Source organism: Orcinus orca, chromosome 15 (assembly GCF_937001465.1).
Source record: "Orcinus orca chromosome 15, mOrcOrc1.1, whole genome shotgun sequence".
Taxonomy (NCBI): domain Eukaryota; kingdom Metazoa; phylum Chordata; class Mammalia; order Artiodactyla; family Delphinidae; genus Orcinus; species Orcinus orca.
In genome coordinates, this window is record NC_064573.1 from 62,780,726 (window position 1) to 63,028,307 (window position 247,582).

A 247,582-nucleotide genomic window follows, 5' to 3' on the forward strand; every position below is an offset into this window, starting at 1 on the left:
AGAACGAGGTTATGAACATTAATTTTCCTGGGAAATTATCCATTTTAATGAGATGTTCAAATGTATTAGCATATAGTCATGGGTCGCGGGTTTCCCTGGTGATGCAGTGGTTGAGAGTCCGCCTGCCGATGCAGGGGACACGGGTTTGTGCCCCGGTCTGGGAGGATCCCACATGCCGTGGAGCGGCTGGGCCTGTGAGCCATGGCCGCTGAGCCTGCGCGTCCGGAGCCTGTGCTCCGCAACGGGAGAGGCCACAACAGTGAGAGGCCTGCGTACCGCAAAAAAAAAAAAGAAAACTCATGGGTCGCACTCTCTTATTCTTTAAAAATGTCTGCTGTATCACACCTGCCATCACCCCCTACTTTTCAACCTGGCAGTGATGATCCTAGGCCATGTCAAAGGTCCGCTACAGGGTGTGAGAGTTAGAAAGGGACAGATAGGGGTATACTCGTGTGGCAGGTGATGGCTGGTTGATTGTCAAAGGGAGTGAAAAATTTCCCAAGATCAATGTTCAAAATTCAATTGCATTCATACTGACCAGCACAAATTATTAGAAAATGTAGTTTTATAGAATCACAGACATAGAGAACAGACTGAAGGTTGCCAAGGGGGAGGGAGCTGGGGGAGGATGGAGTGGGAGGTTGGGGTTAGCAGATGTGAGCTTTTATAGAGAGAATGGATAAAGAACAAGGTCCTACTGTACAGCACAGGGAACTATATTCAGTATCCTGTGACAAACCATACAGGAAAATAATATTTTAAAAAAGAATGCACATATATATATATATGTATAACAGAATCACTTTGCTGTATAGCAGTAATTAACACAACACTGTAAATCAACTATTCTGCAATTAATTAATTAATTTAAAAAGTAAAACTAACTTGAAAAAAAGAAAATGTAGTTTAAAAAAAAAATCCTTTACCATAGCAACCCATTTTAAAGGTACTTAAGGATAAATCTTAAAAACACTACATAAGGCCTTTACAAATAAAATAAAATTTTACTGAAAACATAAACAGCCTAATAACATTAAAAAATAGCAAGGCTCAATATTACAATCATGTTTGTTCTGCACAAATTTCTCTCTAAGTTCAAAACAACTGCCATCAAAACCTCGATAGGATTTTCCGTGGGACTTCATAGGCTGATCCCAAAATGTGCAGTGAGAGAGCAGACTGCCAAGAAGCGCCCAGCCTGTTCTAAAGAGCAAGGTGGGAGGTCCCCACCGGATGTAACGATGGACCCAGAAGCTGAAATCACTGGGAGCCACCCCAGCACAGGATGGACAAGTGGTCCAATGGTGAATGGAGTCTAGGGCCAGTGCCGAGGACGCCTAGAACGTGGCGGAGGGCCACCGGGCACTGCCGTCCGCAGGGGGAGAAGGGACTTTGGTTGACGTCCTGAGACAGTGGGCTACCCACGTGGGGAAAAACAGAACTGAATCTCCACCTCACAACTTACCCCAAAACACCTAATGCAAAACCTGACCCCCTGCAGAAGAAAACCCGGACGGCTATCTTTATAACTTTGGGCAGAAAAAAAATACTTAACTAAAACACTGAAAGCGCAAAGCAAGTTGATAAAGAAGTCTACACTCAACTTTAAAAGGTCTATATATTAAAAGACACTAAAAAGTAGTGAAGAGATGCGCCACAGCCTGAGAAAATATCTGCAGGGGACAGAGCCAGCAAAGCACAGGACCCAGGCCAGCCAAAGAACCCTTGCAGACGAATAAGAAAAAGACCACAATCCAACAGAAAAAAGGGGAAATGTGAACTGGCAATTCACAGGCTGGAAACGGAATGGCCAATAAATACAGGAAAAGGCAGCTCTCACGCCTCCTGGTGGGAGGTGACCTGGAGCAGCCCTGGCTGGGCTGGGCAAGTCGTGTTTTAATGCAGACGTACCCTGTACCCTCGGGAACCTGTTGCCTGCCCCAGAGGACTGAGTTGCTTCCCTAGACAGGCAGACAACTGGAATCTTCTGTCGGCCCGTCCGTAGGGAAAAGAGTGAACAGACGTGGCACCCCAGCCCAGGGCTGGCATTCCTGTTGTCAACAGACAAAATTCAAATGAGTACAATTTAAAGATCTAATTGGTTTTATTCAATGATTCATGAATCATGCAGCATCCCACCTAGCAGACAGGAGCTCTGAGGGGCTGCACACAAGGCAAGACTTTTATAGGCAGAAGGCAGCAAGACAAGGAAGTTATACTCGGTCAGGAGCAGGTTGGCTGTTTCCGGGTCACTTTGCTTTAGGGGAGGGCGGGGGTCTCTCAGCCAGATGACCTCACCAGTGCTCATCAGGGGATCCCTGAGTGGCTGGCTTAAGATCCCATTTCTGGGAGAGCCAAGGGTGTGATGAAGTCAGATCTCAGTCTGGTGGTGTGGGCTGTGTTGTCTTGTTTTCAACCCTGTTGTGCTGTGAGAGGACCAGGCCCCCAGCACGTGCCCCAGGAGCTGAGCGTCCAGCGGCCCCACCCTGAACACGAGGGGCTAACTCACTGTGGGGAAGGGGGTGCTGCAGAGGGAGAAGCAGGTGCAGACGTAGGTGCAGGCGCGGGTAGAGACAGACACATGGTCTACACCCAGGGGTACGTACCACGGAGGGGTGTGAGCCCAGGAACCAGCAGCACAAACACACACAGGACAGTGACACCAAATTCAGGTCACATCTGATCACTCTGGGGGGGCTCTGGGATGCTGCCTATGTTTGTAGTATTTTACTTCTTAAGCTGGATGGGGGACACACTATGTTTCTGAGATAAGCTTTTTGTCTTCTGTTTTTCTTCTTTTTGCTCTGATCTACTTCATATAAATAATGATTAGAAAACCACAGTATGAGTGTGGGTCCCTGGAGCCCCAGGCTGACATGCAGCCCCGGGCGGGGCCTGTGAGGGGCAGGAGGTGGCCGGGGAGGGGCAATGGTGGGAGCTCATTTTTGAAAAGAGCATCGCTCTGTTGATTTTATCTTTTAAAAGCTGCCCAAGTTCATGCAGGATGAAGCAGGCTCCGAAGGCTGGCTACACAACCTGCACTCCTGAGCTGGACACTTAGACATGGTTCAGATGACACACTCGCACCATGTACATTTCCCACAATTAAAAGAAAAGAAAAGAGGGGCTTCCCTGGTGGCGCAGTGGTTGAGAGTCCGCCTGCTGATGCAGGGGACACGGGTTCGTGCCCTGGTCCGGGAAGATCCCACATGCCACGGAGCGCCTGGGCCTGTGAGCCATGGCCGCTGAGCCTGCGCGTCCGGAGCCTGTGCTCCGCAACGGGAGAGGCCACAACAGTGAGAGGCCCGCGTACCACAAAAAAAAAAAAGAGAAGAAAAAAAGGCAGAGACCCCGAGTTTACAGCCCAGCTGGTTTGTCCTCTGCCTCCTGCCCTGTTTTCGTGTCTTCCCCGAATGTCAATTCACTGACCCGCCGCACACTGAGGTCTCCGAGGAGGCAGCGTGGCAGCCAGCCACCACGTGGAGACACGGGGACATGAGACACGGATGCTGTGAGTGCCGGGTGACAGGGGCAGCAGATGGCCAGCGAGAGGGACCTACCACTCAGGACCTGGCACCACACAGACCATAACCCTGGCCCTCCTGGGGGCTAGACCTGACCCTGACCCAACATCTTCCGAGAAAAGGAGCCAAAACACCAGCAAAATCATCAAAGCCAGTGTTAGAAAAGCTAATTTTAGGGAAGAGAACTGAAGTGGAAACTTTGGTCTCTTCCCGCCCCAGCCATTGAAGGCCCTAGAAGCAGCTGAGGCTTAGAAGGACAGTTCTGGCCCCCAGGAGCTCCCCCTGCACCCTGACCCTGGGAGCAGCCAGCACAGGGCTGACGCACCACCCCATGCTGTCTCCGTGCTGTCCCACGGTGCAGAGTGGCCACCTACCCAGCCCTTGCACACGCATCGCCTTGGATGTGGTGCATCCTGAGCCCCTGAGACTCAGCTGCCATCGGCGTGTGTCACAGATAAATCCTGCCCATCCTTTAGGTGTGACTTCCTCAGAGGGACATTCTCCCATCTGGATGCGCCCCCCCCTTCCGTCAATATTGACATGATGTGTCATCCCCCACCCAAGGTGCTCTCACCACCTGGCCCATTGGGTTCTGTCTCCCAAGTGCCTGGCAGAAATAATTACAGATAAATGAAAAAGCGAGGCTCTGAAAGAGAGACTCGTGCACTGTCACTCAGCAAATCCTCGGAGAAGGTGAGCAGACCCAGCCACCCGGGCACCGGGCTGGACACAGCTTTTCAGGAACCTACTGCCCATTAAGCCGACTGCACTGTTTTCCATGTTGAGCACATTCAGGGAAAGTGTTTTTGGCTCAAGGCTGCGGCCCTCACTTTGGGAACCTTCCCCCACCCTGCCCCGGAAGCACCTGGGCTGACATCACTCCCCTGTCATCCAGCAAGGACGGGGCATCCTGTACCTTGTCCTCCAAAAGCAAACAGAGAAACTCTGCTGCAAACAGCATCTCTCCACACTCCTGATGGCACCTCGTTCCAGGTGGGGAGAGGGCCTGGCCCCGTCGGGCACAAGGAGGCCGACTCGGTCCTGCCAAGTGGGACCAGCCACTTGGAGATCAAGGAGGGGCCTCCTCTCCCCTAGTGACGCCGAAGTGTGGCCGGTGGGAGGGACTGACGGAAAAGGTCACTTTCCGGAAAGCGGAACTTTCCAGAGCTGGAAGTGTTCTCTCTGGACAGTGGTTACCTGTCAGAACTCCTCTAGTGATTTCACTGGATGCAAATGATGCCTTATTTAAAAACAAAACTAAAACCACCACAAGCCTATTAAGATGGCTACTATTAAAAAAAACAACAACAGAAAATAACAAGTGCTGGCTGGGATGTGGAGAAATTGGAACCCTGTGCGCTGCTGGTGGGAATGAAAAATGGTGCAGCTGCTATGGAAAACAGTATGGCAGTTCCTCAAAAATTAAAAATAGAATTATCATATGAGCCAACAGTTCCACTTCTGAGTATAACCCCAAATAACTGAAAGCAGGGTCCTATGAACCCATGTTCATAGCAGCATTATTCACAATAGCTAAGAGGTGGAAGCAACCCAAGGGTCCATCTATGGATGAATAATGAAGCAAAATGTACCAACATAACAAGCAAAATAAACACACAGTGGAATATTACTCAGCCTGAAAGAGGAAGGAGATCCTGGCACCGGCTACAACACAGATGATCCTTGAGGACACAATGCTCAGTGAAATAAACCAGACCCAAAAGACAAATATTGTGTGATTCCACTTATATGAGGTCCCTGGAGTCATCCTATTCATAGAGACAGAAAGTAGATGGTGGGGGCCAGGGGCTGGGGGAGGGGGAGGGGGAGTCAGTGTTTGACGGGGACAGAGTGTCAGTTTGGGAAAATGAAAAAGTTCTGGAGATGATGGTGGTGATGGCTGCACAACAATGTGAATGTACTTGATGCCACTGAGCTGTGCACTTAAAAATAGCTAAAACAGTAACTTTAACGTTATGTGTATTTTACCACAATAAAAAAATTGAAACAAACACATGAACAAAAGCCGAAAACTAAATAACGAAAAGCAGAGTGATGGCAAACAGATGTCTCTGAGCAGTACAGCCAGCTCTGCTGCCAGCAGCGGCCCCTGGGAACCATGGTGCTCAAATGTGTGGAACATTTTTGAAGAAAGGATATTTTAATGGACTAGTGTCCAGGCAGAGGGCCAGAGGAGCTGCGGCTTTGGATTTCTGGCTGGATCCTGTACAGTTTTGATGCATTAAGCAACCATTGCAACTTCTGATAATAATCTGACTTTCTTGTCTACTGAGGAGATAATTCTACAACTGACCTGGGCTCCCTGTAAATTAATAAATTTGCATCATGATGTTTTATTACATGTAAAATTTCAGACATTCTGAGCTTGAAAAAAATGAGTTTCCCGGTTTTCAAAGTTGTAGACTAGCAGACCCCAGACTTTACCCCTGACTTTAAGAGTAAACATTTAATAATTATTTTATGGTTGACTGTGAAATCTCTATGTCACATGAAAGGCACTCAGTAAACATCTGTCAGAGGGAAAAAATGATTAAGGTGATAAATTTTATGTTGAGTAATGTACCACAATTTTTTAAAGACATACAGTGAGGGGGCAGAGGGTCTGTGCAAACCCACCCCATCCTCATCCTCACTTTTCACCCAAAGGCTGAGGGGGGCAGAAGTCCCCTCTGCTCCGGCCCCTCCCTATGAGTCCACTTTCTGAGGAAGTGTCCTCCATGGCCCAGAGAGCTGACCATGTGAGACGCTACCACTGGCCCCAATCTCTGTCACCGCGGGCAGGAGGCCTCTCTGCCTGGATTGGGAAGGGCCAGACAGGAAGCGTTTCCAGCTCTGCAGACCACAGGTGTGGCGAGAGGACAGCCGTGTGTGACTGTGTCCCAGCATGGCTTTGTTACAGACCCTGATGTCGGAGTTTCATGTAATTTGCAGGGGTCGTGAAATCTCCTTTCAGTTTTTTCATGTAATGATGCAGCAGCCACTCTGAGCTCCGGAGCTGGGGGTCAGGTGGTTGGTGTCTGGTCTGCGGTGTCCCTCCCCACCCCTCCCCAGGGATCGGCCTGGGCAAAGTATGAAGCCACAGTGACATCAGCTGCAGAGGAAGCAGTGTGGACAAACGAGAGGCTGCAGGGCCAAGGGTCAGCGGCCATGCACGTGCAGCCTGGCCCCGAGCCCGGGCCTGGCGTTGTCACTCGGAGAGCAGCTGCCCCCAAATACACGAGAACTGGTTCATGTCCATGTAGACCCGCAATGGACCTTTGCCCTAGAAAATTAACCCAGAAATGGCACAAGCCAGCCGCTGTCCCCAGGAAGGAAAGCCACGCTCGGCACACATGCTGGGCCTCTCGCACGTGCGCACACAGACGCCCCCCCCCCCCCCCGCCCCGTCCCGTAACGACGCCGGGTGACAAAGGCTCGGACACTCGGGTACCATCCCAGGCACAGGGCAGCCAGCCCTCCGCCCCTCCTGCCTCCTCCGAGCACACCTGCCGCAGGGGCTCTGAACCCCAGACCACACCCATCGCCAAATGCAGCAGCATCTCCACTCGGACCCTTCTGGTCGGGATTCAGAAACACACCCTTGATTTAGCTTCTCTGTGCCTGTTTTCTCACCTGCCAAATGGGAATGAAATATCTATGCCCCTCATGGGTCCTCATGGGGACTGGGACAAAGCCTGGGAGAGCCCCCCCACCCCTGCCCCAGTCAAGGGTGCAGGTTAATCGGCTCTCCCTGCCCCTCCTGTGAGACAAAGGCCCCGAAGGATGAGAGCTGCGTGCAGCCAGCAGACTTTAGGCCAGTGCCTGGCACCCAGGCGCTTCACCCATGCCACCCATGAGTACTACAAAGAAGACTGGCGTCCGACAGACCCCCCTCCTTGGAAGGGGGACAGCTGTCCTTAGAGCTTCACCTAGGGCTGCCCAAGCCTCCTGGTCCTCCCGCAGCAGGAGGAATTCAGCCGGGTCACCAGGGACCCACCCTGCATCTGAACATGTTGCCTGAGATGGCGCCTGGGAGGCAGGGCCCCGCTGGAGCCCACTTCCTAGGTAACGGGAGGGAGCATGGGGGCGGGGGTTGGTGGGTAGGGGGCAGCGTTGCTGGGGGGGAAGATGGAAAAGTGTGGGAGATGCAGCTGCACAATGTGTGAATGTGCTCAGTGCTGCTGCGCTGTACGCTTAGAAGTGGTGGGAATTGTCGATTTTATGTTATATAAATTTTACCACAATAAAAAAAAAACAAGAAGAAAAAGCCAACGTGGGGAAAAATATTACAAAAAGGGTGTCCAGGAGCACTTCCAAGGTCATACTTAGATTTTTGCTTCCTCAGCCAGGAAACATGTAACTTTGCATTTGATTTATTCTGTTCCTTTCTTATCAGCAGTTCCCAAGAAGTGAAAACAGGGAACTGGAGCTCTCATAGCCACAGGGAAAGATGGGTAGCTGACTGGAATGCCCAGCACCAGCCGCTTCCTGTAGGCCTGTCCACCAGGTCCTGTCACCACATGACAAGGGCACGGGAGCTGCAGCCTTTGCTCTGGGGCCTCTTGGCCTCTCCCCAGCTCAATCCCGAGTGGCGGGTGCCATGCGTGCCTGCTGATTCTGCACACCGGGGACTGGTGGCAGGAGACCCCCCCCAGACCAGGATGCGGGGCTCCTCCCCGTGCCACATCCTGCACCCCAGGCCCTGACTCCCCAAGTGGCCCCCAAGGCTCTCACATGTGCTCTTCCCACGTGTCCAGCAGGAGAGAGGGCTTCTCCCACGGGTTCCACAGGCAGCGCGGTGGTTGTGCGGGTACAAACCTCCCTCTGTCCCTGGCACATCCTACCAACCAGCAGCAGAAAGCACGGATGCTGTCATGGCTAGCGGGGGGTGGGGTGGGGGCACAGGGCAGCAGAAGCTGGACTGGAGGCTGAGCGGCCCCAGCAGAGCCTCAGGGAACTGTTTTTAAAAAAGTGAACTTGCTTCGGGAATCTAGGTGCCATAACATCTTTGTTGTAACAACCTGCGTGCCGGCATCTGCCCTGTGTGGCCCTGGGAACTCTGGATTCTGAAGCCCCCGTGCCCGTCGCCCCAGGAACGCAGCTCTGGGGAGAGGCCTGTCCGAAACAAACAGTTAATCTAGGTGGAGTTTCCTAAACCCCATGAACCTGCAAGAAAACCAAGTGATGAATAAGTGTTTACTTTTCTTTCCACTGCCCTTTGCAACAACCTGCCGTTTGCGATAAAGGTCTCAGAGAACGTTGAGCAGTGCTAGAGAAAACAGGAAAAACAAACTCCGAGTCTTTACATAAATATATATTCTAGCAAAATCTAAATTTAATCTATTAAGTAGCACAGGGCCAATCAAAAGATCACGCAGAGCTCTCCGACCCCACTCACCCAGAAAACGGTATCTCGAAGCTGCGGCCCTTGATCCTGTACAATGCAGAGCTTTGAACTGTTTATGATATAACACAACAGACACACAATCACTCAAGAACAGTTATTCTGCCCTTTGAAGCCGCCTGCAGCTCAAGTATTACACAGGCAGGAAGCAGAAATCGGTGCTTTGATTTGTTTAAAATAAATTAAACACAACTGGCAACCATATTTCCTCTTATTCAGAGGAAGTTACAAAAGGTACAGAAGACCAAAAATACCAGGTTGACTTTGAAATGGGGAGCCAGTCTCTTCGTCAGCAAAAAACCCCCAGTGCTGGCCCTTAGCACACATTTGAAGGCCCTGCATGAACAGATTTTAAAGAGGTTACCGCTGTTCAAAATAACTTGGAAATAACTCTGAGTTTCTTTCGGGTCACAGAGTAAGTCATTCAAATAAATATGGCTCAACATTTTAGAATCAAGTCTTTCTTCCTTTCAAATTCAAACCTAGGCTTTGTCTTGTTCCTCAGTTACCCCGTCAGCGAAATGGGGACCACAGACCCTACTTGAGAGAGTGTGAGGGGAAGAGATGCAACACTTAGGAAGCGTTCAGGGTAGCGCTGGGCATGTAGGAATCACTCCAAACATGGGGTTTTTCAAAAAAGCCACTAGAGGGAAACATCCTGGCTGCTGATGTGATGAAGTCCCTTCCGTGTGGAGGGGAAGGTGACGGCGTTGTCTCCACGGTTTGGCCTGGGCTCCCCTCCCTCCACCTTTTTCCCTCTCAGTCACCAGGACCCAAATGGGCTCCTGGGACCCCTTTCCAACCTGGCCCCACTTGAGCGTTTGGGAGGCTACTCCCCATCGAGTAAACATCTGTGTCTGCCTCCGATCCCTCTCAAGACCCAGAACGCCACCTGGCCTCCTCCATCTGCCCCCCACCCCAGCAGATCACAGCCCCCCATGCCTCCGCTTCCACCTGGAACTCAGTAACGCCAAAAACTGTGTCTTGGGTGCCCAAGCACCCTCCGGAGTTTCCTACCCTCTATCCTCTGACCGGCCCTTAGATATCCTACAAGGGCTTCCAACCCCAAACAATCCGCTAAAGCAGCTTCACAGGGTCACAATCGATGGCGCACACCGTGTGGGGCTGTTTCTGGCTCTGCTCTGTCCCATCGGGCCACGCGTTCATCCTCCTCCAACACCAGCCTGTCTTGGTGGCTGCAACTTTGCAGTCAGTCTTGGAACTCTGCGGATGGTGTGTGTCCTTAGGCCACATTCTTCTCTGAAGTCTTGTGGATTCCAGCACCTTTGCCTTTCTGTGGGAACTTTATTTTATTTTATTTATTTTATTATACAGAAGGTTCTTATTAGTTATCCATTTTATATGTATTAGTGTATATATGTCCATCCCAATCACCCAATTCATCACACACACACCCCACACCCACCGCCGCTTTCCCCCCTTGGTGTCCATACGTTTGTTCTCTACATTTGCGTCTCTATTTCTGCCCTGCAAACCGCTTCATCTGTACCATTTTTCTAGGTTCCACATATATGCGTCAGTATACGATATTTGTTTTTCTCTTTCTGACTTACTCCACTCTGTATGACAGTCTCTAGATCCATCCACATCTCTACAAATGACCCAATTTTGTTCCTTTTTATGGCTGAGTAATATTCCACCATGGGAACTTTAGAATCAGCTTGTTAATTTCTACAAAAAGGCTTGCTGGGATTTTGATTGGGACTGAGTTTAATCTCTACATCAATTTCGGGAGAACTGACATTTCAACAATACAGTAAGTCCCCTACATACGAATGAGTTCTGTTCCGAGAGTGCGTTCGTAAGTTCAAATTGTTCGTAAGTCCCACAGAGTTAGTCTACATACCCCAACTAACACAACTGGCTATATAGTACTGTACTGTAATAGGTTTATAATACTTTTCACACAAATAATACATAAAAACAAACAAAAAATAAATAAAACATTTTTAATCTTATAGTACAGTCCTTTGAAAAGTACAGTAATACAGTACAACAGCTGGTATACAGGGGCTGGCATTGAGTGAACAGGCAAGAAGTGTTACTGATTGGAGGAGGGAGAGGAGGTGGGAGATGGTAGAGCTGCAGGATCCGTCAGCAGGAGACAGAGGGCAAGCCGCAATTTCACTCACGCCTGACGCTGATGGAACGCACGTTTGCGTCTTTGAAAGTTTGCAACTTGAAGGTTCGTATATAGGGGACTTACTGTATTGACTATTTCAATCCACAGACACAATATCTATCTCCGTTTATTTAGGAATACTTTTCTTTCTTTCATTGGTGTTTTGGAGCTTTCAGCAAAAAGTCATTGCATGTATTTTGTAGGAATTATTCCTAGGTATTTCATGGTTTTTGGTTCTATTGTAAATGCAAATGTTTAAAATTTCAATTTCCAACGGTTCTTTGCTAGTATATAGCTCTCTGGATCTATTGAGATGATCATAACATCTCCTTCTTGAGGAAAGCCATTTGATCGACTGTCAGATGTGCAAACACCCCTCTATTCCTGGGATAAACTCTATTGCCCGTGATGTATTATCCTTCTTATCCACGGCTGAATAGACTTGATGCATTTTGTTGAGGATTTTCACATCAGGGCCCACGTGGGATCTTGCTCCATTGTTATCCTTTCCTCTCTTTAGGCAGGCATTTAAGTGACTTGCAGGCTAGCGTGATCCTTTCTACACTTGCTTCTAAGCTTTGCTGGGGGCAGGGGGGTCGAATGTACCCTCACTCTAGTGCTCGTTTTCCCCACTGCGACCTAAGGGGGTCCTTCAGGGGTCTCTCCAGCATGCCTGGGGGTCAGCGAGAGCCACCCACTGCAGCTGAGCTCCTGGGATCTGCCCCCTGGCAGCTCCCTGGCAGCTGTTCTTGGCCTGGCTCTGTGGGGTCTCTCACACACACACACACACACACACACACACACACAGAGCTCAGTAATCCCCAAATGCTCAGGGATCCCTTTTCTCCAGGACCCCAGCTCTGTGCTGCCTGTTGTTCGATGTCTGAAGATAGTTAATTCATATATTTCATCCAGGTTGCCAGCTGCTTAGGGCGGCAGAGTGCGTGCAACATGGTTACCCCAACCTGCTGCCAATTACTTGACCTTGACACGGTCCATCCCAGGACAGTCCAGCCAAGCACCTACGCTCAACCTGCCTCAGGAGGATGCCACCCCAGAGAGCCACGTGTCCAGCCCTGTTCGTGGCCCTCACCTACGGGGCTTGTGGCTCCAAAATGCTGCTGCCAGGGTTCTTGCTGGCAGCCCTCCCCAGAAGCCGGGTATGAGGGACAAAGGAGTGTGGCAACACCTGGTCTAAAACTCTAGGCCTGACCCACCTGGAGAAGCTCAGAGGATAAATTATGAAAGAGGATTTTTGAAAATATTTGCAAATGAAGCAACTGACAAAGGATTAATCTCCAAAATTTATAAGCAGCTCATGCAGCTCAATAACAAAAAAACAAACAACCCAATCCAAAAATGGGCAGAAAACCTAAATAGACATGTCTCTAAAGATATACAGACTGCCAACAAACACATGAAAGAATGCTCAACATCATTAATCATTAGAGAAATACAAATCAAAACTACAATGAGATATCATCTCACACCAGTCAGAATGGCCATCATCAAAATCTAGAAACAATAAATGCTGGAGAGGGTGTGGAGAAAAGGGAACATTCTTGCACTGCTGGTGGGAATGTGAATTGGTACAGCCACTATGGAGAACAGTATGGAGGTTCCTTAAAAAACTACAAATAGAACTACCATATGACCCAGCAATCCCACTACTGGGCATATACCCTGAGAAAACCATAACTCAAAAAGAGTCATGTACCAAAATGTTCATTGCAGCTCTATTTACAATAGCCCGGAGATGGAAACAACCTAAGTGTCCATCATTGGATAAATGGATAAAGAAGAAGTGGCACATATATACAATGGAATATTACTCAGCCATAAAAAGAAACGAAATTGAGCTATTTGTAATGAGGTGGATGGACCTGGAGTCTGTCATACAGAGTGAAGTAAGTCAGAAAGAGAAAGACAAATACCGTATGCTAACACATATATATGGAATTTAAGAAAAAAAGAATGTCATGAAGAACCTAGGGGTAAGACAGGAATAAAGACACAGACCTACTAGAGAATGGACTTGAGGATATGGGGAGGGGGAAGGGTAAGCTGTGACAAAGCGAGAGAGTGGCATGGACATATATACATTACCAAACGTAAAATAGATAGCTAGTAGGAAGCAGCCGCATAGCACAGGGATATCAGCTCGGTGCTTTGTGACCACCTAGAGGGGTGGGATAGGGAGGGTGGGAGGGAGGGAGACGCAAGAGGGAAGAGATATGGGAACATATGTATATGTATAACTGATTCACTTTGTTATAAAGCAGAAACTAACACACCATTGTAAAGCAATTATACTCCAATAAAGATGTTAGAAAAAAGAAAAAAGAAAGGATTTTCAATATATAAAACAGTAGACTCATTTCAGTGATTTGAATGTGATTGACTTGGGGGTTAATTTTAATTATACATTTAAACCTAAACCTATATTTTTTACAAACTGCACATAACCAAGAATAGCTAAATAAAATAAAATTCACGATGGTGAAAAATTAGGGAAAATTAATTGTTAATTACAGAGGAATGTCTAAATAAATTATATTAACCTAACAGATTATCATATGGCTATTAAAAATAATGTGACATGGAAAAAAATTTATGAGCTGAGCAGAAAGACCCTAAATTGTCCAAATATAATGATTACAACAAGGTAAATATGCATTAGCATGAGAAAAGACTAGAAGAAAATCTGGGGGAATGAAAGCAACTATTGTGGTAGGATGGAGGGAATATGAGTGACATGTTCTTCTTCCGTTTTTTTCAAATATTGTTGTAATAAACCTTTAACGATTAAAAAGGAGGTTTTGGAAAAGCTACCTTAATGCCCAGTCATTGGTACCATTCAAACTTAACAAACAATAATAATAGGAAAGAACCAGGAAGTGACCCGCCCGCTCCCACAAGGGCGAGGGCAGAGCCTTTCCTGGCAGACTTCCTGTGTGCCCGGCAGGGTGAAGCCTGCATGGCCCATGGCCTCAGTGGAGCTGGAAAGGACAGCAGACGCATTAGGAATGAAGAGCAGCAAAAGTACGCATCACACCTCCACAACGCAACACACATATTTTCACCTTGTAAATGCCAATTTCGTTTTATGTATTTTTCTTCCAGTCTTATTGAGATATAATTGATACACAGCACTATATAAGTTTAAGGTGCACAGCACAGTGATCTGATTTACGTACATCATAAAATGATGACCACAATAGGTTTAGTGAACTGTAAATGTCAATTTATTTTTTAAAAAAATATTTATTCATTTATTTGGCTGTGCCAGGTCTTAGTTGCGGCATGTGGGATCTAGTTCCCTGACCAGGGATTGAACCCAGGCCCCCTGAATTGGGAGCAAGGAGTCTTAGCCACTGGACCACCAGGGAAGTCCCTGTAAGTGTCAGTTTTAAAAAAGCGAAAATCTGTACAGCTATGGACTTGGAAGTATAACATTTGAGGGCTTTCTACATCATAGGAACAGGCCACAAATCTTCACTTTGAACAAGCCTGTAGGGACAGCATTGACGATTGCGCGGTGGCACCTGGCAACGTACAGCATTCACTTTGGGCCAGGCTCTCGCTCAAGGGATCTTTTTTTTTTTTAATTAATTAATTTTTGGCTGCGTTGGGTCTTTTTTGCTGCGCGTGGGCTTTCTCTAGTTGTGGCGAGCGGGGGCTACTCTTCGTTGTGGTGCACGGGCTTCTCATTGTGGTCGCCTCTCTTATTGTGGAGCACGGGCTCTAGACACACGGGCCTCAGTAGTTGTGGCTCAGAGGCTCTAGAGCGCAGGCTCAGTAGTTGTGGCGCACGGGCTCAGCTGCTCCGCGGCATGTGAGATCCTCCTGGACCAGGGCTCGAACCCATGTCCCCTGCATAGGCAGGTGGACTCTTAACCACTGCACCACCAGGGAAGTCTCTCACTCAAGGGATCTTCAGAGAATGTGCACATCCTGTGCCCACGGTCACTGAATTGCTGAAGGCAATCCTGAGGAAATCCAGCTGCGGGACCCCCACGCTCAGGTTGCAGTCAGGGGCCCTGCAGTGTCTTCATGGGCTTGTCTCACCATTAAGGTGACTACAGCAGGCTCTTTGCAAGCACCTGGCACGAAGCCACACACCCCACTGCGCTTCCTAAAGCACGTGTGCAAAGAGAAGGGTGGGAGTGGGGAGACCACTCCCAAGTCCTAGGGATGCATCACAGGATGTGTGCACTGGAGGCCTCTCCGGCCTCCGTGAGCCTCCCCTTCCTGTTCCATAAGATAAAGCGTTACTGTGCTGCTCCTCTGTGCTACGTGGCCCCTTCCACGACACCCTCACCTCCCACCAGTGCACTGTGCACATAGGTCCATGCACATCTCAGGCGCCCATCCGACTCCGCCCCTGCCTCCAGCCACTGTCCAACTCTGCTGCCCTCCTACTTCAGCCTCTAGGAGCCCACAGAGACCCTGGGGGGAGGGGGTGTACACTGCAAAGTTTATAGATTTTAGACATATTGATCTTCAGTAATGGTGACAATGTAGATACCAAATGGCCCTTATTATTATAACATTCATAGTTGCCAGGCCCTTTCTAAGTCATTTACATATACTTGTTCATTTAAATTACACAACCACCCTAAAAATGATAATACTATCATTACCTACATTTTAGAAATGAGGAAACTGAGGCACAGAGAGCTTAAATTGTCCCAAATTGTTGTTCAATATAGCAGAGGTTTTGGAGGAATCGGAACGCTTGTGCATTGCTGGTCGGAATGTAGGATGGTTCAGCTGCTATGGCAGTTAGGCAGTTCCTCAAAAGGTCAAACTCAAGACTACACATGACCCAGCAATTCCACTCCTAGGTGTATACTCAAAAGAACTGAAAGCAAGAACTCTAATAGATGTTTGTACACTGATGTTCATATCAGTGATATTCACAATACCCAAAGGGTGGAAACAACCCAAATGCCCTTCAACAGATGAATGGTTAACACAGTGTGGCATGTACATACAATGGAGTATTATTCAGCCATAAAAAGGAATGAAATTCTGACACATGTTATGACATGGATGAACCTTGAAAACATGCTTGAAATATGCCAGACATAATATTGTATGAGTCCACTTATATGAGGTACCTAAAATGGGCAAATTCATAGAGATAGAAAGTAGAACACAGGTTACCAGGGGTTCAGGAGAGGGGGAATGGGGAGTGATTGTTCAAAGGATACAGAGTTTCAGTCTGGGATGATGGAAGAATCCCAGAATGTATGTATCTTCTACTTCAGTTATTCTCCTTTCAGTAAGATCATTGCAGTAAGATCATTCTGGTTTAAAGATTGGATTGGTGGGGGGAGGGTAGAACTAAAGAAAAATGGGTTTCTGAAGTAATGCAGGTGAGAAATGATAATTTGCTTAAAATGCTGGCTGAAGAGATCTATTCGAGAGATATCAGGGGATTAAAATTGACTGGACTTGGTGGTTATTGGATTTGAAAAAGGTATGGGAAGAGGAACCAAAAGTAATTCCCAGATCAACCGGGTAGATGACTGTCCTGCTCACTGGTTTTATTACTCAGGAGCTTGGACGCCCTCAGTCATCACTTTTCCAGGAGTTATTAGCAGGTAATGAGGAAACAGGTAATGATTTTAAAATATCACTTGAAGAAAGCTACTCAGTAATCGAATGGCATAACTTTCTGATGATCCAACACCGTGGATAAACCTGCATATTACAGCGCTGAGCAGAAGGTGCCAGACGAGAAATAGTGCACACCGAGCGACTCCACTTATACGAGACTCTAGAAGAGAAATCCGATCCCTAGTGACAGAAACATGGCCAGTGTTTCCTGGATCTGTGAACGAGCAGACTGAGGGAGACGGGGGCACAGGGAGACTTCCCGGATGACGGGAATGTTGTATATGTTGATGGTGGTTACGCTGACCAGTTCGCTTAAAAGAAAGTGCATTTTATTGTACGTAAATTGTACTTCAATACATTTTACTTTAAAAATTCATAAAAATCAGACCTTTAGATAAATTCATCCTCTTCCCTTGAAGCAGGGATTATCCTAGAGAAGTTCATGGACTTGAACTAATAACAAATCTTTGCTGTCACATGGATTTCTACTTTATGAACCTATCACTTAAAATGAGTTCAGAATTTTAAAAAAAGGCATGTATGCAGTTCTAAATCGGTGAGCTTTTCCTTACAACCCATTCACTAAAATAAGTACAATTTAATTCTTTGAAGTTATCAGAATTTCATTTCTTGGATAACTGTTATCACACTGGGCGCCAGTATACTAGAATTACTGCATTGCAGCTGACCACGTAAGGGGACAAATGTGACATCTTGCTTTGGAGGCAGGCAGCCTCTGCTTATATGAACATCCTTATGTTTAACCCTCATCTTCAAATGAATGGGACTTCAGCTGTGACTTCAGTGTGTTTAGGAAAGTGGGGGTGGGAGTGATAGAGGCTGGCCAGGGCCGCACAGCCCGTTGGTGGCAGTGCCAGGACAGCCACTGCCCCTGGGGCTGTGCTCGGCGGGTCACCCCAGGGGAGACTCACCATCACTGAGAGCACTGTCTTCAGACTTGACGTCTAGGGCTGCACTACCTGGTGCTTTGGTTTCTGTCCCACTCCACCCATCTCCCATCGCCAGGGGTAACTACGGGTCTTTACAGAGATGTTATGTGCATTGAGTGATAGGCATATGTGTAAATAGATCCTTTAAAAATGGTAGCAGCCTGCATGCACCATTCTGCATCTTTAACAGCTCTCCATTCTTTCCACTGATATAAACTGTTATTTTAGAAAATACACAATAAGCACACTGCACATCCATTTTTTACCGCACAGAGAGGATTTCTGAAAACCTTTCTATTTAGGTATCAGCTACATACAATAGAATACACTTGTTTGAAGTGAGTTCAATGAGTTTTGACAAATGTGTGTGCCTGTGTAAGTGCCCACTGTCACAATCAAGACAGAACACTCCCATCACAGGAAAAGTTCCCGTGTGATTCCTCCTGGCCAACCCCCTCGCCCCCCACATCAGGCCCCAGTGGACCACTGACCTGTTTTCTGTGACTCTAGATTCGTCCCTTCTAGAGTTTTATAGAAATAAAATCACGCAGTACGTACTCTTTTCCCCCTCGGCCACACGGCATGTGGGATCTTAATTGCCCCACCAGGGATTTAACCCGTGCCCCCTGCAGTGGAAGCATGGAGTCTTAACCACTGGACCACCAGGGAAGTAACAGTGCGTACTTTTTTGATCTGACTTCATTCAGCACAACGTCCGTGAGATCTGTCCATCACCATCAGGGTTTTCCTTTTTATTGCTGATATTGTCCCACTGCATGACTATACCACTTTTGCTTATCACACGTTGATGGACATTTAAGATGCTTTTGGGTTTTGGCTATTATTAAATAAAGCTGTTGTGAACGTTGCTACATGAGTCTTAGCACGGATACATGTTTGTTTTTTTTAACATTTTTTAAAAAAATAATTATTTATTTTTGGCTGCGTTGGGTCTTTGTTGCTGCGCGGGGGCTTTCTCTAGCTGCGGAGAGCAGGGGCTACTCTCTGTTGCGGTGTGTGGGCTTCTCATTGCGGTGGCTTCTCTTGTTGAGGAACACCGGCTCTAGGCACGCGGGCTTCAGTAGTTGTGGCTCGGGGGCTCTACAGCGCAGGCTCGGTAGTTGTGGCGCACGGGCTTAGTTGCTCCGCGGCATGTAGGATCTTCCCAGACCAGGGCTCGAACCCATGTCCCCTGCATTGGCAAGCGGATTCTTAACCACTGTGCCACCAGGGAAGCCCCAGATACACATTTTCTATTGTGTATTATCTAGGAGTGGAATTGCTGTGTTGTAAAATAGTAAATGAATATCTAAGAGTAATAGAAACTGCCCAACTTCTCCAAACTTGTACCATTTTACATCCCCACCAGGAACGTATGAGGGTTCTAGTGCTCCATACCCTTGGCAATACTGGGTATTGTCAGTCTTTTAAATTTTGGTCATTCTGATGGGTGTCCAGTGGTATCTCATTATGACTTGAATTTGCATTACCCTTAAAACTAGAAATAATGAACATCTTTTCATGTACTCATTGGCCCTTTGTATATCTTCTGTGAAATGTCTGTGCAAATCTTTTCCCGGATTCTTTTGTTTTTAAGATTCATTTTTTAATTGAGGTAACATTGTTTTATAACATTATATAAGTTATAACATTATATAAGTTTCATGTATACAACTTTATATTTCTACTTCTGAATATCCTGCACTATGCTCATAACCAAAAATTTAGCTTCCATTCATCACATACAGCTGATCCCCTTTACCCATTTTGCCCGCCCCCTGACCCTACCCCTCTGGTAACCATGACTTTGTTCTTTGGATCTACATGCTTGTTTTTGTTTGGTTTGGTTTGTTCATTTATCTGTTTGTTTTGCTTGTTTTTTATATTCCACATATGAGTGAAGTCATAGGGTATCTGTCTTTCTCCACCTGACTTATTTCACTTAGCATAATACTGTTAATACCAAGATCCATCCATGTTGCTGCAAATGGCAAGATCTCATCTCTTTTAATAGCTGAGTAGTATTTCATTGTGTGTATATATATACATCTTTATCCATTCATCCGTTTATGGGCACTTAGGTTTTTTCCATATTTTTGCTACTGTAAATAATGCCTCTGTGAACACAGGGGTGCATATATCTTTTTGAATTAGTGTTTTTGTATTCTTTTTTTGCCCAATTCTTAATGAAGTTCTGTCTTCTGACTTTTATGAGTTCTTTATATATTCTACATAAATGCCCTTTGTCAAATATATAGTTTTTGACTTATACTTTCCTTAAGGATGCTTTTAAAAGAAGTCACATTTTTGAAGTTCAATTAATTCCTTTTCTTTTCTGGTTTATGATTTTTTTGTATCCTAAGAAATCTCCCAATGTGGCAAATATTTTCTTCCATGTCTTCTTCAAGTTTTATAGTTTTAGCTTTTATATTTAGGTTTATGACACACTTCGTTTTCATTTTCAAAATTGTTTTGACTTTTAAGTTATAAATTTCCCTCTAAACACTGCTTTAGTGTCATCCCACAAATTTTATTGTTATTTTTTCCATCACCATTCATTCAAATAACTTCTAATTTACTTTGTGACGTCTTTACTTACGGGTTATTTGAAAATGTATAAATTGCCAAATATTTAGGGATTTTTCCAGATGTCTGTTACTGATTTCTAATTTAATTTTTGTTCTGTTCAGAGAACACTCTGTATGTCACTCAAGCTGTTTGATAGCATAGCTCAGGTATTCCGTATCGTTAGAATGGTTTTCTGCCTCCTGTTCTATCATTTACTGAAAGGGAAATGCTGACGTCTCTAACCACAGTGTGCATTTATCTATTCATTCTTTTAGTTGTTTCAGTTTTTGCTTCATGTATTTTGAAGGTCTATACTAGGTGCATATATATATATAGGATAATTATGTCTTTTTGATGATTTGACCCCCTTATCAGTAAGAAATATCCCTATCTCCAGTAACAGTCCTTGCTCTGAAATCTACTTTGTCAGATATTGATTTAGCCACTCAAGCATTCTCATAATTCATATTTGCATGATTTTATTCTATTACTTTACTTTTACCTGTTTTGTTGACTGAGACATGTTTTATTTTGAGCATCAGAAGCTGAAAGAGAAAAATTAATATGTCGTATCCAGAGCCACATTTTGCCATTCAGGACCATAATTTTTAACAAGAACTGACATTCCACTTAAGTTCTTAGATGTAGAGAGATATGAGGTCTACATTTCTCTCCATCACTCATGTAATAATCCACATTTAGTGATGTGGCAGAAAACAACTTGTACATAATGAGCATGTTTCTTCCTATCCCACTAGAATGTTAGCATTTCTCAAATCACCAATATTCATGACTTTGACTATTATACTTTCTTATAAATATGGGCACCAACTCTGATAGTAAATAAATGGTTATCAGATGGAGGTACCTCTCTTCCTCTCCGTTTCAAAACAGCGACAGGAAATGAAAAAAGGGAAAACACCTCAGAGTTTGCAGGCTACTGACAGTGCTCCTCACCAGCACAGGAAGAAAGTGACAGTGGGGACACCTGTGCAGTTGTTCGGGCCAGGCTCTCCTTCTTCGGATGGCATGCAAATGGCATGCACAGCCACGCGGAGCGGGTGACTGACAGCACGACAGGGATCATTCCGCTCGGGCCAGCAGATCATGGGCTCTAGCTGTTCATCTCTCCCTCCGCCTTTCCTTCTGAAGCCTCATTTTGGATACAAACTAAAATATGTACAGATGGCATGATATGATCTTTGCGGTTTGCTTCTAATTAATCTAGGGGTGGGGGCAAGGTGGGTGGGTGAAACAGGATGGGCGTTAATTGGGACCTGTTGGGGCTGGATCATGGGGGGCGGGTCACCATTCTATTTTTGCATGTATTTGTATTTTTCTATTACAAAGTTGTTTGTTTTTTTTTTAAAGAACCTTCCTCCATTTTTCTGCCTTGGTATTCTCTAAACAAAAACAAAACAGTGATCATTTCAGCAGAAAGGACTCAACTCTTCTCAAGCTGAACTAAGCCAGAAAACGTCTTACAAGTGAACTCTATACTAGTTCACTATGTGTGTTTATTGGGAAACTACGCTGCACCAAGTCCTCTTCTGTCACCAAGGAGCAGCAGGAGCAGGTATCCTGGGGGGAGGGTTGGGGGCACAGAGTGAGGGTGTGCCGTGGGGTCTGGGGCTCCGTGAGGCCACAGTGTGGCTGGGCTGGGCAACCTGCATCGGGAGACGCGGTCAGCGGCCTTCACACGGGCCTGGCTCACCACCAACCACATCCCAACCACGGTTCACCGTTTCACTGAAGGATGAAGAGGGACCCCACACAATGGGGCTTTGGGGCTCCATCCCAAGGACAGGAATAACCTGGGCCAGGGCCCCTCCACAGCCTGGCAACCAACAGGTGCCGAGCTACCAGACTGAGGAAGCCAGCTATGCAGGAGGGGGCGGAGGCCAATTCCTGGGGCCCCTCTCCTCCTGAACTCCAGCAGGGTCAGAACTGTCAGCTGCAAAAGGAGCCAGACAGCCCTCTTGGCCACAGGAACCAAGCCAGACAGCCCTCTTGGCCAGCATGAACCATGTTCATGCTAGAGGTACTCCCTCCTGATTCTTCCAGCAGGTACTGGGTGCCGCCTCGCCGCCAGGCCCTGAGCTGGGAACCCAGAAAGCAGCATCTGGGCAGACACGGGGGAAGCGGGTAGGGAACAGGGCCCCTTCAGACTACAGGAACAGCCCATGTGAAGGCCTTGGGGCGGGAGCCTGCCTGGTGTGCCGGGCACCAAGGTGGCCAGTGGAACCAGGAGAGCGCAGGTTGCGCGGGGCCACAGCAGGGGTCTGAACAAAGAGCAACATGATCTGCAGACTCATATCTCATCTCAAACACAACGGGAGAGAAAGTTCTCGGATGAAAGACCTGATTTTGCTCGTATTTCCCACAGGCTTCCCTAGCACAGTACCCGATGTGACAACTGCCAGGGAAGCAGGGTTCTCACCACGTTTGGGGGCCAATTACCAAAACTAAGGTGACTGGGGACTTCCAGCTACATTACACAGATTTCTCTGAGGTGTTAGGAAGAAAGTGCCTGAATTAAAATACTGTAATTCACCCTAAGATGTAAATGAATGAAAATGAATGCCAAAGCCCTCCAGAGAAGCCTAAGAAGATGCTTACTCACCAGGTATCTCACTGGTGAAATTTCCAGCAGAATGAATCTCAGGCCGTGCTTGGCATCTACGGGGCAGTGTGTCCAGCGTCCAGCACGGACACAGGAAGCAGAGCTCAGGCTCCAGGCCTCTCTAGATCACAGGATCCAGAGGCCCTGAGAAGCTCCCACCCCTGACCTCAGCTGTTCCTGCCCAGGTCCCATCTGACCCAGACCGGAGCTCCTGGGGTAGCTGCGGCCCATCAGATCTTGTCCCAGATACCCCAGCCCCCCAGGACTCTGCTTACGGGCCCCACCAGGCAGGACAAACTCAGCTGTCACCGAGCTCCCACTTTGGATGTTTAGCAGCCTGGCCTCTGTTCACAACTTTAAAAACATTTAGAAAATTGTCGGATTCCATTGTTATGAAATGTCCAAAAAAGATAAATCAGTAGAGGCAGAAAGTAGACGAGTAGTTCCTGAGGGCTGGGGGAGGGGAGAGAAATGGGAATGACTGCTTAACGGTCCAGGGTTTATTTGGGGGTGATGAACATGTTCTACTTGATCGTGGTGATGGTTGCACAGCTCTGTGAGTATAATAAAAACCTCTGAATTGTAGACTGTAGATGGGTGAAGTGTACGGTATGTGAATTATACCTCAATAGAGTTGCTACCAAACAAAGAAAACAAGAAAGAAGAGATGGGAGAAGCAGACAGCCCCAACAGCCAGGGCCAGGGAGGTCTGTGAGCCCTGCGAACTAGCTCTGGAGTATGAGGCAGGGGCCAGGGCAAGATTGGGGGCAGCTGGGCATAGGGCAGGTGGCCTGGACCCCCCCCCCCCAGGGACTTCCAGCCTGGACCGTGGGGTGTTGGCAGGATCATGCGGTCAGGAGCCAGCTCTCCAAGATTCCGGTGATGGCCTGGGCCCCAGATCCCCCCCTCCCCTAACAAAACCAGAGAGCAGACACAGTAAGGAAAGTCAGCCCCACTCCTGCTGTGCCACCAACAAGCACAGCACACACACTAAGAACCTTCCAGTAAGGACTCGCACCTTCCTGAAATCAGGTGCCTGCATCTGTCATGAACGAATCACCCAGGGTCCACAGCTCTGAGGATTGGAAGAGCCCACACATTCTCGAAGACTGAGCTCTGCATTTTCCAACTGAACATCTTTGTGGCCTGCTGGCAGCAGCTCTTTCCCCACCAGTCACCTGGGACACTGAACTGACGGTGCAACAGGGGCGAGGGGTCCCGGGATGCTCACTGGGATGGCCAGGGGAAGTGTGACCCAGGCGCGACACCCACCGTGGCATCATCCAAAGCTGCTGCAGAAGCAGAGACCCAGGCTCCATCCTCGGTGTGACCCCCGGGGAAGGTCACCTCACCCTGCAGGAGCACCGCAGGGAATGCTCTGGAGAGTGTCCCCAATCTGAAGGGGCCAAAAGCAGAGTTGTCAAGAACTTCACAGGAGAATGAGCAGGGCCTGGTGACACCTGACATGGGCACTGGGGTGACAGGGACCAAGGGGAATTCTCAGACTGCTGTCTAAAGCTGGGTGTAACCTTGGACTCAGGTGTTAGCAGTTAATATCCACATCATATAAAGAACTGTCACAACTCAAGAAAGAAAAAGGAAAGCAACTCCAAAGAAAAATGGGCAAAAGAGAGTTTTCTGATGAAAACTGACTATAGCTAATAAACATTTAAAAGATGCTTAAATTTCCAAGTAATCAATAGAATCGATAAGACAAGCTTTATTCACCCAACAGATTAAGAAAAAAACTAAGAAAGGTGAAATCTAATGCTGGTGAAAGTGTGTGGGGGAAGCAGGCCCCCCTGGGGCAGCGGGACAGCATGTGTTAAACTCTGCAACATGCATACTCTGACCCATCGATTCCAGCTGGAGGCCTCCAGTCAGCTCCCAAATGCACAGCAATGAACACAGGCACTCAAGGACATTCACTGCAGCAGGAAATCTACGGAAAACCCAAATGTCCTTCAGAAGAGGAACAATTAGATAAATTATTAAGTAAATTAACGCAGCATCCACAGAATAAGATACTACACAGGTAGAAAAGACTAAGTCGAAGGAGTACGTTAACAATGGGCATCCGGAGGATGGGATTTTAGGAGAAGACTTTCAAATAACTTTGTGTTATGTTAAAATACCAAAAAATCAGAAAAAAAAAATTCAAAGCAAACAGGTTGCTGAGTTGATGGTATGGACCCTTTTAGGTAAAATATAAAACCACGTCTCTCTGAGACAAACCTTTGTTCCCGCATCAGCCTGTAGCACAGACAGCTGGCCTCAGCTGCAGGTCGACTTCTGCCCCGGCCCCTCCACCCGCCCTCCAAGTGGCAGCCAAAATGGCAGCCTGAGGAGCCCCTCCATCCCAGGACCAAAGGCAATTCCTGAACAAGGCCTGGCAGTACACGCTGGCCTACCTCTCAGGAACCACGCCCCCCCAACCCCCTGGTCTCAGGTCCCTCTCTCCTCCCCCTCCCCACCCCCCAGTGCCCAGTTAACTCCTGGTCACGCATCAGCAATCCAATTGTGAAGCTCTTTCTGGCCCTTCCCTTCCCAGTTTCCACGGCTCAAGGTTTCATAATACCCCGTGCTGTGCTTCAAAGAGCTCCTCTCTGTTTGAAATTCAGTATTTGTGTGACGTTACATTAATGTCTGTCCCCAGTTCTGAGTGCCACGAAAGCACAGAATCGGCGCTGCACCCAAACTCCCCACAGCATCTGCAGCAAAGCTGGGCGCAGTAAGCACTGCGTGGATTAAACACTTAAACACGTGCTTAAATACTATACCTGTTTTTAAACGTTTTTATTTTGGAATTTTCAGATATACACAAAAGCAGAGAGAAGAGTAGACTGTATGCCCACAAAGCGGTCATCCAGCTGCAATAACTCGGCCGCTGACATCTGTCTATCCACCCCCCACACCTTCTTCCTTCTGGTTCTACTCAGGAAAGCTTCAGTACGTGCACGGATGCACTTTCACACACACAAGTGCACATATAGAGGAGCTCTGTGTAGATACTCAGGGGTCATGGGGTACCCGGAACACACAACGAGCCTTCGTCACAGCCACTGTGAGTGCCACCCAGGCCTGTCTGCTCTGGGTCCTGGAGGCTGAGGCTGGACCCTTGGAAGGGCAGCCCCGCAGCTCAGGTGGTAAAGTTATTTGGCCACAAGCCGAGTATCTCCGAGCACAGCGCGCTGTCACACCCTTCCCGACCTGAACAAACACAAAGAGACGCACCCCATCGAGTCACCTACTTGGCTGAACTGTGCACCTGGTCACCCTCCGGGGAGCTTCCTTCGTGGGTATTTTTCTCCCCTACACAAAGCGCACCCACAGAGTAAACGGAGGTCGACGAAAACAGGAAAGCCCGATCTTGCAGGGACTGAGGAGCCAAGGCCCCCAGAACACAGGGCTCAAACTCGAAACTCAGACCCCAGAGAAGACAAACGAGGCCACAGGCTCCGTGTCCACTTGCAAATTAAGAAATACAGTAGGGAGGGTAAACCACAGCTACCAGTAGGAGCTGCTAGCCCTTACAGGTCATGTAATTAAAAGGGACAAATATGTTTATCCTTAGCAGTCACAAGTCATTTCACAGCTGTGACTTTTGGCAGCCACTGCTGTGGAGGCAGCACGGGCTTATGGAACATCTCCATCACCAACTCAGGCAAAAGTCCCTATTCCCAAGGTGCACTGTCTGAAGGAAAAACAAGTTAAAGTAAAAAGATTTTTTTAATAGTCAATATTTAAAAACACATGAAAGGTGGCTGTTAAAAGCCCAACAATAAATTCAGAGATTTATTTCGCCAGTGCCTTATCCAGATCACAGGGCTGCTTACACTGGACTCCCTCGGCCAGATACACTGAGCGGGAACGCTGCAGAGAAGCCCAGGTTGACAGGGTCTGTGGCCACACTGAACCAGCTCCCTCCTCCCCCAATTGCCACCAAGCCACATCTCCACCGCCACCCCCCCCACCCCTGAGACTGAGAGTGACAGGCACTCAGTACAAGATGGTAATGGGAGGAAGGTGGACCTCAGCCTTCCCGGATTAAGCCAGCATCTGAGAATCTCAGAGGTCTTTGCGTCACTGTGTCTTATATTTCAGGAAAAAAATGAATTTAGAAAAGTCATCTTCTACGCAGATGCCAAATCATTTTCACAAGCGGCGAGTTTTCACTGCAGCACCATCCTCCTGAACCGAGCCACCCTGGGATGCCTCTCAGTTCCCCGGGCGTAGGCACCCCCCAGGCTGCAGAGCCTGCCCTCAACCTCTGGCCAATGCCCATTGCAGTAAACAGAGAAAACCCACCCCTGATTTAGCCTGAACAATAAGGGTAAAAGAAAGCATGCAAAGATGGGGTGTCAATGCTTAAAGTTAAAGATTTTGGCTATTGAGTTACTGCTGTTCCTAGTAAGATCCCAAAGACAAAGCAAATAAGGGACAATGAGGTCAGTGGTCAGGAGCTAAGCTTCTGGGCCCAAGATCTCGAGTCAAAAGCTGGTTCTGTCTCACTGACCAATGACCTTGGAGAGCAGTTACTCCACCTCACTCCAGCCTGTCAGTAAAAATGGTGATGATGATCACACCTAGCTCACGAGGATGTCGTGAAGATTGAGAGAGTACATACGAAGTACTATGTTTGTGAAGCACTTGAGAAATATTAACAACTATTTATATTAGCCTTTGATGATTTTAAATTTGTTTTAAAAATGTGAATGAAAACACCAAGTTTACTTATAAACTAACTTAGGATAATTCATTATTGCTACTTCATTTAAAAAATTAATTTGCTATTTACATTGATCTGACTGGAGCTATGACATCTTTCTGGGACACAGCTCAGATAGTCAATAAAAGAAAAAGTTCCTCAGATAACTGTGCAGCCTCTGGCAAAATACCTACTCTCCTTAATCTTGCCTTAATCTTGTCAACTCTAAGACAGAATTAACAACGAGTCTACTCTGAAGAATGGTGAGGCCTTCCCTGGTAGAGCAGTGGTTAAGAATCCGCCTGCCAATGCAAGGGACACGGGTTCAAGTGTACTGTAGAGCAACTTAGCCCGCGAGCCACAACTACTGAGCCCGCATGCCATAACTTCTGAAGCCCAAGCACGCAGAGCCCGTGCTCTGCAACAAGAGGAGCCACCGCAATGAGAAGCCCATGCACCGCAACCAAGAGTAGCCCCCGCTCGCCACAACTAGAGAAAGCCCATGCGCAGCAATGAAGACCCAACGCAGCCCAAAATAAATAAATTAATTTTAATTAAAAAGAAGAATGGTGATGAGAATAAAAGTCCTTTCTCCCTCTCACGCACAGCAAATATATGATTCATTGAAAACATCTGCGGTGTATTGAGAGAAGGCAGGCCCCCTGCAGAGCTCCACAGGCCCAGGACCCTCCCGGGAGACCCCTAGGATCTTGGATCCACACGGCTAAACTCAGAGCCAGCTCCTCCACGCACAGAAACGGAGGCACACAGGTGATCACCAGGTTATTACACCATGGAAGAGCTTAGTGGCCCAGTCCCACGCCTGTATTTTAAAGCTGGTCTTGCCAAGGCCATTCAGACACATACCCATGCTCAGTTTCCCTGCCACCAGCACGCTGTCACCAGGCGGCCTCCGTCTTGCCCTGCAACTGGAGAAATCCCACTCCATGCTCATCTGCCTCTTTTCTGGGAGCTTAATGTGGATGACAGCCAAACCTGCACCTCTGCTTGGGTGCTCTATTTTTAGCTTAACCTGTATTTCCTGTGTATTTCACACTGCAGCAGTTCAGCTGGATCCTGAGCATCTAGAACACTGGAAGGTGCTCAGTCCGACATTATGAGGTGGGTACTGCCACACCCATTTGCGTGTGAAGAGGCAAGCTTTCTAAGGTTAAGTGATCTGCCATTCTGCTTGGCTAGTGAACTATTGGGCATTTCCACTGGGATGTCCCCAGGGCCCCATGCACCATTCCCGCCATCCTCCACTTCCCAGCCCACTGCCCCCACGTCAGCTGTTTTCCTGCACTCACCATGCCCACTCTGCTCCCCACCACCACTGCCCAGGTTGTTTCTACTTGTCACCAGCTCTTCCTGCAACAGCCTACAAGCTCCTCCCTTTACAGCTATTCACCAAGATGCCCCCAGCACAAGCCGCGCCAAGCCAAATCCAAACAAGCGCTCCTCTGCATAAGGCCCTGCAATGGCTCCCCATCCCCTAGAGAATAAAACTCAAGTTCAACCTCCCATTTCAGACTTCAGCACCTAGTTCTAGTTCATCTAGTTTTACACTCCAGCATCTGCTTCTAGGGCTCTGAGCACATCCCAAATGGCCCGGCCTTCCTGCTGATGTGCCTTCTGTGCCTCAGATACCCACACTGCCTGGGAATTCTGGTTTCCCTGAAGCTCAGGCCCACCTTTTCCAGGAAGCTCTCCTTGCCCCCATCTCAGGCGCAGGTAGGAACACCTGTAATGCTCCACACTACATGGATAAAGATATAATCATCTCCTCTGTTCAACTACAAACACCTTGGGGGCAGAGAGTAGGTCTTTTCTTATCTTTATTGCTAAGTGCCTGGCAAGAGGTCTGCACTCGTATACACTCAGATGTCCCAATGACTCAGTCCCCCTGATTTTCCAGACCCAGACGTCATCGTAGGCTCAGCTGTGACCGGGGCCCAGTGAAGCCTGTCTATTATCATCTCCAAAATCTCCCTGAAATTCTGCTTCTATCTGCATCTCCATGGCACTTCCAGGCTCAGGCCTCATCGCTGCCGGGACTATGAGATTGGCTTCCTTCCTCCAACATCCCCTATGTACAATTACACTTCCTATCTGCTTCCTGCCAGAGTTACACTACTGAAACACACATCTGACGTGAGTTCCAGGCCTAAGGACCCTCTGCAGAATTCCCGCCCGAAGGAGCTTTCAAGACCCTGCACATCCTCTCCCCACGTCCCCGTCCAGGCCCACCTATTGCCTCCCACATGCCCAACGCTGGTCTGGAGGCCACTCCGATGCCCTGATGGGTGCACACCAAGCCCACCCCCAAGGCTCAGTTCGGAGGTCAGCCCCGGGTGAAACCTACGCTGACACCACCTCCTCCACGCAGGACTCACGCCTGCCCCCACCCTGACCTCTACTGCGCCACCAACACCACTCGCAGCACCGCCAGGCCAGGGCCATTCTGGCCCTCGCCAACCCACAGGTGAGCCAGGCTGGGGCCTGGTTCATCGGTTAGACGCTCACTCGCCGACAGTCGGCTGACCTGGCGCTAAGGCCGACGATGGTCAGCCTCAGGATCTCGAGAGCGGCGCTAGCCCCGCGCCGTGCAGGTGTCTCTCCCGCACCAGCCACCGCAAGACTCACCACAGCCGCCCGCGCCTCTAGCTCCACCGCGCCCCGCGAACATGCGCCGCCCGCTGCCTTGGACGATCCCCACGCACGCCCCACGCACAGGCCGCGCATGTCACGCACGGTGCGCTCATGCGCAGCCCCCTCTCTGGCACATACCCGGGCCCTGCGGCGGTAGCGGCGTCAAGGCCGCTGAGGCGTGTCCCTCAGCCCCGGGCTCGCGGGTCCGGATCTCCTGCACCTCCCCCGCGGAGCGGCGCGGCGCCCCTGGTGGTGTGGACTCGAGCGCACCGTGAATTCTGGCCGCAGCCTCGGCTCCCTGAGGGCCCCGCGCGTGGCCTCCTCTGCGCTGTTTCTCGGCTGAGAAGAGTTTTGGTGGCTCCTCACAGACATGTGGTGAGGTCAGTACGGGGCTGAGCAGCTGTGGACGGGCTGGGGTGGGGGAGGGGGCGCCCTCCGCGAGCATTTTGGTGTCATTATTACTGGTTTTATTACTGTGTGTAGCAGGATGTTCAGTGGGCCTTTTCCTGTTATCCTGCGATTTACGAGCGTGGCACAGAGGCAGCCAGAGGCATTCAGCGGCCCGCCTGGGAAAGGCCCGGAGCCTGTCCCAGGGCTGCCGAGCACACCTGCTCAAAGGGGAGGTGGGAGGTGGGGGATGGCAGGAAGAGTCCATGTCTCACTGTGGTGGTGGAATTCACCAAAGAGGGTGAGTGTTACTTCTGTAAATCATACCTCAGGAAACCTGGAGAAAATTAACTTTGAAAAACCCCATTAAGAAAATGAAGGGGGGGCTTCCCTGGTGGCACAGTGGTTGAGAGTCCGCCTGCCGATGCAGGGGACACGGGTTTGCGCCCCGGTCCGGGAGGATCCCACATGCCGTGGAGCGGCTGGGCCCGTGAGCCACACTACTGAGCCTGCGCGGCTGGAGCTTGTGCTCCGCAACAAAAGAGGCCGCGACAGTGAGAGGCCCGCGTACCGCGATGAAGAGTGGCCACCGCTCGCCGCAGCTAGAGAAAGCCCTCGCACAGAAACGAAGACCCAACACAGCCAAAAATAAATAAATTAATAAATACAATTTTAAAAAAAAATGAAGGGCAGGCCACAGATTGGGAGGAAATCAAAACTCATACCTGATAAAGGACTTGTATCTAAAATACATAAAGAACTCCCCCAACCCTGTAATGAATCTACAGAACAGATACTTCACCAGAAAAGGAAGGATGCTCCATCATCATCTGTCATTAGGGAGACACAAAGCCACAGCAAGCCACCACTGGGCCACGCACATCCTCTCATCCTCTCAAATGGCCCAAATTAAGAAGACTGACAACAGTAAGTGTGGACGACGATGCAGAGCAACTGAAATTCTCATGCCTTGCTGGCACTGGACCTCCTCTGGACGTAATGGGTCCGTCCCTTGAGGTGCTTAGCCAATGAACACACCAGGTACTTTCCATTAAAGCAGAAGCATTTCTTACTTGTGATGAGTACCAGACAGGAAGATAGCTCTCCAGGGGAGTTTCAAGCCTGGAGCATGCATATTCAAGAGAGCCTAGGCATGATCATTATAATAAGGCAAAGGTTCCTCTAGGTTGCCAAAAACTGCAAGCAAGTAGGTAGGTGCCTGGTTGGTTGTTCACACTGTGGTATCTTGTTGACTGGAAGGCACTGTAACCTTTTTGGAACATCTGGTGTCTGGAACTTTCTGCAACTTAATCCTTAGTTTTTGCGAAACAAAGCACACTGGTTTAACCCCATCCTGTTCCTACAGAGCTATCACTCTGTGCCTGTTCCGTCTGCGTTAATTTTATCACCCACTTTTGCAGTCTTTGGGTTTAATTTCCCAAGGGCCAGCTACGGTAGGCAGAACTTTCATGGTGACCTCCAAAGATTCCTCTCCCCCAGCCATTCAGTCAAATGCTGCTCTTTGCATAGCTGTGAAAGCCTTTGCAGGTGGAATGAGGGTTATAATCATCTGACCTTAAATGAGACAACTCATCATGGATTACCTGGGTGGGCGCAGTAGAATTACAGGAGCCCTTAGAAGCACAGCAGAAGGTAGCTATCAGAGACCTGGTGGGAGGGACGAGGCAGACAGGGTCAGAGAGCCAAAGTGTGAGAAGTACTTGGCCTGCCATTTCGAGTTTTGAGGGAACAATGAGGCAGGGAATGCAGGCAGCCTCTGGAAACTGAGAATGACCTCTAGTTGACAGCCATCAAGGAAACAGATCCCACTCCTGCACCTATGTTGGGGGAATTCCTTGGCGGTCCGGTCGTTAGGACTCCATACTTCCACTGCAGGGGGCATGGGTTCGATCCCTGGTTGGGGAACTAAGATCCTGCAAGCCTCATGGCACGGCCAAAAAAAAACAAAAACAAACTATGTTGGAACTGAATTTTGCCAGCAACTCGAGTGAGTGTGGAAGCTTCCAGAAGAGAATGTTACCCTGCTCACACCTTGACTTTGGCCCTGTGAAACCTGACGTTGAGAACTAGCCACGCCTTTTGAGTGTCCACACTGTTTCCAAATGTCTGATGTCTTCATCTGGACCTCCAATTATTATGATTCGTTTTATTGTGATACTTTTCTATTAATTTCACACATATCCCCTGCAGTTATAATAAGAGTTTATTTTATATACTGGAGGTTTGTGCATATTTTCATTCTTTTGTTCAGCAAACATTTATTGGGGTTACCCAGGTGGCTCTTTGCTGGACCCTGATGTTATAAAGGTGAATAGTCATGTTCTTGTGGACTTAAAGGGGGGGCAGAATAGTGTTAAAACAAAAGAAAACATTCAACTGAGTAAATTTTAAAGATCTTATTGGCTTTATTCAATGATTCATGAACTGGGCAGCATCTCATCTAGCAAATAGAAAGGACCTCCAAAGAGCTGTACAAAATGAAAGTTTTATAGACAGAAGGAGGTGGGACAAGGAAGTTACTCTAGCAAAGAGCTGATTGTTTCAGGCAAGGTCACCTTCCTTTAGGGGAGTGTAGGGGCCTGTAGAGTGAATTACTTCACTAGTAATAATCAGTTAATTCCAGATTGATTGGCTTAAGATTCCATTTGTGGGAGAGGTTGACACTGTAATTAAGTTAGTTATTAAGTCTAGGTTTGGTGATGTGGGGCTTAGCACAGGTGACTCCATTTTGGGCCTGTTCTTCATTCTTTCCTTCCTTCCTTCTATCCAATTGGCCAAGGATCCCAACTCAGTCAACCGCCTGGTTAGATCTGACTCTGCTGCTCCATAGCCCTGTGGCATATCACAGTATTCTCTTTTCGTCTGGGTGTGTTTATGGCAAATCCCAAGGGTTAGAGTCTGTGATATTGTGGTTTATAATAAGCAATAAGTATTTGGTCTTCATCCCTGTTCCTGGCACCTAGCTTCTAAAACCCATGGAATTTCCTAAGTGATGATAGCAGTAAAAAAGTGTCTTTTGTTATGTTAATGAGGTGATTTGGGGGAAGCACACAAGGATGGGGGCTGGTTGCCCGAGAAGCCAACCAGGAGGCTAGAGGGTTGGAACTTTCAGTCCCACCCCCTCGCCTCTAACCTCTGGGGAGGGGAGAGGGGCTGGAGGATGAATGAATCAACCATGGCCAATGACTTAATTCAATCATGCCTCTAATGAAGCTTCCATAAAAATCCCGAAGGACAGGGTTCGGAGAGCTTCCAGGTTGGCGAACACTTGGAGGTTCGGGGAGAGTGGTGTGCCTGGAGAGGACATGCATCCCTTCCCATACCTTGCCCTAACCATCTTTTTTATCTGGCTGTCTCTGATATATATATCCTTTAATAATAAATGGGTAACTAGTAAGTAAAATGTTTCTCTGAGTTCTGTGAGCTGCTCTAGCAAGTTAGTCAAACCCAAAAGGAGAGGTCGTGGGAACCTCTGATTTATAGCCAGTAGGTCAGAGGCACAGGTAACAATCTGGACTTACAATTGGCATCTGAAGTGGGGACAGTCTTGTGGAATTGAGCCCTCAACCTGTGGAATCTGATGCCGTCTCTAGGTAGATAGTGTCAGAATTGAGTTAAATTGTAGGACACCTAGCTAGTGGTGGAGAATCACTTGGTGGTGGGAAAAAACCCACACATCAGAATCGGGAACAAAATTGGAGAGTCATATATGTGTATCACTCTAAACCTTGCCTGGCACGTGGCATTACATCACAGGCTGGTCAATTCAGATGGGTTTTGGCACTGTGCTGATGACACCTGGGACACACCTATCAGCCATTTGACAGGTAAGTAAAGAAGCTGAAGGTGGGAGATACAGACCCACACCTGGCCAAGAACTGTGGTGGAAGAGCCAGAGCTGGTTCTCACCACTCCTGACGCCAGGGGTGAGAGCAGAACTAGTGTTCGCCTTGTGGACTGGGACCTGGTGAGGGCCTCGAGGTGTTGCTGCGGGGTTCCCTGGGCCTCCCAGAGCTCATTTCATGAGGCCGGTAGAGCAAGAGGCAACCTTGGCCTGAGTGGCGGTGCCTGTTAGAGGAAAACAGGGGTGCTCCCTGCCTTCCTGCATCCAAAGTTTGCCAGCCACCAGGCCCAGCTCATGTGTGGTTTCTTTTTTTCTTTTTTTTTTTTTTTGCGGTACGCGGGCCTCTCACTGTTGTGGCCTCTCCCGTTGCAGAGCACAGGCTCCGGGCGCGCAGGCTCAGCGGCCATGGCTCATGGGCCCAGCCGCTCCGCGGCATGTGGGATCTTCCCGGACCGGGGCACGAACCCATGTCCCCTGCATCAGCAGGCGGACTCTCAACCACTGTGCCACCAGGGAATCCTGTGTGGTTTCTTTTGAGCAGCCTCTCTGCTGCAGCGGCCCTCCATGATTTCTCACTATATTGTGAGAAACCCTCAAACACTAACTTCCCAGTTGGTCAGCCTGCTCATCAGAGTGCAGTGTCACCCTGGCTGGAGGTGTCAGAGGCTCTGGTCCTAGGCTCCCCCCTACCCCCTGCCATTGATCCCTCCCTCCCCACTCCTACTCCACGGAGAGGGGGAGTTATTTTGACTTTTCTGTTTGGAGGCATGTCCCGTGCTGGTATAGGATGTTTGGGGAGGGAGAGACACCTCCCAAACGTCCTTGTGGAAAGGACAGCGAGTCTCTGGCTTTGGACGGGAGGACTTTGGGCTAGATAACCTTCACCCTGAAAACAGCCCTGCAGAGCCAGGGGGACCAGTGAGAGCCACAACCCTCTGCTGTCCAGGGACATGACTATCATCACTCATACCTCTTCCAGAAGCAGCCATCCCCATTTGGCTTCCCAGCACATCCTGTCAGGTGGCCGCCTGCCCAGACCTCTGAAGCAGTTGGCTGGTGAGTCCACAATGTAGGCTGAGCCAACTGCCCACAGCTAGCTTCCAAGCAAAGTTTGTTTTTGATTTTATGCTTATGTTTTTAAGTCCTAAAGACTACTGCTTCTGGGAAGGACTGAGTCACTATGTGACCTTGGGAAGATCCCTTGCAGCCCAGAGTGGCCAGGGCTCTGACTCTAGGTTGCGGTTCCTGACTCCCTCATACTATAGCGTCCTCCTCATCTTGTTGGCACAGGCAACCGGAGAGGTTGCCAGTGCCCACTTCTCTGGAGGGAGGTGGCAAGGGCATGGTCCAAGCTGAAGGAGAGGAGCCCCAGTCTGTAGTGCCCTTCCCAAGGTACCAGGCTGCATGGTGCAGCCACAGCCCTTGGCCAAGGGATGGTAGGCAGGGCTGGGCTGGCCAAGGCCCTGAGGAGACAAGGTGGGGTTGTTGGCCAGTAGCCTCCTCCTACTGACTTCTCTATCGCTTTTGTTTGTTTGTTTTAATATATAAAGATAACATCTGTATTTGAGAAAAGAAAGTTCAAACTGTAAAGAAAAAAGTCAAAGTTGTCGTGTCCCACTCCAGCCCCTCCCTGGAGGTCGCCTCCCTTCACTGTTTGTTTCCAGTTCTTACTCTGGGTACCTCCATAACTCTAAAGCGTTCATCCCATGTCTTTTTTTTTTTTTTTTGCCACACCTTGTGGCATGCGGGACCTTAGTTCCCTGACCAGGGATCGAGCCCAGGCCCCCTGCAGTGGAAGCGTGGAGTCTTACCCACTGGACCGCCAGGGAAGTCTCTCCCATGTTTTGATTTCTCAACTCTACCTGGTTTCTCTTGGCTCTCTTCTGTGAAAAATGTGAAATGAAAACCATCTCTCCTTGCAACCTCCCAACTTGCTTATTACTTTGTTCATTGTTTGAGACTGGTGCTTCCAAAGGGGGGCCTCTAAGCACCTGCCTAAAATGCAGATCCCCAGGCCCCAGACATAAGTGTTGGGATTTGTGGTGGGATCTAGGAATATGCATTTATAATCATCACCTCTAGTTATTTCTTATGCACACTAAAGTTTGAGAATCACCATCCCAAAGCGTACCTTTATAACTAAGTAAATCTCTTGTCAGGATGCTCTTGTCTGCTCTGTCAGAAGCCCAACTAAGGAGTGATGTCAGCAAAAATGGAGGAGTAACAGCCATAAAAAGAAACAAAATTGAGTTATTTGTAGTGAGGTGGATGGACCTACAGACTGTCGTACAGAGTTAAGTAAGTCAGACAGAAAGAGAAAAACAGATACCGTATGCTAACACATATATATGGAATCTAAAAAAAAAAAAAAAACGGTTCTGAAGAACCTAGGGGCAGGACAGGAAGGAATAAAGATGCAGATGTAGAGAATGGACTTGAGGACACTGGGAGGGGGAAGGGTAAGCTGAGACGAAGTGAGAGACTGACATGGACATACATACACTACAAAACATAAAATAGATAGCTAGTGGGAAGCAGCCGCATAGCACAGGGAGATCAGCTTGGTGCTTTGTGACCACCTAGGGTGGGGTAGAGAGGGTGGGAGGGAGACGCAAGAGGGAGGAGATATGGGGATATATGTACATATTTGCTGATTCACTTTGTTATACAGCAGAAATTAACACACCATTGTAAAGCAATTATACTCCAATAAAGATGTTAAAAAAAAAAAGTAAGAAAAAAAATGTGGAGTAAGAAACTTCACATTCCACCCTTCATAAAAACAATGAAAACATGGGCAAAAACTGACAGGATCAATGTTTCTGGAACTTTGAAAATTAACCAAAGGCTTGCAGCAACCTGGGGAAAGCTTATTTAAAAAACAAAAACAAAAACGGCTGATTCTCAATAAGAAGTAAAGGCTGAAATTTTCCCAAATTTGATGAATTTTGAGTTAGTAATAAAGAATTCAACAAAGAAAAACCCAGGACCAGATGGTTTCACTGGTGAATTCTATCAAAGATTTAAAGAATAATTAACATCCATCCTTCTCAAGCACTTACAAAAAATAGAAGAGGAGGGAACACTTATTATTTATTTGTTTGTTTGTTTATTTATTTATTGCTGCCCTGGGTCTTTGCTGCTGCACGTGGGCTCTCTCTAGTTGTGGTGAGCAGGGGCTACTCTTTGTTGCAGTGCATGGGCTTTTCATTGCACTGGCTTCTCTTGCTGTGGAGCACGGGCTCTAGGGTGCACGGGCTCAGTAGCTGTGGCTCTCGGGATCTAGAGCGCAGGCTCAGTAGTTGTGGCGTATAGGCTTAGATGCTCCGCAGCATGTGGGATCTTCCCAAACCAGGGCTTGAACCTGTGTCCCCTGCGTTGGCAGGCGGATTCTTAACCACTGCACCCCCGGGGAAGTCGGAGGAGGGAACACTTCTTAACTCATCCTACAAAGCCCGTGTTACCCTGATACCAAAGACAAAGACATCACAAGAAAAATACAGATAAATATCCCTTACGAATGTAGATGCAAAAATCTGCAATGAGATGCTAGTAAACTGAGTCCAGTATGATAAAAAAAATCAACATAATAAGTGTTGGTGAGGATGTGGGGAAATTGAACCCTCATACATTGCTGGTGAGAATATAAAATGATGCAGTTGCTGTGGAAAAGTTTAGCAGTTCCTAAAAAGTTAAACATAGTATTACCATATGACCCAGCAATTCCACATTTAGGTACTCAAGAGAAATGAAACGATATGTCCACACAAAAACTTGTATACAAATGTTCATAGCAGCTTTATTCATAGTAACCAAAAAGTGTAAACAACCCAAATGTTCATCAGGTGATGAATGGATAAACAAAATGTGACCTATCCATACAACAGAATACTATTCAGTCATAAAAAGGAGTGAAGTACTAACACAGGCTACAAAATGGATGAACCTAGAAAATGTTATGCAAAGTGGAAGAAGCCAGACGCTAAAGGCCACGTATCGTATGATTCCATTGATGTGAAATGTCCAGAAAGGCACATTCATAGAGACAGAAAATAGGTTTGTTCCCAGGGCTTTGCTATTATTTCACATTGTCAAGGTTTCTAATGCTTGCCTTTGTTCTCTCATTAGCTGGCTTCCATCTGGGGTTTCCTGGCGACTGGCATGCATTTTGGTCTTGGGCACACTGGTCTGCTGCTCCCAGGGGCTTGGCCCTGCGTGGGAGGGTGTGTGGGCAGTGGGGGTCCTGTTGAAGCCAGGCTGTTCTGTAGGATGCACGTGGGAGCTGCTGGCAGATGCTGCACCCACATCATCCAAACCTGAGTACTTTCTTTTAGCCTTTCTTAAAATACACACACGTCTTTTTATTGTGAAAGATATCATTACATACAGCTTCACAAATGATTCTATAGCAAACATTCACATAGTCACCCCTAGATATCGCCTCAGAAGCTCCATATATCCTTTCCACTCACCTCTCTCTAGAGATAAAGGTTATCCTCACTCTTGTGGTAATCATTTCTTTGTTCTTCTTTTTAGTTTTACCACCTGTATATTTATTCCTGAACAATATGGTTTTATTTTGCCTACTTTTAACCATTATAGAAATGAAATCTGGTTTTCTGTCTCTTCATAACAAACACCCCAAACCTCAGTGGGCTGAAACAAGGGCCATTCTATTCTTCTTTCTCAAGTGCTGGGTTGACTGAGCTCAGCAGGGTGGTTCCTGCTCAGGTCCTTGCACGCGGTCATGGGTGCTGGAGTCACATCGGGAGCTCCCTCCCTCCATCTCTGGTAGTTGATGCTGACTATTGGCTGCCACATGTACCCAGTGCATGTGGACACTTTTCCCTCTGGCTCATGGGATGATGCTCATTCAACTTTTTGAGGTAACGGCAAACTATTTCCTGCAGTGGTTGTACCAACGTGTACCCTTGTCAGGTGTGTGAGAGGCCTGTTTCTTTGTCTCTACCCTGACACCCCAGGGGCACCAGGAGGCCTTTAACTGACCCCGCTTGGGTTCTCTCCTGGCAGGACCTGCCTTTCTCCCCCCTCAGCTACTTGGAGGAGGGTTCGTGTTTTCAGAGGTGTCTTGAAGAGAGCTCCTGGGAATGGAACTACCTCCTCATCTACCTCCTCCTGCCCCAGCCCGCCTCAGTGGGCCCTTTGGGGACAAAGTGGCACCCAGGGTGACAGCTGGAGGCTGCAGCCTCCTCCCCCAGCTGAGGCTCCTCGTCTGCACGCAGGGTTGGCTTTTCCCTCAGCCCTGGTTGGTCCCAGTGTCTCACCCTATCTCCTTCTTCTCTTCCACAAACTCCTAAAAGCCTCTCAAAATTCCTGGCCCACTGATGACATTCTTTATTGTTTCTGTATTGCCACGTGTTTATTAGCTCTCAAAGTCTTTACTGGTATGTGCAGTGGGACGCTCTGTAGGGGAGGGCGGGGGGACGGGGATGGGCTCTGTCTGCTCCCTTGAATCCCAACCTCGGCCTAGCATCTCTGACTCAGTTCCACCTTGCAGGCCCTGGCTTGTGGGCCCTCAGAACTCGGCATGTGGCAGGGATGGTCCCTTCCCCTGGGAATAGGAGGCTCTGGGTTCTGCTGAGTCTGTGGCCACCCAGCTGCAGGACCATACTTCACCCATCCTGGCAGCCAGACATGACCATGTGCCTGTTGGAATGGTGGCTTCTCTTACTTCTTAGCTCCATTCCCAGGAGCTCTCTTCAAGACACCAGCCAGCCAGAGCCCAGTTGCATGGGTCCCTCCTTGTCCTACTGTTGTCCTTCCATACCCCATGCCCTGCTGGTGTTTGTTACTGCTCTTGCCCATGGGCGCGTCTTTCCCAGAATGCCTGATCCCACTTTCGCCCTGGTGAACTCCTATCTTTCCTCTAGACCTATGTAAGGGGCAGCTCCTCTCCACAGCCTCCAGCCTCCTGGGTAGGTGCTATGTCCCTCTGCTTGGCTCTTCTGCATCCCCATCCCTTGGTCTGTGGGGAATGAGAGCAGGAGGCACTGTCTGAGGCAACATCCTTGTTGTGGACATTTTTTGGGCCACCGTTTGCTGCAGGGAGGCCCAGCTGGGACATTCCCAGCTCATGCGTATTCAGTGAAAGTGTGAAAAGAAGGGGGTGTCTGCAGGGGGCAACCAGGGCAGCTGAGGGGTAAATTCACAGGCTCCAGGCCCTGCCAGCCTCCTGGGAAGGGCTGTGGGCTCTGAGCACCTCCCTGTGTCCTTGGTGCAGTCAGCCTGGGCCTGGATGTTCAGCTCTGACCCACTCCTTGTTTGGACCAGTGCTGGCCTGGATGCCAACTCCTGAGGGCTTGACTAAGCCAGCGTGAGCTTGAGATAGGATCTGAGGACTGGCTCCTGGGAGCAGCAGGGGTGCCGGCCTATGTTCACGGCCGCTTCCTGCCCTTGGCTTTCCACCTAGCAAGCTGGGTGCGGCCACTGCCTGAGGAGGCAAGAGGTGGGGGCATCCTCTGGGGTGGGCCCTGCACACCAGTACTGAGTGTTTGAAATAACCGCAGGGCACCAATAACAATAGCATGGGAGCTGGCAGCAGGTGACAGGTTAAACATTCTAAGGTTTCAGTGTTGTGGGGAGAAGGGCAAAGATATTAACTTTAGAGGTTATTACTTTTAGAAGGTGACTGCCTAAATAGGTCCAGAAGGTATAATTTCTGAAAAGGTAAAAAGGAATTAAGAAAAAGACAAAAGTTAATCCAGGGACTTCCCTGGTGGCACAGTGGTTAAGAATATGCCTGCCAGTGCAGGGGACACGGGTTTGAGCCCTGGTCCAGGAAGATCCCACATACCGCGGAGCAACTAAGCCCATATGCCACAACTACTGAAGCCCGCGCACCTAGAGTCTGTACTCCGTGACAAGAGAAGCCACCGCAATGAGAAGCCCGCACATTGCAACCAAGAGTAAGTAGCCCTTGCTCGCCGCAACTAGAGAAAGCCCACGCACAGCAGCGAAGACCCAATGCATCCAAAAATAAATAGATAAATAAATTAATTAATTAAAAAGTTAATCCAAAAGAAAACGGAAAGGAAGGAGGAGAGTGGGCAGGGGGAGCTGGACATAGCTGTTACAAATAAATACAAGCATACTTGTAATCACAAAAAATGTAAAGGGACCAAACACTCTAGCTAAAAAGATTGTCACATTGTATGAAAAATAACTCACGTTTCTGCAATTACAAGAAACCCTCCTAAAACAAAGAAACACAACATTGAAAGTCAAGGGAGAAAAGACTAACCAAGAGTGAACTTGTGGGTTATGTCAACATCAGGTGCGGTACAGTTTAAGGCAGAAAAGACCAAAGGTGGCTTGTGGGAAATACAAAAACAAAGCCAGGCTCTGGTAATATTCACAAGAAAAAGAGGAGGCACAAACAAAACACTAGGAAGGGAGATCTCACCATAGATGCCCCAGTAAGTGAACAGAAATATAAGAGGCTATTTATCAACCTCATGGCAACAAATTTGAAAACAGATGAAATGAGTCATTTCTTGGGAAAACAGTTTTCCAGAATGGAATCCAAAAGAAATTTTAAAAACCTGGATTGTCTTACAATTAAAGAAATGTAATCAGTGATTAAAAATCTGCCCCTCCCCTCACAAATGTTTTAAAAGCTTTGCAAGCATTATTTACAGTAGCCAAGACATGGAAGCAGCATAAATGTCAATCAACAGATGAATGGATAAAGAAGATGTGGTACCTAGATACACGATGGAATACTACTCAGCCATAAAAAATAATGAAATAATGGCATTTGCAGAAACATGGATGGATATTATCATACTAAGTGAAGTAAGACAGAGAAAGACAAATACCATATGGTACCACTTATATGTGGTATCTAAAATACGATACAAATGAACTTATTCACAAAACAGAAACAGACTCACAGACATAGAAAACAAATTGATGGTTACCAAAGGGGAAAAGGGGTGGGGGAGGGATAAATTAGGAGTTTGGGATTAGTGGATATAAACTACTATACATAAACTAGATAAACAATGAGGTCCTACTGTATAGCACAGGGAACTATATTGAATATCCTGTAATAAACCATGGTGGAAAAAGAATATGAAAAAGATTATATATGTGTGTGTATCTAAATCACTTTGCTGTACACTAGCATTGTAAATCAACATTGTTAATCAACTATAATTCAATACAACATTGTGAATCAACTATAATTCAATTTTTAAAATGTTTTTAAACATGGAAAAAGAAATAAAAGGCTTTGCAAGCAAATTCTACCTTTCAAGAAACAGATGATTCCAATCTTGTACAAATTATTTTGGAGAATAGAAAAATAGGAAACTCGCACCTCATTTCTACAAGGCTGATATAACCTTGATATGCAAACTGAACAAGAGTAGAACAAGAATAAAATTACCAGTAAATCTCACTCATAAACACTGATGCAAACTGAATCCAATAATGGATCCAAAAGATAATTTCTCATGGCCAAGTTGGGTTTATCTCAAAAATGCATGATTGGGTTTCCCTGGTGGCGCAGTGGTTAAGAATCCTCCTGCCAATGCAGGGGACATGGGTTCGTGCCCTGGTCCAGGAAGATCCCACATGCCGGGGAGCAGCTAAGCCCGTGCGCCACAACTACTGAGTCTGTGCTCTAGAACCCACGAGCCACAACTACTGAAGCCCGCATGCCTAGAGCCCATGCTCCGCAAAAAGAGAAACCACCGCAATGAGAAGCCTGTGCACCGCAACAAAGAGTAGCTCCTGCTCGCCACAACTAGAGAAAGCCTGCGTGCAGCAAAAAAGACCCAACACAGCCAAAAAAAAAAAAAAAAAAGCATGATTGGTGTAACATTATAAAATTACTTGAAGTAAATCACCATATTAACAGATTAAAAGAGAAAAACCACAGAATTATTTCAATAGATGTAGCCAAAAAAAAACCTGATGAAATTAAACTTTCGTAATAAAAAACAAAAATAGGAATTGAAGCTAATAGAGTAAAGTACATCTACTAATATATAGTAGACAACATTAACAATGAAAGCATTCTCTGTGAGATCAGAAACTTTACATGATGCCCATGATGAAGGCTTCTATATGATGTGCTACTGGATATCCTAACCAGTGCAGTGAAATGAGAAAATGAAATAAAAATATGAAGAGTTAGAAAGAAAAACACACACTCATTATTTACACATGATAATGATAATCTATGTGGAAACCCCAAAGGCATCTACAAATAAACTATTAGAATTAGATAAGGTTGCTGGATTTAAAGCAAAATTCATTTGCATTTCTATACAATAGCAAAAATCAGTTAGAAAATGCAATTTTAAAAAGATTTTAAAATAGCAACAAAAATATAAAGAATCCAGGAATAAATCTAATAAAAGAACTGCAACCTGGTAATATAGTAAAAATAGTATCTGTGGCACTTCTTATGGGCCATTACTACTCTAGGCATTTTAATCCATGAGCAAATATTTTCTCCCAGTGTGTACCTTTTCATCCTTTAAAAAGTGTCTTTTACAAAGCAAAAATTAATTTTGATAAGGTTAAATTGATGATTTTCTCCTTTTATGATCCTGCTTTTGGTGTCATGTCTATGTCCTGAAGACTTTCTTCCAAGCTATCTTCTAAAAGTTCTATAGTTTTACATTTTACATTTAAATCTAGGATTCATTTTGAGATTTTTGTTTAATGATGTGAGGTTTTGGTTGAGGTTGATGTTTTTTTCTATTGATATCTAATTGCTTTAGCGTATTTGTTGAAAAACTTATCTTTCCTCCATTGAGTTGTCTTTTTTGTGGTAAAATGTGCATCCCATAGAATTTAGCATTTCAGCCATTTTTACAATTCGGTGGCATTAAGTGTGTCATATTATTGTGCATCCATCACCACCATCCATCTTCAGAACATTTTCATTATCCCAAACTGAAACTCTGTACCCATTAAACAATAACTCCCCATCCCCTTCTCCTCCAGCCCCCTGGCACCCACTAGTCTACTTTCTGTCTCTATGAATTTGACTACTCTAGGAACTTCATGTTAGTGGAATCATACAGTACTTGTGCTTTTGTGTCTGGCTTATTTCACTTAACATAATGTCTTCAAGGTTGATGCATGTTGTAGCATGTGTTAGAATTTCCTTCCTATTTAAGGCTAATATTCCATTGTATGGATATACAACCTGTTTATCATTCATCCATCAGCGGATATTTGGGTTGTTTCCACCTTTTGGCTGTTGTGAATAATGCTGCTATGAATGTTGGTGTACAAATATCTGTTTCAGTCCCTGCTTTCAATTTTCTTTTGGATCATTGACTTGCTTTTGCATGCTTGTCAAAGCAAGTTGTACTCGTGTGGGGCTGTTTCTGGGGTCTCAGCACCATTGAACAATGTCTCTGTCCCCTGTAATCAGTATTAATATCTATATAAGTTTTAAAATCAGATAGTGTGATTCTTCCCACTTTATTCTTCTTTTTCAGAATTGTTTTAGCTATTCTAATTCCTTTTCCTCTCCATATACATTTCAGAATAATCTAGTTTATACCTATAAAAAATCTTCCTGGGATTTTAAAGGGAAGTGCATTATTCACTATACATTATTATAATGAATAATGAATAAGTGCATTATTCATTATTCTTTATCACATAACGTCTTCCAATCCATGAACATGGAATGCCTCTCCGTTTATTTAGATGTTTTTTGATTCCTTTCATCAGTGTTTTATAGTTTTCAGCACATAACTCCTGTACATATTTTGTTAGATTTACATCTAAGTATTTTGGTATGCTACTTTGATTGATTTTTGCTTATTAAACTGATTTTGCATTCCTGGAATAAATCCCATTTGGTCATGTATTTTTTATATGTGTTGCTGGATTTGGTTTACTAGTATATTGTTAAGTTTTTTTGCATCTGTATTCACAGGCATTATTGGTTTTAGTTTTCTTGTGACGTCTTTGTCTGACTTTGGATCAGGGCAGTTCTGGCCTCATAGAGTGAGTTAGGAAGTGTGCCGCCCTCTTCTATTTTTTTGTAAGAGTTTAAGATTGATTGGTATTAGTTTTTCTTTACTTTAAACATTTGGTATAGTTTACCAGTGAGGCCATCCGGTCCTGGACTTTTCTTTGTTGGAAATCTTTAAAATTACTAACTCAATCTCTTTACTTGTTATAGATCTATTCAGATTTATTTCTTCTTAAGTCATGTTTGGTAGTTTTTGTTTGTAGGAATTTGCCCATTTCATCTTGGTTATCTACTTTGTTGGCATACAATTCTTCATTGTATTCCCTTAAAATCACTTTTACTGTTAGTGAGATATTATTAGCGATACCTCTTCTTTCATTTCTGATTTTAGTAACGTTTTTAAGGTCAGTTTAGGTAAAAGCATGTTAATATTGTTGAGTTTTTAAAGAAGCAACTTTTACTTTCACTGATTTTGAGGGTTTTTTGTGGCTCAGGATATGGTCTATCTGGTATAGGTTCTCTGGGCACATGAAAAGAATGTGTATTCTGCTGTTGTTGGGTAGTGTTATACAAATTTTGATTAGATCCTGTTGTTTGATGGTGTTGTTGAGTTATATCTTCTTGGTGATTTTTTGTCTATTTATTCTCTCAGTTGTTGAGAGAAGAGTGTTGAAGCCTCAACTATAATTGTCAATTTGTCTATTTCTGCATTCAATTTTATGAGGTTTTGCTTCCCATATTTTGCAGCTCTGTCCCTTGGTGTGTACACATTTAGGATTGCTATGCCTTCTTGGTGGATTGGCCCTTTTATCATTATGTAGTGTCTCTGTCCCTGGTAATTTTCTTAATGAAGTGTACTTTATCTGATATTAATATAGCCACTGCTCTATTTATTTGATTAGTGTTTGCATAGTATATCTTTTTCTATACTTTTGCTTTCAGCCTACATATGTCATTCGATTTGAACTGAGTTTCTTTTAAATAGCATATATTTGGGTAATTTTTCTGGTGCACTCTACCAACCTTTGTTGTTTAACTGCTGTATTTAGACCACTTACATTTAATGTAATTATTGATATGGTAAGGTTTAAGTCTGCCACTTTGTTTTCTGTGTATTCTCTTTCTCTCTGTTTCTCTGTTTCCCTTTTCCTGCCTTCCTGTGGCTTACTTGAACATCTTTCAGAGTTCTGTTTGAATTATCTATAGTGTTTTTCAGTGTATCTCTTTGTAAAGTTTTTAGTGGTTGCTCTAGGATTACACTTTATACAGATAACTCATCAAAGTCTACTGATGTCAACACTTTACCAGTTGGAATGAAGTATAGAAACCTTACCTCCCTTTATGTCCCATTACCCTTTCCTATTTATAATACAATTATCTTAGATATTTCCTCTACACACCCTGAGAACCACTTTAGGCAGTGTAATCATTTTTGCTCCAACCATCAAACATAAGTTAGAAAACTCAAAAGGAGAAGGAAAGTCTCCTTCTTCTGTATTTACCAACATTTCGCTTGTCATATTCTTTCTTCCTTTTTGATGTCCAAAGATTCCTCCTTTTATCGTTTCCTTTCTGTTTAAATAACATCCTTTAGCCCTTCTTTTAGTGTACATCTGCTGGTGACATTCTCTTAGTTTTCCTTCATCTGAGAATATATTTATTTCCACTTCATCCCTGAAGAATATATTCACTAGATACAGAATTCTGGGTTGACATTTTCTTTTCCTTCTAGTGCTTAAAAAAATGTGCTACGTTCTCTGGTCTCCATGGTTTCTGATGAGAAATTCTGTCATTTGTTTTGTTTTTCCCCTATTGGTGAGATGTCCTTATTTTCTGGCTCCTTTCAGTATTTTTCTTTGTCTTTGGTTTTCAAAAGTTTAATTACAATGTGTCTTGGTGTGGATTTCTTAGGATTTATTCTGTTTGGAGTTCTGGCAACATCTTGAATCTGTATGTTTTTTCTTTTCTTCTTCCTAAACTTAGGAAATTTCCAGTTATTATTTCTTTGGGTACTTTTTTATCCCCAGCCTTTTTCTTCTCTTCTTTTGGTACTCCAATGACATAGATGTCAGACCTTTTGTTATGATCCCACATTTCCTGAAGTTCTGTTCTTTTTTTTTTAAATCTTGTTCAGATGGAATAATCCTATTGTCCTATCTTTAATTTTTTTTTTTTTTTTTTTTTTTTTGCGGTACGCGGGCCTCTCACTGTTGTGGCCTCTCCCATTGCGGAGCACAGGCTCCGGACACGCAGGCTCAGCCGCCATGGCTCACGGGCCCAGCTGCTCCGCGGCATGTGGGATCCTCCCGGACCGGGGCACGAACCCGCGTCCCCTGCATTGGCAGGTGGACTCTCAACCACTGCGCCACCAGGGAAGCCCCCATCTTTAAATTTATTGATTCTTTCCTATGCCCTCCCCCGCTTTTTGCTCTTGAGCAAAACTCTATCTGCAGTTGGTCCTATTCATCTTGGTCAGAATCAGAAACCCTCTTTGACATGAGGAGACAGAGAAGAAAACTATAAGAAATCATAACTTAATTTGTATTTTCTGTATATAGAAAGACTTTCTGATGGCTAAAGATAAAGATTGAAATCTCATAGGGAAAACCTTAATAGATTTGAATACTCAAAAATTCAAACTTCTATAACATTTTGAAAAAAATTGTTAATAGGTTAAGTAGGAAACAGCAAAAAGTATATGCCATATATATGATAGCAAGTAATGTTTCTAACATATAAAGTGAGAAAACACCAAGGCTCTATGTGGATACATAGACAGTTCACCAAAGAGGAAATAAAAATGAGCAGTATTAATTGGAAAAAACTTTAACTTCATTACTTGTGAAGAAATGCCAATTAAAGTAAGGTGCCATCTTCTACCTATCCAATTAGTAAACTTTAAAAACTGTGACTACCTAGAGCTAATGACAGGCAGTGAAAATGCGTACTCAGATAAGGCGTCTAAGGGACACACCCTCTAGGGTGTGAGCCAGAAATGCTACTTTGAGGAGTTTTTCCTGAGGAAATTACCCGAAATACCAAGGCTCATGAATAATGCCATACATAGCAGCATTATTTATAATAGAAAATTATCACTTATGAAACTATGTCTTGAGGGATGGTTGCATAATTACCAGGATGATCATCACCGTAAATGTTAATCCAGCATCCACCTTGAGCCAGGAATTGCTGTCCACTAAGCTCCTTGGCAGCCCTTTGATGTTGAGCCCATTACCATCCCCATTTTACGGAACCTTGGAACAGATTGCCTTGGTCACCACCCACTCTCAGGAGTCAGGGAGATAGATGATTCCATCCTGGCTCTCCAGCTCCCAAGGCAGTTAGAAACAATGATAATCATGAGGGTGTTTTTTAACAGAGTAGGGACATGTTTACAATATGATGCTAAATGAAAAAGGAGGATCCAGAATGACTCTACTGATTTTAAGTGAAAGTATAAAATTGTTGCAAAATGCAGCATGCAGAGAAGGACTGAATCTGTGAAGGGACAGGTGGGGGAGAGAAGGTGGACAGAGAGGCCACAGAGGCAGTGCAGATATGAGGGGTGGAGGGTGTGGGGTGAGGGCTGCCTTGGGCTCCTGGGGCCACTATTGCCATTACACAGAGCCTTTGCTGGCCTCCAGGAAATCACACAGAGACCACCATCTGGTGCGATCCATGAGGGCACAGGGGTCTACAAGACCCTGGGTTTCTTGTCAACCAGAGCCCTCTGCCCCCCACACTCCCCTACCACTGGGGAAGGTTAAGCAACAGTGCCCTCTTGTTCTGCCAGCCAGCCAGTGGTGCCCGCTCTGAGGACCAAACTGACATCAGATGAGCTGTGAAGGTCAAGGGAGCCAGGGAGGCTGTCTCAGGAACCTGGAGGGCGCTCAGGAATGGCAGCAGAGGACTCAGGATTGATGACTGCCTCCCCTTCAACCTTGCAGTCTCCACCACGGAGGGCTTTGCATCAATGGTGGGACAAAGGCAAGGAGAGCCCAGTTCCCTCATCTGAACTGTGAACTCACCAGCTCTTTGTCAAAGGGCACTCTGGGCATCGGCACAGGCACCCATGCCCCTCCCACGCAGGGCGCCTTGGGCCCCAGGGCAGGCCTGGCGATGTTGGAGGAGCTGCCTCTGGGGCACCGGTTGCACCAAGAAAGGGCACAGGCAGTGCTCTGTGCTCAGAGGCTCCACAAACAGCTGCTACCCTGAGGAAAACATCCTTAACTATTTCAAAGCCAAAAGACAGAAGGGACATTATTTCTCACTTCCCCCAAAATGAAATCCATTAACTAGGAGCTTCCCAAATCCCAGTCCTCAGAAATCTGGAGCCTAAATTTAGATTGTCCCTGGAAGGTCACCGGATCACCGTGGTGCAGGGTCAGCTGGCAGCTGCTCAAGATAAACTGATTTATGCCGACTCAGGCCTTTCCCCCACACAATTAATGAGATCCTGCCGCACTTCCCCTGGGAAAGCAGAACAATAGCAGCAGATGAGCAGGTGGCCTTGGCTGGCGTGCTGGCCCAAGAGCCCCTCGCCAGAAATCAGGGATCCACACCCTGCCCAGCCTGGACCCTTGGCCTGCAGGCCTGCGCCCACCACGTCACCCCAGCCCCGCCGGTCTCCTGCCCTTTCCCGCCTCTGGGCTCTTGTGTGGAACTTCTTCCTGGTTTTGGGCTGAACTATCACCGCCTCAGAGAGGCCTTCATCACTTGGTGTCACTCTGCCATCTCTTTCCCTCACAGCCAAGGGCATACCTGAAAGCCCTTCCCAGTCCCTGGTTGAGGGCAGGAGCCCCCTGGGTGTTCTACCCGGACACGATGCTCCGTGTATAGTAGGTGGCCAGGAGATTCTAGAGAGTGGAAGGAAGGGCAGGCAAGTCTTCACGCCCCCGCAGGTCGGGGCTGGGCCTCTCTGTGGCAGCTCTGATTCAACTGCGGCCAGGCCTACAACCAACACAGTGGTGTCGGGGTAGAAATCAGATTGTGAGAGGTGGGGACTGAGACCCTTCTACCAAGTCCCCAAGATACTGTGAGGCTGTCCCCAAAGAGACATGGACTCACAGGGGCTGCTCCAGGGTGCCAGGCCAGGATGGGCCCAAAGTGGCAGAGAGGGAGGCAGGTGGGCAGGCAAATGGGGAGAACCTTGTGCTGGCTGCAGCTCTGAGGTGCTGGAGGAGTGGCAGGTGGCCAGAGGTCAGCATGGGTCACAGGCAGCCCCCTGTCCAGGACAGATGCATGAAGACGGCCACTGTGCTGGGGCTCGTTCCTGGATACTGGTGGGATCAACCAGCGAGCAGACGGGCAGCTCCAGCTTGGGCCTCGAGAGCAAGGCTGAGGGATGGGAGCAGGAAGGCATCCAAGAGGAAGTGACCTTGGTAACACAACCTAGTAGATGCAGGCCCTGCCCAAGGGATACATACTGCAAGCAGAAGAGGCGTGGGTGTAGACAGACCAGTCTGAGGGCCCAGAGGGAGGCAAGTCTGAATGGAACGTGGAGTATGCTGCTGGACTGGCCAGACCCAGTGCAGCTGGCCCATGTCACCTGGGCCGCTCCCAGGAGTCAGTGCTTCGTCCATGGGCAGTGCGGGCCACAGAGGGTTTCAGGCAGAGTGTGACCCAGGAGCAGGGCCTGCTGCGATGCCCAGCTGCCCTGAGGAGAACAGCCCCAGTGGCCAAGGGTGGGGCCTGGACGGCCTGAGGAGGCCACAGCAGTTGACCCGGGAAGACAGCAGCGTGGAGTGTCATGGGGGGACCCTGGGCAAGGTCCTTGGACTTGGGCCACAGGGAAGTGGGATTGAAAGGGTGGGTGGGTGGTAGGGCTGGGCCCCCTGGAGTGGATGGGGGAGGGGACGTCCAGAAAGGTCTGCAACAGGAGGGAAGCAGCGAGTGAGGGGTGTCTGGGAGGAGGCAGTGGTCCTTGGAGCTCCATCTATGCAGGAAGTGAGGGGGCTGGAGTGAAAGAAGGGGTAAAATTGTCCTCCCAATCCCACAGGGCCCAGCAAACTTGCCTTGGGTGCCTCCCGTGCTGGACGACAGGGTATTATCTCAGCCACCTGAGGAGAAGGAACCAGGCCCAGGAAGGACCGATCTGTTGAGGCGCCCAGGCTTTGGCCAGCCTCAAAGGCAGGCCTTCTCTGGGGAGGCCCTGCTAGCAGTCAGGCACCTGGGACCTGAGGAAGGAGTGGGGGTCCTGGTAGCCCCACTCCAGGGCAGAATACAGACTTTGCTTTAGACAGAGGGGCTGACAGGGAGTGGGGAGGGGGCTGCCAGAAAGGGACTAGTGCCCCTACCTGAGCCTCAGGGGGCCCCACTGTCCATCCCAGTGGGCCTTGGAGAAATGGCTGGGCCATTGTGCAGAAGAATGCCCGGAAATCCCTCGCCTCCCGCCTCCAGCGAGGATGGGGGCTCTTCCTCCCAGTCAGGAAACTCCATGTTGGCTTCCGGAGGGTGGCCTGGGGGCTGGGGTGCCAGGGTAGCACTGCAGCTGGTGGGAGGGCAGAGTACAGCCCCTGCGTTTCTCTCTCTGTCTCTTGTCTGAGGCCTGGAGCAGGGAGTAGGTGGCAGAGCCTGGGGCCACGGGCTGCTCCTGGGAGGATTGCCTGTATGCTGGGTCACTGGGGATTTACTGACGCGGTGTCGCCTCAGCTGGGCCTCAAAGGATGGGGGATGGGCAGCATCTCCGGAAGAGGAGCAGTCAGTGCAAAGGTTGGGAGGTATGGGAAGCCCCGGCAGCAGGGGCAGAGTGGGGGTCTCCGGAGGCCACGGGAAGGCCCCGTTCTTTCTGCTTCGTGCTGGAGCCGCAAGCCCCAGGGACGTGGTGGCGCTGGGCAGGGCCTTGGACGAAGCAGGAACCCCGGCCTGACCCGCACAGGCCTTCCTGGCTTCTCGGCCTGTGAGGGAGACACTGTCAGCACTCGAAGGGCCACAGTGGTCGGGGTGCAGAGAAGGGGGCTGTGTTGGGCTTGGACTCCAGGGAGAGCTTCCTGGAGGAACAGGCCGAGCTGTGTTTGGCTAACCCGGGGGCCCTCGGCGCAGTGGCTCCCGCCAACCGGGGCCAGGGAAGAGTGGAGCTGGCCTGGGAGGTAGGGACCAACTGGCTCGTTCGAGGATGTGTCGGGGAAATCGGTGCAGACCCAGGGTCATGCAGCTCCTGAAAACGGCGAGGTGGGGGCGCACAGGGAGGTAGTTCGTGGAGCGTGGTCAGCTTGGAACGGGCTCTGCAGCGATTAGGACAACGGCGGATGAGGGTCCGGGGCCGCCACCGGATGCCCCGCGGTTCCCCGCGCCGCCCGCCTCCCGCCGCCCGCCACCCGCTACCCCCACGCGCAGTTGTTTTCCTAACTCCTGCTGCCGGGGGCGCCTGCGATTGGCTGCGGGCGGATGGCCTGGGCGTGGATTGGCTGCTCAGGGTGGGGGGCTGGGCCCGCGGGTCATAGTCCGCCCCCCGAACCTTCAAATGGGAAGCCCCCCTAGAGGCGCCAGCAGACCCGAGGCTGTGCTGTGGTGCCGCTGGGCCCGGGATCGGAGGGAGTAAGCTGTGCGCGCCCGGAGGCCCCGGGCCGTCGGGCGCCCGTCTTGTCTCCAGCCATGGGGTCGGCGGCGCTGGAGATTCTCGGCCTGGTGTTGTGCCTGGTGGGGTGGGTGGGCCTGATCCTGGCGTGCGGGCTGCCCATGTGGCAGGTGACCGCTTTCCTGGACCACAACATCGTGACGGCGCAGACCACCTGGAAGGGGCTGTGGATGTCGTGCGTGGTGCAGAGCACAGGGCACATGCAGTGCAAGGTGTACGACTCGGTGCTGGCGCTGAGCACAGAGGTGCAGGCGGCGCGGGCGCTCACCGTGGGCGCCGTGCTCCTGGCGCTTGTCGCGCTCTTTGTGACCCTGGCGGGCGCGCAGTGCACCACCTGCGTAGCCCCCGGCCCGGGTAAGGCACGCGTGGCCCTCACGGGCGGCGCGCTTTACGCGCTCTGCGGGCTGCTGGCACTCGTGCCGCTCTGCTGGTTCGCCAACATCGTGGTCCGGGAGTTCTACGACCCGACCGTGCCCATGTCGCAGAAGTACGAGCTGGGCGCCGCGCTTTACATCGGCTGGGCCGCCTCGGCGCTGCTCATGTGCGGCGGCGGCCTCGTGTGCTGCGGCGCCTGGGTTTGCGCCGGCCGCCCCGACTTCGGCTTCCCGGTCAAGTACTCGGCGCCGCGGCGGCCTACGGCCAGCGGCGACTACGACAAGAAGAACTATGTTTGAGTGCGCTTGCGCGGCAGGGCCGCGAGCGGGAGGACCGGCCAGGGGAGCCCCGCATGGACGGCGGCCTCCGCGGCGCACAGGCTCTGCGGAACTCTGGGTCCTGCGCACGGACCGGACTCTGTCCGCAGCCCGTCCTCTCCGGCCTCCTAGCCGGCCCCGGGCTGCGCCCTGCCCCGCAAGGCGACGCGCACTTGGGAAGACTCGCTCTGTTTCTTTTTGTGTGCAGTGCTGGCTCCGACGTGGGTAGGGCGCGCGTTCCTTCGGCCGTGTGGGCACTGGACTGGAGATGCCGCTCCCTCTCTGACCGTCAGGGTCTTGGATGCCACCCACTCCCTAGTGGCTCCTGCTGATTCCAGAGGGGCAGACCGAGAGCCCAGGGGCCCCAGCCTCGGCTGCCGGAGGGACGTTTATAACTGGCCTTCACTCCATCAGCAGGCTGGCCTCCGGGTGGGGGCAAGAGACTTGGTCTGGACCTCCCTGTCTCACCCCTGCAGCTCGCCAGGCAAGGCTTACGGGAACCGGATCCTGGGTGTGGGGCTGGGGCCCTGCCCTCCTTCACAGCTTGGGGGGTTGGGGTAAGAGTCCGCTTAGTAAATGGTTTGGATACCCTCCCACCTGTGTCCTGTTCTTTGTCCAGTCACCGCCTGTGCTTTGCAGCCCCCATTCATCCACCTACCCACCAAATTCTCCACAAAAAGCTCCTGGGAGGACCTTCCAGGTCTGGCCTCTGGGATCCCAAAGATCCCATGGCCATTTCTCAGGTCCCTCCTGCCATCTGGTCACCTTCCCGTTGGGTGGGAAACAGCCACAGCTCACTGCAACCCAGGGAGGTGAGATATGTAGTCAGAAGGGCCACTGCTGAGCCATAGAGCCTGGGGGTGGGGGTGGAGAGTAGGGGCTGTGATGCAGACCCCAGCAGAAGATGCAGGTTGACCCTAGCCAGTGTGTGTGGGTCTTGGGATGCAGGTAGGGCTAAGGGTGGGCTGCCAGGCTACTGGCTTTTCCTAGAAGAGGCTGGTCCCCAGGAACCACCGGACGGGCGTTTTCCACCTGCCCTCCCAGGGTTTGGCCATCTCTGGGTCGCCTCACATGGCTAGACATCTATACAACACTGACTCCGTCCTTTCTGCCAATAGTGCAGTGGGAACAGGGGCAAATCCAGGATGTGTGCTGGGCTCCAGCAGAGCTGGCTGCAGGTTGAGAAGTGCGTTGCCATGGGGAGGAGGCACCCGCGGCCGGCTGCCCAGATTCAGCTTCAGCCCCTCCATCCTAGCTCTCTGCACAGGGCCTGTGCCCATCTTGGTGGTCTGGCGGCCAGCCCAGACTTAGGCCAACCATCAGCACCTCTGTGTCAACCCCTGCTGGGAGCACCATGTGACCTTCCTCCTTTGGGTGGGATTCCTGGAGGACAAAGCAGACCAGAGCTGTCACAGCCACCAAGAACTCATTGCTTCCAGGACAGAAGAGAACAGTGGACAGGATCAGGGGCTGCTGGGAGGAGTTCCAAGCCCAGCCAGTGCGGAGGGCTTGGCAAATGCCCCCAAACTCCACCCTGAGGGCCATGTCCAGAAATGCCTGGGCCGGGTCCAATGGCAAGGAGTCTCCCAGGCCTGGCCAGGTTCCTCATTGTAGGGAGGGGCAGAACCCAAGGACAGGCTCAGGGCAGCTACTGTGAACATGGCCCTGAATCCCAGAACTTCCAGGGAGGCTGAACTATCTGGGGGCCTTAGCTCCCAACAGTGGGATGACTATAGAGAGATGGGCCCCATGGCACAGAGGTCCTTAGCCTTTATGGCAGCCCTGCCTGAGCCTAACCTAGAACAGCTCCCAAGCGAGCAAGTGTGTGATCCTGGAGCCTTGGCTCTTGGTAGGGTAGGAACAAAGGTCCTTCCACTTCTGCTCTGGCCACAGGGTCCAGGCAGTGTCGGGTACAGGCTGTCTGGCCCAGGTGCAGGCCTAAGGCTGCCTCCTCCACAGCCCAGAGCTCTCTTGACTCCAGGGCCCCAGGCGTCAGCTGGGATTCTGAATGGTAGCTGCCCAGCCCTCAGCTTCTGCAGATGGCCAGGGTGGGCAGCTTGAGGGCCCTGGCGGGGCAGGCTGCTGTCCCCGACCCATGCTGGGAAGGGCAGGGGAAAACTCCACTGCCAGAGGTCAGGTGGGAGGAGCAATGCAGCTCCAATGCAGCTGACCCCACTGCCCACTACCCCTCCCCAAGGCCCACCCTAAGACCTAGCCCCCCTAACCCGTGTCCTCAGTTCCTGAACACGATTTCTGCGCTTTTCCCACCAACGTAAGTGCTGCCCAAACCACTCTGCCACCTCTTGCCCGTGGCCCCAGGTGCCACACCTAGGTGGCCATGGCCCTCCAGCCTGCCTGCTCCCCTGGCACCCGAGCTCTGTGCAGTGGTCACAGATGGCCTCAGCCACTTGCGTGAATGGCTCTCTCCTTGCCAGAGGACAGAAATGGCATCCTCCTTGCCTCCAGATCCCCTCAACCCTTGCAGGTGTCCTGGGGACAACTGGGAGGGTGGGGCCAGCTGATCCCACGGCTTCCCTGACAGAGAACTCTTGCTGCTCCGAAGACTTTGGAGGTTGCTGAAGCCTGTCCAGCTTGGACCTTCTGCGATAGGACGTGGGCGAAGCTGACCCCAAGGCCCCTCAGCAAGCCCCTCCCTTCCTGAATTGGGGCCCCGCCCTTGCTATCCCTGCCTGACTCGCCTGATGGTGTCTGCCATGTGCCCAGAGGTGGGGGTGCCTGGACAGGCAGGTGCTGGGGGCAAGATGATGGACGTGGAGGGTGGGCCTGGGAGGGGTACATGATCAAGAGGGTAGACTTGAGATGCTGCCAAGGCCAGTGGACAGGAGGAAGTGGTGGGAGGGTGAACCGAGCCAGGTCCTGGCTGGCATCAAAGTGGTCAGTGGAGGTGCTGAGGGGCCTGGCCTCTGCCCACTGCTGTCCAGGGAGCCTGGAAGCTGCCCCCCATGCTGATTTCCTGCTGGGCATCGGGGTGCCCAGGGCACAGGATCAAGGTCCCTCTGGACATACAAGGCTCAGAGGACAACCAAGCCCTGGCCCTGTGACCAGAGCCAAGATTGGGGCACCAAACCTAAAATAATCATTTTATTCCATTAAAAACACTCTCCCTGCATCTAAAACTATGTCCATAACTTACAATCTAAATAAAAGCCAGTTAACATAAATAAGGAGAAGGAGGTCACTTCTGAGGAAATCAAACTCTGGAAAAGAGAAAAGAAAAAATAAATTTCAAACAATTCTGATGGTTCCCCAAGTCAAACAAACTGCCCAGGCCTTCCCACTGCTGTGCTGAGCGGCTGCTTCTGAGCAGCCCCACCACTGACAGGTGGTGGGTAGCATCCGCCGTCCTGTCTGCTTGAGTACCTTAGGCCACACGGCTCCTGGCACCTCCTCCCCTTACAGCCTGCCTGGCAGATTGTCCAGCCTTGGCACTGCCCCCAGCACGCTGCCCCTCACCCTCCCAGGCTGGCTCACCTGGTGCCGTCTTGGTGGCAGCTCGCACATGGCCCTGGGATCATCACCAAGCAGGCTGCAGGGAGGGGTCTGCCTCAGATGCCAGCCCCACTGCCCGAGACCCCCATTTGTAACCTTTGATTTAACCCTCCCCCCCCACAAAGGCCCTTGCTGAGGCCCAGCCCTTGAGACTCAAGGGGTGTCAGCCCCAGTTCAGATGAGGACAGGGGGGCAGCCTGGTGAGGCTCCCCACAGACGTCACATAAGACCCAATCTGCCCCCAGAGCCCTGTGCCCCCCGAGAGAGGGGCTGGGGGAGGTCCCTGAGGCTCCTAGGCCATTCTCAGCAGAGCCCACCAGGGCTCTCACACTCCCAGCTCACCAGGGACGGGGGACGGAGGAAGGACCCTGGGCCGGCAGGAGGGACCCCCCACACTGGAGCCTGGACAGGGCCCGTGTGACACAGCCACGACTCCAGCCGGGGGTCAGGGAGATGCCGGGCAGGGCATCCGCTGTTGGGGGCCTGGGCTGAGAAGGGGTCACTAGACAGAGCAGGTCCCCGGCCCATTTCCCGAGGGCCCTTGAGAAAGAGGTGGTGTGTGAGGCACAGGGGACAGCGCTGGCGGGAGCGTTGCGCTGCACTGTCACAGCGACAGCCGCAGGCGTCCAGGCTCACATAGGGCCCATGGTTTATAATTCCCCACTGAGTGGCTGCTACCAGCTTGGCCTTCTCAGAAGTCCAGCACATGAGAGCCCAGATAGACACCCTGCGGGCTCCAGCCCAGGGCCTGACGCTGGGGTGAGGGCAGCCCCCGTTCCCGGCCACACCTGGCACCTTGTGATCAGAGGAGGGTAAACGCAGCTCCTTCTGAAGGGATCCCAGGAGCTTAATGAAATTAGATCCCTCAAAGTGGCCCATTGTGGTCCTGCCACCAGCCTGGGGACAGGCGTCCCTGGGAACAGGCGCTGGACCCCATCTCCGGCCTCAAACCCAGGTAGAAGCTGGGCTTTGTGGCAGGGCCATGGGAAGCCACCAGCACCCCTCCCCCATGACTCACCCTAGGACAGGAGGGACACGAGTGCGTCCAGGAACTTGCTGCGGTCCTCGGCTTTCAGCTCAATCACTGAAGTAATGAAAGGAAAACATCACTGGGACGGGAGGAGCAGGGACAGAGCTGGGGGAGGCCACCAAGTACCAAGTTGACTCCCGCTGCCCGGCGCCCCAGTGGCGACAACCCCCTATCACATTCCAAAGGCGCACTTGGCTCCCTGGTGGCCTGGGGTGCTCTGGATCATGAGGCCTATTTAACCGGCCTCCCTGGCTGCCCTGTCGGTGCAGCTGCGACTGTGGTCTGTGGGCAGGACCCTCGGGGCAGCCAGGGGACCAGCGGTGACACTCTGAACACCACAGCCCTGGCAGAGAGGCCTCCCTCCCACCCGAGCGGTCAGGCAGGAGGCGGCCTTCCATCCTGTTCTGGCCAGTCTCTCAGCTTTGGTGTCTCTTCCGTAGAAGGGGACATGGTGCAAATTGACCCATCTCTGGGGGCCATCAGCCTCAGACAAGCACGGGGCCTCATCAGACAGGACAAAACCAGCCAGCCTGGCCCTGCAAGCTGTGGGTACCTCAGGCCTCGACTTCCTCCACACCCCCTGCAAGCCGCCCACCCCTGGGGGAAGCCAGCAGCTCCCGGCCCTCTAGTCTTCCCCATGTGGGAAGCCGGGGCATCCTGCAGGCTGGCCAGCACCGCCTGTCTGCAGTCTCAGGCATGAAACAGGAAGTGGGGGGCTGCTGCTGGAGGGGTCCCCCCACCACGGAGCCACAGCCTGAGTCGGCCCGGCAGGAAGATGCCAGCTCTAGACTCCAGAGGCAATGGGGTGAAGGCGGGTCTTGGACTCAGAGACTGGTCCTCGTTAAGGCATCAGTGGTGATGTGAGAGGTCCTTTCTGAGAGGTGGGCGCTATGGGCTGAAGGTGCCCACCTTGCTATGGTGACAGCCTAACCCCGGCACCTCAGAACGTGAGTGTACCTGGCAGTGGGCTTTTACAGAGGTGATCAGGTCACATGAGGTCACTAGGGTGCGACCTGATTCGGTCTGACTGGTAACCTTATAGGAAGAGATCAGGACACAGACATACAGAGGGACGACCACGTGGAGACACAGGGAGACGACGGCATCTACATGCCTAGGGGAGAGGCCTTGGGAGGAACCAGCCCTGCTGACACTTGACCTTCCAGCCCCCAGAACAGTAAGAAATGCATTTCTGTTATTTCAACCCCCCACTCTGTGGTGCTTTATTACAGCAGCTGGGGCTCACTAACACAGGGGTAAAGTGCCACACATCTGAAGACCAGAAAGTAAATATGGCCAAACATGCCATGTTCCACACTGGCATCCGGTGGCCTACAGATGTGGCCCCCCCAAAGCCACCATGCAGCAGCGTCAGGGCACAGTGGTGGCCAGACCCCCAAGCTCCTTGGTGAAGTGATCTCAGGGGCTGGATCCTAAGGCCAGAGCCAGGTATGCCTGTCAGGGCCCAGATGGGGTGCAGGGCCTGAGGCCAGAGGACTGCTGGCAGGGCACCCCCGGCACTTCCCTGGTTCCAAGGCCAGCACTGACCTTGAAAGGGCCTCAGTGCGGCGGACTCTTACCTGAGAGATCGAAATGGTTATGCAGTGTCCGGGAGTTGGTGCCCTCCGCCGCCTTCTCAAACGCCCGGCCAAAAAAGCTGGGGACACACAGAGGCACATTGGGGGCTGTGCCTGCAGTGGACCCTCCCCGCCAGGGACACACCAGACTCCTCACTGGCCACAGCCCCGAGGCCTCAGCCCACCCTCTGGACGGCCACTGCCTCTCACTACTGCTCCCATGTGAGCCCTTCTCAGCCCTCAGGTGGGCGTGTCCCCTGGTGCCCCCCCAGGCACCGTGCTGGCAGCTGGGGCAGGTGAGAGGCAGAGGTTCCATGGAGCCGTGTGGGGATGGGGTCCTAGACACACACAGCAGGTGGGACCAGGGATGAGGGGCCCACAGGGCGGTGGGGGAACAGGAGCTCCTTGGAGAGCAGCCTGGATGGAGCTGCCTCGAGGGAGGTTTGGTGGGGACAGTGGGAGTGTGGGGAAGGGGCTCCAGTGCCTGTCGTGGAGAGCAGAGGGCAGAAGGCGGGCAGAGGAGGGCAAGTGCTCCCAGCCTCCACGGCCACCCTCACAGGAGACTGTGCGCGGCCACCGAGCTCACCGCCAACTGGCCCAGCCATGCACAGACTGGCAGCCCGAGTGAGGACACAGGCGGCTGGGGTGCTGCCTTGGGAACCCTGGCTGGCTCCCACCCATGTAACTTTGGATCTGAGACCCTCGAGGGAGCTTTGGAAAGCAGCCCGGCAGCAGGGAAGCACTCGTCTCAGAGGCCACTGTCTCCCTACTCACGGCTCAATGGCCTTTGCAGACGCAGAAGGTGGTCAAAGCTCACAGTGGCAGAGCTGGGACCGATCCAGACCCAGGGTAAGACCCAGACCTGATCCAGATTTTCAGTGCAAACTGTTTGCTCCTCAGAGGAGGGTTCAGGCCCAGGGAGGGCTGAGGGTTTTGCCGCGGCCGCAGGGCCACGCACCTCGCCGCCCATCCTGGGTGTGTCTGACCCTGGCCGGCCCTCCTCAGGGAGCTGGATGCCCTTGCCTGGAAGCTGGACGTCCACACCACACCTGTACCCCCCACCCCATGCTGGGGTGGGAGCTCCCAAGAGGCCTCAGGCTACTCACAGGGAGGAACCCAGGTTACCTGGAGCCCAGAGACGTGCCCTCACCGGTGAGCCCTGTGCACTGGTGTCTGTCCTGGGCTTTCAGCATGAGGCCCCAACTGCCCTGCCACCCTCAGGCTTGCCTACCTGCTGCACCTCCCTGCACTCTGACCCTGCTCAGTGCATGCTTGATGCTGTCCCACCCTGCAGCCCACGTGTGTAAGCCCCACCACCATGCTTCATGGTGGAAAAGGCCATCCCTGGCCTGGCATTGAGACCGACCCCCCCATAGCCCCGGGCCCCAGGACTCACTTCTTTCTGTCGGAGCTGTCGGTCTCTGGGGGGATGCCCACCATGGTTACAGTGCCCTGCTCCGCGCTCAGGGGGGCGGCCATCACCAAGGGCAGTAGCTTGCAGCGCCGGTTCTTCGTCTGCAGAGGGAAGTGCACCTCGGTCACAGTGCCCAGGAGCCCCAGTCCCTCGCTCCCCAAAAGCCTCCAGGGACTCCCTCTTCCCAGAGACACTCAAGTCCCCACGCAGCTTGCCCCCAGCCTCCTGTGCCCCTGGCTGTTCCCTCCCTCACCTCCTTTAGGTCCTAACACAGTTGTCACCCCTCCAGGAGGCCCTCCCCAGCACCCCCCGCCCCGCCCCACCCCGCCTGCACTGAACATGAGCCCCAGCCCTGCGTGCTCTGTGAGGCCCCCCCCCCCCGCCCCGCCACTTGTCCAAGTGACCTGGGTGGTGAGTGATGGCACGAGGGCTGGTGGGAAGTGGAGGGTTCAGGGCTCAGCGGAGGAACACAGCTCAGGAAAAGGGAGGCACCTGCCAGCCCCTGGCAGGTGAGCAGCCCCCGCACCCCAAGGCCAGTGTCTGGCACCAGCCACTGCCCCCCACCCCCGGCTGCTGTGTTCCCACCCTCACCGAGCACACGAAGGACTTCAGCAGGTGCTTGCTGAGCAGGCTCAGGGCAGCTGGCCTGGAGAACAGCATAACGTCTGGCGTGCCCTGCAGGGATTGGGGGTAGGTGGTCAGGGGGCGGCCAGCAGGCGGGGCTAGGGACGTGTCTGTGGGGAGCTGACCTCCATGAGGGAGCAGTAGAGGAAGGGCCCCTGGGAAATGATGAGGTTGGTGCAGAGGCAGCTGGCGATGGTCTGCTGTGTGGCGCGCAGCTGCTGCTTGGCGAGCTCCAGGCCGCGATACAGCTTGTCCAGGTTCCCCCTGAAACATGGCAGGCGCACGGCTCCATCACTGGCCGCAGACCGGACACCTGGTTTCTGGGTCAGAGGGGCTGTGGAGCCAACAGTTCACTTCCCTCCCTCCCCAGCTCCCTTTCTGGTGAGAGGAAGGAATAAAAAGTGTCTAAGCCCACAGCGATGGACAGGAGAGGTGCGGGGGGGTGGGTTCCTGCTGGCATCAGAAGACCAGAGATTGGAAGCCAGCAGAGGTGCCTCCTAGAAGGTGCTGCAGGGCTCTGACTGGAGAGGCTTGGGGGCACTAGGGATCCCGCCACCAGACAGATGGATTTTTACCCTTCCCCCACACAAAGGAGGGTTCCGTTCTGAACACATTAAAATGAGCCCTCTATGGAGAAGTTAGGTCTTCGAGCAAAGCCTCTGCACCCAGGAGGTAAGGGTCCCAAAGTGTCACATGGGCTTCCCACCCACCAAGATGAAGTGATGCCTTCCGGCCAGCAGGCTTGCCAGGCTTCCACAGCCTTCCCCCCCCCGTCCCTTGAATGTGGAGGACCACCAGACATTTGAGAAATGCCTGTGGCCTGAAAAACCAGCCCTAGTGGAAACATAATTTGGAGACCAAAAGAAAGCTTAAAATGAAGTCTAATTAGTATCTTCAGAGAGATTTGGGCAATACATTCGTAAACCAAGAACAGGATGCTATGAAAAATGATCAGAAACCAGGAAGTATTTGTGGAAAGTAAAATGGTTGCAACAAATAAAAAATTCACTCCAAGTCAAGAAAACCTTCCTTACCACAAATAAGACAAACACATGGAAAATATAAGGCAAAAATCAGAGACAGAGAATCATTCCAGGAAGTCTAGAAAGATTAAGAAACAGACATATGTGTGGGGGGAATAGTAAAGGCAGAGTATGAAAGCATTTCCTCAGACTAAAAGGGCTCACCCAAAACCTCAGTCTAATGCATGAAACAAGATCCACCCCACACACAACTAGATATTCTGGAACACTGAGAATCAAAAAAGATTCCGAAAGCTTCTGGTGGGGGTGAGGGTGCATTTACAGAGAAACAAAAACCAAAATGGCTCAGACTTCTCATCAACACCACTGGCTGCTGGGAGACAGGCAACAACCCTGAATTCTGCACGAGCTAAACCAGCAATCAGATGAGGGCAGAAGATACTGTCAGATGTGCAAGAGCTCAGAATGTTTACCTCACATGTGCCCTTTCTTTAAAAGTTGCTTAAGAATTATGTTCTAGCAAAATGGGGGAGTAAAAAAAACAGATGAGGATCCCAAGATGTGCTGGGTCCACCCCAGTGGCACAGTCTGGGCCGCCAGTGGTGGCGGCGGGTGGCAGGACTAGGGAGCTGGAGCTGAGAACAGAGCCCCAGGCTCTCCTGGACAGAAGGGGCTCAGGGAATGAGAGCTGGGAAAACCAGATATGATAAAGGAGGCAATGAAGAGCTCCCAGGAAAACAAAGAGCTGAGCCAGAAAGGAATGGGATCACCGCACATTAGTGACTCTGGAATATTTTATTAGAGCAACCAAGTAACACTATTTATTGATCTTCATCTTTGAGAATCAACCTACAGCCAAAGATGAGATGACTCACATTCTGTCCTCTACCCCACTTTTGTTAACCTTGAACATGAGAAAGTATTTTCACATCCTGGGAGGTATGGGGGAGGAGAAAACGAAGGATGCCCAAACCCTTTTCTTACCAACTAGGGAGACAAGAGATGCTGGTGAAAGAACAAGACCGAAGTATGTTAAGGTTACAAAGGAGCTAAAAATAGTGGCACAACTGTACCAACAGGAGGGGAAGGCGCACAGAAATGGGATGAATGCTCTTTTGTCACAGCAGGAAGTCAGCAGACAATGGCTAAGACTGGCCCATCAATTCTGAGAGGAGGCGGAAACAGTCGGCAGTATAGTTTTTTGATTTCTCCATATTTCTAGGTAAAAACAGAGCAACTACATTACAAAACCAAAGACCCAGGACCTACATTTACAACACAAAGAATGCGGAACACCACAGACCCCAAACTATAGGCAGGTGGGAAGAGACCCTCAACTGGCCACCAGACGTGTGGGAGGGAGCAGAGAAGCAGAGACCTAAGAAAGGTGAAACTCCAGGCAACTGGGGACAGTGGCCAAAACTTAAGATTTTTGCGCCACGCAAGAGAAGGTGAGTGTGAGGGCCATGGCAAACACCAGGGGGCTGGAGCAGGCTAGCTCCCCGTACCAGCCAGAGCTCCTTTCCACTCTGGGCCCCTTGCTAAGGAGAGACGGCTACAAGTGGAACTGAAACTGGGCAAGAGAAGGACAATTCAAAAAAGGAAGGCAAAGGCACTGATCAAACACACTGGGATTGTCATGGAGGTTCTAGCCAGGCAATTAGTAAGAAAATGAAATAAAAGGCAGTTAGATTGGGAAAGAAGAAGTAAAACCATCTTCATCTGCAGGTGACATGATCCTATATATAGAAAATCCTGAAGAATCCACTAAAAAACTGTCAGAACTAATAAGTTCTGCAAGTTTGCAGGACAAGATCAGTATACAAAAACTGATTGTAGTTCTATGCAGTAGCAATGAGCAAACCAAAAATGAAATTAGTAAGTTGATTTACAATAGCATCAAAAAGAATAAAATATTTAGAAATAAATCTACTAAAAAGTGTACAGTTTATTCTCTGAACTATAAAACACTGTTGAAAGAAATTAAAGAGGATCTAAGTCTATGGAAAAACATCCATGTTCATGGATTAGAAGACTTAATATTGTTAATATGGCAACACTCCCCAAATTGACCTATAGATTCAATGCAATCTGACTTCTTTGCAGATATTAATAAACTAATCCTAAAATCCACGTGAAAATTCAAGGAACACAGCATAGCCGAAACCTGCTACAAAACTACAGTAATCAAAGCAGTGTGGTACTGGCATAAGGTTAGACACATGGATCAGTGGGAGAGAAGTGAGAATCAAGAAATAAATTCCCACATGTATGGTCAACTGATTTTCAACATGGGTGCCAAATTAATTCAATGGTAGAAGAAGTCTTTTCAACAAATGGTGCTAGAACAGTCAGATGCCCATATGCAAAATAATTAAGCTGATCCCTTCCTCACATCAGATACAAAAATTAACCTCAAGTGAATCATACACCTAATATAAAGGCTAAAACTATAAAACTCTTACAGAAAACAGAGGTGTAAATCTTTGTGACCTTAGATTAGACAATGGTTTCTTAGCTATGACACCAACAACAAAAGAAACAAAAGAAAAAATAGATAACCCAAACATCATCAAAATTAAAAATGTGCTTCAAAGAACATCAAGAAAGTAAAAAGACAACCCACAGGATGGGAGAAAATACTAGCAAATCATGTATATGTTGAGAGACATATTTAGAATATACAAATCAGTTCCTACAACTCAGTCATTAAAAGACAACCCAATTTGGGCTTCCCAGGTGGCGCAGTGGTTGAGAGTCCGCCTGCTGATGCAGGGGACACGGGTTCATGCCCCGGTCCAGGAAGATCCCGCATGCCGCCGAGCAGCTAGGCCCGTGAGCCATGGCCGCTGAGCCTGTGCGTCCGGAGCCTGTGTTCCGCAACGGGAGAGGCCACAACAGTGAGAGGCCTGTGTACCACAAAAAAAAAAAAAAAAAAAAAGACAACCCAATTTAAAGAGACAAAGGACATACATTTCTCCAAACAGGATATGCAAATGACCAATAAGCACATGAAAAACTGCTCAACATCATTAACCATTAGGGAAATGCAAATCAAGGCCACAGTGAGACCACGTCATACCCCTAGGATGGCTGCGATCAAAAAGTCAGACAGTGACACGTGTTGGTGAGGATATGGAGAAATTCAAACTCTCATACACTGCAGGTGCGGATGTACAATGGTGAAATCACGTTTTGGAAAACAGTCCAGCAGTTATACAAAAGGTGACACACAGAATCACCACATGAGCAGGCAATTCCACTCGCAGGTATATACCAAAGAGAGAGGAAAACATGTCCACACAAAAACTCACACGTGTGTTCACAACATCATTTTTCATCACCGTTAAAAGGTGGAAACTACCCAAATGTCCATCAACTGATGATGGATAAATAAAATGTGGTCTATCCCTATGATAGAATATTATTTGCAATAAAAAGAAAGGAAATTCTGACACATACTATAACACGGATAAAACTTGAGGACATTATTCTAAGCAGAAGAGGCAAGGCCATAAAGGATCACTTAATGTCTGAGTCCATGGATATGAAATGTCCAGAATAGCAAATCTATGGATACAGAAAGTAGGTTATTGGTTGCCAAGAGCTGGGGGAGATGGGAGATTTAGGAGGCGATGGCTGAGGGGAGCAGGGTTTCTTTTTGGAGCAATAAAAATGTCATAAAATTAGATAGTGGTGATGTTTGCACAACCTTGTGAATATACTAAAAGCCACTAAATTGTACACTTACAATGGGTGAGCCACAGAGTATGTGAGTAATAGCTTAGCAAATCTGTTTAAAAAAGTGTGCTTGGAAATGGACCAGGAAACCCCAGAAAGCAGGCGCCTCCACTTCTAACACTCTGAAGCTGGAAAAGCTGTGTGAACCATACCTCCCCCGAAAAAGTCAGGAAGACTAAACTCACAAAAAAATGAGCAACGATCAAATCCTCTCAGTTATCATCAGGAAAAAGAACAAGGAGGATAGTCTCCCTCTCAACAATGAAGGTTAACTAGAAAGACACGCCCCCAAAAGACCAGAACTGTAATATTCTGTTTCAAAACAAGCTGAAAGACATTAAAAAAAATAGTACATCTCAGGAAGTGAGATAAGAAAAAATTAGAAGTCAAAGAAAAATAATTGAGAAATGAAAACTAAACTAGAAGAAACACAGGAATGAATAAACAATAATGCCTGAAGGGGTATGGGAGGTGAGAAAGAAGAAAAATTTTTAAATCAAAAAGAAAGAAGAAAAGGATTCCAAAGAACATGACACATACTGAAGACGGGCACGTGTCTCGTGCGCCCCCAGCTCAGGTGGACTGTGATCTGGATTCCTGCAGACACAGTCACCCCCATGCCTGGGGGCCCTGTGACCTGCCTCCCTGGCAGTGTAGGGCTGAGGGCCGAGTGGCCGGTGGGGATGGGGGCCCACGGCCAGGCCCACTACCTGGAGAGACTGTCCAGAGCCTGGATGAAGTTATCCGTCCCAGAGCCGTCTTTCTCGGGGCTCTCCATTAGCGACATGGTGGCAAAGACCACATCACTGGCCAGGAACTTATGCTTGAAGCCAAAATGGATGCTGAAAGTCTGGATGCGCATGTCCTTCATGCTGCAACGGGAGGAAGTGACACGGCTGTCGTTCTGCACGTGGCCGAAGTGTCCTCGAGTTGGGGTGAGCTCTCACACAGGCCAGGCCAGCACTAATGCTCCCTCCCCAGCCCCCATTGATGCTTGCAGCTAGCCATTCCCGTCAGAGAATGGACGGAGTCAGGAGGCCAACACACCAGCCTTCAACCAGGGTGCTGAGCACCCGGTACAAAGCTGTCAGCCCGTCAGGGCAGGGCATGAGCTAGCTGTGTGTGTGTGTGTCAGGGGGTGGGTACGGGGATGTGGGTGTGGTCCTCTCCTGCCTGCGCCCCAGGGCGCCAGGAGCAGCCAGGCCCGTGTCCCTTCAGCAGCGTCAGAAGACCCGGTTGGGCAGAGCTCGCCTGAACCTGGCCCCAGTGGGCCCTTCCAGGGTCCAGTGATGGACAGTCCATGTTGACCTCAAAGGTCTGCACCTCGGCCCCAGGATGTAAGGATTCTACACTTTTCAGGCACCTTAAATCCTAATTTTAACCCAAAGAGAACTAAAAACTTCAGGGAAGGCTAGTCAGGTCACAATCATCTATGCATTGTTTTCTGCATTATTTTTAGAATGTGATTAAAGCTGAAACCTTGACAAAGCTTAATCCAGAGAAACATGTGTTTACCCAAATTTATTGGCAGACTCTTCAATCATCTCCCGCAAATTCTCCTTCAAGGAGACGTCCATGGACTGAAACTTCTGCTTCACCTGTTTCAGGGGGAGACTGGGAAGGAGGAGCACCAGTCACAGGAGGCGTGATGCCACGGCTGATGTCCCGGCCTGGCCTTCAGACCAGATTCTGGGATCGAGTGAGGAATGTGGGATAGAGCAGGAGTGGGGGCTTTCCCCCAGGGGAGGGGGGCCATGGGGGGCAGGCCTCGGCGCTCACTCACCCCACATCCGCGAGGAACTCCTGCAGCCGCTTCTGCCCGTGAAGAGACCAGAGCTTGAATCTGGCCGCGGTGTAGCACGTGTTACACAGGCTGTCGTGGAGGGACCAGTGCTGATAGAGCGCCAGGCGGAGGCTGGGCCCGCGGTCAAGGAGCTGTGGCTGCATAGTGACCCAGGCCCCCGCCCTGGGACCACCACCTGTATAACCAGTCAGCCCCCCCGGGGACCTGGAGCTCTTCGACCTTAGTTTAACATGACCCAGACAGCTTGGGAGATGTGGACACACAGCCTTATCCGGGGGCCCCTGTGGCCACACAGGACTTGGGAGGCACCACTGGGCGTCGCCAGTTCAGGCTGGCCTCCCACCCGCTCCCCGCGGGCTCCACCTGCCTGGGCCTGTGCTGGGATCCCCTCAACAAAGCCTCATCCTCACTCCACTCCTTGACAGGCTCTTCCTCACTCCTGGGGCCACAAGTGTGGCTAAGAGGATGGTCCTCGCCCACGCCGAGGGTCTCTGGGCATGCGGCGGCCTCTGTCCTCTGTGATGTCCCTCCTGCTGGTTGGGCCCTGGGGCCACTGTCCTTCCTGCCCGCACCCCCAGCGCACCCTGGTCCCTGGACGTCACGTGTCAGGACCCAGCTCCTGGTGGTCGCCCCCTCCCGGAGCTTGGCTGCCCCACACCCGGCACCTCTTCCTAGACTTGTCGTGGGCACCCCCACCTGACCCGTCCAAGCCATGTTCACTGGTCCCCAGCTGTTCCAGGGCAGGCACAGGCCGGCCCCACTCCTACCATCGCTCTACCCGCCACCAAAGCAGCGAGACCCCTGTCACAGCTGCCACAGCCTATCCCCCCCATTCGGCAGCCCCGGGACATTCAAGTACCAGGAACCAGCTCCTCTACCTGCACCCGTCCATAGCTCCAACCCCTCCCTGGAGCTCACCTCACGGCTTTTGCAAGGCCATGGGATTGCCCAGGCAGCCCTCCCTCTCCTGAGGGTAGCTGAGTCTCCCCTCTGACATGGCCTCACCAAGCCTGTCCTGAGCCCTGCAGCCGGCCCGTTGGCCCGGGTCGCCCCCTCGAGGCGCCACATCCTCCTCGTGAAGTGTCACTCTCTAATTGCATCTGCTTGCTGCTTCCCAGCCCGCTCGGCAGGAGTCTGCGAACCCTCTCAACTGCCTGAACCACCGTGGCCCCATGTGCACTTGCCTGTGTTCACCCAGCACCCATGCACCCTGATACACGTGATGCTCCTGAACATGGCAAAGCCATGGACGAGCCAGGCAGGGCCCACGTCCAGGACTCCTGCTGCACCCACTGGGCCCTCTGCCCAGAGCCTCTTGTCCCGGGGATACAGGGCTGAGCCGTGAGGATACTCGTACTCGAAGGAGATGCGCATGCAGTCGACGGAGAGCGCATGTTCCTCGTCCTCATGCCGGTGGTTGTGCCGGGACACGTGCCGCTGCAGGATGCCCACGTCGGTCACGTACTTCATCCTGGAAGACAGCACACAGCCTGGGGCCCCCTCCGCCCCTCCTGTCCAGGGCCCAGGACCGCTGCTGCCTCTGCAGGCAATCGAGGGCCAGGCTCTAGCCTCATCTGCCACCCCTGTGCAATCTCTCCTGGGCAGCAGCTGCCCCGCGTCATTTATTTGAGGCCCCCTAGGGTGGGCACAGAGGGTGCCATGGCCCACCTGCCAGCCACGGTCAGTGGACAGACCCCATAGTGACAAGACGCCCAGCACAGGAAGTGTTGGCGAGGAGAGCAGGAGAAGGCAGACCCCGTCCAGGTCCACTTGAGGGGCCACCCAGGCCAGCGTGGTGCCCAGCGTTGTGCACCTGACACCATCGGCAACACAGGAGGGGAGCAGGCTAGGCCCAGGCCGTGAGACTCGGGACCCTCCAGTGGGCAGGGTGGGAGGGGCAGCTACCGGGGCACAGGGGCCTCTGCAACCAGTGCAGGCGGAGGCTGTGCCAGGAGGCAGGCACGGGGCCCTTGGATGGGGTTACAGTTCCCACCTGATGGCACCAGAGCAGCAGGAATGAGAGGGGCACCGGCTCCCCCGCCCCTCCCAGGTGTCTACATCCTTGAGTCGGACAGACAGGAACAGCAAAGCCCACCCACCAAGGACAAAAAGGGTTCGGGTCCACACCAGCCCTCCTTGCAGGCCTGTCCAGCCTTCCCCCAACCTTTGAGATCACGCCTGCCTGCCCTGGCAGGCCTCGGGGCCCTGGCCCCTCCTCCCAGCCCTGTGTCCACTGGGCACAGGGGTCAACAGACAACATGAGAGCCGGGAGACCGGGCCCCTCCGCTCATCTCAGGCTCCACCTGCTGGGCCCCCGAGGTGGATGAAGCATCCACACAAGGCCACACATGACTGCACCAGAGGTCCAGTCCTGACAAGGACCCAGGCCCAAGGCAGCCCCTCCTCAAAGGGCGCCGCAGGGACGCTGCCCCCAGCCCACCACTGCAAACCCGGCTGCGGTCGACCTCAGACAGCCCGGGGGAGCGCATCCTTACTGGGTGATCTTGTCTTGCACCCACTGGTCTGTTAGTCCAACAATGGCCCACCTGGAAGGAGAGGAATGGAGCCGTGAATGGGTGGGCGGCACTCACAGGCATGTCCTGCCAGCGTGGCCTGACCCAGACACTCCGCTGGACCAGCGGTCCCGCCCTGCGGGTGAAGAGGTTCCAAGGCTCCCAATGCGGTGTCACTGCTGTGGGGCTCTTGGTTCCCAGCAGGGATCCCCTATGACAAGAGCGGCAGGCCCCACATCGCCTGTGTCCCGGCTCGCCTGGCCGCACGCCACCCTTGCCAGCTCAGGGCGACAGGGCACCTCTGGGCCTTGATGTGGCCAGTGCCTGGCCCTGCCCCGGCCGTCCTGAGGCTCTGACTCAGCACAGACCGTCACCTTGCAGAGGAGAAAACCAGGACCTAGAGCAGAATGCTGAGGGTGAAGCAGGCCAGACCCACACACTCCTCGCTAGACTCTGAGCCTTTAGTCCCCAAATCAACCCGCGTTCAGGAGCGCAGTGGGCCACGCACCCCCGCTGGAAGCCCCAGCAGCAGGCTCAGAGGCAGGCCAGCGGCTACTCCTGTCCCAGAACTACCCCCCGCCAGGGTTGCAAAGATGCTTGGCGACAGCAGCCTTGTTCAAACCTCACGCTCAAACTGATTTGGGTAGCAAGGCTGGGCGGGTCAGCTGGGAAGGGTGGAGAGGCCCAGGCCCCTCCCTCAGACCCTCGGCACCCCATGACACTCCCCAGTCCCCCCAGGAGTCTGTGTGCAGCCGGGGGCCCCAGTCAGGAAGATGACCAGGGCCTGCACATGTGCAGAAAGGGGCTGCACCCGGCACTCCCCTGGCAGTGGGGACCCGCCCTGGCTGTGAGGATGCAGCTGCTCATAGGAGGGCCTCACGCACCACAGCATGTCGCTCAGGTCCTTGGACATCATCCACGCCAGGTCAAACATCACCATGGCCGACTGCAAGAGAGACAGGCTTAAGGTCGGGCAGCCATGCTCACGGCAAGGTCAGGATCGTGCTGCCCGGGGCCCTGGGACCATGCGAGCAGGGTCTTTCCCACAGGGCTGTCTGTGGATGAAGTATCCAGCTCCCATGAGCAGACGGGCTGGGTCCTGGCAGAAGATGGGAGGATCAGGGTCTGACCAGAAGACTCTAAATCCCGTTTGCCCTGAGACATTGGGCTTCCTTCAACAGCGCCAAGGAGACTGGTTTCCGCGGGAATTTCTAGCATCTGAGGAGCCGGGCATCCGTTCCTGCCCATACCACCCACCCCTCCTACGGCTTAGGATCCTCCACTTGCCAGGGCAGAGAGATGATCCCACAAAGGGCAACGGGGCCTTGACCAGAAAAGGGGCTCTGGAGATCTGTGCTCAGGGTCCAAGGCCCCAGAGCCAAATTCTAATGCTAAACACAGGATGCTTTACTGGAAACTTATTTTCTAGGGGTCCTCAAGGCCCTGAGCTCTGCTCAGTGATGCCAGAGTCGACACACTGGGTTTTCTGTACGAAACTCTTTCTGGAACACATATGCTGGTGGGCCTGTGTAAGTCCAGAGTTCTACCTGCTTGCACAGAGACTAACAGACCTGTTCTGCACTTTTTTTTTTGGCCACGCAGCATGCAGGATGTTAGTTCAAACCCAGGCCCCTGGCAGTAAGAGCGCCAAGTCCTAACCACTGGACCGCCAGGGAACTCCCTTGTTCTGTACTTTTGATCATGAACAGAAATAATAGCTGCTGTTCCTTGAGTACCTCTAGGTAAAAGGAACTGTCCCAACAACTGCCTCTGGAGTGAGGGCTGCTCTCTTCCTTTTACTGAGGAGGAGAGGCTCAGAGAAGCTGCATCCCCTGCCCAAGATCACAAAGAGGAAGCTGTGGGGCTGGAATTCATACCAGGCCTTCGTGGCTCTAAAACCTGTGCTCATTCCTCCTCCTGTTTTAGGACAGTGACCCCTAGAGTCCAAACGTGACCAGGATCCCACCTATCTGTACTTACCGATGTCCCATGATATTCGTACTGCTCGTAGTCAAAGAGTATGTCTCTTCTGTAATGACACAAAACGCGGGTCTTCAACAGGAAGCAGAACAGGAAGACAAATATTGGGAAAAATGCTAAAACTGGACGGTACCCAAGAAACGCAACTGAAATAGTTTGTTTTCACTTATTGACTCTTCAAGGAGTGTAGACGTACAATGGCTGGGAAGGGAGTAAACGGGCTCAAACCTCGTGTGGCTGCAGAATATGTGAAATGGCACAGCCCCAGAATCCCCCCCAAGAAATGATCCCCAGAAGGGAATTCACGGAACAAGCAAGACAAGACGGGCTCTGCGTGCAGCCTATGTGTCACAGGAGGATGCTGGACCCAGCCTCCAGTTCACAAAGAAGGGGAACCGGCCAGTTGAGCACTGGGCAGTTGATAAAGGCTTTTGGAACCATCAGAACTATGATCCTATTAAGAGGAAAAATGCAAAATTAGGTGTGATTATGTAAAATGTGCACAAGTACAGATAACCCAGGAAAATCAACCCAAAGCCAGAATCTCTTCCTATTAGTGAAAGTGGGTTATATTCAGTTTTCTTTCCTTACACTTCCTGAAATGGTTTTACACTGTCCTTCCACGGGGGTTGGCTGGGGGCACAGCAGGACGGGGGCTGGGTACTCAGACCCTGCTAAACCTCCAAGGACTGTGTTTAGCAAGGAATTCCCAGCTCTAGAGCACTGCTCCACGGTTTGCCTCAAGCTAGAATAACCTCTCCAATGTTTTCATTTTAAAGCACTTCTGTTTTTTAATTTGCAACAGGAAGAGAAGGTGTGTGTAACTTAGTTTCCTTTTCATACTTTTTTCCTATGAAAAGTTTTACACAATTGCCATCTCTTGAATTTGTAAATAAAAGTATCTACATTTAGAAAACTATGAAAACAAAGGACCAGGGCCCTCACCCCTAATGGATGGCATGTGCTTGGGAGACCTTCAGGCCAGGCCCGGCCTTCGTGGGACCAGAGGGCGAGACAGAGGGGCCCTGAGCTCCTCCCCAGTGCAGGGCCACCCGCTCAATCCTGCAGACACTGGCGCAGAGGCTCTAAACCGAACATGTGATCCTCAAATAGAAAAGAAAGGGGCATCGCTGACCCGCTATCCCGCTGCTGGACGCAGCCTCACCTCCGAGCCTCCCATTCTCTTCGCTTCCTCCTCTTCAAGGTTTGCTCCGCGATCTCCTGATCCACGACAAAGAGAACAAACGGTTGTGCAAAGGAGCCAGGAACTCACCCCACAGCCAGAGAAGGTTCTGATCTGGCAGAAGGCACAGGGCACGAAGCCTGCTCCTGGGGAGGGAGGCGCTGAGGGGGCAGCTGGGCCCTCTGGCCCATCAGCACTGCGGGTGCATGGATGTGGTTGGCCGCCGCCCCCCCCCCCCCCCCCCCCCCCCCCCCCGCCAGAACCTGCTCAGGCCACACCCCGAGTCCTCCATCCCAGCACGGAGCAATCCACCAAGAGCCCGCCACTGCCTCCTGCTGGCTTTCCCACCAGATTAAAAAGAGCTCACACTTCTACATCCAGACCCCACCGTTTCCAGCGACTATTCTGATCTCACAGGCACAACCTCATTCAGTTCCCACAACAAAGGCAAGGGGGTGGGGGGACGGCAGTTTTAAAAACTCGCTTCTGGAAAGATGGTGTACGTGTATTTTTCTCTATACATTCATTAAATATACTTAAAAACACCAACATCACATATTATAAAAAAAAAAAGATTCTGAAAGGTGAAGAGGAAGGCTGACCAGCCAGGGATCCTGGGACCTGAGGGATGTCACAGCATGAGTTCCCTGGATTTTCTTTTTTGTTCATATATCCCAGACTTGGAGCTGAAGAAGCCGGCCACTTGGAAACACCAACAGGTACGAAGAAAAAACTCCCCAACAAAAGCCAAAGAACCATGAAGGAACAGCCTCGGAAGACAGGAAACTTTTAGAGGATAAGTGCTTGACTCCAGGACCACCCCCTCCAGCCCAGCGCAGGTCGCATGGAGCCCAGCCTCCCCCGATGAACACCTCCCATCTGTAACACCTCCTCCTTCTACCTGTGCACTCCCTACACCCTCGCCAGGGTAGAGTCAGAGGCCAGGCAGGGAGCCTGGAGCTTCCTTACCTAGTGGTAACGCGAGAAGCTGGGTCAGTTGTAGATTGTTGGTTGGAATGTAAAATGGTACAGCCGCTCTGGGAAAGGTTGGCAGCTTCTTAAAAAACTGAACACATAACTACCACACAACCCAGCAAATGCACGCTTGGTCATTCATCCCAGGGAAACGAAGACTCGTGTTCATACATACAAATCTGCACACAAATATTTATAGCAGCTCTATTCACAATAGCCAGAAACTGGAGACAGCCCAGATGTCTGTCAGTGAGTAACTGGCTAAACTGAGGCCGGTCCACACCATGGAACATACTCAGTAACTAAAGGGAACCAACCTGATACACCCCAAGGCCTGGCTGAACCTCCAGGGAATTATGCTGAGTGAAAAAGCCAATCCCCAAAGGTTATTTACTATATGATTCCATTTATATAATTCTTGAAAGGACAAAATTATAGAAATGAAAAAGAGTATAGTTGTGGCCAGGAGCTAAGGAGGGGGTGGGGGCAGGAGGGAAGTGGTGTGGCTATAAAAGGGCCACAGGAGGGGTCCTTGTGGTGACGGAAATGTCCTGTGTCTAGACTATTTCAGTGGTTGTGATGTTGTGCCATAGTGTTGCAATATGTCACCACTGGGGGAAACTGGGCAATGTATGTAACTGATTTCAACTCATTTCTTACATCTGCATGTGAATCTACAATGATCTCAAAGTTCAAAGTTTAATTTAAAAAGGCAAGTCATGGTCCTGATGAGGGAACTTCTGGGGGATGACAGAACTGTTCTCTATTATGATGTGGTGGGGGTCACATGGCTTTATACATTTGTCAAATCTCATTGAACTGTACACCCGGTGAATTTTATTGAGTAGAAGTTATACCTTAGTAAAGTTGACTAACAAAACCCCCAGGGCCCAAGAATTCTTTGACCCTCCCCACGACGCACAGTGGAGTCCTGTCCCCTCCCCTCGTGGATGTGGAACTCCAGGGCTGATCAGGAGGGCTCAGACAGCTCAGTATCAAAAAAAACCCAAACAATCCAATCAAAAACTGGGCAGAAGACCTAAATAGACATTTCTACAAAGAAAACATACAGATGGCCAACAGGCACACGAAAAGATGCTCAACAGCACTAATCATCAGGGAACTGCAATTCAAAACCACAATGATATCACCCCACGGCTGTCAGAATGGTTAGTATCAAAAAGACCACAAATAACACATGTTGTTAGGATGTGGAGAAAAGGTAACCCTCCAACACTGTCGTTGGGAACTAAATTGGTGCAGCCACTATGGAGAACAGTATGGAGGTTCCTCAAAAACTAAAAATAGAGCTACCATATGACCCAGCAACTCCACTCCTGGGCATATATCTGAAAAAAACAAAAACACTAATTCAAAAAGATACATGTACCCCAATGTTCATTGCAGCACTGTTTACAATACCCAAGACATGGAAGCAACTTCAGTGTCTGTCGACAGATGAATGAATAAAGAAGATGTGGTGTGTATATACAATAGAATACCACTCAGCCATAAAAAAAGAAAAAAAAATGGAATTCTGCCACTGTGACAACATAGATAGACCTTGAAGTATTATGCTAAGTGAACTGAGATGGAGAAAGATAAAAAATAAAATAAAATACCATATTATTTCACTCACACATGGAATCTAACAAAACAAAATAAATGAACAAACAAAAATAAACTCATAGATACAGAGATTTGTTACCAGAGGGGAGGGGGCTTGGTGGGTGGAGGACATGGGTGAAGGGGATCAGGATCCAGCATATGGTGGTAGATGATAACTAGGCTCATGGTGGTGAGCACTTTGCAGTGTACACAGATGTTGGATTATAATGCTGTACACCTGGAACCTATATAATAAAAAGAAAGAGCTCTAAAAAATCAAAGATTAGAAGATAAAGACTAAAAGTTGGCTGGAAAATAGAACAGATAAAGAGCCAGGCAAGAGGAAAGAAATCTCAGAGTGGGTCTGAGAGGTCCCAATCAGACGATCCAAGACTCTAGAAATAGCAGGCAGGTGAGGAAGCAGGACACCCCCCCCAGATGGACAGTGTCCAGAACATCCCAAACATGGCCCTGAAGGGCTCCTCCCAAGGCTCTGGTCAGGCCAAGGATGAAGGGAGGACCCCAAACATTCCAGAGGCAAATCTCAGCCTGCACACCAAGGACCAGGGGCCAGAGGGCATTAGCTTCCTTACAACACCGAGCACTAGAATAATCTCATCCCTTGTGTGGGGGGAGCAGCGCCTCCCACCTGTAATTCCACATCTCGCAGAAGCCACCAGTGCTGGATGCTACAGCTCAGAGAAGTCCAGAAACCTGCCTGAGGCCACACAGCCAGGGGATGGCAGAGCACAGAGTTGGCACCCACACCTGCTGCCTCCCATCTCTGCCTGGGCCCACAGGCTCCGGGCTGACCCCTGACCTCGGGGAGTGGTCATTTCCTCAAGACCGTGTTGAGAGGCCCAAACCCACCTCCTCCACCCGTGCGCGCTTCTCGGAAGGCTCTGACCCCTCGTCACTTTCGTTTCCCAAATGTTCTTTATCCTCCTCTTCATCCCTAAAAATGTCGTCATAGGCGGGAACTTCAAGGTCATCATCTTGTTTAATGAGCAGTTTGATCTAAGATTAAAACAAAAAGCAATCAATCCCCTCTGTCATTCATGGAAAACTATCCATCATGTTTTCTCTCGCAGTCTTATTTCTCGATTGGCCACAGCGAGCCGCTGGAATCTGCATGCTATTCAGTGCACAGAAACTACGGGAATTTGAAAACTACCTACAGTCATTAAGTTTGGAAAAAAACTTCCTCTTAGGCCACATACTCAGCCAACAAAACGAATGCCTTGTACCTCAGCCTTTGACAGAGGACACGGAGATCGGTGACCTTGAAGCGAGCAAAGCTCCTGTCTCTAAAAGAGGCCCTTCACGTGAGAGTTTCAGGGCTGATGCTTTGTTACTGTGGATGCATGCCCACTGCTGACGGGTCAAAGAGCACGTGTGACAGAGCCATGGCAGGCTCACAGCAGCCTCACACCACTGTCCTGCTGGTCCCCACACCACCCTGGATGGGCAGAGTGCATCCTAGCCCCATTTATAGGGGAGGTACCTCTGAGGTCCCCCAATATTCAATAAGGCTGGGCTGGCCTGAGCTTGGAGTGCAGACTCAGGGCAGGTTCTGGTCCCTACACCTTCCAGGACAACGAATTCCATACACACCCTCTGAGCACCTCCAAGGTTAGGTGCCATGTTTCTCATCAAAGATGGACAAGACCAGGTTCTGTCCTCAGGCTGCTCCAGCTCTTATAGGGGAGGTGGACACGGGCCTTGTCAAGAACACCAGGCATCACATTGTCCGCAGCATAAAAGGGAACAGACAGACGGACAGGAGAACTCAGGGGAGACATGGGCCCCGAAGGCCGGCTTACCTGGGCATCATTGTACACGTTCACGACATTGACTGGCCTGTGAGTGTCACACACGAAAAATATGGTGTCTTCATCGGGTTGAAGGATATCCAACAGGTCCACGTTAGCACCACAGTTTATGAGGATAAAATAGTGGAACTGAGAAAAGGACGGGGACCCTGTGAGTAAGCGCGTGGGGGAGGCCGTTTGTCTTCAGCACTAGGCCCGAGTCCTGCTGAGACACGCAGCCCCTGACGCATGGCGAGGCGCTGACAGTGAGGGGCTCCAAACACGGCCACAGCTGGCCTGTGCAAGTGCTTTAACAACTCCATATACCATTTCATTTCCACCGCGACATTGTGAGGTGGGTTCCATGCCTGTCCTGGCTTCAACGAGGAGGAGGCAGAGGATAAGTGTGCCCGAGTCTCAGGCTTGGGGTCAAGAAGGTGATGTGGATGGACCAAGAGTTCAAATGCATAACCGGGTCTCTTCTGATCTGTCACTGTACTGTGACAAATTGCCTTTCTGTGCTAGTAGCATGGCACAGGATTAAATTTCTATCAAGTCCTAGGTAGGCCACACTTAACAAGCACCTAAATATTAAGTTAACCCTTTAATTACATCCTATCACTATAGAAAACCCTTTCCTTATAAATATTGAACTGGCAGAGGTCCCTCTCATGATGACAGGAGCACCGGGTGAGGACTTATCCCTGCCAGACAGTCCTAGATGTGGCCAGAAACTCTAGGGACCCTCTTCCAGACTCCAGTCTCTCCCTGTGGGGCTGTGGGGTCTCAGATGTCCCATCTCTCATTATAGCTCCATGCAGAGGTGGGAGGAGGCCTGGCCTCTACTGCTTAAATTTCAAAAGGAGACGGTATGTTCCTGAATTTCAAGCTGGAAACCTGGATATGTTTTCTTGGAGAGATAAATATGAAACAGTAGTCTAATCTAAAGTAATTTTTACAAGGCCATATAAAAAACAACCTGCCAAATTCCAAGCACCTTACGATGAAATGTATCTGCAACACAAGTTCAAAGTTAGAGGCTGTCCATATTCACTATCTCTATTTTGTTGTCAATTTTGTCTCCACAATTTGAGGGTAAGTCACCTGGACATATAGCTCACTTTTCTCTTCCGAAGAAAGTCGGTAGTTAGAAATACATGCAAGCTATTGTATACATAGAAAGAATGCTCAGTGTTAAGAAGTTGTAATTGAGTAAAAAAACCCAAATATTCTCAAATGCATCTCTCATACCTGTTCTTTATGCTCAAGAAATGCAGTTTCAAGTTCTTGCCACCCAGAAACTGGAACCAGCGTATACTGCACGTGGTCACACTGGAACAGGGCCTGGAGAGAGATTTTTTTTCAAAACCTATTGCAGCTAGGATGTCTGCAATCTACCTTGAAATGCACTTAAAAAAAAAAAGATGAGAGACAAACAACACGTGATAACCTAAGGTTAGTGAAATATTTATGTCAGCAAGTAGGTGATGGGGACATGAATGTCCACTGAATCATCTGGTCAACTTTGCTGAAAATCACCAAAGGAAAACTGAAAAGCTGATGGTTTTTCTATGTTTTCTGAGAAGTAGTTCCTGACCCAAGGGCCTCTGACCAAAGCTCATGTAAACCTTGCACCATATTCAAAACCGAACCAACGATCTTCCCTAACAGGCTAAAGAATCGAGTATCTCCAGAATCGCTTATGACACCACTGTGCCCTCGGCTGTCAGATTCCTCCGCTTCAAACCCCACACGTGAGAAGCCGCCACAGGTCTACGGATCCCTCGAATGCAACCATTCTGTATCCAGGTTGCTACAGAGATACTAACTAGTATCCCTGCCTTTTACCTAGTTCCCCTCTAACCTACCCAACGCCGTCCCGCCAGGGAAGCAGCCTTCTGAGTCCCCGCCCCAGGACGAGCTCTCGCCCGGGATGGGGTCCTCGCCCCGCTCCTCCCCCGCGCCCCCCGCCCGCCCAGCCCGCGGGCCTCACCTGAAGGATCTTGCAAGCGCACAGAGCGTCCACGTCCGAGGCCACGAAAAGAAGGACCCTCTGTCGGGGGAGAGAGGGCTGAGCGCGGCGTCCCGAACCCCGGCCTCTCCCTCCCCCACGGCCGCGGGCCCTCGTCCCTTCCCCCAAGCCTCGGGGCCCAAAGAAGGTTTCACCTGGCTCTGGAGCACCTCGTAGAACTCCTTGCGGAAATCTGACACGAACATGGCTACCGCGGCTAGACACCACCCTAGCTCGCGCAGAAACCCCGCGAGCCCGGCGACGGTCAAGACTCCCGCCAAATCAGCGCTCTTCCGATTGGCCCGGGGGCCAACCAACAGGGACTCCGTTCCCAGCCTTTCCTCCTTTCTGATCGGTCCACGCTGGGGGCGGGCACTAGCGCTCCGCCATTTACGGCTGGAATAGTCCAGCCCGCCCTCAAAGAAGCGTCATCCACGGGCCGGACGCACTCGCGGTTGCGCAATTCAACTCTGACTCCGTTTACTCAGACAACCTACGCTCGGCGGACATCTTTACTTTGGGAAGAGAAGAATACTCCCCCCAACTGGGACCTGTAGGGAAAAGAAACCTTCTCGCCACAAATTAAATTCATGTATATGTCAGACAAGGGCCTCAGTTTAGGATTTCAATGGGCTCTCGACCTAGTTCGAGAGAGAAAGTGTGGCTTACTTCCGCCCGAGTCCTCGATGGCCGCAGCAGAGGCCGGAAGGTGTGCGTGCCTTCTGGGTAGTGTAGGCAGTAAGGGGAGTGGGCCGCACCAAATTCGTCAGGAAGGGGACACTATCAAACTGTAATTTAAAGTAATCACGTAAGGTGCTCTAGAGTGCACACGTTAGGAAGGGGTATCTGAGCGCTTACTCTCCGGGAATTTTGGACCCTCGCGCCTTTGCCTGGCTTGCTTTCGCAGCGGCCTGCGCTCGCGCTCCCCCCGGAAGTGCAGGACCGGACTTCCGGTGGGCTCCGGGCGTCCGCGCGAGGCGGCGGCGGCGGCGGCGGCGGCGGCTGCTGTGAGGAGGCGGTGGCGGCTCCCACCGTAACGTTCCCTGACGAAGCGCATCTGCGAGGCGGAGGCGTCCACCATGGTGAGCGGCCGGGCGGGCAGGGCGGGCAGGGCGGGCCGGGGCCGGGGTCGGGGCCGGGCGGACGGACGTGGCGGCCGCGGAGGTGCCGAGTCACCGGCCTGAGCCCGCCGCCGCTCGGGACTGAACGCAGTCTTGCTTGTGTAGACCCTAGATGGCTTCCCGCGAACAAGCCCCGGATCGGCTGGGGAGTTGTAGCGGGAAGGGGAGAGCTCATGGGCCAGTCCCGCGAGCTCGGTCCTGCCGGCCTGCGGCCCCGCCCCGCCGCCCTGGGCACCGCGGCCCCGAGACCCCTCATCCTTTGGGCCCCGGCGGCGCCCCCGGAGGGAGGGAGGTGGCCGCCGCGTCGGCGCGAGAACCACGAGGTTTAGGGAGGCGCGTAGTGTAGGCCACGAACGCGGGCAGTGGGGACTTGAAGCCGGGTATGCCTGCAGAGCTGTGTCAGCACCGCGCCGGGCGCTGCCGGTGTCACGGGTTTATCGCATGCGAGTTTATCCTTAGTGTGTCGGTGTCGGGTCCCCTCTCTCTCCTCAGGGTTAGCCACCTAACAGCTGAACACCAGCCGTGCGCCGGGCAGTGTGCTGGCGCCGGGGCTGTAGAGGGAAGTGGGACCGGGGCGGGAGGTTAGGTCCGTGGGTGGATGCGGGGCAGGTTGGCACCCGGTGTTCAGTACTTTGTGTCCATTTCCCTCTTTCGTGTTGCAAAGAGAAGACAGGGCTTAGATGGGGGGGGGATGTAGTGAGGAGGCCCCCACTCCTCTCCCTTCTTTTCGTCCAGAACGATGCTTCTGGCCAAGATTTTGTCGAACAGAATTCTGGTTAAAAGGAGAGGCACGGGTGTGAAAACTACTTTGCTGGCGCTCCAGGGAGTGGAGAACCATTGGAGAGTTTAAGCAGGAGCTGCATCTGCATCTGTGGAAGACAGCTGGCTCAGCTTGCTGATTTTGGAATTGCTAGTAAACTGTCTCATCAATACCTGATTTTTCCTCTACTTAGTGTACAGTTAGAATCAAGTCAGGAAATACTCGTCTGTTTAAAAGTTTTTTAGCTTGTAAAAAAATATGTACCATAAATTTACCATTTATAAGTGTACAGTTTAGTGGTGTTAAGTATATTCACGTTGTTGTGTAATGGATGTCCAGAACTTTTTGGTCTTGAAAAACTGAAACTCTCTTCCCATTAAACAATTCCCCCTCCCCCTAGCCCCTGGCAACCACCATAGTTTTTGTCTCTGAACTTGACTGGTTACTCTAAGTACCTCATATAAGTGGAATCCTACAGTGTTTGTTCTTCTGTGTCTGTCTTATTTCACTGAGCATTATGTCCTGAGTTATTATTCCACTGAGTTCATTACCGTTGTAGCATGTGTTGGAATTTCCTCCTTTTTAGGGCTGAACAATATTTCATTGTATGGATGGACATTTTCTTTATTCACTCATTTGGTGATGGGCATTTGGGTAGTTTCCAACTCTTGACTATTGTGAAGAGCGCTGCTGTGAACCTGGGTGTACAAATACACCTTCAAGACCCTACTTCCAATTCTTTTGGGTATATATTCTATTGTGCAATTTTATATCCTTTCTTTTTGACACATCACAGTAGTTGCAGTGCTTTGGGAAGACCCTAGATTGTTGACAGCATGTGTTCTGAGCCTCATCATAACCTACAACGTAAGAGCTGGGATCTTACTTTTGTGATAGCACCATGTCTAGGCTTTACTTATGAAAGGCATGGAGGGGGTGCTGTGGTGTGGCGCCACGTGAGAGCACTTTGGAGGGGTGCTAGCCCTGGCCCTGGGCAGAGCAGGGAAGGTTCCCAGAGCAAGGAAAGGGTGGTCCTGGAAGCCAGGGGGAGGGGTGCAGACCTGTGCACCTGCTCTTACCACTGTTCCCTGTTTTCTGCCTGCTCCCTCTCCTGGCTTCAGGTCTCTGCAGAGAAGTGCTTCCTGACCACCCACTTAAAACAGCGTTCCCAGGAGCTCTCTTGTGCTCAGAATACTGACACACAGATGGTTTTCTGTTCTTGTTTCCCTTGTCTTGAATGTCAGCTCTGCCGGGGGGCAGAGGTTGTAGCTCTTTTGTTGGTGATGTTTACTTGGTGCTTGGAGACCAGAACCCGGCAGATAGTGGCACTCCTAAACGGGGTGAGGAGAGGAAAAGTGGTCCAGGCCAAGGGAGCAGCCCGGCAGGGTCGTGGCCGTCATAGGAGACCTGGGGGACGGGAGACCTGGGGGATGGGGGGCGGGGGGTGAAAGAGGTGAAGGACAGGCTTGCTGGGGGCAGTTTTATACTTTAGTAAGATGCACTGTCTGAATATGGTGGGGAAGAGGTTGCTGGGACAGACTGGACGCGCCAGCTGGCAGAAGCCGCTGTGAGGTGCGTCCTGCTCCCAGGAGGTGCTCACTGGGTGCAGGTTTGTCTTGCTCTTGAGCGTTGACACCCTGACCCACTCTAGCTGTTGACAGAAGAAACGTGTCTTCGTTCTGTGTTAACTGCAGCATCTCTTCCCTCCTTTCAGTTCTCCTTCAACATGTTTGACCACCCGATTCCCCGGGTCTTCCAGAACCGCTTCTCCACGCAGTACCGCTGCTTCTCCGTGTCCATGCTCGCGGGGCCTAATGACAGGTCAGATGTGGAGAAAGGAGGGAAGAGTATGTGCTGTTTTTATTTTGAATCGTAACCTTTCCTGCCCTAGGCCTGCAGTGCTCATAGTCCTTGGCAGCTCTCATTTTGCATGTGTGACGGAGGCTAGTTACCGTCAAGATGTCGTCAAGGTGTCCTGGCTAAGGGGTGTGGGGAGGGGTCCTAATTATGATTAGATTTATGGCTGATAGCCATTTTGTTTCACCAAATAAAGTATAGCTAGTAAAACTTGTTGTGAACAATCATGAAATTCCGGCTGCCTCACAGGTATTGTTTAATACTTTCATTAAGCTATAACAGGAAGTGCACTTTGACTTTTGTTCTATTGTTTTAATTTTTCATTTCTTAATATCTCCTAAATGTTCTTTCCACAGTAATTATGCCACCCTCAGCCCTCGACCAACTCAGTAAGTACTTTCTACCTGACTTGAGAACAGAGGTGATGTGAACGTGGGCGCTGGGACCAGGCACAGACCCCTCGCCGCCCAGGCAGAGGCATCTTTCGGCGAGGCTGGTTGGGAATTGTCCCTGGAGGGTGCTAGCTGGGCTGGGAGGCCGGGGCCAGTGGGCGCTCGGCTCTGGGTCCACTCCTCTGGCACCCCCACCCCACCCCGGGTCCTATTAGGACTAAAGGAAGGTGTGAGCACTGGTGCTCTTCACGCTGATGGGGCAGCCGATGTCCTTGGCTGCACGCACTAAATTTTCCCCTAAAGGATGGTGGCGGCCCCCAAGAGGACGCCGCGTGCAGGTCTTTCATCTCCCCAAGCCTCTTGCCTCAGCTACAGCCACAGTTCTAACCCCTCTTCCCCAGGAGCTGCTCCCCTTGCCCCGTCCTGCCTCTTACCAGGAGCAAGAAAGGCCCAGGGTTGGGAGATTGGCCATGTTTTTCCCCCTTTCCCCAACTCCCCACTCCCATGGGAGCAGCTCAGAGACCTCACACCCCTGGCCCCACTCCACCCGGACTAGGATGCCCCAACCATGGGCACAGTCATTGCCTTTTGAGACTTGGGGGTCTTTTTGGTGTGGGTTCTGAGGCAGGAGATGTGGTGGCTTCTGGGCCAGGAGGGTCCACGCTCTGTGTCGGGTGCACATTGGGCAGCTCGGTAAGGGCCAGGTGCCAGCTCTGGTGTGGCTCCAGCTTGGGCTCTGCACCTTGCCCAGCCTGACTCCAGGCTAGTGACTGGGCCTTTCTGGACCTTGGTGTCCTCACCTTTAAATGGGGGCATGACGCCATCTGTGGGGACTGCTCTGCGGCAGGAGTGCCTCCTGGATGGTACCTGTGGTGTGTGTGTAAACAGCCAGGGCCCTGTGGCACCAGGCAGGGGCAGGAAGTGGCCCTTAGCCAGCAGGGCCTAACTGACGGCAGCAGTGGCTGCACCCGCAGAGGGAGGCCTTTAGCTCTGCCAGAGGGTGGGTAGAGCGGGGGGCACAGCCCTCAGGCAGGCCCGTGTCGTCCCCTCTGTCGTCCCAGAGCGGGGAGCAGGGCCCTGAGAGTCTGCCTTATGTGTGGAGCTGACCCAGGACTAAGACCAGGTGTGTTGGCATGTGGGTATGAGAGGAGACTGGGGGATTGGGACAGTGGGGCTTAGTTCAGTGCCGTGCAGACCTCGTAAGTCATGGAAGGAGCTGTCCAGATGAGATCTCACGGGGAGTCCTGGTTTGTAAAAAGGGTCGCTGCTCAGGGTGGAGGAGGTGAGGGTGTGTGGAAGACTCGGACTCCCCAAGGCACTTCTCTAAATCAAAAAAATGCAGTTTGAAAACTACTGGACTGAGGAACATGGGGGTCTCTTCCAATGGCAAGAATCTCGGACCCTTGGTTGGAGCCTGATCAATCCATTCACCCTGACCCACCTCAGTCCACTCCACGGCTCCACAGCCGGGAGGTGCCCTGATGACGGAGGGCCTGGCGTCCAGGCCCTTGGCCACCACTGCCAGTATTCCAGTCGCCCTTGGTGATGGGGGGACAGCCTCCCACCCAGACTCATTATCCAATTTGCTTCTCCAAATTTTTCGGGAGATCCCAAATGGAGTCTACCGTACCTCCTGCCACTAAGTCAACTTTTGTTGCCACGTTTGCCTAAATCTACAGGCTAAAGTTGGTCTCAGTGGTCAAGCCCCAGACCTGGGCCAGCGGCCTAGGTTGACCCCCAGCATGGCCATTCCTGGGCTGTGTGACCCTGGGGCACGTTGCCAGACCTGTGTGCCTTAGTCCCCCATAGATAAAGGGGCGAGGACAGTACCCACCTCACTGTCCCGTGAAGGCTGAGCAAGGGCCTGGCACAAGGCAACACGGTCCTGTCGGTCTGTCCCGGACCGCTCCCCCAGGTTACTGACTCTCCTGGGTCCTCCTGCCTTGCAGCGCCAGCCCCTCCTTTCTGCGCCCCCTGAACTCCTGAGTCAGCAGGCCTCCAACCCCACACATGGCCCCCACCTCAGGACCCCTGGTGGGAGGGGACACACTGGGTCCCTGCTGCAAGCCCACACTGCTGACCGGTCCTGCCCTGCCTGCTCCCCCCAGCTGCTCACACACCCGGTCCCTGTGCCCAGTCTCGCCTGGTTGCCAGCAGTTCCTGAACCAGCCTGGCTCCCCTCCCTCTATGCCTTTGCTTGGGCTGCTTTCTCTGCTGGACTTCCTCCCCTGGAGGACATCCCCCAGCATCTATCCTGGCTGCGCTGCCTCCGGCCCCACCCTTCCCCGGCACGAGCATCTGGGCATGCTCTGGTCTTCTAACTGGAAACCTCTGAAGGAGGGATTTTGCCCAGCACCTTGTTGGCACTTAAACTGTTCGTGAATAAACAAACACATCACTTTTTAAAAGTGGGATTTCTGACATTCAAAAGTATAAGCTGGTGCTGCGTTCCTGACTCAGCGAACGTTCCTGAGGTCTGGCAGGAGTGCGGGGTCTGCTGGGTGGTTAGACACCCAGGGGCTCAGTACCACGTAGGTCCCAGTGCCTGCTTGGGGAGGGAGGCACTTCCCCGGGGAGGGTCTGGGGACAGGGTTTCTCTCCCTGGAAGAAGCCGAGCCTCATGCCTCGCTCTTCGTTTCAGGCCGACTTAACATCACCTACCCCATGCTGTTCAAACTGACCAACAAGAACTCGGACCGCATGACGCACTGTGGCGTGCTGGAGTTTGTGGCTGACGAGGGCATCTGCTACCTCCCGCACTGGGTGAGTGGCCCCTGGCTGCCACGTGGGGTGGCAGGGACACCCTCCGCCTGTGCACAGTCCTGCCCCCGCAGCAGAGGGACGCGCCTCACCTCAAACATCACATGCGGCTGTGGACACGGTGCGCCCGGAGCTGGGGATGGCTGCTCACCTAGTGGCCTGGAACCCACAGCCGTGCTGTTCTTAACTGCCATTTTCTGTGTCAGGCTTTTTTTAAAACAATGGAGCAGGAGTATTTTTCATGTGGTCTTGAGTACAGAGTTTTAGATTTTTATAAGTTTTCTCATCCCTTTAGTAGTTTGTCTGCCCAGTTCTGTCACTGTGTGTGTGTGTGTATGTGTGTGTGTGTGTAGACACTTGTCTGTACCTGAGTCTGTCTAAAGCACTCAGCCTCATTGCCATGGGAATGAAGGCTCTCTGCACTTAGGCTGGTCCGATGCCATCCATGTCCAGAGGCAGGCGCGCCTGCACTGTAGGGTGGGGCCTGCAGCAGCCGGAAGTCTGCGGGGGCGGGGCTGGGGGGGCCCGGGCCCCACCACCCCCAGTGTGAGGGCCCCACGGCTACCCTGCTCCATCCTGGGCCTGGGCGTGTCCCTTTGACCTTAAGCACTGTCTTCTGTGACAGCTGGCCACAGTCAGTGTTGTAGGTGCTTCGAAGGTGCCTGAGGGCCCTTGTCTTTATAAGGTCTTATGCGGAAACCCAGTGTTCTAGACCGTGTAGGGAGGAGGGTCTCCAGGCAAAGGCTGGCTTGGCTCTTTCCTTCCCTCCCCCCTCAGCCCAGCCCCCACTCTCACAGCTCTGGCACGCTCAGCATTGGGAAACCCACAGAGGGGACTTTGTGTCCTTTTCTTCATACTCATTTATGTCGGGGTGCTCAGAGACCCCTCAGTCTGCGGGCGGAGTTGGGAACGCACCCCAAAGCCTCCCTGCCGCTAGGGAGATGCTCTGAAGAGCATCCCACCTCTCCTGCACAGCCAAGGGTCCCCGCCGCAGCAATGGCTAACCTTCTAAAGGAGTGGCCTTAACTCATATTTTGAGATTAAATATGAATAGAAGTTTGAAGGTTCCTCCTCTCCTGCAGTGGTGACCTTGCCCTTGCCCATTTCCCCTGGGCCATTGCCCCTCCTGAGCCTGGGTCCTTCCTGAGTGCTAAGCCCAGCTGGTGTCCTGTGCTGCTTCCTTGACCACAGGGGAACTCTTAGTCACTCCTCAAAGCCCAGACCCAACCCGGTTCCCTGCTCACGTGCCCGCATCTCGCGTCACAGGCACCAGGCCTTGTCCCACTATCTGTGGAGCGCCATGGGTGGCTGAAGTGTTGGGCAGTGTAAGCTTCCCCAGGCCCCTCTGTGGCCCGTCCTTAGTGAAAGAGAAGGGGGGACACTGTTCCTGTAAGGCTTTTCCTCCAACCTACAGATTTGGAGTTTGGCTGGACCCGTGTCCAGGCTCTCAGACCACTTTGGGCCAGAAAGCTAATTGGATCCTTTTGCCTGGAAACATCCCATCCCCGGGGAAGCCTCTGTAGGTAGCATGGAGCTGCCTGCCATCCTCTTCCTGGGCTGGCCTTGCAGCTCTTGCCAGGAGCAGGTGGTGCCTGGGATTTCCCAGCTGCTGCTGCAGAGCCGGCTCGAGGGTCTCCTGACCCCAGTGAGTGTTTGAGCAGGTGCTTTCTTTCTGTCAGCTGAGTGGCAGGCTCCATCCCACCCAGAGCTCCAGGCAGCCCTGGTGGATGGGCAGAGAGCAGGCGCTGGTGGACAGACGAGGTCAGCTATGACCTGAAAGCTGTGGAACCTGGGTGGGTGCGTGGAGCTCCCCATGTGGCCCTTGCTAGCTGTGTACGTTTGAAGCTTTTTTTAAGAAGGTTTGAAATAAGAAAAGCAAAAAAACATTCCAGGATGCGCAGGGGTGCTCATTTCTCGGATCCCGAGCTTCAGGTCCTTGCTAGGTCCTGGCTCCCTGTGCCCCAGGACCTTGGGCCCATGTTTGTCTCTCTGTCTCATTTCTCATCTGACCTCTACCTGATAGGGTGGCTCCACAGATGCCCAAGGCCTAGGCTGGAGCAGACACCCAAGGCCTAGGCTGTGGGCTGTCCCTGGCAAGGCCAGCCTGCCTGGGGCTGTCATCCTCCCACCTCCAGTGTAGCCCAGCTGGCCCTGGGGCCTTGGGAGTCAGGTGAAGTTGCGGGAGTGGGGGTGGGGGGAGGTGTCCCTGTGGAAATGCTCCGGCCCTGGGAGGCCAAAAGCTGGCGGATGAGCTCGCACCTGGCACCCTTCCAGCGAGTGGTTTCTTCAGGCGTTCCCACTGTGGTGGCCCTGGCCGCACCCCTACTGCCTCCTGTCTTCTTCCCCTTCCAGATGATGCAGAACCTGCTGCTGGAGGAGGGGGGCCTGGTTCAGGTAGAGAGCGTCAACCTGCAGGTAGCCACGTACTCCAAGTTCCAGCCCCAGAGCCCCGACTTCCTGGACATCACCAACCCCAAGGCTGTGTATCCTTCTGAAGTGGAACGTGTTCCTCTGAGCTGGGGAGGGCTGTGCCAGCTGGTGGCGGGAGACAGTGAGCCCTTGGTTGGGTCTGTGCCTGCTTTGGGGACCACACACTTGTCGTGATTGACATTGTGACATGAGAACAATGGCGTGGGGCCAGCCCGTCTACATGGTTCAGGGGCCTCATGAGCATGCTGAGCGCTCTCTGGACACTTCCCGGAGGGCAGGTGGAGCCCTTCCTCTGGGTGGCCGATGACGCTGGCAAAAAGCCCAGTGTGTTCTGGTCGGAGGGCAGCTCGTCTGCCTCTCAGCTCCCCTGTGCTCAGGCATGGGGAGCCCTGTCTTAGTACGTTTTCTGTCTCTCAGCAGAGGAAAGCAAAGGCATCAGGTCTTAGTGATTTTTTGTGTGTTCTCTGAACGTAAGCCAGCCGTGTGTGTGGTCACTCCACCTATTTATTGTTAAAAAGGCATGCTTGTAAAAAACTCAGTTGAACAACACAGATTGTTTAAAAAAAAAAAAAGCTACTTCCACCCTCCCCACCTGCGCCCTGTCCCCAGCCAGAGCCAGGAGCACGCTGCTGCTGCTGGCCATGTCCCAGATGCCACTTGGCTGTGTGGAGGCCTCCGCTGGCCGTGTCTGTGGACGGGCATGTCAAGCCCCCTGTGTTGGGCATACAGGGTACTGGGCGCTCTGCTCACAGCAGGTGTGGACAGTGCCCATGCCCGGGACTGGGGCCTGCCGGCCTCTGCACTGCAGCCCCTTGTATGTTCTCCGGTATGGAGTCCTTTTGCTTGTGCTGGAGCACACACGACCATGTTGCTTTCAGAGACAGTGTCTCTTGGCACAGTTACTCGTGACTGCAGAGAAAGGGTGCCCCTTCCATGGGACGCGGTGTGCCAGGCTCTGCTCAAGGTCTGAGTCCAGGCAGTGCAGAGCTGGCTCCGCCCTCGGGCCCTGGGGGCCACGTCCAGCAGCTCAGCGTCACCAGGAGGAGTCGAGGGAAGGGCACCCCTGCAGCTGGCATTGCACACAGGGGGGCAAAGAGGGCGTGTACCCCAGACTCTTCATGAAGCTGCTAGCAACCAGGGAGGCCGTTTGACAAAGAGAAGTGAACGTAGACACGGGCTCCTCTGCCCTCAGCCTCTCACCCAGGTGTACTGCGTCTCAGTGGCACATCTGGAGCCATGTTTTGTGTTTGACCTTTGTATTTAAAACAATTCTGTAAATTGACGAGGATGACATGATTAAAATATTCCATTTGATTGGGCATTATTCCCTTGCCTGGGCATTTGGGTTACTCAATTTTTAAGAATTTATTATTATTTACTATTATAAAAAGGGCTTACAGGCTACTTTTTCTTTAAAATTTTTATTATTAAATATTTTTATTTGAAACATATCACTAAATATGGTTATCACCCAAAAGATAGAAACAACAAAAGTGTAAATGAAAACATCTTTGCTTTTGGGGGACTTTTGAGGGGACTTATCTGTTTTTCAATTTTTTTTTCCCCCTGTGCTCCCATAGGATTTTTAAAATCAACTTGTTGAGGTGTAATTTACATGCAGTACACTTGAGCGAGTTTGACAGATGCATCCCCTGTGTATTCAGAGCTTGGCTGTCCTCCCAGAAGGGCCTTTGTGCCCCTTTAGGCCCATCCTCAGCCAACCCTCAGCCCCAACAGCCTCGGCTGCCTCCCACCTCAGAAATCTGCCTTTCTCGGGGTTTGGCGGGGGTCTCACTGCTCTGTGGCTGGTTCTTCCCCAGAGTGAGGTTCACCCCATTACCGTGTGTTAGAGCTGCTTCCTTCTCGTTGCTGAGTAATGGCCACGTGTCTTTGAGCCCCAGCTGGGCACACGTCTGTCCGTTACACAGTGTGACCCAATCCTCTAAATGCCTTGTGGAAACTTGTTTCAGATTTGAGGGCTCCATCTTGCTATGTTGCCTTGACAGTGTGTGTCTGCAGGTTAGAAAACGCATTGAGAAACTTTGCGTGTCTGACCACCGGGGATGTGATTGCCATCAACTACAATGAGAAGGTGAGTGTCTTAGCCTTTCAGATGCCGGGGCCCTCACAGCTGTGAACAGGAGACTATGCGCTCTCTCTCACACACAGGATCAGACGCCAGTTACTCCCCGGTGTCATGTAGGGATCCATCGTGTTCTCTGACAGTTTCCTTCTGTTTGAAGCATCCGATACTAAGAATCCTACTGTTCAATTTTGTGGATTTTGAAACACACTTTTATATTTTTTTGTAAACTAATAATCTTGTTCCCTTTACCTTCGTGGGGACGTTTTAGGTATTGTCTAACTTAGCTGAATACGTTAAACTTTTCTTTTTTTTTTTTTGGCTGCATTGGGTCTTCATTGCTGGGCGCAGGCTTTCTCTAGTTGCGGCGAGCAGGGGCTACTCTTTGTTGCGGTGTGCTTGCTGCTCATTGTGGTGGCTTCTCTTGTTGCAGAGCCTGGGCTTAGTTGCTCCGCGGCATGTGGGATCTTCCTGGATCAGGGCTCAAACTCGTATCCCCTGCATTGACAGGCAGATTCTTAACCTCTGTGCCACAGGGAATCCCAAGCTTTCTTGATTAATTACAGGCAGCCTTAATGTCATTGTTCTTAAAATATTAAGGCAGTAAAAAATGCTGAAACAAAAATTGATGATGAAAGATATCGTTGACCTTTTTGCACTGAAAGGGAAGGTGAGTTACTCAGGTATACATAGAATTGAAATGCACGTCCGGGCTTCTGCTTTTGGAAGTACGGAAGGCTAGACGCTCTGAAGGGCCCTTCTGAGAAGACTCAGCAGGCGTGTGCAGAGGGCAAATGACCACATCAGTGCATGGTGGAAGGTCTGGATCAAGGCATCCACATGAAACTGGGGCCCTTAAAGGGGCCAAAATAGATGCAGAGGTGGGTGCTGTCCTCATCCCAGGCTTTCTGAAAACAGCACCCCCAGTTTCGTTGAGCCCTCAGGGTTGCTATAGATTGAACCAGCAAACAGGAACTCCTTATAAGACCACCAGACACCCAAAGCAAAGACAGCAAAAGCAGATTTAGGCCTTTAAGAAATCACAATTGGGACCTTCAGGTGCAAAGATAAAATAACTATGTAAAAAATGTTCAAAAAAATTTTTTAATGGAATCATAAAATTTAGCAAGCAGCAAAAGTCTATCCAAAATATCCAGGATTATTTGAAAAGCAGTCAGAGGGTTAAACAACAGCCAACAAAGGATTAGCGAAGGGGAAGTTGAATCTGCAGGAGTGACTTAGGTGTCTGCACAGAGAAGCACGGCAGCAACGTGAGCAGCTGAGGTTTGGGAGATCCTGAGAAAACCAAACGTGCCCAGTGAAAACCCCAGTGGGAGAGAACGGAGGGCGGAACTACTGTGAAGAGATGAGTGGAGTTGTTCCAGAATTGGCCTACAGCTCACGCTTACAGGGAGTTTAGTGTCCACCAGGCCGGGTAGTTACAGGTGCCGAGCACCAGATGTGGAGAGATGAGCAGAGGAGATCCAGCACTTAGAGAAGAACAGCACATGGCAGGCCTGTCAATAGCAAACGTTGCCTCCCCACGCGGCAGAGGAGCTCCAGAGGCTGCAAGAAAGTAACTGTCATCAAACCTTCTTTAAAGAATAGGGTAGGGCTTCCCTGGTGGCGCAGTGGTTGAGAGTCCGCCTGCCGATGCAGAGGACGCAGGTTCCTGCCCCGGTCCGGGAAGATCCCACATGCCGCGGAGCGGCTAGGCCCGTGAGCCATGGCCGCTGAGCCTGCGCGTCCGGGGCCTATGCTCCGCAACGGGAGAGGCCACAACAGTGAGAGGCCCGCGTACCGCAAAAAAAAAAAAAAAAAAAAAAAAGAATAGGGTAAAATCAAAATGTATTCAGATAAAATCTGAGAGAATTTATTTACCAGTGAAACTTCACAAGCATGTGCTTTAGGAATAAGCATTAGCCTAGAAGGAAAGAGTAAGGTGTTGGAAGAACCAATAAACCAGCAAATGTGAGGTAAATTGTGGTAAACATTGCCATTTAAATCCATAACTGTTTAATAAATGCAGTTTAAAAGATGGCACCTGAAACACTGGAAAAGAATAAGTCTTGAGGGTTATTTAGAATTCAGGTGTTCTCTACACTTCAATAAAGGTAAATCAGTAAAAATACATGTTGAATGTGTAAAAGTTTAAGATTACTGTTTTAGATACAGAATGACAACACCTAGTATACCATAAATATCACAAAAGTCCTTAGCCTTAACTACGTGCAACATAACCTAGTATTTCTACTGTACTGTGTTCCAATATTTTTCTTTACTAGTTCTGGTTGCAGCGTAGTTGGTTTTATGACTCACTAGTTAGCTGCGACCTGCAGTTTGAAAACACGCTGACTGGTAAAGGTGACCACATGCCCAGGAGCCACAGACACGGATGTTCATGCCGCCTTGTCCGTGGCAGCAGAACCACTGGAGGCAGCCTGTGTTGTGTGGAGAGGTGGTGGGGCATCCACACAGCGACAAACATTCATTTCTATTAGTCACTAGTGAGTAAACGTAAAGCCAGGCGGGGGACATCAAGCCTTCTCACTGTATTTGGGGGACCATCTCCCTCATATTCAGTTTTTTCAATGGTGGGACTGTCCTGACCATTCATTATAAAAGCAAGACATACTCTAGGTAGAGAGAAAGAACCTAAAACAATGCAGGAAAAAGTCCATTCTGCCACCTTTAGTTCCTATCCTTTTGACTTTGTGTGTGTTTTACATGCATGAGATCATCCTCGACACACAGCAGCATAACTGGTTTTCAGCATCTTTTCCTGAATGCTGGCTGCCTGGGATCCCACGTGAATACACCCCACTCATGTAGCCATTCTAGTGATGGGCGTCTTCGGCCTATGCTGCCATGAGCAGTGCTGGAGCAGGCGTTCTTAGAGCACTTTCTCTTTCAGTATTTAGCTAGTTATTTACTTAGGGTTAATTCTTAGAAGTGAACTTTCCTGGGGTAAACACTGAATCTTTTGCAATTTGCTGCATAACTGCCTTGTCTGATTTGAGTCGCTTATGAGAGGTGGTCAGCTAAGTGACAGGCATCAAGGCAGCCACCCACAGGGGCTTTTCCACAGCAAGAGGTGTGGCTGGGGAGGGTGTCATGGAGGTGAATGACGTGTGTGTGCAGGAGCTGGGTAGGGGGCTGCAGCGACACATGTGATGGATGGGCCCAGTGCTGCCACAAAACTGACTGATTTCTCTCTCCCCAGATCTATGAGCTGCGGGTGATGGAGACTAAGCCTGACAGGGCTGTGTCCATCATCGAGTGTGACATGAACGTGAGTGGCCGCGGGAGGAAGGGCGGCTGGGGGCCCTGGGCAGGTGTCATGCAACCCCTGGGATTCTTTGGGGGAACGGGGAGGAAGATGGTGCCGGAACATTGTGAGGAGGCCGCTGACCTTGTGATTGGTGGCAGGGTTGCTGCTGGTTCTGAGATGGCTAGATCCATCAGGATCTCAGCCCTGCGAGGGGCTGAGTCTTCTTGGAGGCTGAGGAAGGTTGCTCAGCTCCGAGTAGTGGGCACAACAGCCCAGCGTGCTGGGTCTTCAGGGAAGGATGCCCAGCAGAAGGGTTCCGTTCTGTCTGGGTCTGTTTAGAGGAGTGGTTGCCGGGGTCCAGGGCAGTGAGGTTGCCTGGAGGGAGAGGGTGTGGTTATGAAAGGGCAGCAGGAGGGGTCCCTGTGGTAATTGAAACTGCTCAGGATCTTGACCCGGGGGTTGGGGGGAGGGGGTGCACTGACCTGCAGTGATGACAAATTGTGAGAACAAAACACAAACCCGCGTGTGCGTGTAAACTGGGGACGTCTGGACGAGGGCTGGGTTGTCTTTGCCGATGTTCTGCTGTGATTTTGTAAAACGTGACCATTGGGGAAATGGGCATACTGTACAAGGCCCCTTCTGTATCGGCTCCAACAACTGCACGTGGACCCACAGTTGTCCCAACTTAGAACAGAAAAGCCACGGAGGCTGAGTGTGGCCTTGTCTCATCGTGCTTTCTTCTTGGGGACACAGGTGGACTTCGATGCTCCACTGGGCTACAAGGAGCCGGAGAGACAAGCCCAGCATGAGGAGGCAGCCGTAAGTCGCTCCTCCGCGTCCCTCCCGAGCTCTGCATAGCTCCCCACCGCCGGTATTGGTCTTTGGAGCGCATCCCAGTGTCTTGGCCTCCTGGCGGTGTTTGGCCTCCACTGGTACCGAGGCAGCCACGTTCTGCTTCCCTCCCAGCCCTGCTCCCGGGGCCCAGTGTGTACCAGCTGTGTTGGGGTGCGGGCACAGCAGGAGCAGTGAGGGAGCCCAAGGGAAGAGCTGGGGGCCCCACTGAGAAGCTCATCCCCATTTTTCTGTCCCTTCCAGGAAGGTGAAGCTGACCACAGCAGCTATGCTGGGGAGCTGGGCTTCCGCGTGAGTGCTGCCATGCAACTGTCTGTTCTCCTGCCATGTCTGTGACACCCTGGGAACCTCAGCTGGGAGCAGGCCTGGGGGACCCCGCACGCGTGTACCCGGCGTCTTCTCAGTTTCCAAACCCTTTTCCATCCACTTTCTTCTGGATCCTCCCAACAACTGCCAGGCAGCCCCAACTTCTTTTAAAAATTTATAGCCTACCGGAGAGCTGAACTAGTACAACAGACACGTATACTCTTCACGTAGATTCACCAGATGTGATCACTCTTGCTTTCTCTCTAAGCCATGTCCTGCACTGTTGGAAAGTCAGTTGCATGTTGACGCTCCGGCACTGCTGTCCTCCCTGGAAACGGAGAGGGGCCGGTGGGCATGGCTCAACCTACTGCCGGGAGGCAGGTCTGCAGAGCTGAGCCGTGGGCCCAGCTGGACCTGTCATCCCTCCTTGGCAGCTGGCGTCCGGGGGTTGAGGCAGGTGGAGGCACCGTCCTTGGGCCAGGAAGCTCCCCTCAGCTCCCAGCAGCCCCCAGAGGGCATGGGTGCTGCAGTCCCGAGGTGGTTCTCTCCTACCCTTGGGGCTTAGCTCATGGCCCCCCCTGCCTGCTTGTCTAGGCCTTCTCCGGCTCCGGGAATAGACTGGATGGGAAGAAGAAGGGTGTAGAGCCCAGCCCCTCCCCAATCAAGCCCGGAGACATCAAGAGGTGGGTCTGCCCTGGCTCTGCTCCACCCGACCCAGGCCCCACAGTGGGGCACCTCACTCAGCTCTGTGGGGGTGTGGGTGCCCCGCCGCCCTCCTCGGTGGGCTGGAACACAGCGTGGCAGAAGTGCATCGGTGCCCCCCCATCATCGCCAGGCTTCTCCCCAAGACCCCCGCAGTCCAGCCCCACCGGCCCCTGATTGGATCTCTCTCCTACTTCTGACCTTTGTGGTTCCGACTTAGTAATATGCCCATTTTCCTCCTTTGTGACTTCAAATAACTGATCCACTTCCCTCAGGAGGCAGGAGCTGCCTCACTTAGTTGTATTTCTATTGTTTGGTCCAGGGACTCTCAGCAGAGTCCCTCCTCTGGTGGCCTGCATGGTTGTGGCAGGGATGAGATCTGTCCCCTGTTGACCATATGAGAGCACACGGAGAATGCCAGAAACGGGTTTGCACGCAGCATCTTAGGGAGTGAAGTGAGTTCAGTGCATGTGTAGCCCTTGCAGTGGGGCATGTGAGGCAGGAGGACACAGATGGTAGACCCTGAGCCTGCAGACCCTGCCCCAGCTGCCTTCCGTTCCCTCCTGGGGGGGTGCTAGGGGGCACCCGTGGGCTGGCCTGAGGCTGGGGGGTGGTGGGTACAGCCACGGACCAGATGGTCACAAATGGATTTTAGTCCCTTCTCCTGACACTAACATTTCTTCTGCTCTGTCTTCTTTATAGAGGAATTCCCAACTATGAATTTAAACTTGGTAAGATCACGTTCATCAGAAATTCACGTCCACTGGTCAAAAAGGTTGAAGAGGTGAGTATGTTTCATGGGTCATGACAAGTTTCATTGGCTACTGGTGACTGAGGAGAGTCTTTCCATTCTGAATGAGGGTGTTTCTGTCATATTTTTCTCTGTTCTGGGGCCCCTCCTCTCCCCAGTGGTCCAACTGTCGAGACTGTGAGGGCTCTGGTGTCCCCTTGCGGCAGTGACCAGCAAGGTTATAGCTCCCTGAGCCCTTGCCGGGTGTCAGGCCCCAGGCCACGTGCTCTATACTGAAATATTTAATCCCCAGGACAGTTTCCTGGGACAGCTGCTGTGATTGTTTGCATTTCCCAGGAGTGAGCCTGAGAGTGCATGAAGGTCAGGGGCAGAGCTCCTGACCACTGCACGGCCATCTCAGTGCCTCCGCACTCCAGAAACGGCCTCCTGCGGCCCGGGGGGCAGGGAGGGGAGCTTCCGTCTTGTGGGCACTTCTCCCGGGTGCTGGAAACTTGCTCGAAAGACTCGGCACAGCCTGCCATTAGACCGCCCAGTCATGGGAGATCAGAGACACCAGAGGGGCAGAAACCACCAGGGAAATAATTGCTCCAAACGGAGGGGCCCACGCCCCGTTGGCAGGTCAGAAGGGGCCACTGAGCATCCAGCGCAGTGGATGGAAACAACTCCAAATTGGGGCAAAGGAAAGACGCTAAAGTCTCCAGGAGGTGGAGATTCTACCACGGGTCACGAATGGCACCATCTTAGCCAGACACAAGCCAGGACATAGTAGAGCAGGGTCCTCAGAATTCTTTGCCCAATTATATGAGCTGAATTGTGTCCCCCAAATTCCTGTGTTGAAGCCCTAACCCCAGCACCTCAAAATGTGATTGTATTTGGAGATAAGGCCTTTACAGAAGTGTGTTAAAAGGAGGGCACTAAGATGGGCCACGTTCCCCTCTGAGGAGACGTGGACACAGAGGAAAGGCCTGAGGACACAGCGAGAAGGCAGCCCCTGCAGGCCCCGGAGAGGGGCCTCAGGAGAGACCACACTGCCGGCACCTGGATCTCTGGCTCCGAGCCTCCAGGCTGTGAGGAGGTGAATGTCTCCCCAGGCCCCCAGCTTGTGATTTGTTCTGGTGGTCCCAGCAATCTAACACCAACCACCCTGTCAGTGAGCCGTATTAGAGGAGAGGTAGGTATTCTCAGTCCCTGAAGATCTCTTCATGCACCCTTTCTCAGGAAGCTACTGAAGACATACCCACTGAATTGAAGGAATAAGAAGTAAGAAAATCCAAAAAAAAAAAGTCAGAAAGCCTTAGACCCAGGAAGCAGGGCATCCCCACAGCAATGTGCAGCCCTGGGGCAGCAGCCCATCCAGGTGGGACAGACCGAAGTTCCCAGAAGACGCACCTTCCTCAAGTGGGTGAAGTGTTCACAAGAGAAAAAGCAGGCTCCGGTGTTGACAGCAGGACAGACGGAGGGCCCTGAAGGAAGGGAAGGCTGCCTGGCTCAGCCACAACTCACCTTTGTGTGGTCGCCACCATGTGAACCTTGTATGGGCCCCACTGCAAACACCAGCTGCATTAGGCGGTGGGCCGGGTGTTGGGGGAGGGTGTGCTGGGGAGCTCAGGATCCTCTTCCACAGACAACGCTTCCCCTGACTAGCAGCAAAGCTCGTGGAAAGATGCCTGGTGTTTTCGAGGGTTCAGAAAAAAGAAGCCGTCTTTCTGCTGGTGGGAGGATAGTTTGGTAGAGTGAGAGCTGCTAAGTCACCATTTTAAAAAGCCTCAAAAATAAGAGCAGCCTTCTAACGAGGAGTTCAACCTCTAGGGAAAATCAAAGTTGTGTGTAGAGACATTCAGCTGCCTGCCAGGGCAGCTTGAATACTGCAGACTTGGAAGTAACAGCTGATGGCAGAACTGCCTGTCCACGGAATGGAATTAGAGGGAACGAGAGCAGCGCACTGCCTTGAGATTGGGGAATTAAGTAGGAAAATAGTTTATGTAAGCATATACAGAACAGTGACTGGAAATGTTCTTTGGCGTGGTTTTTCTTTTAGGGGATGTATTTTTTACATTGAAAATGTAATACCTTTGCAAAAGGATATATACTCAACCTGAGAAAAAAGGCTATGGTAGACAGAGTTGTGATTCCATGGTTTTGTTTTCAATTCAGTAGATTATAACTTGCATTTCTATTTCAAAGACATTTCTTATTATGAATGTGAGAGTAAGGAAAATGGGCAGATGGTACATGAGTCAACAGAATAAAGCATTTCTTATTAAACTTCCAAGGAGTTTCTGAAAATGGTATTTTCTCTTCACACTCAGGATGACGCTGGAGGCAGATTCGTCGCTTTCTCTGGAGAAGGACAGTCTCTGCGTAAAAAGGGAAGAAAGCCATAGGTTGGGACCATTGGCTGATTGGAAAATAAAATAATTGCAACATGCTGGCTTTTAGTTACTGGCTCTGACAGGGACACTCTGTCACTTTAGGTCTGTTTAGAGTTACCTAAGAATTACCAGGTTTCACCTGCAAGTGGACAGCAGGACAGCAGTTTGTGTGCGTGATTTGGGGAAAGAGGAGGCCGTCTCTGAGATCCCTTACTCACGCTCCTTGCTTTCAGCCCTCGGGGCATGCCCACAGCCTCAGCTGGAGCAGAGTTCCCTGATTCCTGCTAAAAACCAGTGAAGGGATTGAATTGCTCTAAGTTGTGGTGGTCTTTCTCTTTTTTTCATTTATCTTTTCTTTCTCCAGGTCATAGCTTAGCTGTTGCCTTTGACCTGGAAAAAAGTGGTTTAAACAGATAAGTGCTCTATAAATAGTGGTCATCCCATTACTCTGGCTGCAATTTAAGTATTTGAGGAAGGGTGTTTCCATTTTTATTTTACATATTGATTTTTTCCCCCCAAGAAACCATTCCTCAGAAGGAAAACTCGACCTGAAAGCATTTCTAACTTTGATTTCATTTGGAAATAACTGGCTCCTTAATGAATCTGTTCTACTGTAAAACAACTTTGTGGTGAAGCACAAATGTGATTATTAGAATAAATGAAAGCTAAAGATACGTTCTTTCTCCTTTCCTACCCCCCACTCCCAGTTTTAATGTATTAAATTTTCCAAAGTTCTGCTGGCCTGTCTTTATTTTTTTTACTAGTATTAATTTAGTTTCAGGTCTTCAATTTCTATAATATGAGCTCTTTCGACATGTTAATTCAATTATTTTCCTCTCTTTGAAAACAATTCTAAATCAAGAATTTCAAATAAAAACAGGCAGTGACTAAAACCTGAATTGCCTCTAAGTGTTTGATTAGGTTCCAACATGGATTGACAGTTGGGCAGGAGGAAGGCCTGCTGGCAGGGGCCCCTCGTTCCACCCTGCCCTTAGGAAAGCACTCCTCTGGGGGCTTCTGGGGAGCGTAGGGAGAAACGAGGCTCTCTGACCCCTGGGGTGGGGGTGGTCGGGCCCAGCAGGGGCTCCCCTTGTTCCTGTTGTAGGCCAAGGGGTCCATCTCTGGACAGGGCTCCCCTCAACACTCAGGAGATGATCCCCTGCAAGACGCCAGCCCAGGGTTCACCCACATGTCCTCAGAGAATGAGCATCAAAGGTCATCATGATGACCAGGGCTGGGCCCTGTGGCCCAAACCCACACCCTTGGCAATGGAAGTGGTTCTGGAAGGCATGGGCACTCTGTAACCTACCTGGCCCTCCACTTCAGGAGTCTTGGTCGCTGACAGAAGTAGAGTAGACACCCTCCTTGGTGGGTGGGCAGCCTTGTTTGCGGATCACATTGGCTACCACATCATTCAATTACATGATGAATGTTATGTAGTGTGCTGGCCCTTGGTTTCTGTCTTCCCTGAGCCACACCCACAGTGTATACAAGGCAAGCACTCCCTGCTTGGGCCAGGGGTGGACCCTGTTGGTGGGTCTTCTGGTGACACGGTAGGGTGCCACTTGTAGGCCTGTACCCTGGCCTGCATCCTTCCTCTCAGGCAGCATTTTCTCCAAGCTTGGTCTGTGACCCAGCGTGGCAGGACTCCTAGTGAAACTGCAGCTGTCTGGCTTGACCCGGACTCACTCCTAGGGGGCCCAGCACCCGCCTTGCAGGGGCCCCAGGGCCAGTGGCTAGGCTGGCGGCAGTTGGAGAACCACTGCAGGGGTGTCGTAGGGCGGTCCTGCGGGCCCACCAGCCTCCTCCCCTTCGCTGTCATTGCCTCGTGCGCATCGCCCCAAGGAGAAACGATGTCTCCCTGCCTTAGTACAGCCTCGACCCTAACGCGACCTCCGGACGCCCACCCTTAAGTCCTGCTGTACCCCGGGCCATACAGCCTCCGCGCCTCTGGCCAGCCTGCGCTGTGCCCGCGCCCGTGGGCCCCCGCTTCCTACCTGGGAGTCACCCCGCCCTCGAGGGGACACAGGCGGGACAAATGCAGCCGTAGGACTGGAGTGGCGACACTGATTCCGGTGCGTGCTGACGAAATGAACCGATCTTTGAGATTATGAAAATAAAGCTGCTGGAACGAACCTGCCCGAGCCGCGTGGTTCCGTCAGAAACGGCCACTGGACGTGAATGTGCAGCCGAGCGACCGCCGGCTCGAGGGGACGCCGAAGTCACCTCCGCCGCGTGGCTAGCCGGGCCTGGTGACCCTGGGGGCATGCCCGGCCCACACCGGCCTCGGCTCCGCCCCAGCCTCCAGGCCCCGCCCACACAGGCCTCCAGGCCCCGCCCTCCCTCGACTGTTATTGGCTGCCAACCCGGACGTCCTGTTCAGTGGCGCGTCTCAAGGAGATGGGCGAGGAGTTAGTGGTGAGATCTCGGGGCTCATTAGTCCCTCCGCCCATCAGTCACGCGGCGGTCCGCGGGCTCAGGAGGCGGGTTAGGCAGTCCCGGGATATGGCGGAAGGTGGAGGCTGGCAGGTAAGTGCGGTGGGACCAGGGGACCCGCGGGGCCAGGTCGGGAGGACGGAGACCGGGTCCGTCCGTGCGGGACGGGCTGGCGCTCACCGGGTCCCCAGCTCACTCCCCCGTCCCCGCAGCCGCCGCGCCCGTGCGAGGCCTACCGCGCCGAGTGGGAGCTCTGCAGCAGCGCCGGCCACTTCCTCCGCCACTATTACGTCCACGGCGAGCGGCCGGCCTGTGGGCAGTGGCGGCGCGACCTGGACAGCTGCCGCGAGTGGGAGGAGCGCCGCAGCGCCGAGGCCCAGGTGACCCGACCCGGCGTGCCGAGCCCTGGAAGACCAGGAACCAGCCCGGGGGCTCGAGACGCTGGGAGAAGGGGGCGGGCCTTAAAAAAGGGGTTCAGTTCCAGCCTCCACGTGTACTGGGGAGCGTGCTTTGATTTATATCCTTAAAAGGTCAGTCTGGCTGCCACGCTGAGAGAGGATATGGTGGAGGTGCTAGAGACCAGTAAGGAGGGGGTTGTGATCCATACATTCAGCAGACACCACTTGGGACGCTCTTGGGGATCCAGGAGTGATGAGAACACAGCCCCTGTCCTCCCGACTCCTACATCGTAGTCTAGGATACAGCAGTGGCCTGGAGCTGATGGGGGTGTGGGTGTGGGTGGGGGGCATGGAGCGAAGCTGTGAAGGCGCAGTGCTCACGGAGCGTGCGGGGGAGGGAGCCAGCAGGACTGCCAAGTGTAAAAGAAAATGACAAGTCCGAGATCAGTGGAAAACAGGAGAGGTAGTTTGCAGCCTATATGGCAAGAGATTAATAACCTTTGTACATATATATATATATCTTTTAAAGATAGCTGTCGCATATCTGTAAGAAAAATGGGAATTATTTCAGAGTAGAAAAGTAGGCAAAGGGCACACAGAAGGAAAAGAAAAGAAAACCAAATAGCCTGATATATATTTAAAATGACAGTAACTGGTTACTGCCCAGCGGAATGTCCATAGGGGTTTGGAGAGTCAGGGCACCTGGGCAGTGTTTGTGGAATGTCAGGTTTTCTGATTATCTAAATGTCAAATGCATACCTTTTGATCCCACAGTTTTACTCCTGGAAGTTTATCCTAGGGAGGTAATTGGGTAACAACTGAAAATTCAAAATGTCCATTGTGTCACCATTTGTAATAGTGCAAAGACCAAAAGTGACCTAAAGTCCAGTAATAGACATTTGACCAGATAACGTCTTCCCCACCACGGAGAAGTACACAGCCATTAAGAAAAATAGATAGTAACCTATCCCCCTGTGGAAAGGTGCTCGCAGTATGTCACTTAATGAGAAAAGCAGGACGTGCACCAGCAAGGAGAAGATTATTCCTTCTTTAGGGAAATGGGTGATAGCCCTGAAATGCGGGCCTCAGATGGGATTGGGGAAGCTGTGAACTTCACCCTGGGAGGGAGGTCTGCAGGGCTTTCATATTTACTTTGCATTTCTGATCGCTTTTTAACAAGAACAATACATTCCATTTGAGACAATAGAGCTTGAGCGAAAACAGATGGAAGAGGTGAAATTCTAAGTGTAAAGTGGCCAGCATAGCACCTGGCACCCCCTGAGGCCTCGTCATGGTTGTGACCTGCTGCCCTGGGTTTACTGGCTGGGGTGGTGGCACCCACTGTCGTGTGTGTGTGTGTGTGCGTGTGTGTGTGTGTGTGTGTGTGTGTGTGTGTGTGTGTGTGTGTGTGTGTGTGTGTCTGTCCGTGTCTGTCTGCCTGTCTCTGGCCTCTTCCCTCCTCTGGCCACTCTTACAGGCTCATCTCTCCTCCTGGCTCAGCCCCCAGCCCCTCTTATCTGGTGAATCTGATTAGGTCAACCGAAGGCATCAAGCCCTGGGGCCCAGGAGAATTAAAAATATCCTCAAAATGGTCATCTGCACAGGTTTTTCACAGTAGCTTGGAGAATGATCTAGATGTGTGTGTAGTAACCACCCCCACCCCACCCCACCCTGCACTCACCAGGGCTTGCTGGGCTGCGTTTGTCATGTGTGTGGGTGGGCACCGAGAGGAGGGAGGTACAGGGCACCTGTGAGGCCACAGGTGACCGGGTCTCCTTTGCAGCGGTCCCTACGTGAGAGCGAGCAGGCGAGAGTCCGGGCTGCACGGAAGCACGGCCTGGTGTGGGCCCCCAGGCAGAGCCCCCCTGCAGACTGGCACCTCCCTCTGCCCCAGGACAACGACCGGTGACAGGCCCAAATAGTCCAGAAGGTCCCTGGGAGCTTCCACCCCAGGGACGTGGGACACAGAGTCCCCATCTCCAGCCTCGCCTGCCCCACCACACTCAGAGCCAGTTCACTCAGCGTGCAGCTCCAGGAAGCCAGGCATCCCTGCGTGTCCCTGTGGGCGGCCAACGGGCAGGCCAAGGGACAGCAGCAAGGAGAGGCCGTCCCAAGGGCTGGGCTCCTCAGCTGAACACTCGAGGGGCAGCCCGGATCCGTGTGGATGCGCAGGTGGCCCTGTATGGCCCTGGTCTGGTGATGGCCACGCAGTACTGGCCGCAGGTGCCCTCCCACCGCGGGCACTTCCTCTGCTCCTCTGTAGGCGCGGGCGGCGTCACCTCCTCGGCCCACGGTTCCAGGACACACAACCTTGTGTAAAGAGGGATCCTAGACTCTTGGCTGAAGACACCCAAGCCCAACACATGGAATTTTGGTCGTCTTCCCTCAGAATTTCCCCTGGTCGTTTTTTGAAAATGTGGAATATATCAAAAGACATTTCACAGGTTTGATTCCAAACAGAAGCTGAAAATTAAATCCACAGTTTAATTTTGAAAGAGTTAGATTTATAACCTGACGTTGTGCTGGCCAGTATTAGAGTTTTGTATGCTTACACTCTTGTAGATGTTTTTAAAATATATGTATTTGAACCAACGGGAACACTAGTTCTTCAGAGGTCTCTTTATTATGGGTGAAACGATTTAGCATCTGTGCCGTGTAACAGGCCCCAGCATGTGGTGCTGAGGGTCAGGCCTGCGGCATCTCAGTGCCTCCCTCACGATCTGGCCAGAGGTGGTGGTTCAACATCATTTTACTTATTCTTGGGGGCAAAATAATCCATCACTTCAGAAGGGCACACATTAAGAGAGTAAAATCTCCCATCATGTGTGTTTGCTCTTGTGTGCCCCAAGTGTCCTTTGTGACTGTGTACCTGTGAGTGGTGGGGTGCACACAAAGGACTCCCACAGCAGAGGTGAGTATAAAGAAGACCCAGGGTCCCCCCGTCGCAGCGGGGAGCCCTGGTGTGTCTGAGGCAACCAGCGTCCGTCCACCGTGGCTGCGTTCACGGGCATTTCTGGCCGAGGAAGAGGAGGAGGAGGAGGGAGGCTGCTACAGCTCCACCTGTGTCCTCCTTTCTCTGAAACCTAGGCAGGGAGGCCGTCAGCCACTCCTGGTGGAGCCGCTCTCCTACTGCTGCTGGGTTAGGGCCTTGGGTGCCTGTGGCCAGGTGCTGGCTCCATCAGGAGTCCCACAACTTCTTGGATGCTGAGCGAGCTCCACCGCAGATGATCGTCACCCTGGAAAATGTTCCTCTGTCCACCCATGTCCACCCCTCATGTCTGCACACCCTGGGACCACAGGCTTGAAACAGACAAGTGGCCTCAGTCCCGTTGAGTTCAGGAGACAGACATGAACATTCAAACATCAGCTGTGAAGAAAATGACAGTGACAAGGCAGAGCATCATCTTTCAAACTCTGGGGATAGAGCCCACAATGATAAGCAGTTTGCATTGTGACCTGGTGCATCCTGTTACATGGCGCGCTGTCACTGAGCTGGGCTTCGCGGAGCAGCACCTGCCCCCACCCTGTGAGATACTGCTGCTGGGCCTGGCTCCATTACATGACGCCGTGAAAGGACGTAATTATAGGGATGCGGACGATTATGGGGCAGCATCCTGTAGTGCAGGACTGCAGGGGTGGCTGTGCTGTGACACGTGGACACACAGATGAGCACAGCCACATCTGGGAGCCTGGACCTACTCTGGCTGCAGTCTATCTCGGTGCTGGCATGACTGGCCCTGTAAGATGTGACACTGAGGGGAGCCGGAGGAACCACACACAGCACCTCCCTGTTGATTTCCAGCCTCTTGTCAATCTATGATTACTTCCAAATAAAAGGTTAAAACAAAACAGCTGCCCATGACCCACTGACTTGATCATACAACCTCGTGGATGAAATCTATAAGTTGGGAGGTGGGGGAGGCTCAGGGTCCGAGGCTAGACCTGGAGGAGGAGGCTGGAGGCTTTAGGCAGAGAAAGGGCCACATGCTGATGAGGTGGGGATGGGGTGTGATTTTCCAGGGTTGGGTAGCCAGGGCCCTCTAGGAAAATGGATAATCTGAATTCTTACTCAGGTGGAGTGTTCCGCTGGTTTGTTTGCACTAAGGTGGTGAAGAACCAAAGCCTTTCTGAGGTGGTGATGCAAGGGGTACAAGTGGACCTCTGCCTACACTGCACCCTGTTAGGCTGCATTATGTACCCCCAGCTCCTCCGGGGAAGGTCTAACCCCCTGGCGCTCTGAGTGAGACTATTTGAAGATGGATCTTTAAAGAGGTGCTTAATGTGAAATGGGGTTGCGTGGGTGGGCCCTAATCCAATGACTAGTGTCCTTATAAGAAATCAGGACACAGACACAGAGGGATGATCACGTGGGTGCGCGAGATGGCTGTCTACACGCCAAGGAGAGAGGCCTTGGGAGAAACCAGCCCAGCCGACACCTGGATCTTGGACATCCAGCCTCTGGAACTGAGAGAAATAAATGTGAGTCGTTTCAGCTCCTTGGTCTGTGGTGTTTTGTTCTGGTGCCAGAGCTCACTCATATACTCCCTGCTCCAGACTAACAGCAGCCTCTGCCCGGCCAGGCGTCATACCCTCCTGGAGGACACATGGCCTCACGCAGTGGGGTCCCTGCCACTCGACACTCTTCTCAGCCTCCCCCATACCCCCCAGCTTGAAACCCAGAGCCAGCCCTGCCTCTCCTCCAGGTGCAGGCAACACACAGCACAGCTGCATGTCCTTCACCTCCGTTCCTGGGGTCACTTTGTGCCTCTTGCTGGTGGCGTCTGCCCCACACAGTTGGAATCCTCCTTTTCACTGGAGGGCAGTGGTCAATGTTTTGGCCTTCCTCTCCCCAGTACCAGGCCAAGAAGGGCAGCCTCCCCAACCCCCGTGCATGCTCAGGTGAATTAACTGTGACTCTGACCTAAGACAGACACTTGGTTAAATGCATTTATTCACAGCAGGCCTGAGCCTGGGGGTGCAGGCTCCCAACGGCAGCGTCCTGAGGGCAGCTGCCTGCAGCTCTATCTCTTGAACTCCATCTGTGTGTACACCTTGGTGATATCGTGGTACCTGCCTTCCGGGGGTTGGTAGTTGGCGATCGGCGGTGTGTAGTCTGGCCCTTGTCTCTCAAAGGGAAACAGACTGGGGTCCCGCTTGGTGGCCTCGGCATGGAGTTCTGGGGCCGTGAGCTTCAGCTCCTGCAGAGCTTCCCGCTGGGCCTCGAGCAGGGACGCAATGGCGCCCCTCTCCATCTCATGCTCACACTGCTTGTACAGTGCCCATTTCTTCAGAAGCAGGGCTCTCCGCTCGTTCTCTTCAAAGGGGAGTTCCACTGGCGGCCGCTGCCTGGGAACACAGAGCCAAGGGCATGAACCTGGGGGCGCCAACCGACTGCACGGGACCCGAGTGTCCCCACTGCCAGACGCAGATGGAACTTAGGGACAAATTAAGGGACAGAATGTTGGATGTGGCAGCAGCGGCAACTGACACCTGGAACCACTGCCATTTTCTTTACGTGAAGAAAAGAAACAACAGTGCTCTCAGCAGATTGTGGCAGCACGTCCTCTGTGCCAAGCAGAGCCTGCTGGTGGGGAAACGTGGCTTTGGAGAAAAGTCAAATGGTGTTATGAAAACGGACACCAATATCCCAGGGAGTCAAAGCCTGTATCAGCCCTGGAGACCCAAAAAAGCCCCTGCCTTGTCCCACTTACATGGTGAGGTACTACTTTATAAATGGTACGCACTTCTGACAAGAAGGCAACAATCCCACCAACCCCACACACGACACATCCCAGCTCTGAGCATTTGCATCCTAGAGCAGGAGGCTAAGGGTTTCCTACCAGCAGGAAGGGGTAAGAGCTGCAGGCCCAGGGCCCCAGTTGTCAGTCACAGCTAAACTCCTGCAAGAGCAACACTCCAAACTTGCTCCAGCATCTGCCCTGAGCTTCCTTCCCAGAATCAGCCATTCAGGAGCAGCGCCCAGGAATGCTTTCTCCACCTCCCATGAGACAATCCAGGAGAAGAGGACTCAGAACAGGGCCAAGCCAGCCCAAGCCTATGACCCCTTCCCATTACAGGTGTGAAGTGCAGACAGAACTTCCTGACAGTCACAGAACTCCTTTGCTCTGAAGACCTCAACCCTAGAGGGCCCGTACCTCGCTTTATTTAAGAACTTAACGGGCGTGATAAAATCCTCAATGGGAACGAGCTCCTGGCTCGCCTTTTCCAGTCGTCGGATCCTCTTTTTCAAGCGCTCCTTTGCTGCCTGGTCTTTTTTAGGGTCCACCTTCTTCTTCTTTTGCAGAGGTTCTGCTCTAAAGGATAAAGCAAACACTAAACATTTTCCTCTTTGGCCTCGTGAGCGTGTAGAGACATGGCACTAGGGAAAGTGCCTGCAAACTTGTACCGAGCTCTCCCGCAGGAAAGGACCGTGTGGGCCTGGCCTCCCATGCTGAGTGTGGCAGGGAGACGGCCTCCACGGGGGGTCCTTATGAGAACTATGTGGGCACGGTCAACCCAGGAAGGCATGGAAAACCTCCGTGGGATGTCAGGGTATAAATTAAAGGGAAGTGCTCATCTTTAGTGAGGGGTTTCAGGTGGGCCTTGGGATAGCACTGAAAAGTGAAAATACCAAACTGATGAATTAGAAGCTCGTTACTCACATTATTTATTTATTAATTGAAGTATAGTTGATTTACAATGTGTTAATTTCTGCTGTACAGCATAGTGACTCATTTATACATATATACATTCTTTTTTATATTCTTTTCCATTATGCTTTATCTCAGGATATAGAATATAGTTCCCTGTGCTACACTATAGGACCTTCTTGTTATCCGTTAGAAGCTCGTTACTCACATTTTAAATGGATTTGTGATTTATAAAAATGATTTGACTAAGAGAGTATAATAAAAATAACTGGCAAGTTCCTGTTTATACTTTCTGAGATTTCTTAACAAATTTCCCTATTCTCGAGCACGGACAAAAGTCTCATTTACCCTCAGGAACACATCTCCTATGCTGATAAGTTACTATTCAGAACAACCGAATCTCGAGCATCAAGACTGAGTTTTATGAGTTAAGTCCCTAGAAAGTATTCAGGGTCCCAGGTGGAAAAAAGAATCCTCTCACCTCCCCCCACCTTTCTGGAGAGTAAGAAACGGAAGAGCTGTCTGTGCTCTTTAAAATTTTACACAAGAATCCCTTGAGAGCTAAATAACTTTTCTTTAAACCACTTTTGCATTTAACTTTTGATCTCTGATTACAGATTTAACAGTATTTCATATGAAAAGACATAAGGGTATCCATCTAAATTTAACTGAGAAACTTCGCAGACTGAACATCGAGCATCCTTGCTCGCTGGGTTCCCGTGCGCGAGCCCCCAGGCCGGGCCCGCGGCCGGGTTACCTCATGGGCACGAGTCCCCAGAACGACAGCAACGAGGCCCGCTGGTGCGCGTCCCTCGTCTGCGTCGGCCGCGCTCCCAGGAGCCTGGAAGAGACCGAGTGTGTATCAACGCCCGCTTCCCCGTTAAGGTCACTCACGAGCCCCGTAACTACGGGGTGAGACCGCCAAGGCCAGCAGGGAAGCTCTCAATCCGCGTCCCCGCGCATCCGCGCCCCGGCCTCTCCGCGCTCACCGGCTCGGCGGGCGCAGAGCCGCCCTCAGTGCCGCGGCCGCCATGCCTCCCGGTCGCCGACGGCCGCTTCCGGGCGCGCGCCCCTAGGCGGTCCGGCCCGCGGTGCGCCGCTCTCGGGTCCGACAGCCGCGCAGCCCCGCGCTCCCGCGTTCCGGCCGCCGCTACTAGCCCTGCCTCCAACGTGGCCCCGCCCCGCGCCCGGCGCCTCGCACCTCGCGCCGATCAGGGGCTTCCTTCCCGCGGGCGCCGCTCCCTTGCCTCTCCCTAGCCGCTCGGCCTGCGCCCCGCGAGGGCCGAGACCAGCAGCGGGGCCGAGGGGGCTAAGAGTCCGCGCACGAGAGGCGGCCTGGGCGTCCAGTAAACGCTCCGGCTCGTTCGCCGACGTCGGAGCCGGGCCGCGGTGGCTGCACCGGCGCGGCACGTGGCCTGCGCTCGCGGGCGACAAATGAACACGCGCTGGGGGCGGCGGAAGCCTGTTAATTAGTCGGCTCCGCACCGGCGGGCAGAGCGGCGAGGCCGTCTGCGCCGCCCGGCCCCGCCCGGCCGGGGCGCACCCCAGGTCCCGCTCGCCCGTCCGCGCGCTCCCTGCCGGCCGGCCCCTCGCTCGCGGCCGTGCGGGGCGGACCCGAAGAGGAGCCGCCTTCCCGCCCGGCCGGCTGAGGAGCTGGGCGGCCCGTGAGCGCGGGGAGCGGTTTCCCGCCGGGGCTGTTTGGCAGGTGCGCGCCGTGACTTCCGGCGTTGCCCGGGAGCCGCCGGAGGAGGAGCGGCGCGGGGGATGCGGCTGTGGCGGCGGCGGCGGCGGCCGAGCGCGGGGGTCGGCGGCGGCGGCGGCGGCGGCGGCGGGGGTCGCGGGCCGACGATGGCGCGGCGGCGCTGAGGGCGGGGGGCGGGCGGCGGCTGGAGGGCGGGCGGCGCGGGCGGCGGCGGCTCCATGGCCCGGGCGCGCTGAGGGACGCGGCTCTCGCCTCAGCCCGGCGGCGGCGGCGGCGGCGGCGGCCGAACAATGAAGCTCCTGAAGCCGACCTGGGTCAACCACAATGGTGAGTGCGCGCGGGGGTCGCGGGGGACCGAGCCCGGAGACGGGCCGTGGTGTGGAGCCAGGTGGGAGCCGCGCGCAGGCCTGCCCGCCTCGCTCCGACGCCGAGTTCCCGGTGCCCGCGCCGCGGGGCCGGCGGTCGCGGACTTTGTCCTCGCGCGAGGAGACCGGGAGCCGGGCACGTGCTCGGCCACGTCCGCCCTCGCCCCGGCCCTTGCTTCAAGCCCTCGGCCACCCGCCCGTGGTCCGGGCAGGGTTAGGGGAGCGGCCCTGGGCGCCGGCCGGGATGTGCCAGGACGGTCCAGTGTGTGAAACTGGAGCGGAGTGGCCTTTCAGTAGCGGGGTGTAGACCTGGAATGGGCACGTCTTTCCATGCCAGAGGGGCTGGATCTGGTGACAGTGCTTTAGGTGGGGGACCGTGATTCTGGGCTGAGATCCCCCAGCCCGAGGAATTACGTTCACACTGAGCTGGAGCATGAGGGCGACTCGGATGGGGCCCACGGGGCACAGGTGTGTGCTCGGAGAGGGCCTGCCTTAGCTCTGGGGCAGCGGCCCTAAAGCACACCCAGGGAGCGGACTCATCCAGTCCTCTGGTAGGGAAGAGACTCTGGTACAGAGAAGCGCGGTAACCAGCAGTTTTGCTGTTGTTCTACCTGGCTCGCACACTTGCTGCAGGAGTTGGCCTTCGCCCCCTAGGAAGGTGAGGGGAGCGAGCCCCCATCCCCTGCCGGTAGCAGTGAGCTCAGGGAGCAATACTCCAGCTGAGGGCCCGCAACCTGGATGGCCCGACTGCTGGTAGGCAAAGAGTCACCCTGATTCTGTCTTGTTCCTCATTTCTACTTTGCTGTGCGACTAGAGGGAGCTAGTTTTCTTTTAGAACAAGTTGGGTAGATGCTTTTGCCTTTCTTAAGTGTGTTGCTTTTTAGTTTTGAACTTGATCTCAGGATGCTTGCTTTCTATTGCTGCAGCCTTTCCATTTTCTAGCACGACATCCTTCTCGTTTTTCAGGGCCCAGGTGAGGTCCCCTTTTCCTTTTGTTACCATTCCTCTTGAGTTACTCCACTAGACGCGCTCTGTCCCTGTGGGTGTACATTCCTTGTGCCCCTAGGGTGCAGACTGCCTTGCTCCCCTCTGCATTCCCTGCCACACTCAGCAGTGCCTTTCACATAGAGGGTCTGCGATAAACGTTGGCTGAGCAGGTAAGAGAGCTGAGGTTGCCATAACTTACTAAGACAGCTGGGTTGACAGTATGTGAAAGCAAAAGCAGTGAACTCTGGTTTCATTTCTCCTGTGTTGGTCTCCAAGCGCATTTCCTGACGTGTAGTGTGAGATCTTTCCCTGGAGAACTGGGCAAATGTTCAGTAATTATAAATCATGGTGCTTGTGAATCAGGAAGGGAAAAGTTTTTACGATGAGCTAGTTTGCTGTGCAAGTGAAGTCTGAAGGAATTTTCATTTTGACACTGCCTAGATGAGGTTGTGTGTGTTGTGTACCCTTCTCCAGCCTTCCTTCTACCATGTAATTTATAACTTCGTGATAAGCTCCTTTGTAGGACACAAGTTTTATGTTGTGTAGGCACAAGTAAGTCAGGATGCTTAAGCTATTGTTTAGGCACAAACGAGGGAGAGTCTGCAGCCAGGCCGCAGCCAGTAGTCCCCGCCTGGCAGGGTGGGCTGAGCTGTGGGCCTGGGGCCTCTTGTTGCCGCAGCCTCTCCACTGTCCTCGAGTAGAACCTGATAGTATCTGCCCTGCCTTCTTTGTAGCGTGATTGTGGTATTTGCTTGGGAAGGAAGACAAAGTGCTCCCCGAGATAATAGAAGAAATTGAGACTCTTTTAAACCTGTTCTTTGTCAGGTTTCCTTTCTTTTAAAATCTCCTGGAATCACCCGTCTCATTGAGTGTTCAGGACTGTCGGGTAAATTACTTCTCTCCTGAAGGACATACAGATGGTCTGGATCAGTACTGAGCTGTCCTTTAAAGACTGGTGAATAGGGGGAGCTGCTGGGGGCGAGCGCTGCTTAGCCAGGAGCCCAAGTGGTGGGTGGTGGCCAGTAAAGTCGAACATGCTTTGGATTAAGGGACCCAAAAGACCGTGGTGGTTTGGAGAGAGCATCACTGCACTTTCTGGCTCCCTGACTCTGCATTCAGTCTCCTGACTGATTATGCAGCGCGAACATACTTTTTCTGGGGTCTGAAAGCCTGAAGAAGGAGGGAGCAGAGAGCCCTGCGTTTTCCCTGAGGTGGCAGGATTCATCAAATAGTGTAAGCGGGCAAATTGAAAGCAGAGAGAGAAGTGTTTGTTGGGTGCAGGTGTGTTCTCAGTCTTCGTTTTTCTGGCTGATGATAGTAGTGAGACCTTTCCTCTAAGGGAGGGTTTCTCAGTCTCAGCACTATTGACATTTTGGGCCACATAACTGTTGTGGAGACCAATCTGTGTTGTAGGATGTTAGCAGCATCCCTGGCCTCTGCCCTCCAGATGCCAGTAGCATCTTCACTCTCTCACACACACACACAGAGTTGTGACAACAGAAACTGTCTCCAGACATTGCTAGTGTCCTCTGTTGGCCAGGTCACCCCCAGTTGAGAATCACTGTTCTAAGGTGATGGGTTAAATATTGAAGTCATGTCATGGTAATGAGCTTTGAGCATGGAATCAGACTGGATTCAAGATGTCATCATTTATTAGCTGTAGATTGTTGGGCTTGTGACTCCACTTTCTGGGCCTTGGTAAAGTTGAAGCTATGTGCCAGGCATTGTTCACACACACACATACATACACACACACACACACACACACACACACACGTGTTTTACTCTGTGTTCTTGGATATGGCATTCCTTATGTATTTTATTTTAGGCTTGGCCAAAATAAGGTTTATTTCTAAGTTAGGTTATGACCATATATTTGTTAGAAACTGAAAGCAATTGGGTTTTTGGTTGTAGGAAAATGCAGTTTGTATGTTGAGAATCATTGAGATTCATGGTTCTTCCCATCGCAGGGCCTTTGTCCCTGAGAGTTTTTCTGGAATTCTTGTGGTGTTCATGCACAGCTCTTTAGTGAAGCCCATTCTAACTAGAAGGGCCAGGACTGAAAGGACACTCATTCTCCTTTGAGTTCATTCTCCTGGCAGTGTTGTAAAAAGGTGTATGGCAAATTTTCAATAATGGGATAATTTGTCAGTTAACTGCATTGCTTTATGGCATGTGTTTTTTCTCCTGTCCTATAATTGGATTCTTTTCCCTACCTCTTCTCATTCCACAAAGGATTTAAGACATTCTTCTGAGGCATGTCCTGCACCTGAGTGATAATGAATGTCAGTTTGAAGGGGAAACTCGAGGAAGGATGACCTAGTAATGAAGCTGGCCTGGGTGTGGAAAGGCTCTGCACAGCTGCTCTGAGAGCAGGCCAGGAGGGATCCCGGTAGTGACGTTTTGTGACTGCCCTGGTAATTCAGGTAACCTGTGCAGTTGGCCCAGATCAGGGCTTCTCAAACAGGCCAGAGTCTGGAGACATTTTTGGTTTTCGCAGCTGGAGGGGGTGGAGTGTAGGTGGAGGACAGGATGCCGCTGAACTAGAATGCTCTGCAGCCTCATGGATGCTCCTCTGCAACAGTCTCCTGGCCCAACGTCCATAGTGCCGAGGCTGGGAAACTGCTCTAGGTGAGAGTACCTTTGTATCGTTATTTGGCCTTTTCATCCATCCAACTAGATTATAAGCTTCTTGAGGACAAGGAATTTGCCTATTATTTTGGAGTCAGATAGTCCTGTTCTTGAGTCTCTGTGCTCTGCTGCTCACTAAAGTGTGTTACAGAAGGTTCTTTACGTCTCTTATCCTGGTCTGTTAAGTGAAGCGGGTAACAGCTGCTTTGGCTGCTGCCTGCTCACCTGCGAAGGCTCAGGAAATGCACACTCTCTTCACAGTGTCACACTGACTTAACACCTGAAGACAGTAGAGTGATTTTTAAAAATAACCAGAATATATTTGAAGAGGATTCGGAAGAAAACTGGGTGGGATTTTGCCTTAGATAATACACTTGTGGGATTTACACTGATTTATACACTGAACGTTGAACCCTTCTGGAGAGAAGTTCTGTGGGGATCAGAGGTAAAAAGATGCTCCCTGTGCACGGAAAATTGTGCCAGGTGGGAGAGGGGAACAGACCACATTCTAGAATGCAGGGCAGAGGGTAGCCTGGGGAGGAGGGTGTGGTCTGTGGGTGCCCTTGGGCTGGGTCTGGACCACAGGAGGACTGTGAGGCAGAGGAGGTGCCACTGCTGTGGGAGCATCAGGAGTGGAGGCCCAGGGAGGGCTGGCGTGTGGAGCATGTTAGCACAGAGACTGCGCGGGTGATGGCAGGTGGGGCTGCAGGGCAGAGCCATGAGCACCTGCCTAGAAGCTTGGACTCCTTCTGGGGGTTGCGATAGGGGAGCATGGGGCGTTTCTGAGGAGGCTGGATGTGGTTGGAAGGCCCCAGAGGAGCTGGTAGACATTCCCTGGGCCTAGGTGAGAGGCCCTGATGGAGGCAGGGAGGTCAGTGGTAGAGGTGCACACGGGGTAGAGGCAGGTAGCTTTGTAGATTGGAGACACTCAGAGTTGATTTCTTCAGTATGCTGAGAACAGAGTAGAGTTGAGGGCTAGGAAATGAGGTTTTCTTAAATATTTCTTTTAATTTAAGGAGTGGTTAAAAAGATGTTTTCACCTTATGAGTTGAATTGAAGTTACACAGCTGGGAGGGACCTCTGGGCAGTGCCTGGCCTTGGCCATTGAGGGGACCTGCTGCCTGCCTTGACCCCTCCTTTTCCCCAGAGGTACGAGGCTACCCTGTTCATCCAGGGTGTTTGCCTGTGGACTGCAGAGGTGTCTGGCTCATGAAACATGGGTCTGGAATGAGCCCAGGGGACCATACATTGATGCAAGCACATTTTATCCTGCCGAGACGAGCAGCAACACCTGGAGGCGGGAGCAGGCCATCGGTTCGTCCACGTCATTAAAGAGCAGGGAGGGCATGTCGTGGACACTGGACGCCCACCCACTTCTTCCTTTCCATCAGAACCCCAGGGTTTTCCTCTTGTCTGCCCTCTTCTTCAGGGTCTTGATAGCCCTGAGCTGGAGTGTGGGTGAGTGCCCAGGCCTCGTTGGGGAACAGCCATGTGATGCCATTCTAGGCAGTAGGACCGGGAGGGGATGTCTGCTCGGGGTTTCTGGGGAATAATCAGGTAAGAAGAGATGCTTGAGAGGCCCATCTCTCTTCTCCTGGACTTCACTGCGTCTGTGTGTGGCAGCCAGCCTGTGACCCTGAGGACAGGGCTCGCACCGAGGATGACAGGAGGGGAAGGTGGAAGGAGTGGCTGCTTATGCCGCTATGAATGAACCTTGAAGCCAACCCTTCTCAGGACTTGTCACGTGACTTAGTAGGTTACCCTTGAAATTCTCTCTGACTTGCTGCAGAAAGAAAACATTCCTGACAGTACAGTTGGCAGATGGGAACTGAGACAGTAAGTTTCTGTAAGGAGAAAAGGAGATGCAGGAGGGGAGCTTAGTGAGGTGACAGAGGGCAGGCCTCATAAACGAGAGTGGTAGGTGGGTGAGTGCGGGAGAAAGCCCTGGGGTAGGGGTAGGGTGGGAGGAGTTTAAATAAGGTTCTTTGGGGAAGCCTGAATGAGAAGGTAACATGTGAGCAGAGACCTCGTTGCAGAAAGCAGGCGGTGAGCTGGATGTGTGTGTGCCCAAGACATACCTGGGGTGCTCTTGGACTCCCCACCTGCGGGGCGTGAGGGAAGCAGGGCTGGACAGGTAGGAGCTGGTCGGTAATGCAGGTACCGCAGAAGCTGCAACTGGCCCTGCTGGGGGGCTGGGTGAGCCCTTCAGAGTTGTCCCGAATTGGGATGAGGGGCTCAGGCCTTTATACTCCCACATCCACAGTCATCGGGTGCAGGCTGTCCCTGCCAGGAGACCTGATCTTGGTCAAAGCAATTCTTCCGCTGAGGAGCTGTCACAGGCTGTAAACACTCCCACAGCTGGGGGGGTGGGGGGGCGTGTTTCAGTCCTGGAGGGAGGGCACCTGGACAGGGCATCATGGCAACCTCCTAGGCCTGATGGAGGTGAGGAAGGCGGCCCTCTGTGGGAGGAGCATTTCAGGCAGCGAGAATGGCCAGAGCAAGCTTGCCTGGTGGGTCTGAGGAAGAGCAAGGATGTGGGAGCAACACTGGGAGGCATGAGCAGCAGGAGGTGAGGCCAAGTGAGCAGTGGACTGGCTGGAGGACCCGCACGCACGGGCCCTCCATACGGCTCGAGTAGAGGAGTCCCACACCTGGCATGCTTTCAGATCTTGCTGGCCACTGCACTGGGACTCGGCTGGGCAGCGGGCATGGGGGCAAGGGCGGGAGCTGGAGGACCTGGGAAGAGGCTGTGGCAGTGATCCAGAGGTGGCCAGGGCAGTGGTGGTGCAGTGAGTGTGTGTGTGGTGGGGGGGGTATACATAAACACATACACACATGTTGGTGTTGAAGTGTAATTTACATAGTGAAATGCACAGACATGGTGAGTTTTGACAAACAGGTACACTGTAACCTGTTCCCCACTCAAGATACAGAATGTTTGCACCTCCCCAGAAAATTAGAGTTACAGTAGTGAATGTAGTCATCAGGTCAAATGTGGGGTGTGAGATGGGGGGGAACGGGAGCCCGTAGGATCAGTAAGACTGTGAAGGAGCAGATGGGGAGGAGGAGCCAGGTTCAGTGACGTGGGGTGACCAAGTCCGGCCCCGCAAGAGGCCTTCCCGAAGCGCCTGTATGCTGAGGGACCTCAGCCTCCTCCTCCTGAAGCACCAGGGCTCTGAGCTGGAGCTGCTATTGAGGAACAGGACGGCTGCTTTGTTTTTGGCTGTGTCCATTGCCAATCTGATTGCTCTAGGGTACGTTAATGGTGTGTGAGAATCTGGATAATGGAGCACTTTGTGACTTTATACTTGTAATGTGGAAAATGTAAAGTAATTTTTCTTATAAAAGTAATGCCTGTTCAATTTAGAAAAAGTTAGAAAATACAAAAAGGAGAACACATTGTTAAAACTTTTTAATATGGTCTTTCAGACCATTTGGAAAAAATCACTGGGTAACACATTTTGTTTAGTGTGCATACCACATTATAAAGGTACCTGGGTTGTTCAAGATCTTAGCCAAATGCCCGATATCATAATAAATCCAGTGTTTTTATTGAGTAACCTCCCTTCAGACAGCTGAAGTGTTACCATGCATTTTCCACTTAAATGATATTGTAGGGTTGTTGTTTTTCTTTTTTCTTTTTTTAATTGACGTACATTAATTAGTTTCAGGTGTACAACATAATGATTCAATATTTGTTCATATTGCAAAACGATCACCGCAATAAGTCAACATCTGTCACCTCACATAAAGAATTATTTTTTCCTGATGAGAACTTTTAAGATTTATTCTCTTAGCAACTTTCAAATATGCAATACAGTATTATTAACTATAGTGTTATTTTCTTAGTTGTGGTTGTTGTTAAACAAACTTTCTCCTCTATGGGAAAGTTCTTTTTTTTTTTTTAATTTATTTTATTTTTGACTGTGTTGGGTCTTCATTGCTGCGCGTGGGCTCTCTCTAGTTGCTGCGAGCAGGGGCTGCTCTTCGTTGTGGTGCGCGAGCTTCTCATTGCGGTGGCTTCTCTTTTTTGCAGAGCACGGGCTCTAGGCGCGCGGGCTTAGTTGCTCCGTGGCATGTGCGATCTTCCTGGACCGGGGCTCGAACCTGTGTCCCCTGCATTGGCAGGCGGATTCTTAACCACTCTACCACCAGGGAAGCCTGGAAAGTTGTTCTTAACTGCTCTTAATTCTCTAGTGGATCTAGATAAGGAGGGATGACTCTATTTATAGAAATTCATCTTGCAGATACCTTTTAAGGAATATCTCTGTTCTGTAAAATTAGAGGAGAAAAGAGTATGAAAAAACACCAAAGCTTTTTTTTTTTTTTTTTGTGATACGCGGGCCTCTCAGTGTTGTGGCTGCTCCCGTTGCGGAGCACAGGCTCCGGACGTGCAGGCTCAGCGAACGTGGCTCACGGGCCTAGCCGCTCCAGGGCATGTGGGATCTTCCTGGACCGGGGCACGAACCCATGTCCACTGCATCGGCAGGCGGACTCTCAACCACTGCGCCACCAGGGAAGCCCCAAAGCCTTCTTGATTGTGTGTTGGCAAATGCTGCAGGAGATGTGAGGAGGTCTGTAAATGATATACCTGCACTTTCTTCAACTCTAGTTCATGGCCCGCCCTACCCCCACCCCGCCCCTCGCAAAAAAAAAACCACCCAACCCAACAACGGTTGCTCCAGCTTCCTTCCTGTGCTGTGTTTTGAATGTCTCAGGCACCTGACACCTGAGGTGTCCCTGCAGTGGTGCTGACTTAGGGAGACCAAGAAGTTGTGGTTGAAGCGGTGGAGGTCCCAGCTGCAGACGGCTCTGTGCAGCCAGGGCTCTGCTTCCCCTGCAGGGGTTCGCCAACATGAGTCCTCCCTCAGTCAGGAGGAGCCCACCTTCCCAGGATTGGGATGCTAGTGACATGGAATGTGTGTTAGAACTGGGGGCCTCTGCCCAGCCTTTCACAACATCAAGTGTTTATGGAGTGCCTACTGTGTGTCGCTGCCCTGGGGAGACCCCGTGACTAAGCAGACAAAAGTGACTCAGCTTTCGGGCTTTACATTCTGGTGGGCAGAGTAGACAGACGTGCAATAAAGGAAGCGACACCTACAGTACGTGGGAAAGTAGATCAGTGTTAGGGGGGTTGTTGTGCCAAGCTGGGTGGTCAGGGGAGGCCTCAGTGCAGGGAACGGAGGCAGGAGGGAAAGAGCCAGGGTGGGCGCTGGGTGGGAGTGGAGAGGAAGCGGGCGCTGGACTACCAGTGGGGGCAGGGGCTGGTCTGGAGTTGAGGCCGGAGAAGTCGCGAGTCGTGTGGCTGTTGTGAGGCCTTGACTGAGATGGCAGGTTTGGGCGGGAAGACCAGGAGCTGCTTGTGGCGATGTGAGGGCTAGAGGCCTGGCAGGCGGGCAGCTGGACAGAGGGGTTTCCTGCCCCGCAGAGAGCAGAGAGCTCAGGTGCAGGGTTCCCTCCAGAGAGATTGCTGGTTGTGGGACGTGCGCACTGTCACCTGCACGAGAAAAGCATCCGCTTCATGATGACAGCCACTGGTGTTTTGATGTTTACCTTTATCAGACACAGACATATATGCAGTTTTTAGAAAACAGGCTTCATGTGTACATATGCACATTTATTCCTTATTGGGGTGGTTGTAGATTCCCACGCAGCTGAGATCCTCTGTACACTTTGCCCAGTTTCTCCCAGGGGTGACGTTTTGCAAAGCTGCAGTCTGATGTCACAATGATGTTGACAGACCCCACCTGCCTCACTCAGAGCCCACTCTTACTTGTAGCGTTCATCTGTGTGGGGTGGCTGCTGAGTCCCACACAGCTTTGCACCTGTGAGGGTTCATGTATCCACAGCAGTCAAGACCAAATGGTTCGAACACCTTTACAACCATACCCACCTCCCTCCCACGCCCCTCCAGCTTGTATACATATTTATGTGGTTTGCTTTGGTTTTGGTTAGCATTTTTTTAAGTTGTGACAAAGTAAACCATAACATAAAATTTACCATCTTAACCATCTTTTAAGTGTATAATTCAGTAGTGTTCTGTATGTTCACATTGTTGTGCAGCCAATCTCCACACCTGTTCATCATGCAAAACAAACTCTGTCCCCATTAAGCAGTAACTCCCCAGTTCCCCCTCCCCCAGCCCCTGGCACCACCATCTGCTTCCTGTCTCTATGAATTTGACTCCTCTAGGGACTTCATATAAGTGGAATCATACAGTATTTGTGCTTCTGTGACTGGCTTATGCAAATTAACATAATGTCTTCACAGTTAATGTTGTAGCTTGTGTCAGAATTTTTCCTTTTTATTGCTGAATAATATTCCATTGTGTGGACGTACCACATTTTATTTATCCATCATCCATCGATGGACATGAGGTTACTTCCACCTCTTAGCTGTTGTGAATAAAGCTGCTATGAATGTGGGTGTACAAATATCTCTTCAAGACCCTGCTTTCAATTCCTTTGGGTGTAAACCCAGAAGTGGAATTGCTGGATCACAGGTAATTCTATTTTTAATTTTTTGAGGAACTGCCATACTGGTTTCCACAGCAGCTGCACCATTTTTCATTCCCACCAGCAGAGTACAGAGTTCCAATTTCTCCACATCCCCACCAGCACTTGTTATTTTTACTTTACTTTTCTTTTTTTGTTTTTTTTGTATTGAGTTTTAGGAGTTCTTTATATATTCTGGACATTAATTCCTTATCTGATATGTAATTTGCCAGTATTTTCTGTGGGTTGCCTTTTTATCCTGTTGATAGTATCCTTTGATGGGCAAAAGTTTTCAAGAAATCCAGTTTGTCTATTTTTTCTCTTAATGCCTGTGCCTTTGCTATCATATCTAAAAAAATCATTGCCAAATCCAATGTTATGAAGCTTTTTCCCTGTTTTGTTCTAAGAATTTTTATAGTGTTAGGTTCAACCTTTGGGTCTTTGATCCATTTGGAGTTAATTTTTGTAGATGGTGTTAGGTAAGGGTCCAGGTTCATTCTTCTGCATGTGGATATTCAGTTTTCCTTGAACCACTTGTTGAAGAGACTGTCCTTTGCTGTATTGAATGGCCTTGGCAGCCTTTTTGAAAATCTGTATTCTATTTCATTGGTCTGTGTGTCTTCATGCCAGTAACACACTCTTTTGATTACTATAACTTCGTAGTAAATTTTTTTTTTTTTTTTTTTTTTTTTTGCGGTACACAGGCCTCTCACTGTTGTGGCCTCTCCCGTTGGCGGAGCACAGGCTCCGGACGCGCAGGCTCAGCGGCCATGGCTCACGGGCCCAGCCGCTCCGCAGCATGTGGGATCTTCCTGGACCCGGGCACGAACCCGTGTCCCCTGCATCGGCAGGCGGACGCTCAACCACTGCACCATCAGGGAAGCCCCGTAGTAAATTTTGAAATCAGCCAAGTGTAAGACCTCCCACTTTGTTCTTTTTCAGAATTTGTTTGGCTATTTGGAGTCCCTTGAGATTCTATATGAATTTTAGGATGGGTTTTTCTGTTTTTGCCCCCCCCCCCGCCAAAAAAAAGTCATTGCAGTTCTGACAGGGATTGCATTAAATCCGTACAGCTTTGGATGTTACTGACATCTTAACAATTTAAGTCTTCGATTCATGAAGATGGGCTGTTTTTCCATTTATTTGTGTTTCTGTTGGTTGTCTCGGCACTGTTTTCTAGTTTTCACGTACAAGTCTTTGACCTTTGTTAAGTTTACTTCTAAGTATTTTTTTCTTTTCGATTCTATTTTAAATAGAATTGTTTTGTTTCTTTTGGATTTTCACTGTTAATGTGTAGAAATGCAGCTGATGTTTGTTGATTTTGTATCCTTCAGCTCTACTAAATTTGTTTATTTTGTGGAATCTTTAGGGTTTTTTACACATAAGATCATGTCTTTTGCACCCACCTTATATTTTAATATTGTTTTGTAACTTCTTTTTCACTTAATAAATGTTTCAAACATTTTCCCATGTTTCACGTCTAATTACAAATTTACCAAAATTTGTTAGAACCAAGTATTATTGGGTCATATGGGCACAGCACACAGTGAATGGAGGCCTCGCCCTCCCCAAACTCCTCGCGAGCACGATGCACTAAGGGACTTCCAGTCAGTTCTGCCCCGTGAGCCGTCAGAGTGTAAAGGCCAGAGGCCCTCTGGCTGCATAGCAGGCAGCTGGCCTGTCTGCCCTCCGTGCTTCCTCCCACTTCTCCCCGCCAGCACTCCGCTCCTCTGGGAAGCTCCCTGAAGTCAGGAAGGAGGATTCTATCTGAGCGCCCTGGCTAAAACCCAGCTTCTGTAACTCACTCTTTTCTGCCCGATGACGAGCATCTGTACTGCAGTCCTCAGATCAGCACACACAGACAGGAGAGTGTGGAAGCGGGGTGCTCTGTGTGCGCTGAGGAGGGGTCCCCAAAGGTGTCAAGGAGGGGCGACCTGGAAGCAGAGCTGAGGAGAATGGGTTGGTGGGTGTCGGGGGAGAGAGTGCTGGGTGCTGACAGCTCTAAGGGTCCAGGGAGTGTGTTAATTTAACTTTTGTCTCTGTCTCTGTACAAAGAGGAGCTGAACACTGGAGGGGGTTGGGAGCTCATCTTTGTCCTTGTGCTGGGCCACATGGAAAGTTCTCGAACTAGTCCAGCCACAGCATACCTTCCCTCAGCTCCACCGCCAAGAGCCCTTTAGAAAAAGGAGGACATGTGAGCCACTGCTCTCCTTGGGGCTGGAAGGTCCACTGCCTTAGCGGGTGGACAGCCAGCACCATGCCGGTGGCCTCCTCTAGGTCCACTTTTGTGTGTCCCTGGGGCACATCACTGCAAGAGGAGACAGTTATGCCAGCCACGCCCCTCACTGGGGTGCACCCTGATCTCAGAAACAGACGTGAGACTTAGGCCTCAGAAGCATGTGACTCGGCATCTTAATCCGTCTTGCAAGGTGCTGGTCAGGGTGACTGTGGCCTCCCCATTTTGTAGATTAGGAAACTGCAGAGGAAGATTAAGTAACTTACTCGAGGCTGTGGAGCTGGTGAGCAGCAGGACTGAGGATCCAACCCATGGGCGCTTACTGCCCAAGCCCAGGCCTGTTCCCAACCCCCATTTCTGGCATCCCACTGCCTTCCAGCTTAGCAATTCCCTCTCCGTCTGAACAGCTAATGCCCTTGCCCCAGAGTGGCAGTTGGGAAGGTCTGCACTCCTTGGTGGCACCCTGCCTGTCTGTCTGGCTCCCTCCCCACTCTGTCCATGCTGCACTGCACAGTGGCAGGTCGGACCCATTCTTGATTCCATGCCACATCCCCTCATCTTGGGGGTCCCCTCACCCACTCTTTCACTGACTTCTCAACCTTGGGGACTTGGGGCAGTTGTGATTTCTGCAGGAAGACCCCAGGATGAGTTAGGTGGCTCCCCACCCGTGCAGACCTCTGTCACTGGACTTAGCTGTGAGGTTCATGTTGTCTACGTTTTGGCGCTCCCTGGGCAGGGCCAGGCTTCTGTATCTTTACTTTCTGTCTGCTTAGCCCAGTGTCAGCTCCTAGGATGGGCTGTGATTGGTACCTGTGCAGTGGAGCCCTTGGGCTCTGTATGTTCTTGGGGGGTCAGGCTGGCCCGTGACTTGTAGGCAAGTGACTTTGATGCGCTCCAGGAGGGAATACAGACTTCAGGAGCTAACCAGCACCCCGGGGGCTGGTGGATGCTCCTCACTGGTGGCCACTCAAGACTGATGCTGGCTGAGCTGGAACTTTCTTGGTTAAGATGATAAATGGTCAGCTTGGGTTGGCTTAAGCAGAACAGTGAATGAACTGGCATCTTGGGTTATCTCGTGTATAACAAACCACCCCCAAACTTGCTGGCTTAAAACAACAGCTTTATTATTGTTTGTGATGCTGCTCTTGGCAGGGCTCGGTGGGGCCAGCTCATCCCAGCTCCTCACGGGCTCTACTGGGGCAGCTTGAGCAGCCCGGGGCTGGAACAGCTCACCAGGGGCCCCGGGGCCTGGCCTTGAGGCCCACTTCTCACTCCGTGTGGCCAGCTGGGGCCTCGTCTCAGCAGGATGGTCTCAGCGGAGTTGGACTTCTTACATGGCAGCAGGCTCTCTCCAGAGGGCAGATGTTGAATGAAGCTTCCTTGCAAGCCCGCCACACATTCTGTTAGTTAAAGGCGTCCAGGGCCAGCCCAAATTCAGGGGGCGGGGTGCACACAGGCTCAAAGAGCCGAGGAGTCCAGGGCGATGCTCGGAGCAGCAGGCCCGGTCCTGCACGCTCACGCTTACACTCTCGCCCGCCTTCCCTCTGGCTCACTAGCCCTCATTTCTCCCCTCTGGGCTTTGCGGGGATGGGTGTCCCCCAGGCAGGTAGTTTACTCCTTGGGCTTTGGGGCCAGATACCTGGCCTCTACCAGGCAGCTGTGTGGCCTTGGGCAACTTTCCAGACCTCTCTGCATGCCTCCGTTTCCCCCTTGTGGTGAAATGAGTGAGGGAAGGCCCCGGGCCATGCTGCCTGCTGGTTTGAGAAAAGCCCGGGAGCAGTGGGGGGCCGGGGAGCAGTGGGGCTGGCCCTGGAAAGGCAGCGCCCCTCGGACGGACCCCCGCGTGGCCCTGGCCCTGGAGGAAGGCACGGCCGGGTCGCAGCCCCTGCCCCTGGAGACACCTGCTCTTCTGAGTTTCACGAGGCCTTAGCGGTGCCAGCTGCTCCCTGTCCCCTGGCGTCCAGCAGGGCCCCACCAGGTCTCGGCGCTGGGTGGCTGGGCCCATGGCCCCACTCGTCCTTTCTCTTTCTCACAGCGCAGGTGGCAGGAAACCACCTTCACAACGGCTTCCCTCCAGCCACTCAGCCTGTGGGGAAAGGGTGGCACGTTCCCAGCAGTGCATGTGGGACTCTGGTGTCATTGGTGGCAGCCACTTGGCCTAGGAGGGCGCAGGTGTCCCCGCCTGCCTGAGTGTGCGCCCTTCGGGTCCTCTCCGCCGTGCTCTCTGCACCTGCTTTCCTGGGCCCCCCAGGGGATGGTTTCTGGGCTCTTTTCTTGAAGGTTAAGGGGGAACTGTTAGGGTCTGGCCTGCAGAGGAAGAGCTCTGGCGGGTCGGCTGCTCTGCGCTGGAGAGAGTGCGGCTGTGTCGGGGCTTGTCCCACGTACCCCGGGAACAAGTGCTCACAGTGGCCTGGGACTGAGTTTCCTGTGTGCGGGGGATGGCTTTGAACACACTGCGTGTGCTCAAGACTGGTCGGCAGCTGCTGGGCTGAACTTGACCTGTCACTGTAGAGCTCTGGCTCAGGGACCGGGGCCTGTTGTAGAGGCTTTGCTGTTGAAGTGACTGCCCTGCTACTGGAGACGCAGTAGGGCGTTTGCATTTCGCGCCTCTGCTTGCTGATAGCCCTGCACCGCTGCTTCCCCCAGGACCGCATAATGACCAATAGAGGGAGGAGGCACTTCCCTGGTCTTGTGGAAGCTCACTCTCAGCTTGACAGTGGGGGTGGGCCCTCCAGAAGAAGGTGGGGTGAGCTGGGTGCCGCCTGGGGCCACGCTGGCCTTTTGGTGCCAGCACTTGATCTTCCGTGCTCTCATGGGAGCCCTGGCAGGACTTTCAGCTCTCAAGCAGCCACCGCTGGCCCTGCCCAACCTGCACTTGCTGCCACGTGATTCCAGAGCTCGTGACCCTCATGCTAGTGTCCATGCCACCACCTCTTGGGTGACAGAGAAAGCATCCTCAACTAAGAGACCCCTTGGCAACAGCCCTTTGTATCAACGACCACTGATGTCCAGTTCGTTGTCAAGTGTCTCATTTGTCCCTGAGCAAATATTTCTGAGCCACCTTCCCAAGGCCCAGGCCAGAAGCTGAAGGAGGCCAGGGAGCTGGACAAACACCCACTGGGCACAGGCATAGTCTGCTGTGGCGCCTTTGCCAGCCAGGTCTGCCCAGCTGGCTATCCAGCTTCATGGGCCCCTGGTGGGGGACTGGGCCCGTGTTGTACCACAGTCCTTCCCCCGCAGGGACTGACTGTCTGATTGACCACACCATGGGGCCATCCCTGGAGGCTCAGCTGGAGGAGACATTGAGAAGGCGACTCTCCATGGACGTCAATGCAGCAAGAACACACGGGGTGGGGGGGCTTTTGGGAGCAGGGTCACGACAAGGGAGGCGGTGCCTATGCATTGCAGCCACTGGTCCTGCGCAGCTGTCAGATGGCCAGGCAGAAGAGCCAGGCTACCTGTGTCCCAGCTGCAGCTAAGTACAAATCCCTGGGTGGGGAGATGGCTGAGGTGCAGCCCCTGTGACTCAGGGCTCTTGTCCCCAGTAGCTCGTGGTCTTTCCAAACATGCACACCTGGCAGGTGGCGGGCTTTCGTCCGGTGGACCTCAGTGTAAGTGCCGGGGTCTGCGGGCTCAGTCCCACAGTGACAGGATGCTTTGTCCCACTTTCAGACTTTAAGCTATTCGATGTCCCTTGGAAAGTCTTTTAACTCACAGGTGATTTATTGGTAGCCTGTTTTTTCCCCTAGGAGCAGTGATTAGGGGCGTTACATGAATAACCAATATTTTAAATGTTTGAGCTTGCTGCTATTTTCCAATGAATAAAAGTCAAGAGAGATGTTATGTGTTTTTTTTCTTTGTTTCCAGGCAAGCCAATTTTTTCAGTTGATATTCACCCTGACGGGACCAAGTTCGCAACTGGAGGACAAGGTATGTTCACAGGTAGTGGAGGGAGCGCTCACAGCCCTGCGCCTCACCCCATGTCTCCTGATGCCCAGGAGCTGGGAGGAGGGAGAGGGCCTGCTGCTCATCAGCATGGATGTGCTAGGTCACATCTAAGCCCTTTGTGGCTCTGGCATACTCTCTGTAACTACTTTGGCAGCAGATTCCTGCTGACTAGGTTCATATTACAATCAGTCTGCATCCCCACCTTACTGAGCATGGGGAGTGGCCGGTGGTCCTGTGGACAAAGCCCCAGCCCCAGAGGCAAGGTCTCTGGTAGCATTTGCTCACCTTGAAAAAGGGAGGAGGTGGCTAAATTATGAAGTTAGTCATGTAGTCATGAAGCTTATTTTTCTGGGCTCAAAAGAATTCAACTGTGTCACTCAGGAGCTCTGGACTTAGCTGGGGGGCCGGAGTTTTGTCCTTGTCCACGAGAGGGGGCGCACCTTCCCGCCCGACTTGGCACAGTGAGGTCTTGGGAGCTGTTGAGGAAATATTTTTACCTACTGGCCAAGAGGCCATTTCAAGTGTGCTTTATGGTAATTCTGACATGTCCATTTCTAGGCACTTACTAGTTTTTGCCTTCTGTAACAGAAAGTTAGTGAGAGGTTGCCCTTTTTTAGTTATCAGTAATGGAAAACATTACTAAAATGCATAGATGTATATTTTTAGCAGAGTACTACTTCTGCTTATGACCACAGGAACCTCAAATGCCCTCTTTTAGTTGACCTCCCATCGGTAGGTGATGGCAAAGGGCAGGTAAGGTGGTAACGATCCTTTCCCTGTGTTGAGGGCACATTTCAGGCTTGGTTCTCAAAAGTGTCCAGTCAGCTGTGGGAACAGCAGTGGACCCCAAGCAGCACCTAGAGGGGAGGGGAGGTTGCGGGGGTGCCTGTGCACAGCTTCTTTGGGTTCCATATGAGGGGTCTGGGTTCTGGGTGGGCACGAGGACCTCCTAGGGGCCCCTGGTGGACCTGTGTTAGAGACCAGGCCAGAGTTCAGTGCAGACCCAGGCTGGCCTCAGCCTCCTACAGAGCCCACTGCCTCCAGTCCCCAGCGGCACTTGTTTTTGTTCACCTTCCCTGTGACACATAATAGTAATCCTGCTGATCTATCAGCCCTGACTTCTGACAGCTAGGTGAGGGCGGGTCACAGGCTCCTATTGCCACTCCTGACACATTGAGTTGTTTCTGCTCCTTCGTTCCAGGACAGGATTCTGGGAAGGTTGTAATCTGGAATATGTCTCCAGTCCTCCAGGAGGATGACGAGAAGGATGAAAATGTCCCCAAGATGCTTTGCCAGATGGACAATCACTTAGGTATTACAGGGTGGCCCTTTGCAGGCTTTGCGTGTTGGCACAGTGCCCAAGGTTAGCACGTGTGTTTGTAATTAGAGAGATAAGGCCCGTGCGGCGGTAGCTCCCCTCGGCCTGCTGTCTGAAGGCACAGATGTTGGCTGCACACCTGGGTGAGTTATTCAGCAGAAGACTCGGCCTGCCCACAGAACCATCTTTGGACAGTCTGCAGGTACCTCTGGTGATTTCCTGCTCATGAGTCGTTACTGCCTGATTCCATGGGGCTTTGGGGCCAGCGACCTGGAAGCAGTAGGGTTCCGGGGAAGGGTGCACAAAAGACAGCTCACCAAATGTCTCAGATGGCCGCCGTGTCACTTGGGGCCCTTTGCCAGGCCCTTGTGGCCACTGGACAGTGTTGTAGTTTCCTTTCCTGCTGTAGTGCCTTAGTTTCCTGCCCTTGAGCATCAGGCTCTGGTTTCCAACCTAGCTGCCCACTGAGATGCTCCACTATCAGTTATGCCCCCTCCCTGTGTGCTATGTGTTCCTGCTCTCCCGACACACCCCTTGGCGTCCTCCACCCCAGAACACAAGGTGCCCGCAGGCCACGTGTGGACCACATCTTGGATAATGTCCCTTCTGCTGTGGGGCTCCAGAGGCTCTTGACCCATCAGGGCCAACAGGGATTTCTCCTGGCCTTAGTTTATAAGTGCAGGACCAGTCTACCTGCAGTGTTGACAAGTTTGGAAAAAGAGCTGGTAGGTGGCTTGAAGTCAAAGTTTTATGCTCTACCAAGCTGCTCCCCTGAAAGTTCTGGGAAAGGCATCTTGGCCTTTTTAGTACATGCCCTAATTTTGAGAATTATCCCTACTCAGAAATACATCTCATCATTCGACAGCCCTGAGATTTAGTTACTTACCAGTTTTCATGGAAAGAAGCCTTCTCCTATTGAGTGTTTGATTAAGCACTAATGCTTCTCAGATGACGTAGCATTTCCCCTCCAGACTTTGCTCTGGTATTTGTTCTTACAGCACAAGTAGGTTGGTGCGTGAACTGAATTTTTCTTCTGGGGCTCTCACACAGTAGGTACCTTGAGTAGATCAGATAGATTAGATTTTGTAAACCCTCTGCAACCAAACTGCACAAAGCAAATGAGCGTGGCGACTGGATTTTCATCACCCTATTTTTTTTTCTTCCCAGCATGTGTGAACTGTGTGCGGTGGTCAAACAGTGGGATGTATTTAGCTTCTGGGGGAGATGACAAACTGATTATGGTGTGGAAGCGGGCTACGTAAGCATCATTTTCTTTACTTCACATTTTATTTTTAGAAGCTTCTTTGCTGGTCTTTATCACAGTCGCTTTCCCCACCCTGGCCCTGAGGTCTCCAGAGCTCTGACTCGATGAGTACCAGGAAGCACATGTAGGCGGGGGCAGCCGGGGCCTGACCAGGGCGGTGGGTGGCCACCTACCTGCCTGTGGACCTGCTCAGCACTCCTCACAGGGCTGCAGGGTTTCACCTGAAAAAGAAGGGCTCGTCCCTTCGAGGGCTGACATTGATGGCTTCATTTGTTTTGTCCTTCAAGTGAAATTTCCTAACACACAAGGTGCTCTGATGGGCTCTGGGGTGGGGGATCTAGAGCGTGCCCTCTTGCCATTCACCTCGTTCTCTGTCAGCTTTACCTGGGGCTCCCAGGAGCCCCACCTTCCCCGAAAGCCCCTGCTCTGCACCCACAATGAACTGACCATCTCCTGGAGTCTCCTAGGGTGGGTCCTGGGCCTTTGGGGCCAGCCAGGCTGGGGACCAGACCCCACCCTCCTGCTCAGCCAGAGTGTCCCCAAGGCTGTGGCTTGGCGAGCAGAGGCGCACTGTCTCCTTCAGCCCAGCCAGCTGCCTCCGTGAGCCCTTCCTGTAGGTTTGAAAGAATTCTACAGGAGCTAAGGGTGTTAACAGAGCCTCTGGGGGTCCGAGGTGTTGGTGCCATGTCTGCAGGGCTCCATGACTGCTCAAGGCCCAGGAGCGAGCACCCCAGTTCCAGTGCTTTCCCTGCCCCAGTATTCAGGCAGAGGCGTTCAAGTCCTTACAGGAGGGCTTGAAAAATAGTGTTGCTTCCGCTGCTTTAGCCAACATAAATAACGTATTTAGTATACAGTTTGGAAAATTGAAGAGAAAAAAATCATAATCCCACCATCTAAAGGAAGCCACAGTTAGTATTTTTGTATTTTTCACGTGTGTCTTTCTGGTCCATTTTCCAGCATAGGTGATGTATGGTATTGTGTTGTATATGACATTCTGGGACCTGTTGCCTTCACTTAATTCTATCCCATGGACGTTTTCCCAAGATTGGTGTAGGCCGTGTAGCGTTCCATCCAGTGAACAGATCATAATTTGCCCAGTCAGCCCCCATTGTTCACCCGTTTGGCACTCGCCAGCCGCTGTCTGTCTGCTTTGTCTCTGCGTTGCCCGGAAGTCCCCGGGTGCCCTTCTGACTCCTCTCTCACACAGGTACATCGGCCCCAGCACCGTGTTCGGCTCCAGTGGCAAGCTTGCCAACGTGGAGCAGTGGCGATGTGTCTCCATCCTGCGGAGTCACTCAGGCGGTGAGTGGGCTGCCCATGGGGTGGGCGCCCCGGCGGTGGCCGAGAGCAGCAGCGGCACCTCCACGGCCCCTGTGGACTGTGGGTCCTTAGAGCAGCCCTGTGTCTGGGCCACCCCTCCCCTCCCCGCTGCCTGCCTCCAGCTGCGTCAGTGTCCCCACTCCTGCCCTCATGGGCTGTATGTTTATATCTTTAATGTAGAACTCCCCACGTTCCGCTGTTTATCCTGGGAACTGAGTCACTACCTCCATCAGTGGATCGCTAAGTCCGTAAGCGCACTTTCTTTATTCCACAGAAACCCGCACACGGGGGCCCACTGGAAAGCTTTTTACTTGACTTTGAGAGTGTTTGCAAAGTGTTTTAAATAGGCTTGGTATGGAAAGAAACTCATTTTTCAGATTTGGACTGAAGTTGACAGCACTTGGTCAGATGCCAGGGATACCAGAGTCAGTGCAATTCAGTCTTCCTCAGAGAACCTGCGGTCTAGCCGGGAATAGCTGGGAGGGTGTGCCAGGCAGGGGCCAGCAGAAGCCAGAAAGGCTTGGTGCCAGTGGTGAGCTGGCAGCATGTAACCCCGCTGGACGTGTACTGCACGGCAGCAAGCGGCGCGGGGTGGGGCTGGCTAAGTGTGTGAGGGCAGGTCATGGAAGGCTTGTGCTCCTGCTAATGAGGGTGCCCTTTGTCGTGGAGGCCTGAGAGGGGGATCATCTGACAGCCCTATGGAAAACAAGGCAGTTTCAGGGGTTCAGATGAAAACTGCAAGGGCCCAAACTAGGCCTGTGATCATTGAGAGAGAGGAAGAGATTGACCTGGGGACTTTGAAGGGCTGAGCAAAGGGAGGCATGAGGGAGACCCCTAGCTGGGTGCCTGGGGAGCCAGCGGTATCCTCTGCTGAGACCATACGACCATGGGTTTATGGGGCCGGATGCCAGTTCAGTGCAGGATGTGCTGGGTTTGGGGGGTGTCCCGAGCTGGTTGGAATTGAGCCTGCCACTCGGGGGCTGGGGGGGGCGGAGATGGGGCAGGAGAGAATCAGCTATGGTCCAGTCTGTGCTCAACACCCACTCTGCAGATGACACTTTAAAGGTGAAGAGACCCACCTCTTAGAGACCACAAATTGAGTCCACATCTTTGAAAGCTGATAGTGTAACATTGTGTTATCTTTGATAACAGTAAAAATTTGTAACTTACCCTAACTTGCTGGCAGGTGCTCACAGTGGAGTCTAGTTGGGCTTCTCTGGAACTTGGACAAGGTATCCATGAGGTTATCCAAGTGGGGTGGGGCCTGAGTGACGACTTTCATGGGGCCCCTAACCTGAGACTTGGACTGAGCCATAACCTCGCCCTCCCTCCTGGCCCACCACCCCAGGGCTCTCCTCGACCAGGCAGGTAGGGATGCCCACCTTCAGTGGGGATACCTGCCACTCCTTTTGCAGTGGTCCTGGTAGCACCATCAGTTGCTAATAAAAATAGTTTTCTTTAATGGCCATAGAAAGCTGTTTCCCTACCATGATAGAGCCCTGTGTCTTTTAAACCATGCGCACATATTATAGTTCACAGTTGAGCCTTGTTCCCGTTGATACTGAGAAAAGACAAACAAGGGTGCTATCACCGCATTTGTTATTTTGGAATTTCTGCAGTACAGTTAAGCAGAATCTGAAGAAGGTAGACAGGGAATTCCCTGGCGGTCCAGTGGTTAGGACTCGGCACTCTCACTGCCGGGGCCCAGGTTGAATCCCTGGTCAGAGAACAAGGATCCCACAAGCCATGTGGCGCGGCCAAAAAAAGAGAGAAAAGAAAAAGAAGTAGGTTGACAAACTGGAAAACAATAGTAAAATGAGATGATATGAGGAATAAAGCTTTTAGGACTTATAAAGCATTGAAAAGCACTTCAGACTAATAAAAATAAGTCATTGAATTGGCTTCATATAAGAAGATGTTTAATTATCTGTCTTTCACTAGTCATAGCCAATTGGAATATCTAATGATGGAAAGAGATAAGTGCAGTTTTACTCAGATTCCCAAGGAGGGTCTTACTGAGAAGGTGGCGTCCAGGGGTTGAGCAGATGGCGATGAGGGGACAACCGTGTGGACCTGCAGAGAGCTATCCAGGTGGAGGGAGCAACTGGGGCAGCAGATGGAGTATAGACGTGGGCTTGGGACCAGGGCGGGGGGGGAATGCAGAGGGGAGGGGGCCGGGAGGGGCTCTCGTCTGAGTGAGGCAGAGCAGTGTGGAGGCCTGGGCAGCAGTATGGAGCCCATATGGTGGGGGGCCGAGGCCGCACTGGGGAGACCAGTGATGTGATCTAGGTGAGAGCCTGTCGGGGGCCGTGGGTCGTCATGGTGGAAGTCAGGGCAGGTGGTCACACAGACTCCCTAGGGTGGGAAGTGAGGTGAGGCCCCAGAGGAGGTGGGACGGCTTCCCAGACTGTGGCCTGAGCAGCGGGAGGGATGCAGGTTCCTCACTTGAGGTGGGAGGGGGTGTGGGGGCGAGTGGACATTGTTGGGTCCACAGTGCCTGGCAGCAGGGTGAGTGGACCTGCGGGCTGGCTGTTGGGGGGTGAGCCTGGAGCACAGGGGAGGAGCCTGGGGTGCGGCTGAGCCGGGGAGCCAGTGAAGGTGGTGGAGAGAACGTTTGAAGGAGGCAAGAGCAAGCAGCGTGCCCCACGTTGCCTCACGGTCGAGTGAGCACCGAGGATCGGCCGCTGGACTGGATGGCATGGAAGCCGCCGGTGGCCTTGGCAAGCGTGGTTCCTGTTGGTGAAGCCGGGTAAAGGCCTAATTGGCGGGCGCTCAGGAAAGACCGGGGGAGAGAGCTGGACGGAACCCAGCTGGTCTTGTCAGGCGCCTGCAAAGAAAGACAGCAGAAGAGCTGAGGGGAGGATGGACTCCAGGCCCGCTGAGGAGACGGAAGGGCTATAGCGGCTGGAAGACCCATCGGAGAGTGAGCGGGGGACGTGGCGGCGGGGAGGGGGGCAGTAAGACCAGGGAGGGGTCGCAGTGCTCTGTCAGGGAGGGTCTCTGGGCATGACTGTGGGAACTATGGCTGAGGCCAGAAGCCAAGGTCATTGGAGTAGGTGGAGGACTTTAAGGGTGTTAGAAAAATCATCCTCTTGGAATCACCAAGAATGATGTTGGAGAGATGACGGGAATGACAGTGACCAGAAACTTACATCTTCAAGGACAGGGAGGGTCTCAGGTGTGTGTAGAGCTGTGGCAAGAAGGAAAGGGCGTTGTATGGTCTGAAGACAGAAGCTCCAAAACTGGGGTTTGGGGAGGAAGTCATGTCACATGTGTGGATTTACTGCAGAACTCAGCAGTGACTCCAAAGGGTATCTGGAAGGATGACTCAGGACGTGGGAGAACTCATTCAAACAAAGTTAACAACGTTGAAGGAGGCTACAGTGCTCCTGACAGCTTGGTGTGTTGTGAAGGCGGCACCTATGACCGATAACAGAAGGCAAGATTCATTCCCCACACATGGCGGGGTAACCAGCCATTCAGCAGTTCGTGGGTGAAAGGAAGGTAATGTAGAGCCTTAGCTAAAGACAGCATGATAAATTCCAGGTATTAAAGAAACGTTCTAAATAAAGCAAGAGAAAACGGAATTGAATATTTATTAGACCTCCAGCAGAGGGAATATTTTTTCAAAGTTAACAAGCAATAAGAGAAATCATTTTTAAAAATACAACAAAGGAGAAAAACTGACTTTACTACATAAACCTTCTATAGCATAGGAAGGTAAACTGATGGAATTTGCAGCTAAGGTCTGTATTGTCCATAGTCCATGGAAATTGCTAAGAAAACCGGTCTCCTTTCTGGAGTCTCAGGTGAGCATGTCTCTGCTCTAGGACTCAGGAAGTACAGGGGGGTCTGTGGTTTGCACGGCTGCCCCCCAATCCCACCCACGCTCTGAGCCCCAGAAGAGGTTCCTGTGCCTCCTTTAGCAGACACTGCATTCTCGTTAGACCCGCCAGCACAAATCACCTCCCAACAGATGGGGTAGGAACAGAGGAGTCCCTGAAGACAGCTTCAGACACACCAATGTGCACAGTCTTCATTTTGCGAATTAAAGTGGAACTTCAAACATAAAAATGTACTCAATAAGTTAGAAGGGAAAAAAATCATAATCCTCAAGCTAAAAAGGGACTTTTGAAAAGGACATTCTGCTAGTAGAAATGTGAAGAATCCAGACTCATGAAAATGCCCAGGTGCTCCGCCCAGGTTCCCACGGTGCGGCATCCATCTCAAACAAACGCCCCGGGGTGTGCAGAATGACGTGGGCACGTGTGCTTATGGGCATGAGGAACTGGAACCTGGTCCAAGTCCACTGCTGAGTTAGGTCTGTTCCGGGTCTCGAGTGCCCTCAGCCACGCAACGCGGAGCAGGACAGCGGGGCCCGGGCTCGTGCTCAGCACTGGCGCACACACGGGAGATCACGGTGCTGCCCGCTTGGGCCGTCTTGTCGAGCTGACTCTGAAGATTTAAATCATCCTGTGAGCAAAGGACTAGATGGCTCCTGACTGGCTGCTCTCTCTGTTTGTTCACCTCACCAGCCATCCCTCCGCACTCCCGGTGCCGCATCAGGCACTGAGGTTGGAGAAACCAGGGAGACCTTGGCTGTCACGCCGCGCTCTGATGAGGCCGGGTTAGGGTTGGAGAAGGTGGCTCAGCCGGCCCAAGGGCTGCAGACCCAGCCATGCAGTGGCACGAGTGCCACACTCTTGGCCAGGCCCTCAGTGCTTTGTCAGAAGGGAGTCGGGTGGGGCCGTTAGATGCTTCAGATCTTAGGACTGATTGCAGAACCTTAGTGGGGAAGTTCTTCAGGTTGGTTTGGAAAAGTCTAGTTATGATGGTCTCAGGTCAAGTCTCCTCAGGTGTGAGAACGCCAGGGGGCTGCTGACTGGCCAGCTGGCAGGGTGGAGCTGCGCCGTGTCCATATCCACCACCAGGTAAGAGACTCACCATTGGCCATTGTCTTCCAGATGTGATGGACGTAGCGTGGTCCCCCCATGACGCCTGGCTGGCCTCGTGCAGTGTGGACAACACCGTGGTCATCTGGAACGCAGTGAAGTTCCCAGGTCCGCACCTGTGCCCGGGCGGCCTTTCCGTGGGGCTGCCCGGCGGTGTCTGGAACGGGTGGGCTGGGTCTCCTCAGCTGGTGGCAGCCAGCCTGTCTTGTCAGTAACTCAGGTCTTCTTTATCAATCACATTTAAGGTTTAAAGAGAAGTTTACATTAAAGAAAAATAATAGTAACCAAGTGCCGGCATGGGTGTCCCTGCTGCAGGCTGTGCGGATGGACCCCTGGCACTGGGAGCCCAGCCAGCTGCCCTTGAGGGTGCGCCCTCCCACTCCGGGCTCTGGCCTCAGCCCAGTAGCCGTCTCCTCTGTGATGCCCTCGAGCATGAGCAGGCTAATAGATCCAGTTTTGCAGATCAGTTTTTCTGTTAACGTGTTTGAAGTCCCTACCGATGGCAGAGCCTGGGATGGCACTGCGGTTTGCAGCCAGTGAGATGCTTCTAGTCCCTGCCTGGTGACAGGAGCGTGTTCTTCTCATAGGCTCGGGTCCCGGTCACTTGCTCTCTTCATAAGCTTCCACCGTGTTTGGGGACTCGGCCCAGCCACCGTGGCTGGGGTGTCATTCAGCTTACAGCTCTCTGGGGTCCAAGCTCCCTCCCCTTTGTCCTCAGTGATGACGAGCAGAGGACTCACTCAGCGCAGGCCCGGTCCCCCAGGGAGGGTCACATCGGGAGGGCTCGGATGGGCACGGGCTCCTGTCTGGAAAAGAAATCATGGGCAGGGCTGCGGCTGCCGGCAAGGTGACGCGGCGCCTTTCAGCTCTGGCCCTGGCTGCCTGCCCCTCTGAGGGCATGTGCAGCCTCAACCCATACGTGTCAGCTTGGCTGGAGGGAAATGGGTGGTGCCCACCTCTTGGGTGAGAACAGACTCTTCTGCTTGTGCCCAGGGGTGGGGCTGGCCAGGGCAACTCCTGAAGCCCCTTCTGTTGGCCGGCCGACCCGTGGCCCGTTTCTAGACAGAGTCACTGTTTTCCCCTTGGTAATGCCTTTCCAACCTCACTTATTTGTCCTCACAGAAATCCTAGCTACTCTGAGAGGCCATTCTGGCCTGGTGAAGGGCCTGACTTGGGACCCTGTTGGTAAATACATTGCCTCTCAAGCCGACGACCGCAGCCTGAAGGTGTGGAGGACGCTGGACTGGCAGTTAGAGACCAGCATCACCAAGCCTTTCGATGAGGTAAGAGGCCCGGCAGGTCCCCCACCCCCGCCCCCTGCCTCCCACACGGAGCAGGGGCTGCCTGGGGTCCAGACGTGGTCGGGGAGCCCAGAGTCAGGTGATGAAAATCATTCACTTCTCAGAAGCTATTAAACATCCACCTTTGTAGTGAAAAGGCTTGTAGGTGTTAAAGCTGAAGAGTTTACAGCACACTGCCCCTTGGGGTGTGGGGGACGTAGAGGGTGGAGGAGGCTCTTGTGTCTTCCTGAGGGCGCTGGGCCGTGCTTGCTGACCTTCGCTCTGCAGGCCAGCCGGCTCCTGTGGAAGGCGTTAACAGTCCAGTTTGCAAAACATCTGGAGCTTGGACTGCACTGGCTTGTGTAGTATTTTACCATCTCTTCCCTCATTTGAGTTCTGATTTCACGTGGGACCAGAGCTCAAGGTCGCCACTATTCAGTGGACATTTCTTGAGTGCCTCCTGTGTGTACGGCTGTCCTGAGTACAGGAAATGAACGTGGATTGAGATGGAGTTATCCAGAGTGGGCAGAAATGGCTGGGGGTAGGTGGTGGTCACGTCAGAGAGGGCTTCTTGGAGGAAGGGACCTGAGTACGAAGTTTTGCAGGAAGAATAGACACCTGCCCACTGGTCAGGGCTGGCTGTGGAGAAAAGTGGGTATCACATGTTCAGCTGTCCCCCAACCCACAGAAGTTCCTGAACTGGATCCATGAGCCTGGTCCTTACCTCACTTAGTTCTGCCCTCCTTGGCAGCCACCTAGTGTGAGAGGACATGGGCTGCAGGCTTTGTGGAGAGCCACTGGGCTCCTGGGGCGGCTGTGGGGCGGGGGAAGGGCAGGACAGGAATGTTTGGAATCCTGCAGGAGCTGGCAGCACTCTTCAGCCTCTGGGGGGGCTGTCCTGCCTTGGCTTGGACCTGGCTGGCAGTGGAGGCAGGTGTGTCCCCATGCTGCGCTCGGGCCCTGCCCTGTCCTGCCTTCCCCAAGGCCTGCGCAGCCTGGATCTTAACCCCTAAGCCTTTCGGACTGCCCTGGACTGACCTTGACCTTCAGGGGCTGGCTTTTAGCCAATGTCATCTCACTTTGCAGGAGGCATGGTGTGAAGAGGTGCCCTGCCTCTGCCTGGGTCAGGGGAACAGTGCCTTTCTCTTGTGCCATTTATGGTTTCTATGGACTTTACAAACCTCTTCTCCTTGGCTGGTGGCGTCACCAGGCTTTGGGCGAGGAGACAGGATTCAAAGAGCAGGTGGGGCCTGGTGGTCACTGTCTGCAGTGTAGAGAGAGGCTTGTGACCAGGCTTCCGAGGGTCAGCAGTGCTCTTTCTCCGCAGCAACACGTGGTCTGCAAACCTCCTGTGGGGTTCCCCAGTGCTGGGTAGGAAGGAGAAGGGGTCTGTGGTCAGATAGATTTGGCCCAGATAGGGTTGACAGTGGAAAGAGGTGGCCGTCCAGCCATCCCCTCAGCCTGTGCCGCCGTGCAGTGGGGGAGGGTAGAATGGCGCCCCTACCGGTCTCCTGACGGCCCCGCTGTCAGCTCACCCAGAGAGACTGGAGTCAAGCTGGCCCTGTAGCCAGCAGCTTGGGCGTGCTCCACCATCGTGAATTTGTACATCAGAGCTCAGTTTGATTTCTGGGGCCAATTTTGGTCACAGAGTTGGCCTTGGGCTCCTTTCGAGCACAGACGTTTCTTGCAGTGTGGAGGGACGACCCACGTGTTGCGGCTCAGCTGGTCCCCTGACGGGCACTACCTGGTGTCTGCCCACGCCATGAACAATTCCGGCCCCACCGCCCAGATCATCGAACGGGAGGGCTGGAAGACCAACATGGATTTTGTCGGGCACCGGAAAGCTGTGACTGTCGTGGTGAGTCCACTTGGCCTCAGGTTGGCCGGCCATCAGCGCCGCCCTAAGTGGGACCCTCAGAACCTGGGCAGTGCCGTGCTCCCCCATCCTGGGTCATGTGTTGGACTGAGATGGTGGCCTCTGAGATTCAGCACACGTTGTTAGGTTCTTGTTTCATTTTAAATACTTAATGTTTCAATATTTTAAACTAGTTATACAAAATAGAATACATACCCATGTGCTTTATTGGCAAGTGGACGTGATGAATATGAAGTTAATATTTTATTTAATGTGATGAATGTCACCAGAACCAGACTTTGATTAGGACACGTGTCATCCTCAGCACAAGGCCTGCTGGGTAGCTGTGAAAGCGCAATGACGCGTGCCGGTGCCCGGGGCTGGGGGACACCTGCTAGGCTGGGATCCTGGTATGTCTCATATTTGGCGTAGGGTGCGTGCTTGATGCTTGATTAATTACTAATTAACCCTTGTTACTTGGTTTTAGAAATTCAACCCAAAAATCTTCAAGAAGAAGCAGAAGAACGGGAGCTCTGCGAAGCCCAGTTGCCCGTACTGCTGCTGTGCTGTCGGCAGCAAGGACCGCTCGCTCTCTGTCTGGGTGAGCCCTACTGTGAGCTCGCTGCTCTGCGGGGAGGGGGTGCCTGAAAGAGGAGAGACCCCCCCCACTTCTGGTGGTGCTCAGTGAGTGTTTCTGCCCTGAACCTGGGCCTGGCCAGGAGAGGCCACCCTGCCACCCAGCCAGAGCAGCTCTTGTGTCCAGACCCAGATCATACCTTCAGTAGTCAGGGCCACGGTTGGCAGATTGTGTTGGCTTTCCTTTAAAAGAACTTTGTGTAGATATAGAACCTCCATAGTGGATCTACCTGAAGTACACAGCTCAGTACATCTGTCGTCAGACGTGCTTACTTCCGTGTAACTATTGCCCTGGAACGCTCCCTGCCCCTTCCCTGTCAGGACCCTGCCCCCAGCGCCCCCTCAGCCAGGGCAGCAGCACTAAGGATGTCTGTCACATGGATGAGCTTTGCCTGTTTCTGGACTTTATATGAATGGAGTCGTGCAGTGTTTACTTTTTTGCATCTTGTGTTCTTTTCACTTGGCGTAAAGTGGTTGAGCTTTGTGTGTGTTGCGTTAACAACAGTTTATTCCTTATCATTGATTTCCCCATAAGCAGAGTGGATTTGAAGTTTTAGATTTGGAGGTTATCCTTTGGCTGCATTTAGGACAGTTGCTTCTCACAGAGCAATCCTGTGACCCCATTTCAGACCCTGGACCTCGTGCGTCCTAGGCGGTTCAGGCGCATTCTTCCTGGGCTCCCCTGGGCCTGGGCTCCATCCCTGGTACTTTGACCAAAACATCACTGACGGGTCAGGTGTTGACAGAGGTCCCAGGTTTCTGGGGGGTCTGTAGGCATGTCTGTGGAAGGAAGGCCAGGTTGGTTCTCTTTGGGGAGTGGAACTAGGATGGGGCAAGGTTCTCATGGGTTCCAGGTGCTCAGATTCCAGTCCCATCCTCAGGACTAGGGCTGTCTTAGCGCCTCCTGCCCTCAAGGCGTGTTCCCACCCCAGCCCGCCACCCAGGGGCCCAGGACCAGTGGGCAGGACAGGCAGGGCCTGTGTGTGAGAGCTATGCCTGCTGCTGCTGTGGGAGTGTGGACATGTGCTCGGCCACGTGAGGGGACCAGATGACCCACATGCACGTGGGGAAGGCGGCGGGTACGGTCCCCAGACACAGGTTTTCACAGGATGTTGATGACACACTCATTCTGCATTAAATGAAAAAGCAGGCAACCATGTGCCTTACTTTAAAGAATAAAATATTTGTCCAAGACAGAAGAGAGGAAGAGTGTTAATAGTGGCTACCCTGGGGCCTGGGTCAGGGCAGCATGAACCTGTGTGGTGTGTGGCACTAGTCACATGGAGCCTTGGGTATGTGTATGCACCTGAACATGAGCCTTGAGAAGGGGTGCTAGGTTCTCTCTGAGGCTGTTTTCCTGTCCTGGGACCTGCCTTTGCTGCTGCATTCCCTGCCCAGGCCTTGGCATCGCATCCCTGTTCAGTAGGCCTTCTAGAACCCCCTCCTCCATTGCTGGTCTTGTGTGTATACAGCTGTCTGCCCTGCCAGGCCCGAAGGGGCAGACCCCATGCTGGCACACGTGTCTTTGGCGGGCGTGGGTTCCAGAGTCTCGGTGGTGGCCGTCTGAGTAGAGCTGAAGACACCCTACGTGTCAGCACAGCTCAGACCAAGCCTTCTGGATCTGGTGGCGGCAGCTGAGCAGAGTGGACACAGAGGGCCTCATTCATTCATTAACCTTTGCCGCCCTTTCCTTTCAGCTCACATGTCTAAAACGGCCTTTGGTTGTCATCCATGAGCTGTTTGACAAATCCATCATGGACATTTCCTGGTAAGATGGATTCTCAATTCGAGGCATGGTCTAGGAAAGGAGGAGCCACATGTTGGAGGTCAAGGCCTCCTGGGTGTGATTAGGGTTGGGCAGCCAGGATCCCAGGTGTCGCAGCCAGGACAGACCCCAGGGTGCTGTGCTCCTGGCCCTACTGGAAACCCCTGCTGAGACAGACTGGTGTTCGTCTGGGAAGGAGAGTGCATGATCCTGGTTGCACTTGGCTCTGTCACTGCGTGAATCAGAGTAGTGCGGCTGTGGAAGCCGCTTGTTTCATGCTTCTCAGCGACCTCATTTAAATGTGCACTCTCTCGCAGTTGTTTTTTAATGCTTTCAAAAATGAGATAAATGAACATGAAACTCTTACAAAGCACAGGGTGAGAGATACTCTGTACATGTGCTGAGAACTAAAGGGCCCAGAGCTCTGTAGAATGGGACTGTCGCCCCAACCTCCGCCTCCCCATGAGCGCGTGGGGGCCTCTCCCCAGACTCTGCCTCCCCTGGGCCACTCCGTGGCGGGTGAGCACCGCAGGGCTTGCGCCTGGCTGCTGATGGCCATCTTTTCCAGGACTCTGAACGGGCTGGGCATCCTGGTGTGCTCCATGGACGGCTCTGTGGCGTTCCTGGATTTCTCCCAGGACGAGCTCGGAGACCCCCTGAGCGAGGAAGAGAAGGTAGGAGCACGGCCACGGTGGCTCTGAGGGACCTCCTCCTGTGACCTACACAGACACATTGTTTCCTGAAGCATTCCTAGTCCTTTGCCTCTTGTATATTATAATCCTTGTCTTCTCTACAAGAGAGATTTAATTTAAAATGAACCTCTATTCATGTCAGAAATCCATTCTATTGGGTTGGCCAAAAAATTCCTTTGGGTTTTTCCGTAACATCTTGCGGAAAATAGAATTGAGTAAACCCGGGCATCTCCTCTTGAGCTGATAGCCACCCTGGGAGGTGTTCACGCTGGGAGAGTGGGAGTGGCTGCCAGGGCTGCTCACGTCCCTTCTCCATTGTCCTTCGCTAACGTACTGGCCTCGGGTCAGCAGTTACAACAATGTTAGCAGTCTTTTCCTAGCACTTACTGTGTGCCAGAACCAGGGCCACGTTTCTTCACTTAAATTACACAAAACCCCTCCAGGCAGGACTGGTCCTGTTTCACTGAGGAGAATAGCATGTGACCCTGAGGTCTGAGAGTGGAAGCATGAGCCCATCCGCAGCCTTGGGGCCAGGCCTCCTCTCTGCCATGCTCTGCCCAGGACAGGGTGGCCAGTGCTCATCCTCGGGGACTTGGTGACAGGCACTACTTTCCCTGCCTCAGACTAGGAGCCTGCCTTCCCGCAAGTGGGCCCACACCAGTATGTGGGGGCAAGAGGCTCCGAGAGCCCAGGGCAGGCGGCAGCTCTCCCCTCAGGGTGCCATTGCTGCTGGGAGACCCCTCTTAGGCTTCTGTGGGGACCCCCACTACGATGTTACCCCTTGGGCTTCAGAGTCGGCCTCGCTCACCACAGTGGACTGGCCTGGCACCCACGGTCACTTGTCAGTGGGGGGACAAGTGTGTCCGCAGCCCCAGCTCTTCCCTCCACCGGTCACTGTCGTCAGGTGACCTCCCCTCTCCTTAGAGAGTCGTAACCCATCTTGGATGCAGGCAGGGCCCCTGCATTTGAGGAACAGTAGGGCTGAACTCCGAATTCTGCCTTGAGATTCCAGGGGTGCCGGGGAGGGAGTTTTGGCCACAGGCAGGCACTCCAGGTCCTACGGAGTGGGCCCCAAAGCTGCCCGCCCAGCATCCTTCCTGTGAGGCAGGTGTCCTACTGACCTCTGCTTTGGTCATTAGCACACCATGTGAAAGTCTGCTCCTTGTCACACTGGCCACTCCAGTGTGCTGGGGCCACCGTCCCTGCCCTCACACAGCCTGGCTTGTGGCACAGGGCTGCCGAGACCAGGGAAGGTGGGACTGGCCCTGCTCGGAAGGGTCAGGACGTGTTGGGGGCAATGCGGGCAGAGAAGGGTTCCCCTAGGCCTGCGTGCCAGGCCTTTCCTTGCTCTCAGGGGCTCTGTTAGCGGCCCCCATGGCGACCTCCAGCCACGTGGGGCTGATGGCTGCAGCTGGAGCAGTGAAAGCAGCTCTGGGTTTCAGTGTCTGATTCCCAAGAAGCGTTTGGGGTCCTTGGAGTGATTTAATAGCCTTACATTAGCAATTTGAATGCGTAATTTCAGTTCAGCAAATGTTTGTTGCTGTTTGTTCTGCACCAGACCTGCTGTAGGTGTTTTCCTGAGGGTTACGCATCTACTTTCATCCCTGAAGGCTGTAAACATCAAGGGAGGGTACAGGGCCTCTCCTGAGTCATCTAAACAGGCAAACAGGGTGGGAGGTTTCAAGAGAGCCAGCGTCCAGGGCTCCAGGACCCTGCCCAGGGGTCTCTCGCTCTGAGCCGGGGGCCAGCACGCAGCTTGCCCACTGGTGGGCAGTGTCCTGGCCAGTTTGTTGCACTTCCCTCTCTCTGCCTTCTCTAGAGCCGCATCCATCAGTCCACCTACGGCAAGAGTTTGGCCATCATGACCGAGACCCAGCTCTCCACCGCCGTCATCGAGAACCCCGAGATGCTCAAGTACCAGCGGAGGCAGCAGCAGCAGCAGCTGGACCAGAAGGGCTCTGCGGCCAGAGAGACAGGCTCCGCTACCTCGGTTGCTGGTGTCGTCAACGGGGAGAGTCTGGAGGACATCAGGAAGGTGAGGGCTGGGCCCAGCGACACTGAGGACACAGGCACGTGCCCAGGGGCGGCACAAGGCCAGGAGGGCAAGAGGCCGTCTAGACAGTGCACAGACATGGGCAGGGAGCTGGGAGCCAGCAGGGGGCCACTCAGCCTTATTGCCCTTGTCTGCGTGTGGCAGCAGCGGGGCCCAGGGCACCTTATCAAAGGCCCCGCCCCAAGGAGATCCAGAGGAGAGCATCCTTTGGGGGAACTTCAAACCTCACCTCTAGCCTTTCTAGGAGATTCTAGATACTGAGAACAGTGGGTTTCAGGCTCTGCCCTCAAGAGACATCTGTTGACTCCCCCTTCTTCCTCTGGAAGCCCATGTTTCCCTGGGGGGTCGGGGTGGAGATGGGAAGGGAACAGGACAGATGTTGGGAGCTAAAACCCTCTCCGGGAGCTTGTGCAGGGTGTCACACTCCCCAGGTGGTTCAGACACAGTGTGTGACAAACCCTGGGTTGTGAGCCTTCATTGAAAGAAAGTTTGAAATTGTGGCATAGAGACAGGGGTCTCATCTGTTAGCTCCCTTGTTTAGCCCCATGGCTGCTGGGTGCGTGTGGCTGGCCGGGCATGTGCTCACGGCTCCGGGAACCTGGCCAGGTGGGAATTGGAGATAGAAAGGAAGATGTTGGAGCTGGTTCACCTGGGAGCGTCTGTCCTTGATGCCTTACTGTCGAGCACACACCCTGATAAAAACGCTTATTCTTTGATGAGTGGCTTAGTTTAGTTGTATCTGAAAGGCCACAGAGGAGTTAGAATACATTTCATTAGGAGTCTTATTTGTTGGTATTTGGAGATTCAGAAATGTTTCCATTCCTTTATGTCTCTCTACTTTGCCAGAATCTTTTAAAGAAACAAGTTGAGACTCGGACGGCAGATGGTCGGAGGAGAATCACGCCTCTCTGCATAGCACAGCTGGACACCGGGTACTCGTTCACTCACCAAGCTTTCTGTGGCCTTCTCTGGGAGGTCTTCCTCTCTCCTTTTGCCAGGTAGCACTGTCATAACCAGGACTTCACAGGCTCTTGGGCCAGCCTCACCCACAGAGTCTGGAAGTGAGTTGATTCCAGCTTCCCAGCATCCTCAAAGCCTTGCGCTACTGCAGAGCCCTGTGCACACCTGATGGTGGTGCAGGCAGGTGGGGAGGCTGGCCCTGCTTTGTTGAAGATACCAGGGAGAGAAAAGTCAGACTGATTTTTTTTTTTTTTCTGTTTCTCTTTCCACTTTTATAGCCTTCTCTTTCTGATTAAGAAAGGAATATGTACACATTGTGGAAAACAGTAAAAGCACAAAGATACGATCACTGTTAACGTTTTGGTGTCCGTATCTCCTGTTTGTTCCTGTATCTTGACCTTGCATCCATTTTAATAACTCCTCTGAAGCATTGGTTTGCTGACGGTCCAGGTGCCCCACCTGTGAACGCACCATGATTTACTTAACCAGCCCCTTAACTGTGGACGTGTAGTTTGTACAGTGTTTTGTGACTGTAAATGAATCTCTGAGCACACCTGTGACTGTTCCCTCAGGACACTTCCCAGAAGTGGACTTGCTGGGTGGGGGGTAGATTTCCCTGATGGAGCAGAGAGGGACAGTGGATTCAGCTGGATTTGTCCTTGTCTTGGCATCTGTCATCAGGCTTGCTTTTGTATTGGTCATTCTCTCCAAAGTGAGGTATGTTGATTCAAAGGATGATAAGGCCCCATGTGAGAGGAATAGGCCAAACATCAAGATGACTCACTCTTTTCAGCCTGTCTACTCAGGGCACCACACACAGTAGTCCTCTGCATTTCCCACTAGTTCCTCCATGAGCTGTTCCAAATCTTCCCTGAAGTCTGCAGAGACCTTCAGTCACGTGATGTGCTGATGGCCTCCTCATGTCAGGTGTGCAAGTGCTGAGGACCTGGAGGGAAGTGACCTGACCAGGTAGAGCCAAAATCAACTTCCAGACTCCTCCCATAGAGTGGTTTTCCCTTGATCAAACCTTTTTCCCATTATGAACCTATGCAGAGAATGCCACCTGCCCACCTTTATCAGGCCCAAGTGAAACCAAGTATGTGACAGTGCTTGAACATTTCAGAGCTTATGAGAATGAGGCTTGTAGAGGTGGTAGAAGTGGTGGTGGCACTTTTGTTCTGTGGATCCTTCCAGGCCTCACCTGGTGAGGAGGCAGAGGTGGTAGATGACTTCCTGCCTGGCCTTGAGCCAGCTTTCTGCCATGGGGCACATATTTCTGGCACTAGAACTTGATTCTTTTTTTCCTCTTGATTCCCATGTCAAAACAAGTAGCAATGGAAGAGGTAATTATTAGCTTATCTAATCAAGAAAGAAAAGAGAAGTTGCACATATTTAAAATAGACATAAATGGGAAATAATCAAAGATGAAGAATAAATCAAAAGGGTGAAAGACATCTTTGCTGAACTCTGCAAATAAATTTGAAAGTAAATTATTTGGGGGAAAAAAAATAACGAAAATTGAAGAAAATCTGTACAGATGAATTATTATAGAAGAAATAGAGGACACTCTCAAACAGTTAACCTATCAAAGGCCACCAGAGTAAGATGGCTTGACAGGAAAATTCTAACAAACTTAAAGAACAGCTCATTCTAATACTATTGAAAATATTCTAGTGCTTTGAAAAAGAAGGAAAGCTTGCAAAATCTTTTTTTTTAATGAACACAATATTGAAATTTCATAATCAAAATGTGACAAAGATATAGTAAATTTCTGATCAATCTTAAATCCAAATGTCAATGCAAAATCCTAAATAAAATCATCACAAACAGAATGTTACAATGTGTTAAAATGCTAATACACTATAAACAAGTAAAATTTATTTCAGGAAAGCGAGATGCTTCAAATGATTTGGGGAAACTTGATTTACTCCTACATGTCAGTAGATCAAAATAAATAAATTGTATGATCATCTCTGTAGGTGCTTAAGAGGCACTTTTATTAAACCCAACATCATTGTTATTTAAAACTCAGTTAAATGGGAACAGATAGATGTTTGTTAAACTTGTTAAACTATCTTACTTCAAATTAAATTTAAGAATTGAACACATGTCTACACCTGTGACTGTAATTTAACATTGTTCTAGAGATCCCAGCTCCTATGGTTAGTTAAGAGAAAGAAGAAATTAGAAAGGAGGTGGTAAATGTGTCATTAGTCAAAGATGGTATAATCTGAAAGAGAATCAACTGGAAAAACCACCATAGACAGTAAAAGAAGACAGTGAGATGACTGGGTGCAACATAGCAAGATCAATTAGCACCAATTACCTTTAGAAGATGCAAAGGAAGAAATCACTTTCACAAATGTAGTACCTAGAATGTAACAAGAAATGGAGATCTTTATGAAGAAAAAATTTTAAAGTCTACTGAGATACCTAAAAGAAAATTCACAGAAATGCATACCATTTATTAGATAGGATGTCTCGGTATCATAAAGATGACAAATCTCCCTCAGCCTATAAATGTAACATGAGCCAATACAAATAACCATATGAGTTTTCAGCATCAGACAAACTGATTCTGAAGTTCTGTGAAAAAGTACATAGGAGTAGCTAAAATATTTCTGGAAAAGATTAATCAGGAAAGACTAGCCCCACTAGAAATTAAATCTTACAAGCTATAATAATTAAAATAGTGAGGTACTGACACATGAATAGAACAGTGGAATACAATAGAAAACTCAGAAATAGACTCAAATATTTATGAGAACTTTAAAGGTAATATTTTGCATCTGTGATGAATCATTACCTAATTCAATAAATGAAGTGAGGAAGTGATATTCTCTAGAAACAAAATTGAAGCCCTACAAGAATATGCAATGGAGAAAAGACAGTTTCTTCAGCAAGTGATGTTGAGAAAGCTACACAGCCACATGTAAATCAATGAAATTAGAACACTGCCTCACACCATATACAAAAATAACTCAAAATGGCTTAAAGACTTAAATATAAAACATGACACCATAAACTCCTAGAAGAGAACATAGGCAAAAATTCTCTGAGATAAATCGTACCAATGTTTTCTTCAGTCAGTCTCTCAAGGCAATAGAAATAAAAACAAGGGCTTCCCTGGTGGTGCAGTGGTTAAGAATCTGCCTGCCAATGCAAGGGACACGGGTTTGAGCCCTGGCCCGGGAAGATCCCACATGCCGCAGAGCAACTAAACCCATGTGCCACAACTACTGGGCCTGAGCTCTAGAGCCTGCAAGCGACAACTGCTGAGCCCATGTGCCACAACTACTGAAGCCTGCGCACGTAGAACCTGTGCTCCACAACAAGAGAAGCCCACGCACCACAACGAAGAGCAACCCCCACTCACTGCAACTAGAGAAAGCCCGCACACAGCAACGAAGACCCAACACAGCCAAAAAAAATAATAAATTTATTTTTAAAAAGAAATAAAAACAAAAATAGATAAACGGAACCTAATCAAACTTACAAGCTTTTGTACAGCAAAGGAAATCAGGAACAAAATGAAAAGACAGCCTACAAACTGGGAGAAAATATTTGCAAATGATGCGACCGACAAGGGCTTAATTTCAAAAATACAGAAACAGCTTATACAACTCAATAATAAAAAAAAAACCCAATCGTGGGCTTCCCTGGTGGCACAGTGGTTGAGAGTCCACCTGCCAGTGCAGGGGACATGGGTTCATACCCCGGTCCGGGCAGATCCCACATGCCGCAGGGCGGCTGGGCCCGTAAGCCATGGCCGCTGAGCCTGTGCGTCCGGAGCCTGTGCTCCGCAACGGGAGAGGCCACAACAAAGACAAAAAAAAAAAAACCCAATCGAAAAATGGGCAGAAGACCTAAACAGACATTTCTCCAAAGAAAACATACAGATGGCCAACAGAGACATGAAAGGATGCTCAACACCAATTATTAGAGAAATGCAAGTCAAAACTACAGTGAAGAACCACCTCGCACTGGTCAGGATGGCCATGATTAAAAAGTCTACAAGTAACAAATGCTGGAAAGGGAGAAAAGTGAACCCTCCTACACTGCTAATGGGAATGTAAATTGGTGCAGCCACTATGGAGAATAGTATGGAGGTTCTTCAAAAAACTAAAGTAGAGTTGCCATGTGATCCACCAATCCCACTCCTGGGTATATATCTGGAGAAAGCAATAATTCAAAAAGATATATGCACCCCAATGTTCATAGCACACTATTCACAGTAGCTGAGACATGGAAACAACCTAAATGTCCATCGACAGATGAATGGATAATGAGGATGTGGTTTATATACAATGGAATATTACTCAGCCATAAAAAAAGAATGAAATAATGTCATTTGCAGGTACACGGATGAACCTAGCGATGGTCGTACTAAGTAAAGTAAGTCAGAAAGAGAAAGGCAAATACCATATGATATCACTTATATGTGGAATCTAAAATATGACACAAATGAACCTATCTACAAAACAGAAATAGATGCACAGAAATAGAGAGCGGACTTGTGGTTGCCAGCGGGTAGGTGGTGGGGGAGGGATGGATTGGGAGTTTGGGATTAGCAGATGCAAACTATTATATATAGGATGGATAAACAACAAGGTCCTACTGTGTAGCACAGGGAACTGTATTCAGAATCCTATGATAAACCGTAATGGAAGAGAATTGTGTGTGTGTGTGTGTGTGTGTGTGTGTGTGTAACTGAATCACCTTGCTGTACAGCAGAAATTAACACAACATTGTAAATCAACTATACTTCAATAAAATAAATTTAAAAAAACATTTGGAGCCCTATCTCACGCATTAAAATTTTGCACAGCTCAGAAATTTTTCAGAGAACATTCTGAACATCTCAGAGATTTTTTTAATGTTTAACTTTTTTATTATTTAAAATTTTAGAATATTCCATAGAAGAATACTTTCATAATCTCAGAGGTAAAAAAAGTCTTCAAAACACAACATCCTGGGGAAAATATTTCCTGTCCATATAGGAATTTTTGAATATGTAAATAGGTCTTACAGTCAATAATAAAGACCAATAACCAAATAGAACCATGGATGACAGATATGAACAAACAGCTCCCAAAAATGGGAAATCAGATGTTTCTAGATGAAAAAATTTCAACCTTGCATCAAAATAATGGCAAATTAAAATTGTAGTAAGATACTATTTTTCATCTCTCAGATTATCAGGTATCAAGAAGTTGGTAAAGGGCTTCCCTGGTGGCGCAGTGGTTGAGAGTCCTCCTGCTGATGCAGGGGACACAGGTTCGTGCCCCGGTCCGGGAAGATCCCACATGCCACGGAACAGCTAGGCCCGTGAGCCATGGCTGCTGAGCCTGCGCGTGTGGAGCCTGTGCTCCGCAACAGGAGAGGCCACAACAGTGAGAGGCCCGCGTACCGCGCAAAAAAAAAAAAAGTTGATGAGGGTTTGGGGAAATAGGTACCCATGCACGGCTTGTGAGGTGAACCTCAAAGCAGGGACCTTGAGAACTATTTATCCAAAATCATCGATGAACATTCCATTTGCTGCTGCAGTTCCTTCTAGGAATTTATCCCACGTAACGTATGAAACAAGTGGGATGACAGTTACAACAGCAGGCGTCTCTGTGTGTGCCCCGTGTCATGCGCTACAGGAAGTACGTTAGTCCAGACAGCGGCCTCGTGGGGAGGGTCTTGTCATGTCTTTTGCAGACATGGTGGCTGAGGTGCCCAAGGCCTCAGAGCCTGTGCATGGCTGAGCCATGATACCCAGGGCCCTCAGCCGGCACACTGCAGTGTTTGTTACAGAAACACCGGGAAACCGTCCAGCTGTTCCTCACGAGAGGCTGGTTGGGTAAACCATGGCACGTCCACGCTGCCCATAATGAAAGGGAGGCCCACTCTGTGCACTGTGTTTCCCCAGCCCCAAGACACATTTGCACATGGTAACACCTCTTGAGATCAGAGTGCATCTTATCAGTGACACCTGACAGTTATAATCAGTCACAGTTTTTTTCTTTCTTAGTGGTATATAAAGTACCAGTTCATCTTAGATCTAATTAAATGTCGTGTATGGAGTGATTTTAATTTCCTTTTTACTTTTCTATAACTTACATAGAAATTCTGCCATGAAAATACATCGCCATTGGACCCAGAAAAAAATTTGCTTAGGATGTGTAAGTACTCAACATGGTGCTTGACGTCCAAGGCTGACTTTTCTTCTTCTCGACAACAGGGACTTCTCCACGGCCTTCTTCAACAGCATCCCGCTCTCGGGTTCCCTGGCAGGCACCATGCTCACCTCTCACAGCAGCCCGCAGCTGCTGCCGCTGGACTCCAGCACCCCCGTCCCCTTCGGCACCTCGAAGCCTTCCACAGAGCCTGTGGCGGCGACCGGCACCAGGCCTGCGGGTGATTCTGTCAGTAAGGACAGGTGAGTAGGTGCCAAGCTTGGTCCTGTACCTGGGCAAGTGCGGTTTGGACAGTTCCAGGGACACTTCGTGGCCTCTTCAGTAAAGAAAAGAGGCAGGTGCTTGGTTTCAGGTGAGGGCCTGCTCAGAAGGGAGCCTTGATCAGGAGAGTCTGATGATTAGGGCCCTGAGGACTTCATGTCCTGCGGGAAGATGCAGTCCCAGGATGGGAATACTAAGGATGGCAACTGGCCCGTGACACGTCACCTGTCACAGGGCCAGCCCACCTTCGGCCGGCCTGCTCATGTGCCACGGCACAGACTCCCCTTACACTCAGAATACATTTGCTCGGGGAGCCCATTGTCTTCACTGGCCATCACGTGGAAACCAAACTAGAAGTCTGAAAGGACCAGAGGAGCGTGACTAAGAGCCAAGAGCCATTTGCCCAGCGCCTGCTCTGAGTGACAAGCTGTGCCAGGCCCGACGTCTGCAGGGGTTGATTGGTGGGTCCTCGTCTCCGGGGAGGATCTAGGCTGGTAGGGGAAGAGGTAGCCACAGGGGTGCAGGGCTGATCCTCTGAGGGCCTTGGCAGGCAGGTCTCAGGAAGGCTTCTCAATTAGGCTGAGCCAGGGGATGGGGCTGGGGAGTAGGGGCAACAGCGAGAGCAGAGGCCTGGAGCCTGAAGAGTGGTGGGCGAGGGGAGGAAGGCTGGCTTCTCCCTGGAGTGGACACACAGGCGCTGGGACTTGCACCTTAGGAAACGACCAGCAGTGGGGCCCAAATTTAGCTGCTGCACTGGCACACAACTGACACTGTCAACGTGACCCTCCATCACCAGGGACAGAGCCGTGCATTATCACAGCTCCTGCCTCTGGTGTCATGGCTGTGGAGGCATGCACCAGGCTTCGAGTATCCCCTCTCCCTTGAGGGAAGAGAAGGGTATGGAGCAGCAAGACCAGTCAGGAAGCAGAGCATTGGGAGGAAGGGTGTCTGGGGAAGGACAGAACGCCAGGTTTGCAAAATGTTCAACAGTTGGCCGTGCAGGTCCCAGGAGAGGAGGGGAGGGTCATATAGGTGCCTGCGGGCATCTGGCCTGGGGTCCAGCGGCGGGGAGGGCAGTTAGCCCGGATGTGGGCAGAGGAGGCCCCATGGCTTTGACCCAGCGTGTGGGATGTGCTGGGACAGCGGAGCTGGCAAGCTCCAGCCTGAGCTCCCTTTCCTCTGTGGAGTCAGAGACACAGGGAGCACTTGGAGGAGAGCATAAAGGGTGTGTGATTGTCCCTGTGAGACCGTGGTCAGAGCTGGTGGTCAGAGCGGTTTGGGTGGAGCTGCTGTATTCAGGTTGTGGAGACAGAGCTCTATGGTGAGGAAAAGGGGGTTGTAGGAACCACTGTTGAGGCCTCGTGCTACCCCCAGAAGCTCTGAGAACACTAAAGTGGTACGGGTGTGAGTGCATTTGCTCACAGTCTTCTCAGAAAGCCAAACTCCCAGAACTTTAATATGTGAAGGTATTAAAGAAAGTTGGCAATAGTCGATTACGTCTTGAAATTATTTATGGAAGTTTGATATTTGTGCCCCATTCACTTGGCTCCAAGCCCCACAAATCCCGGACTCCCGGATCCTCAGTGGGTTGTGCTGATGTGGCCTTCCGTCTCCACCCCACCCCCAGCGTGAATGCGGCCTCTGCTCCTGCTGCACCGTCCCCCTCCATCCTCACAACCCCGTCCAAGATCGAACCTATGAAAGCGTTCGACTCCCGATTCACGGAGCGCTCCAAAGCCACGCCGGGGGCTCCTGCCTTGGCCGGTTTGACCCCGACAGCTATGGAAAGGTAGGTGGTGGCTGTGTGGGGCCCCAGAGATGGGGAGGGTACAGACTTGGGCCAGCCGTGCCATGTCCGCCTTCCTATGAGGGTGCAGACTCCTGTCCCTCTGTATTCAGGAGCCACCACTCTGAGGAGAAAGGTGTGGCTGCCTCACGGAGCCATGGGGTGGGGGTGGGGGACCAAAGGGCAGAGGCACGAGGGCTGGTGGGTGCAGAGGCTGTGCTGAGATGGTCAGAGGGTGGGAGGCTCTGGTCCTGGCCTTCTGCTCAGACACTGACCAGGAGGTCGGGAGCTGAAATTAAAGTGATGGAGGGGAGGCCTCTGTGAGGTCCAACGGGCTTCTGAGCCCCTGCAGCATGTCCTCTGCACCTTCCTGAGTACAGGCAGCAGTCATGGGAGGGGCAGGAGTTCTCCTGAGGAGCCACACTGAGTGTTTCAGCCTCTGCTATTGACACAGAGCTTCTCTGCCTCCTGGGAGGGCCTCCTGCCGAGCCTGCTGTGGCACGGAGCTCACTGCCTGGTCCAGCAAGTCGAAGGCTGGGAGAGTCTGAGGGGGGGCCGGGCCACCTTCCTCCACACGGGCCAGGGCCTTGAGTGCCAACCTGGAGCTGTGACCCACTGCAAGGTGATTGGGCTCAGCGTTACCATTAGCCACATCAGGGACGTGGGCCAGAGCCTCTTGCAGGAACCACGTGGCCAGAAGGTGCCCAGTGGAGGGAGCATCTGGGATGAGACCTGTCCTTGCCATGGACGGTGTCTTCGAGCTAAAGCCACACTGTACTGTCCCCGGGGCTTCACCCATGTTCTCGAAACTGCTTGTCTGAGTGGGATTCGTCCTTGGAGAATAGGCCCCAGAAGCCAGCATGGGACAGCTGTCCCTTCAGGTCAGCGGTGACTTTGGCGTGGGGTCTGCAGTGTGGTCACGTCTGTTTTATACAGGTGTTTCATGTGATCTTTTTACCCAGCAATTTTTCTGCCCATCAGTATAGAGGATCTGAAACCTCCTTGCTGCTAAACATTCTGAAATGCTGGATGAAACGTAACATGTCCCTAAAGTTGTGACTAGTTCACAAGAAAGTAAGTGAAGTCCCTAGGAGCCAAAATCTAAGAGTGAACAAAACAACCAGAGCAGTGGGTGTTAGGAGGTTACTGGCCTGGTGAACAAGGACCTTGAGTTTTAATGGCCACACAGATTTGAGACAGGGCCTTAGGCCTGAGCCACGTAGGGATTGGAACCTAAGACACTAGCATGAAGTCAAGCTGCTTAAAAAAGTGTACCTCCAGTGAGAGGGGGACTAGAAGAAACCTGACTGACAGCATAGGAACATGGCCAGAGCCTGGAATGTCTCAGCCTGCCCTCTGAGTTAGGAAAACAGTCTTTCCCTGAGGCTGTGTCACCACAGGCCTGCCCTCAAGTGGATTGGAGGTCACTTTAACACTACCTCTGTCATCTGGAAATCACCAAGCCAAGAACTGGACACAAAAGAAGATTCTAGTCTAATTAACACCCCAGAGGCACTTGGCAAAGCAAATATAAATCCATCCTGACCCCAGGGGGTACTGTGTTCCCATTAAAGAAACACTGCCTGAGATGACTCAGAATCCAAAGGAACAAAGCCCGTGAAGAAACCCTGATCATCCACGCGTGCCGGGAGCAGAAGGTGTAGACCTCTGTACCTCTGATGGTAGATTGTCAGATGGTGGCTGTAAAATAAACACGCGTAAGATGGTCAAAGACAAGAAAGATAAAGAAAACGTGAGGAAAGATTCGTAATCTATCCCATGTATAAAAATTAACTCAAAATGGATTGAAGAACTAAATGTAAGAGTTAAACTGTAAAACTCTTAGAAGAAAACATAGATGTGACCTTGGATTAGAAAACTGTTTCTTAGATGTGACACCTAAAACACAAGCAACTAAAGAACAAATAGAAAAATTGGGCATCATCAAAACTTAAAACTTTTGTGCTTCAAAGAGCACTGTCAGCAGAATGAAAGGACAACCTACTAAATGGGAGAAAATATTTGCAAATCACATCTGAGTGAAGAGCTCTTATAGCTCAACAGTAAAAAGAGTAATAACCCAGTTTTTAAATGGACAAAGGATTTAAATAGACATTTCTCCAAAGAAGATAAACAACCATAAGCACATAAAAAAACATTCAACATCATTAGTCGTCAGAGAAATGCAAACCAAAACTACAGTGAACTACCACTTCGCACCCACTAGGATCCGTGATCAGAAAGTCAGATAATAAGAAGTGTTAGTGAGGATGGGGAGAAATCAGGACCCTCGTAGATTCTGGTGGGATTGTAAAATGGTTCAGCTGATTTAGAGGACAATCTGGCGTTTCCATAAATGGTTAAAATAGAGTTACTGTCTGAGCCAGCAATCCCACACCTAGGTAGATACCCAAGAGAATTGAAAACGTATTCATGTAAAAACTTGTACACAAAAGTTCATATCAGGGGACTTCCCTGGTGGTCCAGTGGTTAAGAATCCACCTTCCAATGCAGGGGACATGGGTTTGATCCCTTGTCGGGCAACTAAGATCCCACATGCTGCAGGGCAACTAAGCCTGAGTGCCGCAACTAGAGAGCCCATTTGCCGCAAATACTGAGCCTTCACACCACAACTAGCGAGAAGCCTGCATGCTGCAATGAAAGATCCACATGCCACAATGAAGACCCAATACAGCCAAAAAAAAAAGTTCATATCCGTATTATTCATAATAGCAAAAAAGTGGAAATATCCCAAATGTCCGTCAATTGATGAATGGATTTTTAAAATGTGGTACATCCATACAGTATATCAATAATATTATTTGGCAATAAAAAGGAATGGAATGCTTATACATGCCACAACAGGGAAAAACCTTGACAACGTTATGCTAAGTGAAAGAAGCCAGTCACAAAGGACCACATGTTCTATGATTCCATTTATATTTAATTCCGGAATAGGCAAATCCATGGAGACAGAAAGTAGATTAGTGGCTGCCAGGGCAGGATGGGGTGAGTGCTGATGGATACAAAGTTTCTTTTGGGGATTATGAAAGTGCTCAAGGCTTAGCGGTGATGATTGATGGCCTTATGAATATACTAAAAACTACTGAATTCTATACTTTAAAATGGTGACTTTTATAGTATGTGAATTATAGCTCAGTTAGAAATAATACACCATCAAAAAGACCAGATAGATTTGGAAATGAACCCGAAAATACTTTTGGAAAAGAAAAATAATAATCATTGCAATTGAAGAGTCAGCGGAGGGAATTCCCTGGCGGTCCAGTGGTTAGGACTCAGTACTTTCACTGCCAGGGGCCCAGGTTTCAATACCTGGTCGGGGAACTAAGATCCTGCAAGCCACGCGTCCAAAAAAAAAAACCTCAGTGGGCATATTTGACAGCAGAGGAGGCCCAGCTGAGAAGCGCATTTGATCTGAGGAAATGACCTGGGTGCTGCAGAGGTGAAGAGGTGGAGCCCAAGGAGGAGTGTCTAGAGGGCAGAGGGTAGGGTCTGCGTGCACCTAACAGGAGTTCCCCAAAGAGGGCGGGCTGTGGGGCATTGGTCAAGAGGGAGTGGCCGATGTTTCATAGGCTTAAGCAAGTATTGAAATCTCAGTTTTGGAAATGGAGTGAGCTCTGAATAGCCAGAATAAAACACAATTTCCACCTTAGTGAAACCACAGGGCACCATAGCTAGGAATTCCTTCTGTTCACTGAGGGAAGATGTTCACCTTGTAGGTCTCCATGGCCCTTATCGTTGTCAGTTCCTAGCTCTCAGGGAGTGCAGACCCTGCTTTGAGAATTGCAGAGGCTACCCCTTGAATCAGGCTGCTAGAGGGCAAAGTCTTGATGCATGACCTGGGCCCGATGCCACCAGGGATTGTCCCTCAGTAGCTGTGTTACCCACATCTCATAAGGCCTTTCAGCCACACATACAGCTCCAGCAGGAACTATAGAATAAGGGCTCATCAAGTTTCCCATTCTCAGCTTCTCCCTTGAAAAGGCAGTGAATAAATAAAAGAATCAAAAACCCAAAAAAATAAGAAAGTGGCAGTGAGTGAGTATTCACTTAGGGCCAAGCTTCCTGCTTCTGAGGCAGCAGGAGGGTCTGGTATCAGGCACAGTAAGTTCACCTCCTGAACATCCCTCTTGCTTCAGCTGTTTATCCCTCCCTCTGTCCTTCCTGAATACCTGAAAACCACTGATCTTTTTACTGTCTCTACAGTTTTGCCTTTCCTAGAATGTCATATAATTGGAAACATACTGTACCTAGCCTTTTCAAACGGGTGTCTTTTACTTAGTAATATCCATTTAAGGTTCTTCCATGCATTTTCATGGTTTGATAGCTTATTTCTTATTATTAACAGATCTTGTCCCATTTTATGGATGCACATAGTTTGTATGTACCACAGTTTAAGCATTCCCCCATTGAAGGACATCATGGTTTCTTCCATTTTTTGGCAATTATATATAGATGATGTATAAAAACTGCTGTCAGTACTCACATATAGGTTTTTGTGTGAATATATGTTTTCATCTCCACTGGGCAGATACCTAGGAGTGCAACTGCTGGTTGGTATGGTAAGACTAGGTTTAGCTTTGTAAGAAACTGCCAGACTGTCTTCCAAAATGACTGCAGTCCCACCAACAGTGAATGTGTTCATTTGATCCACATCCTTGTTGGCGTTTGGTATCATCAATTTTCTGGGTTTTAGCCGTTCTAATAAGTGTTTAGTGGTATCTTGTTTTAATTTTCAATTGCTGAATGACATATGATGCTGAACATCTTTTCATACACTTATCAGCCATCTCATCTTTGGTGAGTGCCTGTTCAGATCTTTGTTCATTTTTTTAAATTGGTTATTTCTTTTTATTTATTTATTTATTTATTTGTTTTATTTATTTATTTTGGCTGTGTTGGGTCTTCGTTGCTGCGCGTGGGCTTTCTCTAATTGCGGCAAGCGGGGGCCACTCTTCATTGCAGTGCGCGGGCTTCTCACTGCGGTGGCCTCTCTTAGCTGCAGAGCACGGGCTCCAGGCGCGTGGGCTTCAGCAGTGGCAGCACGTGGGCTCAGTAGTTGTGGCTCACGGGCTCCAGAGCACAGGCTCAGTAGTTGTGGCGCACGGGCCTAGCTGCTCCACAGCATGTGGCATCCTCCCGGACCAGGGATCGAACCCGTGTTCCCTGAACTGGCAGGTGGATTCTCAACCACTGTGCCACCAGGGAAGCCCTAATTGGTTATTTCTTACTGCTGAATTTTAAGAATTCTTTGTATATTTTAGATACAAGTCTTTTTTCAGGTAATGTGATTCACAGATATTTTCTCCCAGTCTTTGATTTGGCTTTCCATTCTCTTGACAGTGTCTTTCTCAGAGCAGAAATTTTTAATGTTAATGAAGTCCAACACATTAGATTTTTTTTTTTTTCTATCATGGATCATGCTTTTGGTGTTGTAACAAAAACTCATTGCCAGGGCTTCCCTGGTGGCGCAGTGGTTGAGAGTCCGCCTGCCGATGCAGGGGACACGGGTTCGTGCCCTGGTCCGGGAAGATCCCACATGCCGCGGGGTGGCTGGGCCCGTGAGCCATGGCTGCTGAGCCTGCGCGTCTGGAGCCTGTGCTCCACAACGGGGGAGGCCACAACAGTAAGAGACCCGCGTACCGCAAAAAAAAAAAAAAAAAAAAAAAAAACAACTCATTGCCAAACCCAAGTTCACCTAGACTTCCTACTATGTTTTCTTCTGAGTTCTCATTTTATAGTTTTGCATTTTACACTTAGATCTATGATCCGTTTTGAGTTAATGTTTGTGAAAGATATACGGTCTGTGTCTAGATTTAGCATTTGCATGTGGACGTCCATTTGTGCCAGCACCATTTGTTGAAAGATTATTCTATGTCTTTGCCTTTATCAAAGATCAATTGACTACATTTGTTTAGATCTATTTTAGGGTCTTTTCCTTTTCATATAAACTTTAGAATAAGTTTGTTGATACTATAATATAAGTTTCTGGGATTTTTGTTGGGATTCCATTGAATCTCTAGATCAAGTTAGGAAAAGTTGACATCTTAACAATATTGAGTCTTCCTATTCATGAACATAAAATATCTCAGTTTATTTAGATCTTTGATTTCTTTCATCAGAGTATTGTTTCCCTCATAGAATTTATACATATTTTGTTATATTTCTATCAAATTATTGCTCTTTTGGCACCAGTATAAGTGGTATTGTGTTTAGAATTTCAAATACCGCTTGTTCATTGCTGGTATATAGAAAAGCAGTCGACTTTTGTATGTTAACCTTGTATCTTGCAACCTTGGTATAATTGCTTATTAGTTACAGATTTTGTTGTTGTTGATTCTTTGGAATTTTCTACAATGACACAGTGTCATCACTGATGTTTTTATTCACTGAACACAGTTTTATTTTTCCTTCCCAATCTTTATACCTTTTATTTCCGTCTCTTGTCATACTGCATTAGCTAAGACTTCCAGTAAAATGTTAACAGTAAGGTTTTTTTGTGGTTATTCTTTATCAAGTTAAGTTCTCTATTTCTAGTTTGCTAAGTTTTTATCATTAATAGATGTTTGGTTTTGTCATATGCTTTTTCTGCATCAGTTGATATGGTCATAATGCTCTTCTTTAGTGTTGTTGGATGTGGTGGGTTACGTTAATTGATTTTTGAATGTTAAATCAGTATGCCTACCTGGAATAAATCCCATTTGGTCATGGTGTATAATTCGTTTTATACATTGTTGGATTCAATTTGCTAATATTTTGTTGAGGATTTTTGAATCTTTGTTCATGAGAGATATTGGTCTGTAGTTCTTCTTTCTTGTAATCTGGTTTGGATATTAGGGTAATGCTGGCCTCATAGGAGTTAGGATTTATTTCCTGTACTTCTGTTTTCTGGAACAGATTGTGGAGAATTGGTATAATTTCTTTCTTAAATGTTTGATAGAATTCACCAGTAAAACTGTCTGGGTCTGGTGCTTTCTTTCTTGGAAGATTATTAATTGTTGGTTAATTTCTTTAATAGATACAGGTCTATTCAGATTTATTTTTCCTTGTGTGAGTTTTGTGGATTTTTTTTTTCAAAGAACTGGTCCATTTTAACTAACTTATCAAATATATGGGTATAAAGTTGTTCATAATATTCCTTTATGATCCTTTTAATGTCCATGGATGGGATCAGTAGTGAGGGCCCCCTTTCATTTCTTTCTTTTTTTATTGATGTGTAGTTGATTTACAATATTGTGTTAGTCTCACACAATATATTTTGTGTAGCAAAATCATTCAGTTATATATTTTTCAGATTATTTTCCATTATAGGTTATTACAAGATATTGAATATGGATCCTTGTGCTATACAGTAAATCCTTGTTGCTTACCTCCCCTTTCATTTCTTTATTTTTATATAAATTATTTTATTTTTTTTTTGGCTGCATTGGGTCTTTGTTGCTGCACGCGGGCTTTCTCTAGTTGCAGTGAGCAGGGGCTACTCTTTGTTGAGGTGCGCAGGCTTCTCATTGCAGTGGCTTCTCATTGTGGAGCACGGGCTCTAGAGCACAGGCTCAGTAGTTGTGGTGTGCAGGCTTAGTTGCTCCGCAGCATGTGGAATCTTCCTGGACCAGGGCTTGAACCTGTGTCCCGGCATTGGCAGGCGGATTCTTAACCACTGTACCATGAGGGAAGTCCCTCCCCTTTCATTTCTGATATTAGTAATTTGTGTCTTCTCTCTCCTTTTCTGATTAGCCTCACTATAAGTTTATCAATTTTATTGATCTTTTCAAAGAACTGGCTTTTTATTTCATTGATTTTTCTCTATTTTCCCTTTTCAATTTCATTGATTTATGCTCTAATTTTTACTATTTACTTTATTCTGCTTGCTTTACATTATTTTGCTTATTATTGCATTAATGTTACTGCATTATTATTTTTATTTAATATTATTTTATTTTTTATTATTAATTTTCTACTGCTTGCTCATCTTTTTCTAGTTCCTAAAGGTGAGGTTATTTCAGGTCTTTCTTTTTTTCTAATTTATGCATTCTCTGCAATAAGTTTCCCTCTAAGCACTGCTTTCACTGTATCCCATAAAGTTTGACATTGTGTTTTCATTTTAATTTAATTCAATATTTTAAAATTTCTTTTGAGACTTTTTCTCTGATCCATGTGTTATTTAGAAATGTTGTTTAATCATGAAAGATGTGTGTTTTCTGACTTTGTTATTGATGTCTACTTTAATTCTGTTGTGGTCTTGAAGCATACTTTGTATGATTTCTGTTCTTTTATATTTGTTAGAGTATATTTTATGACCCAGAATATGGTCTATACTAGTGAATATTCCATGTGATCTTGAGAATAATGTATATTCTGCTATTGATAAATGAAGTATTTTTTAAATGTCAATTAAATACAATGAATGATGGTACTGTTCAATTAATTATGTCCTCATTGATTTTCTGTCTGCTGGATCTGTTGATTACTGATAGAGGTATATGGAAATCTCCAGCTATAATAGTGGACTTGTCTAGTTCTTCTTCCAGTTCTATCAGTTTTTCCACATGTATTTTGACACACTCTGTTGTTAGATGTATGCATATTAAGGATTGCTATGTCTTCTTGGAAAATCGACCCTCTTATCATCATATAATGCCTGTCTTTATTCTTGATAATTTTCCTTACTCTGATGACTGCTTTGTCTGAGATTAATACAGCTACTCCAGCTTTCTTTTAATTAGTGTTAGTGTGGCATGTCCTTCTCCATCCCTTTTTTTAAAGAGTAGACTTATTTTTTTTGAACAGTATAAGGTTCACAGCAAAATCGTACAGAAAGTACAGAGAGTTCTCATATACCCCTCTGCCTTAACTGTTGACATCCCACATCTGAGTGATACATTGGTTACAACCAATAAAACTACACAGACACATCATTATCACCCAAAGTCTATAGTTTACATTAAGTGTTCACCTTTGGTGTTGTGCATTCTGTGGGTTTGGACAGTGTATAAGGACATGCATCTACCACCATAATGGTATCATACAAAATAGTTTCACTGACCTAACAATCCTCTGCACTCTGCCTGTTCATCCCTCTCTCCTCCCAACCGCTGGCAATAACTGATATTTTTTTTACTATTTCCATAGTTTTTTGTTTTCCAGAATGTCATATAGTTGGAACCAGCCTTTACTTTTAATTTATGTGTCTTTATATTTAAGCTGAGTTTCTTGTAGACAACATATATGTGGGTTTTCTTTTTCATTCTTTTTGTCAGTTTCTTTTAATTGGTATATTTGGAATATTTGTATTTAAAGTGATTATTGATATAGTGAATTAATATCTACCATATTCTTAACGATTTTGGTCTCCCCCTTTTTCTTCTGCCTTCTCTGGTTTTAATTGAGCATGTTTTTGGTATGATTCCATTTTCTCTCTCTTATATTATCTCTTAGCATTATCTAAGAATATCTTAGATAGTAAGATAATGTGTCTCTTCCATTGTCTCTCTTAGCATGTCAACTGTACTGCTTTTTAAATTTTTTTTAGTGGTTGCCCTACAGTTTGAAATAAGCATTTATAACTAAATACACTTTCAAATAATGTTATAATGCTGAAGAGTAGTGCAGGTGCCTGTTAACAAAGTATTCCCAATTCTTTCTTACCAAGACATATAACATTGCTACTGTTTATTTATTTCACTTATCATCCAATACATTGTTGCTGTTACTAGTTTGAACAAAAAGTTATCTTTTACTTGTGTGTGTGTGTGTGTGTGTGTGTGTGTGTGTGTGTGTGTGTGCGCGCGCGTGTGTGTGGCCTGTGGATTTTAGTTCCCCGACCAGGGATTTTTTTTATAATATGATTATGTTCTATTTTTTATTTCTTATTTAGAGAATGTGATTTGTTCTTTTTTTAAATTAATTAATTAATTAATTAATTTTGGCTGCACTGGGTCTTTGTTACGGTACTCGGGCTTCTCTAGTTGCAGTGCTTGAGCTCTAGAGCTCACGGGCTCAGTAGTTGTGGCACATGTGCTTATTGTGGTATGTGGGATCTTAGTTCCCCAACCAGGGATCAAACCCAGACCCCCTGCATTGGGAGCAAAGAGTCCTAACCACTGGACTGCCAGAGAATTCCCAAAAAGTTATCTTTTAATTAAGAATAAGACAAATAAAATTCTTACAGTACTTATTCTTTCTCTAGCACTTTCTTCATGCAGATCTGAGTTTTTGACCTGTATCATTTTCCTTCTCTCTGAAGAACTTCTTTTAACATTTCTTGCAAGGCAGTTCTGCTGGCAACACATTTCCTCTAGTGTCTTTTTGTTGTTTTTGTCTGAGAAAACCTTTATTTCTCTTTCATTTTTTGAGATATAATTTCAGTGGGTACAGAATTCTAGGTTGGTGGGTTTGTTTTTAACACCTTATATGTTTCACTTAAGTCAGTTTTTGCTTGAACGGTTTCTGAAGAGAGGTCTGTTGTAACCTTTATTCTGTCCCTTATTAGCTGAAGTGTATTTTTCCCTCTGCTTCTCTCAAGAGTTTCTGTTTGTCTTTGGTTTGCTGCAGTTTATGTTATGTGTAGGTAGGTGTGGATTTTTTGATATTTATTCTACTTAGTGTTCTCTGAGCAGCTGAGATCTGTGGTTTGGTATCTTTCATTAATTTTGAAAAAGTCTTAGCTATTATTATTATTAAATTCTCTCTGCTTATATGATCCATCTGTTCTTGTGTGTAGTCCTGATTTTTCCATTAGAGCCCTTAACATATTAATAAGTTATTTAAAAATCCTGGCCTCATAATTCCAAAATTGCTGCCATGTCTGACTCTGGTTCTGATCCTGCTTCATCTCGAGACTGTTTCATTTTGGGTTTTTGTTTGATTTTGTTTTGTTTTGCCTTTTATCGTGTCTTGTAATTTTTGTTGAAACCTGGACATAATGTACTAAGTAATAGGAACTGGGGGTAAAAGGTCTTTAATGTGAGGTTTTGTTTACCTGGTAAGAATTAGGTCTTATTTACTGTCTCCTGAAGCTGCAGGTGTTAGAGGCTTCCATTTCTTCTGGTGTCTTTGCTTTTCTCTCCCTGTTTTCCTTGAGTTTCCCTAGAAACTCCTTGTTAAATGGAGTCTGTGTCTTGCAGTTCTCTTAGTTGTGATCTAGTGTTCTTATTACACAGGGGCCCTGTTGATTTTGTGGGGTATTGGGGAGGAGAAGCACTCTCTAGTCTCATGATTGTCTCCTGTGTTGTTGTTGGGCCAGAGTCCCTGGCCTATGACCTTCAAGAGAGTTTCTTAGTGCGTGTGGAGGGGGGCTAGGCTGGAGTTGGTTGATTGCCCTGCCCCCAGGTCACATCATACTCAGTAAAGTAGTTTTCCTTGGGGGAAGGCTTTTGTTAAGGAGAACAGGACTCTGGGTATGTTTCAGAGTGGTTGCTTTCCCCTTCCTCAGCCCAAAGCATATGGGAGGAGCCCTCCATTCCTGATCTCCACCCATGACAACTGGTGGAGCTCCTGGAGATAAAACTAACGCAAGTGTGGGTGCCCTCCTCCCTCCCTGGTGGGGGCTCCAGTCGGTTTTATGTCTTTGCCTTGTCTCCAGTTGTCAGGGCAGCTGTTTCTCTGGTGGGTCTAAGAAGAGTTGTTGGTATACAGGTTTTCAGTTTTCCTCTTATTTTAAGAGTGAGAATGACGACTCCCAAGCAGTTTGCATCTTAGAGCAGAAACCAGAAGTCCTCTCCTACTTTTTTAATTTATTAACTTTTGGGGATGAGTATGGATTTTATTGATTATCATGAAACTAGTAGTCCTGTGGAAAAGCCACGGGTGTCTGTGTTTGTGCAGGTTGAAAGAGCAGAGCCTTGTGAAGGAGCTGCGGCCCCGGGATGTCCTGGAGAGCAGCAGTGACAGCGACGAGAAGGTCCCTGTGGCCAAGCCCTCCTCACTCTCCAAGCGGAAGCTGGAGCTCGAGGTGGAAACGGTGGAGAAGAAGAAGAAAGGGCGGCCTCGGAAGGACTCGCGGCTCATGCCCATGTCCCTGTCTGTGCAGGTGAGGCTGGCGGGCCGGTGCTGCCCCCGGCCCACCTCCTGAGCTCGGTGTGGGAGCCTGCATATGCCCTGGGGAAGAAGGGGGGCCCCGCGTGCCTCATCGGTGTGGGGAGAGCTGGCGTGGACACGTATACCTCCAGAACTGCCCCGACCCACCCAGAGTCCTTGAGCCCCTCCCTGGGGTCAGCTGCCTCGTCTCTGCAGTAGGGGTCTCTGTAGCGTTCATCTGCCCTCACAGAGGGTGGAAACACCCAGGTAGTAGGCCCAGCCTCACCTCTGGTGACTCACCTTTACCTGGCACTGCCCTCCAGTGCCGGGCAGGGCTCAGGGACATCTCTGCTCTTGCAGTCCCCAGCTGCCCTGACCGCAGAGAAGGATGCCGTGTGTTTGTCTGTCCCAGCAGCTGCGCTGAAGCTGCCCATGCCGGGCCCCCAGAGAGCCTTCACCCTGCAGGTGAGCAGACCTCCGCCTCCCTCCCTCCCAAGCCTGCACATTCTTTTTGTCCGCCTGCCCACCCCCACCCCCTGGGGGCTGTAAACCCTGAATTGTCACAGACTTGGGGCTGCTTTCAAGTGGCTCTCTATCACCTTCTGGGGGAAGTTGTGGCTGAGCAGAGCAGCCACCCAATCTTAACAAGAAGGCTGGCCTCTTCTCTGGGACCCCTCACTTCCCCAGCCCCCACGCCTCTCCTCCATGGCTTTACCCTCCATCTTCTGGGTGCCCAGCTCCTTCAAGACCTGTCCCAGGTGTTCCTTCTCCTGGAAGCCTCCTCGATCTCCACTCTTGGCCATGGGCTCAGCCCATGGGACCGTGTGGCACTGGTCTGTCTCTTGACCAGCCTGCTGGCCTGTCCACTTCCCAGTGCCCAGCGTGGGGTCATCATCAGGGCCTTTCAAGGTCTCGAGTGGAATCTTCTAACTACGGGCTTGTTCAAACCACAGATCTACAGCAAGTAGTCCTTTATCCCCAGAGGCCCTCTGGCCGCTCAGCCCAGCACCCGTACCAGGCCTTGCACGCACCGTCATCTCCCACCCTCTATACCTCAGCTCAGGTTCATGTCCTCGGGAAACCCTTTAGAACCCCACATGCAGGTGGGCTGCACGCTGCCCCAGCCCAGGCTGCCCCTCAGGGCTGCCAGGGGGCAGGTGGACAGGTCCTTCTGGATCTAAGGGTGGGGTCCCCTGGTTCTTCTTGCACAAATCCCCCTCCCAAACTCAGCCGGCCCCCGTCACCCCAGGGCCTTCCTTGCGGAGTGCTGTGTGGGGCTGTTCTTGGTTTCTGGGGGCCCAGCCCCCAGCCACAGCCGACCCTCCACCCCAGCTCACACACTGTGTGGCCACACAAGTACAAACCGCTCACCTAGGTCCCACGTTGGGTATCTGCCTGTCTGCTCCCCAGACACAAAACACGAGGCTGAGCCCGTGTGGAGCTGGTGCTGAACTGCACACGTCTCCCCACGCTTTTCTGGGGACACTCCTATCAGTGACACTGGGCTCCAGTGTGCATGCCAAGGTGCACTGCCAAGGAGCTGGAGGGCCTAAGGGCTTTCCAGACCTTTCCTCCAAGTGCCGACACAGCCTCTGTTCTGGCCAAACCTGACAGTCTTTGAAGATCCTTCAGTTAGGAGTCAGGAGACCCATGTCCCCCCGAGCGGGCTGGGGTCCTTCTGTGCCGTGTTCTCTTGGCCGGTTACTTGCCTTCTCTGCATCCTCCCTTGTGAGAGGAGGTGGTGGGATCCGGAGGCTTCGAGGTCTTTAGCTGTGACACCAATTCTCTGCTCCACTGCACAGAGGACAAGGTGGACACCAGCTCCTGGGACTTGCCCTGCCCTGGGGGCTGCATGTTGGGACCTCTGGCCCCCTGTCCTGCCCTGTGACCACCCCACCCCCAGCCTGCTGTTGGCCGGCAGCTCTGTTCCACCCTTGCGTGTCCTTCCCTCTGTCCGTGGCCCACGTCTGAGGCCACTGCTGCTGAAAATGTTCTGTTTGCTTCTCTCCCCCAGGTGAGCTCCGACCCCTCCATGTACATCGAGGTGGAGAACGAGGTGACGGCCGTGGGGGGCATAAAGCTGAGCCGCCTGAAGTGCAGCCGGGAAGGGAAGGAGTGGGAGACGGTGCTCACCAGCCGGATCCTCACCGCTGCCGGCAGCTGGTAAGAGCAGGGGTCTCCACCCCACTGGCATTTAACGTAAAGCAAGACCCCGCACTGCGCTGTGGGGTACTGGGCTGTCCTGGGAGGTGGCCTGTCTGAGGGAGGCCTACGCCTAGCCTCGCTCGGGACTGAGCTGGTGCCTGAGTCATCCGAGTCCCTGGGGCACCCCATGAAGGTGGCACCATCACCCCCGTGTTACAGGAGAGGAAACTGAGTACTGGAGGGTCACCTAAGCCCCCTGGGCATTTTAGTCAGATTCCTGAAGTCTCCATTTCCAGGCCGAGCTCTGCCTGCCTCTCTCTGACCTTGACTGGCCTTTTCTCTGGACCCCAGGTTTTCATCCAAGGAAGTCAGCATGGACTTCTGACTGTCCTCAGAGTCCCAAGGCCAGCCCTTTCCAGATCTGCCCTTTTGGGGGAGACCTGAATTCGGTGGTCAGTCACCCAGTGTCTTTCCACCACCCCTGGAGGTGGCCCCGCACATGCTCCATCTGGAAAGAGGACCCGGGGACGTATGGCCCCAGTCGGGATTGTGTGCTCAGTACCCCTACGAGGGTCTTACAAAGCTTTCAGCTTAGATTTGGTCGTTTTCATTAGGCCCGGAATCCTTTATCATGAGGCTGCATGTGAAACACTCTCACCAATGTCTGTGACCCTGGCCCTGAGCGAGCCAGGTGCTGGGCCTGGACGGAACCACCGTTCTGTTCCTCCCTCCGTCCCCTGGGGCTCCCCCTTCGTCCCTGGTCCCAAGGCAGTTGGCACGCCCCAGCTGGGGGCCAGGTGTGTCAGCACAGCCTCCCCATGTGACCTAGAGGCTGCTGGAGAGTCCGGCCAAGCGGCCAGCCAGGCCCCAGCCCAGCGTGCAGACTTGCCCCCGGCACCGCAGCTCCAGAGGTTCGGCATCCCTGGCAGCGGGCTTGCTGCAGGTGCGCCCTGACCACAGGGACGAGCAGACAGAACACAGGGACTCTTCCTTGGCTGACCTCGCTGTGAGCTGGCTGCCCGTGTGGACCGTAGGCGCTGGCTGGCGGCCCAGAAGTGATTTGGAGCAGGGTTCCAGTGGGCTGCTGGGCCGGACCTTGCTGTGCTGGCTGCACGCCTACTCCCACTGCCTGGGGTCTGAGGCTCTGGCCTCACTCTAGGCTTGCTCTCACCCCAGGAGACCCCACTAGGAAGGCAGAGCCTGCTTGTGCCGGGCAGAGCCAAGGGGCCTAGTGGGTGCTCAGAGGAGAGACACGAGACTGCGCCGATACACTCGTGGTGAAGCCTTCCTCGCTCAGGGAGCGACATGTCTCTCCCACCCCGGTCTCGAAGGCCTTCTGAGCACAGCTGGGCACCCCCTGTGGGAGATGCACCCTGTCGTCCCCACACTCCCCCCGGCCTGTCTGGGCAGAGGCCTCCCAGGGCCCCTCTGGCTGGTCTCAGCTACGAGTCTGTCGGGGGGGGGTGCTCTGCAGCTGCTCCCGAGCAGTGAGGTCTGCTTCCTGGCTCACTGTCAGGGCCGCTGGTCCTCGGGCATGTGCTCCCTGGGGGCAGTTCCGTGTGAGTCCAGAAAAGCCTGAGCCACCACATGGGGGAGAGGACTCCATCTCCAGGCAGAGGTCTCCAGTAGGCACCATCAGCTCTGCCGCCCACCTGGCTCTGTCCCTGCATCTCGGGGCCACCAGAGCTCCCAGCCCCCCTGATGCCAGCCCCCTGCTCCCCCAGTGACGTGGTGTGTGTCGCCTGTGAAAAGCGGATGCTGTCCGTGTTCTCCACCTGTGGTCGACGCCTCCTCCCTCCCATCCTGCTGCCATCCCCGATCTCCACCCTGCACTGCACTGGCTCCTACGTCATGGCCCTCACCGCCACAGCCACGCTGTCCGTCTGGTGAGAGGCAGGGCGGGAGCGGCTGTGCGGGTGCCCCTTGCTTCAGGGAGGGTCGCCCCCCCCCCACCGGCACACAGGCCCTCGGGCCCGGCTGGAGGGTGAGCTGCTCCTCTCTCCCCCAGGGATGTGCACAGGCAGATAGTGGTGGTGAAGGAAGAGTCCCTACACTCCATCTTGGCAGGTGAGCTTGGCCGGGGGCCGCCCCATCCGTGGGGTGGGATTGGGGGCGGGCAGCTCAAGTCCAGGTCTGGCACAAAGGGCTCTGCTCAACTGAGATGGAGAGCAGACTCTGGTGTCCCTTCTGCATGGCTAGAGCTGCGGGAGCCATGGCGCCCGCTGACAGGAATACGCTGGAACCCCTTCTTGGTGTCTCCCTAGGAAGTGACATGACGGTGTCACAGATCTTGCTGACGCAGCATGGAATCCCCGTGATGAACCTGTCGGACGGGAAGGCCTACTGCTTCAACCCATCACTGTCTGCGTGGTAAGCACGCCGCCCTGAGCCCTGCCCCATGGAGGGTCCATCTGAGCCAGAACCCAGCACAGCCAGCAAGGGCCCTGCCTGGCCCGCTTCTCCTGGGAGTCTGGCCAGAGTGGAGGCCACAGTGCAGCCCCCATCCCTGCCGGCCCCCTGCCTCTCTGCCCTCAGACCCGTGCACAGGGACGCTGTCCTTCCCCTCCACTGTTCCCCGGGGGTCACTTTGTCTGGAGCAGACATTTGAACTTTTATGGTTGTCGATGAGTAGTTCCAGCCTGGCCTCCGTAGGTGCCGTCAGCTTCACGGCAGCCTCATCCAACCTTGCTGTTTTTGTAACTTAGTTGGAGCCAAGGGACACTTCCGACTGCCTTGGTGCATTAGTGGGGCTGCACTGTCACTCACCACGTGTGAGGTCTGTACCTTTTCTCTGTCCATTTTGGAGTCCTTTTCTATATTTGTAAAACCTCTTTTTTTTTTTTCTGCCGCACTGCATGTCTCACGGATCTTAGCTCCCCAACTAGGGATCGAACCTGGGCCCCCTGCATAGGAAACATGGAGTCCTAAGCAGGGAAGTACCTGTAGAACTTCTTTGTACATCAGAGATCTTAACCCAGAGTTAGGAATGGTGTACCTCGTGTACCAGCCAATCAGAAGTTTTCTCTTGCCTGCACCTTGCTCCTTCAGGCCCAAGGGTGCCACCATCCAGCCTGTCTCTGTTAAGGGTTGCCGGACACAAGTTTATCCTCAGACTGAGATCTCTTTCTTGAGTTAAAAAAAAAAAAGCAGCAACCCTCAAAATCTCCACTCCCTGCTCCTCCAAATTGCAAAATATCGTGTATTGTATGTGATTGGTATAATAATGGAAACAAGCTGGTTATTTGAGAAGGGAAATGTGGACTCTGTAGGCACCAGGCTGTTTTTAAATTGTGTGAAGGGTCCAGAGAATGTGAAGCGCTGATGCCTGGGATGCTGTGTGAGCTCTGGGAGGCTGGACGCCGGGACTCCTCAGCTGCTTCCGAGGGCCGCAGCACATGGGCTCCCAGACAGACTAGCATCCCAGGCATACTCGCCCCCTGCCCCCAGGACCTAAGACCCAGGGCCAGAGTGTCCGAGTAAGGAGGCCCCACATGGGCATACAGGGACCTCGGCTCCCTCAGTGCCCCTCGCCGCCTGCCTCTGCTGGGCCTCCTGGTTTCCCTGAGTTCTGCTCCTGCCTTTGCCTCCCCAGGAACCTGGTTTCTGACAAGCAGGACTCCCTGGCCCAGTGTGCAGACTTCAGGAGCAGCCTGCCACCCCAGGACGCCATGCTGTGCTCGGGACCCTTAGCCATAGTCCAGGGCCGCGCCTCCACGTAGGTGACCCGGGTGCAGGGGAGGCATCCGGCTGGCTGTGTGGACGTGGTCCCTCCGAGGCCTGCCTTCTGACTGCCTGAGCCCAGCGGCACTCACAGGGCTGGGCTGGGGCTGCCGAGGGCTGGGAGCCACAGTGAGCACTGTCTCAGGGTGCAGGATCACAGCTCTGTCACTTCAAGACCTGGGCGGCAGTCTGAGGGGCTGCGGGTCATGGATCCCCATGTTGGGCTGCACTTTGGGTGGGGGCCTGGGCTGCTGGCCTGTCCCCTCGGGGGCTAGATGGGAGGTGCAGAACAGCAGGACCTGGGGGCGGTTGGGCTGCCGTGGAGTCTGATATCTGCCCCTCCCCACCCCAGCAGCTCGGGGAGACAGGCAGCCCGGCTCTTCTCCGTGCCTCACATGGTGCAGCAGGAGACCACCCTGGCCTACCTGGAGAGCCAGGTCGCTGCAGCGCTCACCCTGCGCTCCAGCCACGAGTACCGCCACTGGCTTCTCCTCTACGTGCGATACCTCGTGAACGAAGGTGAGCTTCCCGGTGGTCCTTCTGTCCTCCCGGGCCCCACTCAGTCCCCGTCCCAACGGGACCCTCCCGAGGGCCCGAGTGTCAGGGCCCAGGTGCAGCAGCCTGGGCTCTGTCCTCCCTCCCGGCTTCCCGTGGTTGCCCCCTGGGGCCCTGCCCTCCCGCTCCCAAGTCAGTGAGGTGGGCAGCTCAGCAGGTGTCCTGCCCCACCACGGGCTGAACCGAGCAGCCCCTGAGGCCACAAGGATTGGCGGCAGGAGGGTGTGGGGGCAGAGGACTCACAGACACAGGCTCAGCTCCCCCTGACCTCGTTGCCCCCTCAGAGCATCGGTGGGCCTGTACCTCTCTTTCTCCTGCCTGGAAGGGCCAGCTTGCTTTCCAGCACCTCCCCTCGGCCCTCCAGCCCAGCTTTCCCCACCAGGGCTCTTACACCCATGTCCCCGTCCCAGGATCCCCCTCCTTGCCCCGCCCCACTCCTCCTGTGGGTCAGCAGACAGCAGGGTGTTGGAAGACGTGACCTCCCACAGCCTCTTGACTCCCTGTGAGGCAGGCGTGGGCTCCGGCCTTGCCAGCTTCCCTCCGCTTGAGCTTGGCCTCCAGGGCCGTGGCCTGGGGATGGCCCTCCCCAGTTCTCCCTGTGTCACCACACAGCCTGGGCCTGGTCACGGAGCCGGCACCCCCACACCCTCTCCTGCCTTTCTTGCTTTGCTTTCAACTCCTCCCCTGTTTTGTTCATGATTTAGAGAAAACAAATTAAGTACGGAAAAGACAGAAAAACTTGCCCGACCTCTATGGGTATAACTCGCAGAATTCGCCCGTCATGTTGCCAGACCCCTCCCCCACAGACCCCAGGGATGAGTTCAGTATGGACTCATCCCACCCAGACTTAATAAACACTCGGTGTTCCTGCAACCTTGTGCCTCTGCCGGGCACTCAGGTCACGTGTGGCCTCACCCCCGTACCCCCGGAAAGCCTGCCTCCGGCTCCTCTCTGGTTTCCTCCATCCTGGGTTTCAATTCACTGGGGCTGCCCCTGTAGGGGACACCTCACCTCCACCGCTTGCTTCTCTTTCTCCATCTTCACGCGCCTATGGCCCAGGGCCCGCACAACTCCCCTACCCTCTCTGTCCCTCCTTCCTCCCCGCGGGGAGGAGGACTCGAGCTTCACAGGGACACCAGCTCTCCTCTAAGCATCCTCAGGTTCCACCCTCATCACTGGCTGATTTCCTCCATTCCCTGTGGCCTCGGCTGCCCCCGATTCTGCCTCCAGTGTGGCTGGCGCTCCCCCCGGCTGTGCCATAGCCCCAACTCCTCCTCCGTCTCCTCCGCCCAAATTCATTCCCACGCCCATCTTCTCCCAAAGGACACCACCTGACCCTGCGCATCTGCCCCCACCTCCTCTCCAGTAGGCCCCCTCAGCCCACTCCCCTCCTCCCACAGCCCCCACATTCTCCACCCCCTTGGGGGGTCTGTCCCAGAGCTTCCACGTCTCGTTTTCCCTGGCCCAGCACACAGCAGCCACTGCGTGTGTTTCCCGGGATTGGGGGGGTGAGTCAGAGCCTCTGCTATGGCCTCTGAGCGCTGAACTGAGACAAGGAGGCAACAAAGTGAGTGTTTGTTCTTTCTGCTTTGATGTACACAACAACTTAGCCTGTTCTTGACTTTATTTCTTTTTTTAATGTGTTCCTATTTCTGTTTTGTTTTGTTTTTTGTTTTCTGTAATTAGGGTTTGAATACCGACTCCGAGAAATATGCAAGGACTTACTGGGGCCTGTTCACTCCTCCACTGGAAGCCAATGGGAGTCAACAGTAGTGGTAAGTGCCACTTTCCTTTTTGCCACAAGAAATCTCTCCTGAAAAGTAAAGGCGGAAATTGAAAAGTAAGCCAAAGTGCTTTGAAATTCTTCCCTGTTACACTCTTCCAGCACACTGCCGGCATCAGAGAGAGGGCGAGTTGCCAGCCCACCCACCCTGGCAGGAGCCCTTGGCATCAGGGGCTGAGGGAGCGTCCACTCAGCCACATGCCTGTGCTGGGAAAGCTGCCTGCCGGGGGCTGTGGATTTGTTAGTAGTGAGGCTCATAGTCCGGTCAGGAGGCAGACGTGAGCGAGTAAGCAGTTCAGTCAACAGAGCGATGACGGGTGTGCCTGGGAGAATGCGGCGGGGAGACCTCGGAAGAGGACTTTCAGGATGAAACCCCAGGACAGGAATGAGCCTGCTCCATGGAGACCGGGGAATGTGCTGGTAGAGGTGACAGAAGTGCAGAGGGCTTGGCCCATGGAGGCCGCTGTGGTTGGAACATCGTTGGCAGAGGAGAGGGTGTGACGTGAGTCCAGAGAGGGCAGGAGGTGGATCCCTGGGACCTTGTGAGGAGCTGGGGTTTAGTCTGGGGCAGCGGGAGCCGGCAGAGGAGTTGGCGCTGATGTAGCAGAGCAGTCAGGACAAGGCAGACCTGGCAGTAGCTGAAGACAACTTGGATCCATGTGGCAGCCGCAGAGAAGGGAGAGGAAGCAGACTCAAGATGTATTTTGGAGGCAAAACCTACAAGACTGGGCGGGTGGGTGGTTGGATGTGGAGCAGGTGAGGGAAAGAGAATAATGAACATAATGAAATTGCACAGGTGAGACTGTGGCTCACACAAGTGGGTAGAGTGCATTGATCGACTTGGGCAAGGAACAGGTTGACGGGGAACTGGGGGCACGGTTCACTCCACTGCTTCACTCAACCGTTGGGCAGCTGCCGGTGGAGCCCCACTCTGGCCAGGTGTAGCTCGGCAGCCGGCTGCAGCGAGCAAGGCTCAGGGGCCCCGCCTTCATGGGGACAGAGGCAGATTGGAGACAAATGAGCAAGTACATGTAATGTGTTGACGGGGATGGGTCCTGTGAACACCAATGAAGAGGGCAGGGGTGCGGAGTGCTGATGGGGTGCTGTTTTACATCCAGTGATCGAGGAAGCACTGACTGATTGATAGAGATCAGAGGAGGTAAGGGAGGAAGCCCCGCAGATATCTGGGGGAAGAACATCCAGGCAGAGGGAAGAGTGAGGACAAAGGCCGTGAGGTATGAGGGCTCGAGTGTAAAAGGAGCAGCTGAGCAGAGGTGATGGGAGGGTAAAAGAGGTGAAAGATTGGAGGGTTAGTCCTGGGAGGACTCTGGAGGTCTTGGTGTGTACTTGGCCTCCATTTTTTATTTTGTTGCTGTAGATGTTAATTTAGTTGGTTACTAGAATCCTAAATTCAAAATCAATTCTCTTTAGAGTTTTGAAGGTATTGTGCCACAGACTTTTAGCATTTGCTGCTGTTGCTAAAACTGCCGCCAGTCCGATTTCCATTGCTTTGTAAGTTCTTTCGGGATCCTGCCTTGGTGCTTTCAAGTCTCACAAAGCTCTCGGTCTATGTCTTTCATTCATTCTGTGGACTTTACTTAGAGGCTGTCTTTGGTTATAGCTTCCCTTTCATTTCCCTCATCATCAGAGAGATAGCATGTCCTCCCTTCTGCTCCATCATTTTTTATAGTTCTAATTCTCCTTGAAATTTTCATTTTAGTCTTTTGAGCACAGTAAGCTTAGTTATTTTATTTTAAAATTGCATGTCTGATAGTCCTAGTATCAGGAGCCCTTGTGGGTCTGTCTCTATTGCCTATAAATGTTTCTACTGGTTCTCGTTCACGTTATCTTATCTCCTCAAGTGCCTGGTTATTTTCAGCTGTCTGCTGGACATGGTATTTGAAAAATTGCTTGTAGAAATGGCTTGAACCTCAGGTGATGTGGCTTTTGCACAGGGCATTTTATTTGCTTTGGTGCCAGCTCTTAAGGCACCCTCTCTGCAGGGTCTCAACCTGGTCGGGATGGAGGTTTTCCAGGCTGCCTGGGGACTTCTCAGAGCTGGGCACTGGCTGGTGCAGGGGCTGGTTTCCTTCCAGTTTACCCTTATTCTAGGGTCGGGTCATCCCTTGGGGATACCAGCACAAAGAAGAGGTGGTTTACCAGGGACCCCCACCTTTCATGGGCCTTAGGCCCCTGCTTTGGTCCCCTGGGCTCTCAACTCTGACAGAAGCCCACTCAGCCTCTTCCTGATCAGTACATGTTCCCAAGGCCAAGGTGTCCCTCTGAATTCCTGCCTTCCCCCACCCTGCCTCAGTCCTTCACCCCAGCACATTAGCTCCTGGAGTTCTGCTTCTGCTTAACCAGCTTTGTCCCCTGTCCTCAACAAGAAGGGTGTTCGGAATTACCTGCAGTAGTCGAGCTGTTTCCCAGCACACCTCACCTCTGGGGAAGCCTGACAGGCCATCTGCTTACGGGGTGGGGGAGCACGTGTCTGACAAAGCCCTACCCTTGGCCGGGTTGTGGGGCCTCACTCTGTGCCCAACTGCCACTCTGGGGGCCTGAGCCCAAGACGTTAGCCCGAGCTCTACATAGAGGTTCTCTGTCTCAGCCTGAAGGTGGGCACTCTAGGCCAAGGTGGGGCAGGGAGCACAGGCAGGCCACCGGTTACCAGCCATGCACCCTCCTCTCCCCCTCCTTCCTGCTGTTCTTGCTGACCCCAAGCTTTGTCCAGGAGAGCCTGTGGCTCCCTTCCCAGGAGCACCATCAGTGCAATGCTACCTGCTTTTTACCTCTGCCAACTGCCTAAAACCACTGGTCTGCTCGGGGTCCCAGTATCCATGACAAATGCTTTCAACTGCAGGTAAATGATACCCTGTCTAGTGGTGGCTGAAGTAGTTTTATTCTATCCTCCAAAACAAGTCCTTTGGAGTTAAGTGGAGGTCTGTATCTCTGTGATTCTGTTGGCCTCTCCCTCATGTCATAAGATGGCTTTCATGTCCAGTTGAAGGAAGGAAGCCAGTACCAGTAGCATCCACCCTCTTAAAAGGAAAGCCAGCCTATGCCTCACAGCAGCCAGTAGACCACTTGGACACCCCCACTGGGAGGGAGGTCAGGAAGGCAAGCTGTGAAGACTATGGCGGGGAAGTCTTGGAGCAGGTCTGGACAGAGCCAATTCCTGCTGTCTGCCACATCCCCTTCTGGCCTCAGCGCTCTTCTGAATTTATGCTTTTTTTTTTTAATACGTCTTTATTGGAGTATAATTGCTTCACAATACTGTGTTAGTTTGTGTTGTACAACAAAGTGAATCAGCTATATGTATACATATATCCCCATATCCCCTCCCTCTTGAGCCTCCCTCCCACCCTCCCGATCCCATCCCTCTAGGTGGTCACAAAGCACCAAACTGATCTCCCTGTGCTATGCCGCTGCTTCCCACTAGCTATCTGTTTTACATTTGGTAGTGTGTATATGTCGATGCTAGTCTCACTTCCCCTCCCCGCCCTGTGTCCTCAAGTCCATTCTCTATGTCTGCATCTTTATTCCTGCCCTGTCACTACGTTCATCAGTACCATTTTTTTTTTTTTTAGATTCCATATATATGTGTTAGCGTACGGTATTTGTTTTTCTCTTTCTGACTTACTTCACTCTGTAGGACAGACTCTAGGTCCATCCACCTCACTACAAATAACTCAATTTCATTTCTTTTTATGGCTGAGTAATATTCCATTGTATATATGTGCCACATCTTCTTTATCCATTCATCTGTCAGTGGGCATTTAGGTTGCTTCCATGTCCTGGCTATTGTAAATAGTGCTGCAATGAACATTGTGGTACATGTCTCTTTTTGAATTATGGTTTTCTCAGGGTATATGCCCAGTAGTGGGATTGCTGGGTCATATGGAAGTTCTATGTTTAGTTTTTTAAGGAACCTCCGTACTGTTCTCCATAGTAGCTGTATCAATTTACATTCCCACCAATGGTGCAGGAGGGTTTCCTTTTCACCATACCCTTTCCAGCATTTATTGTTTCTAGATTTTTTGATAATGGCCATTCTGACTGGCATTGAGGTGATACCTCATTGTAGTTTTGATTTGTATTTCACTAATAATTAAGTGATGTTGAGCATCTTTTCATGTGCCTCTTGGCCATCTGTATGTCTTCTTTGGTGAAATGTCTATTTAGGTCTTCCGTCCATTTTTTTTTTTTTAATTTATTTTATTTTTGGCTGCATTGGGTCTTCATTGCTGCGCACGGGCTTTCTGTAGTTGCGGTCATCGGGGGCTACTCTTTGTTGCAGTGTGCAGGCTTCTCAGTGTAGTGACTTCTCTCATTGCAGAGCACAGGCTGTAGGCACGCGAGCTTCAGTAATTGTAGCACATAGGCTCAGTAGTTGTGGCACACGGGCTTAGTTGCTCCGCAGCATGTAGGATCTTCCCGGACCAGGGCTCGAACCCGTGTCCCCTGCATTGGCAGGCGGATTCTTAACCACTGTGCCACCAGGGAAGCCCTTCTGCCCATTTTTTAATTGGGTTGTTCGTTTTTTTGATACTGAGCTCCTTACTGTCTCTTCATCTTGATATGGGGAGCAGAGGGGGTGAATTGAGTATGAGCCCTCTGCCTTCTTGTTGAGTTTCTTTGTGAACACTCTCATGGTGAGAATTGGCCATTCAAATGAAACTGGTCCTCAGGATGGCTGGGAAATGGAGCTGGGGATGGAGCGTGCTGCCAACGAGCAATGCTGACTCTAGATTTAAGAGCCACTTGTATTTCCTGTTGAAATATGTTGGTGTCATTTGTTTTTCTTTTTGGTTTGTAGGAATTCTTTATATTTTGGGAAACTTTGTGATATGAGCTGCCAGTGCATCTCAGGGGACCCCCAAAATCCAGGTCTCTTTCCCTCAAAGATCACGGCTCAGTGTGTACAGGAGGGAGACAGTAAGCAGAGGGTTGGGCACTAAGCAGCCGTCCTTCAGGTGCGTGCGTGGCTGCCGGCCTCTGAATCCCCAGCCGGACCCTACTCCTGGGAAGCCTCCGTCTGCCAGGGTCTTCAGTGTAGGACCTGTGACACTGACCTGAGAAGTGGTGATGAGCTGTGTCCAGGCTGGTGCCTGAAACACAGCACCATCCATTTCTGAGAGCCCAGGCTGGGAGGTGGTACTGGTGGCTATTGGTATTGATACCAGCCACACCAGCCTTCCAGCCAGAGGGCACATCCTCTGTCTGGTAGTTTGCCCCTGGTGCCACAGGCAGACAGAATGTTTTGCTTTGCTTATAGCAGTTTATTTCATTCCCTTTCATTTTTTTAAATAGCGCTTTTCAGGTTTTTTTATTTTAAATTCATTTTGAATGATAATGTAGCCACATACTTCAAAAATTAAAAGGTACAGTAGTTTTGAAATAAGTTTTGAAATCAGGAAGTACGAGACTGCACATCGTCTTTTCCAAGATTCATATGGCTATTTGGGGTCCCTTGGGATTCCATAAGAATTGTAGGATGGATTTTTCTATTTCTGTGAAAAATGCCGGTAGGATATTGATAGGGAGTGCATTAAATCTATAGATTGCTTTTGGTATTATTGACATCTTAACCATATTAATAAGTCTCCCAGTCCATGAACAAGGGATGTCTTTCCATTTATTTATATCTTCTTTAATTTCTTTCAGCAACATTTTGTAGTTTTCAGTATACTAGTCTTTCGCCTCCTTGGTTAAGTTTATTCCTAAGTATTTTGTTCTTTTGGAGCTTACTGCAAATGGAATTGTTTTCTTAATTTCTTTTCCAGATTGTTGGTTGTCAGTATATAAAAACGCAGCTGATTTTTGTGTGTTGATTTCATATTCTGCACACTTGCTGTATCCATTTATTAGTTCTAACGGGTTTTTTTGCGGAATCTTTAGGGTTTTCTACATATAAGATTATGTTGTCTGCAAACAAATAAGTTTACTTCTTCCTTTCAAATTTGGGTGTCTTTTATTTCGTTTTCTTGCCTCATTGTTCTGACTAGGACTTTTTAGTATTATGTTGAATAGAAGTGAAAATGGGGCATCCTTGCCTTGTTCCTGACCTTAGAGCAAAAGCTTTAAGTCTTTTAACACTGAGTATGATACTAGCTGTGGGCTTTTCATATGTGACCTTAATTTTACTGAGATAGTTTCCTTCTATTACCAGTTTTTAGTAGTGAAGGAGTGTTGAATTTTGTCAAATGCTTTTTCTGCATCAATTGAGATGATCTTCTGGGATTTTTTTTTCTTCATTTTATTAATGTGGTGTATTACATTGATTGATTTTAGTTTCTTAAACCACCCTTGCATTCCAGGAGTAAATCACACTTAGTCATAGTATATAATCCTTTCCATTTGCTGTTAAATTCTGTTCGCTAGTACCAGTACTGGTACCAGTCTGCAGCCTGTTAAAAACCAGGTCACACAGCAGGAGATGAGTGGCGGGCAAGCGAGTGAAGCTTCATCTGCTGCTCCCCATCACTCCCCATCGCTCACATTACTTCCTGAATCATCGCTCGCATTACTGCCTGAACCATCCCCCGCATTACTGCCTGAACCATCCCCCCATCACTCCCATTACCACCTGAACCGTTGCTTGCATTACCACCTGAACCATCCCCCCATCATTTGCATTACCGCCTGAACCATCTCCCCCATCACTTGCATTACTGCCTGAACAATCCCCCCCATCATTCGCATTACCTCCTGAACCGTCGCTCACACTACCGCCTGAACCATCCTCCCCATCACTCCCATTACCTTCCTGAACCATTGCTTGCATTGCCTCCTGAACCGTCACTCCCATCACTCCCATTACCACCTGAACCATCCCCCCATCACTTGCATTACCACCTGAACCATCTCCTGTGTCACTTGCATTACCACCTGAACCATGCCCCCCACCACCACTCGCATTACTTCCTGAACCATTGCTTACATTACCACCTTGAACCATCCCCCCCATCACCCACATTACTTCCTGAACCATCTTCCCCCATCACTTGCATTACCACCTGAACCATCCCCCCATCACTCGGATTACTTCCTGAACCACTGCTCGCACTACCGCCTGAACCATCTCCCACCTCCAACCCCCAGCCCGTGGAAAAATTGTCTTCCACGAAACCGGTCCCTGGTGCCAAAAAGGTTGGGGACCACTGCACTAGTATTTTGTTCAGGACTCATCAGTGTTCACAAGGGACATTGGACTATTTTCTTTCCTTGTAGTGTCTTTGTCTGGCTTTCATGTCAGGATAATGCTGGTCTCATACAATGAATCTAAACATGTTCTCTTCTCTTCAGTTTTTTGAAAGAGTATGTGGAGGATTGTTGTTCATTCTTCTTTAAATTTTTGGTAAAATTCACCAGTGAAGCCATCTGGTCAGTCCTGGGCTTTTCTTTGTTGGGAGGTTTTTGATTACTGATTCAGTCTCCTTGTTACTTATAGGTCTGTTCACATTTGCTATTTCTTCATGATTCAGTCTTGGTAAGCTGTATATTTCTAGGAAGTTGTCCATTTTATCTAGGTCATCCGATTTGTTGGTGTACAGTTGTTCATAGTATTCTCTTATTTATACTCCTTTTATTTTTGTGGCATCAGTTGCAATGTCCCTATTTCACTTCTGATTTTCATTATTTGAGTCTTCTGTTTTTCTTAGTCCACGTAGCTAAATGCTTGTCAATTTTGATGATCTTTCCAAGGAATTCATTTTTGGTTTTATTATTTTCTCTATAGTTTTTCTGTTCTCCATTTTACTTATTTTCTGATATGTATGATTTTCTTCTGCTTGTTGGGTTTAGTTTGCTTTTATTTTTCTAGTTTTGTTAAATGCAATGTTCTGTTATTGATTTGATTTGTGAATCTTTCTTTGTAGATTTTTATAGCTATAAATTTCTCTCTAGCCAGTGCTTTTGTTGCATTCCAGTATGTTGTGTTTTCATTTTCATTTGTCCCTAGATATTTTTAAATTTCCCTTGTAATTTCTTCTTTGAATCATTGATTGTTTAACAGTGTGTTAATTTCCACATATTTGTGTGTGTTCCAGTTTTTCTTCTGCTGTTGATTTCTAGTTTCATTCCATTGTGATTGTAAAAGACACTTTTATGATTCAGTCTTTTTAAGCTTATTGAGACTTGTTTTGGTCTGTCCTGGTGAGTGTTACACATGCACTTGAGAAAAATGTATATTCTGCTCTTGTTGTGTGGAGTGTTCTGCATATGTGTGCTTTAGGTCCAGTTGGTCTATACTGCTTTTCAGGTCCTCTATTTCTTATTGATCTTCTGTCTGGTTGTTCTATCCATTATTGAAAATAGGATATCGAAGTCTTCTGCAAATTGTAGGACTGTCTTATTTCTCCTTTCAGTTCAGATAATGTTTGCACCATGTGTTTAGGAACTCTGATGTTTGGTGGGTATATGTTTATAACTGTTACATCTTCTTGGTCAATTGACCCTTTTATCATTATACAGTGTCCTGTGTCTTATAACAATTTTTGACATAAAGTATTTTGTCTGTTATTAGTATAGCCATCTCTTTTCTATTTTGCTTATTATTTACATGGGATATCTTTGTGATTCTTTCACTTTCAACCTGTGTATATCCTCCTTTAGATCTAAGTGAGTTCCTTGTAAGCAGCATATAGTTGGATCCTGTTCTTTTATCCATTTTTTGATTAAGGAGTTTAATCCATTTTCAACATGTGCTGTATTTCTACTTATGCTATACAAGACTGCTTTTAAATTTTTTAATTTCCCTAAAAGTTTCACTCCTGCTTCTTTCCACAACCTTAGACATTCTGTTGTATTCTACCTGTATCTCTTGACCCCAGGTTCCCAGGGGTTGCAGTTCCCCTGCTGCTTTCACACGCCACAGTGCTCACCACTGCCTTTTGCAGCCTCCATCCTGATATCTATACTATGCTACTGTTCCCGTCAGTACTCTCCATTCATTTAGGTTTTCTTTAATGCCTTCCAGTAAGGTTTTTTAATTTTCAGCACATAGGCCATACACATCATTTTTAGAATTATTCTTAGATATTTTATAATTGTGAGTATTCTAAGTGATAAGTTGTTTTATGTTTTCTGATTATTCATTGCTGCTGTACATATGCATTTGACTTTGGTATATTAATCACCAGCCATCTTTCTACACATTTCTATTATTTTTATTAATTTGTCCATTAATTGTTTTGCATTTTCTATGTGGTTTAAACAATGAAGTCATCTCAAATAATCTTTTTATTTCCTATTTTCCAGTTCTAAGTTTTCTAATATTAAATTCTCCTTGATTTCCAGGATAAACCCTACTTGGTCATGAGTTGCCATCTTTTTTTTTTTTTGGCCACGCAGCACAGCCCAAAAAAAAACACTTTATTGTGAATCTTGGTATGTCTTCCTTTGTAGGTAATATGTTCTTGTACTTTCGAAATTTTCAGAAATTTTCCGTCTTTTATATCTGAAAATTCTGTATATTTCATTCTAATGTGTCTGGTTATCAGTTTTCCCATATATTACTTGATCAGCACTCAGTGGAGCCTTTCAACCTAAGGCCATTCGTTGTTTAATTATGTGAAATATACCCATATTACTTCTTTAAATATTTCCTTCTCTCTTCTTTCTCTGTCTCCTGTGGGATCCATTATGTGGATATTGGGCCTACCTGCTGCGCTCACCTGCCTTTGTAGGCAATGGTACAGTTTCTCCTCTTACAGTTTCCCCTCTGCCTGCCTCCCTTATGAGTGTGGGCTGCTCCTCTATCTGACCTCACTCTGACTTCGTCTTCAGCAGTGTCCAGTCTCCTGCTAATCCCATCTCCTTCAACCACTGTGTTGCTCAAACTTGGTATCTACACTTGGTTCTTTTCTATAATTCATCATCTTGTTACCACACTTGTTTTAACATATTGGCCCTTCTCTTCCAGTGGTCAGTGCTGTCAGTTGATGGTTTTCCCTTTGCAGCAGCCGTGCTCCTCAAGGGTCTGTGCAGTGGAGACCCTGCATGGCAGTGCATGTTGCAGGAGGGCCCAGGCAGACATGGTGCCACCCAGGGTGGAGGAGGCATAGGCAAGAGCTGAGGACAGAGACTCCAGGACTGTAAAACCAAGGCCAGTCACTGTCACCCAGGCACCTCCTCGCCCCTGGCCTTGACCTCACGTCCCTGGAACACATCCACATAAGGGAGTGGTCCCTCCAGGATAGCCGTCTGCCTGGCCCTCTGCCCTGGTAGCCTTACTTGCATTCTGCTCTGGAAGGTCAGGCTACTCTGGCCACTAACCAGTGCAATCAGAGACCAGCGGTGACTGTGCCAGCAGACTTAGGGGACACGGAAGAGCAGAACCTACCTGGTACCCACCCTTGAACTATGTCCCTCCCTGGGCCCTGCCACTCCACCCCATGTGCCCAAGCTCAGCTTTTTTAGCTGTCCCAGGCCTCCCAGCATACAGAGAAATTGTTCTCATCCATCTATGGTTTCTCCAGGGGGTGCCCATGGGGCAGATGGGCACAAGGGTCTTTGTTGGGTCAGGGAAACCCCCACAGTCTAGCTCTCCTCACTGTCAGTTGCACTCAGCTGTCACTCCTGTATCCTCAGGGTCTGCGGAAGAGGGACCTGCTGAAGGAGCTGCTGCCAGTCATCGGGCAGAACCTCCGCTTCCAGCGCCTCTTCACCGAGTGTCAGGAACAGCTCGACATCTTGAGGGACAAGTAGCCTGCCCAGCCGCAGCAAGGGCAGGGCCACACTCTCTCGCCACTGAGGACACACAGGTCGGCCTCTTATCTCGCTGGGCTACAGGATGAGGAGACACTGGCAGGAGGTGGGCTGTCCTACACCAGTACCGGCTCAGCCCCTGGGCACACTTCCCCTGTGTCCTGGGCCTGTTTCTCCCTCAGGGGGAGCAGCTCTGCCCGCAACTCGTTCCTGCCTCCAGGACCCCGGTGCAGAGCTGGAGCTCTGCCCAACTGCCCTGGGGCCAGTGAGGCAGCCCAGGCCTGCCGTCTCCAGCACGGTCCCCAGATGGACACTAGCCCTGCTACTGTAGGCGCCGTGCTGCTCCAGCTATGACGAATGAGCCATTTGTGAAAGAGAGAACCCTGAGACGTTAGCGTATTATGCAGTCAGTAGACTGACCTGAGACCTATGTAAAAAGAAAGCCTATTCCAACACATGGACTATTTTTGTACTAGAATTTGCTAACTTGTAATATGGAATTTTCCTTTTGGCCAATAATCAGGATTTCCCTATAAGTCACTTGGACATTGGTCACTTGTAGGAAATTTAAACTCTAATTATGACAGCTACATTGAAAAATAATTGTACTGAAATTAACTTGTCTATCTTCATTTAGTTTTAATTTTTAAATGTTTGTAAAAAGAGACTTTTGGGGGGGATGGGGCAGAGGGTGGGCGATTTCTTTTGTAAGTGTAAAATAAATGAACACGCATTGGATACCAAATGGTCCTGACTTCCCCTGCCTTTTCCTTCTAACTTCCACCTCCCTCCCCTGCACTGTGAATCCCTCGCCTTTGATGTCATCTGCTCCCCCTGCCCCTTCATGCAAAAAGTCATTTCACAGCATGGAGTCACTTTCCTGGTCGTGCAGCATCTCAGGCTGAGCTGGGCGAGCGGGCTGGCCACCGTGCACCTGTCTTCTCCCAAGCCAGGTGGAGAGGTCCTTGGTTCTGTCTGTGCTGTGCTCTGGGTCTCTGATTGTGCTGGGCACCAAGGAAATCATGTAAGGAAGTCCATAAATACAGACTTGAGTTTTCTGAAGAATTATCTGGAAGCTGGGATTTTCTTAGAAAGTGGTCCCGATGCTGACCCACAGGAGAAGAGACAGCCAGAATCAGAATCCTCAAGCCTGGTGAAGGCCAAGCACCTTCTCCCCAGGGTCCTGGACCTCCTCGGCACCTCCCTGCCAGGTGGCCATCCCATTGCCTGTCTCACTCAGAAGTCACGTGGCTGCATGAGAACCAGGCACACCTGCATGCCCGACAGAGCCAGCACACACACTGCGTCTGGGCATGGACACCCAGAAGCCAGGCTACAAGTGTGAGCTTTTCGCTGAGGAATGAGCCAGAGATGCTGCACAGGCATTGAGAACTCTGGAGCCCCAGGATGCACGCAGCCTCGGGACTGACAGGCCTGCCTGGGATCCAAACCAGGAAAAACGTGGGCCTCACTTTTCAGCTGTCAAAGGGAGGTGAGGTTAAGAAAACGTGCATGGTTGTGAGGACCAACTGGGATCACAGAGGCAAAGTCATGGCACTGAGCACATGTTCCCGTGAATAAAACTTTGACAATCAAGTGTTTTTATACACTACTATTTGGACAGGAGAGGAGACAAACAGCAGAAAGACTGGTTGGAAACTTCTGGTTCCAGCCAAGATGGATTGACAGGGACCAAATTGACCCTTCTGCCTGAAACAACCAAAGGAACCAGTCAAAATACATGAAACAATGGTCTCAAGGCACTGGATATCAGAAAACAAAGGACAGTGATCCCTGGGAGATGGAAAGCAAAGAAGATGAGCCTTGTGACTGCCCCAGCTTCCTACCTGGAGAGAGAGTTTCCAGGCTGCAGCAAAGGGAGGGGAAGCTGAGGTAGAGCCCAGCAGGATACTTGAGTTGAAGACATGAAGCTGAGAGCCCAGGAAGACCAAGGCAGCTAGAGTTTTCAGGACAGAATCCCAGAGAGGAGAGAGCTCCATGGAGAGAGAACCCTGGAGCTCAGCAGAGGGAGTGCCTTTGCATATTCAGCTGCATACTGATCAGTGCTTGGGTGATGAGGAAGTGACTGAGGCCAGGCAAAGAACCATCTGAAAGGATTAGGGTGACAATTGTCTAGTTGTCACCCAGGGCTGGGAATAGTGCCTCTTCCTACCAACAGGACTAGAAAAACTCATAACTCACAGGCTTGGGATAGAAGAGTTACCCAGGAAGTCTTGCCTCAGTTTTGGAGAATAATTAGAGCACTGCTCCAGATCCATCTAACAGAAAATAAAGCAAGACCCAAAAGGATCAAATTGTTTCCAAGTAATTAATTACATTGCAAACCAAAGTTCCAGAGAATTTATAAGAATACAGAGGTACCCAGCATCCAACAAGGTAAAGTTTACAGTGTCTGGCATCCACACCAGGCATACAAAGAAGCAGGAACACAATGCAAAATGAGAATAAGCAATCTTACTGATCAGTCAAAACTGGCCCAGAAGTTATACAGATATTAGAATTAGCAGAGAAGGACATTAAAACGGTCATTATAACACTACTCCTTATGTTCAGAAAAGTTAAGTGGAGACATAGAAGACCGTAACAAGGAAGTTGCAATCAAACTTCCTAGAGATGAAAACGTGTAACATGGAGATGAAAAATGTGTGGAATAGGATTAATGACAGATTAGACATTGCAGAAAAGATAAGTGAACTTGAAGGCAGAGCAATAAAAATGCTCCAAAACAGACAATCCAAAGGAGGAAAACAGAAAAGAGCACCAGTAAGTCATGGGACAACGTCAGATAGCCTAATACACAGGTAACTGAAGTCCTCAAAGGAAAGGAGAGAGAAGGTGGTGATAAGAAAAAATATTTGAATAAATAACGGCCAAAAATTTGCCCCACCCTTCCTGCTGTCCCTTGTGTCCCTACAGGCAACCTCTGTGCCACTGTGCCCTCATCCCTACCATAAAGCCATGCCTGCTGACCTCCCTACGCCTGTCCACTGATGCTCCACACCTTCCCACTACCTCTGCCTGCTGAACTTGTTTGCACGCAGAGCACTGGGTGTATTTTCCTGGGCTGTATCTCCCTGCCTCTCTCCAAGTTCTTACCTGATCCCCTTAGGCCCCTCCCAGCTTCAGCCTCCAGATCACCTGTGAGAGGAGTCAGAGCCCTTTACACATTAGGCTGATGCTGTGGGAGGTTGTATATACCTGCAGCAGGTACACTGAGGAGATAAGGCAAAACCCATCATCTCTTTCCATGTTAAATCTATTATTCCTGTTCTCTCACATATATGGCAAATATTTTCTCAGTTCATCTTTAAATTTTATTTGTGTGTTAATTTAAGCTTTTAATTTTTGTGAAATTTAATTTTTGTTCTTTTTTTAATATAATTTTTTTTTAATATTTATTTATTTGGCTGCTCCGGATCTTAGTTGCAGCTCATGGGATCTTCGTTGCCATGTGCAGGATCTTTGTTGTGGCATGTGGGATCTTTCAGTTGTGGCATGCAGGATCTAGTTCCCTGACCAGGAATCAAACCCTGGCCCCCTGCATTGGGAACACGGAGTCTTAATTGCTGGACCACCAGGGAAGTCCCTAATTTTTGTTCTTTTGTAACTTATTTTTTTAACCTTAGGACACTTCACCAGATACATGGATGGCAATTAAAATAAGCACAAAAAAAGATGTTCAATGTCACCAGTCATTTAGAAAATGCAAATTAAAACCACAGTGATATAACAGCACATACCTATTAGAATGTCATAAAGTTAAGAATATATATAAAATACTGAGTATTGAGGATGTGGAGCAACTGGAGCTTTCATGTATTGCCAACAGGAAGGCACAATAGTATAGTCACCTTAAATAGTTTGACAGTTCCTTGCAAAGTTAAACATACAGTCATCAGAGGACCCAGGTATTCCACTCTTAGGTTTTTGTTTTTGTTTTGTTTTTAAAGATACATAACATTTTTCATCACAAGGATATCTCATGTTTCCCTTTAAAAAAAAAAAAACAGCTTTACTGAGATAAAATTCTCATAACATGTAACTCACCTATTTAAAATGTACAATTCAGTGGTTTTTAGGATAGTCACACATATGTGCAACCATCACCAGTTACTATTAGAATATTTTCATCACCTCAAAAAGAAACCTCATGCCCTTTATCATGCTCCATACCCCCATCCCTACCATCCCTAAGCAACCACCAGTCTACTTTCTGTCTCTATAGGCTTGCCTATTCCAGTATTTCATACAAATGGAATCATAGACTGTGGTATTTTGTGACTGGCTTCTTCTATAGCGTAATGTTTACAAGATTCAATCATATGTCAGTACTTCACTCCTTTTTATGGTCAAATAATATTTAATTGTATGGGTATACCTCATTTTGCTTCTCCAGTCATCCACTGATAGACGTGTGGGTTGTTTCCAGTTTTGGTGATTATGCATAATGCTGCTCTAAACATCTGTGAACAAGTTGTTGTGTGGACATGTTTTCATTTCTCATGGTTATATATATGTAGAAGTAGAATTAGTAGGTAATAATGTGACTATAATTGTTTGAGGAATTGCTGTACTGCCTTCCAAGTGACTGCACCATTTTACATTCATACCAGCAGTGTATGAGGATTCTGATTTCTCCACATTCTCACCAACAATTCTTTTTTTTTTTTTTTTGGCCACGCCGCACGGCTTGTGGGATCTTAGCTCCCCAGCCAGGGATCAAAGCCAGGTGCCCAGCAGTGGAAATGTAGAGTCCTAATCACTGGACTGCCAGGGAATTCCTTCACCAACAATTCTTATTGTCTGATTTTTTTCATTATAGTCATCTGAATGGGTGGGGTTTTTTTTTTCTTCTTTTTTTTTTTAACATCTTTATTGGAGTATAATTGCTTTACAATGTTGTGTTACTTTCTGCTGTATAACAAGGTGAATCAGCTGTACGTATACATATATCCCCATATCCCCTCCCTCTTGCGTCTCCCTATCCCACCCTTCTAGGTGGTCACAAAGCACCCAGCTGATCTCCCTGTTCTATGCGGCTGCTTCCCACTAGCTAACTATTTTACATTTGGTAGTGTATATATGTCAGTGCCACTCTCTCACTTAGTCCCAGCTTACCCTTCCCCCTGAGTGGGTGGTTTTGATTTGCATTTCTCTAGTGACAAAACATGTTGAGCATTTTTTAATGTGTTTATTGGCCATTTGAATATCTTATTTGGAGAAATGTCTATTCCAATCCTTTGCTAACTTTTAAATTGGGTTATTTGTCTTTATTATTGAGTTGTGGGAGTTTTTTATACATTCTACATGCAAATTCCTTATCAGATATATGGTTTACAAATATTTCCTCCCATTCTGTATATTTACTTTTTTGATAGTGTCTTTGAAGCATAGAAGTTTTCAGTTTTGATGAAGTCCATCCAATTTTCTTTTGTTGCTTGCGCTTCTCTGGTCTCATCTAAGAAACCATCGCCAAATCCAAGACCATGCAAATTTACTCCTATGTTTTCTACTAAGAGGTTTTTTTTTTTAATGAATATGTTGAAGTCCTAACTCTTAATTAATTTATTTATTTTTGCTGTGTTGCGTCTTCGTTTCTGTGCAAGGGCTTTCTCTAGTTGTGGCAAGCGGGGGCCACTCTTCATCGCGGTGCGCGGGCCTCTCACTATCACGGCCTCCTTTGTTGCGGAGCACAGGCTCCAGACGCGCAGGCTCAGTAGTTGTGGCTCACGGGCTAGTTGCTCCGTGGCATGTGGGATCCTCCCAGACCAGGGCTCGAACCTGTGTCCCCTGCATTAGCAGGCAGATTCTCAACCATTGTGCCACCAGGGAAGCCCTCTACTAAGAGTTTTATAGTTTAAACTCTTATATTCAGAACTTTGATCCATTTTGAGTAAATACTTGTATATGGTGTGAGGTAAGAATCCAACTTCACTATTCTGTTTGAGGCTATCCAATGTCCCATCATTTATGAAAAGTTTGTTCTTTCCTCCATTGAATGGTCTTGCCACCCATGTTGAGAATCAGTTGATCATAGACACACGGGGTGTTTCTGGACTCAGTTCTAGTCCATTGATCTATATGTCTTTTCTTATGCCAATATCACACTGTCTTGATTAATGTTGTTTTACAGTAAGTTTTGAGATCAGGAAGTGTAACTCCTCCAACTCAATTGTTCTATTTCAAGATATTTTTTTGCTATTCTGGAGCCTTTTGAGTTTCCATATTAATTTTAGAATCAGCTTGTCAATTTCTGCAAAGAAGAAAGCTGCAATTCTGATAGGGATTACAATGAATCTGTAGATCAGTTTGGGGAAGGCCATCTTAAAATATCTTCCAGTTGATGAATACAAACAGATTACCACTTATTTAGGTCTTTAATTTCTTTCAGTAATGTTTTATAGTTTCTGGTATATAAATTTTACAGTTCTTTTATAAAAATTTTCTATGTAATTCTTTTTTTTTTTTTTCTTCTTTTTTTTTGCGGTATGCGGGCCTCTCACTGTTGTGGCCTCTCCCGTTGCGGAGCACAGGCTCCAGACGCGCAGGCTCAGTGGCCATGGCTCACGGGCCCAGCCGCTCCGCGGCATGTGGGATCTTCCCAGACCGGGGCACGAACCCGTGTCCCCTGCATCGGCAGGCGGACTCTCAACCACTGCGCCACCAGGGAAGCCCTATGTAATTCTTTTTAATGCCATTATAAATGGAAGTGTTTTTAAAATTTCACTTTCAGATTGTTCACTACAAGTGTATAGAAATACAATTGATTTCTGTATATTACTCTTGTATTCTGCAACCTTGCTAAATTCATTCATTAGTGTTAATAACTTTTACTGGGATCCTTAGGATTTTCTATATATAAGGTCATGACATCTGTGAATATAGTTTTACTTCTTTTCCTACCTAGATGCCTTTTATTTCTTTTTCTTGCCTAATTGCTCTGGCCAGACCCTCCACCTAGTACAACATTGAATAGAAGTGGCAAGAGTGGACATCCTTGTTTTGTCACTGATCTTAGGGGGGAAGCATCCAGTCTCTCATCATTAAGTATTATACTAATTCTGTTTTTTTTATAGATGCCCTTCATCAGATTGAAGAAGTTCCCTTCTAATGCTAATTAATTTATTTTGTATATTGAACCATCCTTGGTTCAAGATAAATCCCACCTGGTAATGGTATAAAATTTGTTTATGTGTCACTGTATTTTTGAGGATTTTTGTGTCCATAGTCATAAGATAGTTTCGCAGTTTATTTGTGAGGTCTTTTCTGGTTTTGGTGTCAGGGTGTTGCAAAATGAATGAGTAAGTTGGGAAGTATCCCCTCCTCTTCTGTTTCTTTGAAGAATTTGTAAAGAATTAGTAATGATTTTTTTAACGTTTGGTAGAATTCAGCAGTAAAGCCCTATGGGCTAGTGCTGTTTTTGTAGGTGGTTGTTCTATTACTAATTCTATCTTTCTGTTTCTTATAGGTCTATTTGTACTGTCTATTTCTACTTCAATCAGTTAGAATAGTTCATCTTTCTAGAAGTTTGTTCATCTAAGTTATCCAATTAATTGGCATATAATTGTTCATAATATTCCTTTATAATCCTTTTTATTTCTGTAAAGTTAGTAGTGTCCCCTCTTTCATTTCTGATTCTTACAATCTGAGTTTTCTCTCTTGTGTTCTTGGTCAATATAGCTAAATGTTCAACGATTTCGTTGATCTTTACAGAAAACCAGCTTTTGGTTTCCTTTATTTTCTCTATTGTTTCCCTATTCCTTATTTCATAAATTTATGCTCTAATCTTTATTACTTTCTTTCTTCTGCTTGCTTTAGGTTTAGTTTACTCCTCTTTTTCCAGTGTCTTAAGATGGAACGTTATGTGATTAAAGCTATAAAATTTCCCTCTAAGCACTGCCTTAGGAGGATCCTACGAGTTTTGGTATGTCGTGTTCTGGTTTTAATTCATCTCAAATTATTTTCTAATTTCTCTTTTGATTTCTTCTTTGACTCATTGGTCTTTTAGAGTGTGCTGTTTAATTTCCACATACCTGTGAATTTCCCAATTTTATTTTGTTATGGATGTAACTTTATTCCATTGTAGTCAAAACACACTTTGTATTGTTTCTATCCTTTAGATTTACTGAGGTTTGTTTTATGGCTTATGCCAGAAGTGTTCCATATACACTTGAGAAGAACATATAGTCTATTGTTAAGTGCAGACATGTTGCTCTTTTACAGCCACACCACTTCCCTTTCACTCCATGATCTCCTTAACTCATAGCAACCACTAATCTGTTCTCTACATCTGCAATTTTTCATTTCAGGAATGTAAAATAAAAGGAATCATTCTGTATGTAATCTATTGGTATTGGCCTTTTTCACTCAGGATTATTGAAGATGAATTCAAATTGTTTTATGTATCAGTACTTCGTTCCTTTCTATTACTGAATACTATTTCATGGTTTTGCTACATAGTTTATTTAACCATTCACCTGTTGAAGGACATCAATCAGGCTGATTCCAGTTTTTGGCTATTACAATTAAAGCTGCTATTAAAGTTTTTATATAAATATAAATCTTTGTTTTTCTGAGATAAATGCCCAAGAGGACAATTGCATGATACAGTAGATGCAGGTGTAATTTTTTCCTTTCTTTTTTTTTGGCCATGCTCTGCTGCACGGTTTGCAGGATCTTAGTTCCCCGACCTGGGATTGAACCCAGGCCACGGCAGTGAAAGTGCTGAGTCCTAACCACTAGACCACCAGGGAACTCCCTGTAATTTTTCAGTAATCTGACAAAGGCAATTCAGTGAAGAAAGAATAGTCTTTTCAGCAAATGCTGCTGGAAGCACTGGACATCCACATGCAAAAAAAGAAAAAAGGATCTAGACTTTTTTAATGCTGCTCTAAGAGAGCTTTAAGAGAATGAAAAGACAAGACTCAGTCTCAGAGAAAATATCTGCAAATTATTTATCTGATAAAGGACTTCAATGCAATATATACAAACTCTTTAAAGATCTCTAAAATTTCAGCAATAGGAAGACAAGCAACACAATTAAAAAATGGACAAAGATCTGTACAGATACCTCACCAAAGAAGATATACAGATGGCTATAAGTATGTAAAAAGATGCTCAACATCATATTTCAATAGGGAATCTAAAATTCAAAAAACAATGAAATACTACTATATACCTATTAAATTGGCTAAAATCCAAAAATCTGACACCACCAAATGCTCGTGAGGATGTGGAACAATAGGAACTCTCATTCAGTTGCTGGTGGGAATGCAAAATGGTACAGCCATTTTGGAAGATAGTTCTGGTAGTTTCTAACAAAATTAAACATAGCCTTACATATGATTGAACAATTGCACTCCTAGGTATTTACCCAAATGAGTTTAAAACTTATATTCATTCAAAAACCTACACATGAATGTTTTAGTAGCTTTATTTATAGTTGCCAAAGACTGAAACAACCAAGATGTCCTTCAGTAGATGAATGAGCAAACTGTTGTACATCTGTGTGTTGGAATATTGTTCATCAAGAAAAATAAATGAGGGCTTCCCTGGTGGCGCAGTGGTTGAGAGTCTGCCTGCCGATGCAGGGGACACGGGTTCGTGTCCCGGTCCGGGAGGATCCCACATGCCGCGGAGCGGCTAGGCCCGTGAGCCATGGCCACTGAGCCTGCGCGTCCGGAGCCTGTGCTCCGTAATGGGAGAGGCCACAGCAGTGAGAGGCACGCGTACCGCAAAAAAAAAAAAAAAGAAAAATGAGAATGAGCTACACAGCCATGAAAAGATGTGGAGATCTTAAATGGATATTGCTGAGCCAATTTGAAAAGGCTACATACTGTATGATTCCAATTAAATGACATTCCGTAAAAGGCAAAACTATAAAGAGTAAAAATGTCACTGGTTGCCAGAGATTCTGTGTCTGGGGGAGGGGTTTGGACAGAGGGGAATGGATGAATAAGTGAAGCACAGGGGATTTTTACAGTGGTGAAACTGTTCTGTACAACTATAGTGGTGGGTACATGACATTATGCATTTGTCAAAATTCACTGAATGTACAACACGAAGAGTGAACCCTAATGTAAACTATAGACTTTAGCCTTTAATGATGATGTATTAATATTGGTTCATAAATTGTAACAAAAGTACCATACTAAGGCAAGATGTTAAAAAACAAGGGCGGGCTTCCCTGGTGGCGCAGTGGTTGAGAGTCTGCCTGCCAGTGCAGGGGACGTGGGTTCGTGCCCCGGTCCACGAAGATCCCACATTCTGCGGAGTGGCTGGGCCCGTGAGCCATGGCCGCTGATCCTGCACGTCCGGAGCCTGTGCTCCACAGTGAGAGAGGCCACAGCAGTGAGAGAGGCCCGTGTACCACAAAAAAATAAAAAAAAAAAACAAGGGCATTGGGATACATGGGAACTCTCTGTAGAGGGAGAGTTCTAAAGGTTCTGAGGTAACTACTCAATTTTTTTTTTGTAAACCTAAAACTGCTATACAATAATTGTCTATTAATATTTGAAAACCTATTGGACATATTTGTGTGGGTCTTTTTCTGGGTTCTGTACTCTGTTACTTTGATCTATGTGTCCATCTCTTTGTCAATATCACATTGTCTTAATTACTATAGCTACATGGAAAGGCTTAACATTGGGTAATTTTCCAAATTTGTTTTTCCTTTTCAAAACTATTTTAGCTATTCTAGGGCCTGTGCTTTCCATGTAAATTGTAGTATAAGCTTGTGTGCATCTTTTATTTATTTATTTATTTTTTTGCTGTACGTGGGCCTCTCACTGTTGTGGCCTCTCCCGTTGCGGAGCACAGGCTCCGGACGCACAGGCTCAGCGGCCATGGCTCACGGGCCTAGCCGCTCCACGGCATGTGGGATCTTCCTGGACCGGGGCACAAACCTGTGTCCCCTGCATCAGCAGGCGGACTCTCAACCACTGCGCCACCAGGGAAGCCCCTGTGTGCATCTTTTTAAAAGTACCTGGATTTTCATAGTAATTGTGTTAAAACTGTATGCCATTTTGGGGGAAATTGATATCCTTACTATGTTTAGTCTTCCAATCTATGAACATGATATGTTTCTCCATATATTTAGACCTTTGATTTCTTTCATCAGCACTGTGTAGTTTTCATCATACAAGTCCTGTACCTGTATTGTCAGATTTACACCAAAGAATTTTTTTGGAGCAATTACAAATATGTTGTATTTTAATTTCAGTGTCCACATGTTCATTGCTGGTATATAGAAATATAATTGATTTTTATATATTGATCTTATATCCTGCAACCTTACTAAATTCACTATCAGTTCCAGGATTTTTCTGTAGATTCCTTGGGATTATCCACACAGACAATCATGTCATCTGAAAATAGGGACAATTTTATTTCTTCCTTTCTGTTTGGTATTCCTTTTATTTCCTCTACATTATTACACTGGCTGGAATTTCCAGTATTTTGTTGAGTGTTTTGTATTTTGTTTTTTGGTTTTTTTTACTTCAGTCACTTTATTCGAAAATCCAGTTAGTGATTTAATATCATGGTTCTTTTCATGCACAGGTTACTGAGGCCTAGAATTCACACGAGGCCTGCTAGGCAATCATAGCAGCCATTGTTTTGAAAGCAGCATATCTGACGGTCCTGGGCCCTTTAGAGTCTCTACAATGTCTCTGAATAAAAAGCCATCTGACATACTTACCTGGCAGAGGAGATACCATGATCACGAAGGTGGTTTTCCCAGGGCGAGGCTTATCCATTGCACTTCGGATTTGCTGACCCCTGCGATTTCCCCAAATGTGGGAAACTCGACTGCAAAATTTGTGATAGTGGGGGACTGCGTTCGCGCTTTCCCCTGATATAAAAAAAAAAAAAAAAAAAGCCATCTGACAACAGGAGGATAGATTTCTTGTTCCTCATTTTAGGGGCAAAGCATTCAGTCTTTCACCGTTAAGTACAATGTTAGCTGTAGGTTTCTGGAGATGTTCTTTATCGAATTGCGGAAATTGCCCTCTATTCCTAGCTTTGTGAGACTTTTTATCATGAATAGGTGTTGGACTTTGTCGTATGTTTTTCTGCATAAATTCAACTGATAAGATGATGTGATTTTTCTTACTTAGCCAGTTAGTATGGTGGCTTACATTGGTTAATATTTGAACACTGAACCAGCCTTACATGCCTGGAATAAACCCCACTTGGTCATGGTATATAGTTCTTTTTATGTATTACTTAATTCCATTTGATAATACCTTGTTAAGAATTTTTACATGTATATTCATGCCTGTAGTATCCTGTTTCGTAGTACTTGTATAGTTTTCATAACAGGGTAATACTAACTTCATAAAATAAATTTGGAAGTGTTCCCTCCTCTTCTGTTTTCTGGAAGAGATTGTATAGAATTGGTGTTGATTCTTTAAAAAAATTAGTAAACTTCTTCATGAAAGCATCTGGCAATAGATATCTCTTTTTCAAGAATTCTTTAACTACAAGTCCAACATCTTTAATCATTTTATGACTACTCAGATTATTTCATATTAGTTTGGTGTTACAGTTTGTATTTTTTTGAGGAATTGGCCCGTTTCATCTAAGTTGTCAAATTTACTTTTGTGGAGTTGTACCTACTATTCTCTTATTCTTTTCAGGTCTACAGGGTTTGTCATGATAACTCGTATTTTATCCCCTATTTTGTTTCTAATATTGGTACTTTGTGGTTTGCCTCTTTTTTTCTTTGTGCATCTTGCAAGAGGTTTGCCAATTTTATTGATCTTTCAGAACTTTTGTTTAATTGGTTTTCTCTATTTTCCACTTTCCATTTCATTGATCTATGCCCTTGTTTCCTTACTTCTGCTTTTTTAGTGTTACTTTGCTTTCCCTGAGATGGGAGCTTAGATTATTGACCTAAGAATTTCTTCTTTTTTTCCAGCTTTATTGAGATATAATTGACATAAAACACAGTGTAAGTTTAAGTTATATAGTGTGATGATTTGATACACGTATATATTGTAAAATGATTACCACAGCAGGGTTAGTTAACACCTCTATCACCTTACATAATTACCATTTCTTTTTTGTGGTAAGAACATTTATGATCTACTCTCTTAGTAACTTTCAAGTATATAGCTGGCTTTAGGTAGTATGGACATTTTAACAATATCTATATTCCAATTAATAAACACAAATACCTTTCGATTTATTTGTGCCCTCAGTTTTTTAATCGAAGCCTTATAGTTTTCAATGTACAGATCCTTCACCACCTTGACTAGATTTATTCCTAAGTACTTTATTGTTTTTGATGCTATTATGAATGGGATGGTTTTATTTTGTTTTTCAGATATTTCATTGTTAGTGTATAGAAAGGCAACTGATTTCTGTATGTTGATTTTGTATCCTGCAACTTTACTAAATTTGTTGATTAGTTCTAACAGTTTTTGGTGGAGTCTTTAGGACTCTATACATAAGATCATATCATCTGCAAACAAAGACAATTTTACTTATTCCTTTCCAATTTGGAGGCCTTTTCTTTCTTTTTCTTGCCCGATTACTCTGGCTAGGACTTCCAGTACTATGTTGAATAGGAGTGGTGAAAGTAGGCACCCTTGTCTTGTTTCTGATCTTAGAGAAAAAGCTTTCAACCTTTTACCATTGAATTTGATGTTGACTATGGGCTTATCATTTGTGGCCTTTATTATGTTTAGGTATAATCCTTCTGAAAGATCAACGAAATTGGCAACCCTCTTGACCCACTGGTTGTTCAGGAGTGTGTTGTTTAATTTCCACATATTTGTAAATTTTCTAACTTTCCTCCTACTACTGACTTCTAGTTTTATGCCATTGTGATCAGAAAAGATACTTGGTATGATTTCAATCTTCTTAAATGTGCTGAGACTTGTTTTTTGACTTGTCGTATGATCTATCTTGGCGAACATTCTGTGTGCACTTAAGAATGTGTATACTGCTCCTATTTGATGGAATGTTCTGTATATGTCTGCTAAGTCCATTTAAAACTATATTTCAGGTCTAACATTTCCTTATTGCTTTTCTATCTGAATGCTCTAGCCATTGTTGAAAGTAGGGTATTTAAATCCCCTACTATTATTTTATTGTTGTCTATTTCTCTCTGCAGATCTGTTAGTATTTGCTTAATCCTTCTAGCCACTCTATGCCTTTTGATTGGAGAATCTAATCCATTTGCATTTAGAGTAGTTATTGATATGTAAGGACTTACTAGGTAATAGGAATTTTTAGGTAATTATAGGTAATGCTATCTTATTCATTGCTTTCTGCCTTTTTTGTAGTTCCCTTGTTCCTTTCTCTCTCTCTTGCCTTTCTTTGTAAATTGATAATTTTCCTTAGTGATATGCATTGATTCTCCTCTCTTTATCTTGTGTGAATCTACAACAGGTTTTTCTGTTGTGGTTACCATGAGGCTTACATAAAACATTTAACAGATATAACAGTCTATTTTGATGCTGATAACAACTGAACTTTGATCACATCCAAAAACTCTACCCTTTTACTGCCCTCCTTTAATATTTTTGATGTCACAATTTACTTCTTTTTAGACAGTGTACTCATTAACTAATTATTTTAACTATAGTAATTTTAATACTCTTGTCCTTTAACCTTTATACTAGAGTTAACTGGTTAACACACAACTGTATTACAGTATTAGAGTATTCTGAATTTGACTGTATACTTTACCAGTGTGCTGTACAGTTTCAAATGTTTTCATGTTGCTAATCAGTATCCTTTAATTTCAGCTTGAAGAACTCCTTTCATCATTTCTTGTAAGGCAGGTCTAGTGGTGATGAACTCCCTCAGCTTTTGTTTGTCTAGGAACATCTTTATCTTTCTTTTTTTTTTAATTTATTTATTTTATTTATTTATTTTTGGCTGCGTTGGGTCTTCATCGCTGCGCGTGGGCTTTCTCTAGTTGCGGTGAACAGGGGCTACTCTTCGTTGTGGCAGGCAGGCTTCTCACTGTGGTGGCTTCTCTTGTTGCAGAGCATGGGCTCTAGGCATGCGGGCTTCAGTAGTTGTGACATGTGGGCTCAGTAGTTGTGGCTCGTGGGCTCTAGAGCACAGGCTCAGTAGTTGTGGCACACGGGCTTAGTTGCTCCGTGGCATGTGGGATCTTCCCAGACCAGGGCTTGAACCTGTGTCCCCTCCATTGGCAGGTGGATCCTTAGCCACTGCACCACCAGGGAAGTCCCAACATCTTCATCTTTCCATCATATCTAAAGGACAACTTTGCCAGATATAGAATTCTTGGTTGGCCTTTTTTTCCCCTTTCAGCACTTGAATATATCAGGGAATATATTATCCCACTTTCTTTTGGCCTGTTAGGTTTCTGCTGAGAAATCCACTGATAGCCTTATGGGGGTTCCCTTGTAAGTTACAAGCTTCTTTTTGCTTGCTGCTTTTAAGATTCTCTTTATCTTTGATTTTTGATAGTTTAATTATAATGTGTTTTGGAGAATATATCACCGAATTTGTTTGGTGACCTATGACCTTCATTAACTAGCATATCTAAATCTCTCCCCAGATTTGGGTCAGTCTCAGCCATTATTTCTTTAAGTAAACTTTCTACCCCCTTATGCTTTTCTTCTCCTTCTGGGACTCCAATAATTCACATATTGTTTCTCTTGATGCTATCCCATATATCAGGTAGGCTTCCTTCACTCTTTTCATTCTTTTTTCTTTGTTCTCCTCTGACTGGATACTTTCAAAGTTCCTGTCTTCTAATCCACAGATTGTTTCTTCTGCTTGATCCATGCTGCTGTTGGTGCTCTCTGTTTCATTTTTCATTTCAATAACTGAATTCTTCAGCTCCAGAGTTTCTGTTTGGTCACTTTTATGACTTCTTTCTCTTTGCTACCTTGTCATTTTGTTTGTGTATTGTTTTCCTGGTTTCATTGAATCGTCTTTGTGTTTTCTTATAGCTCACTGAACTTCCTTAAAACAGCTATTTTGAATTCTTTATTGGGTAAACCTCAGATCTCCATATTTTGGGATTGGTTACTGGTAGATTATTATGATCCATTGGGCTGTCATGTTTCCTTGATTCTTCATGTTTCTTGAAGTTTTTGCACTGATGTCTTTGCATTTGAAGTAGCAGTCACCTCTTCCAATCTTTACTAGCTCCCTTCAGGAGAAAAATACCTTTTATCAGCCCTGCTAGTGATTCTGAGGCTTTCTCAGACCTTCTATGGATACATCTGCTCCACACTCTTTGATCCCTCTTGTGGCAGAATTCTTAAGCTTGTACACCTTCTCTCAATCCAGCGACACACCAGGCTGGGTGCTGATAGCCTCCCTTTTTCTTTCCCAAGTGTGGCAGTAAAACTCACGTTTATGTCTCTCTCTGGCCTGCAGATTTGGGCTGGCTTTCTGTGCATGCCCAGTAGTTGTCTGCCAAAGCTCTCTCTTGCCATTGTCATTGGGAGCACACACAGGGAGCCAGCCACAGGATGGGGGTGTAGATGAGGCATGCAGAGTGCTGGGGGTGCCATGAACCAGTTGGGAGAATTTGTGGGTGAGGCATACCTAGCAGCTCATAGGCAGCTTCTTGATGGAGTCTGTGATATGGTTAATAAAGTTCACATACTTTCAGTGCCCTCAAAGAGTCCTATCTGCTGCTCCCCCAGCCTCTTCCCAGCTCCCCAGTCACACAGGCCATGATTCAGTACTCTGGAGGCGGTGGGGGAGAAACAGGCCTCTTTGGCAGCATCTGCACAGTTGGGGAAGCCAGGCACTCCCTCTACACTCTCACTTTTCCCTGCAGGAGAAATCATGGGCAGGGAAGATCTCTCTTGGCCCTAAGCTGTGCCACCTTGGGGAAGCAGTGATGTGGGTAAGTTGAGCTGTCCTCTTACCCTCTCCAATGCATCCAAACTCTTTTTTTTTTTTTCTCCAGTGCTGTGCTAGAGCTACTCTGCTGGAAATCCAGACTTCCACGAAGACTCTCTCATCTGTGAGTGATTGTGTAAGACAGTGTTCTCCAGGGGCTCCTGGATGAGAGGGGCTAGAGCCAGTTCTCAGGCCACTGAAGGGTCCACAGCCAGAACCAAGGTCTTTTGCCTATTACCTGGTGCACTGCTGTGCAAGACTCCTCCTGCGTCCATTGGTATATGATGCAGGGTTCTACAGTTCCCACAAAGTATCATTTGGGCATGGATGGATGGGTGCCAAATTGTTATTGTTGGGGGGGCACACAAATGAGTGTTGTCATATTTAGCCATGTTGCTGACATCACTCCCTCTTTTCTAATGTAAGTATTTACTGCTATAAGTTTTCCTCTCAACACTGCTTTGGCTGCAAACCACAAATTTTTTTAATGTTTTCATTTTTGTTCAGTTCAATATATTTTTTAAATTTCCCTTAAGCCTTTGTCTTTCCCCCATTGATTATTTAGAAATATGTTATTTCCCAAGTGTTTGGCGATGTCCGTTATCTTTCCATTATTGATTTCTAGTTTGCTCAACAAATTTTAAATTTATATATATAAAGGTACATATGAACATGTTATAGTGGTTTTTAAAATATGTCCACAAATTCCTTTTTACTTGTGATGGTTAATTTTATGCATCAGTTTGACTGGGTCACAAGGCACCCAGGTATCTGATTAAACATTATTTTGGGTGTGTCTGCAGGGTGTTTCTAAATGGGGTTATCATTTGAATTGGTGGGCCAAAGCAAATTGCCCTCCACAGTGTGGGAGGGCCTCATCCTATCAACTAAAAGCCTGAATAAAACAAAAAACTGAACAAGAAAGAATTTACTCTCTCTGCCTGACAGTCTTAAGCTGGGACATCAGTCTCGTCGTGCCTTAGGACCCAACTGGAACTTACCCCATCAGATCTTCAGACTAAAGCTCTTGGGACTTCCCAGACTCCATGACCACGTGAAACAATTCCATATTGGGCCATGGGAACCCTTGGAAGGTGATTAGATTTAGATGAGGTCATGAGGGTGAGGTCCTCATGATGAGCTTGGTGCCCTTGTAAGCAGAGACCAGACAGCACTCCCTCTCTCGCTCTGTCTGCCATGTGAGGACATAGCAGGACAGCCATCTGTGAGCAGTAGAAGAGGGTTTTCACCAAGAACCCAGTCAGCTGGAACCTTGATCCTGGACTTCCAGCCTCCAGAACTGTAAGAAATAAATATCTGTTGTTTCAGCCACCCACCCAGTCTGTGGTATTTTGCTATGGCAGCCCGAGCTGACTGATATAGCTCCTCCTTTCAAGAACTGGACCTCAACTTCCCAGCCCTTCTTTTTCTTTCCTTTTTTTTTTTAATGTATATATTTTTTAAATATTTATTTATTTTATTTTTTTGGCTGCGTCAGGTCTTCGTTGCGGCACACGGGCTTCTCTCTAGTTGTGGCAAGTGGGTTTTCTCTCTGTAGTTGTGGTGCTCCAGGGCATGTGGGCTCTGTAGTTTGTGGCACAAGGGCACTCTCATTGAGGCACGTGGGCTCAGTAGTTGTGGCACGCAGGCTTAGGTGCCCCGCAGTATGTGGGATCTTAGTTCCTTGACCATGGATTGAACCCACGTCCCCTGCATTGGAAGGCAGATTCTTTACCACTGGACCACCAGGGAAGTCCCTCCCAGCCCTTCTTAGTAACTCACTTTCTGTGAATATAATAAGGCAGAAGTAACCCGTCCCTCTGACACCCGGTTATGAAAGACACTGGGCCTTTCTCCTTCCTCTTCATCTCCATCTCCTTTCATCACTCGCTCTGGGGAAAGATGGCTGCCATGTGGCAGGGACACTGGGCACTACATGGAGGGGCCCATGCAGAGAAGCAGGCTTTCAGCCAACAGCCATGGAGGAACAGGCTGCAGACCCCACACAAGTGAACCTGGAAGCGAATTCGAGGGTCCTGTTGAGCCTCCAGATGACTCAGGCCCTGCTGGCAGTTTAACTGCAACCTCATGACAGATCCCAGGCTCCTGACTCTCAGAACTGTCCGTTAATCCATACTTGTTATTTTCAGGTGCTTAGTTTTGGGGAAATCTGTTACAAAACCACAAATAATACAACTGAATAACTCAGTGACAATTCACGAACCAAACTTACTAATATAATCAACACTCAGATCAAGAAACAGAACAGTAAGGCTTTTCTGGTGGCGCAGTGGTTGGGAGTCTGCCTGCCGATGCAGGGGACGTGAGTTCATCCCCCGGTCCGGGAGGATCCCACGTGCCGCGGAGCGGCTGGGCCCATGAGCCATGGCCGCTGAGCCTGCGCGTCCGGAGCCTGTGCTCCACAACGGGAGAGGCCACGGCAGTGAGAGACCCTCGTACCGCAGAAAAAAAAAAAAAGAAACAGAACAGTAACAACATCCCTAAAGCCCCCTCTTCTCATTCCCAGTCACAAAACCCACTAAGCACATGTGCCACCCTATCCTTTTACACATAAATTAGTTTTGCCTATTTTGTGTGGCGTCCTACAATATGTACTCTTTTAGGTCTGATCTCTTTTATTCAACATTCTGTGTGATTCCTCCATAATATGGTGTAGAGTTTTAGATCATTTACTTGCATTGTTTACAGCATTCTGTTGTGTGATCAAACTACAATTTATTCATCTGCTCCAGGAGGACATTCCCTTCCATCATTCTCCTTTGCCGCTTCTGAAGACACATGAAGGAACATGCCCTTGCAGTGTTTGGTCAGCTCTCTCTGTACCCTCAGCCAGCAGAGAGCTCAGGGCCCAGTCATCTGTTTCATCTCAAACAGAATCATTGCCTTTTAGTCTAGTCTGGGTGATGCTTTTGCCAACACCACTCTCTCAAAAACTTTCTGGGTGTCTTAGACTGTTTGGGAGGCTATAACAAAATGCCCACAGACTGGGTGGCTTATAAACCACAGAGATTTATTTCTCACGTTTCTGGAGGCTGGAAGCCAGGGTGCCAGCATTGTTGGGTTCTGGTGAAGGCTCTCTCTCGGGCTGTAGACTGCCAAACTCTGGCTGTGTCCTCACAGGGTAGAAGGGATAAGGGAGCCTTCTGAGGCCTCTTTTATTAGGGCAGTAACACCTTTCACCCAGGCTCCACCCTTATGACCTCATGACCTCCCAAAAGCCCCACCTCCCACACCATCGTGTTGATGAACTTTGGGGGGACACAGGCATTCAGACCACAGCGGTGGGTTTCCCTTCTGGATTCCTGTGCCACAGTCATGAATCAACTTCACGTGCTGAAAACCACAACCCAAATTCTTTTCACAACATGCCTCTGAGTTTACTTTGAGCAGGGCAGGCTTCTACAGAACCACACTGAGGTACGGCAGTGCTCTTATCCCACCAAAAGGCTCTACCAGAGGCCACCCCAACAAAGTGTGTACAGCTATGCCTTGAGTCGCCGTTTACCCTGATGCTTGTCCTGCTGGCTGAGTTTTGGATATGGATATCTTCCCGAGAGGCTCACATTTGATTGATTTGGAAATAGTTTCATTTTCCAATGCTGCAACTTTTGCACTCTCTCCAGGGCTTCTAAATTCAGCTTGCAGATGGATCTGTTCCTTTCTAAGGGCATGCCTTACAGAGTGAAGCTAGAGGCAAGAGTTCATGGTTTCAGTACTTGCCTCATTCTCCTCACCCAGTGATGCCTTATGTTCATTAGATATATTTTCTTTCTTACAAGTTACTGTAGGTTTACTGTAGTTTACTAGGGCTGCCACTAGGGATACCACAGACTGGGTGGTTTAAGAATGAGTTTATTTTCTCACAGCTCTGGAGGCTAGAACTCCAAGATCAAAGTCTCAGCAGGGTTCTCTCTCCTGAGGCCTCTCTCCTTGGCTTGGAGATGACCATCTCCCCGCTGTGTCCTCACATGGTGCTTCCTCTGTGTCTGTGTCCTAATCTCCTCCTCTTATATGGAGCAGGACCCCACCCTAATGACCTAATTTAACTTAATCACCTCTTTAAAGACCCTGTCTTCATATACAGTCACATTCTGAGATACTAGAAGTTAGGACTTCAACACATGAAATTGGGGTGGACACAATTCAACCCATAACATTTACCACAGGTAATTTTGTCAATCATACATTTTCTCAGGGTTGTATAACAGTTTTTCTTTCTTTCTTTCTTTTCCTTCCTTCCTTCCTTCCTTTTCTTTTCTCTCTCTCTCTCTCTCTCTCTCTCTTTCTCTCTTTCTCTCTTTCTCTCTTTCTTTCATATAACAGTTTCTTACTACCCACCACCCGGTCCCAAAGCAATGCCCCATATTTGTTTTTTGTTATGGAAGTACATTGTTTCTGGGTACTAACTTCCTTACCACAATAATGCTACGTATAAAACAGCCTCAACATCTGTGGCTTATAACCACATTTACTTTTTTTCCCTCACTCACTTGTGGGTTGGTTGGGGTTTGGATGAACTTGGCTAATCTTGTGCCAAGGCTTCAGATTGGGCCCAGGTCTTCTCCACGTGCTCCAATCTGAACTTCAGGCTGGAAATGCAGTGGGTACTGGGGACTTGTACTCACGGACACAGCGCAAGTGCTGAAGTGCAAGCCAGACAGCGCAGGGCATTTGAAACCTTTGCTGGTATCATGATGCTAACACTCAGTCCACCAAAGCGAGTCCCAGGGCCATGCCGGGACCCAAGGGGTGAAGGGGTCCCCTTAGCTCATCACAAAGCCACAGCAAGAGGGTGGATGAACAAACCGCTGCAGGGGATTAAGACGTAGGATCGATAATTCAATGTACTACAAATCTAGCCTTTGTGCACCCTTTTCTCAGACGATGCTTGGGTTTTGATATTAGAATACCTTAAATCAATTTATTCCACCCCGACTTACACACTATAGTTTTCATATATTTTAATTCTGATTTTTTTTTTTTTTTTTTTGCGGTACGCAGGCCTCTCACTGTCGTGGCCTCTCCCATTGCGGAGCAGAGGCTCCGGACGCGCAGGCTCAGCAGCCATGGCTCACGGGCCCAGCCGCTCCGCAGCATGTGGGATCTTCCCGGACCGGGGCATGAACCCATGTCCCCTGCATCAGCAGGCGGACTCTTAACCACTGCACCACCAGGGAAGCCCTGATATGTTTTTAATCCTTGAAGGCATTGTTATTTTTGTGTTACACAGTCGACTTTCATTTAGATTTACCAACACACTCTTCTTGTTGAATTTTATTCTTCCTACATCTCTGATCTTCCAATTAGAAATCATTTTATTTTTGTCTAAAGAAAATCCATTAGTATTTCCTTTGGTTAAAGTCTACCAGTAATGGATTTTCTCAGATCTCATTTGTCTGCAAATGTCATAATTTCCCTTTCATTCCTAAAGGAATTTTTTGCTGGATATAAAATCTAGGTTAGCAGTTATTTTATTTTCCCACTTTGAAGATATGATTCTTCTGTGTTCTGGCTTCTATAGTTTGAGAAGTCAGTTCTCAGTTTAATTATTGCTTCTTAGAAAGTGATTTTTTTTTTCAGTATGGCTGCTTTTAAGATTTTTTTTTTTAAGTTTTCAGCAGTTTTACTATGATATGCCTAAGTGTGGTTTGTTTTTTATGAATTATGAATGAAATCTGTAAGGCTTCTGGAACCTGAAGCTTGACTTATTCCATCAATTTTAAGAAGACTTCAAGCCTTTATCTCTTCAGACACTGCTTCTGCCTATTCTCTCCACTTCTAGGACCCCAATTCCATGAAGGTCAGGCTGTCTTACTGTATTATGTATCTTCTACCCTCTTCTCTCTGTGCTTCAGTTTGGGTATATTCTTCTGACCTAACTCCACCTTCATTACTTTTCTCTTTTCAGCTGTGTGTAACCTACCAACAACACTATCCATTGAATTTTCAGTTTCAGTTACATTTTTCAGTTCTAGAACGTCCAGTTGGTTCTTCTTTCATAGTTTGCAGGTCAGTGATAAGGTTCTCAATCTTGTCTTTCATCCTCTTACCATACAAAGCATAGCCCTTTAAGTCTTTGGAAAAAGTCTGTTATCTGGACCCGCTGCAGGTCTGTTTGTTACTTCTCTTCGTTTACAGTCATTTATCTTCTCTCCTTGGACATCTGCTTATTCCTGACTGAATGCTGATCACTGCACATGAACAACTGTAGAAATAATTTGAACTCTATCATGAGGTACTCTCTCTCCCGAGAGAACCTATATTTGCCGCTGGCAAGGACTGACATTATTTGAACGGAGTCCCAAACAACCTGGGGTCCAAAATACCACATGAGGGTACCTCCATGGTGGTTCCCAGACTCCAAACCTTGTCCTCCCAGGGCTGCGAGGGTGTTAAAGGTGCTGCTGCCCTCTTGGCCCTGCTCTGGAACTGGCTAACGCCCCTCAGGAGAAGCATCCCTGATACCCGGATAACCTTGCTCACTTCCTCTGTTTCCTGGATGTTGGCCCAGTTGTCAGTCACCGCCTTGTTGGTTCTCTGCTGCCTTCCGGAAACGGAAGTTCTCCAGGGACGGTTTAATTTCACGTATTGGAAAGCCCGCGAGAACTTGGATTTGGATATGACACGTTTTCTGTGCCCGTTATCGTCTTCTGTTTTTCAGCTCTCCCTTCCTTCCCCCTTCCATAAACGGCCATGTGGTGCTGGGGCTGAGGCTCTGAAACCCGCTGGCAGATGTACAGTCGGCCTCCGCCTAGGGGCGCTGGAGGGCGCCTGCGGGCTCTGATCCCAGAGGCATCGCCCCAGCCCCACCTCTTCACCAGGCAGAGCAGTCTTCCCGCCCAAGAGGCTGAAGCCAGGCTGCAGTTTCTCCAAGACTTGCAGAACCAGCCTCAACGCACCTCCTCCTCCGAGGTCTGTATCCCAGCCTCTGGGGACCCCTCCTCTAGGATTGGAAACTCTGGCCCCAGCCGTCCACCTCCTCTCCCCAGGGGCTGAGTTCCAGCTCTGCAGACCCTTCTTCAAAGATGCAATGTTTCCAGGTTCTTCCCTTTCACCCCGAGCTCTGGGGGCATGGCCCTTCCTACACCTGCCCCTCCACCACCACCTGGGTTCTGGTCCTACCCTTCCAGCTCTCCCTTACCTCTTGTTTACATTCTGTTCCCTCTGTTCAAGCAGCTGGTGTGGTTTCTGTCACCGGGCTGGATTCTGACGGACAGAATTCCCAACCTTCCCTCCTCTAGTCTCATTTTATTCACTGACAACAACATGATTAGATATTTTGGACCCACTTAGAATGTTACGCCAAGGCTTTACTATACTGTTACATTTTGCATTTCTAGATGTCTATTTGGTTCTTTTTCAAATCTGCTTGGTCATTCTTTACAGTTTCTTTCCCACGTGTATTTTTAAGTTTGCCATTTAGCTCTTTAAATACATTAAATATAGTAATTTAAAGTCTGTGATGAGTTCATTTTCTCAACCTCTGTGACAGTATCTGTCTCTTGGTTTTCCTTGTTCTTTCTTGTGGTGACTTGTTTCCTTGAGTGTTTTTTTTTAATTTTATTATTATTTTTTAACATGAGCTTATTTTCCTTAGAGTTTTATTTGTAGGATGAAGGTCTGCAAGAATAACTGTAGGATAGCTACAATTTGCCTTTTGCTTATGAGTGAAGTTAGGTTCTTATTTTTCATGTTTAAGAATCAGTCGTATTTCTTTTCTATGCATTATTTTTTCATATGTTTTTGCCCATTTTTCTATTTGGTTGTTGATCTTATTGAGTTGTGGGAGCTCATCATTTCTATTGTGAAGATGGGAAATCATCACAAAGGATTTAAAGATTTTTTTCAGGATTACTTGGCAAGTTACCAGCAGTGAGGTTATTAGAATCCTTTTCAAATCAGACGTTTAGTTCTTTTACACGTAGACACTGGGCGAGGTCCTGACTTACTAACAATCCTGTCATTTTGCTTAACTACAATTTTCCTAAAATTCCTTTCTTCTAGGTTGTACATTTTTAGTTTTGACCTCCAAAAGCCCTGGGGTGGGAGGAGGGGTGGGGTGGGGGGAAGGGTGGGGATTTAGGGAATGAAATACTACAAATACTAAAGACTTTATATAGTGTTCGGGGTGAAGGGTGCTTGGGATCATAGGCATTACTGCCAAAATAGAGAGATTTGGGAAATGTAGTACTACCCACAGTCAGAGTCCATATTGTTAGCTGATGAGGCTGCAGACGTGGAACCTGCAGTCTGCAGAGGTCTCGGCTAACACTGGAAAGAGATTTAATTTGAAAGTGAATAGTCTGTTTTCTTCTTTAACATATTTTTGGCTGCTAGATTGTGAAGCTGTTGTGCAAATAATTGCACCATCACTGTGTTATTCACGGTGTCCTATTCATTTCTTAAAATTACCGGGGAGCAAGGCGGAGCGCAGAGGAGATCGGTTACCCCGAGCGTGGGAACGCAGACAGCTCAAGCCTCCCCTTCCCTGACGAACATCCTGTATGCAGCCGAGCCACCTGTGTGCAAAACACCTTCAAAAGGTGCCTCGGGAAACAATGACCGCTGGGCGAACCAGGTGTGCTTTCCGTGCCGGACCTGCCACTACAGATGTGCAGCCACCGGCCACCCAGGTGACCGTCGCGCCTTCGGTGGCCCACCTGCTGCTTTGCGACCTCTCAGCTCTCCGCACCGATGTTCTGACCCAACAGTGTCCTGAAATGTTTACATGCAAAGCCAGGAAAGATGTTTAGGAGCGCCTTGCATGTAAACACATCACACGTAATTCCGAGACTCCTTTCGCGGTGTTTTTGGCCCATCTGTGCCTGAATTTTAAAAATGTCCCTGAACTCAACTGTCCAGACCTTCCCCCTCTGCCCTTTCTCTGCACACGGAGGGCTCAAGGGAAGGGCGCCGGAACTGGGCTTCTCCCGCCTGGAACCCCGTCACTCGGGAAACTTGCTGAGTGCAGCCCGTGCCTAGTCTGTCCGCGCGCACCTGACCTGGGCACGGCCAGGAGTCGGCCCGAGACCCCTTCACCTTCCCGCGCACACCTGCCAGGGGTCAACCCGGGACCCCTTCACCTTCCCTGGGCACCGGCGGGGCAGCGCAGACTCGTTCCTGCTCGGGGGACTGAGAGGACCGGCAGCCACACCCGGGACTACTTTTCGCAGACCCCCCGCCCGCACCCAGGGCGGCCGGCGGAGGGAGCGCGGGCGGAGGGAGCGCGGGAAGAGTCGTCGCGGCGTGCTCCAATCAGTGCGCATGCGCGCCTCAATTAGTACGCATGCGCGTCTCCGCTGGGGGCTCCGCCCCTCCCTGTCCGCCGGCTTGTGCGCTTCTCTCAGGACCTTCCAGGTGAGATCCGAGAGCTGCGCGGGGATGCGTCGCGCTCGGTCCTTCGGCCGCGTCCCAGCCGCCGGAGGGTCCCAGAGGGCACCGCCGACCCCAGACCCCAGCCCGGTGCGGTGGGGGCGCGGGTGCCGCGCGTGCGGGCCGCCCGGCGTTCGCGGGCTAGAAAACCTCCGGGGCTCAGACTTGGACGCGGGCGGACGACGAAGGTCCGACCACATGTCGCCTCCCGGTGCGCGGACAGCGGGGGCTGCTCGGCCCTCGGGCCCGAGTGTCCTTCCCGGGCTTCGCGCTCCTCCCTGGGTGGGGGCGGCGCCGACTCTGTCCCTGGGTTTCGTTCTCCGGCCTTGCCCCGGGTCCCTGCCCAGCACCCGGGCAGAGGCGTTTTCCCAGAGGACAGCCGTCCGCTTCAAGTCCCTTGGTGAGCGGCCCCGTCGCCCCGGGGTGAGGATGCTGGACCCGCGGGGCCCCGGGAAGACCCTCTCGCTGCCCCCCCACATGTCCTCCAGCACCTTCTCTGCAGCCCCCACGCTGGCCCGTGAGCCTCGGCACGTGCTGCTGCCTCTTTGCAAAACACGCTCCCCCCTCGCCCTCTCTTTCCCAGCCACCAGCTGCTTAGCCTCTGGTTTCTGCTCAGACGACGCCCCCCCCCCAGGCCGGCCCTGACCTTCAGGGTGAGGGGCCCCCTCTCCGCGCCCGTGGTCTGGGGGCTTCCCTGAGGACGCCCCATCCCGTAGTGTGGTCGCTGCTCTCCCTCGGGCCTGCGAGCACTGGAACCCACTGCCCGGGGCCAAGCAGGCCCTCAGATGCGTGAAGGAGTGAAAGCGATTTCCTAATAAGATGTTTGGATAGTCGGTGACCAATCAGGTATCACGAGGACTGTCTGGTGACGCGGTTCGTGGGCTTTTCCGGGCCCCCAGCTTGCTCCCCTGGGGCCCTTCACCCCACCTGATCGCTCCCCAGACCAAAAATCCTTTAAGAGAGTGGACATCGGTTCTCCAGTTGTACAATATTAGGAAGTGGAGGATGTAGACTTGTGACTATAAAATATCAGTTCTATTTCTGTGTCACCTATAGAAAAATAATTCTAGATACTTTACAGGTGATATAATTGTAACAATATTTTTTTTCTGTTTTTAAATTTAGTTTGTTCCACATGATTTTCCCCAGAGGAAAAACAATACTTTTATAACGGTCGGTGGGGAAACAAATACATGTGCAGGAACCGTTACTCTATAGTCAGCTTTTCCAGAGCGCAGTGGGCAGAGGCCACACGTGTTACGTCTCTTGCATCCTAATAAGGTGTTCCCTCCACTTGGGTTTCAGACGGTGGCGAGTTATTTTGCTTTATTTATCCTGTCACCCTAATTTGGAGGGGCGGACTGGTGCTGCAGAAACATTTCTCATAAGTACTTTCTGAACTTAAAACAAAATCAGATACCTGAGTTTGAAGGCGGTTGCTGTTTGTGATATCCGAGAACGGCAAAAAAACTAAAGGGCTAAGAACTGGGTATGCCTTGATTCACAAGAGGACTGGCTGGACCGTTCAGTGGCAGAAAATTTCTGTTCAGAGCTCCAGGAATTCTCTCCCGGCTGCGTCAGGAAGCAGCTGCTGGTGTGTGAGTTTTGAAACGTGGCACAGCTCCCCCACAGAGGCATACAGACTGGTCCCTCAGGGAGCTCAGAGGTGATGGTCTTTTAAACAGACGCGGACTTGACCAAGGGAACCCGGGTAAGTTTCAGGAGCCCGGCAGTCTCTGGTCTTGATTAGCGCCTCTCGGCGCGGCTGGGACTTCACAGCACCCGGCGGGGCCACCTCGGGTGGAAATCCGAGTCTCTGCTCTGTGGCGTTGCCTCCAGAGGAAGCTGAGAACCAGTCTTCTAGAGGTTAGTCATTATTCATAATTAGAGAGGTTGATGTTCGAAGCCTTTTTCACATGGGGTCTGAGCTTGAACTGAAGACGTTGAGCATCCAAGTGTGCTGGCAGGGCTCTGGGGAGGACATGTCCGCCCAGAACATGCTTGGTTTATGTTGCTGCCTCGCTTTTCAGATTCTTTTTCTTTTTCTTTTATTTATTTATTTATTATACAGCAGGTTCTTATTAGTTATTTTATACATACCAGTATATATATGTCAATCCCAGTCTCCCAATTCATCCCACCACCCCACCCCACCCCGCACTTTCCCCCCTTGGTGTGTCCATACGTTTGTTCTCTCCATCTGTGTCTCTGTTTCTGCCACTTTTCAGATTCTAAGCTGCACAACAGTGGGCTTACTGTGTCCTAGAATTGTTGTTCTACGTTTATATGAAGGTTTTTGTAAGGTCTTGTGTAAGCTGTTAAATTTTACCTGTTGGCGGACTGATTGTCCTTATACTGGAGGTAGACGCTGGGCTGATCATTTGCGTCTGACTTTCTTGTTTACAAAGTGAGTGTGTGGCAGATGAGTGACCGAGTATCGATGGATTAGAGTCGGGCATCTTTGGAAAAACAATTTTAAATGTTCAAGATCCCCAAACCGCATATGCTTCCCAGTGCTCTTTGAGTTTTGTTGGGTCGATGGAGGTGTCATGTCCCACGTGATCTTAGCCAAGCTTCCCCAGGCTACTCAGTGTCCTGTAGCTGGGGCAGAAGTATTTGGAACAGACTTTAAAGTAATATGTGTGCATGGAAGAATTGTCCCAAATAAAAAGTATAAATGGAAACTGTGCAACCAGGGGGGTCTCTCTCCCCATCAGAAATGGTTAAGGAAAGCATTATATTTTCAAAAAAATGATTAGAAGAATTATAGTAAAAATATTCTCCTGGCCTTTGCTTTTGTAACTTAACACGGTTTGAAGATTTCTTTTGAAATCACATATTGTACTGGGACTTCCCTGGTGGTCCAGTGGTCAAGACTCTGCACTTCCAATTCCAGGAGCGTGGGTTCGATCCCTGGTCGGGGAACTAAGATCCCACATGCTGCACGGTGTGGCCAAGGGGGGATAAAATCACATACAGATCCCAGCATGTATTTGACAGAATTACTAACATCCCCTGGGATGGTAGTTGTTGGCTCCCTGTCACCCCGTCCTGAAAATGTGTCCTCGCCTCCCTGCTCGTCCTGATTTTTCTTTCCCTTGCTGCTTCACCTCCTTCTCTGCTTTTAGCCTGTTCATTTTCTTCTGCCACCTCTCTTGCTGGAGGCCCGCTGCACCCTCTGTGCAGGGGAGGTGACCATCCCCCTGGGCTGGCTGAGGAATGGCGCCACGGAGCTGGGATGGCGAAGTTCAGGGGCAAAATTAGAATCCAAGCAGATCTTGACAGCCTGGGATCCAAGTAGATGACATTTAACAGGGATAAATATAGGGTCTTATGCATTGGTTTTAAAATAGAGAAAACTTGCTGTGGTGTAATGTGAGAGAAGTCTGTAATGCACTAAAAATGTAGCTTTTAAACTATCCTGAACTAACCTAGTCCTAAAATTTAGGTAAGTTCCAGAAAAGACCTTAGTATCACCATTTTTTCATAGGCCCTCATTTACAGAGCTTCCTCTAACATAGGAAAAGGCTTGCTAATAAGTTTGAAATATATTTTCTTAAACTGCATATTTTCTTGACTGCCTAGAACAAGTAACCTCTCTACCAATTAATTATATAACATCCGTGTTCTGGGCCCTGGGATCGGCAGTGAGTGAGCCTGGGGAGGAGACAGACGCAGAAGGAACAGGCCCAGAGGTGACAGCCCAGGTGTTGACCCTGTGGGGCGTCTGGCTCTTTGACACGAGAAGCTAGTGTTGTCACCAACGACTTGTGTGAGCACAGCTGCGGCCCTGCCGGCCAGACTGCACAGTCCCTTCAGTAGAGCAGCCACAGGACATTCAGATGCGCAGTTGCTTTTATGTTTTCCTCAGCGTCAGATTTGAATTTGGGTTCGTTTCATCGCAGGTCTAGAGAACCGAAAGGATTGTGAGAGTGCCTTTTTTTTTTTTTAATTTTTGGCTGCACCACACAGCATGTGGGATTTAAGTTCCCCGACCAGAGATCGAACCTGTGCCCCCTGCATTGGAAGGCAGAGTCCCAACCACTGGACTGCTGGGGAGGTCCCTTGTCTACTTTTATTAACTCTGATACGGGCTGTTTAAATGTGTAGCTTGGTTACCTACCAGACTGATTATTCTGGGAATCAGAGTCCTTGGTTATTTCTACTGACTAATGGAAAACCGCATCTCGGGACTCTTTTTGCACGTGGAGTAAAACTCAGGGGTATCTGGTACTCTGTGTGGGGTTGTGCCGTGTTTAGCATCCCGGGCCCCAGCCCTCAGGGTTCTCGAGTCGTTGGAGTTAAAGTTGTCCCTGCCTGTCTCCAGAGACTGCAGGATCCCACCCGGCTAGAACCACCGTCTTCATTTGTTCTGGTTCTAATGGTCTCTGGCTAATTTTTGCGTCCATGGTTCCCAGATGTTAAGACACCATCTTATGTTTGTGAGGTACTGGACTTTTCCCACTGCCACGAATGTGTGTATAAGCTCTTACGTGAGGAACTGGACTCAAATCACTAATTTTTTTAATATATGTATTTTTTAATTTATTTATTTTATTATTTTTGGCTGCGTTGGGTCTTTGTTGCTGCGTGCGGGCTTTCTCTAGTTGCGTTGAGCGGGGGATACTCTTCCTTGTGGTGCACGGGCTTCTCATTGTGGTGGCTTCTCTTGTTGCAGAACACAGGCTCTAGGCGCCTGGGCTTCAGTAGTTGTGGCTCGCGGGCTCTAGAGTGCAGGCTCAGTAGTTGTGGCGCACAGGCTTAGTTGCTCTGACGCATGTGGGATCATCCCAGACCCGGACTTGAACCCATGTCACCTGCATTGGCAGGCGGATTCTTAACCACTGCACCACCAGGGAAGCCCCAAGGAAGTAGATTTAGACATTGTGACATGCAGGGGAATGCTTTAAGCAAAAGCTCTTGGGAGGGTCTTTGTTATTGCTTCCTTTGGGGAAGCCAGTTTCTGGGCCCGTCCCCAAGGCCTCCTTCCCTCCGGCTCGCCATGGTCATGACCGGGCTCCCCCCTACTGCTGTCATCCTTACTCCTGTGGGTTCCCGTGTGTTCAGCCCCTCAGGGTTGCGGGCTCCTGGAAGCCTGTCGCTGCTGTGCTGGCTGTACCTGTTAAAGGCATAGAGACGCATGTTCGCATTGGCCTCCAGTAGTCACTTGCTGTGATCCCTTATCTGGTCTAGATCTGATCTGTTTCAGAGAGGAAAAACTTACTTTAATCAAATGCTTCTTTTCTGTTTAGCTCCAAAACCTGGGACTTAATCCAGCTGACGCTGGCTTCAGCATACTGACCATGGGACCTGGCAGGATTCCATGTGCCCAGGACGAGCCGGCACAGGTGGTGAACGCTGGCATGAGTGACCCACGGCACCTGCTGCACGGCCAGTCTGCAGACAGAGCCACCGTGCATCCAGCCTCTGGAAGGTACTCCTGACAGATGTTCAGAAAGTCATTTACCTCACTGCTTTGTTACCTTTTATATTGAACAAGCGTCACACACTCACAGCAAAGTGTCATCAATAGCATTAAACTCAAGAAGTTTTAGCAGAAGCTGTGTCTTGCGCGTCCTGTTCAGTAAGAGGCCCTGAGCTTGGGTGCCCTCACCCCTACGTCCAGATGCATGCGAGGGAGGGAGCACCATGCCTCGCCCTGCAGGCACTCTTGACCTCAGAGGGGAAGGTTGGGTGATGGGGGGGAGGGAGGTTGTCCAGGCAGCTTGGAGTGTGCATCCAGATCCTGCTTCACTTGGGAAATGTGCCAATGACGGGGCCGTCAGGCATTAGTAGAATTTCACTTCCCTGGACTTGGGGTCTCAGGTGCTTGAAATCTAGTTACTCTGAGGACATAGAATCTTCCCCTACTGCCAGGATTCAGGAACTGAAAGGATTATGTATATACTGGGCTTGCAAGTGTTTTACGTGAAACCTTTATCCTTACTTTGAAAAGTGAAAGCACTTTCTGGACCTAAAATTTGTGAAGGCCAAATATTAGCTTTGCGTTGCTTCTATTTTTTTACAGAAAGAGGGTCTACTTGGTCATTTCAGTAGGTAGAGGGACATCTGGAAGTGAAGACCTTTCTGTTCAAAAAGAAATAGCTGAATAACTTTTATTTGAAATGATCTTTTGTCTGTTATCAGCTCTATTTCTTGTCACTATTTTTTTGAACATGTAGTGTAAACATTGTAAACTGTTTTAAGTTTAATTGAAGTTATTAAACTTCCTGAACTCTTAATGATACTTTTGGCTCCTCTGCGTTTTCTGTTTTTACAGTATTGTCGAGAGACCCTGTCTAGTGTGCTGTTTGCTGCTTGGTGTGCTCCACGGGTCTCGCGATGCCCAGCCTGTTGGTCTCCTGGGCCCTTTAACATGTGGCTCTCCTGGGGTGTGGGCATGGGGGCAGAGAGAACACGGCATCTGCATGTTGTCCGTCCCTCCATCCAGAGACCACCAGGAGCACCATGGAGGGTGGGCCTGGGTAGGAGGGTGTTAAGAAGCTTTGATGGGATCTGGGCTTCCGTTGGGTAGTCTGGGGGACAGTCTAAGGAAGCCAGAGTTTGCTGTAGCTTGGACGCTGTCAGAGAGGGGAGTGATTCTCTGATTGGGCATCTCAGGAACCCTCCCTATGGCGGTGGTGGGGTGCGGTGGGGGCAGACTGGAGAGTGTGAAGCTGGGATGGGTGAAGAGACAGCAGCCACTCATTTTAGCCAAGCGGGGGCTCTTTGTGTTTCAGGGGAGGCACAGTGACTTGGTTGTCATCTGTGCTTGGATCACGCCCTGAAGTGGGCTTCCCATCTCACTGCATCTCGGTCCCCGGGGGCTCTGTGAGTAGCTCCCATTCTGGGAGGGCAGCGTGGCCCGCCTCCAGCTGCCCGGCTGCTCCTCTTCTCTCCGTGTTCACATGAGCTGCTGCAGCTGGAACCACATGCGGCGCTGTTTTCTTTTTCTTTTTTTTTTTTTTGCTGTTTTCTTTTGCACAAGGAAGCGTGAGGCGGTAGGACCAATATGATGTCATTTTAAGGCTTTTCTCCTGTTCTTACTGCAACCCTGTGGCCACAGGAGGATCCTGGACCCTGTAGTACATGTTGCTGGCAAATGGAGGCCACACCAAAGTGAGCAAAGTTGTCTTTAAAAAAGTATTTTTTTAAATACAAGGTAGCATTACACAGGTAACTGAATTACACTGTTACTGTTTCACAAGCCCGGGCTGTTCCATGGGGGCTGGTGTGAACTTGTGGGGGTAGGGGTCTGAGCCTGGACGATCACGGGCGCCCATGTTGGCTGAGGGCTCGTGGGGGAACAGGGTTCTTTCTTGTTTTCGGCAACGCCATGCTGCATGCAGGATCTTAGTTCCCCGACTAGGGATCGAACCCACGTCCCCTGCTGTGGAAGCACGGAGCCCTAACCACTAGACGGCCGGGGAAGTCCATCGGGCTCTTGTTTAAAAGCTCTGCTTTGCAGCCTGCTCCCACCTGGTTGAGAGTTCCTTCTGGAGCCGTCCGAGCAGACTCGCTCACCCTGGGCCCTTCAGACCATCCACTGATGGATTCCTGGTGGATATTTTCAGAGATGCATTTTCACCCTTGACCCAAAGAGCCTGAAGTCGGGTAGAATCCCTCACTGCTGCTGTTTTCATGGAATATTAATACTCTGCCTGCGGGATCAGCAGACTTAGACCCCAAGTTAAGGGTGGTTTTTATATTTTTAAAGAGTTGTAAACACAAAACATGAATGTGTGACTGGGGTCTTCGTGCCCCTAGTTTGTGACTTTGTATCACGGCCCAAGTGTGATATTCCTGCTGTTATTAGGAAACACTGTCCTCTGAGCATTCGCGTGTGCTTCTCTTCACAAATGTTACCTCTTTCCCTTCATTTTTAGAGGCACGTGGGGTGCAGGCTGCTGCCAGCCAAGCAGGTGGCCGGGCTCAGGTGGGCGCGCAGAGCAGTAGATGGCGCCCCCTTGTGGCGGGACCCCTTCACCGCCAGGACCTCAGTCCTGAGGTTGATTCCCAAAGGGGTTTGGTCCTTGTTTTGTTTTTTGTTGTGATGCTAGATAGTTTGTACTGCATGTAAAACAAGTTATTTTTAGCCAGTCTGAGGACAGCTTGACCAGGTTTCCGGCTGGAGGATGTTTCCCCTGAGCCTGGGCTGTTTGACCCCAGAAGGCAGCCCTATCCTGGAGTTGCACTTGCAGCCCAGCCTTTGTTTCTGTGTCTGACTACTTTATGCAGGTGGAATTTAAAGGCCATAAAATTCCTTTATTCTTTTTTTCTTTTTTTAAATGACTGCCACACCCTGGGCATCACACCACAGAAGTGATTTTTTTTAATTAATCAATTTATTTATTTATTTATGTTAGTCTGTGTTGCATCTTCGTTGCTGTGTGCGGGGTTTCTCTAGTTGCAGCGCGCAGGCTTCTCATTGCAGTGGCTTCTCTCATTGTGGAGCACAGGTTCTAGGTGCACGGGCTTCAGTAGTTGTGGCACATGGGCTCAATAGTTGTGGCTCGCAGGCTCTAGAGCACAGGCTCAGTAGTTGTGGTGCACCGGCTTAGTTGCACCGTGGCATGTGGGATCTTCCTGGACCAGGGATCGAACCTGTGTCCCCTGGATTGGCAGGCAGATTCTTAACCACTGCGCCACCAGGGAAGTCCTTCAACATATTTTCTAACGTGAGTATAAATACTGACACACTTTTACACTCTTCTGAGAAGGAGGTAATGCCTAGGAGGCTCTTGTCAATATTTAGAAGTTAACGTGGTTAATTACTACTCGAGACATTTTCTTTTTCCTCTTAATCAGATTCGCTGTAAGTAGTACATCTTAAAGTAATAGAAAGATACAGAATTAAGAGTGTAGAACCTGTCTTTCTAATTTTTAATTTATCTTTCTCTAATCTCCCTCACATTAAATACTAGCTGGGAAGACGCTTCAGATCCTTAATATTGAGACAAAGAGTAAAGCGAAGTCTCAGACAATGGTGGAAAGGGGGATTTATGGAAATGGGTCTTTGCGAGCACCATTGCCCTGGTGACAGAGACCACAGTCTACCCCGGAGCATGAGGTGACTCCGAGCCCACCAAGATGTTGGATGGACACGCCGGTCTCATGGGGCACTGGGCCATCCACTGCCGTACGGGTGAATACCCAGAGGGACTGCTCCTCTTGGCATCTCGGCCCGGGTGAGCTTTGGCTGCCTTCAGGGCCTGGCCTAACAGACCATCAAGGCCTAATATTTAAGTTGGTGTAGGTGTAAGGCAGGAGAAGTAGGTCCCAGACTGAAAGAAGTAGAGGTTACAAAGAAATCCAAACTTTGGATCATATAGGTATTTATTTATTTATTTAATATTTATTTATTTGGTTACACTGGGTCTTAGTTGTAGCAGGCAGGCTCCTTAGTTATGGCTCCAGGGCTCCTTAGTTGCAGCTCATGGACTCCTTAGTTGTGGAATGCAAACTCTTAGTTGCGGCATGCACATGGGATCTAGTTCTCTGACCAGGGATGGAACCCGGGCCCCCTGCATTGGGAGCATGGAGTCTTATCCACTGCGCCACCAGGGAAGTCCCGGATCATATAAGTATTTAAATGCAACTTTGCCTCATCAGCTATTGTATCCCATCAGGTTACTAATATTAAATCTATAAATTATTTCTGGCACAGTTTTAAGAAGTGAATTGTTGAGGATTTTTAGTAGAACTACTTAGAACCTATAAGTTTATAGGATGAAGTTTGGGGGTCTCCATTTTAAGAGTTTTAGTGGAATGTTGCTAACCCATGTCCTTTTATAATGAAAACAGCAACTGTCTGCCACGGTTTCTTTTTTCATTCCTAATCCAGTCCTCAGATATTAGACAACCGTAGGGTGTTTGGTCTTAGATTGTTATTAGCCAATCTGGGCCATTGATCGGTCTTCCATAGCCCAGTAGAGAAGGTGGGGCTGCAGGATTTTAGTACTTAGCCAACTGTCAGACATTTGAAGAGAGTGCTGCGGGGGTGTCAGATGATACCCTAAGTCAGGGAGGGCCCACAGTAGAGGGGGCCTTAAAGCTGCATTTGGCCAGCTGTAAAAGTTCACTTTGAGAGGAAAATGTGTGAAAAGGCATGGAACTGGAAGAGTGTTGCTCCTTCTGGGAGGTTGTGGTCCTCCACTATGACTGTACCTGTAGGGAGTATAAGAAGCAGCTAGCGGGCAAAGCAGGAGAGATGGGGGTGCTCTGTCCTGCAGGCAGTGGGGATTCTGCTGCAGTTTCTAAAGTGAGAGTCCCGTGATTCATCCTCCCTCTTGCAGTGGGTGATGTTGAGATGGGCCACTGTGAGACTGGAGGCCGAGAGGCTAGTTGACGGGCAGATATCAGAATAAGCCACGCAGCATGATGTGGGGCAGAGACTGAAGGAGAGAGGTGAGGAGTGAACAGAGATGGAAGGAATACTTCTCTCTACCTTGGGAGTCTCTGTGTGCTTTAGCTGAAGGTGGTGGTGTTGCAGATGAACAGGAGAGGCGAGACTTCAGATTTTAGAGGTGAAGTGGCTAGGACTTGGTGCTGGGCTGGGCGTCTGCTGTCGGGGAGAGGAGAGTGAGATGGTGGCCTGGCGTTTGCCTCAGAAGAGTTGGGGTACCTGGGGTCTAACCCTTCATCTGTGATGTACGGACAAGTTTTTCTTCCTGGGTGACCTGGGGGTTCTTTGATGTAATTTAAGGGATTTACTTAGAGTCACAGAACCTTCCAGTGAGAGGTCCTATAGCCTCAGTTATTTCTGGTTGTCGGGGCTGAGGGTGAAGCTGGAGTGGCAGCGTATTTGTGGGAAACCTCACATCATATCTGGGATAATGGACATTCCCATTGCTCCTACCCATGAAATGACATGATGCTGTCACCCATGTCAGGGATTGTTTGGGTCTGATTGCCAAGGCTTACGTGAAAGGAATAATTTTATACCAGGACATTTTCTATGGTGCATCATCTATTACCTTGAATTACTATCTACCCTTGGCTTCCCTTTGAAAGGATTTGGATGTTGCTGGCCCTTATGATGGGCAGAGGGTGCAAAAAAATTAAAAAGCGGTTGTGGAATGAGATGTTCATAGGGGGGCTTTCAAAAGCTTCAGCATATTTTGGGGAATCTAGAAGGCCTTGTGCATGCACAGGGCTGTGCACACGTCCAAGAGAGAACTGACAAGGCCCTGAGCTCTCACCTCTGGCTGACCTCGAGGCTATGCACAAGGAAGAAGTGTAGGCTGGAGGCCAAGGCAAAATTGGAAACTGCCTTCCAGGGCACTGAAGACATGTTTCAGCACACGCAGAGCCTCTCAGTAAAGGCTGAGATTCAAGGCATTTAAGTAATCTCTTTCAGCTCATTAACTGGCCACTAAGCTAATTGAGTAGAGACTTAACTGACCACATATGACAAATAACACAAACTTTACAAAATTAGTTCAAGAAATTTGTTAAACCAGCAAACAGCAGCAATAAGCTCAGGTAAGGCAGGGAGTGTCTGATTTACAGAGTTGTCACATCATAGCATTTAAAATGTCTAGTTTTTCAGGAAAAAAAATTACAAAATATGCAAAGAAGCAAAGCATATTCAGGGGAAAAAAAGCAGTCAGTAGAAACTGTTCTGAGGAAGCCCAGACATTAGTTACTTTTTAAAAGACTTTAAATCAGGGGACTTCCCTGACGGTCCAGTGGTTAAGACTCCATGCTCCCAATGCAGGGGGCATGGATTCAATCCCTGGTTGGGGAACTAAGATCCCGCATGCCACATGGCGTGGCCAAACAAACAAACAAAAAAAGACTAAATCAGCTATTTTAAATATGTTTAAATAACTAATGGAAACCATATCTAAAAAACTAAAGTATGAGACCAACGTCTCACCACATAGATCATTAGCAATAAAGAACTAGGAAGTATTAAAAAAAAAAAAAAGAAAACGCCAAAGCCTCATAGATCTGTGGACCATCAAGTGGGCCAACAGACGTAATGGGAGTCCCAGACGGAAGAAAGAATATTTAAAGAAATAATGGCCAAAACATGCCAAATTTGATTTTTAAAAAACCCACTCATGTACATAACCAGGAGGCTCAAAGAAATCCACACCCAGACATATCACAGTTAAACCATCAAAAGGCAAAGAATCATGAAAGCAGCAAAAGAGAAGCAAACCAGTCTTGTACAATGGTCTCAATAAGATGAACAACTGATTTCTCATCAGAAGGCATGGTGGGATGAGATATTCAGAGTGCTTTGAAAAAAAGACTGCCTAGTGGGAAGCAGCTGCATAGCACAGGGAGATCAGCTCGGTGCTTTGTGACCACCAAGAAGGGTGGGAGGGAGACATGAGGCAGGAGATATGGGGATATATGTATACGTATAGCTGATTCACTTTGTTATACAGCAGAAACTAACATAACATTGTAAAGCAATTATACGCCAATAAAGATGTTAAAAAAAAAAAAAAAAGACTGTCAAGCAGAAATTCTGTATCCAGCAAATCTATCCTTCAAATATTGAAGGGGAAATTAAGGCATTCCCAGGTAAACAAAAACTGAGAGAATTTGTCTCTAACAGATCTGCTTTGTAGGAAATACTAAAGAGAATCCTTCAGGTGGAAATGAAAAGACACAAGTAAGAACTTGACCCACATGAAGAAATAAAGAGTCCTGATATATAAGTATCTAGATAGGTAAATGTACAAGACCATAAATGTAATTTTTGTTTATAACTCTTTTTCCTCCTGTCTGTGTTAAAAGACAACTACATGGAACAATAATTATAAATCTGTGTTGATACGTATATAAAGTACATAAAGATGTAATTTGTATGACAGTACTAGTACAAAGGAGGGAGGAGGCACAGAGCTATACAGGAGCAGAGGTTTTGTGTGCTGTTGAAATGATATTGGTATGAATCCAAATCAAATTATGAGGTTAATTGTAATACTAAGGTAACCACTAAGGAGATAACTAAAAATAGTAGAAGAAATAACAAGGTAATTGAAATGACACATTGGAAAATACCTATTTAACACAAAAGAAGGCAGTAATGAAAGAATAAAGAAACAAAAAAGATGTAAGACATGAAGAAAACAAATAACAAAATGGCAGAAGTAAATCTTACCTTATTGATCACTGTATTAAATGGATCAAACACTCTGATAAAAAGGCAGAAATTGGTGAGTATTTTTTAAAACAACATGATCCAACTGTATGCTGTCTACAGGAGACAAACTTTAAATTCAAAGACACAATAGGGAGTTCCCTGGTGGCCTAGTGGTTAGGATTCCAGGCTTTCACTGCTGTGGCCCAGGTTCAATCCCAGGTTGAAGAAGTTCCCGAAAGCCACACGGTGTGGCCAAAAAACAAAACAGAAACAAACAAACAAGCAATAAATAAATAAATAAATTCAAGGACACAATATATTGAAAGTAAAAGGATGGGAAAGATATACCATGCAAACTGTACTCCGAAGAGAGCTGGATTGGCCATATTAATATCAGATAAAATAGACATTAAAATAAAAATTACTACTAAAAACTTATACATGAATGTTCATAGCTGCACTGTTTATTCTAGCCAAAAAGTGGAAACAGTACAAATGTCCATCAGCTGCTAAATACATAAATAAAATGTATGTCCATACAATGGAATATTAATTTGATGGTAAAAGGAAATGAAGTACTGATGTATGCTATACCATGATTAACCTTGGACATATTAAGCTAAGGGAAAGATGTACGATTCCACTTAGATGAGATGTTCAGAATAGTTATCTATAGAGACAGAAAATAGGTGAGTAGTTGCTTAGACTTGGGGTGGAGTGTGAAGGTCGGTTGGAGATTGACAGCCAATGAGGTTCCTCTTAAGTGATGAAAGTGTTGAAAATTATATTATAACCATGGCTGCACAATCCTGTGAAAAACTAAAAACTTGAATGGTGTGCTTTAAACAATTGAGTTCCATGGTGTGTGAGTTATATCTCAATAAAGTTGTTAATACCTTTGGGAATTATGCCTATTTACAGGGATATCATCATGTTTGATAAAATGTTTTAAAGTAAAAGACTATAAATCACAGTGTCACTTGTTTATGCTTTGCTGACAGAATTAAAACCAACGATTAAAAAAATCCAAGCTAAACCTCTTTTATCCTCACGCCACTTCTGACACCAAAGGTGTTGGTTTTTCTACATCAGACAATTCTCCAGTTCTTTGTGGACAGCAACTGGGTGTCCAAGAATCCAACTGTGTTCTGACGCTAACACCCAGGGTTGGTGCATACTCCTGCCAGACTCCCCACCCTTCAGACCCCAGTCTCAAGCTCCAGGCCACCTGTACCTACAGGCTGTCAATCAGGGGCTCCCACAGTCCCTCTTCAGGGTCAGTAATTTGCTACAATCGTTCATAGAATTCAGGAAGGCACTTTACTTATTATGAATGGTTTATTATGAGGGGTAAACTTCAGACCATCCATTTGTTCTCTGTAACAAATGGACATCCACGTGCAAAATAATGGAGTGGAGCCCCTACCTCACACCATATACAAAATTAACTCAAAGGATCAAAGACCTAAATTTAAGAGGTAAAACTATAAAAATCTTCAGAAGAAAATGGGAAATATGCATGACTTTGTGTTTGCCCATGGATTCTTAGGTGCAACACCAAAGGCATGATCAACAAGAGAAAAAAATAGATAAATTGGACTTTATCAGAACTAAACTTTTGTGCATCAAAGGATATTGTCAAGAAAGGGAAAAGGCAACCTACAGAATGGGAGAAAGTATTTGCAAATCATGCATCTGATAAGAGTCTAGTATCCAGAATAAACAGAGAGAGCTTACAACTCAGCCACAGAAAGATGTCCCAATTAAAAAATGGGCAAAAGATGCAAAAATCCTCAACAAAATACTAGCAAACAGAATCCAACAGCACAGGGACTTCCCTGGTAGCACAGTGGTTAAGAATCTGCCTGCCAATGCAGGGGACACAGGTTCGAGCCCTGGTCCGGGAAGATCCCACATGCTGTGGAGCAACTAAGCCCGTGCACCACAACTACTGAGCCTGCGCTCTAGAGCCCGTGAGCCACAACTACTCAGCCCATGTGCCACAACTACTGAAGCCTGTGTGCCTAGAGCCCACGCTCCGCAACAAGAGAAGCCACCGCAATGAGAAGCCCGCGCACTGCAACAAAGTAGCCCCTGCTCGCCACAACTAGAGAAGGCCTGCGCACAGCAACAAAGACCCAATGCAGCAAAAAATAGATAAATAGATTTATTTATATTTAAGAGTAAATATATTTACTCTTATCAGATAAATAAATAAAAATTTTTTTAAAAAGAATCCAACAGGGCTTCCCTGGTGGCGCAGTGGTTGAGAATCCGCCTGCCGATGCAGGGGACACGGGTTCATGCCCCGGTCCGGGAAGATCCCACATGCCGTGGAGCGGCTGGGCCCGTGAGCCATGGCCACTGAGCCTGCACGTCCGGAACCCGTGTTCCACAACGGGAGAGGCCACAACAGTGAGACGCCCGCGGACCGCAAAAATAAAAAATAAAAAAAACTACAATGAGGTATCACGTCACATTGGTCAGAATGGTCATCATCAAAAAATCTACAGACAATAAATGCTGGAGAGGGTGTGGAGAAAGGGAACCCTCTTGCACTGTTGGTAGGAATGTAAATTGATACAGCCACTATGGAGAACAGTATGGAGGTTCCTTAAAAAACTAAAAATAGAACTACCATATGACCCAGCAATCCCACTACGGGGCATATACCCTGAGAAAATCATAATTCAAAAAGAGTCATGTACCACAGTGTTCATTGCAGCTGTATTTACAATAGCCAGGACATGGAAGCAACCTAAGTGTCCATCGACGGATTGATAAAGAAATGCGGCATATATATATATACAATGGAATATTACTCAGCTGTAAAAAGGAAAGAAATTGAGTTATTTGTAGTGAGGTGGATGGACCTAGAGACTAAGTCAGAAAGAGAAAAACAAATACCGTATGCTAACACATATACGGAATCTAAAGAAAAAAGTGGTTCTGATGAACCTAGGGACAGGACAGGAATAAAGACACAGATATAGAGTATGGACTTGAGGACATGGGGAGGGGAAAGGTAAGCTGGGATGAAGTAAGAGAGTAGCACTGACATATATACACTACCAAATGTAAAATAGATAGCTAGTGGGAAACAGCCTCATAGCACAGGGAGATCAGCTCGGCGCTTTGTGTCCACCTAGAGGGTTGGGATACGGATTGTGGGAGGGAGACGCAAGAGGGAGGAGATAAGGGGATATATGTATATGTATAGCTGATTCACTTTGTTATACAGAAGAAACTAACACACCATTGTAAAGCAATTATATTCCGATAAAGATGTAAAAAAATAGAATAAAATTTTAAAATAAAAATAAAAAATGAGCAAAAAGACTTGAATAGACATTTATCTAAAGAAGATATACAAATAGCCAATAAGCACATGAAAAGATGGTCAACATCACTAGTCACTAGCAAATTGCAAATCAAAGTCACAATGAACTACTTCTTAGGATTGTGGTAATTTTTTAAAAGTGGAAAATAAGTATTTGTGGGGATATGGAATGATTGGAACTGTTGTTAAAAAAAATCAATAGTCAATCTAAGATAGAAATGGAAACTTTTAGTCAAGCCAACCTGAGGATTATAACCCAGAAACAGTCTTTCAGAAAGGTCTGAGGACTGTTCCAAAGAGGAAAGGGGGGATGTGGATGGACAAAACAGAAACAGACTCACAGACTTAGAAAACAAATTTATGGTTACCGAAGGGGAAAGGGGAGAGGGATAATTTAGGAGTTTGGGATTAACATATACACGCTACTATACATAAAATGGATAACCAACAAGGACCTACTATATAGCACAGGGAACTCAATATTCTGTAATAACCTAAATGGGAAAAGAATCTGACAAAAAAAAAAATATATATATATATATATATATGTATAGCCGAATCACTTTGCTGTACACCTGAAACTAACACAACATTGTAAATCAACTATACTCCAATATAAAAAAATTTTTAATTTTTTAATAAAAATAAATAAAATAAAAATTAAAAAAGAGGAAAGAGGGGAGGCCAGTATATATGTGATTTTGGTGAAGGGATATGTGCAACCAAGCACCCAGCTTGGTAGAAGGTTATTGCTATTCTTGAGGAACACATTACCTTAGTTAATAGTTTTAGTGCTTTTCTAAGTATGGGAAGAGGCAATAAAAAATTTTCTCCCGAAAATATCTAAGTCTCTGAGGGCCAGTTCTGCCAGTTTTCCCAGAGCACAAAGTGCCTCATCCCAATCTTCACCCTGAATTCCTTTCAGGTAGGTCAGTGACTGCAGTGGTTAATGACTTGATTCTTGTAGAACTGGGTGGTGGGCAACATTCTCTCTGTTACAGTCCCTTTCCTTTCAGCCTTAATTTCAACCAAGGTTTGGGAGGCATTTCATGACGGATTTGTCCCATGGTGTTAGGAATGCTCATTCCCAGGTCAGGTGAGGATATCCTTGATAGGCCCTTCAATGTGCTGTTACCAGACTAGACCCTGTTAACTAACAGTAGCCCAAGGCCTTTGGGCCACCTGTCCTACTAGTCTGTTATTGCCCTGTTGTTGCTTCTTCCCACATCTAGGGCTACACTATTAAAATTCCTGATCTTACAGAACTATATATTTGGTCAGTTGTTTCAGGTCTTCTAGTCATCATTATTTTTATCAGAGGCTCAGTCACACATTTGCTCATGAAAGAAACAATAATCTTGGGCTTCCCTGGTGGCGCAGTGGTTAAGAGTCCGCCTGACAGAAAAAAAACGCATTATATTAACGCATATATATTAACGTTATATATATAACGTTATATATATATGCGTTAATATATATTAACCCATATATGTGGATCTAGAAAAATGGTACAGATGAACCGGTTTGCAGGGCAGAAATAGAGACATAGATGTAGAGAACAAACGTATGGATACCAAGGGGGGAAGTGGCAGGGTGGGTGGTGATGGTGTGATGAATTGGGAGATTGGGATGGACATATACACACTAGTATGTATAAAATAGATAACTAATAAGAACCTGCTGTATAAAAAAATAAAATAAAATTCAAATATTAAAGAAAAAAAAAAAGAATCCGCCTGACAATGCAAGGGACACAGGTTCGAGCCCTGGTCCGGGAAGATCCCACATGCCGCAGAGCAGCTAAGCCCGTGCGCCACAACTACTGAGCCTGCGCTCTAGAGCCCATGAGCCACAACTACTGAGCCCACGTGCCACAACTACTGAAGCCCGCATGCCTAGAGCCCGTGCTCTGCAGCAAGAGAAGCCACTGCAGTGAGAAATCCACGCACCGCAACGAAGAGTAGCTCCCGCTTGCCACAACTGGAGAAAGCCCGTGTGCAGCAACGAAGAGCCAACGCAGCCAAAAATAAATAAATAAATAAAATAAATTTATTTAAAAAAAGAAACAATAATCTTGTAAAATAGGCAGAAATATAGCTAGTGACATTAATAAGGTCATCAGTAAGTATTTAAGCTGAGAACTCCAGCCCAGTATCTCCCCAGGTCGTCTGACCAGTCTATTCTGTACCAATCGCTGTCTTCAAGGGAAATGATATAGTGGCCTTGTACATAAAGTCCACCAAAGACGTCTGCACCTACAAGGCCAGGGTTGGATCATCATGACCCCTTACAGAACTGAGAAAGGAATGTTACCTCCTAAGGAGTTACATGGCTGGCACCAGAAGGAGAAAAATTGATCTTTGTGGTTGAGCAGGTATTTCTGCCATTGGGGAGTCTGGTTCATGCTTAATGCAGATGCACAATGTTCAGTGGAGGGAAGGGAGGAGGCTCAAATGAGCAGAGAAAAAATTTTATTTAAATGTTGCATGTCTTGCCTTAAAATATGAATTTTATTTCATCAGAAGCCTCGTACATTAATAGGCCTCCGTCCGCACCCCCATTCTGTTCTTGTTGCCACCGCCCAGCTATAGCAAAGCTCACGCCTGCGGTGCACTAGGCCCTCGTCACCTGGGCAGGAACAGCCCTTTTTAGGTCCTCAGCCCCACCCACCCATCGAGGAGAACTTTCCTAAGCTCCCATTTACCTAAGGTGCCCGTAGGCTGGGATTCCAGGCCCCCCATGTTGACCAGCAGGAGCCCCTGCTCTCGCTGCGTCAGCCCCACTTCCTGCCTGGTCTCCCTCTGAATTGCCTGAATCTCTGGGGTTCCCCCTTCTCTCTGCCCAGCCGGACCCACTGTCCCCCAAGTTCACACCCGTTTCCTCCGCTTGGCCTCCCTGACCCTTGTTTTGTGTCTCCGATCCACCTCTGCTTGTGAGTTTCCGAGACTTTTTTAGTTCCGAGACTTTTTTAGCTGTGGCACCTCTCCACTCAATGAAAAGAACTTGAAGCTTTTCTGATGAGAGCAGGGGTGCCCTCTCGTCACTGTCCTTTCTCCGATTCTTGAAGAGTCTCACGTCCCCAGCACAGCCTTGAACAACTCAGGCCTTTGCCATGATAAACTGTCTTGTGGTTATGAGATCCTGTCTGCTGCCTGCCCTGGCAGCGTTTCCAGGAGAGCAGGGCGGTGGGGCTGGAAGAGTCTCCAAGATCCCAGTGGAGCCCAGAGACGGGGAGGGACCCAGCCAACGTGCTGGAACTGGCCGTCCCCAGGGGTACTGGCGCTGGGTCTTGCTGTTCTCTTGCTGTTCAGTGGGTCGGTGAGTGACGCGAGCCTCTGACAGAGACTGTCTTGTTCTATCAGACGCGGTGTTAACTTCAGCCTTTCAGAGCGTGGACCTCAGGCGTGTAGTTTGAGGGCTCACCTCCCTTTCCGCCCACCTGCAGGCCCCCTGCAGCTGAAACGAACTCTTCCCCCACCTCCTCCGAGTCCCCCCTGGCCTCTCCGCACCGTCCCCACCACGGCCATGAGCACACACAGCTCCCCTCCAGCGTGGAGCCCCTGCGATGGGGGCTGGAGAAGCAGGTGCTGTGCTCCCCAAGTCACCTCTCCCAACCGAGGTCTAAAGACATGGGGACTTCCCTGGTGGCGCAGTGGTTAAGAATCCGCCTGCCAATGCAGGGGACACAAGTTTAAGCCCTGGTCCGGGAAGATCCCACATGCTGCCGAGCAACTAAGCCCATGCACCACAACTACTGAGTCTGCTCTCTAGAGCCCGCGAGCTACAACTACTGAGCCTGTGTGCCACAGCTACTGAAGCCCGCACGTCTACAGCCCGTGCTCCACAACAAGGAAGCCACCGCAGTGAGAAGCCCATGCACTGCAATGAAGACTAGCCTCCGCTCGCCACAACTAGAGAAGGCTAGCCCTCGTGTTGTCACCGAGACTGGTACTCACAGCCATGCCCCACCCCCCACCCCCACCCCATCCTGGGACTGTCCTCTGAGCAGTGCTTTGGGGGCGGCCGATGCTTCAGGTCTGCAGTGGAAGCTCACTACGGAAGGTCCCCTTAAGGGAAGCAGTTTCCTGAGCTGACCTTGGGTTGGGCACCCAGTGTCCACTCAGACGGTAGAAATTCATTTTTGCCCTCAAAACAGCCAGTGTGTATTTCAAATGCTGTGAGGGTTCAGGAAGTGACAGATGGCAGGATGGCGAGAAGGAATCTACCCCGGTGGGCACACTCTGTGCCACCGTCCCCCTCCCAGTCTGGTGCCCCCTGTGCTTACCTCCGTGCTGCCCCCTCCATCCCCCAGCGGTCCTATCGGATCATTAGAGACGCCTCGGGGAGGCCCCGTGTCTCAGGGCTGAACCGCTCACGGCTGAAGCCACTCACGTCCACAGCCGGGGCTGAAGGTCAGCGGTCAGACCTCCTCAGAGCCGGCTGCTCTTTCTCGCCTACCTCCGACAAGCCCCAGAAACTTGGCCACGACAGCAGATTCCAAACTCACCAGACCTTCCCTTACAACCTGTCTTGCCCCCACCAGCCTCTACAGGTGGGGCCAGTCTTCCCATGCCCTCCTGAGCCTTCAGTCCAACCCCTCCCACTGCCGCCGCCCCTCACTTGAACATGCCTGTGTCCTGCAGCCTGAGTCCTGCTCCTCCTGGGAAACCGCCCTCCCAACTTCTCTTTGCCCACGAGTCCCCAACAGGGAGCGAGCACATGTCAGGGCTGGTATGTCCCACGCGTGTTAGATTCTGGAAATCACGGTGAACAAACATTGGACCCTGTGGCAGGAAGGACCCCTTGGAGACATAGTGGGGAGTGGCGGGCAGGGCAGAAGCAGCCACATGGCAACCCGGGGCGGGGGGTGGGTTGGCAGCGTGCTTCCGCACCGCCTCACCAGTATTTGTCTTCACTTTAAAGTCTTGATTAAACAGATTATGGTGCGTTCAAAATCCTGCTGTCAAGATTTAACTGAAAGGTGTATTTTGTAGTCCAGAAAGGCTTCCAAGGCCTGTGGTATTGTGTTAGGGCTGTGTGTGTGTTTAAACTTGGAGATGCTGTTCAGTAAATTACAGAATGTGAAATTATATTTTAATGGAATCGTAAACCCTGATTGATTACAGGATGCCGGCATTAAGGGGCCTGAGGCGACCAGGATATTCTGTCCTGCTGTTGGCCAACCTACTTTATAAATATTAGCACAAAAAAGCACTGAAAGGTGGTCCTGACTCTGTGTCACCTCCCTGGGCATGGTACTTCCTGGACACGCAGGGACCTTTGTATTCTTGTGGTCCTTCCTGTGACTGACAGCCTCATACAGGCGTGGTTTTCTGTGCAGGCGAAAATAGCCTAGGTTTGTCCATGCAGCCGACTGAGGCACCCACAAACCTGTCACCAGAAAAACATAAAATGTAGCGTGAAACATACAAAGTGAATCAGTGGGCTGGCAAGTAAGCAAAGAAGCCTGAGGTAAAAAACTCCGGGAAGGAAGAGGGACATGATTGACTTTTGCCCAACTCTGTTGAACTGAGCTGTGGCGCTCACTCGCTACAGGACGTAGAGGCCGACAAAAGTGTCCTCGGTCAGTGCAAGGATGAGTAAGGCTGTTCCAGCCTTGCCTAGCCCTCTGTTGAGAGACTGGGCGAAAAGGAACAGAAAGAGCTCTTTGCAACCACGGTGCTAGATTAAGAGGACAAAACTGGGCCTGGCAAGCCAGCCCTCAGATGGTTGTAGCACAAATTCATGTATTAAAAAAACCTCAAGTAAGGAATTTAATTTTAAAACAATTTCCAATCTCTGCCAGAGACAAACACAAGTCTTTTTTTAAAATAAATTTATTTATACATTTATTTATTTTTGGCTGCGTTGTGTCTTCGTTGCTGCGTGTGGGCTTTCTCTCGTTGTGATGAGCGGGAGATACTCTTCGTTGCGGTGCGCAGGCTTCTCGTTATGGTGGCTTCTCGTTGCGGAGCACGGGCTCTAGGCATGCGGGCTTCAGTAGTTGTGGCACATGGGCTCAGTAGTTGTGGCTCACGGGCTCTAGAGCGCAGGCTCAGTAGTTGTGGCGCATGGGGTTTGGTTGCTCTGAGGCATGTGGGATCTTCCTGGACCAGGGCTCAAACCCGTGTCCCCTCCATTGGCAGGTGGATTCTTAACCACTGTGCCACCAGGGAAGCCCCACAAGTCCTCTTAAGGAGAACCTACCTTCAATCAAGGCTTCAAAGAATTCTGACAGATACCATTCCAAGAAAAACTGAGCTCGTCGTAAAAACACTGACAAAATGTGTAAGGAAATGAGGCCCCGTTAGTAAGAGCTAGACCTGCCCAGACAGACTGTGGGTACTGGGATTATCTGGCACAGAACAGAAAATTACAAAAAAGATCAAGTAGACCTATATGGGAAAAGAATCTAAAAAAGATTGGATACATGTATGTGTATAACTGAATCACTTTGCTGTATAGCAGAAACTAACACAACATTGTAAATCAACTGTACTCCAATAAAAATTTTTAAAAAAAGATCAAGTAAGCTTTTAAAATTACTAACTTCTTGGTTTTTCTTTATAAACCACTTAATATATATTTACTTTAGTGTATAAACTATTATGCAAGAAAAACAAAGTGGTTCATTAAGAGTTCAGACTTCTTCAGGACTTCCCTGGAGGTCCAGTGCTTAAGGCTCTGCACTTCCATTGCAGGGGGCACAGGTTCTATCCCTGGTTGGGGAACTTAGGTCCCGCAAGCGTCATGGTGCAGCCTTAAAAAAAAAAGAGTTCAGATTTCTTAGACTACACTTGACTCTGGACCTCCAGCACATGCGGCCCCTCTGGCTGAATCTGTTTCCTCGGGGAGTGGGAGGCCAGGTTCTCAGCTGGGTCTGAGGAGCAGACAAGACCAGACATGGCTGCTGGTGGGGGAGCCCCAGGGCTGGCGTCGGAGCTCAAGGCAGACGGTAGGCATCAGGATTCACCCCACGCCCCTGGTGTGAACTCGGCAGAGAATGGCTCTCCGCAAGGCCAGAGAGCCAGCACCACCGAGGGAGCGAGGGCGGTGGGGCAGGAGCTGGGGTCTGCTGAGGCCATTCCCCAGGCGCAGCTCTGATGTGGCTGCTGAGGTGGGGGACACCAGGGCCTCGGAGCAGAGGACGTAGAAGCTGAAGCCACCGGGGAAGAAAGCTGGTGGGGAATCACAGCACAAGATCCCCGGTTGGCGGTTGCTAGTGGGAAGAAGGCTGGTCTGGTTGCAGCACAGAGCACACCTGCACCTCCCGTGGGAGCAGGTGGGCCATGAGGGTCACACACCAGGAGTGGGGCCAGGCTGGAGCCGCTCCTTCCTCCAGGGCTCTGCAGGCCCAGGCTGCTGTGTGATCAGCGAGATACTCACCTGCTTTGAAACAGAAAACACTGCTTCCACCTGGGAACTTCAGACCAACTCTGGGGGGCGTCCCATTTAAGAAGATCTCAGTAGACCTGATTGTCTATAAGTTGGAGACCCCTGTTAGGAGGAGGGGTTGTTTGAGGCCACCGAGTGCTGTACAACAATGTCCCCAACCACACCTGTTGTCAAACACAAGTTCATGTGCCTGACACACAGGCCAAACAAACTGAAACATGGGAGTTTAGATCAGAGAACTAATCACAGTTTATCACAGGATATTGAATATAGTTCCCTGTGCTATACAGTAGGACCTTGTTTTTTATGTATTTTATATATAGTAGTTTGTATCTGCTAATCCCAAGCTCCCAATCCATCCCTCCCCCAGGTAAGAGTTGTTTTGTTTGTTTGTTTTTGTTTTTTTATTTATTTTTGGCTGCGTTGGGTCTTTGTTGCTGCATGCGGGCTTTCTCTAGTTGTGGCAAGTGGGGGCTACTCTTTGTTGTGGTGCGCAGGCTTCTCATTGCGGTGGCTTCTCTTGTGTGGAGCACAGGCTCTAGGCACATGGGCTCAGTAGCTGTGGCTCGCAGGCTCAGTAGTTGTGGCACATGGGCTTAGTTGCTCCACGGCACGTGGGATCTTCCCGGACCAGGGCACAAACCTGTGTCCCCTGTATTGGCAGGCGGATTCTTAACCACTGCGCCACCAGGGAAGTCCTGGGTAAGAGTTTTTATAGGTAAAATTTGGGGGGAAGTCTGCAGGGTGTGTGACCTTCCTCTGATTGGTTGGTGGTGAGGTAACAGGGTGGCGTTCCCAGAATCTCAATCATCAGTCTTATGGCTGTAACCCGTCTGGGGTCCACTGCTTGTGCTCAGCCTGAAGTCACCATCCTCCACCTGGGTGGGGGCTTTAGTCCTTCCTTGCAGAAGCACTCAGAGGTATATGTCAGACTGTTATGTGCCTCCCATGAGGAGGAGCTGGGCCCCTGCCCCATGCTGCACTGTTGCTGCTTTCTGCATTCCCTCACTCCCTAATTAGTATCAATAATTGAATCTGCCCTTTGGAACTCAGGGAAGGTCTAGGAGGCTGAAGTCATTTTCCTACAAACAAGAAGCAGGGACACGGAAAGGCTTTTGTTCCTGGGAGGGCCCCACAGGGTCGCGCTCGGTTTCAGTTCCCCCTTTTCTTTGATACGTGTCAATCTTGAGGGAACAGGTGTTGGACAAGAAAAGGGAATAACATTTTGGACAGAGAGGTTCATCATAAACTCGGCAGAGGGGACTTCCCTGGTGGTGCAGTAGTTAAGAATCCGCCTGCCAATGCAGGGGACATGGGTTCAATCCCTGGTCTGGGAAGATCCCACATACCGTGGAGCAACTAAGCCCGTGCACCACAACTACTGAGGCTGTGCTCTAGAGCCCGTGAGCCACGACTACTGAAGCCTGCACGCCTAGAGCCTGTGCCCCACAGCAAGAGAAGCCACCGCAATGAGAAGCCCACACAACGCAACAAAGAGTAGCCCCTGCTCACCGCAACTAGAGAAAGCCTGCACGTGGCAACGAAGACCCAACGCAGCCCTAATAAATAAATAAATAAATAAACACTCCTTAAAAATAAATAAATAAAATAAACTTGGCAGAGGAGCTGGGTTGTGGGGGAACTTGGTTTCATGCCCACCTGGCTTCCACCCTGGTCACCTCCACACCCTCAGCCTGCCTTGTCCTCTGGGATGACTAGGAGAACCCTGTAAGCAAAGGCCCAGGGGAACTCCATGTTGGTTAATCAGCTCCGGAAATTGTCCTAATAGCATGGAATTATCAGTGTTATAACTAGCATCCCAACTTAAAGTATTTTCTAAAATCGTATCACCTTATTGGCATAATCAGTGTCAGTTGGCGTTGTTGGTTTTCTGTGGTCAGTTGGCAGGAAGATTCTCGAAACTCTCTGACAATACCAGAATCATCTGTGAGTGGGAAAAAGTTTGTAAAGATGTGCACATGGTTTAGCTTCAATGAATGTGTGAAGCATTGTTTAATAAAAGAGTAAAATGTCCAATCAGTAGCAAGGCGTTAATTAAACAGTATATATGTCATGACTCTACCTACCCTGCTGTCCAGAATGAACAGACAGAGCTACAGGAGAGGGTGTTTCCAGTTTCAGTGGGAAACAGTACAACCCCATCTGTATGTGTGAGTGTGCGGGTCCAGGGTTTGCTGGTGACACATCACACAGAAAACACGGGCCAAGATCATGCCCCAGGGTAGCGACCAGTCATCTCTGGGTGCTGATTACTTTTATCTGCGTTTTCTGCCTCTTGCTCCAAGAAAACTTGTACCGCATGCCACAGGCGGGGAGGTGGGAAAGCTCCAAGAAGCTGGCTCTGCTGGCGGTGGTCCTCCCGGTCAGCCCTGGAGAGGCCTGCAGCCCGATGGCCTCGCCAGAGCCCTTTGGAGCAGAAGCCTCTTCTGCTCAAGAACAAGGGGCTCCAGACTCTTGCATCTTCCCATACATGGAAAAGCACTAAATTCCTTAACTTGAGATATCTGGTTTCCTTTAATTAACAGTAATCTTTTGATGTGCAGACTACCTGCCCTTTGTTGCAAAACTCCTATATATCCTGACTCCCCCATCTCCTCAGAGCAGTTCGCTCAGGGTTACTTGAGATGCTGCCTCCTGGGCTTGAAGTCCTAAAAATTTCCACTGAATAAAACAGAACTCTCAAAAAAAAAAACAAATAAAGAACAAGGGGCTCTTTCTTCACTTCCTGACATCAGCATCATGGGTGCACACAGTACGTGCCGGGAGCACAAGTACAGTTAAGATAATCAGCGCCACCCGCATGGACAGCCCTGGGGACCCCATCAAACCCTCTGTGCACCCCAAACCCACCCCCGTCCCCTGGGCAGGCCTGGCAGGATCAGGGAGTCCTCCTCACCCCACTTCTCCAACATCCGCCTGGCCTGTGGGTCAGATGCGCCCCCACGTCCCCCCACCCCCAGCTTCGTGAAGCCCACCAGGTCTCCGCTTGTTCAGAATCCACCTGCGAAAGCCCCAGTGCTGGTGTTCTGGCGTTGGCGCTTAAGCACTGCAGACAAAGGGGCGGTTGTCACCCAGAGGGTAGGCAGATGACCCCTCTGTAAATGAACCCCAACTGGCATATGAGACATCCTGGGCCCCATTGCCAGCTGGTATTTGGGGTTTTCCAAGTGCCCTCCCCTCTCTTGTGTCCTGGGACCTTCAAAAGCCCTATCAGTCCCCATGGGACCACCCTTGGGTGACTTGCTGAGACCACTGGGCTGGTGGTGACAGAGCCATAGCCACACCCACGAGGCCTGAGGGACAGAGGCTGTGCAACAGCCCAGGAGGGGGACCCCGGGAGACCTTCGGAACGGTGGGGCCTTCGTGCTGGTGCTGCAGTTACACTTTGCTGCTGGGTGGTTCACAGGCGGATGCCGTGGTGTGCAGTGCCTGGGCCTCCCTTGGGCTGTGGTCATGGGGGTGGGATCGGTCAGGGCAGCCTGGAGATGTGACCCTGCTCAGCAGTGTTTCCCATGGAGCTCGAGCCCCAGCCCCGCCCCCCACAACTGAGGGGCAGGAGCCTGGGGGGGCTTAATGAGTCCCAGGACTCGGGGACCTGTGAGCCTGTGAAGCTGCGTGCCACCAAGGTCCGGTGACACGAGATTTACTATTGCGTAGAAGTTCTCGAAAGGAATTGTAAAGCAAACAGTGGAGGGTATTGAAGCAGCCCGGAGGCTGGCAAATAGAACACTCACCGTTCAGCAAATGTTTGAGCACCTACTGTGTGCTGGGCATTATTCCAGGTAATGGTTATCAGTGGGCAAAACAGAAAAACCCTATTCGGTTGAATTCACATTCAGTGAGGTTGACGGGCGACAGACACAGTGTTTGAAGGGGATGAGTTTTGGGGGTGGGGCAGGCGCGGGGGCCACGGTGCCAATGGAGCTTCACAGCAGGGCCATCAAGGCAGCTCAGTGAGAAGGCGGCCCTGAGCAGAGCCCAGAGGAATCCAGGGGCCTGGTCTTGGGGACATTTGAAGGGAGTGTCAGCAGCCAGGGCAGGTAAAGGCAGAAACGTGCCAGGTGTTCAAAGAAGGGCCTTGGGGGTAGGGGCGGGGGGCACGGGCTGTCGTCAGGCCTCAGGTCATACTCGCAGTGCGACCTGGGACCTGAGGTGAGGGGCTTGCTGCTGAGAACAGGCTTCAGGGGTGGGAGCCGGGAGCCCTCGGGTGGTGCTGACTCGAGTGAGAGGCCATCAGTGATCCTTCGGGGTGAGAGGGCGGCCATCGCCACGTGCACATGGATTGGGTGTGGAGTGACAGAAGCCAAGGATGACTGCTTTGGCACTTGAACATCAGAAACAGAGGGTTATCATCACTGATGGGGAAGACTAAAGCAGAGACGGCTGGAGGGCAGGACAGGAGCTTGTCTGGGACAAGCTGAGGGGGTTCGAGGGGGGCTGCTCAGGCGGTGGGGGGCCTGGCCGACTGGACAGTGCTGTGAGGCCGAGGGCCCGGACAAGAAGGCCAGGGCCCCTTCCCAAGTGGAAAATCGGGCCCTGGGCCTCTCGACTCATCCGGGAAGCTTGAGGGCCAACCCTCCTGGAACAACCCCCTGGGCTCTCCCAGGGGAGTCCATGGGCCCAGCTCAGACTGTCCGGCTCCTCTCCTCAGCCCTGGTCTCATGGAGGGAGGGGAGGGCTGTCTCTGCTTGGTCCCGGCTGGTCTGGTCTCTCCCAGATCTGAGTATGTGCCGGACACGTGACTTTCTTCTCACCCAGGTGCTTGTTTGGAGTCCCAGTCACACAGTTGCTCTTGTCTGGAGAACACAGTGTGACCACCCCGCAGCCCCATGGCTACGCCTCACCGTCTTCCCTCCCTGTCCATGTGTCTGCACAGGCCTGTGAGCACTGCACGGGCAGCATCTGGGAATTCCGGGAGGAAGGGCGGGGGGCAGCTTGTCCTCAGATGGCTGTTGCGGGGGGTGAGTCCCAGGTGTCAGTTGACTGGTCTCCTTAAGAGGGATGGGCAGCCTGGACTAGCTGAAAGCAGGAAGCACTGCCTTGTCTTAGCAGTGTCCCCATGTCCAGAGGAGGACTCAGCTGCACCCATGGACTGCTGTCACTGTCTACCACTCTGGTGCCTTGGCGGCCAAGTGCCCACTTGAAGGCACAGGGCTGCAGCGGAGGCTGGGGTTCACCAGGGTCCCCCGCCCCATCTCTGCCTGGTTACAGAGGTCATGGTGGGTGCCCCGTGTGCCCGGCCTCAGCTCTAACTCTCCTGGAGGCTGTGTGCTTGCTGCCCAGCCCCCCACCAACCCCAGGCCCAGCCCGCACGCAGCCTGTCAGGCAGGCACTCGGCACTCCCTCCTCTTTGCAGGTGGACAGACTGGACGCCCCAGACAGACTGTGGCAGTGAGAGGAGCACATGGTGGCACCTGCCCCTCTCCTGTTTGGTAGGGGGCAGCCCGTAGCCCCTAGTCCCCTGGGGACGGGAGGAGAGTGGGGCAGTGATTGACACCGCCTGCCCTTCCCTGGCTGGGTTTCGGGCAGGGTGGGATGGACGGGGAGGACAAAGGTCAGTGCTCCAGGACTGCTGGACTGGCATGGCCTCATCTTCCCAGATCTGCATGCCTGGCGGCTGCCCAGCTACAAACACTGCTGTGTCCCCCCACCCCCACCCCCAACTGCCTGGCCGCAGGCAACAAGCCTGCTCTTGCTCTGCACTGGAAAGCTGCCTGGATGGCCTGGCCATGAGCAGTCAGAGCGGTTGGTGTCTTCTACACAGAGGCTGCAGGAGGGACACAGGCCTGAAGTTTGTGGGCAGGCAGCACAGAGCCTCAGGCCTCCCACACCTGTGTCCTCCATACTCAGGCCCACCCAGCATTAATGTCAGTCTGTTTCTTAATATTTTGATGGGCATGCATGGACGCAGCCCACTGAGCTAAGTAGGTGTCTGTGTGGGGACGAGATTACAGCCTGGCCAGCCCTCCAGGGGCCCCAAAACAGCAACTCCCACCATCCCTGCAGCCTCCGTGTGGTCTGGGCTGGCCTGAACCCTGCTCCTTGGACCCCTGGCCACTCGGGGGCAGCAGAAGTCCTCACCCTGGGCCTCTTCTTCCGCAGGCCGCCGCTACGCAGACAACAGGCCCACTGCAGGCCCGGCCTGCCGAATCCCCCGCCGGCTCCATTGTGCAGCTTCCGCGGGGAGGGCGCCGGGTGCAGCACCCTCTACGGGTCACTAACCTCCCCAAGGAGCGCGTCACCCCAGAAGCGCAGAGAACCCACGGGAGACGGGACGCCTGGACGTCATTTATTTTGCTGGAGCCCAGTGATGGCAGCCTCTGAGCCGCCCGGGGCCTGGGGCGGCCACTGACTGCCCGAGGCAACCGCTGCGGCCGCCGCGCAGGAGGTGGACTCCGACCACTGGGCCCTCTGGCTGGAGCCTGCACTCTTGGGGAGTCGAGCGCAAGTACTCCCAGGCGCAGGGGAACGGCGCCCTGTCCACTCCGCGCTGGCAGAGCTGCCCCCACCCAACGGGTCACTTTGCGGACCCGCTGGACAGAACGTGTAACTCGCACATTAAATGAAAGTCTGTTTATCCAGGCCGAGCTTCCCCGCCGGTGCTGGCGTGGGCGGGAGGGGCCAGAAGAGCTGCGGAGCCTCTTGTGGGGGGAGGGCGGCGAGCAGGGCTTGTCAGGGGTCCTCTCCCCACCGTGTGCGCCGCCCGGAGCCTGGAATCCCGCGGCGGCCTCGCGGCGCTTTGGGTGCGGGGCGGCCCCGCCCTCCCGGTAGGGAGGGGGCGGCCCCACACGCCCCGGGGGTGGGGCTCCGGGGGCGGTGCCCAGTCGGGCCCGCGCGGCCATTGGCTGGGCCGCCGGCCCACCCGGCCTTAGTTTCCCGCGGGCTCCGGGCGGCCCGGGGGCAGGGCCGGGCTCGGACTACGCAGGGCGGAGCCCCGGAGAGACGCGGCCCACCCGCCCCGGCCCATAATCGGCGCCGCCGCCGCCGCCACGACCGAGCGCAGGAGCTCGGACCCGAGGCCGCCGCCGGGCCCCGAACCCCGCCCGCCATGCCCGCGCCCCGCGCTCTGGCGGCCGGCGCGCCAGCGCCTGGGAAGGCCGCGCTCACGCACCCGGGGAAGGCGATCCTGGCAGGTGGGGCACGCGCACGCGGACCCCGACCCCGCCGCGTTTCCGGGTGGGTCCGGGACACCGGCTTTGCCGCGCTTCCGGGCGGGCCCGGGCCCCTCCGCGTGTCCCCCCGGGCCCCCCGCTAGGACCGCAGGAGGGGCGTGGGCCCGGCTCCCGGGCGGCGGGCAAAGTCCGGGCGGGGGCAGGGGAGGGGCACGCCGGGAGGGAGGGGGAGGGGTCTCAGCGCGGTCCGGGTCTCGGTCCTTCCCCGCAGGCGGCCTGGCGGGTGGCATCGAAATCTGCATCACCTTTCCCACCGAGTATGTGAAAACGCAGCTACAGCTGGACGAGCGCTCGCACCCACCGCGCTACCGGGGCATCGGTGAGTGGGGGCGGCCGGCGGGGGCGGGCAGGCCGGCGGGTGGGGTCGCTGACCGCCCCCTCCCCCAGGGGACTGCGTGCGGCAGACGGTCCGCAACCATGGCGTCCTGGGCCTGTACCGCGGCCTCAGCTCCCTGCTCTACGGCTCCATTCCGAAGGCGGCCGTCAGGTGAGGCGGGCTCGGGGCCCCGGGGCCGCGGGAGGGAGTCCCGGCCCCGCGGCGGCCCCTCTCATGCTTCTGCCTCCCACCGCAGGTTCGGGATGTTCGAGTTTCTCAGCAACCACATGCGGGACGCCCAGGGACGGCTGGACAGCACGCGCGGGCTGCTGTGCGGCCTGGGCGCTGGTGTGGCCGAGGCCGTGGTGGTCGTGTGCCCCATGGAGACCATCAAGGTGGGCAGGTCTCGGTAGGGGACAGGCGTGAGAGAGGGCCGGGGTGGTGGTCTTGTGCCCGGTGGAGACCATCAAGGTGGGCAGGGGTCTGCCTGGGGAGCCTGGAGCAGGAGGCCCACTGGAAGAGCCTTCTGTGGACTGGATTCTATTCTGGAGGCAGTGGGAAGACAAGGTCTTAAAAAACTTACGAGCACAAACCATAAGGTAACACGTGTTTGCTGCCTAAGTTGTGGGGAAAAACCAGCAGACATGACGGCAGAGGCTCCTCGGTAAGGTGGCCCTCTTGCTCCTGGGGCCACGTGTCTCATAGGCCAGGTGTGCCCTTGCCCTGACCCTTGGGAGCCAGCGCCTTTGCTTCCCTCTTTCTCAGGTGAAGTTCATCCATGACCAGACCTCCCCCAGCCCCAAATACAGAGGATTCTTCCACGGGGTCAGGGAGATCGTGCGGGAACAAGGTGAGCCACTCAGCCTTACCCTCAGGTGGGGTTAGGGACCTCGGTCCGGCTGGAAACAGCTGGCACCTCCCCTTTCTGCCTTGGCGCTCCTGCGGGCTGGGGCCTGGAGGCGTCAGTGTGACCGAAGTGCCTGCCTGCCCCAGGGCTAAAGGGGACGTACCAGGGCCTCACGGCCACCGTGCTGAAGCAGGGATCCAACCAGGCCATTCGATTCTTCGTCATGACCTCCTTGCGCAACTGGTACCGAGGTGCGTCTGTTCCCCAAGACCCTACCTCCAGGCCTGGAACCCAGCCCTTGTCCTCCGTCCCCTTCTGATCGCAGCCCTCACGCCCATCCAGGGGACAACCCCAACAAGCCCATGAACCCGCTCATCACTGGCGTGTTTGGAGCCATCGCGGGCGCAGCCAGTGTCTTCGGGAACACTCCTCTGGACGTGATCAAGACCCGGATGCAGGTGGGGGCGGGGCCTGGGCGGGACCGGGAAGGGGTGGGACTGGCTGCTGAATCCCGCAGCTGCTGGTGTTCTGCAGGGCTTGGAGGCGCACAAGTACCGCAACACGTGGGACTGCGGCCTGCAGATCCTGAGGAACGAGGGGCCCAAGGCGTGAGTGGGGGAGGGGCAGGGCTGCCGTCCCCACCCCAGGCCCCCGCCTTCCACCTGGGTCACACCTCACCTCCTGTCCACCCATCCCAGGCCCTCCCTTTGTCCTGTCCCCAGGGAGTCTGCTCTTTCTGCTCTTGCTCCTCCCTCGGATCTCTGGACCCACCCACACTTTCCAGACACGCTAGCTTCATCTTCTCTTCACCCTCCCCCCTCAGGTTCTACAAGGGCACCGTCCCCCGCCTGGGCCGGGTGTGCCTGGACGTGGCCATCGTGTTCGTCATCTATGACGAGGTGGTGAAGCTGCTCAACAAAGTGTGGAAGACAGACTGAGCCCCGGGGTCTGCGCATGGGCTGCTCCCAGCGCCCCCTTCTCACAATTGCAGTGCAGTCGTGCCAAAAGGCCCCCTTCTCCTGTCCCTTACAGTCCATGGCCCAGGGCTGTCCCCTGTGGCCATCAGGTCCATGTGTCCCCTGTGGTCTGTATGACACCACCGTGGTGTCCATGTGTCCAGCTGAGACCAGGTGTTCCTCTGGCCTGTGAATCTGTGCCCACTTGTCCACGTGCTTACTCGTATGCCTGTGTTTCATGTTTCGTGTTCTGTGACCCTGTGCCCCACTTCCCGGGGTGCCTGTGTGGCCTTGGGTCACGGCCCTGTAGCCATGGCCTGGTCCCAGCCCGGTGCCTTCCACCCTGGGCAGCAGGGGCATCATCCTGGCCTACCACAGCTGCCTCTGGGCCTCAGCCTGGCCTCACTGCATTCCAGGGGCTGCGTACCCCCTGCTTCTCCCGCCACTGGCCTTAACCAGCCCTTGGGCCCTCCCTCCGCCCAGGAAAGGGTGGCACCTGCCACTCTCAGGACCACCCTTCCAAGGCAGAATAAACTGGATCCTGTTGCAGCCTCTTGTCCCTGTGTCAGCCCATCTGTGGGTGGGCAGTGGTGGCCACACCTCTGCCAAGGGCAGGCCCACTCCTCATCCGAGGACACTGTTGGGGCCAGGCAGGCTGGTGGGCAAGCGAGCTGTGGCCACAGTGTTAGCCCCTTGGGAGGCCTGACACCAGGCCAAGGAACATCTGGCCTCCATCCAGGCCTTGCCTGTGGCCTTGGGGCAAGATCCTGCAGGGTCACCTGGCAGGCAACATTGAGTGGGCAGAGGAGAGCTGCCCCACGCTGGTGGCTGCCCCTGGAGACAGTGCTCTCGGGCTCTTGTCTGTCCTGCAGCCTGTGGCCCAGCCCAGCTCACCCCCTCATGGTTTCCCTGTGATGGTCTGCTCAAGGGGCACTGCTTTGGGGTGACCAATTTTTGGTCCCCTGAGACTCTGAGCACGAGGTCCTTTGGTTTTTTTTTTTTGGCTGCGTTGGGTCTTCTTTGCTGCGTGTGGGCTTCCTCCAGTTGCAGGGAGCAGGGCTACTCTTCGTTGCAGTGCACGGGCTTCTCATTGCGGTGGCTTCTCCTGTTGTGGAGCACCGGCTCTAGGCGCACAGGCTTCAGTAGTTGCGGCATGCGGGCTCAGTACTTGTGGGTCGTGGGCTCTAGAGCGCAGGCTCAGTAGTTGTGGCGCACGGACTTAGTTGCTCCGCGGCATGTGGGATCTTCCCGGACCAGGGCTCAAACCCGTGTCTCCTGTATTGGCAGGCAGATTCTTAACCACAGCGCCACCAGGGAAGTCCAGGAGGTCCTTTCTTAATCCTTCACTTAGGCTGGGAGGTAGCAGCTCTGGGGCAGGAAGGGGTGGGCACTTAGAGCCCTCACCCCACAGCTCAACCTCAGGAAGGTGTCCCTCTTGCTGAAGACTCCCTATCCCGGGACCCAGGCACAGCTGGGAGCCCGGCCCAGCATGGGGGCCAAAGAACCCTGAACTGGAGGGCCCCTGTGGCCCAGATCTGGCTGGGAACCACCACCCACAAGCCAGGTGGAGGAGGTGTGAACAGGATGGGATAAGCCAGTGCCCCAGGCTGTGAGGGGGCGAAGGACCTTCCTGTCCAAGGGGCCACACGGCAAAAGCCACACAAAGGGCTTAGCTCAGACTGGGAAATAACCTGCCCGCAGGAGACTCCCAGCAAGCAGGTCCCATTCCTGGAGCTGCCCCTTCTGGGAGACAGTTCCTCACCCCAGCAACCTCACACAGCACCTGGTGTCTGGGGCAGATCTGGGGGCTGAGGGTGGGCTTGAGGGTGCAAGGAATGTGGTTTTGAAGGACCAGGCTGTGTGTGTGCCCTCAGTGCTCACAGGAGATGCAGGAGAAAGGGCCCAGCAGCAAAGCTTCCCTGTTCACAGGCTGAGGCAAGCCACCTAATCTTCATTTCCCAACCTGTGAAATGAGGTGACACAAGAACCCACTCCAGTGGGCTATGAGGCTGGAATGATGTAATGTCTGTAAGGCACTTAGAACAATGCTTTGCACAGAGTGAACCTTCACAGGAGGCTGCTGGCAGTGCCCCAGGGTCCCAGGTAGTTCCTAGAGCGGGCAGAGCCCAGGAGCTGGGCCCTGAGGGGACTCAGTGTCCTGGAAATCTGACCTCTAGGAATGGCGTCTGCTCATTGACTGCACCCCAAGTCTTGTCCCCATCCCCTTTCACGAGGAGGAAGGGGACAGGCTACTCTGAACTGAAAGAAGGGCATGGAGACCTGTACCCAGGAGGGGCAGGGACCCCTCTCTTGTGCCACACAGCACAAGGTGGACAGCAGGTAGCCCGGCCAGAAAAGTTGGTTGAGCTGGGCCTGTGTCCCCTGGGGCTGTGAGCCTGGAGAATCCACCAGCCCCAGTGGACCACTGGTCCCCCACCCTGGCCCCGCCTGTTCACAGGTAGCTGGAATAAGTCGGCAGCCTCAGTTCCTGGAACTGAGACCTGGGGGGGGGGGGGGCGGGGTCTCTGAGCTGAGAGAAGACCAGCAAGGCTGGAGGGAAGTGAGCAGGTGGAGAGTGGCTAGAGAGGCAGGCAGATGCCTGGAGGGAGCTCAGCTGCATTTAACCAAGATCTTGAAGGCTGCAGGGAGGAGGCCGATGGCAGGGGACCTTGCCTTTGCAGCACTGGGGCAAAGGGGCAGAATGATGTGGGCAGATCTTTGAGCAGTCGGGAGACAAAAGAATCAACTTCCAGGGTGATCCCCCACCAACCTGGACACACAGGCCAGGGCCAGGGAGAGCCCCAGGAGGTGACTGGGTCTGCATATCAGAGGAGAGATGTGAGCTGAGTGTGGAGACTCCAGGTCACCATATGCTGCGCACAGCCAGAGCCTCTGTGCCCAGCTGGAAGCCACTCAGCCTCAGGCAGCCTTCACCATCTGGCATCGT

At 50.1% G+C, this 247,582-nt stretch overlaps 7 protein-coding genes, 2 long non-coding RNA genes and 1 other non-coding gene across 22 annotated transcripts; 6 read left to right on the forward strand and 4 right to left on the reverse strand.

Annotated features, from left to right (window-relative positions):
- Nucleotides 1-24,542: 24,542 nt before the first annotated feature.
- On the reverse strand, nt 24,543-28,594 carry LOC117203729 (uncharacterized). Its single transcript, XR_004486618.2, has 2 exons — nt 28,413-28,594; nt 24,543-24,779 (listed from the first exon to the last, which is right to left on the reverse strand). It is a non-coding gene; the product is annotated as an uncharacterized LOC117203729 (long non-coding RNA).
- Nucleotides 28,595-52,873: 24,279 nt separating this feature from the next.
- On the forward strand, nt 52,874-54,279 carry CLDN5 (claudin 5). The gene has a single exon (XM_004275997.4). It carries the CDS (start codon nt 53,012-53,014, stop codon nt 53,666-53,668), a length of 657 nt encoding a protein of 218 aa, XP_004276045.1. The 5' UTR covers nt 52,874-53,011; the 3' UTR covers nt 53,669-54,279.
- A 2,496-nt stretch (nt 54,280-56,775) lies between these two features.
- On the reverse strand, nt 56,776-80,971 carry CDC45 (cell division cycle 45). 3 transcript variants are annotated; one of them, XM_033439562.2, is made up of 20 exons: nt 80,606-80,918; nt 80,433-80,492; nt 79,691-79,783; nt 78,452-78,589; nt 77,499-77,645; nt 74,028-74,083; nt 72,863-72,911; nt 71,767-71,828; nt 70,865-70,915; nt 69,721-69,840; nt 68,349-68,480; nt 68,081-68,179; nt 67,276-67,437; nt 61,967-62,105; nt 61,809-61,892; nt 61,200-61,318; nt 59,807-59,883; nt 58,215-58,280; nt 57,179-57,233; nt 56,776-56,904 (listed from the first exon to the last, which is right to left on the reverse strand). In XM_033439562.2, the coding sequence occupies exons 1-18, from the start codon at nt 80,654-80,656 to the stop codon at nt 58,216-58,218; spliced, it is 1,704 nt and encodes a 567-aa protein (XP_033295453.1). In that variant the 5' UTR covers nt 80,657-80,918; the 3' UTR covers nt 56,776-56,904; nt 57,179-57,233; nt 58,215. The 3 variants fall into 3 exon arrangements, with proteins under 3 accessions (XP_033295453.1, XP_004276047.1, XP_049554190.1); XM_004275999.4 differs by lacking the exon at nt 57,179-57,233 and having other exon boundaries at nt 80,606-80,924; XM_049698233.1 differs by lacking the exons at nt 56,776-56,904; nt 57,179-57,233; nt 58,215-58,280; nt 59,807-59,883 and having other exon boundaries at nt 61,967-62,161; nt 80,606-80,971.
- Nucleotides 80,972-81,298: 327 nt separating this feature from the next.
- Nucleotides 81,299-101,006, forward strand: UFD1 (ubiquitin recognition factor in ER associated degradation 1). Of its 3 annotated transcripts, none has more exons than XM_004276002.4 (12): nt 81,312-81,532; nt 84,046-84,178; nt 84,545-84,577; nt 87,222-87,343; nt 89,693-89,823; nt 91,790-91,862; nt 95,077-95,145; nt 95,878-95,943; nt 96,220-96,267; nt 96,877-96,965; nt 97,687-97,768; nt 100,045-101,006. In XM_004276002.4, the coding sequence occupies exons 1-12, from the start codon at nt 81,530-81,532 to the stop codon at nt 100,117-100,119; spliced, it is 924 nt and encodes a 307-aa protein (XP_004276050.1). In that variant the 5' UTR covers nt 81,312-81,529; the 3' UTR covers nt 100,120-101,006. The 3 variants fall into 3 exon arrangements, 2 of the variants coding, with proteins under 2 accessions (XP_004276050.1, XP_049554200.1); XM_049698243.1 differs by lacking the exon at nt 81,312-81,532 and adding an exon at nt 83,058-83,076; XR_007471807.1 differs by lacking the exon at nt 96,877-96,965 and having other exon boundaries at nt 81,299-81,532.
- On the reverse strand, nt 99,859-102,244 carry LOC117203730 (uncharacterized). Its single transcript, XR_004486619.2, has 2 exons — nt 102,105-102,244; nt 99,859-100,092 (listed from the first exon to the last, which is right to left on the reverse strand). It is a non-coding gene; the product is annotated as an uncharacterized LOC117203730 (long non-coding RNA).
- C15H22orf39 (chromosome 15 C22orf39 homolog) lies at nt 102,229-105,539 on the forward strand. 2 transcript variants are annotated; one of them, XM_012535299.3, is made up of 3 exons: nt 102,229-102,636; nt 102,756-103,073; nt 104,725-104,834. In XM_012535299.3, exons 1-2 carry the CDS (start codon nt 102,508-102,510, stop codon nt 103,068-103,070), a joined length of 444 nt encoding a protein of 147 aa, XP_012390753.2. In that variant the 5' UTR covers nt 102,229-102,507; the 3' UTR covers nt 103,071-103,073; nt 104,725-104,834. The 2 variants fall into 2 exon arrangements, with proteins under 2 accessions (XP_012390753.2, XP_004276127.2); XM_004276079.4 differs by having other exon boundaries at nt 102,234-102,636; nt 102,756-102,923; nt 104,725-105,539.
- A 2,335-nt stretch (nt 105,540-107,874) lies between these two features.
- MRPL40 (mitochondrial ribosomal protein L40) lies at nt 107,875-110,778 on the reverse strand. The gene is made up of 4 exons (XM_004276003.4): nt 110,581-110,778; nt 110,349-110,432; nt 109,097-109,255; nt 107,875-108,287 (listed from the first exon to the last, which is right to left on the reverse strand). The coding sequence occupies exons 1-4, from the start codon at nt 110,622-110,624 to the stop codon at nt 107,963-107,965; spliced, it is 612 nt and encodes a 203-aa protein (XP_004276051.1). The 5' UTR covers nt 110,625-110,778; the 3' UTR covers nt 107,875-107,962.
- A 6-nt stretch (nt 110,779-110,784) lies between these two features.
- LOC101285534 (protein HIRA) lies at nt 110,785-185,969 on the forward strand. 6 transcript variants are annotated; one of them, XM_033439558.2, is made up of 25 exons: nt 110,785-111,620; nt 127,874-127,936; nt 129,156-129,266; nt 130,440-130,530; nt 131,744-131,838; nt 136,821-136,916; nt 137,931-138,091; nt 139,779-139,946; nt 140,431-140,544; nt 142,277-142,347; nt 142,913-143,018; nt 144,856-145,071; nt 145,936-146,021; nt 152,276-152,473; nt 154,120-154,281; nt 166,123-166,327; nt 166,675-166,779; nt 168,329-168,477; nt 170,184-170,345; nt 170,468-170,526; nt 170,724-170,829; nt 172,052-172,174; nt 172,532-172,698; nt 174,421-174,509; nt 185,108-185,969. In XM_033439558.2, exons 1-25 carry the CDS (start codon nt 111,584-111,586, stop codon nt 185,222-185,224), a joined length of 3,057 nt encoding a protein of 1,018 aa, XP_033295449.1. In that variant the 5' UTR covers nt 110,785-111,583; the 3' UTR covers nt 185,225-185,969. The 6 variants fall into 6 exon arrangements, with proteins under 6 accessions (XP_033295449.1, XP_012390755.2, XP_033295450.1 ...); XM_012535301.3 differs by having other exon boundaries at nt 172,535-172,698; XM_033439559.2 differs by lacking the exon at nt 129,156-129,266.
- Nucleotides 185,970-196,935: 10,966 nt separating this feature from the next.
- Nucleotides 196,936-197,099, forward strand: LOC117203754 (U1 spliceosomal RNA). Its single transcript, XR_004486654.1, has one exon. It is a non-coding gene; the product is annotated as a U1 spliceosomal RNA (small nuclear RNA).
- A 14,255-nt stretch (nt 197,100-211,354) lies between these two features.
- SLC25A1 (solute carrier family 25 member 1) lies at nt 211,355-245,184 on the forward strand. 3 transcript variants are annotated; one of them, XM_004276004.3, is made up of 11 exons: nt 211,355-211,468; nt 216,736-216,917; nt 241,447-242,477; nt 242,728-242,835; nt 242,904-243,003; nt 243,089-243,227; nt 243,598-243,682; nt 243,826-243,930; nt 244,022-244,137; nt 244,214-244,287; nt 244,503-245,184. In XM_004276004.3, the coding sequence occupies exons 3-11, from the start codon at nt 241,907-241,909 to the stop codon at nt 244,615-244,617; spliced, it is 1,413 nt and encodes a 470-aa protein (XP_004276052.2). In that variant the 5' UTR covers nt 211,355-211,468; nt 216,736-216,917; nt 241,447-241,906; the 3' UTR covers nt 244,618-245,184. The 3 variants fall into 3 exon arrangements, with proteins under 3 accessions (XP_004276052.2, XP_033295459.2, XP_049554464.1); XM_049698507.1 differs by lacking the exon at nt 211,355-211,468 and adding an exon at nt 213,191-213,349; XM_033439568.2 differs by lacking the exon at nt 244,214-244,287.
- Nucleotides 245,185-247,582: the final 2,398 nt, after the last annotated feature.

Bases quoted from the DNA above. Each gene is read 5' to 3' on its own strand.
- C15H22orf39 (XM_012535299.3), top strand. From the start codon at position 102,508: ATGGGCGAGGAGTTAGTGGTGAGATCTCGGGGCTCATTAGTCCCTCCG. The intron at 102,637-102,755 runs GTAAGTGCGGTG...CCGTCCCCGCAG, and splicing joins CGGAAGGTGGAGGCTGGCAG to CCGCCGCGCCCGTGCGAGGC.
- LOC101285534 (XM_033439558.2), top strand. From the start codon at position 111,584: ATGAAGCTCCTGAAGCCGACCTGGGTCAACCACAATG. The intron at 138,092-139,778 runs GTAAGAGGCCCG...CGTTTCTTGCAG, and splicing joins TCACCAAGCCTTTCGATGAG to TGTGGAGGGACGACCCACGT. The intron at 166,780-168,328 runs GTGAGCAGACCT...TCTCTCCCCCAG, and splicing joins AGAGAGCCTTCACCCTGCAG to GTGAGCTCCGACCCCTCCAT.
- SLC25A1 (XM_004276004.3), top strand. From the start codon at position 241,907: ATGAAAGTCTGTTTATCCAGGCCGAGCTTCCCCGCCGGTGCTGGCGTG. The intron at 243,683-243,825 runs GTGAGCCACTCA...TGCCTGCCCCAG, and splicing joins GGAGATCGTGCGGGAACAAG to GGCTAAAGGGGACGTACCAG. The intron at 243,931-244,021 runs GTGCGTCTGTTC...ACGCCCATCCAG, and splicing joins CTTGCGCAACTGGTACCGAG to GGGACAACCCCAACAAGCCC.
- MRPL40 (XM_004276003.4), bottom strand. From the start codon at position 110,624: ATGGCGGCCGCGGCACTGAGGGCGGCTCTGCGCCCGCCGAGCCG. The intron at 110,433-110,580 runs GTGAGCGCGGAG...GGTCTCTTCCAG, and splicing joins GCTCTGCGCCCGCCGAGCCG to GCTCCTGGGAGCGCGGCCGA. The intron at 109,256-110,348 runs GTAACCCGGCCG...TTTATCCTTTAG, and splicing joins TGGGGACTCGTGCCCATGAG to AGCAGAACCTCTGCAAAAGA.
- CDC45 (XM_004275999.4), bottom strand. From the start codon at position 80,656: ATGTTCGTGTCAGATTTCCGCAAGGAGTTCTACGAGGTGCTCCAGAGC. The intron at 68,180-68,348 runs GTGAGTGAGCGC...CCTCCTTCCCAG, and splicing joins GAGTTCCTCGCGGATGTGGG to TCTCCCCCTGAAACAGGTGA. The intron at 61,893-61,966 runs GTCAGCTCCCCA...CAATCCCTGCAG, and splicing joins TCTACTGCTCCCTCATGGAG to GGCACGCCAGACGTTATGCT.
- UFD1 (XM_004276002.4), top strand. The intron at 84,578-87,221 runs GTAAGTACTTTC...TCTTCGTTTCAG, and splicing joins CTCAGCCCTCGACCAACTCA to GCCGACTTAACATCACCTAC. The intron at 96,268-96,876 runs GTGAGTGCTGCC...CTGCTTGTCTAG, and splicing joins CTGGGGAGCTGGGCTTCCGC to GCCTTCTCCGGCTCCGGGAA.
- CLDN5 (XM_004275997.4), top strand. From the start codon at position 53,012: ATGGGGTCGGCGGCGCTGGAGATTCTCGGCCTGGTGTTGTGCCTGGTG.